At 39.2% G+C, this 288,358-nt stretch overlaps 1 protein-coding gene and 3 pseudogenes across 1 annotated transcript; 2 read left to right on the top strand and 2 right to left on the bottom strand.

The window, feature by feature from the left end:
- Window positions 1-44,712: 44,712 nt before the first annotated feature.
- Window positions 44,713-45,298, bottom strand: LOC126070416 (calcineurin B homologous protein 1-like; annotated as a pseudogene).
- An 11,918-nt stretch (window positions 45,299-57,216) lies between these two features.
- On the top strand, window positions 57,217-165,019 carry LOC126067583 (olfactory receptor 2T11-like; annotated as a pseudogene).
- Window positions 165,020-217,669: 52,650 nt separating this feature from the next.
- On the bottom strand, window positions 217,670-218,707 carry LOC126067592 (olfactory receptor 2AG2-like; annotated as a pseudogene).
- Window positions 218,708-268,098: 49,391 nt separating this feature from the next.
- LOC126067597 (olfactory receptor 2T29-like) lies at window positions 268,099-269,052 on the top strand. The gene has a single exon (XM_049869667.1). The coding sequence runs from the start codon at window positions 268,099-268,101 to the stop codon at window positions 269,050-269,052; it is 954 nt and encodes a 317-aa protein (XP_049725624.1).
- Window positions 269,053-288,358: the final 19,306 nt, after the last annotated feature.

Consider the following 288,358-nt stretch of genomic DNA (forward strand, 5'->3'; position numbering starts at 1 on the left):
TCCATAACAGATCCCAACACATTATTTTGGGGAATATGATTTAATTTATAACACTGGTCAGTCCTTCATTTGATTCTCTTACCAGTTGGTTCTCTTTTCCTCCTGGGAACATGGCTAGGCCACATCTCTCAGTTCCCTTTGAAGTCTTATGTGGGCTAACTAAAGGGAGGCGCCTTTAGTTGCATGATCCTCTGCCCTTTCCACCCCTGATGACTGTGTGAAGAGGATTTTGCTGCCCCAGAGGAGGGCTGAGTTTCCATACGAAAGAAGCCTGACCCATGAATTGTTACTTATGGGAGAGACACCCAGAAGAGTGTTCCAACAAGCAATGTCCAATTTGGACCATGATGTGGGTAAAAAATAAATTCTTTTTGTGTTAATTCAACGAAACATGAGGGTTGTCTGTTATATCATTTAGCCTGTCCTGATGAATCGATCTTAATTGCAATACGAGGGCAGAGATCCAAGAGCAGAGAGTAGCTGAAAGGGTTGTATTGCCCTTTGCCATCTAAGGAACACAGTCTTAAACAATACTCTGAGATTTAGGAGTTGTTTCTGCCCTCTCCTGAAAGTGGGTATTTCCACTTGCTTGAGTAGATTCTTGGAAACTCTATGGGGCAGTTCTGCTCTGTCCTATAGGGTCACTATGAGTTGGAATCGACTCGATGGCAATGGGTTTGAGTAGATCAGGAGAGCCCAGAACAAACCCAGGACACTAGGGCTCTGGGCTAGATAACAAAGTGAAGGGCTACTTTCAGCCAGACCTTGACTACTAATGCTGCAGAATTTCCCTAGAGAATGTGCTTTGGCTCCTTTTACTGATTTTTCCAGAGCAGACATTTCAGGTCAGTGATGACATCTAGATTCTGACCCCCTTACCTCATTTGGGGCACTGAAGAACAACTGTTTCTTATTCTTTAATGGAAATATTAGAAAGCAGGAAATATTCTTCCTATACATGAAATTTTTAAGCATTTACATATTGTTTTCAGTTGCTGCATTCCAGAATTGATCTAGGAAGTAGTATATAGGTCATTGCAGTATTGTGCTTAAGATTAATGGGCAAATATTAATAATGATAAAAATTACTAGCTAACATTTATTGAGGGCTTACTATGTACTAGTCACTGTTTTAAGCACTTTAAATATATTAACTCAATTGACCTCCACAAACGTTCTGTAAAGTATGTAGTTTTTTCTCCCCCATTTTACAGATGAAGAAACTGAGGCTCAGGAACTTGTTCAGCTAGTAAATAGAGGGATTGAGATTTAAATCCAATCTTTCTGTATGTGACGGAATGGGGCTGCCCAGTTTACCAGTTTCAGGAATTTAGAATTCGGTAACTAATTCTTTATTTTTTATAACCTGTATTACTTTCTTATTGCTGCTGTAACAAATTATCACAGACTCATTGGCTCAAAACAACACACATTTATCCTATTACAATTCTGGAGGTTGGAGTTTGAAATAGTTTCACTGGGCTAAAGTCAAGATTTCAGCAAATATGGTTCTTTCTGAAGTCTCTGAGAGAATCTGTTTCCTTGCCTTTTTTAGCTTCTAGAGGCTGCCTGTATTTCTTGGTTCCTGTTTCTATTATCACATTTTCCCCCTATGACTCTAACTCTTCTGCCTTCCTCTTATAAAGGCCTTGTTGGTCATATTGGGCCCATCCAGACAACTGGAATAATCTCTCCATCTCAAATGTTTTAACTTAATCACACCTGCAAAGTTCCTTTTGCCACATAAGGTAGCATTCACAGATCCTGGGAATTAGGACATGGGCACATTCAGGGGCCATTTATTTAGCCTTCCACATAACCCATATATTTGCAAAAAAAAAAAAAAAATTGAACAGTTTCTGATGAAAGGTATTCATTAATGAGAATTATTGGCACCATCACAATAAAGACAAGACTTGGAAGCCCTGTTTTGAAGTGGTTGGAGGTCTGGGGAGGGCCACTGCACCAGGAATCTTTACATAATGAACACTGGACATTATGGATGGTGTTCTAACAGAAATACACCAAAAATGCAGAAGTATTCTTCTATTGCCTTCTGATGAAAACAGAATATGATACATAATGCAAAACATTGGTACAAGAAGATAAAGTAATGTAGTTTGGTTGAGGGAACTTAACTTGATGAGGGAAGGAAATACTTGTGTTCAAATGAGGTAGAGGCTGCTCTTTACACCCTGTTCCACACACAAAGGAAGATTACAGCAACGTCTTAGCTCCCATTGTTAAACACATCCTTCTTGGAGGCTATGTCTCTAAGATAAAGGTCTGGTCTTCTCCCAGCCCGAAGCCTCCCTCTCCTTCAAATCTGTGGAGATGACCCATTTAACACCCAGACTCAATGCTTCTCAAACCCTCTAGTGTCTCTGACTTTTGCCTCAAATTCAGCAAACCCATGTTCAACATGTAGAAATCCCCCACCTGTGAAATATTTTGTGGCATCGTTACACTCTGTAGCCATAAACTTCTATCTTTCCTGCCCCTGAATTCATTAAGACCCCAAATGCCTCTCCTTTTCTTTTGGAGCTAGTGCTTTGCCCACTCCCATTTCTTCCTCCTCTATGTGCCTCCCAGTCTCAGAATGTTCACTGCATCCCCTCTGTTTTAATTTCCTAGGGCTGCTGTTCCTGGTTCAGCTTCTAGTAACTCCAGGAGTTCCTTGACTTGCATCTGCAGCATAGCTCCATCGTCACATGGCTTCTTCCCTGTGTATATCTGAGTCTTTTCTTTAATAAGGATATCACTTAGATTGGATTAGGACTCACCTTACTCCAGTTTGACTTCGTATTTACGTAACTGGTTACATCTTCAAAAACTCTATTTCCAAACAAGGTGACCTTCACAGGTAGTGGAGTTTAGGACTTTAACATAAAATTTTGGGGGATACAATTCAATCCACAACACTCTTTCTTTTCAGTATCTCAGCTCATTTGACTTGCTGCTTCTCCCGGTTCCTGGCCTATTTCAGTCTGGCCTCCTCCACACTTCCCTGTTACTCTTGAAGCCTGGATGCCTTCTGTTGGCAATATAATGCTGGGGCCTAGCACTCTGTAAGGCAGTCTGTGCCTTTGTCTACGAAGACTGAATGACTGGGCCTTGTCTTCTCTTTGGTGCTCAACTCAAAGAGGAAGACATAGACTCCCATGTTTTACCTCTGTGGGCTTTTGAGGAGATACGGAGCAAGGTTCCGCTACCCAGGACTGTTGAGGAGATAGGGAGCAAGGTTCCGCTACCCAGGACTGACTGACTATTCTTATATTGTTCCTCTCCTCTGTTGTTTGTAGGTGCCATTGAGTCAGTTCTGACTCATAGTGACTTTATGTACAACAGAATGGAACACTGCCTGGCCCTGCACCATCCTCACAATCATTGCTATACTTGAGTCCACTGTTGCAGACACTGTATCGATCCATCTTTTCAGGGGCTTCCTCTTTTTTGGTAACCCTCTACAAGCATGATGTCCTTCTCCAAGGGGCTGGTCCCTCCTGAAAACATGTCAGAAGTATGTAAGATGAAGTCTCACCATCCTCGCTTCTAAGCAGCATTCTGGCTGTCCTTTTTCCAAGACAGATGTGTTTGTTTTTCTGGCAGTCCATTATATATTCAATATTCCTCGCCAGTACCATAAATCAAATGCATCAATTCTTCCCTACTCAAAGTAGAGTCAACCTTGATGACCTTCATTTGCTGATGTGGCACAACTCAAAATGAGAAGAAGAAAGAGCTACAAATATCCATTAGTAATCAGAATATGGAATGTACTAAGTATGAATCAAGGAAAATTGAAAGTTGTCAGAAATGAAATGGAACACTTGAAGATCAATATCCTAAGCATTAATGGGATGAAATGGACTGGTATTGGCCATTTTGAATCAGACAATCCTATGGCCTACTATGCCTGGAATGACAAATGGAAGAGGAACAGCATCATATTAATTGTCAAAAAGAACATTGCAAAATCTCTCCTGAAGTACAATGCAATCAGTGACAGGATAATATCCATTTGCCTACAAGGAAGACCAGTTAATGCAACTATTATTCAAATTTACACACCAACCACTAATGCCAAAATGAAGAAATTGAAGATTTTTACCAACTTCTGCAGTCTGAAATTGATCAAGCATGCGATCAAGGTACATAATTACTGGTGATTGGAATATGAAAGTTGGAAACAAAGAAGGATCAGTAGTTGGAAAATAGGTCCTTGGTGGTAGAAACAATGCCAGAGGTTGCATAATAGATTTTTACAAGACCAATGACTTACTCGTTGGAAATACTTGTTTTCAACAACATAAACAGCGACTATATGTGGACCTCACCGGACGGACTACACATGAATCAAATCAACTACATCTGTGGAAAGAGGTGATGGAAAAGCTCAATATCATCAGTCAGAGCAAGGCCAGGGGCTGACTGCAGAACAGAGCATCAGTTGCTCTTATGCAAGTTCAAGTTGAAGGTGAAAAAAACTAAAACAAGTTCACAGGAGTCAAAGTATGACCTTGAATATATCCCACCTCAGTTTAGAGACTATCTCAAGAATGGATTTGACGCATTGAACACTAATGACCAAAAACCAAAAGAGTTGTGGGATAACATCAAGGACATCATACATGAAGAAAGCAAGAGGTCACTGAAAAGACAGAAAAGAAAGAAAAGACCAGGACGGATGTCAAAAGAGACTCTGAAACTTCCTCTTGGAAGTTTAGCTACTCTTAGCTAAAGCTTATGGAGGAAATTGATGAAATAAAAGAGCTCAACAGAAGATTTCAAAGGGTGGCTCTAGAAGATGACATAAAGGAGTATAATGAAATGTACAAAGACCTGGAGTTAGAAAATCCAAAGGGAAGAACATGCTCAGCATTTCTCAAGGTGAAAGAAATGGAGAAAAAATTCAAGCCCGAGTTGCAATATTGAAGAATTCTATGGGCAAAATATTGAACTATGCAGGAAATGTCAAAAGAAGATGGAAGGAATACACAGAGCCACTGTACCAAAAAGAATGGTCCATGGTCAACCATTTCTTGAGGTAGCATATGATCAAGAACCAACGGTATTGAAGGAAGAAGTCTAAGCCACACTGAAGGCTTTGGCAAAAAACAAGGCTCCAGGAATTTTCAGAATACCAATTAAGATGTTTCAACAAATGGATGTGATGCTGGAAGCACTCACCAGTCTGTGCCAAGAAATTTGGAAGACAGCTGACTGGTCAGCCAGCTGGAAGAGATCCATATTTGTATCCATTCCAAAAAAGGTGATCCAACAGAATGTGGAAATTATCAAACAATATCATTAATACTACATTCAAGTAATATTTTGCTGAAGATAATTTAAAAAATGATTACAGCAGTACATCGACAGGGAAATGCCAGAAATTCAAACTGGATTTACAAGAGGACATGGAACAAAGGATATCATTGCTGAAGTTAGATGGATCTTGGCTGAAATCAGAGAATACTAGAAAGATGTTTACCTGTGTTTTATTGACTGTGCAAAGGCATTCGACTGCATGGATAACAAATTATGGATAATATTGTGAAGAATAGGAATTCCAGAACATTCAGTTGTGCTCATGTGGAGCCTGTACATAGACCAAGAGGCAGTCATTTGAATAGAATAAAGGGCTACTGTGTGGTTTAAATTCAGGAAAGGTGGGAGTCAAGGTTGTACCCTTTTGCCATACTTATTCAATTTGTATGCTAAGCAAATAATTAGAGAAGCTTGACTCTATGAAGAAAAATGTGTCATCAAGATGGGACAAAGACTCATTAACAACCTTCACTATGTAGATGACACAACCTTGCTTGCTGAAAGTGAACAGAATTTGCAGTATTTACTGATGAAGATCGAAGACTATAGCCTTCAGTATGGATTGCACCTCAATGTAAAACAAAAATCCCCACAACTGGACCAATAAGCAATATCAGGGTAAACAGAAAAAAATACTGAAGTTGTCTGAGTTTTCATTTCACTTGGATCCATAAGCAACACCAATGGAAGCAGCAGTCAAGAAATCAAACAGCATATTGTATTGGGCAAACCTGCTGCAAAAGACCTCTTTAAAGTGTTAAAAAGCAAAAATGTTACTTTGAGGACTAAGGTGGCCCTAACTCAAGCCATGGCATTTTCAGTCACCTCGTATGATTTTTTTTTTTTGTATGTATCCAGAAACCCTGGTGGCATAGAGGTTAAGAGCTATGGCTAATAACCAAAAGCTTGACAGTTTGAATCCACCAGGTGCTCCTTGGAAACTCTGTGGGGCAGTTCTACTCTGTCCTATAATGTCATCATGAGTCGTAATCAACTCGACGGCAGTGGGTTTGGGTTTGGTTTCATATGCATCCCTTACCCTATGCCTTGGAAATATATTTTTAGTTGTGATTGTGGAGGGGTTGAAGGAAGAGGAAGCTATATTCTCTACAACTTCCCTACTTTCAAATGCTCTCTATTCCCCTCAGGGTTTGGTATTTTGAAAAACAAAGCCAAAAAGAGACTCCTTCTCCCCACTCTCCTCACTTCACTCTGTTGTGTTTTCTCCCTTGGACAATAAAGAGAAAATGTCCTAGCTGCTTTAAGGAGAGAAAGGAGTCCTGGAAAGGTGGGGGGAGGGGAAGGAGGGGGAAGAGGGATTTTGAGGAGTGTGGCAGTATCAGTTAATATTTCAAAAATATTTTTCCTCTATACATGGACTCTACTTACTTCCTGAAGACACCTATCCTGGTGTCCTCCAACTCCTGTCACCCTCTGGACTGTCCCTCTCTAGTCTTCTGCCCTGCTGACCTTGCAACTTCCTGATCTCCAGCATTTGTGGCTTTCCTACTGTGTCCTCTATTATTTGCTGGGCTGACTATTCTTCATCTAGCAGGGATGAGAGATGGCCTGTTGGCATGGCTGTTGTACCACTGACCTTCATACCCATTAGAAGCCCCACCCCCTAATCCTGTCCTCCCAATTTCACTGGTTCCATCCAAGTCTTGTGCCTTCCTGGGATTTGAACTGGAAGACCATTCCCTCCACTGCTTCATCATTCTGTTGAGTCTTGGGTGCTTTTGTGATTACCTTTGTATTTTTCAGATATTTATTCACATCTCATGTTCTCTGATGATCTCATCCTCTTATTTCTATTTTCTTTGTTTTTATGGACTTCCTCCCATTTTTACTTTCATTTGCCACCATCGGTCTCTTAGTTTATTGTACTGTGGTGGCTTGTGTGTTACTATGATGCTAAAAGCTATGCCACTGGTATCAAATACCAGCATATTCACCCATGGTGGATACATTTTAACTGAGCTTCCAGACTGAAAGACTAGAAGGAAAGGCCTGTTGGTCTCCTTCTGAAAATCAGTAAATGAAAACCTCACATACCACAATGGAACATCATCCAGTATAACGCTGGAAGATGAGACCCCTGGGTTGAAAGGCACTCCATTGTGGCTGCAACAGTGGACTTGAGCCTACCAATGATCTTGAAAATTGTGTGGGACTGGGCAACATTTATTTCTGTTATACACGGGTTCACCACGAGTTGGAGTTGACTTGATGGCAACTAATAAACAACATTTTCATTTGAACAGGTTCCATGAGGACGTGAGACAAACAGGTTGGCTTTACGCAACATATATATGCATATATTTTAAAAATATTTTAAGGAGCCGTGGTGGCACAGTGGTTAAAGAACTTGGCGGCTAACCGAAAGGTCAGTGGTTTCAACCCACCAGCCGTTCTGTGGGAGAACGATGTGGCGGTTTGCTTCTGTAAAGATTTATAGCCTTGGAAACCCTATGGGGCAGTTCTACTCTGTCCTACAGGGTTGCTATGAGTCTGAATTGACTTCACAGCAGTGGGTTTGAGTTTTGATTTTAAATATTTTATTGTATTTTGGGTGAAAGTATACACAGCAAAACAGGCTTCATTTAACAATTTCTACACATAATATTCAGTGTTACATTCTTCTCATTGTGTCAACATTCTTGTTTTCTGTTCTAGTTGTTCTATTCCCATTACTTAGTCTCACTGCCCCCCAGCCTTCTCATCCATACTTTAGAGTAACTGTTGTCCATTTAGTCTCATATAAATAATTTTTCAAAAGAGCACAGTACTCAAGGGTAGCATTATTTATTTTTTTAGCTATCCTGCTATTAAGTTAAAAGGTCATTTCAAGGGATAGTTTTGGTTTAAGGTTTAAAGAATATCTTCAGGCAATAGTTTCGGGGATTCCTCTAGTCTCAATGGGTCCAGTAAGTCCAGATTCTTTGAGAATTTGAAGTTCTGGTCCACATTTTTCTCCTTTGCTATCAGGATCCATCTATGGTGAATTGATCAGAATGTTTGGTACTGAGAGCTGGGTACCATCTAGTTCTGGTCTCAGGGTAGAGGGGACCATGATTCATGGAGACAGTTGATGTGAAGTCATATTCCTTCTCTGATTCTCAGGTCTCCTTCTTCCTCTTTTGCTCCTGAAGAATAGGGACCAATAGTTGTATCTTAGGTGGCAGTTCATAAGTCCCCAGACACTACTCACCAAACTGGGATGTAGACCATAAACTTCATAAACTATATCATCCCAATTGACTGAATTGTTCCATGAGACTATGAACTTAAACCTTCAAAAAAAGAAAACTAATCCCTTAAAGTGACTGGTTATGTCTAAGAAGTATTAGTATCTGTAGCCCCTATTTGTTTTATTATATATAAACATATATATATATTTGGTTGTTGTTGTTGCAAAATTATATGCAACATAGCATTTACTAATACATTCTTTTCCTTGTGTACAGTTTAGTGGCATGAGTTATATTAGTCAAGCTGTGCATACTTCACCCACATTTGGTGCTACCTTTCCCAACACCATAAACAAAAAGTGGCTACTACCTGGGGAATGATTTCCCCTCTTTCCCTCTACTCCCCTGGTAACCACCAATGAACACTGGTTTCTGTGTATATACCTATTCTTGTCATCTAATAACAGTGCACCTCAACATAAAGAAAACAAAAATCCTCACAACTGGACCAATGAGCAATATCATGATAAACGGAGAAAAGATTGAAGTTGTCACGGATTTCATTTTACTTGGATTCACAATCAACACCCATGGAAGCAGCAGTCAAGAAATCAAAAGACGCATTGCATTGGGTAAATCTGCTGCAAAGGACCTCTTTATAGTGTTGAAGAGCAAAGATGTCACATTGAAGACTAAGGTACGCCTCACCCACGCCATGGTATTTCCAATCGCATCATATGCATGTGAAAGATGGACAATGAATAAGGAAGACCGGAGAAGAATCGATGCCTTTGAATTGAGGTGTTGGCAAAGAATATTCAATATACCATGGACTGCCAAAAGAACAAACAAATGTGTCTTGGAAGAAGTACAGCCAGAATGCTCCTTAGAGGCAAGGATGGTGAGACTGCATCTTACATACTTTGGACATGTTGTCAGGAGGGATCAGTCCCTGGAGAATGACATCATGCTTGGCAGAGTACAGGGTCAGCGGAAAAGAGGAAGACCCTCAACGAGGTGGATTGACACAGTGGCTACAACAATGAGCTCAAGCACAACAACGATTGTAAGGATGGCTCAGGACCGGGCAGTGTTTCGTTCTGTCATGCATAGGGTCACTATGAGTCGGAACCGACTCGACAGTACCTAACAACAACAACAATAGTGAGATCATATGATATTTGTCCTTTTGTGATGCACTTATTTCATTCAGCAAAATGTCCTCCAGGTTTATCCATGCTGCAAGGGAACTCATTTTTCCTTTATGTTTGAATAGCATTCTATTGTATGTATGTACCACATTTTGTTTATCCATTCATCTGTTGATGGACGCTTAGATTGTTTTCATCTTTTTTGCTATCGTGAACAGTACTGCAATGAACATTCCCTGTGTGTCTGTCAGTTTGTAGTACTGTGTTGGCTTATGTGTTGCTATGATGCTGGAAGCCATGCCATGGTGTTCAGATGCCAGCAGGGTCACCCATGGTGGACAGGTTTCAGCTGAGCTTCCAGACTAAGAGAGACTAGGAAGAAGAACCTGGCAGACTACTTCTGAAAATAATTAGCCAGTGAAATTATTATGAATAGCAGCAGAATGTTGTCTGATATAGTGCTGGAAGATGAGCCCCTCAGGTTGGAAAGCACTCAAAACACCACTGGGGGAGAGCTGCTCCTCAAAGTAGAGTCTACCTTAATGACGTGGATGGAGTCAAGCTTTCGAGACCTTCATTTGCTGATGTGGCATGACTCAAAATGAGAAGAAACAGATGCAGATATCCACTAATAATTGGATCCTGGAATGTACAAAGTATGAATCTAGGAAAATTGGAAATTGTCAAAAATGAAATGGAACACATAGCCATCAATATTCTAGGTGTTAGTGAGCTGAAATGGACTGGCATTAGTCATTTTGAATCGGACAATTATAGGGCCTACTATGCCAGGAATGACAACTTGAAGAGGAATGGTGTTGCATTCATTGTCAAAAAGAACATTTCAAGATCTATCCTGAAGTAGAACACTGTCAGTGATAGGACAATATCCATATGCCTACAAGGAAGACCAGTTACTACGACTATTATTCAAATTTACGCACCAACTACTCAGGGCAAAGACGAAGAAATTGAAGGATTTTACCAACTTCTGCAGTCTGTAATTGATCAAACATGCAATCAGGATGCACTGATATTTACTGGTGATCGGAATGCAAAAGTTGGAAACAAAGAAGAGGGATCTGTAGTTGGAAAATATGGCCTTGGTGGTAGAAATGATGCCTGAGATCACATGATAGAATTTTGCAAGACCAATGATTTCTTCATTGCAAATACCTTTTTTCACCAACATAAATGGTTACTATACATGTGGACCTCACCAGATAGAATACACAGGAATCAAATCGACTACATCTGTTGAAAGAGACGATGGAAAAGCTCAATATCATCAGTCAGAACAAGGCCAGGGGCTGACTACAGATCAGATCATCAATTACTCATATGCAAGTTCAAGTTGAAACTGAAGAAAATTAGAACAAATCTATGAGAGTCAAACTATGACCTTTAGTATATCTCACTTGAATTTACAGGCCATCTCAAGAATAGATTTGATGTGTCAAACACTAATGACCGAAGACCAGATGAGTTGTGGAATGACATCAAGGGCATCATACATGAAGAAAGCAAGAGGTCATTAAAAAGACAGGAAAGAAAGAAAAGACCAAAATGGATGTCAGAAGAGACTCTAAAACTTGCTCTTGAATGTCGAGTAGCCAAAGCAAAAGGAAAAAATGATGACATAAAAGAGCTGAACAGAAGATTTCAAAGGTCGGCTCGAGAAGACAAAGTATTATGATGACATGTGCAAAGATATGGAGACAGAAAACCAAAAGGGAAGAATACACTCAGCATTTCTCAAGCTGAAAGAACTGAAGAAAAAATTCAAGCCTTAAGTTTTAATACTGAAGGATTCTACAGGGAAAATATTAAACAACACAGGAAACATCAAAAGAAGATGGAAGGAATACACAGAGTCACTACACACACAAAAAAATTGGTCTACTTTCAATCATTTCAGGAAGTAACATATGCTCAGGTATCTATGGAAGTTCAAGCTGCACTAAAGGCACTGTTGAAAAACAAGGCTCCAGGAAACGACGGAATACCCATTGAGATGTTTCAACGAACAGATGCAGCGCCAGAAGTGCTCACTCATCTACGCCAAGAAATTTGTAAGACAGCTACCTGGCCAACCGACTGGAAGAGATCCATATTTATGCCTCATCCCAAGAAAGGTGGTCCAACTGAATGTGGCATTAATATCACATGCAAGCAAAATTTTTCTGAAGATCGTGCAAAGGTGGCTGCAGCAGTATATCAACAGGGAAACGCCAGAAACTCAAGCCGGATTTAGAAGAGGACGTGAAATCAGGGATATCACTGCTGATGTCCGATGGATCCTGGCTGAAAGCAGAGAATACCAGAAAGATGTTTACCTGTGTTTTATTGCCTATGCTTAGGCATTCAACTGTGTGGATCATAACAAATTACGGATAAAATTGTGGAGAATGGGAATTCCAGAACACTTATTTGTGCTCATGAGGAATCTGTATAAGGATCAAGAGGCAGTCGTTCAAACAGAACAAAGGGCTACTCCATGGTTTAAAGTCAGGAAGGTGCGCATCAGTGTCGTATCCTTTCACCACACCTATTCAATCTGTATGCTGAGCAAATAATATGAGAACTGGACTATCTGAAGAAGAACGGGGCATCAGGATTAACAACCTGTGTTATGCAGATGAAACAACCTTAATTGGTGAAAGTGAAGAGGACTTGAAGCACTTACTGATGAAGATCAAAGACCACAGCCTTCAGTATGGATTACACCTCAACATAAAGAAAACAAAAATGCTGACAAATGGACCAATAAGCAACATCATGATAAACGGAGAAGATTGAAGTTGTCAAGGATTTCATTTTACTTGGATCTGCAATCAACACCTATGGAAGCAGCAGTCAAGAAATCAAAAGGAGCATTTTATTGGGCAAATCTGCTGCAAGGACCTCCTTAAAGTGATGAAAAGCAAAGATGTCACCTTGAAGATTAAGGTGTTACTGACCCAAGCCATGTTATTTTCAATGGCATCATATGCACGTGAAATCTGGACAATGAATAAGTAAGGCTGGAAAATTGAAGTCTTTGAATTGTGTTGGTGAAAAATATTGACTATACCATGGACAGCCAAAAGAATGAACAAAAGCAAGGGTGGCGAGACTGCGTCTTACATGATTTGGACATGTTGTCAGGAGGGATCAGTCCCTGGAGAAGGATATCATGCTTGGTAAAGTACAGGGTCAGCAGAAAAGATGAAGACCCTTGATGAGATGGATTGACACAGTGGCTGCAACAAGGGGCTCAAGCACAATGACTGTGAGCATGGCACAGGACTGGGCAGTGTTTCGTGCTGTGGTACATAGGGTTGCTGTGAGTTGGAATTGACTTGATGGCACCTAACAACAACAACAAGCCAAGTGCTTCAGGATTACGGGCGAGATAGTAAGGCCAGTGAATTCCATGACCATGCGCCCAATCCTGCACTTCATTTACTGTGAAGAAAGCTCCTTGATAAAAGGCAATGCTGTGTGGGATACTATGACGGTGGATAAGGCATTCTGTGAGTCTATGGATGATAGTTTTGGCAGAAGCATTGCATGCAGGGAAGGCAAATCCCTATCCAGAGTAAGTGTCTCTCCCAGTAAGAGCAAAACACTACCTTTCCGAAATGGAAGTGGTCCAAAATAATTAACCTGCTACCATGTAACTGGCTGATCACCACAAGAAATGGTGCCATATAGGTCTCTGCTGCTGACAGAATGGGCACTCAGCAGTGGCTGTAGCCAAGTCAACCTTGGTGAATGGAAGCCTGTGTTGCTCAGCCCATGCATAACCTTCATCCCTGCCACCATAGCCACTTTGTTCAGGAGTCCTTTGGGAAATGACAGGAGTGGCTGGGGAAAGAGGATGGCTGGGATCCCCAGAACACATCATCCTATCCATTTGATCATTAAAATCCTCCTCTACCAAGGTCACCCTTTGGAAAGCATTCACATGAGACATAAATATCTTCACTTCTTTGGCCCATTCAGAGAGGTCTATCCACATACCTTTTCCCCATATCTCCTTGTCAACACTTTTCCAATCATGTTCCTTCCAAGACCCTAACCATCAAGCCAAACCATTGGCCATAGCCCATGAGTCAGTATACAATGACACATCTGACCATTTCTGCTTCCAAGCAAAGTGAACAACAGGTGCACTGCTCAATGTTCTACCCACTGGGAGGATTTCCTTTCACCACTGTCCTTCAGGTAGGTCCCAGAAAGAGGCTGCCACTTTCCAATTTTGAGTGGTGGTTGCATATTGTGCAGAACCAGGTGTAATGAAGGCACAAGTTTTCTCTTCCTCAATCAATTGATCATAAGGAACTTCTCATGAGGCCAGAGGTACAGACTGGGAGTAGGAAGGTAGTATGACAGAAGTGGGAATCATAGGCTTTTGGGCCACTTCTTATGTAATTTATTTGCGCCTTCAGGTCCTACTCGAGCCCAATCTTGTATACCACTTCCATTTAATGATGGATTGCTGCTATGCATGTCAAACTTTATGGCTCTGTGGGTCAGACAATACCCAGTTCATGATGGGGAATGACCACCAGAAGCAGTTTGCCTTCAGCTGACAAAGTCAGCAATACACCTTCACTGTCCTACCTTAGAGGTATATCAGCTGTTCAGCGTTATGTCATAATTTAGTCTGCAGGGATTTTGATCACCTTTCCCTTCCAGAATACATCACACTGGTCCATTATATTATGCCATTATACTGATTGCACCTAGTAAGGAAGAAGTATTCATGACAATAGACTCACTGGTAAGACACTTGCAAGTTAGGGGGTGGGAAATTAACCCAACGAAAAGTCAGGTGCCTTCCACCTGAAGTAAATTTCTAAGGGTCCAGTGGTGTGGGGCCTATTGAGATATTCCTTTTAAAGCAAAGGATTAGTTATTGCCTCTGGCTCCTTCTACAACTGAAGAGGAGACACAGTGCCTAGTGTGCCTCTTCGGACTTTGGAGGCAACATATACCTCATTTAGGTGTGATACTCTCTGGCCTATTTATCAAGTGACTTGGAAAGCTACTGGTTTTGAGTGGGGCCCAGAAAAGAACCTGCAACAGGTTCAGGCTGTCATGCAAGCCCCTCTGCTACTTTGGTCGTATGATCCAGCTGATTCAACAGTTCTTGAAGTGTAAGTGGCAGATATAGATGCTGTTTGGAGTCTCTGGCAGGCCCCTGTTGGTGAATCACAGCACAGACGCTTCGGATTTGGAGCAAAGCTCTGCCATTCTCTGCAGCTTACTGCTTTCCTTTTGAGGAAGAGCTTTTGGCTTCATACTGGGCATTAATAGAGATTGAATGGTTAACCATGGGCCACCAAGTCACCGTGAGACCCAAGCTGAAAAAGGCATTGGTCAAATCAATGGCTGTATACCAGTTACCAGGAGATGTATTAATTTGCTCAAATAATGAAACCACATCTGGAACAGCAGTTGCAATTGGAGTCACCACTTGGTGAAGTTTGTGATAATCCGCTGTCGTTCTCCAAGAGCCACCTGTCTTTTTGCAGAGGGCAAACAGGCAAGTTTAAATGGAAGCGGTGGGAATTACTACCCTTGAATCCTTGAAGTCCTTAATCTCTGCAATCCTTCCCGGATTGTGATATTGCTTTTGGCTTGCTATTTTCCTAGGTAGGGGCAGTTCTAATGGCTTTCATTTGTTTTCCTACCATCATAGGCCTTATTCCACAGGACAGGGATCCAATGTGAAGGTTCTGCCAGTTGCTGAGTATATCTATTCCAATTATCACACTTTTATGCAAATAATGTGCATCTTCTACTTTTTTGCCAGGTGCTCCCTCCCTCGTGCGGTATTTTTGTAAGTGCCACTATGCCGATTGTTTTTACATGTTGCTGTAAAAAATCAGCATACCGAACTTATGAAAATACCTCACAGGGAGAGGGAGTGGTTGGCAAACAAACATAGAAGGCAAGCGCTATTCATGCAAAAATACAGTATGCATTCTAGAACTGGGGAAATCACTACAGGATGGGATCTGGGACCCGCTGTAAGGCGGATCTGAGCTAAGACTTCATTAATAACCTGATCTTTATACAACCCTACTCTGACTAGTGGGTCACAGTGATGTTTTTGGTCTCTTGTAATTAGTGTCAGTGTCCAGTATTCCCTGAAAATTCTGGTTATTTCCTTTTCCTCAATTGTACTCTGGTACAATGTTGCAGATCTCTTTGGGGAAAGCTAGGAGAAAGATTAACAGTGTAAATTTTTGTCAGTGCAGTGGGGTCCTTCCTTAAGGGGACCCAGCCTCCCCTTCATTCAAGAGGTTGTGGGTCTGTAAATGGGCTTAAGTCTAGTAATTGATTGAAGGACCGCAACTCTCTATTCTGGTGCCTTGAGTTAGACAGCCAACCATTTGACCTAGAATTCTTTCTCTTGTACAGATCGAGTAAATAATTAAGTAGATTTCCCATCTATTTCACTCATAGGGACACCATGACTAAACTGCAAATACCATAAGTCCACGCGAGTCAGACTATTCTGATTACTGCTTTGACTCTGCCATCCTTTATAGTAACCATGCCCATCTTGTCTTTGGTGATTAATTGCCACCACTTGGCCCCTACCACCCTGGGCTCCAATTAGCCTTATTGTAGTTAGGTGTCTTAATTCAGCTAGGGAAGTTCCAATTTTCAAATATGACTTAGATAAAGTATCAATCACAGCAGTCTTCAAGGATGCTGGGGCTCCCTTTACAAATTTGTTCCTCACTTTTGTGATGAAATGTGTATCTTCTGGGCACCTTCTGAGTAGGTCTGTGGGCCCAACTTGATAATTTCACTCTCACATACCAGTTTCCCTAAGCATTTAGACACCTTCTTTTACAGGATACCAAGGCAGTTCTGGCATTTCAACTTGATTCAGTGTAGGCCACTGCTTAATCCATGCTTCAGTGAATCAACCAAATCAACTATTAAATTCTTTTCCAATCTCTTGGCCTGAGATATTGAGTGAAGAATCCTAGTGGGTCACATTTTGTACTTCACCTCTTGGGGTTCCTGGAACTTAAATCTAGTTATAGGTCTAGAAGCAAAAGTGGGTGGTGGGGGTGGGTCCTGGGTACATTTAGCAATGTCTTGTAAGGTATCTGCCTCAGGCAATGCCCCAGGTAATGCCCCAGGTAATGCCCCACCCACTGTCCTAGGGAGTATCTCAGACAAAACCCTCTAGATACAGCTGGGTTAATCTCATGAAATGCGGGTGGAAGGGATAATGGTTTTACTGGGGAGGGTGGCTTAGCAGACAAAGCTAGACTAATCTTTTCAGATAGGAGTGAGAGCACTGGTTCTGTGGACAGGAGTGATTCAATGAAATTTAGGGGCTCAAAGTCCTCAGCTTCCTGATTATCTTCCCATATGTTCCCATTCGAGGTTTTAGAATTCCATTTCTTCCCAATCAATGCCCTCACTTTAACTTCAGACACCATTTGAGTCTGGGAATTCAATTGATATTGTAAATCAGCCACTCTTAGGACAAAACTCTGGGTTTGGTTTTTGGCAATATCAGCTCTGTTACTACACGAAATAAGGTTTTCTTTCAGGGCACAAGTGGCAAGTTTCAGGACTTTTATGCAACACTTGAGCTGTGACTCTGAAGTCTTAAGCTCATCCCTTTCTTTCACCACTTTGTATAAGAAAAGTAGGACAAACCAGCCAGCTTCCTTATACTTGTCATTCTGACAAAACTGTAGAAAAGTGTCAAATATGCAGTCACCCAGAGTCTTGTCTTTCACAAATATTTGATCCAATGGTGGTGATTTATTGCTGCCTTATGCAATGGATTAATGGTGCCCTCTTTACTACTGGAGATAGTGATATCAGTGCTTTTAAGGCTAGCCGGGATGGAGAACTAATGCAGAAAAATCTTCCTTAAAATTTTGTTACTTTAGAACCCCACTGCCAGTACCAAATGTCTTAATCTGGGTTCTCTAGAGGAGCAAAACCACTGAAATGAATATATAAATATATATAAAAAGATTTATTTCAATGAAATCGCTCACACAATTCTGGAGGCTAGCCGGTCCCAAATTCATGGATTAGACAGCGTGCTGGAGGCTTCTTCACCTCATATGGCTGGAGGGGATGATGAGCCCAAAATCTGCAGGACAGGAGGCAGACTGCTGGCTCAAATCCCAAGAACCAGAGGTGAGAAGATGACAAGATGAATGTAGGATTGAGAGAGAGCATGAACTTTGCCAGAACATCCATATATATTGTATGCAGGCCACATTCACAAGGAAACCCTTTCCAACTGATTGGCTGCCCACAACCGATCACAAAATGGAGGATGATTACATAATATCTGCCAAACCACTGAGAAGCATGGCCTAGCCAAATTGACAATATAGCATGAGCCATCACAAAGATTTGACAACTACCATTTTCCAGCAGGCTAAGTCAAATTCACATTGCTGTAGAGCAGTTTCTGGCAGACTTTTGCATTTTGGGTCAGATTTTTATGGTTAATATTTTGTTTCCTGCATAAGAAAAACCTTAAAATCAAAGTAGATGTCTGTTAATAATTTCTGTATTCAATGCACTGTGTGCTATACCAGAGCCCCACTCTCTTCCAGATCTGCCTAGTGCCAGTATGCACCCCTCCCAACTTGTTGCTCCATTCCAGGCTGGTTTCTTAATTTTTTTTGTCTTGGTCTGTTTGTATTGCTCTTTCCCTGTGCTCTCCCTTCCTGTGCTGTTTCCTTGGAGGTATTTTTGTCTCCATCTGAAAATGGCCATGATGAGTCAGGATACAAAGTCAGGTGTGTATGATCTGCCAAACTCCACATTCCCATTGTGTATATCCTATCTTCCACTTGATTCTGCTTTCCCTTTGGTTCTCTAACTCTTCAGTTGCTGTCTGGGGTTTCAAGATCTTCAGTTACATCACTTCTTAGTTGTCTATTTCTGACATTGCTGCAGTGGGATGTGACTATGCAACCAGCTATTTTGCCATCTTGCCTCCTGTTACTCCATCCAACATCTTGACATTTTTCTTCATCCATGACATTTAGCACCATATATGTCTTTTTCTATTAAATTTTCATGGAGCAGTGTGAACCACTTCCTTTCCCTCCCCCCTGTACTCTTGGCACTTCAACTTCTAATTGATTATAAGAAGACAACTGGGCTAGGTGAGAAAGCCTTGCTAATTTCCCAAAATATTCACATCCTCCCTGTGTGCTCAACAGAGTGATAAGAGCCATGAAAAGTGCAGGTTCCTCCTGGGGGGAGGGGGGCGCAAAGCTAATATGCAGAGAACAGTGACAGCATAGTAGTTAACTGCATGAATCTCTAAGCACAGATAATCAATAGGGATAGGAACAGCTCAGCAAGGGGAAAGGAAGCATAGTCAATGCTGATATACAAAGTGGCAAACTGAGGCAGGTCTTGAGGGAGGGGTGTGTGAGCAAGGGAAACCCACATCTGCTCAAATTTGGAAATGTTCAAACACCATAATCCTCAGAGACCCGGTAAATTAAAACTGAAGTCGCAGGGAGGCATTTTATAAGAAAATCCTTATTAAAGAATAATTAACAGTGGGAAATCTTATGTTGGTTCCACTCTTAAAAACTTCTCAACAGCTCTAGCAGGTGAGTTTCACAGTTATCATCACCCCAATTTTACAGAGGAGGAAAGGTAGTAACAGGGACCCAGATAGTCTGGCTCCTTTATGTAATACTGTTGTTTTAAAAATTACAGAGGAAATGGATTGACATATTGAGTGAGGTTTTTCAGCTATTGCTCATGTATAAAGTGCTTGGTATAGTATCAGGTACATAGTATTTGCTTAATAGATACTTGCTTTTATTCTTTTTCTTCTCTTCTTCCTTCTCAACTCTATTCACTTTCTTCTCATTTCATTTCTCAACTCATAGTCTTTTCATCTCTCAGTTAATTATTTTCCCATCTCACTAATCTTCTTTCCCTCCACTTCTTTCTATTCTGGAATAAGCAACTTTAGATGCATCTGAGGTGAGTAATAAGTATGGCATCTTCACCATGTGTCAAAGAAAGCACTGCAGACATGTTGGAGAGAGGCAGCTGATTACAACATCTTAAGAGCTGGAACATAGGGGTGAAAGTGCAGCTTCTGATTCTGAGATGAAGCACCCAGGTAATATCAGGAGCCCTGAAAAAAACTGACCTGTCCTCCTCTCATGCATCCTATGTGCCTCAGCAAGAATCAAACCAGCTGTTTTATTCCACCCTCTTCTCAACGGCACTGGGTTGGGTCTCTAAGACACCAAATAAACTTAGAGCCAGGTAGAGCCAGTATTATGTATTCAGGAGCTTTCTTCCCAGGTAAAGAAGTGCTTGACAAGGTTGGGCAGAAAAGGTGGCAGAACCCACAGCAGAGTGTGACATGGAGTAGACTGGTAGGCATCATTATCAATGGAGAGAGGCTGAAAAAATTCCCCCTGATAGCAGGAACAAGACAAGGATGCCCTTTATCACCACTGCTATTTAACATTGTGCTGGAAGTCCTATCTAGAGCAATAAGGCAAAAAAAAAAAAAGAGTAAAGGGCATCAAAATTGATAAGGAAGAAGTAAAAGTATCCCTATTCGTGGATGATATGACACTACACATAGAGAGCCCTAAAGATTCCACAAGAAAACTACTGGAACTAATAGATTCAGCAGAGTAGCAGGGTATAAGATAAACATACAAATATCAGTTGGATCCCTATACGTCAACAAAGAGAACTATGAAAAAGAAATCAGGAAAGCATTACCATTTATAAGAGCCCCTAAAAAACAAAGTACATAGGAACAAATCTAACCATGGAGGTAAAAGACCTGTACAAAGAAAACTACAAAACAGTACTGCAAATAACCAAAAAAGACCTACATAAATGGAAAAACATACCATGCTCATGGACAGGTAGACTCAACATTGTAAAAATGTCAATTTTACCCAAAGCAATCTACAAATACAATGCAACCCAGATCCAAATACCAACAGCATTCTTTAGCAGAATGAAAAAAACTAATTATTAACTTTATGTGGAAAGGAAAGAGATCCCAGATAAGCAAAGCATTATTGAAGAAGAACAAAGTAGAAGGCCTTGCACTATCTAATCACTGAACCTACTATACCACTATGGTAGCCAAAGCACCCTGGTACTGGTACAACAACAGACACATTGACCAATGGGACAGAATCAAGAATCCAGATGTAAATCCATCTTCCTGTCGGCACCTGATCTTTGACAAAAGCCCAAAGTCCATTAAATGAAGGAAAAGACAGTTTGTTTTTTTTTAGCAAAAGTTGCTGGCAAAACTGGATGCCCATCTGCAAAAAAATCAACAGGACTCATACCTCACACCATACACAAAAACTCATTCAAAATGGATCAAAGACCTAAATATAAAACGAAAAACTATAAAGATCATAGAAGAAAAAATAGAGTCAACACTAGGGGCCCTAATATATGGCATAAATAGGACACAAAGCATAACTAGCAATACACAAACACCAGAAGATAAGCTAGATAACTGAGAGCTTCTAAAAATTAAACACTTATGCTTATCAAAAGACTTCACCAGAACAGTAAAAAGAGAACATACAGACTAGGAGAAATTATTTGACAAAGGCCTAATCTCTAAAATCTCTAGGAAAATCCAACACCTCTACAATGAAAAGATAAATAATCCAATTAAAAATGGGCAAAGGATATGCACAGACACTTCACCAAAGAAGACGTTCAGGCGGCTAACACATGAGGAGATACCTGCGATCACTACCTATTAGAGAAATGCAAATCAAAACCACAGTGAGATACCATCTCACACTGACATTACTGGCACCAATCAAAAAAATAGAAAATAACAAATGTTGGAGAGATTGTGGGGATTATGGAGCTCTTAAGCACTGCTACGGGAATGCAGAATGGTACAAACTGTGGTACATACACACAATGGAATACCATGCAATGATAAAGAACAATGATGAATCTGCAAAACATCTCACAACATGGATGAATCTGTATGGCATTATGCTGAGTGAAATAAGTTAATCACAAAAGGACAAATACAGTATGAGACCACTATTATAAAAACTCAAGAAAAGTACACACAGAAAGAAACAATTTTTAATGTCTATGAGGGATGGGAGGGGTGGGGAGCGAAAAATATTAATTAGATAGTAAATGAGTGGTAACTCTGCTGAAGGGTAAGACAGTACACAATATAGGTTAAGCCAGCACAACTTGACTAATGCAAAGTCATAGAAGCTTCATAGACACTTTCAAAGTCCCTGAGGGATCAAGTTACTGGGCTCAGGGCTGGGACCCTGGTCTTGGGGGACATCTAGCTCAATTTGCATAACATAGTTCATAAAGAAAATGTTCTACATCTGACTGGTGAGTAGTGTCTGGGGTCTTAAAAGCCCGCAAGTAGCCATCTAAGATACATCTACTTGTCCTAACCTGGCTGGAGCAAATGAGAATGAACATAATCAGACACTAGAGAAAAATCAGCCTAAAGACTAAAGGACCGCAACTGCCAAAACCTCCACAGACTGAGCTCAGAAGAACTAGATGGTGCCCAGCTACCACCACTGACTACTCTGACAGTGATCACAATAGAGGGTTCTGGACAGAGTGGGAGAAAAACGTAGAACAAAATTCAAATTCACAACAACAACAACAAAAGACCAGACTTGCTGATATGACAGAGACTGGAGAAGCCCCAGGATTATGGCCCCCGGACACCCTTTTAACTCAGTACTGAAGTCACTCCTGGGGTTCACCCTTCAGCCAAATATTAGATAGGCCTATAAGGCAAACAATAACAAATGTGAGGAATGTGCTTTTGAGTTCAGTCACTTATAGGAGACTAAATGAGCACACTAGCTCAAACACAAGGACAAGAGGTCAGGAAGGGACAGGAAAACTGGATGAATGGAAACAGGGAACCTGGAGTGGAAAGCGTTGACACATTATTTAATGAGAAACTAATTTGCTCTGTAGGCTTTCACCTAAAACACACACACACACACACACACACACACACACACACACACACACAGAAGTGATTCCAATCCTACTTAAACTTTTCCAGAAAGTAGAAGAGGAAGGAACAATACCTAACTCGTTCTATGAGGTAAGCATTACCCTGATAGCAAAGTCAGACAAAGACACCAACAGAAAACTACAGACCAATATTCCTAGTGAATATAAATGCAAAAATACTCACCAAAATACTAGGAAACCAAATTAAAAAACATATCAAAAGGATAATACATCCTGATCAATGCAACGGAAGTTCGACATTAGAAAATGAATCAATGTGATACACCACATTAATAGAACAAAGGAAAAGAAACACATGATCAATTTAATAGATGCAGTAAAGGCATTTGGCAAAATTCAACATCTTTTCATGGTAAAAACATTCCACAAGATAGGAATAAAAGGGAAATTCCTCAAAATAATAAAGGGGATTTACGAAAAACTCATAGCCAACATCATACTCAATGGAGGACGACTGAAAGCTTTCTATTTATAATTATGGACAAGACAGGAATGCCCACTCTCATCACTATTCAACATCATTTTGGAAGATCTAGCCAGAGCCCTTAGGGCAGGGGGAAAAAAAAAGAAGTATTCAAATTGGGAAAGAGGAAGTAAAATTATTCCTTTTTGCTGACAAGATCCTATACACAGATCCTATACATTTTCTATACATTGAAAACCCAAAGACTCCATAAGAAAGCTATTAGAAGTAGTAAAAGAATTCAGCAACGTGACAGAGTACAAGATCAACACACGAAAATCAGGATTCTATACATTAGCAATGAGTAAGTGGAAAGAGGGATTAAGGAAATATGATTTACAATAGCATCTAAAAGAATAAAATACCCAGGACTAAATTTATCCAAGATGGTGAAAGACTTGTATACAGAAAACTATAAAACATTTCTAAAATAACCTGTTGCCATCAAGTCTATTCCAACTCCTAGCGACCCTATAGTACAGAGTAGAACTGCCCGCTAGGGTTTCCGAGGAGAAGCTAGTAGATTTGAACCGCCAGCTTTTTTGGTTAGCAGCTGTAGCTCTTAACCACTGTGTCACTAGAGCTCATAAGAAATTAAAGAAGGCTTAAATAAATGGAAGGACAGTCCATATTTGTGGATTGAAAGGCTTAATATAGTTAAAATGTCAATACTGCCCAAAGCAATTCATAAATTCAATGCAATCCCTATCAAAATCCCAACAACCTTCTTTGTAGAAAAAGAAAAATCAGTTCTCAAATTTACATAAAGGGCAAGAGATTCTGCATAGCTAAGCAATCTCGAAGAAGAGTAAATTAGGAGGACTCACTCTTCCTTCAAAACATACTATAAATTCACAGTAATTAAAACAGCCTGGTACCGGTATAACAATAGACCAATGGAACAGAATTGAGAGTGCAGATATATAGACATATATCTGTGGTCAACTGGGAGCCCCAGTGCTAACCAAAAGGCTGGCAATTTGCATCCATCACCTGCTCCTTCAAAACCCTATGGGGCAGTTCTATGCTGTCCTATAGGGTCACTGTGAGTCAGAATTGACTTGATGGCAATTTTTTTTTTTTTTTTTAGTTATGATCATGACGTTCAAAGAGGGGGTTAAGTCAATTCAGTAAGGGAGGAGGAATCGTCAATAAATTGTGCTAGGAAAGTTGCAGAATGAAACGGGATCCATGCCTAACACTATACACAAAAACCAATTCAAAATGAATCAAGGACCTAAACGTGAAAACTAAAACCATAAAATTCTTAGAAGAAAGTAAACAGGCATGCCTGCAGGGCCCACCCCACTTTTTTTTAGTTTTAATGTATTTTAGGTGAAAGTTTTCAGTGCAAATTATTTCTCATTAAAAAAAAATTTACACAATCTGTTTTGTGACATCGGTTGCAATCCCACAATGTGTCAGCGCTCTCCCCCTTTCCTTTTATACCCCAGGTTCCTCGTGTCCATTCACCCAGATTTCATGTCCTTTCCTGCCTTCTCATCTTTTCTTTTGGGCAGGTGATGCCCCTTTGTTCTCGTATACTTGACTGAACTAAGAAGTACGTATCTCATGTGTGTTATTATTTGTTCTATAGGGCTGTCTAATCTTTGGCTGAAAAGTGGACTTCGGGAGCAGCTTCAGTTCTGAGTTAGGAGGCTGTCCAGGAGCCATAGTCTTGGGGGTTCCTCCAAGTGCCTGTCAGACCAGCAAGTCTGGTATTTTTTGTGAATTTGAATTTCGTTCTACATTTTTCTTCTGCTTTGTCTGGGACACTGTATTGTGATCCCTGTCAGAGCAGTCGGTGGTGGTAGCCGGGCAACGTCTAGTTGTTCTGGGATCAGGCTGATGGTGGCTGTGATTCATGTGGTCCATTAGTCCTTTTGACCGGTATTTTCCTTGTGTCTTTGGTTTTCTTCATTCTCCTTTGCTCCGAACTTGATGGGACCAATAGATGTATTTTAGATGTCCACTTACAAGCTGTTAAGATCCCAGACACTACTCACCAAAGTGGGATGTAGAACATTTTCTTTATGAACTACACTACGCCAGTTGACCTAGATGTCCTACCAGACCATGGTCCCACACCTCAGCCCCCGTAACTAAGTCCCTTATGGTGTTTGGATGTGTCTAAGAAACTTCTATGGCTTTGCCTTGGTCAAGTTGTGCTTCCTCCGTATTGTGTGCTCTCTTTCCCTTTCCCAGAGTTAACATTTATCCATTATCTATCTAGTTGGAGCACTGGTGGCGCAGTGATTAAGAGCTTGGCTGCTAACCTTAAGGTCAGCAGTTCAAATCTACCAGCTGCTCCCCTTGGAAACACGATGGGGCAGTCCTACTCTGTCCTATAGGGTTCTATGAGTTGGAATCAACTTGATACCAATGGGTTTGGTCTTTGGTTTTATCTAGTTAGTGGTTCCCCTTCCCACCCCACCTTCACTTGTATCCATCAAAGATTATTTTTTTTTCTGTGTGTAAACATATTCTTTGGTTTTTATAATAGTGGTCTCATACAATATTTGTCATTTTGTGACTGACTTATTTCGCTCAGTATAATGCACTCCAGATTCATCCATGTTGTGAGATGTTTCAAGGATCCATCATTGTTCTTTATCATATATTCCATTTTGTGTACATAATGTAATTTGTTTATCCATTTAACTTTTGATGGGCATTTAGGTTGTATCCATCTTTTTGCTATTGTGAATAATGCTGCAATGAACATGAGTGTGCATCTGTCTATTTGTGTGACGGATTTTTTTCCTCTAGGACAAGGGATTGCTGGATCATATGGTATTTCTATTTCTGGTTTTTAAGGAAGTGTCATATTATTTTCCACAGTGGTTGAACCATTTTACATTCCCACCAGCAGTGCATTAGAGTTCCAGTCTCCTCACAATCTCTCCAACATTTGTTATTTTCTTGTTCCATTAAATTTCGAATTCTGCCAGTAATTTTGAGGTAAGATGGTGTCTCCTTTTAATTTTGATTTGCATTTCTTTAAATGGTAATGATTGCATTCCCCCTTGTGTCTCTAGGCTGCCTGAATGTCTTCTTTGGTGAAGTGTCTGTTCATATCCTTTGCCCATTTTTTAATTTGATTATTTGTCTTTTTCTTATGGAAGTGTTCAAGTATTCTATAGATTTTAGAGATTGGATGTTTGTTGACTATGTAGTACTCGCAAATTTTTTCAGTCTGTAGGTTCTCTTTTTACCCTTTTGGTGAAGTCTTTTGATGAGCATATATATTTAATTTGTAGGAGACTTCAGCTATCCAGTTGTCTTCTGGTGTTCGTGAATTGTTAGTTATGGCTTTTATTGAATTTATGCCATTTATTAGTGCCCCTAGCATTGTCCTTGTGTTTTCTTCTGTGATCTTTATCATTTTAGGTTTTATATCTATGTTTTTGACCCATTTTGAGTTAATTTTTGTGTATGGTGTGAGATATGGGTCCTGTTTCTTTTCTTTTCTTTTTTAAAGAGTGACATCCAGTTTTGCCAGTACCATTTGCTAAAAAGACTGTCTTTTCCCAATTTAATGTACTTTGATCCTTTGTCAAAGATCAGCTGGATGGATTTATGTCTGGGTTCTCGATTCTGTTCCATTGATCTATGTATCTATTATCATACCAGTACCTGGTTGCTTTGACTACCATGGCTGTATAGTAGGTTCTGAGATCAGGTATTGTGAGGCCTCCTACTTTGTTCTTCTTCCATAATGCTTTACTTTCCTGGGCCTCTTTCCTTTCCATATAAAGTTAATGACTAGTTTTCTATCTCGTTAAAGAATGTTGTTGGTATTTGGATTGGGATTGTATTGTATTATATCTGTAGATTGCTTTGAGAAGAATTGACATTTTTACAATGTTGAGTCTACCTATCCATGAGCATGGTATGTTTTTCCATTTATGTAGGTCTCGTTTGATTTCTTGCAGTAGCGTTTTGTAGTTTTCTTTGTATAGGACTTTTACAACCCTGGTTAAATTTATTCCTAAGTATTTAATTTTTTTAGGGGCTATTATAAATGGTATTATTTTCCTGATGTCCTTTTTAATGTTCTTATTGGTGTATAGGAAACCACTCGATTTTTTTAAAATTAATTTTTATTGTGCCTTAAGTGAAAGTTTACAAATCAAGTCAGTCTCTCATACAAAAATTTATATACACCTTGCTATATACTCCCAATTGCTCTCCCCCCAATGATACAGCACACTCCTTCCCACCACTCTCCACTTTCGAATCCATTCAGTCAGCTTCTGGCCCCCTCTGCCCTCTCACCTCCCCTCCAGAGAGGAGATGGCAACATAGTCTTATGAGTCTACTTGATCCATGAAGTTTTTTTTTCTTTTTCTAGTTTTTATTGTGCTTTAAGTGAAAGTTTACAAATCAAGTCAGTCTCTCATACAAAAACCCATATACACCTTGCTACGCACTCCCAATTACTCTCCCCCTAAAGAGACAGACCGCTCTTTCCCTACACTCTCTCTTTTCGTGTCCATTTCGCCAGCTTCTAACCCCCTCCACCCTCTCATCTCCCCTCCAGGCAGGAGATGCCAATATATTCTCAAGTGTCCACCTGATCCAAGAAGCTCACTCCTCACCAGCATCCCTCTCCAACCCATTGTCCAGCCCAATCCATTGGAAAACCACCTGATTTTTGTATGTTGATCCTGTTTCCTGCTACTCTGCTTGATCTGTTAGTTCTAGTAGTATCCTTATGGATTTTTTTTGGTTCTTTATGTATAGTATCATACATCACAAATAGGGATATGTATACTTCTTCCTTTCCAATTCCAAGCCAAAAACCAAACCTGTTGCCATTGAATTGATTTTGACTCACAGTGACCCTATAGGACAGAGTCCAACTGCCCCATGGAGCACCTGGTAGATTTGAACTCCTGACCTTTTGGTTAGCAGCCATAGCTCTTAGCCACTATGCCACCAGGGTTGCCTTTTATTTCTTTTTCTTGCCTTATCGCTCTAACGAGGATTTCCAGCATAATGTTAAATAGGAGTGGTGATAAAGGGTATCCTTGTCTTGTTTCTGTTCTCAAGGGAAATGTTTTCAGGCTCTCTCTTTTGAGAATGATGTTGGCTCTTGGTTTATTACACTTGCCCTTTGTTATGTTGAGGAATTTCCCTTGTATTCTTATTTTATTGAGAGTTTTTATCAGGAATGGTGTTGGACTTTATAGAATGCCTTTTCTGTATTGATTGAGATGTTTTAAGTCTTTTAGCTTTGTTTTATTATTGAGAGTTCTTTACCTAGGTTGGTATCTAGCTGATATTGTTTTGTGATGTAGACTCTGGTTGTTTTTAATGTTGTTGGTTCTCTAACTGAAGGACTCTTAATATTTCTTGTGAGTTTGGTTTGGTCTTTATGAATTCCCTTAATTTCTGTTTATTGGGAAATATCCTAATTTCCCATATTTGTTAGTTTTGCAGGATATATCATTCTTAGTTGGAAGTTTTTTTCTTTGAAGATTTTATGTATGTCATCCCATTGCCTCCTTGCCTGCATAGGTTCTGTCGAGTAACGAGAGTTTTGTCTTATTGTTTACCCTTGTTAAGTGACTTTTTCTTTTTCTCAAGCTGCTCTAAAGATTCTTTCTTTGTCTTTGGTTTTGGCATGTGTGATTATGATATGTCTTGTTGACTTTCTTTGGGGTCTATCCTATATGTGGTTCATTAAGCTTCTTGGATGGTCAGCTTTTAACTTTTCATGATATTTGGGAAGCTATCTTCCAGCAAATCTTCAAAAATCTTCTCTGTGTTTTCTCTTTTTTCCCCATGTTGTGGAAATCCAATCATGCACAAATTTTTCCACTTGATTGTGTCCCAGATAATTCTTAGGTTTTCTTCATTCTTTTCTCTGATTTTTCCTCAAAGTGGCGCCTATAGATTTGTCTTCGGTCTTGCTGATTCTGTCTTCCACTATTTCAAATTTGCTCCTAAAACCTTCTATTGAGTTGTCCATTTCTGAAATTTTGTGGTTTATCTTTTTGTATTTCTAGTTGCTATTTTTGTATGATTTCTAATTATTTATTTTGACTTTTTGTTCTTGTATTATTGTCATTAATTCTTCTGTTGCTTTGTGTACTTTACTTGCTTTTGGCTATGTTTTCGTTGGTTTTGTCTGTGTTTTACTTGCTTTTGTCTATGTTTTTGTTGGCTTTTTCTGTGTTTTACTTGTTTTTGTCTATGTTTTCACTGGTTTTGTCTGTGTTTGCCTTGATCTCTTTCCTAATCTGTTGTATAGCCCTACGTATTAGTCTTTTGAATTCCATATCAGGTAGTTCCACTTCCTTTACTTCTACCAGAAGGTCATCTAATTCTTTATTTTGGTCTCTTGCTGGAGCCATCTTGTCCTGATTTTTTATATTTTGACATTGTCTGCTGTCCCTGAGATATTTTGTATTATTTTCTTTATTTATTGATTATATGCTCATTTGTTTTGTCCTGCTTCTTTGTTTTGATATATCAGGGCGGGCGATCCAGGTGTGCTTTGCTGGTTGCTTGTCTGGTTGTGCAATAGCTCTCACTACCTTCTCTGGGTGGGTAGAGGAGCAGCAGGCAGGGAAAGCCCTCTTTGCTGTATGATGATTGCTGACATTGCTGAGGTCTGACTGGGCAGGTACTGTCTGCCTCCTGATGCTGGTCCAGTAGCGTGGGAGCATGCTCAGCCCCTTGCCAGATAGGTGGGAGTGTCAGACAGGGAGTGGTGTGGGCTTGCTTCCTACCATTTAGCAGCTGGTTGAGTGGCAGGAGGGGAGGGACAGTGCAGGCCCAGTGTGGTGATGGGCCTGGGCTGGGGATGCTCTAGCTTTGGCAGCACAGCGAGGGTCAGCAGGTGGGGGTGGGGGGTAGGTGGCATATGTATATAGGTGGGGGAAGAAAGAAAAAGAGAAAGAAAAAAATGTAACTGGCAAGTGGGGGTGGGGTGAACCTGGGGGCTGGAATGAACGGGAGAGGTGGTGTATGGGGCTAGGTGGGAGGGAGAAAGATAAGGAAGAAAGGGATTAAAGAAAAAATGGCACAGCAAGAGCTGGTGAATGCAGGTGGGGTGGACTTGGGGTGGTGGTGGCTGTAGCTCTCTACCCACAGTGGTGTGGAGATGCCTGGTGGGAAGGGGTAGAGGTGGGTTATGGGGTTAGGTGGGAGGGAAAAAAAAGGAGGAAAAGAAAAAATAAGAAAAAAGATGTCACAGCAGAAGCTGACGGGTGGGGTGGGAGAGGAACCCTGGGTGGCAAAGGGACAGTTGCTCTTTGTGGCAGTGTGGTATGACCCGGTGGGAAGGGGTAGAGGTGGCTTACCGGGCTAGGTGTGAGGGAGAAAGAAAAAAAAAATGGTGTGGCAGGAGCTGGCAGGTGGGGCTGGGGTGGATCCAGGGTGATGATAGGCTGGTAGCTCTCTAGACCGGTGTTGTGGTGTGGCTTTTCAGGAAAAGGTGGGGGTGGTGTATGGGGCAGAAAGGTGTGGGATAGGAAAGCATGTTTTCTGGTTACTGGGTACTCTATCTCTTGTTGGGAGGTCCTTGAAGTTGCCTTCTCATACTCCCTGTCTGGGGTCATTGCTGGCTGTGTTCCAAGATGGCAATGCTGTGTTATGTTTGGTAGCAGGAGACCTCCACTCCATATCTCATCATTGTCTGTTTTCCTTCAGTTTCTTCTTCCATTTGGTGTTTGATCTAGTTCCTTATGAAGGAATAAAGATGCTTAGGGTTCCAGGATTGACGTTTGTATCATTTTTACTTAGTGTTTCAGGTCTTTGCTGCAGATTGACGGCATGATACATCTGTCTAGGGTGCCATGTTGGCTCTGACTCTAGGGCCTATTTTTTTTTTAACAATGAATTATCAGAATGATGACAAAAACAGAAGCAACAAAAGACAAAACAGATAAAAGAGACCTAATGAAAATTAAATGTGCTTATTCATCAAAGGACATTATTAAAAAAATGAAATGACAGCTACAGATTGGGAGAATATTTTTGGGAACCATATATACAAAAAGGGTGTAATAAGTAGGGCTTTGAACCAGTTCTAAACAGTTCAGTATTGGTCAGTGGAAACAAGGGCCATGTAAGCATTGCATACCAACAAATCTCTTGTATGTTGGCTTTCGACCCAAGTAGGAAACAGGCAGCAGTTCCCCATTCAATGACGGCAGCCAACCATGCCACTCTAAATGTTTGTCATTTCAACAGTCTTGCCAATAATCCAATCTGGGCAGCACCTGGTTACCAATACTGAACATTTTGATCAAGAACTCAATAAATGGATTCTGAACAAAAGGGGGAAAGGTGTGGACCAGAGTTTCAAATACTTATGGAATGCAGACATGCTGTACCCATTGAGGCTGGAGGAACCCTTGAATCTATTGCCTTGAAATAATCTTTAATACCTGAAACAAAGCTATCCCCTGAAGTCATCTTTAAACCAAACAACAGATTAGCTAAATTAATAAAGAATGTTTCCCTTGAGCATTGCATTCTTTTACAGAATTATCTATATGAGATCAAATTGACAACAGCAACTGTAAGGCATAGATGAGAAGTTTAGGGTCCAGTGAGTCTAAGGTAATGGTGATGAAATAATTTGGGAGGCGATAGTGAGAATGGTGACACAATGTGAAGAATGTAACCAACATCACTGTACTGTACATACAGAAATTGTTGAATGGGTGTATGTTTTGCTGTGTATATTTTCACCAAAAATAAAGAAAAAATAATGGGCAAAGGACTTGAACAAAAAATTCACCAAAGAGGATAGTCAAATGTCCAACAAGCACATGAAAAAAGTTCAACATCATTAGCCGTTACAGATGCAAATCAAAATCACATTGAAGCACCACTTCACCCCATCAGAATATCAATTATTAAAAAAAAAAAAATGTAGAATGGTATAGCCACGATAGAAAACAGTTTGGCAGTTCCTCAAAAAGTTGAACATAGAACTACTATAATAGTGAGAGACTTCAACACACCACTCTCAATAATGGACAGAATATCTAGAAAGAAGATCAGTAAGGAAATAGACTATCTGAATGACACTATAAACCAACTAAACCTAATAAACATATATAGAACACCTTGGGAAAGGACAATATAAATTCTCCATTGCACATGGATCAATCTTCAGAATAGACTTCATGCTAGACCATACAAAGCAAACTTCAAGAAATAATATAAAAAAGAAATAAAAGTATTTTCTCCAACCACAATGGTATGAAACTGTAAATTAACAGCACAAAGAAAATTGAAAATAAAGAAACATGGAAATTAAACAAACAACTAATGGATCAAGAAAGCAATGAAATCAAAAGGGAAATCAGAAAACATGTAGAAATGAAGGAAAATGGAAGCACAATTATCAAAATCTATGGGACAGAGAGAAAGCAGTGCTCAGAGGGAAAAATTTATAGCCATAAATGCTTATATTAAAAAAGAAGAAAAATCACAAACAAAAACCTAACCAAAAAACTTGAGGACCTAGGAAAAGAAGAGCAAACCAAACCCCAACCAGAAGGAAGAAGATAACATAGAACAGTGCAGACAGAAATGAAATAGAGAACACAAAAACAATGGAAAAAAATCAGTGAAAGCAGAAGTTGGTTTTTTGAAAGGATCAATAAAACCAATAAACCTTTACCTAGATTGACAAAAAAGGGAGACGATGCAGATATCTAAAGTTAGAAATGAAAGTGGAGACATTTCAACTGTACCTACAGAAATAAAAATGTTCATAAGAGAATATTATGAACAACTGTATACCAAAAAGGTACATAATGTAGATGAAATGGACAAATTCCTCGAAACACATAAACTTGCTACATTAACTCAAGCAGACCTTAAAAACTCCTTGACAAGTGAAGAGATCAAAACAGTATTCAAAAACCTTCCATGAAAGAAAATTCCAGGACAAGAATGCTTCACTGAGGAATTCTACCAAACATTTACAGAAGTGATGCTCCTAAACTTTTCCAATAAATCAAGAAGAGGGAATTCTCCTTAACTCATCTTATGTATTATTGTATGCCAATTGTACTCCAATAAAGCTTTTTTTTTTTTAAAAAGAAGAAGCCCTGAGCATCATCTTGTTACCAAAACCAGACAAAGACAACACAAGAAAAGAAAGCTACAGACCAACATCCCTGATGAATATAGATGCAAAAATACTCAGAAAGTATTATCAAACCTAATCCAAAAGTATATTTAAAGGATTATACACCATAATCACTTGAGATTTTTCCCAGGTTAGATAATCAATCAGTGTAATACACCACATCAATAGAACAAAGAAAAACAACCACATATTCGTCTCAGTCAATGCAAAAAAGGTGTTTGACAAAATCCAGCAACTTTTCATGATAAAAGCCTCAAAAAGATAAGAAGGGAAATTTCTAAACTTGATAAAGGGCATTTATGAAAAGCCCATCATACTTGATGGAGGACGACTGGGAACATGTTCCTTAAGATTAGGAAAAAGACAACGATGTCCACATATAATTTTCTATCACATAGACCAGTCCAATTCCTGTCTGAAGAGTTGGCTTTGGGAATGGTTCCTGTCTTGGGCTAACAGAAGGTCTGGGGACCATGACCTCTGGGGTCTTTCTAGTCTCAATCAGACCATTAAGTCTGGTCCTTTTACGAGAATTCTAGGTCTGCATCCCACTGCTCTTCTGCTCCTTCAGGGGTTCTCTGTTGTGTTCCCTGTCAGGGCAGTCTTCAGTTGTAGCCAGGCACCATCTAGTTCTGGTCTCTGGCTGATGTAGTTTCTGGTTTCTGTCTCTTGGGCTCATAATTACCTTGTGTCTTTGGTGTTCTTCATTCTCCTTTGCTCCAGGTGGGTTGAGATCAATTGATGCATCTTAGATGGCCGCTTCCTAGCGTTCAAGACCCCAGATGCCACTCCCCAAAGTGGGATGCAGAATGTTTTCTTAATAGATTTTATTATGCCAACTGGCCTAGATGTCCCCTGAAACCATGGTCCCTAAACCCCAACCCTGGTATGCTGGCCTTCGAAGTGTTCAGTTTATTCAAGAAACTTCTCTGCATGTGGCTTAGTCCAGTTGTGCTTACCTCTCCTGTATTCTGTGTTGTCCTTCCCTTCACCTAAAATACTTCTTGTCTATTACTTAATTAGTGAATACCCCCTCCCTTCCTCCCTCCCCACTCTCATAACCATCAAAGAATATTTTCTTCTCTGTTTAAACTATTTTTTGAGTTCTTATAATAGTGGTCTCATACAATATTTGTCTTTTTGCAACTGACTAATTTCAGTAAGCATAATGCCTTCCAGGTTCCTCCATGTTATGAAACGTTTCAGGGATTCATCATTGTTCTTTATCAATGCATAGTATTCCATTGTGTTAATATACCATAATTTATTTCTCCATTCATCCATCAGTGGGCACCTTGGTTGCTTCCATCTTTTCGCTATTGTAAACAGTGCTGCAGTGAACATGTGTGTGCACATATCTGTTCATGTAAAGGCTCTTATTTCTCTAGGATATATTCCAAAGAGTGGGAATGCTGGATTGTATGGCAGTTCTATTTCTAGCCTTTTAAGGAAGTACCAAATCAATTTCCGAAGTGGTTGTACCATTTTACATTCCCACCATCAGTGTATAAGTGTTCCAATCTCTCCACAGCCTCTCCAACATTTATTATTTTGTGTTTTTTGGATTAATGCTAGCCTCGTTGGGGAGAAATGGTATCTCATTGTAGTTTTGATTTACACTTCTTTAATGGCTAGTGATCCTGAACATTTACTCATGTGTCTGTTAGCTACCTGAATGTCTTCTTTAGTGAAGCATCTGTTCATATACTTTGCCCATTTTTTAATTGGGTTATTTGTCTTTTTGTTGTTGAGTTTTTGCAGTATCATACAGATTTGAGAGATTGGACGCTGATCAGAAATGTCATAGCTAAAAACTTTTTCCCATTGCTTAGGTAGTTTTTTTACTCTTTTGGTGAAGCCTTTAGATGAGCATAGGTGTTTGATTTTTAGGAGCTCCCAGTTATCTAGCTTCTCTTCTGGAATTTGTGCATTGTTAGTAATGTTTTGTATACTGTTTATGCCACGTATTAGGGCTCCTAGCTTTGTCCCTATTTTTTCTTCCATGATCTTTATCATTTTAGATTGATTTTCTATTTAGGTCTTTGATCTGTTTTGAGTTAGTTTTTGTGCATGGTGTGAGGTATGGGTCTTGTTTCATTTTTTTTTCATTTTTTTTGCAGATGGAGATCCAGTTATGCCAGCACCATTTGTTAAACAGGCTGTCTTTTCCCCAATTAACTGACTTCGGGCCTTTGTCAAATATCAGCTGCTCATATGAGATTTGTGTCTGGATTCTCAGTTCTGTTCCATTGGTCTATGTATCTGTTGTTGTACCAGTACCAGGCTGTTTTGACTACTGTGGTGGTATGATAGGTTCTAAAATCAGGTAGAGTGAGGGCTCCCACTTTGTTCTTCTTTTTCAGTAATGCTTTCTCATCCAGGGCCTCTTTCCCTTCTGTATGAAGTTGGTGATTTGTTTCTCCATTTCATTAAAAAATGTCATTGGAATTTGGATTGGAATTGCATTGTATCTATAGATCGCTTTTGGTAGAATAGACATTTTTACAATGTTAAGTCTTCCTATCCATGACCCAGGTATGTTTTTCCATTTCTGTAGGTCTCTTTTGGTTTCTTGCAGTAGTGTTTTGTAGTTTTCTTTGTATAGGTCTTTTACATCTCTACTTAGATTTATTCCAAAGTATCTTACCATCTTTGGGGCTATTGTAAATGGTATGATTTGGTGATGCTCTTTTTGTTGGTGTAGAAGAATCCTACTGATTTTTGTATGTTTATCTTTTGTCCTGATACTCTGCTGAGCTCTTCTATTAGTTTCAGTAGTTTTCTTGAGGGTTCTTTAGGGTTTTCTGTGTATAAGATCATGTCATCTGCAAATAGACATACTTTGACTTCTTCCTTACCAATCTGGATGCCCTTTACTTCTTTATCTAGGCTAATTGCTCTGGCTAGGACTTCCAGCACAATGTTGAATAAGAGTGGTGATAAACATCATCCTTGTCTGGTTCCTGTTCTCAAGGGGAAATGCTTTCAGGCTCTTTCCATTAGGATGATGTTGGCTATTGGTTTTGAATAAATGCCCTTTATTATGTTGAATTTTCCTTCTATTCGTATTTTGCTGAGAGTTTTTATCATGAATGGGTGTTGGACTTTGTCAAATGCCTTTTCTGCATCAATTGATAAGATCATGTAGCCTTGGTCTTTTGTTTTATTTATATGATGGATTACATTGATTGTTTTTCTAATGTTGAACCATCCCTGCATACCTGAATCCCACTTGGTCATGGTACATTATTCTTTTGGTATGTTGTTAGCTAGAATTTTGTTGAGGATTTTTGCACCTAAGTTCATGAGGAATATAGGTCTATAATTTCCTTTTTTTTTTGTAGTGTGTTTACCTGGATTTGGTATGAGGGATATGCTGGCTTAACAGAATGAATTTGGGAGTATTCTTTTTCCACGCTCTGAAATACCTTTAATAGTAGTGATGTTAAATCTCTCTGAAAGTCTGGTGGAAAGTCTGGCTCCAGTGAAGCCATCGGGGCTGAGGCTTTTTTTGTTGGGAGTTTTTAAATTACATTTTCAATCTCTTCTTTTGTTATGGGTTTATTTAGTAGTTTTACTTGTGTTTGTATTAGTTTAGGTAGGTAGTATGTTTCTAGAAATTCATACATTTCTTCTAGGTTTTCAAATTTGTTAGAGTACAATTTTTCATAGTAATCTGATATGATTCTTTTAATTTCAGTTGTGTCTGTTGTGATATTGCCCATCTCATTTCTTATTTGGGTTATTTGCTTCCTCTCCTGTATTTGTTTTGTCAGTTTGGCCAATGGTTTATCAATTTTAATTTTTTGAAAGAACCAGCTTTGGGTCTTGTTAACTGTTTCAATTGTTTTCCTGTTTCATTTAATTCTGCTTTAATTTTTATTATTTCCTGTTTTCTAGTGCTTGAGGGTTTCTTTTGTTAGTCTTTCTATTTGTCCAAGTCGTAGGGAAATTCTTTGAATTTTCTTCTTTTTAAAATAAATTGACCTACGAGCACTGCTTTCGCTGTGTCCCAAAGGTTCTGATAGGAAGTGTTTTCATTCTCATTGGATCCTATGAATTTCTTTATTCCATCCTTAATGTCTTCTGTAACCCAGTCTTTCTTGCGCAGGGTATTGTTCAGTTTCCAAGTGTTTGCTTTCTTTTCCCTGCTTTTTCTGTCATTGATTTCTATGTTTACGGCCTTATGGTCAGAGAAGATGCTTTGTAATATTTCAATGCTTTGGATTCTGCTAAGGTTTGCTTTATGATAACATGTGTTCTCTTCTAGAGAATGTTCCATGTGTGCTAGAAGAGAATGTATACTTGGCTGCTGTTGGGTGGAGTGTCCTGTATATGTCTATGAGGTCAAGTTGGTTGATTGTGGCATTTAGATCTTCTGTGTCTTTATTGAGCTTTTTTCTGCATGTCCTGTCCTGCACTGAAAGGGGTGTGTTGAAGTCTCCTAGTATTATTTCGAAGCTGTCTATCTCACTTTTCAATGCTGTTACAGTTTGTTTTATATATCTTGCAGCTGTCAGTGGGTGCATAAATATTTAATATGGTTATATTCTCCTGGTATATTGTCTCTTTTCAGTATATAGTGTCTTTCCTTATCCTTTGTGGTGGATTTGACTTTAAAGTCTACTTGGTCAGAAATTAATATTGCCACTTCTGCTCTTTTTTGATTGTTGTTTGCTTGATATTTTTCTCCATCCTTTGACTTTTAGTTTTGTGTCTCCACGTCTAAGGTGTGTCTCTTGTAGGCAGCATATAGATGGATCATTTTTTTTGTCCATTCTGTTACTCTCTGTCTTTTTATTGGTGCATTTACTCCATTTACATTTAGTGTAATTATGAATAGGTATGCGTTTAGTGCTGTCATTTTGATGTCTTTTTTTGTGTGTTGTTGATGGTTTCTTTTTCCCACTTAATTTTTTGTGCTGAGTAGTTTATCTTTACATATTGTCTTTTCTTCTTATTCATTGTTGTTAATTTTGTTTTTGCTGAGTTTATTTTTTTTCTTATATTTTATTTTGATGAGTAGTATAGTTTGTCTCCTTTGTGGTTACCTTAATATGTACCCCTATTTTTCTAAGTTTAAACCTAACTTTCATTTCTTTATATTGCCTTGACTTTCTCTGCATATGAAAGATCTATGACTACATTTCTTAGTTCCTCTTTATTGTTTTAATGCTGTCTTCTTTTACATAGTGACATCACTGTTTCCCTATTTTGAGCCTTTTTTTTTTTTTTTAATCTTGATTTATTTTTGTGAGTTCCCTATCTGGGTTGACATCTGGTTGCTCTGTCCTGTGCTCTAGTCGTGGGTTGAGAACTGATATTATTGATTTTCTAACCAGAGAACTCCCTTTAGTATTTCTTGTAGTTTTGTTTTGGTTTTTAGGAATTCCCTAAACTTCTGTTTATCTGGAAATGTCCTAATTTAACCTTCACTTTTTTTAAAATTAATTTTTATTGTGCTTTAAGTGAAAGTTTACAAATCAGGTCAGTCTCTCATACAAAAATTTACATACACCTTGTTATATACTCCTAATTGCTCTCCCTCTGATGAGATAGCACAGTACTTCCCTCCACTCTCTCTCCTCATGTACATTCAGGTAGCTTCTGGCCACCTTTGCCCTCTTATCTCCCCTCCAGACAGGAGATGCCAACATAGTCTCATGTGTTGACTTGATCCAAGGAGCTTGTTCTTCATCAGTCTCATTTTCCTTGCCTTCATTTTTGAGAGACGGTTTTGCTGGATGTATGATTCTTGGCTGGCAATTTTTTATCTTCAGTGCTTTATATAGGTCATCTCCTTGCCTTCTTGCCTGCACGGTTTCTGCTGAGTAGTCTGTGCTTATTCTTTTGACTCTCCATTGTAGATGCCTTATTGTTTATCCCTAGATGCTCTTAAAATTATTGTTTTAATTTATTTTATGTTTCCTTATTCTATCCTAGCTTCTCACTTTGTTTTGTGTTGATATGCCCAGATAGGCTGCTTGAGTGAGCTAGCTTGGTTATTTCAGCCTTTGAAGGTCTAACGTCCTGTCACCAGACAGATGGCTAGAGTTGTCACCAGGTATATGAGCCTTGGAGTCCGCTCACTTTTCTTGTATGGATTCAGCTCAGGTGTCCAGGTAGTTGGTCATCAAGTGTGTGGTACAGGCTCCGTCCTACGGTCTTAGGGGGGCAGGGGTGATTGGTGTAGGTACAGGTATCTTTTTGCAGCAAGGGGTCATACTCCGAACAAGGCAGAGGGCTGACAACCATCCCTCAAGTGTGAGGAAAGTGTGTCCTTGTTCCCTAGAGTCTACAGGTAGGTGGGCACCCAATGTTTTGGTCATAAGGACTGAGAGGTACCACTTACCCTTGGACCACTGTTGTGGGTAGTTAGGTGATGTAGGCAGAGTCACCAGTCATTAGACTCCTAATGTGGGTAGTTGAGGACCCTATTTCATAGGCAAAGTGGTGTCGAACATCAAACGCACAGCTGAAACAGTCGCAGTCTGCCAACAATGGCCTATTCTCCTGCAACTGGCCCACACAGGTCTATGCAGGGGCAAAGGTATTCAAAGTCTATGGACCATTTATAACTGGACAGGAGCTGCTTCTGTCCTGAGCTCCCCAGCTTAGAGGAGCTGGAAGATTACTATTTCCCTCAATTGTGAATTTATTCCTTCTTCAAGGCAGGGAGAATGGCTCAGAGCATGCAGCAGGACTCATCTCAGGCCCAGGGAAATCGAAGCCACTGATGCCACCTTGGGGGCTGGGGCCACAGTAAAATAAATGCAAGTACTTAGCTTTTGCTGGAAGCGTCATTATTCTCTGGCTTCAGAGGTGTGACTAAGCTGTGTGGCTCACTGTTTTTCCCTGAGGAAACCACATCTGGAACCCTACTGTCGGCCCTGCTGCAGTTGCTCCAGGGAATGGTGTCTGAGCGTTCCTGGAGATTCAGGTCCGATAACTCCTCTTCGCTTCTGAACCATCTCGCCCTCTCCCTGATGCTCAGTCTGTGTTCTAACTTTGCCTTTGATGTTCAGGGCTCCTAGCTTTTCATAAATATAATCATTTCACTTGCTTTTCCAGGTCTTTGTTGTAAGAGGGATCACTGGAAGCATCTGACTACTCCACCATCTTGGCCCCACCTCCTCCCTAGCATTCTTTAATCAATGTTTGTTTTGTCAATTGTTATGGTTTTACTGGGATTATGAAGTCATGAATTTAAGCATATTTGGTGCATTTTTATCCATTTCATTATATATATTGATGCTCAACTGTTTCATCTTTTACCAGTTGGAGACTCTTCAGGTTGGCTCCTGAATACTGTTAACACAACCCTAGTAGTCTTTGATAACCTCCTTACTTTCCGATATAACAAACTGTTTCAGGATCACTTAGCACCTTTGTTCCTCAGGTTTGGAATCAGCCAATTCTCTAAAAAGCATTGGTTCCTTTTAGAACAAAATAATATTTGGAGAATCACCATCTGGGTTCTGGAGGTGCTCACTGTTACTGGGTTGGTAATTGTTTCAAGGACTTTTCAGTAGACAGAACTGGGTGATATTAATTTTTTTTTTGAGATAAAATGCATCATGATTTCATATTGATACTTCCAATTCAAATCTAGGACTACAGGTTTTTTTTTATTAACCTCATATTTTACATATTTATTTTTATTTTTCTACTGTGGAAATCCTGGTTCTCAAAAGACCCCAATATAATTACTCATTTGCTTTTGCTTTACCCTGAAATACACACACCACAGTCTCAGAGTAATAGTACCAATACTAACCATATGATTCCGACAATGGCTTTTAATTTTTTTGCAGTGTGTATGTGTCGCTAGGGTAAGGTTAAATTACTGTTTTAAAGTCAATTTGAATAGTTTCTCTCTGTGTAGTTTATGCTACCGACTAGGTACAGAGTTAGGTTTCTTTGTTCTATTTTCTTTTTGACTTAGAGATTGCATTTTAAAGTTTATTTTTGTTTTAAAATTATGTAAAATATTTATGCAGTTTCAAAGTCAAATTTATAAAACAAGGTATAAGTAAAGGAGTTGAGCTGCTAACCCTGTCTTCCCTTCCCTTCACTCTTCCTCTCTTCCCCATAGGTAACCATTTTTTGAACATTTACTGTCTATCCCTTAATTTATTGATTAAAAAAATAACTTCCTTTTTTTTTTTTTTAAAGATAAATGGAAGCATATGTACACATTTTTCTTCCCCTTGCTTTCTTCTTTTAACAATGTATCCTGGAAAACACTCCACAGTGCTGTATAGTGATTTTCCTCTTCCATTTTTATGCAGTATTCCATTGTCTCAGTAAATATAATGTATTTAAGTAATGTCCTAATGATGGACATTTTGGTTGCTTCTAGTCTTTTATTATTACAAATAATGCTATAACAGATAGACTTGTGCATAAATCTTTTCATAGTTTTCCAACTGTGGAGATTGTTAGGTCAAAAGGTGTGTGATTTTGTTAGCTGTTGCCAAATTTCCTTCCATATGTTTTGTACCATTTTATATTTCTACCAGCAATGAATCAGAATGTGTTGTCATACAAGTGTTCTGAATTTCTTGCAAACCTAAGAGTGGAAAATGGCAAATATATAGAGATTAGAGTTTAATAGTGGTTACTAGGGGAGCGAGGGACAAGTAGAGGGGGAAACCACTATTTAGGTAATATGGAGTTTTTGTTTATGAGGATGGAAAATTTAGCAACGATTATTGGTGATGGTTGCACAACATGATTGATGTAATTGGTTTTATTTAATTGTAACTTGAAAAATGGTGAGCTGGCAAATGTGCTATTCATATTTTTTAAAACAACAAAAAGAAGAAAAAGGGGGAAATGGTATCACAGAGTTATACTTTGCATTTTTCTCATTGTGGGCATCTTTTCGTATGATTAAGTCATTTACATTTATTTTTCTGTGAATTGTTCATTTCTCCAGCACATTTCTCTTGCTATAGCGTGTTCCAGTTTTTCTTCTCTATTTATAGCTCTTTTTATATATATTTTTTTTATATTAGGGGTGTTACTTATTTAGGTGTTATATAGTTTCCCTAGCTTATCACTTTTCTTTTTTACTTAGCTTATAGTCTGTGTGTTTATCAGCCAAAAGGTTTTGACTTTTATGTAATTATATTTATCAATAATTTCCTTGTTTCTGAATTATGAGTCTTCGGGAGGTTTTCTCTATTCCTATGTTATGGAGCTTTTTTTTTTTGTACTTGTATGGCTTCAGGAAACCCTGGTGGCATAGTGGTTAAGAGCTATGGCTGCTAACCAAAAGGTCGGCAGTTCAAATCCATTAGAAGCTCCTTGGAAAACCTATGGGGCAGTTCTACTCTGTTCTATAGGGCTGCTATGAGTTGGAATCAACTCGATGGCAATGGCTTTGGTTTGGTATAGTTTAATTTTATATATATATATATAAATCTCTGATCTATTTGGAATTTATCCTGGGATATAATTAGAAAAACTGACCCAATTTTATCCCGTTCCATATGACTACATAGCTTTCTTTCTTTTTTTTCAACCACAAGTATTTATTGATGAATTGAAAAATACAATTTTAATGGAACAATAGGGCACAACGATGGATTAAAACAGTTTGCTATACAGCCGAAAGGGGGAAAATCCATAACCTTAGGGATTTTAAATATGTAAGTAAAGGACCCTCTGAAGTACCTTTCTAACAGATCAGCATCAGACAATTCTTCCCTTTTATACAATTCCTCCATTACATCAGTTGATCACAAAATCAGGCTGATACTTCATAAAGAATTCATCATTCATTTATACTTCAGCCATCCAGTCTGGCCATTCCCCTGCTCCCTATCCCTTCCCATCTCTTTGCAGTGGCATTCTTTAGCAATTATCTTCTTAAAGAATTGTGTGTACATCCTAAATCACCTTCCAAAGCAAGGAAAGAAGGGAGGGAGGGAGCGAGCAAACAAGCATTGAGTCAAAGAAAGTCAGCCAAGGGCAGATACATAGATGAACAGATTCATACAGACAGATGTTAGGACAGCAACAGCCTGATTCAGTGTGGTCTAAACTAAGCTGATTTTGGAGATAAGTTGTTCTGACTTGCTCAAAGGCCTGTAATGCCAACTCAGGTTACCAATGCAGCTCCTTGTTTCTGAGGGATTAGCAGTGGTCTGCATGAGAAGCTAGGAAGCCAATATAACCAGGCAGCTAATGTTAACAACACATTCAATACTCTGTAGTATAGTCATTTTCTAAGTGTAAAATTCATAAAGAATTTTGTGCAAAATGTCAAGGCACTGAGGACAATCTTTAAACCTCTGGACTGGGATAAGTTAGGCACTTCCTTAACACTAATCTTTCTACTTGGAAAGGTGAAATGAAAAATATTCCAATGCACGTAACACTGAAGCATAAACCATGCTGCAGAGGTATGAATACGGGATACTTTATAGTGTACCCGAAGTTTCTCAAAAAAGCCACGAGAAAGTCCCTAAGAGTATTCTCAGAACAGCCATTCTGGTGGTGACAGTGCCCCCAAACTAAGCAAAAATCCAGGCATATGGCTGTTTTCTGAAGAGTCAATACTGCACTAACAAGAGTAGTCACATCGGTATGTATGCTGAGAATCAGAAGCCAGACACAGTGACCTGGCCAAGCCACCCAGAAGACTTGGCTTTATACCTCTCACCAAGGCCATCACTTTTCAAGAACATCTCCATCTAGCAGCTCTTTAATGACAGAACAGGGTGTAGGGAACCAAGAGAGGGTCACATTCTTCTGAGAGAAGTGCTGGTTACCAAAAAGCTCCTGGAGAGGCAACATCCCAGACCCATTTACAAGTGAAGGTAGAGAAAAACTGCCAGGCCACCAAACAATCCTGCTGAGTCAGAAACATATTTAACAGGCATAGCTTGGGGTGCCAAGTAGAATAGAAGGGGGTTCTGAGGCTTAATAAAAAGCAGGGAGACTGACAGCCTAAGTGGATGGTATGTTGGGTGACAGAGAAGTAGGAAGTAAAGGACATATTAAAAAAGAGGATGAAGGAGCATGCTGGAGCTTAGCTAGAGTAAAGGCAGCAGAGCTACCGTTGACATCCAGTTAAAGAGCTTTGCTGGCAGGTACTTGGCATGACTCCTTCTCTCACTTTCTCAGACTGGATGGACATGTAAATGGAGAACCAGTGAATACATACTCAGAAGAAATGGGCTGGGTGTACCATTCTGTAATGTCTTGTTTACACCAAAGGCAGGTTTGTGTTGACAGATCATATCTGAAGGTCATGCAGTAGTAGTACTTTGGGAGAAGGGAAATGATGGGGTGGAGGTGGGGTGGGGCTGGTGGATAGGAGGACTCTCAATTTCCAGTTCTCAAACACTAAAAAACAAGGGAAAGTTTGGTCTCAGTCGTTTAGTGAAGAAGACAGATGTTCATTTTCTGTTCTAAGTCTACCTTTTCCAAAACCTTAACAAATTCTGTGAAAGACAGGGCACTGTCCCCAGTCTGATCAGCCTCCTGGATGGTTCTGTCTGCAATGCTGCGCAGCTGCTCATCCGAGATATTCATCATGTGTTGCACCTGTAACAGCTCACTGCAAGAGCGCCTGTCTTTTTCCAAATTATATAATGGAAAAGGAAAATGCAGTTTGTTGCTTTGGGTGTTGAGTGGTTTTTGTCCATTCACATCTTTGCTCTTTTCATTATTCTCAATGGTCTGGAAATTAGCCAGAGTTCTCATGAATCCATGGAAGTTTACCTGGTCCTCTCCCTCTGGAAAGAAGGCATTGGTGATCCGGTCCCCCAGTGGGTATATGGCAAGTTCTGGAATTCACTGGAAATTGCTGGAAATCTTCCTGGCTGAGAGTCTCATTCTCTCCTTTGTCCAGGCTGGTGAATCGGCTGTAGAGGTGGGTGATCCGACTGTACAGAAAGCCAGACTCCTTCTTGATCTCCTCATGCTCTTCCTCCCACAGTAACTTGGAGGCCCAAAACCCCATCCCCCAGCCAGGAGCTCTTCCATGAGCAGAAGCATCTTTTTGCGAAGGAGGGAGGGCTACATAGCTTTTTTAATACTGCTTATTAAAATGTTCTCTCTTGTCCCCACTGTTTTGAGGTGCTGCTTTTATCATATACTAATTTACAATTCAGTTGGGGCTATTCCTAGTTTTCTATTATGTTTCATTCCGCTGTCTATTCGTATGCCAATGCTACAATGTATGTAACCAAATTTTTTATAAATAACACATTAAAACTCTAATACTGACAACCTATAACACAAAAATATTAATTCTTTCAAAATTATAAAGATACAGAAATAATTAAATCAATCATGAAAAAAATAAGAATAAAGTTTTATGGCATAAAATACTGTATTTATACCCTTATAACATCTATCACTTTTTGTTGTCATTATCATTTTAATAGTCTTCCCTCCTTTAGTGTAAACTATATCTACGGTAAGGAGCCCTGGTGGCACAGTGGTTAAAGCACACAGCTGCTAACCAAAAGGTCAGCAGTTTGAACCCACTAGCAGCTCCACCATAGAAAGATAAGGCAGTCTGCTTCTGTAAAGATTATAGCCTTGGAAACCCTATGGGACAGTTCTACTCTGTCCTATAAGGTCAAAATGAATGGGAGTTGACTCAATAGCAATAGATTCAGTTTTTTTTTTTTTTTTTAATATCTACCATGCTCATCACTGTACTTCCAGTGCCTGGGATATCTTAAGCTGGACATCTTTATCTATGAAACAGAATGGGGCCAAAAAAAAATTACAAAAACATATACCTTTTAGACTGGCAAAAATTAGAGTACCAGATAATGCCAATAGTGATGAGAGGTGGAGATATGGGACCCCTTAAGCACAGCCAGTAGGAATGTGGACTGTTGCAGACCTTCTGAAGAGCATCTAAATAATATCAGTCAAATTAAGAAACACATACCTTGTGCTTAGCAATTTTTCTCCTGGTGTATACGTGGGGCCCTGGTGGTGCGGTGGTTAACAGTTTGGCTGCCAACCAAAAGGTCAGTAGCTTGAATCCAACAGCTGCTTCTTGGAAACCCTATGGGGGCAGGTCTACTCTGTCCTATAGGGTCTCTATGAGTCGCTATGAACCAGAATCGACTTGACAGCAACAAGTTTTTAAAGATGTTCTTTCAGCACTGTTTTTAGTGGCAGGGAGTCAAAATAACCTGGGTCTCTAATCAATGGGGAATTGATAAATTGAAAAAAAAAAATGTAAGAAGCAGAATGAGCATACCACTTAAACGTAAATTAAAAACACACGCATACATACCAAATGAAAAACATTTTGCAGAATGCATACAAACAAAAGCCTGTTCTTTAAAGACATGTGAATGTTGTTATGACAGTTAGAGGTGACTAGAAGAGGAAAAGCCCTTTCTGAGTGACAATTATGATGATGTACCATGAACTGAGGAGCAAAATGAACTTAATCTTTATATCTCTAGGCCAAGTGAAATAAGTAGCATACTATCAAACTAATATTTGCCATGCCAGCCCAGTGTCTTGAGAACTTCCAAAATCAGCCACAGCAGGCCTAGAACTAACTCATCTCAAAAATCAGTCCCTTATGTTGTGACTGGTCACCAGAAAGACTTCTAAGAACTGGCTTACTGCCCTATAGTTCATAATTAAGCACAGCCACCCATGAGATTTTCTCACAATAGCAAGAATCTTCACCAAAGTGACTTTCTATCTCCCTGTTAGACATAGAAGAGTGTGTGTCTGTGTGTGTGTTCCCGTGCATATATGTATGTGTATAGGTAATTTTTGAAATATCCCTATACTAGTACCTTATTGGAAACCCTGGTGGCGTAGTGGTTACGTGCTACGCTGTTAACCAAAGGGCTGGCAGTTCGAATCCGCCAGGCGCTCCTTGGAAACTCTGTGGGGCAGTTCTACTCTGTCCTATAGGGTCGCTATGAGTTGGAATCGACTTGACGGCACTGGGTTTGGTTTTTGGGTTTTGTTAGTACCTTATTACAATGCAAACAAAAACCAGACTTAGCAAAATAAATAACGAAGTAGAATTTTAGACAAAAGACATTAAAAGGTGAAAGAAATTTTATACTGACAAAAATTTACAATCCACGAAGCATATCACACACCCTTCAGAAGTGCAGCACTGTGCAATACCTCAGGTGCCATTCACACAATAGTCTATGGTTCTCTGATTACCCCTCAACCCCAAGGCATGTCATTTACATGAACTGTGATGTGAATGCTGCCTTGGAGTTTTACATGTGTGAGCCTGGTTGTTGCTCTGAGCTATATAAGACAAAGAGTGTTAGTAACGCAATAATTCCAAAATCATAATGGAAGACCTTAACAAGCATCTCTCAGAATTTCAAAGAATAAGTAGATAAAAAGTAAATGAGGGTATAGATGATTTGAAGACAGAATAACAAGGTTGAAAATAGACACACATACTACAACACACATTTGGGTCCCTGGGTGGCAGAAATGACCAAGTGCTCGATTACTAGCCAAAAGGTTGGCAGTTTGAACCCACCCAGAGGTGCCTCAGAAGACAAGCCTGGCAATCTGTTTCCAAAAGGTCATAGCCTTGAAAATCCTATGAAGGAGTTCTACTCTGCACACATGAGGTCACATGAGTTGGAATAGACTTAACGGCAACTAACAACAACAATATACATGTATTTATACCCATAAACATAATTCATTTTTTTTCAAATAGGCATGGAATAGTTAGTGATATGTTGAAAGCTACTAATTAAAAAAAAAAGTCTCCAAAGAAGAATTTCTATACAGCACATTCTATGACCACTATGAAATAAAAACAGAAAAAAAGTTACACAAAAAAATTTAAAAAATATAATCGCCTGTAAAATATTAATATTTATAAAACTAATTTTGGGTCAAAGAAGAAAATAGATTAGAAATTAATAATTAGACCACTACGTATTAAAACTTAAAGGATGCATATAAAAGTGTTCAGTGAATAATTTATGGCATTGAAGGATTTAATTAACACTGGAGAAAGACTAAAAATAAATGAAATAAACTAAAAAAGTTGGAAAATAGTTAACTAAGGATACAAAGAAAAAATCAATCAAAAATGAAAAAGGAGAGATTAATAACTGAGAAAGTAAAAAGTGTACAAATGATGAATAAATGTTATCAGTTCTTTGAAAGAACAGTAAAATATGCACCACTTTGCTGAGTCTGAATTGATGTTAAAAGAGACAATAACAAAATTGATTTAATCCACAGATACAAAATTTTCATTTTTTAGTAGAATACTATACATAACTTTATGCCATTGCATTTGTAAATATAGATCATTATATTCACTGTCTTCTTTTTCACTGAACAGTTCCATAAGCTGTCGATGATTCATGGCATTTGCCTGCATATATTGAACAATTTTAACAACTTTATCCATGATACTTTCATAGAGTTCGCTTTCGAAAACTAAGACACCATTCATCACGAAAGTAATTTAATCATACTTAGCTGAAAATTTTCTTTGACACATGTAAAAGGTTAAAAATATCTATGCCATAAGTTTGATTTTTTTGGTTATGAATTGACATTTCTTCATAAATTTGGAAGTCCTTTGAGACAAAAATGTATTAATTTGGTTAGTGTTCTTATATTGAAGAACTTATCTAAACCTAATGAAAAGTACTTGGAATTTTTCAAATTTTCTCTGAATTGACATTTGATACTGTTAGAAAGTTCTTGTGTTCTACATGCAATTATTGGCTTGAGGATTTTTCATTTTGTATAACAGTGTCTTAGTTACTTAAACCCAAAAAACCCATTGCTGTCAAGTAGATTCCAACTCATAGCAACCCTATAGGACAGAGTAGAATTGCCTCATTGGGTTTCCAAGGAGAGGCTGGTGGATTCAAACTGCTGACTTTTTGGTTAGCAGCTGTAGCTCTTAACCACTATGCGACCAGGGCTCCCTTATTTACCTACTGCTGCCTTATAAAAAAATACTATAAGTGGATGCTTTAAGGAACATTTATTTCTCACAGCCCTGGAGGCTAAAATTCCAAATCAGAGTCTCAGCAGTGTCAGTTTCTTCTGTGGTCCTCTCTTCTAGTTTCTGGTGATGGCCGGCAATCATTGGTGCTCCTTTGCTACTTATAGATGCATTTATAGAGCTTTCCCCTGTGTCTTTGTGTCTATTCTTCTCTTTTTATAAGACACCACTCAGAAGGGATTAGGTTCAGGAACCACCCTACTACAGTAGGATATCATTAACATAACAAAAGAAAATCCCTATTTCCAAAAGGGGCCATATTTATAGGTACGGGGGTAGCAGTTCAATGTAAATTTCTAGGGGACGCAATTCAATGAATAAGAAACAGCTTTTGTCTTTTCATCACACCTCAGTGTTTTTTAACAGTAGCTGCAAATCAGACTCACTAGGGAAAATTAAAATAAGTAAAAGACAAAAATGAGGTCCAGGGCCAGGCCTGACCCATGTAAAGTAAATCAGAAATCCGGTGGTGGCCAGGAATGTACATTTTTCTTTAAGGTTCCAAGGTAATTCTAATGAGCAGCCAGGAGTGAGAGCCAGAAAGAGCCCTCAACCTTTAGATACATCCGCCAGTGGACCAAAATGAACTGTTTTTCACTAAGGAGGATACATGTGTATGCTCCCATGCTCAATAAGACCACTGTGTTCACCCATGGGTGTCACACTCCATCACTCTTCCAACTAAGCCCATGTATTTACTGATATCTTTTTCTTCCCCACTTCCCCTGCCATTAACCTCAGTTGCTGTTCACTCTCCATTCCCTTGACAAATAGTATGGATCTCCTCAAAGTTCATCAAATTCCTATACCTTTTCCTTAATCAAATCCAGTCTTCTGCTTCTACCCTGTGTCCAAACCAACCATTTCACTACTTGAGCAGAGCTCTACTGCTCTTATTCCTGCTTCTCTCATCGCTTTCTCCCATGCATGTCCTCATTCTCTAAATGACTTGGGACCTTCTAAAAGGCAGGGACCCAGTGACTGACTTTGGCCCTGACCCACTTTGTATGAGGCTGGGTACACAACGGGTAAACTTTGTTTAATGAGGAAATAAATGAACAATTGGCTATTCCTATGGAGAAATTAATAGACATGAAAGAATGCATAAATAAAAAAATTCTTGTTTAATTCATAAATGGAGATGGCTGGACCCTTCCAAGGACTCAATGAAGTAGCTTTTCCAGGAAGAGAATAAAGAAGATGGGAGTTGGGGGTTGACTCTTGGCTCCATTTATGATGGCTGATCTGCAACGTATACTCTCGTTAGCAACTGGCAAATTCATGTAAGAAGTTACTGACTCTTCGCATAGATCTGCTTTTATGCATCTTTTCATTTCAATTGCTATGTTGCTAATACCTGCAAGAAAGCATAAATAAGACCTTTACTCTCCTCCTTCCTATACTCCCCTGTTTACTACTAGTCTGGAGTAGGATATAAGCTAGGACACAGTCAAGTGTGTGAGTCATTCAACAGGGTTCTCCCTGGTAGAGGCAAGGGACTGGCATGGCATCAGTTAAACACAGAGCCATCAAATCCCTAAATCCCCTCACAACAAATGATCAACCAAATAATGTAAGATTTTCCTGAACTTTTAAGTGAATTTTTTTCCAATCCCTACTATTACTTAGGATTTTATCATAACGTTTTACAGGCATTTTATGACCATGGTATTAAGAACTTCTTCCTCTTATTAGACCTCGCATGGCTTTGTTAGGATCATCCTGTATACTACTGATACTCAGGGATTTGGTGCCATCTGTATTTCAGTTATGCATATGTTTTGTAACTTTAAGGACACACCTAATTTCTTCTTATCCTTGGTGTGAGCTATCTATTAAAAAAAAAGCTATCATCTTGATTGTGTTTACTGCTTTTCAAAGTGCCTTTAGATAGATTCTTTCACATGGCAGCTACTCTATGCTTTTGATGATTTCATCTGGCCTCCTCTGAGTGTCATCCTCAGTGCTTGCTTTTTTAAAGCAAAGAATCACACTCTGTTACGTATACTACAGAAAGTAGAAACATAAAATCCAAGAGACCAACTGACATGACTAACCCCTGCAATTACCTCACTGCTGATAAACTTGGAAAAAGATGAGCTCACTAGAGACAATTAGCAGCAGGAAGAAGTGAGTGAGATGGTAAAGAAGAGCTATGAAAACAACCCACCCCTATGGAACTCAGCCCACTGCTCTGTATGCTATACCATGCTACCACTGCTTATGCACTCTTAATTATGTTTTCAATTCGTTTAGAACTTTGTATTGGATTGTCTTAAAGCAAATATGGTAAAAAAGTTTTAGTCATTGCTTCTCTTCAAAAACTTTGAAAACAAAAATTCAGGGCAAAAAACACAAATTGTTCCTGCATTTAAAAAATTAACCAAAGTCTGCAAAGGATGAAGATTCATCAAATATGCTGAACCAACTTCCTCAAAGTCAGCAGAGCCTACCAATAAGTGCATAAATAAATTCATAAATGAGCAAATGAGTGAGAGAAAGCCAACTGAACATATTTTCAGTGAGGGCAGTGCTGTTTCCTCATTTTACAGATTTGGACAAAAGCTGGTTTCTCCTCAATCCTACACTTGGGACACATGCCCCATAAGCTCATGAGAACGCCATTTCTTCTTTGTCTACAGAATATTGAATGCTAGAAAAATACCTGTGTTTATGATGCCATGGAATTCAACACACTTTATTTTATCTTTTGCACACCATTTGAGTTCTGTGTCACATTCTCCTCCCCGCACTGCAAGGCACGTTGGGCACTTAAGACCATTGGAGCTGAATTCATCAACATCCTTCTCCTCTAGGTCACTCATCTTAATCTCCCAGGAGACTGTTATTTAAAAAAAAAAAAAAAAAAAGAATGAAAACCAGTTGGCTATTTGCCAATGGCAGGCAAATCTACCCAGGCTCACAGGGCAGACTCTAGAATTAGATCTACCCCATTCACCCTACCCTACTCCCTGCTTCAGCACTCCTCAGGTGACACCCTTGAACTCATCCACCTCAACACTAGAGTTACAGCCAAAATACTGCCCTGCTGGAGGCTACCCTTCCGGTGAGGGTGGCAGACAAAAAATGAGTAAGAAAAAGGCATGGTGTGTCAGATGATGATAAACACTACAGAGAAAAATAAAAAAGGATAGGAAGTACAAAGTGGGGTTGCAATTTACAGGGTGGTCAGGGAAGTCCTCACTGAAAAGGTGACATTCTTTGAGTGAAGGCCTGAAAGAGGACTACTTCCAACCACTTACACAGAATAATTCAATCTTACAAGTAAAGGTCAAAGGATGAGGCACCCACAGAATGCTCAAAGAAGGGGCCCCAAATGACAAGAAGCCTTAAGCTCCTTCTTCATTCTGTGCTTCTGGGGCTCCTTAACAATTTCCTAGTGAACCAAAGTTGACTGACTTGCTGTCTCTACACAAGTGTCCCCACTGGCACCCAGGAAACCAGATGTCAAGGACAAAGACTGGGCTTGGCTGTTCCTGTGAAGGATGTCCCAAGGCAGAGCAAAGTGGAGGGGGCTACAAATGGGAGTGAAAGTCACGCTATTATTTATCTCCAGAATTATTCTCAGGCAATCAAAAGGTGGTTTCTATCTGTTTACATTCTGTCATAGATTGAATTGTGTGCCCCCAAAATATGTGTATCAATTTGGCTAGGTCATGGTTCCCAGTATTGTGAATGTATGCCATTTTGTCATCTGAAGTGACTTTCCTATATGTTGTAAATTCTATCTATATGCTGTTGATGAGATGGGATTTTTGGCAGTCATGTTAATGAGGTAGGACTCAGTCTACAAGGTTGGATTGTGTCTTGAGTCAATCTCTTTTGAGAAATAAAAGAGAGAAGTGTGCAGAGAGATGTGGGGACCTCATAACACCAAGAAAGCAGCGCCAGAAGCAGAGCCCTTCCTTTGCACCCAGGGGTCCTGCTCCTAGACCGAGGGAAAATTGATGACAAAGACCTCCCCCCAGATGCGACAGAGGGAGAAAGCCTTCCCCTGGAGTTGGTGCCCTGAATTTGGACTTCTAGCCTACTAGACTCTGAGAGAATAAATTTTTCCTTGTTAAAGCTATCCACTTGTGGTATTTCTATTACAGCAGCACTAGATAACTAAGACACCTTCCCCCTCCGCCAGTAACTCTGCTAGACCCTCCTCTGGATCCACCTCTCCATACAGGGTGAGTAGTGCATGATACCAAGGGAGCATGCCCACCAGAAGCCTACACACCCTCCCTTCACCATGCCGGAATTTCTTGCTCCAACAGATCAGAGGGCAGGCCAAGCACTTTGTAGAGGTGGTGGAAGTGGGGAGCTTGGATTTGAGGGCTGGTGTGTTCACACACATGATCACAATGCCCTTCACAGTGAAGGGGAAGTTTGGGTGAGAAAAGGAGGAGGTGGGCTGGGGACCAGAATCAGGATGTCTCAATGCTGCTATTCCCTCGCATGGAACTCTAGGGAGTTTGAAAATTCTAGGCCCTTTAGCTCTGAACATATATTTGTCCAGGAAAGAGAATAGCAACTATTTTAACAGTTTCTTAGCTTAAGGTTTACCTTGTTTAAATATTGAAACATATAGTCTGTGGGCCTCCATTTGTATCTTTGCCCCAGGCCCTGGGCAGGGGCCTGAATTGGGATGTGGGGGATTGGAAGGGAACACAAGGGGCCGGGAGCCTGAAGACACCCAGATGGCTCTCTGGATGGATCTTTAAGGCACTACAACCCTTAAAGATCTAGAGCTAACTTGGCCTGGTCTCTCTAGAGAGTCCTGTTTGAAGATGTACAGTCCAAAGAGCTAAGAATAATTTAAAAAGCAAAACAACACAAAATAGAATCCCAATAATTAACATTAAAGGGACTTTCCAATTTTTAATTTCTCAGCAATACATCTATATCCCCCTTTCTCTTTCTAAAATTCTTCCACACCCCACTCTACTCCAAAACTGCCCTGTCAATGTGTCTATTTAAATTAATTAAAATTAAATGAAATAAAAAATTCAGCTCCTCAGTTGCACTAGCCTTATTTCAAATGTTTAGTAGCTACACATGACTGTAGATGTTGTCAGGTTCCGACACTTAGCGACCCCTATGTACAACAGAACAAAACACTGCCTCGTCTTGTGCCATCTTCACAATTGTTGCTATGTTTCAGTCTGTTGTTGCAGCCACTGTGTCAATTCATCTCGTTTAGGGTATTCCTCTTTTTTTGCTGACACTCTTTTACTGGGAAGAAGGACCTGGTGATCTACTTCTGAAAAACTGGCCAGTGAAACCATATAGTGGTACCATATTGGACAGTGCAGATACAGACATTTTGATTACTGCAGAACGTTCTACTGGACAGCACTACCTCAGAGTATTTCACAGTAAGTGCAAATTAAAACTTAAAGTGTGTTGGGGCAAGTGTGGGGGATTAAGCATTCCCATCTATTTCTTGTGGGTAAATTAGTACAACTTCTATAGAAGGCAATTTGATTATATGGAATCAAAATTTAAATTACACAAACTCTTTAATTTAGAACTTCCTAGGTATTTTCCTATATGTATAATTGTATGTGTACAATGTCATTCACTGCAGCATTTTTAGTGATAACAAAAGACTGGAAATGATTTAAATGCCCATGGTTACATGGATTCTGGCATATCCATAAAAAAGTATACACAGCCATACCCAGAATGGGGTGTTCTATACGCCCTGATATGAAAAGCTCTCCAAGATGTACCTTAAGGGAAAAAAGCAAGAGGTAGAACATTAGGTATAAAAGGCTAGCATTGGAAGAAAAAAAAAAAACATATTTGAATATGTTTGTAAACAGAAAGAATATCTCTAGAAAGGTAAGCAAGAAACTGGTAACTATGGTTGCCTCCAAGGAGTTGAGCTGGGAGGGTAGAGGAAAGAGAGCAGAAGATGATACACTCTCCACTGTATACATTTTGCATTTCATACCATGGATATATATTACTTATTTGAAAAGCTATACAATTAAAACATAAATAAAAACAAGAAAAGAAGGATTCTGAAGTTTGCGTCTGTCTGTGGGGGAAAAAAATTATAGAAATATTCCAGCTAACTTCACCACAAATCACGTACACAAAGCAAGCTCTGTTCAGTAGAGTAAACAAGGCCACTTCTGAGAAACAAGTGGTCACCCTGGTTAAGATGCCCTCACACCTCCCCTACCACTCCCATACCCAGCTGGGGTGCTGATTCCCAGGGCAACTGCACCTGAACTGGAAGGGAATACAGTGTGCCATATGCAGACTGACAGGTGTCCCTGCCCTCAACCAAATGCACATTCCACACACTCTCCTATGCTTGATATTCCAATAAAAAGATTTAATTTTATTTAGCTTTGGGCTTTAGTTTCTATTAAAAGGCAGAGCACCTTGGACAGGATAACACTTCTCATTTATTCACAGCAACAGAAACAATGATTTTCCTATCCCCCTCTGAAAACAAGCTTCAAAAATGAAAATTCAGTGAGGCTGGCTTTAGGCTGTGGAGGAGGCAAGGTATGATGGAGTGGGGGAAGACAGGAATTGGGGAACGAAGAAAAGAACCTGAAGACTTGAATGCTCCAAGACAAACTTCCACATTTCACAAGTGATTTTCTGTCACCTTTCCTCAAGAGTAGAAAGCAGGGAAGGAGGAAAAAATAATAAGGAAAGACTTGGAGTTTCACGTTAAATTATACTGACCTTTTCAACAATTCTAAACTGGCTCATATTGAATTCTTACTAATTGATAACTGTTTATATTGGTATAGTTTATATACCAGGGAACTTTCTCTCCACTGGGAGATGAGTGGCAAGTCTATTTTCAGTCAGTCCTTCCCCTTCTTATCAAAGGAAAGATGAAAAATTGTGAGGATGAGGGCATAAGGGAAAGTGTGAGAGAGAGGACATGAACAGTCAAAGACCCTGGTGACTGAATTAGTGGACTATTCCAGTGATGGAGGATATCAGCCTGGGAGGTGACCCAGGATGCCCTGGCAATAACAGGGGAAATGCTAAACCGATTATTTGGTATTAACTGAATTACTCCTTCTCATAAGCAGTTCCAGAACATTCTGCAACTGGTGAGTAACTAAGGATAGCTACATGCTGTTCATACAGTACCCTATAGTGTCGCTACGAGTTGAAACCGACTCTATGGCACCTAACAACAACACAGTATCCCATAATTCTCAGCATTATCCTTGAAGAAACCGAACTACTTGGAAGAGGGCCCATGATTGGGTTCCAGCGGTGAACATTTTCTCTTTTCTGTCTTTTCTTCAATATGAAGCAGTCTCTGGAGAAAAACAAATAAAAAGCTACCATCTAATGAGAGCTTATTAAGTGCCAGGCACTGTGCCACCCTTCATTATCTCACTTATTCCTCACAACTCCTCCAAGAGGCAGGAACTGTGATTCTTAGTTTTCCAATAAAGACACAGAGGCACAGATGGGGTCAGTAGCTTGCCAGAGCCCAGGCAGTCAGTAAGTGGCTGCTCTGAAGGTGACAAACCGGATTCTGGCCCCACACTGGTCACAGACTGTAAATGTTATGAGGGTAGGAATCACGACGACTTATTCACTGTAGGTACCATGCTGTGAAGATCACAACAAGAGAAGGCGAGGCTGAAGTTTCAGGACAGAAAGCTGGCAGAATTAGGTGGGAATGCAGGCACGGCCATCTCACCTGCAAGGAAGGGCACCAAGGCAAGGCTGCAGGCCAAGAAGAGTCGCTTCAGCGCAGCCGGACACATGGCTGCTGGCACGTCCTCTTTCTCTCTCTGTGAAAGAGAGAAGCTAATGAGCCAAACTGATAAGGGGCACACCCAGGTTGCCCCCCGCCCCGCCACCCTCCTACGCGAATGGGCTCTGTGTTGCCCCCAAATGTTCCTCAGACACTAGGCCTCACACTGCCGGGTTACCTTGGGCCTCAGAAAAGACGTCTAGCCTTGCAGGCCCTGCGGGAACTTCTAACTTCTCAAGAGCAAGGTGAGCTGCTGGCTGTGGGTGTGGACAGTGGGGGCCGCGACCCGTTGGAGAACGCAGCACAGGTACCTACCAGGCACAGCGACCCCTGAACGCGGTGCTTCCTGGCACTGATGTGCTTCCTGGCACTGATCTGAAGGAACTGCGCAAGCGCGCGGGGGGGGGGGGCGGCTTTCGCCGTCCGGTGGCCTGGAGGGGGAGGGCAGACGCCACTTGTCCCCACTGGTCCCTTGTTCCCGCTCTTTCTGCCTTAGGAACCCTGGCCTAAGAGGTCCCCGTGCCTTGGGGTGGGGGGCACGTGAGGGGGAAAGCCTGGAGGGCTATGTCTGCAGTTCTGAGATGCGGGAGAACACAGATACGTTACAAACCAAAAAACCACACCGGTTGCCGTGGAGGTGATTCTAACTCACAGTGACCCTATAGGACTGAGTAGAACGGCCTCATAGGATTTCCAAGGAGTGCCTGGTGGATTCGAACTGCCAACCTTTTAGTTAGCAGCCGTAGCTCTTAACCACTACGCCACCAGGATTTCCTCAGAGAAGTTGAGTCCCTGTTTTCCTGATGCTCTGGTTCTGATAGACGCTCCCTTCCCCTCTCACCCCCCTCGCTTTCAGGAAGTAAAGAAGTGTTACTGTGGCTGACCCTCGCCCCTACTCCAAGCACCTCTGAGGAGAGAGTATCCAGATGCTTACTCTCTGCCCTGCTTTCTCCTGGATGTACACCATCCAGTACATTTAGAACATTCTGACACTTCAAAGTATCTTCTACTATACCCACAACCTCCTTAGACTGTACACTAAGTGGGCAGGGACCTGATGCACATGCATCATTCACCGTATGCCCAGTCAGTAGCACTGTGCCTAGGACATAAACACACTGTCATTATGTGTGAAATGAATGTAGGAGCCTTCTACCTTTGGGTACAAAACTATTAGAATTTTCCCCAATGCCCCACTGCTGCCTTCAGACTTTGCTTTTTTAGCAGCTGCAAAACCCTATTCCTTTGACGTTTATGACTACAGCCTTCATTCCCCCTCTTCATTTTTTGTGGTAGATTCACCAGCCACTAGGTCACTTCTAACCTTTATCAAGTGTTTTGAGCCTCGTTCATAACCTTCCTCTACACCAGCACTGTGCGAAAGAACTTTCTGCAATGATGAAAATGTTCTGTATCTGATACAGTGCTGTAATGGGTTGAATGATGACCCTAAGGATACATTCACGTATTAGTCCTCAGACCCTGTAAATATTACCTTACATGGCAAAGATGTTATTAAGTTAAGGATCTTGAGAGAAGAAGTTTATCTTGGATTATCTGGGTGGGCCCTAAATGCAGTCATATATGTATCCTTATAAAACAGGGACAAAGACTTTTGAGACAGAGCAGAGAAGACCATGAAGACAGAAAACAGAGTGATGTGATCACAAGCCAAACAACACCTACAGCCTTGGAAGAGGCAAAGAAGGATTCTCTTCTAGAGCCTCTGGAGGGAGCACAAACCTGAAGACATCCAATTTCAGACATCTGGCCTCTGGAACTGTAAGACAATAAATTTCTGCTGTTTTAAGTTGTGCAGTTTGTTGTAATTTGCTCCAGTAGCATTGGGACACTAATATAAGTACTCATGAGGCAAGTGTTGATAAAGAACACTTGAAATGTGGCTAGACTGAGAAACTGAATTTTTAGCTTTATTTAATTTTAACTAATGTAAATTTAAACAGCTCCAAACCCTAGATCCATCATCTTGAGTTCTCTCCTCTGCCTTTTGCCTGCTCTCCACTCCAACAGCTTACTACCACAGTCACATAACGAGATACCTAACTCCCTAGTTCCTGAATTGAATCTGCTATTACTTATGCTCTTACTCCCACTTCTAGTCCCCTCAGTACTCTCGATCCCCCTCCACTGTAGCCTGTCCTAACCCATGGCTTCTCAACTTTTTTTTTTTAATTCTCATTTTCCCCCCTAAGAAGCCTTTTCAAGATCCTAAAGGTTGACAGTTGAAACCTACCCAGAGGCACCCCGGAAGACAGACTTGGTGATCTGCTTCCATAAAGATTACAGCCAAGAAAACCCTATGGAGCTCTGTTCTACTCTGTAACATATGGGGCTGCCACAAGTTGAAATCAACTTGATGGCAATGGGTTTGGTTTTGTTTTTTTTTTGAAAGAAGCATTTTCAGACATATTTTTAGACATATTTTCCTAATTGGCCTCTCCCCATGAAATTTTAATTATGTTTATCTGTTTATGTACTATGATTCTTTGAAGGGCCACAGACCATTGTAATATCTAAGATTCCCCCTCCCCCACCAAAATCCCCAAGAATTTTGCCCCTTGTGTATGAAATCACCCCCATTGAGAATGCATGTCCTAGCCCAGTGGTCCTCAACCATGAGCAATTCTGCCCCCTCCTTCGTAGGGAATATTTGGCAATATCTAGAGACATTTTTGGTTGTTACAGCTTGGGAGGGGTGTTACAGGCATCTGGTGGTTAGAGGCCAGGGTTGCTGCTCAACATCTAACAATGCACAGGGCACCCCCTCTCCCCCCATCTCACAACAAAGAACTATCTGACCAAAAATGTCAATACAGCTAAGGTTAAGAAATCCTAATCTAGTCCAGCCAACTAAAGACCACCAAGGACAAACCTGTAGTCTGATGTAGTTAAATTTCTTGGTTTGATGAACTGTGGGGCATCTCACCAAACAAAGAATTATTATAGGATTTTCAGGAAATTTAAGAGAAATTTAAATGAAATTCAAAAAGCAAGTTGTATTTGACATCAGGTCGGAACTGTGAGGTGGACATAGGGTCCTGTTTCCTTGAAAACTACAAAGTTAAGATAGATGTGGAATGTGGTGTCCAGAAACGCCTTATCCGCACCTTTGCACCTGGGTTGGAAATGAAGGTTGCTTCTCTGTCAAAGTGACTTAGATTCTCCAGGCAAGTTTTTTAGTGAATAAAATAGCAGTCATCACTCAAAGAGGAGGTTGTTATGACACTGAAGTATGTCCTTGGGAGAAATACTGCTTTTGTTAACTTGAACCTGTCTTTGTTTGTGTGTCTTCTCAGCCAGATAAATGGCAGAGAAGATGTTAACTCTTTAAGTCAGTTTTGTTTAAGCTGATTTTTACTTTCTCAAGTCCCATCAATACCTTAAATCCTTTGAAGCCATCCTTTGTCCCCTTCCACCAGAAAGTCCTTTTATTTTCTCAACTCATTGCTGATCCAGTTTAGACCCCAGTTACTATCCCTTTAGTCTCTGGCTTATGCACTTGCTGCCTTAGTGTCCTATAAAAGATGAAGCCAAAAGGGCAACACCTGCCCAAAAGCAATGACAAGAAGGCAGGAAGGAACAGGAAAATTGGATGGATGGAAACAGGGAATTGGGATGTGGAGCAAGGGGTTTTATGATAGGAAAAGCTGAGTGGAAGCCGCTAGAACTGCCTCTACCTAGGAAAATAGTAAACCAAAATCAATACCACACTCCTAGAGGGATCGCAAAGATTACTGCCACCATCAAGGACTTGAAGGATGCAGGGGTGGTGATCCCTACCACATCCCCGTTCAACTTGCCTATATGGCCTGTGCAAAAAACATATGGACCTTGAAGAATGACAGTAGGCTATCGAAAACTTAACTAGGTGGTCACTCCAATTGCAGCTGCCATTCCAGATGTAGTTTCATTGCTTGAGCAAATTGATGTCTCCTGGTATCTGGTATGCTGTTGATCTGGGTAATGCCTTTTTCTCCATACGTGTTTTGAAGGACTATCAGAAGTGGTTTGCCTTCAGCTGGCAAGGCCAGCAAAGCACCTTCACTTGCCTACCTCAGAGCTACATAAACTGTCCAGCCCTATGTCATAATTTAGTCCGGAGGGACTTTGATCGCCTTTCCCTTCCACAAGACGTCACACTGGTCCATTACATTGATGACATTATGCTGATAGGACCTAATAAGGAAGAAATGTCAATGACTCTAGACTTATTGATTAAACATTTGCATGCTAGAAGGTGGGAAATTAATCCCACAAAAATTCAGGCACCTTCCACTTCAGGTAAATTTCTAGGGGTCCAGTGGTGTGGGGCATGTAAAGTGAAGGATACGTATTGCATCTGGCTGCTCCCACAACTAAAAAGGAGGCTTAACACCTAGTGGGCCTCTTTGGATTTTGGAGGCAACATATTCCTCATTTGGGTGTACAACTCTGGACTATTTATCAAGTGACTCAAAAATGTGCTAGTTTCGAGTGGGGCCCAGAACAAGAGAAGACTCTGCAACAGGTTCAGGCTGCTGTGCAAGCCACTTGGACCATAGGATCCAGCTGATCCAATGGTTCTTGGAGTGTCAATGGCAGATAGAGATGCTGTTTGGAGTCTTAGGCAGACTGCTATTGGTGAATCACAGTGCAGACCGTTAGGATTTTGGAGTGTTGCCCTGCCATCCTCTGCAGGTAACTACTCTCCTTTTGAGAAACAGCTTTCAGCTTGTTACTGGTCCTTAGTAGAGACTGAACGCTTAACCATGGGACAGGAAGTCACCATGCGGTCTGAGCTGCCCACCATGAACTGGGTATTGTCTGACCCACAGAGTCATCAAGCTGGACTTGCACAGCAGCACTCCATCATTAAATGGTATACATGAGATCGGGCCCAAGCAGGACCTTAAGGCAAAAGTAAGTTGTGTGAGGAGGTGGCCCAAATGTCCAGGGTCTCTACTTCTGTCACATTACCTTCCATCTCCCAGTCTGCACTTATGGCCTCATGGAGAGTTCCTTATGATCAGTTGACTGAAGAAGAGAAAACTCGTGCCTGGTTTACAGATGGTTCTGCACAGTACGCAGGCAACACTGGAAAGTGGACAGCAGCAGCACTACAGCCCCTTTCTGGGCCCTCCCTGAAGGACAGTGGTGAAGAAAAATCCTCCCAATGGGTAGAACTTTAAGCAGTGCACCCCTAGAGGTCTTAGTTCCAAAGGGGAGAATGTTCCCACCTGGAGACACATCACTGATTCCATTGAACTGGAAGCTAAGAATGGTAGCTGGCCACTTTGGTCTCTTTATGCCTCCGGATCAACAGACAAAGAAAGGAGATATTATACTGGCTGGTATGATTGATCCTAATTACCAAGAGGAAATCAGATTGACGTTACATAACGGAGGTAAAGAAGAGTATGTCTGGAAAGCAGGCGATCCCTTAGGATGTCTCTTACTACTTCCATGCCCTGTGATTAAAGTCACTGGGAAACTACAGCAACCCAGTTCCAACATGACTAGTAATGGCCCAGACCCTTCAGGAATGATGGTTTGGGTCACCCCACTGCGTAAAGAACCACGACCAGCTGAGGTGTTTGCAAAGGGCTGAGGGAATACAGAATGGGTGGTGGAAGAATATAGTTCTAAATACCAGTTATGTCCATGTGACCAGTTGCAGAAATGAGGACTGTAATTGTTATGAGTGTTCCTGCTTTGTATGTGTGCATCAAATATTTTTGTTTTCTTTGCTTATAAAATATAAGATGTAAACTGGGCTAGTGTGTTTTTGGTTGCACACATGTTAGTTGTATCATGTCAGATGCAAGTATGACTTTGTACTTGTCTTTATTCAGAGATTATGTATGGTTTGGGGAGATGTGTATGGGTGCCAGGTTGACACCTGTGATGGTTAAGATTGTGTGTCAACTTGGCTGGGCCATGATTCCCAGTGTTTATATGTGATCACCGCCATGATGGGATCTGCTGTGAGCAGCAAATCAATTGAAAGGGAGTTTCCTTGGGCATGTGGCCTGCATCTGAATTTAAGTGAATGTCTGGCTTTTGCCTGCTTTGAATCCTGCAGCTGCCTCCTGTTTGTCTGACCTCCAGTCCTTGGGACTTGAACTAGCAGCTTACCTGCTGATCTTGGGATTTGTTGATCTTCACAGCCTACAGGCAAGAGCCCCGCTCTCTAACCTGCCGATCTTGGGTTTGCCAGCCTCTGTGGCTACGTGAATCAGGAGAAGCCTCTATTCTGATCCATAAATTTTGGATGTTCCAACTCTACAATCATGGGAGCCATTTCCTTGACATGAGTCTCTATATATACATATTCATACACTTTACTGGTTTTGCTTCTATAGAGAACCCAACCTAAGAGAGTAGGTCAGGAATCCAGGCACAGGTTACCTGATGGTTTGCTTGAGATCTCACTAGGGTAAAATCAAGATGTTGGCCAGGGCTGTGATCTCATCTGAGGCTTGGGGTTCTTTTCCAAGTTCTTTCAGGTTCTTGGTAGAATTCAATTCCTTGCTAGGACTGAGGCCCCTGTTTTCTCATTTGTTGATGCCTTAGAGGCCACCCTCATGTCCTAGGCACGTGGGCTCTCAGACATGGCACTTCAGAGACAGCAGGAGAATCTCTAGTCTTTTAGGATGGAGTCTTATATAATGTCAACATAATCATGGAACAACTATCCCATCACCTCACTCAAATAACGTAACCCATTCTATCAAATTCATAGGTCCCACCCACATTCAGGAGGATTATACAGAGTGTGTAAAGCAAGGTGCAGGGATCTTGGGGATATCTTAGGATTTTGCCGCTTTTTCTAAAGGAAACTGGGAGATAGTAAGGCTTGAGGTATGAGCAGCATGGTAGTGGGTCAAAATAGCTCTTTTGTAGTACAGGAGATAAAGTTAATTAGAAAAACCTAGGTCTGTGAAGTACACTAGAACTCACACTTGAAGTTGTACAGCATGGCTGTTTAGAAGGCTGTGTAGTTTTTCTCTAGAGCTCAGCAGCCAGGGTAGTCAAGGGGGAGGTTAACACATTGTTTGATTCAGCATTGGAGTTTTTCCAGGTGAATGTAACCTAAAGAACACAGAATAAAGTTGTGTATAACATTACCTAGAGAACTATTAGAAGAAATTTCTTATAGAGGTCTAGGCTGAGTAGATAAAAACATGAAAAAAGCAGAGTATAATGGGTAGTGAGGAGGGAGAACAGTCCTGAAAATAGCATGTTTTTGGGAAGACAGTGGTTTTGTTCAAAACAAGGTATCTGAAATAAAGATTTCAGGGGGAAACAATTCTTGGCGATGGCACAATTTTTTTTTTTTTTTTTACATTTCGTTGTGCTTTAAGTGAAGGTTTACACCTTAAGTTAATTTCTCATACAAAATTTTTATACACATATAATGTGACAACACACACCCCATTTCTACCCCTCGTTTCCCATGTGCATTCAACCAGCTCTTATCCCTTTCTGCCTTTTCATCCTACCTCCTGACAGGAGCTGCTCATTTAGTCCCATGTATCTACTGGAAGGAAACCCTGGTGGCATAGTGATTAAGTGCTACGGCTGCTAACCAAGAGGTTGGCAGCTGGAATCCGCCAGGCGCTCCTTGGAAACTCTATGGTGCAGTTCTACTCTGTCCTATAGGGTCTCTATGAGTCGGAATCGACTCGAAGGCAGTGGGTTTGGTTTTTTTTTTTTTTTTTTTATCTGCTGGAAACACTGGTGGTGTAGTGGTTAAGTGCTACAGCTGCTAACCAAAAGGTCAGCAGTTTGAATCCACCAGAAGCTCCTTGGATACTCTATGGGGCAGTTCTACTCTCTCTTAAAGGGTCACTATGACTCAGAATTGATTCGGCGGCAGTGGGTTTGGTTTTTCGGTTTTTTTAATCTACTTGAACTAAGAAGCACACTCTTCATGAGTATTATTTTATGTTCTATAGTCCAGTGTAATCTTAGTCTGAAAAGTTGGCTTCAGGGATGGTTTTAAGTCTGGGTTAACAGAGAGTCTGAGGACCATGTCTTCTGGGGTTCCTCTAGTCTCAGTCAGATGATTAAGTCTAGTCTTTTTACATGAATTTGAATTATGCACCACACTTTTCTCCTTCTCCATCAGGGACTCTGTTGTGTTCCCTGTCAGGGGGGTCATTGGTGGTAGCCAGGCATCATGTAGTTCTTCCGATGTCAGGCTGATAGAGTCTCTGGTTTATGTGGCCCTTTTGTCTCTTGGGCTAATATTTTCCTTGTGTCTTTGGGGTTCTCCATTCTCCTTTGCTTCAGGTGGGTTGGGACCAATTGATGCATCTTAGATGGTCGCTCACAATCTTTTTAAGACCCCAGATGCCACTCACCAAAGCGGAATGCAGAACGTTTTCTTAATAAACTTTGTTATGCCAATTGACCTAGATATCCCCTGAAACCATGGTCCTCAGACCTCTGCCCAAGCTACTCTGCCCCTCAAAGTGTTTGGTTGTGTTCAGGAAACTTATTAGCATTTGGTTTAGTCCAGTTGTGCTGACTTCCCCTGTATTGTGTGTTGCCCTTCCCTTCACCTAAGGTAATTCTTGTCTACTACCTAGTTAGTGAATTCCCCTCTCTCTCCCTCCCCACCCTTATAACCATCAAAGAATGTTTTCTTCTGTGTTTAAACTTTTTCTTGAGTTCTTATAATAGTGGTCTCATACAATGTTTGCCCTTTTTCAACTGACTAATTTCACTCAGCATAAAGCCTTCCAGATTCATCCATGTTGTGAGATGTTTTTCAGATTCATCATTGTTCTTCATAGTTGTATAGTATTCTGTTGTGTTAATATACCATAATTTGTTTATCCATTCATCTGTTGATGGGCACCTTGGTTGTTTCCATCTTTTTACTATTGCGAACGATGCTGCAATGAACATGGGTGTGTATATATCTATTTTTGTGTGGGCTGTTATTTGTTGATGGGCACCTTGGTTGTTTCCATCTTTTTACTATTGCGAACGATGCTGCAATGAACATGGGTGTGTATATATCTATTTTTGTGTGGGCTGTTATTTATCTAGGGTATTTTCCAAGAAGTGGGATTGCTGGATCATATGTACTTCCATTTCTAGCATTTTAAGGAAGCGCCAAATGAATTTTCAAAGTGGTTGTACCATTTTACATTCTCACCAGCAGTATGTAAGTGTTGCCGTCTCTCCACAATCTCTACAACATTTATTATTTTGTATTTTTTGGATTAGTGCCAGCCTTGTTGGGGTGAAATGGTACTTCACGATTTGCATTTCTCTGATGGCTAATGATCCTGACATTTCCTCATGTATCTGCTAGCCTCCTGAATGTCTTCTTTAGTGAAGTGCCTGTTTATATCCTTTGCCAATTTTTCAGTTGGGTTGTCTTTTTGTTGTTGAGGTTTTGCAGTAGATTTTAGACATTAGACCCTGATCAGATATATCACAGCCAAACATTTTTTTCCAGTATGTAGGTTGCCTTTTTGCTCTTTGGGTGAAGTCTTTTGTTGAGCATAAATGTCTCATTTTTAGGAGCTCCAGTTATCTAGATTTTCTTCTAGGATTTGTGCATTGTTAGTTATGTTTCGTATTCTGTTTATGCCATGTATTAGGGCTCCTAGCATTGTCCCTCTTTTTTCTTCCAGGATCTTTGTCATTTTAGAGTTTATATTTAGGTCTTTGATACATTTTGAGTTAGTTTTTGTACATGGTGTGAGGTATGAGTCTTGTTTCATTTTTAGGCAGATGGATATCCAGTGATGCCAACACCATTTGTTAAAAAGACTGTCTTTTCCCCATTTAACAGACTTTGGGCCTTTGACAAATATCAGCTGCTTATAGCTGGGTGAAATTACATCTGGATTCTCAATTCTATTCCATTGGTCTGCGTATATGTTGTTGTACCAGTACCAGGCTGTTCTGACTACTGTGGCTGTATAATAGTTTCTAAAATCAGTTAGTGTGAGGTTCCCGCTTTGTTCTTCTATTTCAGTAATGCTTTACTTATCCGGGGCCTCTTCCCTTTCCATATGAAGTTGGTGATTTGTTCCTCCATCTCATTAAAAAATGTCACTGAAATTTGGATTGGGATTGCATTGTATCTGTAGATTGCTTTGGGTTGAACTGACATTTTCACAAAGTTGAGTCTTCCTATACATGAACAAGGTATGTTTTTCCACTTATATAATTCTCTTTTGGTTTCTTGAAGTAGTGTTTTGTCGTTTTCTTTGTATACGTCTTTTACGTCTCTGGTAAGATTTATTCCTAAGTATTTTATCTCCTTGGGGACTATAGTAAATGGTATTGATTTGGTGATTTCCTCTTTGAAGTTCTCTTTGTTGGTGTAGAGGAATCCAACTGATTTTTGTATGTTTATCTTGTATCCTGATCCTTTGCTGAAATCCCCTGTTCGTTCCAGTAGTTTTCTTGTGGATTCTTTGGGGTTTTCTCTGAATAAGATCATTATCTTCTGAAAATAGGGATACTTTTACTTGCTTCTTACCAGCGTGGATGCCCTTTATTTCTTTTTCATGCCTTATTGCTCTGGCTAGGACATCCAGCACAATGTTGAATAAGAGTGGTGATAAAGGGTGTCCTTGTCTGGTTCCCATCCTCAAGGGGAATGTGTTCAGACTCTCTTCATTTAGGATGATGTTGGGTGTTAGCTTTGTATAAATGTTCTTTATTATGTTGAGGAATTTTCCTTCTATTCCTATTTGCTGAGAGTTTTTATCATGAATGGATGTTGGACTTTGTCAAATGCCTTTTCTGCATCAGTTGGTAAGATCATGTGGTTCTTGTCTTTTGTTTATGTGATTGATTACATTAATTGGTTTTCTAATGTTGAATCATCCCAGCATACCTGGTATGAATCCCACTTGGTCTTGATGAATTATTTTTTCTGATATGTTGTTGAATTCTATTGGCTAGAATTTTCTTGAGGATTTTTACTTCTATATTCATGAAGGGTATTCTGTAATTTTCTTTTTTTGTGGTGTCTTTATCTGGTTTTGCTATCAGGGATATGCTGGCTTCATAGAATGTGTTTGGGAGTATTCCATTCTTGTCTATCCTCCAAAATACCTTTAGTAGTAGTGGTGTTAACTCTTCTCTGAAGGTTTGGTAGAATTCTCTGGGGAAGGCATCAGGGCCAGGTTTTTTTTCCTTGGCGGGGGGCCGGGGGGGAGTTTTTAAAATTTCCTCTTCTATCTCTTCTTTTGTTATATGTTTACTTAGTTGTTTTGTCTCTGTTTGTGTTAGTTTATGTAGGTAGTATGGTTCTAGAAATTTGTCCATTTTCTCTAGGTTTTCAAACTTGTTGCAGTACAACATTTCATAGTATTCTGTTATGATTCTTTTAATTTCCATTGGGATATCACCCATCTCATTTCTTATTCGGGTTTTCACTTCCCCTCCTTTTTTTCTTTTGTCAGTTTAGCCAGTGGTTTATTGATTTTGTTGATGTTTTCAAAGAACCAACTTTTGGTCTGGTTAACTCAATTGTTTTTCTGTTCTCTATTTCATTTATTTCTGCTGTAATTTTTATTCTTAGCTTTCTTCTGGTGCCTGTGGGCTTCTTTTGCTGTTCTCTATTTGTTTGAGTGGTAGGGTTAATATTTTGATTTTGGCCCTTTTTTCTTTTTGCATGTGTCCATTTATTGCTATACACTGACCTCTGAGCACTGCTTTTGCTGTGTCCCATGCTGGTAGGATGTGTTTTCTTTCTCATTTAATTCTGTGAGTTTCTTTATTCCGACCTTGATTTCTTCTATAACCCAGGCATTTTTGAGCAAGGTGTTGTTCAGTTTCCGTATATTTGATTTTTTTTCTTTCTTTTCCAGTAATTGATTTCTACTTTTATGGCTTTATGATCAGAAAAGATGCTTTGTATAATTTTGATGTTTTGGATTCTATTAAGTCTTGCTTTGTGGCCTATTCTGGAGAATATTCCAGGTGCATTGGAAAAGAAAGTGTTCTTGGCTACTGTTGGGTGGAGTGTTCTGTGTAAGTCTATGAGATCAGGTAGGTTGGTTGTGACATTTAGGTCTTCTGTGTCTTTATTGAACTTCTTTCTGGATGTTCTGTCCTACACAGAAAGTGGTGCATTGTGGAGCTATCTATCTCTCTTTTCAATGCTGTTAGAGGTTGTTTTATGTATTTTGGAGAGCTGTTTTTGGGTGTGTAAATATTTATTCTGGTTATGTTATCCTGGTGTATTGGCCCTTTAATCATTATATAGTGTCCTTCCTTATCCTTTGTGGTGGATTTTGCTTTACTGCCTATTTTGTCAGAGGTATTACTGCCACTTCTGCTCTCTCTCTTTTTTTTTGCTCCTTAAAGTCTTTATTGTACACTGGGTTCACGTTGAGTTTGTGGAAAAGAGTTCAATTATTTTCACATGAACTGATCTCTCCATTTTGGTGTGTTTACAATTCATTTCAACTTTTAATGTGCAGAACCTTACATTTATCTCTGTCACATTTGCTCTTCTTGGCTTTGGGATGTTATTGCAGCCTATAAGATTCATGATGAACTTTGTTTCTGTCACCCAGAGTATCTGTTAGCAGTTTTTCAAAGTGTTTGTCATCTTCATTCCAAGTTGCCCTTGAGCCAGACAGCGAAGTGGAGAGCTCTGTGATCCTTCTTTCTTTCTTTTTTTTTTTATTGTGCTTTAAGTGAAAGTTTATAAATCAAGTCAGTCTCTCATACAAAAATTTATATACACCTTGCTATATACTCCTAGAACACACTCCTTCTCTTCACCCTGTATTCCCCGTGACCATTCAGCCAGCCGTCTCATCTCTCCCGCAGAGGCTGCCCACATACTCTCATGTGTCTACATGAGCCAAGACGCTCACTGCTCATCAGTATCATTTTCTATTTTATAGTCCAGTCCCTTTCATGTCTGAAGAGTTGGCTTTGGGAATAGTTTGAGTCTTGGGCTAACAGAAGGTCTGGATACCATGACTTCCGGGGTTTTTCTAGTCTCAGTCAGACCATTAAGTCTTGCATTTTTATGAGAATTTGAGGTCTGCATCCAACTGCTTTCCTGCTCCATCAGGGACTCTGTTGTGTTCTCTCTCAGGGCAATCATTGGTTGTTAGCCAGGCACCATCTAGTTCTTCTGGTCTCACGCTGATATAGTCTCTGGTTTATGTGGCCCATTCTGTCTCTTGGGCTCATAATTACCTGGTGTCTTTGGTGTTCTTCATTCTCCTTTGCTTCAGGTGAGTGGAGGCCAATTGATGCGTCTTAGATGGCAGCTTGCTACTGTTGAAGACCCCAGATGCCAGTCAACAAAGTGGAATGCAGAATGTTTTCTCAGTAGATTTTATTATACTAGCTGACCTAGGTTAGGCGTCCCCTGAAACCATAGTCCGCAGACTCCTGCCCCTGCCACTCTGGCCTTCAAAGCATTAGGTATATTCAGAAAACCTCTTTGATTTTGGTTTAATCCAGTTGTGCTCACCTCTCCTGTGTTGCATGTTGTCTTTCCCTTCACCTAAAATAGTTCTTGTCTACTATCTAATTAGTGAATACACTCTCCCTCCCTCCCTCTCTGCTCTATGATGCTGAATTCCTCCCACACTAAGACACTCTCCTTAAACTTACCATAAGGTCTCAATGTCTTTTTTTTTTTTTTTTTGAGGCTCTTGCTTCTGCATTCACTCTGTTCTGTGTCATGTCTAAGCTAGATTTTAGGAAGAAGCCAGCAGACTGTGTTACTTCTCCATCTTATTAAAAAATGAAACTGTGTCCTTCTCATCTTCTCTTGGCTTTGAGGAATCAGGTTAAAGGTACCAAAATATATATACATATTTTTTATTGTGCTTTAGGTAAAAGTTTACAAATCAAGTCACTCTCTCATACAAAATTTATATACACCTTGATATGTACTCCTAGCTGCTCTATCCCTGAGACATCATACTCCTTCTCTTCACCCTGTATTCCCTATGTCCTTTCAGCTAGCTTCTGTCCCTCTCTGCCTTCTCATCTCCCCTCCAGGCAGAAGCTTCCTACAAAAGAACAAATAGAAAGAGAGCAACAGTTGAAACCCCCAGGCACCAGAAGAAAGCAAATAATAAAAATTAGAGCAGAATTAAATGACATAGGGAACAGAAAAACAATTGAAAGAGTTAACTAGGCCAAAACTGGTGCTTTGAAAAAATTAACGAAATCGATAAACCATTGGCCAAACTGAAAAAAGAAAAACAGGAGAGAAAGCAAATAACCTGAATATGAAATGAGATGGGTGATATCACAACAGACCAAACTGAAATTAAAAGAATCATATCAGATTACTGTTAAAAATTGTACTCTAGCAAATTTGAAAACTTAGAAGATATGGATGAATTTCTAGAAACACACTATTATTTACCTAAACTAACACAAACAGAGATAGAATAACTAAATAAACCCATAACAAAAGAAGAGATTGAAAAGGTAACTAGAAAACTCCCAAGAAAAAAAAAAAATCCCTGTCCCTGAAGGGTTCACTGAAGAGTTCTACCAAACTTTCAGAGAAGAGTAACACCACTACTAATAAAGGTATTTCAGAGCATAGAAAAGGATGTATTCCATCCCAAATTCTTTCTATGAAGCCAGCCTATCCCTGATACCACAACCACGTAAAGACATCACAAAAAAAGAAAATTATAGACCTATATCCCTCATGAACTGAGGTGCAAAAATCCTCAGCAAAATCCTAGCCAATAGAATTTAACAATATATCAAAAAAATAAGTCACCATCATCAAGTGGGATTCATACTAGTTACACAGGGATGGTTCAACATTAGAAAAACAATCAATGTAATACATTGTATAAATAAAACAAAAGACAAGGACCACATGATCTTATCAATTGTTGCAGAAAAGGCATTTGACAAAGTCCATCACCAATTCATGATAAAAACTCTCAGGAAAACAGGAATAGAAGGAAAATTCCTCAACATAATAAAGGATATTTATTTATACAAAGCCAACAGCCAACATCATCCTAAATGGAGAGAGTCAGAAATCATTCCCCTTAAGAATGGGAACCAGACAAGGATGGCCTTTATCATTGCTCTTGTTCAACATTGTGCTGGAATTCCTAAACAGAGCCATTGAGCTAGATAAAGAAACAAAGGGCATTCAGATTGGTAAAGAAGAGGTAAAAGTATCTCTACTTGCAGATGACATGATCTTATACACACAAAACCTTAAAGAATCCTCAAGAAAACTACTGAAACTAATAGGAGAGTTCACCAGAGTATCAGGACACAAGATAAACATTCAAAAATCAGTTGGATTCCTCCACACCAGCAAAGAGTACTTCCAAGAGGAAATCACCAAATCAATACCATTTACAGTAGCTCCCAAGAAGGTAAAATACTTAGGAATAAATCTTACCAGAGACGTTCATGAGGGATATAGGTCTACAATTTTCTTTTCTTGTGGTGTCTTTACCTGGTTTGGATATCAGGGATTTGCCGGCTTCTTACAATGAGTTTGGTAGTATTCCATCCTTTTCTATGCTCTGAAATACCTTTAGTAGTGGTATTAACTCTTCTCTGAATGTTTGGTAGAACTCTGCAGTGAAGCTGTCCGGACCAGGGCTTTTTTTTTGTTGGGTGTTTTTTGATTACCTTTTCAATCTCTTCTTTTGTTATGGGTCTATTTAGTTGTTCTTACCTCTGTTTGTGTTAGTTTAATAGGTAGATGTTTCTAGGAATTCATCCATTTCTTCTAGGTTTTCAAATTTGTTAGAGGACAATTTTTCATAGTAATCTGATATGATTCTTTTAATTTCAGTTGGGTCTCTTGTAATGTCGTCCACCTTGTTTCTTATTTGGGTTATTTACTTCTCCTGTTTTTCTTTTGTCAGGTTGGCCAGTGGTTTATCAATCGTGTTGATTTTTTTCAAAAAACCAGTTTTTGGTCTTGTTAATTCTTTCAATTGTTTTTCTGTTTTCTATTTCATTTAGTTCAGCTCTAATTTTTATTATTTGTTTTCTTCTGGTGCCTGTGATTTTCTTTTGTTGCTGTCTTCCTATTTGTTCAAGTTGTAGGGATAATTCTTTGATTTTGGTCCTTTCTTCTTTTTGGATGTGTGCACTTACTGATATAAATTGGCCTCTGAGCACCGCTTTTGCTGTGTCCCAAAGGTTCTGATAGGAAGTGTTTTCATTCTTATTGGATTCTCTGAATTTCTTTATTCCATCCTTAATATCGTCTATAATCCAGTCTTTTTTGGTCAGGGTATTGTTCAGTTTCCAAGTGTTTGATTTCTTTTCCCTGCTTTCTCTACCCACTCTTGACCCACTGCCTCTGAGGACCCACCCTCCTCTGCCTCATCTGCACCTTCTGCTTTTCCCCTTAGAACCCACCCTCCCTCCACTCTTTGTGTCCCTAGGACCCACTCTTTGCTCCCCTACATGATCCACTTTTCCTCCACCCACCGCCTCCCAGGACACACCCTCTCTGCACCTTCTGTCTCCCCAGGGACTCACACTCCCTCCACCTCTGCTCCCCCCACCACCAGGGCCCACCCTCCCTCTACCTCATGCCCCCCACCCTTGTGTCCTGATCCCCACCCTCCCATTCATGGGGGACACAACCCTCTGTGTTTTTCCTCTGCTTCCTGAGCACTTGACACTCATCCTTCCCTAGAATGTCTGCTGTGTGTTCCATGGGTCTCTGCTGAACAAACTGGATAACTTCCTATTTTTGTTTTTTTTATTACTTGAAACCTTATGAATTTAGATTGAATAGTATCATGAACCCTCATACACCCACCACTCAGTTTCACCAGTTATTAGTAATGGCCTTGTTTCGTCTCTATCTCCCTCCTGATTATTTTGATGCAAGTTTCAAATATAATATAATTTCACCCACAAATATTTCAGCACAGATCACTAAAAATTAAGTTATTTTCTCCAAGGCATAACAATTGGTCTCTATTCACCTGGAACAACAAAGGAAGAAGGAGAGTCAGGAATAGGAGGAGGATATGGAATGTGTGGTTAATTGCCTCCATGAACACCTGCCTCCTTTTGTCATGAGGCTAGAAGAACTGAATGGCGCCCAGCTACCATTATTGAACATTTTGATCAAAGATTCCATAGAAGAATCCTGATCAAAAGGGGGAAAATGTAGAACAGAATGTCAAATTTTCATAGACTTGAGACTTCCTGGAGCCATGGAGGCTGGATGAACCCCTGAAACTATTGCTCTGAGATAATTTCATAGTTTTTTGTAGATTCTTTTGAATTTTTCTGTATGTAAGATCATGTCATCTGTGACTAGAAGTAGTTTTACTTCTTCCTTTCCAATTTGAATGCCTTTAATTTCTTTTTCTTGTCTAAGTGTTCTGACTAGATTTTTCTGTTCAAAGTTGAACAGCAGTGGTGAAAACAAGTATCCTTGTGTTTTTCTTGATCTTAGGGGGAAAGCTTTCAGTCTTTCACCATTGAGTATGATCTATGATGTTAGCTGTGGGTTTCTCATGAATGTTCTTTTCATGTTAAGAAAGCTTCCTTCTATTCCTGGTTTTATGAGAGTGTTTTATAATAACGAAAAGTGTTGGATTTTATCAAATGTTTTTCTGCATCAACTGAAATGATGATGTGTTTCTTTCTTCATTACATTAATGTGTTTTATTGCATTGATAGATTTCCTTATGTTGAACCTCGCATTTTGGGACAATCCTGTAAGTAACTTAATTCACATTAATATCCTTACATCTCCATGTTGTTCTATAATCAGCAAAAAGCTGTGTGGGGTTTGGCTTGGGCAAAGTACTATGAATATGTACAGAACTCTAGGACCTCCCTTATTACAACACCGTGACTTATTATAAAAACCAAACCAAATCAAGCCCATTGCCATCAAGTCGATTCCAACTCATTGCGACCCTATAGGACAGAGTGTAACTGCCCCATAGGGTTTCCAATCGGTGGCTTGTGCAGCTAAACTCTTAACAACTGTGTCGCCAGGGCTCCAGACTTGTTATAAATTCACGGAATAAATTCACCAGTTCTTGAAAATATAAAGAAAAAAAAGATAATTACATAAGCAACTAAGTTAATACTAGTTATTTTGTCTGGTTCGCAGCACGGTGTGGATCTAAGGCACATAGGAGAGGCTTTTCAGTAATATGGGAAATGAAAAGAAGTGGATATTTGTCCTTGAACATATCATTTTGCATCTCATAGCCACATACTTTCTGACACTCAGGAGCCTGGGCTGTCATAATGGCCTTTCACAAAAGAAAAGCATTCAACATAGACCTATCTTTTCCTTAATTAACTCACCTGATTCTAGGTTATCTTTTCTTTGTATGGCCAGGAGCTGGGAGGAAAGACTCTAATTGCCTGATTAGGTAATTCTGTGAATGAATTTTATACCACACTCTAGGTTGATATTTGTATTTTAACTGAGGTAACTCTCTGATTGTGGAATGTGTTTGAAAGGCATGTTGTTTGATGTGAAATTTGTTTCATCTTTTTTCCAAGCTTTTTCTTAGCCCCCCTTTTTTTTTGTTACCATGACTCTCTCTCTCTCTTTCTCTGTCTCTCCCTCACACACATACACCACACAAATGGGCACCCTACTTCTGAAATATTGTCCCTTGTTTCCTCAAAATTGTACACACATGGGAAATCTAAATAGTTTAATGCTGGAAAAGTGCCTCCTTTATCTACTGCAACCACCGTCATCCTAAATATTCAACTCTTAATCTCTAGTCTTCACAGTTCTCAGGTTCATTGCTGAAGGGCCTGGTCAAAAGCCTTTGGAGTCAGAAATGAATCTGGCTTCATAATCTTACGTAAAATGGAGTAAATTACTAAATGTTTCTGAGACTCATTGTCTTAGATTCTTAGTGCTGCTATAACAGAAGTATGTGGGAGTGGCTTCAACAAACAAATTTATTTTCTCACAGCTTAGGAGGGTAGGAGTCTGAATTCAGGGCCCGGCTCTGGGGGAAGGCCGTCTCTGTCTCGCTGTTGACTGTGGGGAAAGGTCTTTGTCTCTTCTCAGCGTCTATTCCCTGATTCCTTAGTGGCCGTCATGTGGCATCAATATTTACCCCATTTGTGCTTCCTTCTCTGCGTCCAGTCTGCTATGTTTATATCTCAAAGGTGATTGGCTTAAAACACACCTTACACTGAAATGGTATTATTAACATAACAAAGAAACTCTTCTTCCCAAATGGGATTGCATCTGCAGGTATACGAGTTAAGGATTTACAATACATATTTTTTGTGGACACAATTCAATCCATAACACTAGTAGAAAATAGAATATCTACCTTGAATTGTTGTTGCATTGTGTAAATGAAATAATACACATGAAAAAGCCTCGTCTTGTGTTGCTTTTTGGTAGGTATTCAATAAAGAATGACTTGCAGACTGGATTGGAACACAATACTGAAATCCTTTAGTTTCAGTCTTTTCCTCAGGTAGTTAGCCTGACTTCCAACATCAGATACTAGGATATTGGAATCATGTTATAAACTTCCTAGTTTATGGGGATGGCTCACTATGTAATATAATTTAGTATTTGGTAGAAAGATTTTTGATGTTAAATTCTCCTTTCTGATGGACATAATATTTCATGCTTTTTTATTATGGTTTTCATTATTTTACCACTGAATAATAAAATTTTAGAATTGGAAGTGTTACAAAAAGGTGCTGTTTTTGTCCCGTATGGTGAAAACCAGGCCCATAGATGCTAAGTGTTTGATATCTCCTGTTTAATTAGTAAAAGATCAAAGACTAAATCACTAATTTTCACATAACTAGTTAGTGGCAAATAAATGTTGTTTAATTTAAAAACAATAACTGCAAATTAAAAGTTGCTTGCCCAACTTTGTAGAATCAGCTGGTAGTGTCCAGGTAAGCCCTTTGAAATGTGCACTATACTGTTAAAATGTGAGAGTTGGTAATGGTGACAAGTGCTATAATTGTAACCAATATGATACGCTAGTTATTGCTCTGTTCAGCATTAGAGATCAGCCATCATGACTCAAACTAAGAATCTTCTATTGTACCATTACAGTGCTTCTGGGTGATAGTTTGCCTTTGATTTTTGCTGGTCACTAAATCACTCCTCATAGGAGCCTGGCAGTGCAGTGGTTAAGCGCTCTGCTGCTAACTGAAAGGTTGAGGGGTTGAACCCACCACCTGCTCCATGGGAGAAAGATATGGCAGCCTGCTTCCATAAAGATTAAAAAAAAGGGGTTGAACCCACCACCTGCTCCATGGGAGAAAGATATGGCAGCCTGCTTCCATAAAGATCACAGCCTTTGAAATCCTATGTGGCAGTTCTACTCTGTCCTATGGGGTTGCTTTAAGTCAGAATCGACTCGATGGCAAAGAGTTTGGTTTTTGGTTTAAATCACTCCTCACTGGTTTAAATCACTTGGTGATTTAAAATTTAAATTATTTGGTTTAAATCACTCCTAGGAGTGGTGATGACTTTTGCCAAATTTTTCTTCCCCTTGGCCACTTCCAACTGTAGCTAATACCTCACATTTATTTATTTTTATTGTACTTTAGATGAAGGTTTACAGAACAAACTAGTTTCTCATTAAACAGCACACATATTATTTTATGACATTGGTTAACAAATCCATGACATGTCAATACTCTCCCTTCTAGACCTTGGGTTTCCTATTACCATCTTTCCTGTCCCCTCCTGCTTCCAGTCCTTGCCCCAGAGATGGTATGCCACTTTAGTCTCATTTTGTTTTATGGGCCTGTCTAATCTTTGGATGAAGGACAAATCTCTGGAGTGAATTCATTACTGAGCTAAAGGGGTGTCTGGGGGCCATACTGTCAGAGTTTTTCCAGTCTCTGTCAGGCCAGTAAGTCTGCTCTTTTTTTATGAATTAGAATTTTGTTCTAAACGTTTTTCCAGCTCTGTCCAGGACCCACTATTGTGATCCCTGTCAGAGCAGTCAGTGGTGGTACCTGGGTACCATTTATTTGTACTGAACTCATCTGGTGGAGGCCGTGGCAGTTGTGGTCCATTAGTCCTTTGGACTCATCTTTCCCTTGTATCTTTAGTTTTCTTCATTATCCCTTGCTCCTGAAGGGATGAGATCAGTGGAATATCTTAGATGGGCACTGACAGGCTTTTAAGACCCCAGATGACTAATAGCTCACATTTTAAGGTGAGGTGACTGAAAATGGAAAAATTTCACTCTTAAAGAAGAAAATAATTCTCCTCCTCCTCTTTTACCTCTTCCTACTACTTCTTACCCTCTCTTTTTTCTTTTCCCTCTCCTTCATTAAATTAACATCTCAAATTAGCAAAAAGACTATTATAAGGATATGGTCTTTTCTTAGCTCGTATACATCGAGAAATGAGATTACTTTCTAAAAAAAAAAAACCTCATACAGTAAGTTAATAATACTAGTAAGTACTAGCTTTGTGAATTACACTGATCAGGCAGGAAGGCACGAATGAGGAGAAAGGAACCCAGCACATTTTTCTTGTGGTGACTTTAGTAGAGCAGATTGGAGTATCTTTCCTCAAACTCTGAGAATCCAGAATTAGGGTATCCATGATGTCCAAACCATCATAATAAAAAATAAGAGATTCAATTAATGGAACACCTCTTTTTTGGTCTACATAATAAGAAACTATGGGTTTGACAAAATTTTTTTTTATTGTACTTTAGATGAAGGTTTACAGAGCTAACAAGTTTCTCATTGAACAGTTAATACATATATTGTTTTATGACATTGATTAACAACCCCACAACATGTCAACGCTCTTCCTTCTAGACCTTGGGTTTCCTTTTATCAGCTTTCCTGTCCCCTCCTGCCTTTTAGCCCTTGCCCCAGGGATGGTGTGCCCCTTTACTCTTGTTTTGTTTTATGGGCCTGCCCAATCTTTGGCTGAAGGGTGAACCTCAAGAGTGATTTCATTACTGAGCTGAAAGGTGTCCAGGGGCCATACTGTCAGGGTTTCTCCAGTCTCTGTCAGGTCAGCAAGTCTGGTTCTTCTTAGTTAAAATTTTGTTCTACATTTTTTCTCCAGCTCTGTCCAGAACCCTCTATTGTGATCCCTGTCAGAGAATAGTCAGTGGTGGTATCTGGGCACTATCTAGTTGTACTGGACTCAGCCTGGTGTAGGTAGTGGTAGATGTGGTCCATTAGTCCTTTAGATTAGTCTTTGCCTTGTATCTTTAATTTTCTTCATTCTTCCTTGCTCCCGAAGGGGTGAGACCAATGGAGTATCCTAGATGGCTGCTCACCAAGGTAGAACGTAGAACATTGTCTTTATAAAGTATGTTATGCCAATTAAGCTAGATGTTCCCCGAAACCATGGTCCCCACAGCCCTCAGCCCAGCAATTTGGTCCCTCAGGGAGTTTGGATGTGTCTATGGAACTTCCATGATCTTGCCTTGTACAAGTTGTGCTGGATTCCCCAGTACTGTGTACTGTCTTACCGTTCACCAAAGTTACCACTTATCTATTGTCTATCTAGTGTTTTTCCATCCCCATTGCTCCCTCCCCTTGTACCATCAAAGGTTGTCTCTTTTTGTGTGCAAACCTTTTCAGTGCGGTAGTGGTCTCGTACAATATTTGTCCTTTTATGATTGACTTATGTCACTCAGCATAATGCCGTCCAGATTCATCCACGTTATGAGATGCTTCACAGATTCATCATTGATCTTTATCATTGTGTAATTCTCCATTGTGTGTATGTACCACAGTTTGTTTATCCATTCTTCTGTTGATGGGCAACTAGGGTGTTTCTATCTTTTTGCTGTTGTAAACAATGGTGCAATGAACATGGGTGTGTGTATGTCTATTTTTGTGAAAACTCTTATTTCTCTAGGATATAGTCCTAGGATATATTCTATGCTCTGATCTCAGATTTGAACTAGAAGTTGTAGAGAAAACAATAAAAACAGTGTGTGAGATGTTCTAGCTTTTATTTTTCTTTTAACTTTAGCAAAATACTTCCTTTGAACACCAATATTAATGCAAAAACAAACAAACAACTCAAAAATTTTTAACAGCATCAGAGATTTTTATTAAGTAAGCTATCTTTGTCTCTTTTTTTGAAAATAGCTTACTAGACAACTTTCGGTATGAAAGGTGAGGCTCAGAGGCTGAAGGCTGGAAGACGTAAAAGCTTTGCATCATCATTAACCTGGATTTGGAGATGGTGCAAACATTAACAGACTGAAAGGAAAGGGCAGAAAGAGTTGAGTTGACGGGATTCTTCAGAGAACAGTGGCTGGTGAGAAATCCACAGGGGTAGGATGGCCAATGTCTTTTAAGAATAGAAATGCATATTATTCATGTTAATAGTGCATGTGTGTGTGTGTATGAGTGTGGTGTGTTTCTGGCATGTAAATACTTTTTGTTGTCCTTGAACTTTGGACAATCGGCTACACATGTAACCTTGTGTTGAGTGCACCTGGGGAATGAGAGAGGAGGACAGGGCAATGTCTCGAACGGTGTGTTGTGATGCAGAAAAGAGGGTGCACACAAGGGTTGGCAACATAAACCATGTAGTGTCTGAAATCAGCAGAAACTGTGACTCAGACCCAGAGGTGCTCAGCTCCTTCTTAAATCCTAATACCCAAGAAGCCTATAGAAAATCTGGAAGGTTCTGGGTCTACTGTATACATGTGGCATACATTTAACCCAATTATATTCAAATTTGAAGGATATGGTAGCCTCAGTGGACACATCCCAGTTCAATAATCACTTCTAATAGAAGGCGTGAAACATGGAATGTTTGAAGCTTTGGCCCATGTGCACTAACATAATTTCAGAAGTATTTGTTTTCAAAACTAATGGTGAATAACATTACACGTACTTGCTTCAAACAGTGTACCTCTTCTACTATTCCTAAACAAATTCATTGAGAAGAAGGCTGAGCTTATTCTCTGACTACAAGTATTGTTTTGAATTAAAAAACAAAACAAAACACAAACAAACAGGTAGGCCAAGGGCCACATTTGGCATGCTGATGTGTTGTGTTTGGCCAAAACATTAAACGTGTAATTTGGCTGCTTTTAAAGAAGTCATGCATTCTCCAGTTTGCTTCAGCTTCCACCACTCCTTATTATATCACCTCTAGCCACATCATTAAAAAAAAAAAAATTTTTTTTTTTTTAATTTAATCTGCCTGATTCATGAAGATATATGAGTTTGCAATTTATGGATCAAAAAAATTCAAAATATCTAGATGAATAAGCAAAAATATAGTTTTCGGATTTGGGTAAACTTTGACCATGTAAAAGCCTGAACTTGGTTAAGTGGAACCATTTGGATGAATGCCAGTATAATTGCCATGACCCTGGTTGCAATTATGGACCCATCTGAAGTTATCTTCGTTGACATAGATTGCCTAATGTTGGTCTCTTTCACAAAGCTGGTGTCCTTTCCTCCTCTATTCAGTGCCCACAGGACACTTTACCCTACCTCTCTCTTCAGTACTCAGCAGTCCTGGGAGTCCATGCCTATTTGTACAATCTTCCTTCACAGCAGAACCTTGCTCATACTCTGCCTCTCTGGATTTAAGGGTCTGGCCACACCAGTTCTGCCTGAGAGACAGCTGATGATTTAATTCCCTATAAGATATATATATATATATATATATATATATATATATATATATATTTAAGGTAACCTCCGGAGCCCTGATGTTGCAGCAGTTAGGAGCTTGGCTGCTAACCAAAATGTTGGCAGTTCAAATCCATCAGCCTTTCCTTGGAAACACTATGGGGCAATTCTATTCTGTCCTATAGGATCAGTATGAGTTGGAATCAACTCAATGGCCATCCGGTAGGGTAAACTCCATTTTCAAAGTGCTGCAGATTTTGGTGTAGGAAAAGCCACCGGAAGTCCTCTCTATGGGAGGTTTTTAACTTAAAAAGCACTAGCTCTAATTTTAAATACTGGCTGGTGTTAGAGTAACAGACTCTTAGGTGAGTGTGGGAGGCCCGAAATGACCAAAGTCACTGTTGGAACTATTCATCAACAAAGCCCCAATCTGGGCTCTTTCAGAACCTTGCTCTACCTGAATAATAGCCAGTTATATTATTTGTTCTTATGTTGGCACACTCTGCTCCCGGCCTGTCAAAAACATGATTGTTTATTTATATTTTTTTCTCCAATACTAAGCCATCTGTGCCTGGCTTACAAGACTGCCCAATACTGTTCAAGGAAGAAAAGAAGAAAGGAGGAAGAGAGGGAGGGAGGAGAGAGAAAGAAAACCCATTAAGACCAGTCCCTCCTGGGAATCTCATTGTTATTGTCTTAAGTACTCACCTACATGAATGAAAATTGTGATATTTCCTTCTTGAGCCTGGTTAAATGTAGGGGGTCATTGATGCGGAAAAAAAAATTACTCACGATTTTCTCAGAATGTCAACATAAGCCATCCTTAAAGCTTGGGTAGATTAGGTTGCAAGTCAGGACTGGTAGGTGCTGGGATGCTATCTCACAGCCTGCTGTCTCACGGTCTCTGTAATTGTTAATATAGATGGCTGGTTTTCATTAGACTTGAATGGGTTAGATTTAGTCCTGCCTGGTTCTCTTCTTGACCAGGTGATACCAGAGTTTACATTGTTTTGACCAAAACATGAAGAGACATAAATAATTAATTATTACGTGTAAAATAAATGTCTGGACAGTTACATTACAAATGCCAATCAATTTACATGGCAGGGAATAATAGTTGAAATAGTCATAGTTAACACTTCTTAAGTTCAAATGGGTAACAGGTATAAAGTTTCGATTTGAACCAGGCAGCCAGGCAGAGTGGGTGTGTCATCTTTTACCCACTCACGACTTTACATAGCTACATTGTCTTCTCTTGTCCTTCCACTTAATTTCACCACTTCAGACCCGGCAGCACACAGGGCCACCCACACCCACAGTTCCCAGATCCTATATCTCACCTTGACTGAGAATTCAGTCAAGAATGCAGGGCCTGGGAAAACGTTGAAGAAGGGAAGGTGGAGTAATTGGGGAATGACATCACACAGTGGTCTTTTCTCTTGCTGGCCTCTATGTTAGTTACCTAGTACTGCTGTAACAGAAATAACACAAGTGGGTTGACTTAACAAGCAGAAATTTATTTTCTCTCAGTTTAGAAGGCTATAGGTTCGAAATCAGGGCTCCAGCTCAAGGGGAAGGCTCTCTCCGTTGGCTCTGGGGGAAAGGTCCTTGTCTCTTTTCTGCTTCTGTTCCTTGGCTCTATGGTGATCTTCATGTGGCTTGCCATCTACCTTTCCCCATCTATGTTTTTCTTGCTAGCTTGCTTTTTTATACCTCAAAAGAGATAGGTTTAAGACATAGTGTACACTAATACTGGCTTATTAACATAACAAGGAAAATCCGTTCCCAAATGGAATTATAACCAGAGGTATAGGATTTACGGCACATATTTTGGGGGGACACAATTCAATCCACAACAGCCCCAATGCCTGACTTCCAGCTCAGGCCCTGCCTTACAGATGAAACCTCCAGCCCCAACTCACCTCTTCACTGACTTCATCTAGAAACCAAGGTGACTGCTCAGATTTAGTGTCTCAATTTGAAATTGAAGGTAGTACAAATTAACACCTTGACAGAACTGGCTTGGACATGAGCTTCACATCACTGCCTGACAAGGACCAGATTATTTTTCCCAACAAAATGGAAGCCTTGAAACCTGCTCGTGCCCAGGCAGCATCGACCTTGAGAATGTTTAGCCTCTTCTCTTAGTGTCAGGCTTATTCTTTGCGGAAAATCCACTCAGATGATTAGTTGAATACCCACAGAAGAAAACTCAGCTTGAATGAGGAATGCCACATTGCAATGGGGCTGTGATCCTTCCGGAAAATAAGTATTAAATATGAGATTGTGCATCAGGCTGGAAAACACCTGATGAGATAAATGCCTGTTCTTCTGTAATTGCTTTGGGAGGCTCCTGTGCATTTGTCCATTGGGAATTCTGTCCCCAGACACCAATTAACTCTGTTCTTGAAAGCTGCTGGGATTTTCTTCCAAATTCCAGAGTAATTATTTATTCAGGTGGAAGGAACTTTTGACTTTAGGGAATAATGATTAAGCCCCTTAGTATTGCATGTGAGGAAACTGAGGCTCAGCACAAGGTCAGTTAGGGGCAAATCAACGTTTCCAAGAAACTGACCTCAAGGCAGTCTACCACTACCTTCCTTTACACATAGATCTAAGGCCTGCTGTATCTCTTTCCATATGGCATACAAGGATTATTGCCCACCAGCACCCTCCAGGATTCCTCTACCCACTCAGATATTCTCATAATGAAGATGAGGACACAGAAAGTACTCAGAGAAAATGGAAGAGCATACGCAAGTCTTCAAACTAAGGAAACCTGACTTGTTGCTTTGATAATTTTTTGCAGTTGGAGCTCAAGACCCCTGAGGGTTGGTGTGTCAGCAGAAATAAGACACGATGACAGAGATCATTTCTCCATTGCTTTAAGGATATATATATGAGGAAAGGATGCATCAGGTGATAAGGTTGATATGCTCACCTTGTTCTGGGGTTTGTGTGGCCACAGTAAGGCAGGTGAGACCATCTCCATGGTACCTGGGGGACTCTGTGGTCAATAATAGGATGGGTCATGGTCAACCTGGAACTCAGACGGTCCCTGGGGTAAGAAGCTGTAATACTGTGGGCAAAACCCTATGCTTTTGTAAGTCGCTTTTTAGTGTACATCCATAAGTCCTGTGGCACAGTCAGAAATCTAACACCTGTCCAAGATGGTAGATGTGGGTAGAGCAGTAATGACAGGGTAGTTTGTTTTGTGTTTCAGGGACTGTGGCTTGGGCATTAATTACATGACTTTCTGGAATATAGTGACTAAAAGTGCTGCTCACATAAGTCCCAGCAGTGCTAGGAAAGGTAAGGTACTGTGGATCCAAGGTCTCTCCTCTCTTCACTGTTATATCTTTTACTTGAAATAAGTAAATGCTGTACCAACTTTTTATGTCTGAGTATCTAATGTATGCTGAGCCACCGCTCATGGAGTTCTTATGCTCCAGAAATTGGGCTGGCAAACAGGTTAATGACAGTGAGAAAAATAAGGGAAAGAATAAGAGCACTATTTACTTGGGTGATTGGATGCAAGACAATAGTACTTATTGGTGGAGAGCTGTGGACCACGTGCAGAAAGAACCAGTATTTGGGTGAACTGGAGGGGTCTTCAGGTAGATAAGGAAGGAACATCAAAATGAGTGGGAGTTCAGGAGGTGGAAGGTGATAGCTTGAAGACGGGGAATCAGAGGTGAGAATTCTCCAGTGCGCGTGCAGGATTCCGAGAGGAAAACCTTTCTTTTCTCTTTGTAGTATTTGTGAAGCACCAGGTCTCTGCTGCCTACCTTACAAAATTGTTAGCTAGTGGACAAGCCCATACATCACTCCTGATATTGCTCATACTTCCCACTCAGAGGAGAAGCATCCTAGGACACACACATACACACATGATATCAGAGGAAAACTAGAGGAAGTAATAGATTTATCTATACAGTTTGTCTTTCCTAAATATGGATAAAAATATGGATAGAAAACTAAAAATCATCAGATGATGAGAACATGTATCATGAAAGAGAAATAAACAGCAGAACAAGTGATTGCAGAAAAGAATGTTCAGGAAACAAGAAATAATTAAAAAAGAGGGAGACAAAAAAAAAAAGAAGAAATCTTACTAATATGTTTAGAATTGAGAAGATGTTGCATGCTGTGATGGTTGAGATTGTGTGTCAACTTGGCTGGGCCATGATTCTCAGTGTTTATATGTGATCACTCCCATGATGGGATCTGCTGTGAGTAGCCAATCAGTTGAAAGGGACTTTCCTTGGGGGTGTGACCTGTATCCAAATATAAGCATATGTTCTGGCTTTTTGCTCAATCTGGATCCTTCAGCTCCCTCCTGTTTGTCTCACCTCCAGTTCTTGGGACTTGAGCTATCAGCTTATCTGCCAATCTTGGGATTCATTGATCTTCATAGCCTGTGAGCAGATCCCTGCTCTCTGACCAGCTGATCTTGGGTTTGCCAGCCCCTGCAGCTACTTGAATCAGGAGAAGTCTTGTGGTCTTAACTGCCAGTCTTGGGATTCATCAATATTCAGAGCCCGTGAACAAGAGCCCTGCTTTCCAACCTGATGATCTTGGGTTCACCAGCCCCTGCAGCTACGTGAATCAGGGGAAGCCTCTATCCTGATCCACAGGCTTGGGATGTTCTAGCATCTACAATCACGTGAACCATTTCTTTGATATAAATCTCCCTCTCTCTCTATAAATATATACATATATATTTATATATTACTGTTATATATATATGGAAACCCTGATGGCGCAGTGGTTATGTGCTACGGCTGCTAACCAAAGGCTCGGCAGTTTGAATCCACCAGGCACTCCTCGGTAACTCTATGGGACAGTTCTACTCTGTCCTATAGGGTCGCTATGAGTCAGAATCGACTCGACAGCACTGGGTTTATTTATTTATTATATTTATATGCTTTACTAGTTTTGCTTCTCTAGAGAACTCAGCATAAGACACATGCATAGATCATGAGCAAGGTACTTTGATAAATTTGCATTTTTTTAAAAAAGCAATCCTTCAGCATGTAAAGTAAAATGACAAGGTGATTAAAAAAATAAAATATCTAAGGGATATAGAGATTCAATCTATGACATCCAAAATATGCTTAACAAGGAATCTAGAAGGAGACAAGAGGTCTAATGGCAAGAGGAAATTATCAAAGAACATCTATAAATATTTTTTCTTCTAGAGCAGTAGGAAACAACAAATCCTAAGCTCACAAGGGCACAACATAGATTGTGGAAGATGAAATATGTTTATCTCTAGTTATTGTGAAGAGAACTAGAGAATTTCAGAGGAAGGAGAATCTATTAAAATTTTTCATAGGGGGAACAAAATGACACCCATCAGAAAATGAGAATTAGACTGACATCAGTGTACTTATCAACCATGTTGAACCTGAGAAAGCATTTCGAAAGTCTGAGAGAATGATTTTCAACCTCATTCCTCTCTACTGACAAATTATCAATCAAGTGAGAGAGCAAAAGAAAGGTATTATGAGACATAGAAGAGCTCAGAAAGTTCACTTTCTGTACACCCATCCTAAGGAAGTTACTTGAGACTATACTCCAGGAAAGAAGAATAAGAAACAAGAAAGGAGACATGTAACCCAGTACACAATGGAACTGACCTAGGATGGGCCAGTTGACCTCCCATAGGACATCATCCAAAAATGCTGGGCAAATTGCAATGACATAGTTTTTAATGCAGAGCTGAACTCTCAGGAAAGTAAATGAACCCTCCCAGAAGAAAAATTGGAACCTAGATGGTAAATTGGCCTCAATATGTGGCTGCCTTGAGGCCTTTGCCAATCTCAGAAGCAAAGAGGACCAGGTTAGACAACAGAAATATGGCCAGGAGACAAGGTGCAGGCCTTGTAAGAGGAGTTGTTGAACTCAGACTACATAGAACTTGGGCCCTCAAGGGCAAAACACTCAGTGAAGGGCAAGCTAGGGAAGATCCTCCTGTCATAAAGGCAGAATGTCTTGGACTGAGCTCTAGGTAGAAAAAACTATTTTTCCTGATAATGAGTAAGTAGAAGCCTTCCCTGGTGTGGGTTTCCAGTTAAAGTTCACATTCCCTTTGTATTTTTTTTTTTTTTTTAAATGCCATGCCAAAAAATCATTGGTTTTGGCTTGGTAATCCCTTGGAGTGCCTGGCAGAAGAATTGCTGATCTCTGAGGGAATACATATTCAACCAAAGGCCTCACAGGATTCCGATACACAAAGATCTGTTGAACCTGGGCTCACAGTCCCAAGGTACAAAATTATTTTCAAATGGTTGTATTAATTTACATTCCTCAGACATATGTGAGCTTTCCAGTTACTCTACACAGTCATAAAAACTAGGTATTACCAGTCCATTCTGGTGGGTGAGTAGTGGGATCTTATTGTGGTTTTTATATGTATTTCCTAATGATTAGTGAGGTTGAGCACTTTTTCATATATTTTTTGTTCATTTGGGGTATTCTTTTTTGAAGTGCCCATTTTTCTGTTTTTGTTTTCTTCCCATTAGAATTTCTTTATACATTCTCAAATCTATTGTTTATTTTTTTATTTTACTCTTTTTGTAGGAACTAACTTTCTGAGTTTATTTAACATAAACATTGTTAAAGTTATACAAGTATGAATTGAAGAAATATTTTTTTGAATAAATGCTGCTGAATTACAAGGATGATGAATTTGTTTCTATGCTCATAGGATTTTAAATTTCACATCATGTAACAGGTATAGAATATGAAGCTGAAATAATTTCACACAGTGAAAAAATTGCCTTCATTTCTTTTTCATTTTTTTAACTTCAAAAATGCATGTATAAAGTTGGAAATAATTAAAATTAAAATCATTACAATACAGTGCTTAAAACATTACAACCGCCAATTAAATAGACAACCCCATGTCACACAATTATTTTCATTAAAATTCACATATGAATTTAATGCATCTCTCAATTTGAAAAATATCCTGATGTATTATCAGAAAATTTAAATAATGCCTTATAAAAGATATGGAATTTTCCATTTTTGGTCTTTTATTTGACCTTGAATCATAAGATAAAATAAGTTCCAATTTCTGGCCAACATGGCTCCGTAGACAGAAGCACCACACCACCCCTCCACAGCAAAGACCTGAAAAACTAAGTAAGATGGAGACAAATGTCACTCCTGGCATCTGAAGTGTCAAATGAAGAGATAAAGAATTCAGCCAAACGCCAAATGGAATAAGAAACTGACGCAGACAGAGAGCAAAGAGAGAGATGTGCGGCGGTTCCCTATCAGCTAATGCAGCACAGATCCACCATCTCGTACTCCTGTCAGAGATTGGAGGACAGGGAGCACAGGAGAGCAGCTTCACGGAGCTCCCAGCAGGAGACAGCGCACCTGGTAACCAGTGATACATGCTTTGCCACCCCCCCATCCTCTGCCCGCTGCTTTACCTCTGCACTTCCTGGCTGGCAGCAGTGGGTCCACCGGCCGGGATGTGCAGTGTCCGTGCTGCCTGGATTCGCCCTGCCCACATCTAAGTTCTGCAGACAGGGAGTACAGGAAAGCAGCTTCATGAAGTTCCCAGCAGGAGACAGAGCACCTAGGAACCAGTGATATACACTTTCCTAACCCACACCCTTCTTCAATCCAGTCTTGGCCTACTCTGCTTCCCACCAGCTGCAGTCTCTTGGCCAGAACACAACTGTTTCTGCCCCGGGCCACTTGGATTCACCCTGCCCACGCTGGCTGGCTTCCTGAGTGCTATTTGTTAGTTGCTGATGTCACTTTTTTTCTGTTTCTTTTGGTTTCTTCTGTGCCTCCCACAACCTCCCCTCTCTTTTTTTAAACACCTGGCTCCATATGCCATCTTTGATTCTTCTTTTGAAGAGAATTACAGAATTTTAGAGACAGAAGAATCTACTAAGATTTGTGAAAGGCTGTGAAGTGTTGCTTGACTGGGGAACCACTCCCCTGGCCCACGATACCATGCTGGTGGCATCCCCAGAGATTTATTTATTAATTTTTCTTTATTCTGTTCTATTTGTTTGTTTTGTTTTTCTTTTCACAGCTTGGGGGACCCTTCTAACTGGGTTGCACTTCATGGCTTAGGAGCCACTTCCTCAGTCAATGGGATCCCTGGGGGCATTTCCTTTTCCTTCTTTCTTTCTCTTTTTTTCCTTTCTGTCTTTCTTCATTTCTCAGCTCTCATCTCTATACTTACCTTCTTTTCTTGTCTCCTGAATACCTGGCAATGTGTGACATCCATATCCTCTCTAGCCAGGCTATACCGTGCAGCCTGGAAATCACTCCCATGCTTTGCAGCTGCACTTGTGGGGCCCCTGGGGGCTTTTCTTTTCTTTCTTTTTTTTTTCTTCAAATGTTTATCTTGTTACTTTTTTCCTTTTTGTTTTTCTCCATTTCTTGGCTTCTTATCTCTCCACTCCAATGGCAATCTCTCTTAACACTCTTTTTAGTTTGTTTTGGCTCCTGTTCCTCTCTCCACTTTCTCATCTTTCCTATACCCATATTAGCTCCATATACCACAACCTCCCCCCTTCTTCCTGCCTACCTGCACCATACGCTGAACATCACAACCCCCAGCAGCACAGGCATGGCCTGCTCAGCAGTGATCCCTGGCCCTAGTACTTGTCACAAACAATCCATTCTACCCCTCCCCTTCAGCTGGACCTGCCCTGCTGCACGATAGCTGAGCAACTGGACCTGCCCACTGAACAAAGAGATGAAAAACATCGTGACCACAGATGAGCAAACAACAAAGAATGCACAGCCTATCTGCTCAGACATAACCAAACAAATCAGAAAGCAGGAAAGAGCAAACAGATCTTCAATCAATAAACTAAGAAAATAATTACTGAATGTCTCAAAGACAGCAGACAATATCTAAACACATTAAAAAACAGGATAGGATGGTTCCAGTAGGTGTCCAAAATAAAGCATTGGATGACTTCCCAGTAAAAGAAAAAGCACTAAAACTATCTGACAGGAATTAAAATCTCTAATATTCAGAGCTATCCAAGAATTGAAACAAAAGCAGATAAAAATGAGGGAAAAATAGACGAATTCATGGAAAAGGCAGACAAATTCATGGAAAATACAGACAAAAAAAAGAATTCAGGAAAATAATATAGGAACAAAATGCCAAAATAAATTCACAACTAGAAATTACACAAAAACAACAATTAGAAATACAAAAGGTAAACAACAAGATTTCAGAAGTGGACAGTGTCATAAAAGGGCTGAGGAGTAGATTTGAAATGAAGGAAGACAGGATCAGCAAAACTGAAGACAAACACTTGATTACAACTCTGTTTGAGGAAAAATCAGAAAAAAGTACAAAGAAAAATGATGAAACCCTGAGAATTATGTGGGATACAATCAACAGCAAAAATTTATGATTGATAGGAGGTCCAGAACAGGGGAAGAAATCAGAAAACACAGAGAAGATCACTGAAGAATTGTCGACAGAAAACTTCCCTAATATCATGAAAGACGAAAAGCTGACCATCCAAGAAGCTCAACAAACCCCGTATAGGATAGATTCCAAAAGAAAATCACCAAGGCATATCATGATCATAGTTAGTAAAACCAAAGACAAAGAAAAAGTTCCTAGAGCAGCTTGAGAAAAATAAAAAGTCACATACAGAGGCGAAATTATATGACTAAGCTCTGATTATTCAGCAGAAATGATGCAGACAATAAGACAATGGGATGACATATATAAAACCTTGAAAGAAAAAAATTGCCAACCAGGAATAATATGTCCTGCAAAACTCTAGTTCAAATATGATGATGAAATTAGGACATTTCCAGATAAACAGAAATTAGGGGGATATGTAAAATCCAAACCAAACTTACAAGAATTATTAAAGGGAGTCCTTTGGTCTGAAAACATACAACTTCAGACCACAGTCTGAATCTAGGATGCAAGATTGTACCAGCCAGATACCAACCTAGGAAATGAACTCTCCAGGACTATCCAAAACCAAAAGAAACACAACAGGGAGCCAGAGAGGTTAATCTATAAATGACAACAACATCAGAACACTAAAAGAGGGAATAAATGGTGTAGGTATACAGCTTTCTAATGGAGAGGAAGGCAAAGTGATACCAAGTAATAATAGACCACCAGTTCAAACCTAGGAAAATAAGGGCAAATTTTGAGGTAACCACAAAGAAAGTCAACAAGCCTACTCTTCGAAAACAAAAAAAAAAAAAAGGAGAAAAACATGAAGTCTCAATAAAAACAAAATCTACAAAAACAAAAGAAATGAAAAGAAAATCCACAAACAAAAGGAATTCAACACAAGAGAGTAAGAGGAACAAAGAAAAAGTCAGCACCACACACACAAAAAAAAAGACTACAAAGTGACAGGAATAAACTCACACCTATCAATAATTACACTGAACGTAAATGGCCTAAATGCACCCATAAAGAGACAGAGAGTGACAGAATGGATAAAAAAACAGGATCCATCAATATGCTGTCTACAAGAGACACACCGTAGAAGAAAAAAAAAAAAGTAAATTAATTAAATACCAAAGAATGGAAAAAACATGTCAAGTTAAACAGCTACCAAGAAAGAGCAGGAGTGGCAATACTAATCTCAGATAAAATAGACTTTAAAACAAAACCCACCATAAAAGACCAAGAAGGGCACTACATAATGACTTAAGGGATGATTCATCACAAAGATTTAACCATAATAAGCATCTGTGCACCCAATGACAGGGCTCCAAAATACATAAAACAAACTCTAACAGCACTGAAAAGAGAAATTGACAGTTCCAGAATAATAGTAGGAGACTTCAACACACCACTCTTGATAAGGACAGAACATCTAGAAAGAAACTCAACAAAGATACAGAAGAGCTAAAGGGCACAATCAGCCAACTTGACCTCACAGACATATATATAACACTCTACCCAACAGCTGCAAAGTGCACATTCTTTTCCAACGAACGTGAAACATTCTCCAGAATAGACCGCGTCTTAGGCCACAGAGCAACTCTCAACAAAATCCAAAACATTGAAATAATAGAAAGTAACTTCTCTGACCATAACTCCATCAAGGAAGAAAAGGAAAAAAAAAAAAAATTACATGAAAACTTAATAACACCCTGCTTAAAAACTAGCGGGGAATAGAAGAAATCAAAGATAGAATTAAAAAATTCCTAGACTCAAACAAGAATGAAAACACGTTGTACCAAAACCTTTGAGACACAGCAAAGGCAGTCCTCAGAGGTCAGTTTATGGCAATAGATGAACACATCAAAAAAAGAAGGGACAAAATCAAAACTTTAGCTACACAACTTGAACAAATGGGAACAGAACAGTAAAAGAAGCCCACAGCTACCAGAAGATAGGAAACAATATACAGCAGAGCAGAAATAAATGAAAGAGAATAGAAAAACAATAGAAAGGATCAACAAGATCAAAAGTTGGTTCTTTGAAAGGGTCAACAAAGTTGACATACCACTGGCCAAACTGACTAAAGAAGAACAGGAGACGATGCAAATAACCGAACTAAGAAATGAAATGGTGGACATTACAACAGACCCAACTGAAATAAAAAGGATCATAACAGAGTATTAAGAATGACCATACTCCAATAAATTTGAAAACCTAGAGGAAATGGACATATTTCTAGAAGCACATTACCTACCCAAACTAACACAAAATGATGTTGAAAATCTGAACAGGTCCATAACAAGAAGAGATTAAACAGGTAATAATAATAATAAAAAAGCTCCAAACAAAAAAAAAAGACTTGGCCCAGGTGGCTTCACTGGAGAATCTACCAAACCTTTAGAGAAGAGCTTACCCCAGTACGACAAATGATTTCACTACATAGAAAAGGAAGTAATACTTCTGCATTTATTCTATGAAGCCAACATAACCCTGATACTAAAACCAAGCAGTCACCACAAAAAAGAAAATTATAGATTTGGAGGCGGGGCCAAGATGGCGGACTAGGTAGACGCTACCTCAGATCCCTCTTACAACAAAGACTCGGAAAACCAAGTGAATCGATCAAGTACATAACGATCTACGAACCCTGAACAACAAACACAGATTTAGAGATGGAAAACGAACAAATACGGGGAAGCAGTGATTGTTTTTGGAGCCTGGAGCCAGCGTCCCAGTTAGGTAACCTTTGGCGCCCGATTTAAGCAGAGCCCAGGGGAGCTGACGGCGCAAAAAAGGGGCCCAGCCCTACCCCCCTGAACTCACCCTGGGAGGGGGCCCTGCCAGTTCACGCGGGCGGCGTGGCCACGCAGCCGGTGGGAGAAGTCCCCAGGAGGCAATGACTGGTCTTGGAGCTGGGAGAGCAGCGTTCCAGCCGGGGAATCGTGCCGCTGGACGTTTGACTGGGCGCTGTCACGGCACAAGCACGGGGAGCTGCTCCACTCCCCTGAACTAACCCCGGGAGAGGGCCCAGCCGGTCCGTGGGGTCGGCGCAGTGACGAGGCTGGCAGTACAAGAAGTCCCCGGGAGGCAGCGACTGATTTTGGAGCCAGGAGTAAAGCGTCCCAGCAGGGGAATCTTGACGCTAGGATTTGGACTGACAGCGGGTAGCTTCAGAGGGCCAGACCCCCGGGGGCAATCTCCACACAGCCAGCACACATAGGCGACACGCCCTGCGGGAATCTCAGATATAATAGTCATTCCAAGCAAGACAAGCAACTCTGGCTATATTCTGAGGTGCTACTTTCCTATCTCTCTGACCCCTCCCCCACCCTCCCCAGGCGGCTTCATTAACATTGGAATTGCCTGAGCCAGAGGGAGAATGGCTCCGGCTCCGCGGCGGCTTTGCTTCCCCCCCTTTTTTTTTTCTTTTGGCCTTTTCCTAACCCACTCTCTCGGCCTGAGAGAAGGAACAAAAAAAAAAAAAAAAAAAAAGACCCAGGGACCAAAAATCCACCCCTAATTGGACTAAAAACACAGAACCAGCTACAGCCAAGCATATATGATCCAAATCTCAGACTTTCATCCTTACAGAGAACAAGGTGGTGGTTATAATCCAAAGGCAATTCTGATAGGGATCTGGCTGCATTTTTTTTTTAGCGGATTTTCTGGAAAAACTAGTTTCCCGGTGATGGCTCGGAGACAGCAGTCCATATCAAACCACATAAAGAAGCAGACCATGACAGCTCCTACAACCCCCCAAACAAAAGAATCAAAATCTTTCCCAAATGAAGATACAATCCTGGAATTATCAGATACAGAATATAAAAAACTAATTTACAGAATGCTTCAAGACATCACAAATGAAATAAGGCAAACTGCAGAAAAAGCCAAGGAACACACTGATAAAAATGTTGAAGAACTCAAAAAAATTATTCAAGAACATAGTGGAAAAATTAACAAGTTGCAAGAATCCATAGAGAGACAGCATGCAGAAATCCAAAAGATTAACAATAAAATTACAGAATTAGACAACGCAATAGGAAAGTCAGAGGAGCAGACTCGAGAAATTAAAATGCAGACTGGGACATCTGGAGGACCAGGGAAGTAACATCAACATAGCTGAAAAAAAATCAGGTAAAAGAATTAAAAAAAATGAAGAAACCCTAAGAATCATGTCGGACTCTATCAAGAAGGATAACTTGCGTGTGATTGGAGTCCCAGAACAGGGAGGGAGGACAGAAAACACAGAGAAGATAGTTGAAGAACTCCTGACACAAAACTTCCCTGACATCATGAAAGATGAAAGGATATCTATCCAAGATGCTCATCGAACCCAATTTAAGATTGATTCAAAAAGAAAAACACCAAGACATATTATCATCAAACTTGCCAAAACCAAAGATGAACAGAAAATTTTAAAAGCAGCCAGGGAGAAAAGAAAGGTTTCCTTCAAGGGAGAATCAATAAGAATAAGTTCAGACTACTCAGCAAAAACCATGCAGGCAAGAAGGGAATGGGACGACATATAGAGAGCACTGAAGGAGAAAAACTGCCAGCCAAGGATCATATATCCAGCAAAACTCTCTCTGAAATATGAAGGCAAAATTAAGATATTTACAGATAAACACAAGTTTAGAGAATTTGCAAAAACCAAACCAAAGCTACAAGAAATACTAAAGGATATTGTTTGGTCAGAAAACCAATAATATCAGATACCAGAACAACACAAGGTCACAAAACAGAACATCCTGATATCAACTCAAATAGGGAAAGCACAAAAACAAATTAAGATTAATTAAAAAAAATACTCATAACAGGGAATCATGGAAGTCAATATATAAAAGATCACAATAATCAAAAAGAGGGACTAAATACAGGAGGCATAGAACAGCCATATGGAGAGTGATACAAGGCGATATAGAACAATACAAGTTAGGTTTTTACTTAGAAAAAAGGGGTAAATAATAAGGTAACCACAAAGAGGTATAACAACTCCATAACTCAAGATAAAAGCCAAGAAAAACATAACGACTCAACAAACATAAAGTCAAACACTACGAAAATGAGGATCTCACAATTGATGAAGAAAAACGTCTCAGCACAAAAAAGTATGTGGAAAAATGAAATTGTCAACAACACACATCAAAAGGCATCAAAATGACAACACTAAACACTTATTTATCTATAATTACGCTGAATGTAAATGGACTAAATGCACCAATAAAGAGACAGAGAGTCTCGGACTGGATAAAGAAACACGATCCGTCTCTATGCTGCCTACAAGAGACACACCTTAGACTTAGAGACACAAACAAACTAAAACTCAAAGGATGGAAAAAAATATATCAAGGAAACAATAAGCAAAAAAGAAGAGGAGTAGCAATATTAATTTCTGACAAAATAGACTTTGGACTTAAATCCGCCACAAAGGATAAAGAAGGACACTACATAATGATAAAAGTGACAATTGATCAGGAAGACATAACCATATTAAATATTTATGCACCCAATGACAGGGCTGCAAGATACATAAATCAAATTTTAACAGAATTGAAAAGTGAAATAGACACCTCCACAATTATAGTAGGAGACTTCAACACACCACTTTCGGAGAAGGACAGGACATCCAGTAAGAAGCTCAATAGAGACACGGAAGACCTACTTACAACAATCAACCAACTTGACCTCATTGACTTATACAGAACTCTCCACCCAACTGCTGCAAAATATACTTTTTTTTCTAGTGCACATGGAACATTCTCTAGAATAGACCACATATTAGGTCATAAAACAAACCTTTGCAGAGTCCAAAACATCGAAATAGTGCAAAGCATCTTCTCAGACCACAAGGCAATAAAAGTAGAAATCAATAACAGAAAAACTAGGGAAAAGAAATCAAATACATGGAAAATGAACAATACCCTCCTGAAAAAAGATTGGGTTATAGAAGACATCAAGGAGGGAATAAGGAAATTCATAGAATGCAAGGAGAATGAAAATACTTCCTATCAAAACCTCTGGGACACAGCAAAAGCAGTGCTCAGAGGCCAATTTATATCAATAAATGCACATATACAAAAAGAAGAAAGAGCCAAAATCAGAGAACTGTCCCTACAACTTGAACAAATAGAAAGTGAGCAACAAAAGAATCCATCAGGCACCAGAAGAAAACAAATAATAAAAATTAGAGCTGAACTAAATGAATTAGAGAGCAGAAAAACAATTGCAAGAATTAACAAAGACAAAAGCTGGCTCTTCTAAAAAATTAACAAAATCGATAAACCATTGGCTAGACTGACTAAAGAAATACAGGAAAGGAAACAAATAACCCGAATAAGAAACGAGAAGGACCACATCACAACAGAACCAACTGAAATTAAAAGAATCATATCAGATTATTATGAAAAATTGTACTCTAACAAATTTGAAAACCTAGAAGAAATGGATGAATTCCTGGAAAAACACTACCTACCTAAACTAACACATTCAGAAGTAGAACTAAATAGACCAATAACAAAAAAAGAGATTGAAACGGTAATCAAAAAACTTCCAACAAAAAAAAAGCCCTTGCCCGGACGGCTTCACTGCAGAGTTCTACCAAACTTTCAGAGAAGAGTTAACACCACTACTACTGAAGGTATTTCAAAGCATAGAAAATGACGGAATACTACCCAACTCATTCTATGAAGCCACCATCTCCCTGATACCAAAACCAGGTAAAGACATTACAAACAAAGAAAATTACAGACCTATATCCCTCATGAACATAGATGCAAAAATCCTCAACAAAATTCTAGCCAATAGAATTCAACAACATATCAAGAAAATAATTCACCACGATCAAGTGGGATTTATACCAGGTATACAAGGCTGGTTTAATATCAGAAAAACCATTAATGTAATCCATCACATAAACAAAACAAAAGACAAAAACCACATGATCTTATCAATTGATGCAGAAAAGGCATTTGACAAAGTTCAACACCCATTTATGATAAAAACTCTCACCAAAATAGGAATTGAAGGAAAATTCCTCAACATAATAAAGGGCATCTATGCAAAGCCAACAGCCAATATCACTCTAAATGGAGAGAGCCTGAAAGCATTTCCCTTGAGAAATGGAACCAGACAAGGATGCCCTTTATCACCGCTCTTATTCAACATCGTGCTAGAAGTCCTAGCCAGGGCAATTAGGCTAGACAAAGAAATAAAAGGCATCCGGATTGGCAAGGAGGAAGTAAAGTTATCACTATTTGCAGATGACATGATCATATACATGGAAAACCCTAAGGAATCCTCCAGAAAACTACTGAAACTAATAGAAGAGTTTGGCAGAGTCTCAGGTTATAAAATAAACGTACAAAAATCACTTGGATTTCTCTACATCAACAAAAAGAACACCGAAGAGGAAATCACCAAATCAATACCATTCACAGTAGCCCCCAAGAAGATAAAATACTTAGGAATAAGTCTTACCAAGGATGTAAAAGACCTATACAAAGAAAACTACAAAGCTCTACTACAAGAAATTCAAAAGGACATACTTAAGTGGAAAAACATACCTTGCTCATGGATAGGAAGACTTAACATAGTAAAAATGTCTATTCTACCAAAAACCATCTATACATATAACGCACTTCCGATCCAAACTCCAATGTCATTTTTTAAGGTGATAGAGAAACAAATCACCAATTTTATGTGGAACGGAAAGAAGCCTCGGATAAGGAAAGCATTACTGAAAAAGAAGAAAGTGGGAATCCTCACTCTACCTGATTTCAGAAGCTATTATACAGCCACAGCACTCAAAACAGCCTGGTACTGGTACAACAACAGACACATAGACCAATGGAACAGAATTGAGAACCCAGATATAAATCCACCCACGTATGAGCAGCTGATATTTGACAAAGGACCAGTGTCAGTTAATTGGGGAAAAGATAGTCTTTTGAACAAATGGTGCTGGCATAACTGCATATCCATTTGCAAAAAAATGAAACAGGACCCATACCTCACACCATGCACAAAAACTAACTCCAAGTGGATCAAAGACCTAAATATAAAGACTAAAATGATAAAAATCATGGAAGAAAAAATAGGGACAACCCTAGGAGCTCTAGTACAATGCATAAACAGAATACAAAACATTACCAAAAATGACGAAGAGAAACCTGATAACTGGGAGCTCCTAAAAATCAAACACCTATGCTCATCTAAAGACTTCACCAAAAGAGTAAAAAGACCACCTACAGACTGGGAAAGAATTTTCAGCTATGACATCTCTGACCAGCACCTGATCTCTAAAATCTACATGATTCTGTCAAAACTCAACCACAAAACACAAACAACCCAATCAAGAAGTGGGCAAAGGATATGAACACACATTTCACTAAAGAAGATATTCAGGCAGCTAAGAGATACATGAGAAGATGCTCTTGATCATTAGCCATTAGAGAAATGCAAATTAAAACGACGATGAGATTCCATCTCACTCCAACAAGGCTGGCATTAATCCAAAAAACACAAAATAATCAATGTTGGAGAGGCTGCGGAGAGATTGGAACTTATACACTGCTGGTGGGAATGTCAAATGGTACAACCACTTTGGAAATCTATCTGGCGTTATCTTAAACAGTTAGAAATAGAACTACCATACAACCCAGAAATCCCACTCCTCGGAATATACCCTAGAGAAACAAGAGCCTTCATGCAAACAGATATATGCACACCCATGTTTATTGCAGCTCTGTTTACAATAGCAAAAAGCTGGAAGCAACCAAGGTGTCCATCAATGGATGAATGGGTAAATAAATTGTGGTATTTTCACACAATGGAATACTAAATAAACTGTGGTATATTCACACAGTGGAATACTACGCATCGATAAAGAACAGTGACTAATCTGTGAAACATTTCATAACATGGAGGAACCTGGAAGGCATTATGCTGAGCGAAATTAGTCAGAGGCAAAAGGACAAATATTGTATAAGACCACTATTATAAGATCTTGAGAAATAGTAAAAACTGAGAAGAACACATACTTTTGTGGTTACGAGGGGAGGAAGGAGGGAGAGGGTTTTTTACTGATTAATTAGTAGATAAGAACTACTTTAGGTGAAGGGAAGGACAACACTCAATACATGGAAGGTCAGCTCAATTGGACTGGATCAAAAGCAAAGAAGTTTCCGGGATAAACTGAATGCTTCAAAGGTCAGTGGAGCAAGGGCGGGGGTTTGGGGACCATGGTTTAAGGGGACTTCTAAGTCAATTGGCAAAATAATTCTATTATGAAGACATTCTGCATCCCACTTTGAAATATGGCTTCTGGGGTCTTAAATGCTAACAAGCGGCCATCTAAGATATATCAGTTGGTCTCAACCCACCTGGATCAAAGGAGAATGAAGAACACCAAGGTCACACGATAACTATGAGCCCAAGAGACAGAAAGGGCCACATGAACCAGAGACCGACAACATCCTGAGACCAGAAGAACTAGTTGGTGCCCAGCCACAATGGATAACTGCCCTGACAGGGTGCACGACAGAGAACCCCTGAGGGAGCAGGAGATCAGTGGGATACAGACCCCAAATTCTCATAAAAAGACCATACTTAATGGTCTGACTGAGACTAGAGGAATCCCGGCGGCCATGGTCCCCAGACCTTCTGTTGGCACAGGACAGGAACCATCCCCGAAGACAACTCATCAGACATGAAAGGGACTGGACAGTGGGTGGGAGAGAGGTGCTGATGAAGAGTGAGCTAATTATATCAGGTGGACACTTGAGATAGTGTTGGCATCTCCTGTCTGGAGGGGGAATGGGAGGATAGAGAGAGTGGGAAGCTGGCAAAATTGTCATGAAAGGAGAGACTGGAAGGGCTGACTCATTAGGGGGAGAGCAAGTGGGAGTATGGGGTAAGATGTATGTAAACTTATATGGGACAGACTGACTTGATTTGTAAACGTTCACTTGAAGCTCAATAAAAGTTAATAAAAAAAAAAAAGAAAATTATAGGCCATGAATATAGATGCAAAAATTCTCAACAAAGTTGTAGCCAATAGAATTCAGTATCATGTCAAAAAATAATACACCACAACCAAGTAGGATTCATATCAGGTATGCAAGGGTGGCTCAACATAAGAAAATCAAACGACATAATCCACCACATAAATAAAAGGCAAGAAAATTGTCACATGATCATCTCAATCATCTCAAAGGATATCTATGCAAAACCAATGGCCAACATCATTCTTAATGGAGAGAGGCTGAAAATATTCCCCTTGAGAAGAGGAACAAGACAAGGATGCCCTTTATTACCACTCATATTTAATATTGTGCTGGAAGTCCTAACTACAGCAATAAGGCAAGAGAAAGAAGTAAAGGGCATCCTAATTGGTAACAAAGAATTTAAACTATCCCTATCTGAGGATGATATGATAAACTAACTACACTGAAAACCCAAAAGGATCTGTGAGAAAATTACTGGAACAAATAGAAAGATTTGGCAGAGTGTCAGGATACAAGAAAAACATACAAAAATCAGTTGGATTCCTATACACCAATAAAGAGAACAATGAAAAGGATATCAGGAAAACAATACCATGTATAATAGCCCCTAAAAAAAAATAAAATACTTAGGAATAAATCTAACCAGGGATGTAAAAGACCTATACAAAGAAAGCTACAAAACACTACTGCAAGAAACCAAAATATATCCACATAAATGGAAAAACGCCATGTTCATGGATACCTAGGTTCAACATTGTGAAAATGACAATTCTACCCAAAACGATTTACTATACAGTGCAATCCCAATCCAAATACCAACAACATTCTTTAAAGAGGTGGAATAAATTATCATTAATTTTATATGGAGAGGGAAGAAGCCCCGGATAAGTAAAACACTACTGACGAAGAATAAAGTAGGAGTACTGACACTACCTGACTTCAGAACCTACTATACAGCTATGGTAGTCAAAACAGCCTGGTACCTGTACAATGACAGATACTTTGACCAATGGAACAGAATTGAGAACCCAGATGTAAATCCATCCACCTATGGTCACCTGATCTTCGACTAGGGCCCAAAGTCCAACAAATGGGGAAAAAGACAGTCTTTTTAACAAATGGTGCCCGCAAAACTGAATGTTCATTGGCAAAAAAATGAAACAGGACCCATACCTCACACCATGTACAAAAACTAACTCAAAAAGGATCAAAGACCTAAATATAAAGCCAAAACCTCTGCAGTTCATAGAATAAAAAATAGGATCAACACTAGAGGCCCTAATGTATAGCATTAACAGGATACAAACCACAACCAACAACACACAAACTCCAGAAGATAAGCTAGATAACTGGAATCTTCTAAAAACTGAACACTTATGCTTATCAAAAGATTCACCAGAAGAGTAAAAAGAGAATCTACAGACTGGGAAAGAATTTTTGGTTATTACAAATCAGACAAAGGTCTAATCTCTAAAATCTACAAGAAAATCCAGCACCTCTACAACAAAAACGCAAATAATCCAATTAAAAAGTGGGCAAAGGAAATGAACACACAGTTCAGCAAAGAAGATATTCAAGCGGCCAGCAGAGGAAATGCTCGTGATCACTAGCCATTAGAGAAATGCAAATCAAAACCAGAATGAGATACCATCTCACCACGGCATTATTGGCATGAATCAAAAACAAAAAACAGGAAATAACAAATATTGGAGAGGCTGCAGGTAGGTTGGATCTCTTATGCACTGCTGGTGGGAATGCAAAATGGTAAAAAAAAATTACACTTTGGAAAATGATATAGCTTTTCCTTAGAAAGCTAGAAATAGAAACACAGTATTATCCAGCACTCCAACTGCTAGGAATATATCCTAGAGAAATTACAGTTGTCACACGAATAGACATATGCACACCGTGTTCATGGCAGCATTGTTCACAACAGAAAAAAGGTGGAAACACCCTAGATGCCCATCAACAGAAGAATGGATAAATTAACTGTGGTACATGCACACAATGGAGAATTACACAATGATAAAGATCAATGATGAAATCTGTGAAGCATCTCATAACATGGATGAATCTGGAGGGTTTTATGCAGAGTGACATAAGTCAATCACAAAAGGACAAATATTGTAGGAGACCACTAATGTACTGAAAAGGTTTACACACAAAAAGACGCAATCTTTTATGGTTACAAGAAAGGGGAGCGGTGGGGATGGAAAAACACTAAGTAGACAATAGATAAATGGTAACTTTTGTGAAGGGTAAGACAGTACACAATACTGAGGAATCCAGCACAACTTGTACAAGGCAAGGTCATGGAAGTTCCATAGACACATCCAAACTCCCTGAGGGACCAAATTGCTGGGCTGAGGGCTGTGGGGACTGTGGTCTCGGGGAACATCTAGCTGAATTGGCATAACATAGTTTATATAGAAAATGTTCTGCATTCTACTTTAGTTAATAGCTTCTGGGATCTTAAAATCTGTGAGCAGCCATCTGGGATACTCCGTTGGTCTCACCCCTTCAGGAGCAAGGAATAATTAAAAACACTAAAGACATAAAGGAAAGATTAGTCCAAAGGACTAATGGACCACATCTACCACATCCTCCACCAGACTGAGTCTAGTACAACTAGATGGTGCCCAGCTACCACCACTGACTGCTTTGAAAGGGATCACAATAAAGGGTCCCAGACAGAGCTGGGGAAAAATGTGGAACAAAAGTCTAACTCAAAAAGATACCAGATTTAGTGGCCTGAGAGAGACAGGAGAAACCTGAGAGTATGGCCCCTGGATACTGTATCAGCTCAGTAATGAAGTCACTACTGAGGTTCACCCTTAAGCCAAAGATTGAACAGTCTCATAAAATAAAATGAGACTAAAGGGGCACACCAGCCCTGGGGCAAGGATTAGATGGCAGGAGGGGACAGGAAATCTTGTAATAGGGAACTTAAGACTGAGAACGAATAGTGTTGACATGTTGTAGGGCTGTCAACCAATGTTATACAATAGTATGTGTTCTACCTATTTAATGAGAAACTAGTTTGTTATGTAAACCTTCATCAAAATTACAATAAAATAAAAAAAGATAAAATAAGTTCCAAAAATTTAAGATAACATTTTGCATTCTTTATTAAGACATTTACCCTGTTTTTCAAAACTATGCCCATGCATGATAATTACAAAAGCAGAAGGTAGTCGATGAAAAGTTTCCTTGTTCCTCTTCCTCAAAGTATATAAATGCCCTACCAGTTTTAAGTGTACCTTTCCAGTTTTATGTGTCTTGATGTTATTAGTTTTTTATTGTATCTTAGAGATATTTCCATATTTATACACAATTATCTTATTCTTTTTATTCACTTAATTGCTATAACCCTTGACTGGACAATGTCTAAACCGCAAGAAACCTTTTGTTTTCTACACACTCTGGCTTGGTATGGGCATCTTAAAGTGGCAATGGTGGCCTGCATTCATAGAGAGAGCCTGGCCTCTGGCTCTAGATGGAGCAGAGTTGACTTTATTTAGAAATTACTGTGTGTGTCTTTTCTAACCTGTCTGGTGGATGCCTGAAGGACTGAAGCAGGCCACTTATCATAGTTTGGCCTGTCTCAGATCTCACAGAGGACTGAGAGACTTCGAACGACATCTAAATGCTATAACCTGGGGCCAAAGAGTACAATTAATGCTTAAAATCAGCATCTAAAGACTAGAAAAAAGAAACCAGGAAGGGGCTTTCTTTCAGAAATTAAGACTTTCAAAAGCATCGAGTATATGGAGGAATTGAAATGGCCACACACATGCCTGGGGAAAGACACATGCTTAGAAATTATCTGAGAAGATCATATAATTCCATCTTAGGGTGATTTCTAGGCTCAGACCAAGCCTTATTAAGTGTTGAAGGAGGGCCTGGGCACAGTGCCAATTTGCAAAGACTAGGGGAGAAATTTTTATTTTGTGTTCCCCCTGGAATTCAGGGAAGTGTCTGTCAAAACACTAGTTGAATATAAGCTAGGGAACAGAGACCTTAGTATCTACACAGTCCCAGGAAGGCAATCTTCATGAAAATAGTAAGGGGAAGTCAAAAAATAGGCATCCATTGCCATTGAGTCAATCCCTACTCATAGCGACCCTATAGGACAGAGTAGAACTATCCCATAGGGTTTTCAAGGAGTGGTTGATGGATTCAAGCTACCGACTTTTGGCTAGCAGTTAAGCTCTTAACCACTTCACTACCAGGGCTCCATAAATAGGCATACGACTATAATATTCAACAATCAAATTAAAAATAAAAAAAAAAACCAGCAAATCATGGGGAATGGGGATAATCTGATTTCCTGAGTTACAACATTATAATATTAGAACATACAAAGAAACAGGAAAGACTGACCCATTTAAAAGAACAAAATAAAGTTACAGAAACCATCCTCACGGAAGCTCAGATAACGGGGTTACCTAATGTAGACTTTAAAATGGCAGCACTATATATGCTCAAAGACCTGAAGAAAAACACAGGCAAAGGACTAAATAAAATCAGGTAAACAAAACAAAAATATAAAGATATAGAAATTACAAAAAGGAACAAAACAGAAATACTGGCACTAAAAAGTACAATAACTGAAGTGAAAAATTCACTGAAGGAATTCAGCAGAAGATTTGAACTGGAAGAAAAAATAATCAGTGAACTTGAACATAGGACAAATGGAATTATCGAGTCTGAGGAGAAAAAACGAATAAATAATGAGGAAAAGTGAATACAGCCTAAGGGACTTGTGGGACACCATAAAGGGGACCAATATACACATTATGAAAGTCCCAGAAGGAGAAGAGAAAGAAAAAGGTACAGAAACAATATTTGAGAAATGAATGGTAGAAAACTTGCTAAATTTGATTAAAGGCATGAATCTACACTTCCAAGAATCTCACCAAACTCCATTTAGGATAAATCCAAAGGATCTACACCAAGACACATTATAATCAAACTCCCCCAAACCAAAGGCATAGAATCTTGAAAGCAGCAGGAGAGAAGCAAACTTTCACATATGAGTGATCCTCAGTAAGATTATACACCAATTTCTTAGAAACCATGGAAACCAGAAGGCAGTGGAATGTGTAAAAAAAAAAATGTTATTAAAAACAGATATTTTACTTTTTTTTTTAAGAGGCTTTTCTTACCCAAAAGCCTAGAAATACCTGACTCAAAATTGATCTTGCCTGCAGCTTTCCTGACCTTTTTTTTTCTTACTTAAAGTTGCTAATCAAATTTTTCACCTGAACTTGCCAATCAACTTGCAGCATGGTTAAATTTTTTTTTTTTGCTCAAAGACAGCAGCCAGTAACAAAACCATTACCTTGAAATAAAATTTAACAAAAAAGACTCTGGGCTTCCACAAATTTAATTTCAAGTGGTCTCATAGCTACCAAGGTGTATAGGGCCAAATTTTCAAGTGCCTCTTTCTAGTATTAATGTAGTAACCATTAAATACCTCATCACCATGGAAATTTGTAGTCATTAAGCAAAAATTATTTAAGTCTGTAAAATTTCCATTCCCTGGAAGTGGTTTCCTCTTGCACGAGGAAATTTGAAAATTGTTTATTAAATCACAGGGCAATAGAAGATATTATTTTTAAAAAGTGACTTGTTTAAAGTGCTGAAAGAAAAAGAATTTTTAATCAGGAATTCTATATCTAGCAAAACTATCCTTCAAAAATGAGGGCAATATTAAGACATTCCTAGATAAGCAAATGTTGAGGGAATTCATTACCACAAAACCTGCCCTACAAGATGCTAATAGGTGAGTGTATAAAGACTAATGTTTATTAGTGGTTACCAGGGGTGGGAGAAAGGGAGGGGGAATTGAGACTCATTGCTTAGGGGACACTGATATTCTGTTAAGGATGATATAAAAATTAAAACAATTTTAAGTATATAGGCACCTAACAAGAGTCCCAAAATACATGAAACAAACATTGACAGAATTAAAGAGATAAGTAATAGTTGAGGACTTCGATACACCACTTTCAATAATGAATAACACATTTAGACAGAAGATCAATAAGGAAATAGAAGACTATACACAAACTAGATTAACAGACATGTATAGAACACACCACTCAACAAGAGCAGAATACACATTCTTGTACAGTGCACATGGATCATTCTACAGGAGAGACCATATGTAAAGCTACAAAACAAATCTCATTAAGTTAAAAAAAATCTGAAATCATACAAAGTAACTTCTCTACCGTTATGGGTTGAATTGTGTCCCCCAAAATGTTGTTGTTGTTAGCTGCCATCGAGTCAGTTCTAACTCATAGCAACCTTATGTACAACAGAATGAAACATTGCCAGATCCTGTGCCATCCTCACAATTTTTGCTAAGCTTGAGTCCATTGTTACAGCACTGTGTCAATCCATCTCATTGAGGGTCTTTCTCTTTTTTGCTGGCCCTCTAATTTACCAAGCATGAAGTCCTTCTCCAGGTAGTGATCCCTCCTGATAACATGTCCAAAGTATGTGGGATGAAGTCCCCCCATTCTTGCTTGTAATGAGCATTCTGGCTGTACTTCTTCCAAGACAGATTTGTTCATTCTTCTGGCAGTCCAGGGTATATTCAATATTCTTCCCCAACACCATGATTCAAAGGCATCAATTCTTCTTCAGTTTTCCTTATTCGTTGTCCAGCTTTCACAAGCATATGAGGTGATTGAAAATACAGTAAGTACCTTGGGTCAGGCGTACTTTGGCCCTTAAAGTGACATCTTTGCTTTTTAACATGTTAAAGAGGTCTTTTGCTGCAGATTTGCCCAATGCAGTGAGTAGTCTGATTTCTTGACTGCTGCTTCCAAGGGTTTTGATTGTAGATCCAACTAAATGAAATCCTTGACAACTTCAATCTTTTCTCCATTTATCATGATGTTGCTTATTGGTTCAGTTTTGAGGATTTTAGTTTTCTTTATGTTAAGGTACAATCCATACTGAAGGCTGAGGTCTTTGATCTTCATTAGTAACTGCTTCAAGTCCTCTTCACTTTCAATAAGAAAGGTTATGTCATCTGCATATCAAGGTTAGTAACAAGTCTTCCTCCAATCTTGATGCCCCATTCTTCTTCATATAGTCAAGCTTCTTGGATTATTTGCTCAGCTTACAGATTGAATAAGCATGGTGAAAGGATACAACCCTGATGCGTACCTTTTCTGATTTTAAACCACACAGTATCCCCTTGTTAGTTTGAACAAGTTCCTCATGCAGTGTTATCCATAATTTATTATGATCCACACAGTTGAATGTCTTTGAGTAGCTAATAAAACTCAGGTAAACATATTTCTGGTATTTCCTGTTTCAGCCAGGATCTATCTGACATCAGCAATAATATCTCTTGTTTCAAGTCCTCTTCTAAATCCAGCATGAGTTTCTGGCAGTTCCCTGTCGAGGTACTGCTACAACCTCTTTTGAATGATCTTTAGCAAAATTTTACTTCTGTGTGATATTACCCTCAAAAATATATGTTGTGAAATTCTAACCTCTATGCCTATGGTTATAATCCCATTTGGAAATGGGTAAATGGGTGGTCTTTGTTATGTTAATGAGACAAAATTAGTTGGGTGTGTCTTGATGCAATCTCTTTTGAGATATAAAGAAGATTAAACAAGCAAGTGAAAGAAGCAGAGATGGGGGAAACGAAGCCAAAGCTACAGAAGGAAATAAATAATAATAATTAGAGCGAGACAAAAGAGAGATTAGAAAGATGATAAAGCGATTCAGTGAAACCATTGATCGTTTCTAAAGATCAATAAAATCTACACGTATTAATCAAGATAATGAAGAGACAATCTACAGAATGGGAGAAAATATTTGGAAATCATATATTTGATAAGAATTTAATATCCAGAATATATAAAGTACTCCTACAACTCAAAGGCAAACAACCGAATTTAAACATATCTGTAAAGAAGATATACAAAATGGCCAATAAGCTCATGGAAAGATGATATATCTCTAAATAAATACCCAACAAACTCATTAGTCTCTAGGAAAATGCAAATCAAAACCACGATGAGATACCACTTTACACAAACTAGGACTGCTATTATCAGAAAAATGGAACACAACAAGTGTTGTTGAGAATGTTGAGTAACTGAACCCTCATCCATTGTTTGTGGGTTTGTAAACTAGTGCAGCTGCTGAGAAAGCCGTTTAGTGGTTCCTTAAAAAATTAAACCAGCAATTCCACAACTATGTATATATCCAAAAGATTTGAAAGCAGGGATGCAAATAGATAATTGTACACTAATGTTAATTGCAGCACTATTCACAATAGCCAAAGGTGGAAACAACCCAAATGTCCATAAACAGATAAGAGGATAAAAAAAGTGTATACATACAATGGAATATTATTCATCCATGAAGAGAAATAAAGTTCTGATATATGCTACAACATGGATGACTCTTGTAAACATTACGCTGAGTGAAATAAGTCATACACAAAAGGGTAAATAAATATTGTATGACCCCAGTTACATGAAATATCTAGAATAGGCAAATGCATAGAGACAAAAGTTTATTAGTGGTTACCAGAGTGGAAAGGAGGGGAAAAGTGAGAGTTATTGCTCAGCAAGTACTGGGTTCCTATTAAGGACGATGGAAAGATTCAGAAATGAATAGTGTGATAGGTTGCACAACATGGCGAATATAATTAATGTCAACAAGTTGTACATGTGAAAATGGTTGAGTGGCAAATGTTTTGTTCTCTCTCTATATATACACATATATGTGCACTTATATATTTTTTAACCACAATAAAAACAGACAAATATTGTATGAGCCCACTTAAACGAAATATCTAGAGTAGGCAAATGCCTAGAGACAAAAGTTTACTAGCGGTTGCTAGGGGCTAGGGGGATGGGCAAATGGGGAATTATCATTTAATGGGTACTGAGTTTGTGTTTGGGGTGATGAGAAACTTTTGGAAATAGTGGTAATGGTTGTACAATATAGAAAATATAATTAATATCACTGAATTGTTAAAAATGGTTGAAACGGCAATTTTTTTGTTATATATAGCTTACCACAATAAAAAAAAATGTTATTTTGTTGTACTCTGTAAAATATTTACCTGATTCTAGAGGGATATCTGCTGAACAAAGTATTTTCAAAGAATACTAACTCATATCTCTTTCTGCTACGCATTCTTTTCTCCTTCCTATTATAGGTATCCTTCATAGCTTGATTTTAAATATAAGCAGATACATATATTTAAGTTCATAAGTTTGATTCTTCATTTGTATGACAGGGTCTGCCCAGTGTCTCTCAATAACCATTTCAATTGGAGCACAATCAGAAAAGTTATATATGACCATAAACATTTTACATTTTCTGACCTAGAGATCTCCTTTTTTGGAATTTACGCCATGGATTATAATTAACGAGAATAAGAAAACATGAGCACCAACTGCTCATTATTGTTGAGCCATAATAATGCACAATAGTAAATGAAATGTTAAGAAATTAGGGGGTGGCTAAATTACAGTCAAATCCATACAGTAGATTATTGGGCATCCAGTGAAAGCGACAACCAACAAGAAAATCTTTTCCTACCTCTGACTTAAAAAAAACCTTTTAGTATGTCTGACTTAAAAAAAATCTAAAAATTACGGAAATGTAGGTCCAAGTAGATAAATTGATTTACCCAAAGTCATACAGTTAGTCAAGTGCACTAAGATTTTAATATTAAAGTCAGTTTAATGGGACACCTTGGCCACTGAGAAGCTTTATTTATAGACGTTTTTCATACATATTATGGAAAATTTCACTTAGCATCGGCAGTGAGGTCATAATGTGACACTTTATATCTATTACTGAATTGAAATTTTGTTAATCTATATTTTGACTAATTTCCAAGAAATGGATTTCAATTAAGTATTTTAAGTATGGTTTACACAAACATACACATGTGTACTTAACATGCACACATTCATATTCATAGTCACTTTTTCTTTGTTTGAAATTAAAAAAAACATTTATTGTGCTTTAAGTGAAAGTTTACAAATCAAGTCAGTCTCTCACAAAAAACTTATGCACACCTTGCTATATACTCCTAACCGCTCTCCCGCAATGAGACAGCCCACTCCCTCCCTCCACTCTTTCTTTTCATGTCCATCGCTCCAGCTTCTGAACCCCTCTGCCCCCTCATCCCTCTCCAGATAGGAGATGCCAACATAGCCTCAAGTGTCTACTTGACCCAAGAAGCTCATTCTTTACCGGCATCTTTTTCTATTCCATTGTCCAGTCCAATCCCTGTCTGACGAGTTGGCTTTGGGAATGGTTCCTGTCTTGGGCCAACAGAAGGTCTGGGGGCCATGACCACAGGGTCTTTCTAGTCTCAGTCAAACCATTAAGTCTGGTCTTATGAGAATTTGGGGTCTGCATCCCATTGCTCTCCTGCTCCCTCAGGGGTTCTCTGTTGTGTTCCCTGTCAGGGCAGTCGTCGGTTGTAGCCAGGCACCATTTAGTTCTTCTGGTCTCAGGCTGATGTAGTCTCCAGTTTATGTGGCCCTTTCTGTCTCTTGGGCTCATAATTACCTTGTGTCTTTGGTGTTCTTCATTCTACTTTGTTCCAGGTAGGTTGAGACCCATTGATGCATCTTAGATGGCCGCTTGCTAGCGTTTAAGACCCCAGACACCACTCTCCAAAGTGGAAGGCAGAATGTTTTCTTAATAGATTTTATTATGCCAATTGACTTAGATGTCCCCTGAAACCATGGTCCCCAAACCGCTGCCCCTGCTACGCTGGCCTTTGAAGCATTCAGTTTATTAAGGAAACTTCTTTGCTTTTGGTTTAGTCCAGTTGTGGTGACCTCTCCTGTATTGTGTATTGTCTTTACCTTCACCTAAAGCAGTGGATTCCCCTCTCCCTTCCTCCCTCCCTCCCTCCCTCCCTCTGCCCTTTCATAACCATCAAAAATATTTTCTTCTCTGTTTAAACTATTTCTTATAATAGTGGTCTTACATAATATTTGTCCTTTTGCAATTGACTAATTTCTGTCAGCATAATGCCTTCCAGATTCCTCCGTGTTATGAAATGTCTCACAGATGCATCACTGTTCTTTATCAATGTATAGTAATCCATTGTGTGAATATACCACAATTTATTTACCCATTCATTCTTTTTGCTACTGTAAACAGTGCTGCAATGAACATGAGTGTGCATATATCTGTTCGTGTAAAGGCTCTTATTTCTCTAGGATATTTTCCAAGGGGTGGGATTGCTGGATTGTAATGTAGTTAGCTTTCTAGCTTTTTAAGGAAGCGCCAAATTGATTTCCAAAGTGGTTGTACCATTTCACATTCCCAGCAGCAGTATATAAGTGTTCCAGTCTCTCCACAACCTCTCCAACATTTATTATTTTGCATTTTTTGGATTAATGCCAGCCTTATTGGAGTGAGATGGAATCTCATTGTAGTTTTGATTTGTATTTCTGTAATGGCTAATGACCCTGAGCATTTCCTCATGCATCTGTTAGCTACCAGAATATCTTCTTTAGTGAAGTGTCTGTTCATATCTTTTGCCCATTTTTTAATTGGGTTGTCTTTTTTTTTTTTTGTAGTTAAGTTTTTTGCACTATCATGTAGATTTTAGAGAGCAGGTGCTGGCTGGAAATGTAGTAGCTAAAAACTTTCTCCCAGTTTGTAGGTAATCTTTTTACTCTTTTGGTGAAGTCTTTGGATGAGCATATAAGTGTTTGATTTTTAGGAGCTCCCAGTTATCTAGTTTTTCTTCTACGTTCTTTATACTGTTTTCTATACTGTTTATGACACGTATTAGGGTTCCTAAGGTTGTCGCTATTTTTTCTTCCATGATCTTTATCGTTTTAGATTTTATATTTAGGTCTTTGATCCATTTCGTGTTTCTTTTTGTGCATGGTGTGAGGTATGGGTCTTGTTTCATTTTTTTTACAGATGGATATCTGGTTATGCCAGCACCATTTGTTAAAAAGACTGTCTTTTCCCCATTTAACTGTTTTGGGACCTTTGTCAAATACCAACTGCTGATATGTGGATGCATTTATGTCTGGATTCTCAATTCTGTTCCATTGGTCCATGTGTCTGTTGTTGTACCAGTACCAGGCTGTTTTAACTACTGTGGCAGTATAATAGGTTCTAAAATCAGGTAGAGCGAGGCTTCTCACTTTGTTCTTCTTTTTCAGTAATGCTTTACTTATCTGGGGCCTCTTTCCCTTCCATAAGAAGTTGGCAATTTGTTTCTTCATCTCATTAAAAAATGTGTTGGAATTTGGATCAGATTGCATTGTATCTATAGATGGCTTTTGATAGAATAGACATTATTACAATGTTAAGTCTTCCTATCCATGACCCAGGTATATTTTTCTACTTATGTAGGTCTCTTTAAGTAGAAAAATATACCTGGGTCACATCTCTTTTGGTTTCTTGCAGAAGTGTCTTGTAGTTTTCTTTGTGTAAGTCTTTCACCTCTCTGGTAAGATTTATTCCTAAGTGTTTTATCTTCTTGCGGGCTACTGTAAATGGTCCTGATTCATTGATTTCCTCTTTGATGTTCTTTTTTGTTTGTGTAGAGGAATCAGACTGATTTTTGTATGTTTAGCTTGTATCCTGATACTCTGCTGATCTATTAGTTTCAGTAGTTTTCTTGAGGATTCCTTAGGGTTTTAAGATCATGTCATCCGCAAATAGAGATACTTTTACTTCTTCCTTACCAATCTGGATGCCCTTTATTTCTTTATCTAGGCTAATTGCTCTTTTTTAATTGCTCTGGCTAGGACCACCGGCACAATGTTGAATAAGAGTGGTGGTAAACAGCATCCTTGTCTAGTTCCCAGTCTCAAGGGGAATGCTTTCAGGCTCCCCATTTAGGATGATGCTGGCTGTTGGGTTTGTATAAATGCCTTTTATTATGTTGAGGAATTTTCCTTCTATTCCTATTTTGCTTAGAGTTTTTATCATGAATGGGTGTTGAATTTTGCTAAATGCCTTTTCTTCATCAATTGATAAAATCATGTGATTCTTGTCTTTTGTTTTTATTTTTCTGATGTTGAACCATCTCTGCATACCTGGTATAAATCCTACTTGGTCATGGTGAATTATTTTTTTGATATATTGTTGAATTCTATTGGCTAGAATTTTGTTGAGGATTTTTGCGTCTAAGTTCATGAGGGATATAGGTCTGTCATTTTTTTGTGTGTGTGTGGAATCTTTATTTGGTTTTGGTATCAGGGATATTCTGGCTTTATAGAATGTGCTTGGGAGTATTTATTCTGTCCTTTCCTATGCTCTGAAATACATTTAGTAGCATTGGTATTAACTCTTCTCTGAAAGTTTGGTAGAACTCTGCAGTGAAGCCTTCCAGGTCTGGACTTTTTTTTTTGTTGAGTGTTTTGATTACCTTTTCAATCTCTTCTTTTGTTACGGGTCTATTTAGTGGTTCTACCTCTGTGTTAGTTTAGGCAAGTAGTGTGTTTCTAGACATTCATCCATTTCTTCTAGGTTTTCAAATTTGTTAGAGTACAATTTTTTGTAGTAACTGGATATGATTCTTTTAATTTCAGTTGGGCCTGTTGTAATATAGACCATTTCATTTTTTATTCGGGTTATTTGCTTCCTCTCCTGTTTTTCTTTTGTCAGTTCGGCCAACGGTTTATCAATTTTGTTAATTTGTTTCAGAGAACCAGGTTTTGGTCTTATTAATTCTTTCAATTGTTTTCCTGTTCTCTAATGCATTTAATTCTGCTCTAATTTTTATTATGTACCTTCTTCTGGTGCCTGAGGATTTCTTTTGATGCTTTCTTTCTATTTTTTCAAGTTGTAGGTATAATTCTTTGACTTTGGCCCTTTCTTCTTTTCATATGTGAGCATTTATTGATATAAATTGATCTCTGAGCACTGCTTTTGCTGTGTCCCAAAGGCTCTGATAGGAAGTGTTTTCATTCTCATTGGATTCTATGAATTTCTTTGTTCCTTCCTTAATATCTTCTACGATCCAGGCTTTTTTGAGCAGGGTATTGTTCAGCTTCCAAGTGTTTGATTTCTTTCCCCTGCTTTTTCTATTACTGATTTCTGCTTTTATGGCCTTATGTTTAGAGAAGATGCTTTGTACTATTTCAATGTTTTGGATTCTGCTAAGGCTTGCTCTATGACCTAATATGTGGTCTATTCCAGAGAATGTTCCGTGTGCACTAGAAAAGAAAGTATACTTGGCTGCTGTTGGGTGGAGCATTCTGTATATGTCTATGTGGTCAAGTTGGTTGATAGTGGTATTTAGATCTTCCATGTCTTCATTGAGCTTCTTTCTGGATGTTCTGTCCTTCACCGAAAGTGGTTTGTTGAAGTCTCCTACCATTATTGTGGAGCTGTCTATGTCACTTTTCAATGCTGTTAGAGTTTGTTTTATGTACCCTGCAGCCCTGTCATTGGGTGCATAAATATTTAGTAAGGTTATATCCTCCTGGTATATATAGTGTCCTTCCTTATCCTTAATGATGGATTTAACTTTAAAGCCTATTTTGTCAGAAATTAATATTGCCATTCCTGCTCTTTTTTGATTGTTGCTTGGTATTTTTTTTCCATCCTTTGAGTTTTAGTTTGTTTGTGTCTCTAAGTCTATGGTGTGTCTCTTTTAGGCAGCATATACACGGATTGTGTTTTTATTATCCATTCTGCCACATTCTGTCTCTTTATTGGTGCATTTAGTCCATTTACAGTCAGTGTAATTATGGATAGGTATGAATTTAGTGCTATCATTTTTATGTCATTTTTTTGTGTGCTGTTGACAATTTCTTTTTCCCACTTATTTTTTTGTGCTGAGCACATTATCTTTATATATTGTCTTTTCCTCATATTCATTGTCATTGATTTTGTTTCTGCTGAGTCTCAATTTTTTTCCTGTATTTTATTTTGATGTGTAGGATAGTTTATCTCCTTTGTGGTTATCTTAATATTTACCACTATTTTTCTAAACTTAAACCTAACTTTTATTTCTTTGTATCACCTTGTATACCTCTCTATATGAAAGATCTATAACTACATTTCTTAGTCTCTCTTTATTGTTTTAGTGTTGTCTTCTTTTACATAATAACATCAATGTTTCCCTGTTATGAATGTTTTTTAATCTTGATTTATTTTTATGTTTTCCCTGTCTGGGTTAACATCTGATTGCTCTGTCCAGTGTTCTAGTCTTGGGTTGATGCCTGATATTATTGATTTTCTAGCCAAGGGCCTGCCTTTAGTATTTCTTGTAGTTTTGGTTTGGTTTTTACAAATTCCCTAAACTTCTGTTTATCTGAAAATGTCCTAATTTGCCTTCATATTTCAGAGACAGTTTTGCTGGATATATGATTCTTGGCTGGCGGTTTTTTTCTTCAATGCTTTGTATAAATCATCCCATTGCCTTCTTGCCTGCGTTGTTTCTGCTGAGTAGCCCAACTTATTCTTGTTGACTCTCCTTTGTAGGTGACTTTTCATTTATCCCTAACTGCTCTTAAAATTCTCTCTTCATCTTCGGTTTTGGCAAGTTTGATTATAATATGTCTTGGTGACTTTCTTTTAAAATCTACCTTATGTGGAGTTAAATGAGCATCTTGGATAGATACCTTCTCATTTTTCATGATATCAGGCAAGTTGTCTGCCAATAAATACTGAACAATTCTCTCTGTATTTTCTCTTATGCCTCCCTGTTCTGGTACTCCAATCACTCGTAAGTTATTTATCTTGAGAGTCCCACATGATTCTTTTTTTTTTTTTTTTAGTAATTTTTATTGTGCTTTAGGTAACAGTTTACAAATCAAGTCAGTCTCTCCCATAAAAACTTTTATACGCCTTGCTACATACTCCCAATTACTCTCCCCCAATGAGACAGCCCGCTCCCTCCTTCCACTCTCTCTTTTTGTGTCCATTTTGCTACCTTCTAAGCACCCTACCCTCCCTACTTCCTTCCAGGCAGGAGATGCCAACATAATCTCAAGTGTCCACCTGATTCAAGTAGCTCACTCCTCAGCAGCATCCCTCTCCAACCCATTGTACAGTCCAATCCATGTCTGATGAGTTGGCTTCAGAATGGTTCCCGTCCTGGGCCAACAGAGGGTCTGGATGCCATGACCACTGGGGTCCTTCTAATCTCAGCCAGAGCATTAAGTCTGGTCTTTTTGTGAGAGTTTGGTGTCTGCATCCCACTGTTCTCCTGCTTCCTCAGGGGTTCTCAGTTGTGTTCCCTGTAAGGGCAGTCATCGGTAGTGGCCGGGCACCATCTAGTTCTTCTGGTCTCAGAATGATGTAGTCTCTGGTTCATGTGGCCCTTTCTATATCTTGGGCTTGTTATTACCTTGTGTCCTTGGTGTTCTTCATTCTCCTTTGATCCAGGTGGGTTGAGACTCATTGATGCATCTTAGATGGCCGCTTGCTAGTATTTAAGAATGCAGATGCCTCTCTTCAAAGTGGGATGCAGAAAGTTTTCTTGATAGATTTCATTATGCCAATTGACTTAGATGTCCCCTGAAACCATCATCCCCAAACCCCTGCCCCTGCTATGCTGGCCTTCGAAGCATTCAGTTTATTCAGGAAACTTCTTTGCTTCTGGTTTAGTCCAGTTGTGCTGACCTCCCCTGTATTGAGTGTTGTCCTTCCCTTCACCTAAAGTAGTTCTTATCTACTATCTGATTAGTAAATACCTCTCTCCTACCCTTCCTCCCTCCCCCTCTTGTAAGCAAAAAAGAATGTGTTCTTCTCAGTTTAAACTATTTCTCATGATCTTAAAATAGTGGTCTTCTATAATATTTGTCCTTTTGCAACTGACTAACGTCACTCAGCATAATGCCTTCCAGGTTCCTCCATGTTATGAAATGTTTCACAGATTCCTCACTGTTCTTTATCGATTTGTAGTATTCCATTGTGTGAATATACCATATTCATCTGTTAATGGGCACCTTCGTTGCTTCCATCTTTTTGCTATTGTAAACAGTGCTGCAATGAACATGGCTGTGCATATATCTGTTGGTGTAAAGGCTCTTATTTCTCTAAGATATATTCCAAGGGGTGGGATTGCTGGATCATATGGTAGTTCTATTTCTAGCTTTTTAAGGAAACGCCAAATCAATTTCCAAAGTGGTTGTACCATTTTACGTTCCCACCAGCAGTGTAGATGTGTTCCAATCTCTCCACAACCTCTCCCACACTTATTATTTTGTGTTTTTTTCATTATTGCCAGCCTTGTCAGAGTGAGGTGGAAACTCATTGTAGTTTTGATTTGCATTTCTCTAATGGCTAATGATCGTGAACATTTCCTCATGTATCTGTTAGCTGCTTGAACGTCTTCTTTAGTCAAGCGCCTGTTAATATTCTTTGCCCATTGTTTAATTGGGTTGTTTGTCTCTTTGTGGTTGAGTTTTAGCAGAATCATGTAGATTTAGAGATCAAGCACTGGTCAGACGTGTTTTAGCTGAAAATTTTTTCCCAGTTTGTAGGTGGTCTTTTTACTCTTTTGGTGAAGTCTTTAGATGAGCATAGGTGTTTGATTTTTAGGAGCTCCCAGTTATCTGGTTTCTCTTCGGCATTTTTACTAATGTTTTATATTCTCTTTATGCCATATATTAGGGCTCCTAACATTGTCCCTGTACTTTCTTCCATGATATTTATTGTTTTAGACTTATGTTTAGGTCTTTGATCCATTTGGAGTTAGTTTTTGTGCATGGTGTGAGGTATGGGTCTTGGTTCATTTTTTTGCAGATGGATATCCAGTTATGCCAGCACCATTTGTTAAAAAGACTATCTTTTCCCCAATTAACGGACACTGGGCCTTTGTCAAAGATCAGCTGCTCATATGTGGATGGATTTATATCTGGGTTCTCAATTCTGTTCCATTGGTCTATGTGCCTGTTGTTGTACCAGTACCAGGCTGTTTTGACTACTGTGGAGGTATAATAGGTTCTAAAGTCAGATAGAGTGAGTCTTCCCACTTTTTTTCTTCTTTTTCAGTAATGCTTCACTTATCCAGGGTTTCTTTCCCTTCCATATGAAGTTGGTGATTTGTTTCTCCATCTCAGTAAAGAATGTAGTTGGAATTTGAGTTGGAAGTATATTGTATATATAGATGGCTTTTGGTAGAATAGACATTTTTACAATGTTAAGTCTTCTTATCCATGAGCAAGGTATGTTTTTCCACTTGTGTAAGTCCCTTTTGGTTTCTTGCAGTTGTATCGTGTAGTTTTCTTTGTATAGTTCTTTCACGTCTCTGGTAAGATTTATTCCTAAGTGTTTTATCTTCTTGGGGCTACTGTGAATGGTATTGATTTGGTGATTTTCCCTTTGATTTTTTTTTTTTTTTGATAATAATAACAGTTCTTGTTTTTTGAGTGTGTCAAATTCCAGGCACTTGCCATATATTATTTACACTCCCTATTTGGAAACCCTGGTACCATAGTGGTTAAGAGCTACGGCTGCTAACCAAAAGGTCAGCAGTTCGAATCCACCAGGCACTCCTTCGAACCCACATGGGGCAGTTCTACTCTGTCCTATGGGGTCGCTATGAGTCAGAATCCATTCGACGGCAACAGGTTTATAACAACTGCAAGGTAGACATTATCATGTTCCTTTTTAGACAAGAAAATGGAGGCTCAGAGATGTTAACAGGCTTGCCTAAGTTTACACAGCAGATATATAGTTGTCCTTGGATGCAAACCCGAATTGGCTCAACTCTGAAACCTGTGCTTTCTTCACTATGTCTCTAACATGGCTGTTGTCCTGACTCCCTCGTCTAGGCTTTCTTTTTTAATTAACTTTTATTGAGCTTCAATTGAACTTTTACAAATCAAGTCAGACTGTCACATATAAGTTTATATACATCTTACTCCATACTCCCACTTGCTCTCCCCCTAATGAGTCAGCCCTTCAAGTCTCTCCTTTCGTGACAATTTTGCTAGCTTCCAACTCTCTCTATCCTCCCATTCCCCCTCCAGACAGGAGATGCCAACACAGTCTCAAGTGTCCACCTGATATAATTAGCTCACTCTTCATCAGCATCTCTCTCCTACCCACTGTCCAGTCCCTTTCATCTCTGATGAGTTGTCTTCAGGAATGGTTCCTGTCCTGTGCCAACAGAAGGTTTGGGGACCATGACCGCTGGGATTCCTCTAGTCTCAGTCAGACCATTAAGTATGGTCTTTTTATGAGAATTTGGGGTCTGTATCCCACTGATCTCCTGCTCCCTCAGGGGTTCTCTATTGTGCTCCCTGTCAGGGCAGTCATCGATTGTGGCTGGGCACCAACTAGTTCTTCTTGTCTCAGGATGATGTAGGTCTCTGGTTCATGTGGCCCTTTCTGTCTCTTGGGCTCTTAGTTATCGTGTGACCTTGGTGTTCTTCATTCTCCTTTGCTCCAGGTGGGTTGAGACCCATTGATGCATCTTAGATGGCCGCTTGTTAGCATTTAAGACCCCAGATGCCACATTTCAAAGTGGGATGCAGAATGTTTTCATAATAGAATTATTTTGCCAATTGACTTAGAAGTCCCCTTAAACCATGGCCCCAAACCCCCGCCCTTGCTTCGCTGACCTTTGAAGCATTCAGTTTATCCCGGAAACTTCTTTGCTTTTGGTCCAGTCCAATTGAGCTGACCTTCCATGTATTGATATTGTCCTTCCCTTCACCTAAAGCAGTTCTAATCTACTAATTAATCAGTAAAAAACCCTCTCCCAACCTCCCTCCCTCCCCGCCTCGTAACCTCAAAAGTATGTGTTCTTCTCAGTTTATACTATTTCTCAAGATCTTATAATAGTGGTCTTATACAATATTTGTCCTTTTGCCTCTGACTAATTTCACTCAGCATAATGCCTTCCAGGTTCCTCCATGTTATGAAATGTTTCACGGATTTGTCACTGTTCTTTATTGATGCGTAGTATTCCATCGTGTGAATATACCACAATTTATTTAACCATTCATCCATTGATGGACACCTTGGTTGCTTCCAGCTTTTTGCTATTGTAAACAGAGCTGCAATAAACATGGGTGTCCATATATCTGTTTTTGTGAAGGCTCTTATTTCTCTAGGGTATATTCCGAGGAGTGGGATTTCTGGGTTGTATGGTGGTTCTATTTCTAACTGTTTAAGATAACGCCAGATAGATTTCCAAAGTGGTTGTACCATTTTACATTCCCACCAGCAGTGTATAAGAGTTCCAGTCTCTCCGCAGCCTCTCCAACATTTATTATTTTGTGTTTTTTGAATTAATGCCAGCCTTGTTGGAGTGGGATGGAATCTCATTGTCGTTTTAATTTGCATTTCTGTAATGGCTAATGATCGAGAGCATTTTCTCATGTATCTGTTAGCTGCCTGAATATCTTCTTTAGTGAAGTGTGTGTTCATATCCTTTGCCCACTTCTTGATTGGGTTGTTTGTCTTTTTGTGGTTGAGTTTTGACAGAATCATATAGCTTTTAGAGATCAGGTGCTGGTCGGAGATGTCATAGCTGAAAATTCTTTCCCAGTCTGTAGGTGGTCTTTTTACTCTTTTGGTGAAGTCTTTAGATGAGCATAGGTGTTTGATTTTTTTTTTTTTTTTTTTATAATAACTTTTATTAAGCTTCAAGTGAACGTTTACAAATCCAATCAGTCTGTCACATATAAGTTTACATACATCTCACTCCCTACTCCCACTTACTCTCCCCGTCTTGAGTCAGCCCTTTCAGTCTCTCCTTTCTTGACAATTTTGCCGGCTTCCCTCTCTCTCTATCCTCCCATCCCCCCTCCAGACAAGAGTTGCCAACACAATCTCAAGTGTACACCTGATATAATTAGCTCACTCTTCATCAGCGTCTCTCTCCCACCCGCTGACCAGTCCCTTTCATGTCTGATGAGTTGTCTTCAGGGATGGTTCCTGTCCTGTGTCAACAGAAGGTCTGGAGAGCATGACCGCCGGGATTCCTCCAGTCTCAGTCAGACCATTAAGTTTGGTCTTCTTATGAGAATTTGGGGTCTGCATCCCACTGCTCTCCTGCTCCCTCAGGGGTCCTCTGCTGAGCTCCCTGTCAGGGCAGTCATCGATTGTGGCCGGGCACCAACTAGTTCTTCTGGTCTCAGGATGATGTAGGTCTCTGGTTCATGTGGCCCTTTCTGTCTCTTGGGCTCTTAGTTGTCATGTGGGCTTGGTGTTCTTCATTTTCCTTTGCTCCAGGTGGGTTGAGACCAATTGCTGCATCTTAGATGGCTGGTTGTTAGCATTTAAGACCCCAGACGCCACATTTCAAAGTGGGATGCAGAATGATTTCATAATAGAATTATTTTGCCAATTGACTTAGAAGTCCCCGCAAACCATGTTCCCCAGACCCCCGCGCTTGCTCCGCTGAGCTTTGAAGCATTTATTTTATCCCGGAAACTTCTTTGCTTTTGGTCCAGTCCAATTGAGCTGACCTTCCATGTATTGAGTGTTGTCTTTCCCTTCACCTAAAGCAGTTCTTATCTACTGATTAATCAATAAAAAAACCCTCTCCCTCCCTCCCTCCCTCCCCCCCTCGTAACCACAAAAGTATGTGTTCTTCTCAGGTTTACTATTTCTCAAGATCTTATAATAGTGGTCTTATACAGTATTTGTCCTTTTGCCTCTGACTCATTTCGCTCAGCATAATGCCTTCCAGGTTCCTCCATGTTATGAAATGTTTCAGAGATTCGTCACTGTTCTTTATCGATGCGTAGTATTCCATTGTGTGAATATACCACAATTTATTTACCCATTCATCCGTTGATGGACACCTTGGTTGCTTCCAACTTTTTGCTATTGTAAACAGAGCTGCAATAAACATGGGTGTGCATATATCTGTTTGTATGAAGGCTCTTGTATCTCTAGGGTATATTCCGAGGAGTGGGATTTCTGGGTTGTATGGTAGTTCTATTTCTAACTGTTTAAGATAACGCCAGATAGATTTCCAAAGTGGTTGTACCATTTTACATTCCCACCAGCAGTGTATGAGAGTTCCAATCTCTCCGCAGCCTCTCCAACATTTATTATTTTGTGTTTTTTGGATTAATGCCAGCCTTGCTGGTGTGAGATGGAATCTCATCGTAGTTTTAATTTGCATTTCTCTAATGGCTAATGATCGAGAGCATTTTCTCATGTATCTGTTGGCTGCCTGAATATCTTCTTTAGAGAAATGTGTGTTCATATCCTTTGCCCACTTCTTGATTGGGTTGTTTGTCTTTTTGTGGTTGAGTTTTGACAGAATCATGTAGATTTTAGAGATCAGGCGCTGGTCGGAGATGTCATAGCTGAAAATTCTTTCCCAATCTGTAGGTGGTCTTTTTACTCTTTTGGTGAAGTCTTTAGATGAGCATAGGTGTTTGATTTTTAGGAGCTCCCAGTTATCGGGTTTCTCTTCATCATTTTTGGTAATGTTTTGTATTCTGTTTATACCTTGTATTAGGGCTCCTAGGGTTGTCCCAATTTTTTCTTCCATGATCTTTATCGTTTTAGTCTTTATGTTTAGGTCTTTGATCCACTTGGAGTTAGTTTTTGTGCATGGTGTGAGGTATGGGTCCTGTTTCATTTTTTTGCAAATGGATATCCAGTTATGCCAGCACCATTTGTTAAAAAGGCTGTCTTTTCCCCAGTTAATTGACACTGGTCCTTTGTCAAATATCAGCTGCTCATACGTGGATGGATCTATGTCTGGGTTCTCAATTCTGTTCCATTGGTCTATGTGTCTGTTGTTGTACCAATACCAGGCTGTTTTGACTACTGTGGCTGTATAATAGGTTCTGAAGTCAGGTAAGGTGAGGCCTCCCACTTTCTTCTTCTTTTTCAGTAGTGCTTTGCTTATCCGGGGCTTCTTTCCCTTCCATATGAAATTGGTGATTTGTTTCTCTATCCCCTTAAAATATGACATTGGAATTTGGATCGGAAGTGCGTTAAATGTATAGATGGCTTTTGGTAGAATAGACATTTTTACTATGTTAAGTCTTCCTATCCATGAGCAAGGTATGTTTTTCCACTTAAGTATGTCCTTTTGAATTTCTTGTAGTAGAGCTTTGTAGTTTTCTTTGTATAGGTCTTTTACATCCTTGGTAAGATTTATTCCTAAGTATCTTATCTTCTTGGGGGCTACCGTGAATGGTATTGATTTGGTTATTTCCTCTTCGGTGTTCTTTTTGTTGATGTAGAGGAATCCAAGTGATTTTTGTATGTTTATTTTATAACCTGAGACTCTGCCAAACTCTTCTATTAGTTTCAGTAGTTTTCTGGAGGATTCCTTAGGGTTTTCTGTGTATATAATCATGTCATCTGCAAATAGTGATAACTTTACTTCTTCCTTGCCAATCCGGATACCTTTTATTTCTTTGTCTAGCCTGATTGCCCTGGCTAAGACTTCCAACACGATGTTGAATAAGAGCGGTGATAAAGGGCATCCTTGTCTGGTTCCCGTTCTCAAGGGAAATGCTTTCAGGTTCTCTCCATTTAGAGTGATATTGGCTGTTGGCTTTGCATAGATGCCCTTTATTATGTTGAGGAATTTTCCTTCAATTCCTATTTTGGTAAGAGTTTTTATCATAAATGGGTGTTGGACTTTGTCAAATGCCTTTTCTGCATCAATTGATAAGATCATGTGGTTTTTGTCTTTTGTTTTATTTATGTGATGGATTACATTAATGGTTTTTCTGATATTAAACCAGCCTTGCATACCTGGTATAAATCCCACTTGATCAGGGTGAATTATTTTTTTGATGTGTTGTTGGATTCTATTGGCTAGAATTTTGTTGAGGATTTTTGCATCCATGTTCATGAGGGATATAGGTCTATAATTTTCTTTTTTTGTAATGTCTTTACCTGGTTTTGGTATCAGGGAGATGGTGGCTTCATAGAATGAGTTGGGTAGTATTCCGTCATTTTCTATGCTTTGGAATACCTTTAGTAGTAGTGGTGTTAACTCTTCTCTGAAAATTTGGTAGAACTCTGCAGTGAAGCCGTCCGGGCCAGGACTTTTTTTTGTTGGGAGTTTTTTGATTACCGTTTCAATCTCTTTTTTTGTTATGGGTCTATTTAGTTGTTCTGCTTCTGAATGTGTTAGTTTAGGTAGGTAGTGTTTTTCCAGGAATTCATCCATTTCTTCTAGGTTTTCAAATTTGTTAGAGTACAATTTTTCATACTAATCTGAAATGATTCTTTTAATTTCATTTGGTTCTGTTGTGATGTGGTCCTTCTCATTTCTTATTCGGGTTATTTGTTTCCTTTCCTGTATTTCTTTAGTCAGTCTAGCCAATGGTTTATCAATTTTGTTAATTTTTTCAAAGAACCAGCTTTTGGCTTTGTTAATTCTTTCAATTGTTTTTCTGTTCTCTAATTCATTTAGTTCAGCTCTAATTTTTATTATTTGTTTTCTTCTGGTGCCTGATGGATTCTTTTGTTGCTCACTTTCTATTTGTTCAAGTTGTAGGGACAGTTCTCTGATTTTGGCTCTTTCTTCTTTTTGTATGTGTGCATTTATTGATATAAATTGACCTCTGAGCACTGCTTTTGCTGTGTCCCAGAGGTTTTGATAGGAAGTATTTTCATTCTCGTTGCTTTCTATGAATTTCCTTATTCCCTCCTTGATGTCTTCTATAACCCAGTCTTTTTTCAGGAGGGTATTGTTCATTTTCCAAGTATTTGATTTCTTTTCCCTCGTTCTTCTGTTATTGATCTCTAGTTTTATTGCCTTGTGGTCTGAGAAGATGCTTTGTAATATTTCGATGTTTTGGACTCTGCAAAGGTTTGTTTTATGACCTAATATGTGGTCTATTCTAGAGAATGTTCCATGTGCGCTAGAAAAAAAAGTATATTTTGCAGCAGTTGGGTGGAGAGTTCTGTATAAGTCAATGAGGTCAAGTTGGTTGATTGTTGTAATTAGATCTTCCGTGTCTCTGTTGAGCTTCTTACTGGATGTCCTGTCCTTCTCCGAAAGGGGTGTGTTGAAGTCTCCTACTATAATTGTGGAGGTATCTATCTCGCTTTTCAGTTCTGTTAAAATTTGATTTATATATCTTGCAGCCCTGTCATTGGGTGCGTAAATATTTAATATGGTTATGTCTTCCTGATCAATTGTCCCTTTTATCATTATATAGTGTCCTTCTTTATCCTTTGTGGTGGATTTAAGTCTAAAGTCTATTTTGTCAGAAATTAATATTGCTACTCCTCTTCTTTTTTGCTTATTGTTTGCTTGATATACTTTTTTCCATCCTTTGAGTTTTAGTTTGTTTGTGTCTCTAAGTCTAAGGTGTGTCTCTTGTAGGCAGCATATAGATGGATCGTGTTTCTTTATCCAGTCTGTGACTCTCTGTCTCTTTATTGGTGCATTTAGTCCATTTACATTCAGGGTAATTATAGATAAATAAGTTTTTAGTGCTGTCATTTTGATGCCTTTTTATGTGTGTTGTTGACAATTTCATTTTTCCACATACTTTTTTGTGCTGAGGCGTTTTTCTTAGTAAATTGTGAGATCCTCACTTTCATAGTGTTTGACTTTATGTTAGTTGAGTCGTTACGTTTTTCTTGGTTTTTGTCTTGAGTTATAGAGTTGTTATACCTTTTTGTGGTTACCTCATTATATACCCCTATTTTTCTAAGTAAAAACCTAACTTGTATTGTTCTATATCGCCTTGTATCACTCTCCATATGGAAGTTCAATGCCTCCTGTATTTAGTCCCTCTTTTTGATTATTGTGATCTTTTACCTATTGACTTCCATGATTCCCTGTTATGTGTATTTTTTTTTTAATTAATCTTAATTTGTTTGTTTTTGTGATTTCCCTATTTGAGTTGATATCAGGACGTTCTGTTTTGTGACCTTGTGTTGTGCTGATATCTGATATTATTGGTTCTCTGACCAAACAATATCCTTTAGTATTTCTTGTAGCTTTGGTTTGGTTTTTGCAAATTCTCTAAACTTGTGTTTGTCTGTAAATATCTTAATTTCGCCTTCATATTTCAGAGAGAGTTTTGCTGGATATATGATCCTTGGTTGGCAGTTTTTCTCCTTCAGTGTTCTGTATATGTCGTCCCATTCCCTTCTTGCCTGCATGGTTTCTGCTGAGTAGTCAGAACATATTCTTATTGATTCTCCCTTGAAGGAAACCTTTCTTTTCTCCCTGGCTGCTTTTAAAATTTTCTGTTTATCTTTGGTTTTGGTGAGTTTGATGATAATATGTCTTGGTGTTTTTCTTTTTGGATCAATCTTAAATGGGGTTCGATGAGCATCTTGGATAGATATCCTTTCGTCTTTCATGATGTCAGGGAAGTTTTCTGTCAGAAGTTCTTCAACTATTTTCTCTGTGTTTTCTGTCCCCCCTCCCTGTTCTGGGACTCCAATCACCCGCAGGTTATCCTTCTTGATAGAGTCCCACATAATTCTTAGGGTTTCTTCATTTTTTTTAATTCTTTTATCTGATTTTTTTTCAGCTATGTTGGTGTTGATTCCCTGGTCCTCCAGATGTCCCAGTCTGCATTCTAATTGCTCGAGTCTGCTCCTCTGACTTCCTAGTGTGTTGTCTAATTCTGTTATTTTATTGTTAATCTTTTGGATTTCTACATGTTGTCTCTCTATGGATTCTTGCAACTTATTAATTTTTCCAGTATGTTCTTGAATAATCTTTTTGAGTTCTTCAACAGTTTTATCAGTGTGTTCCTTGGCTTTTTCTGCAGATATCCTAATTTCATTTGTGATATCATTAAGCATTCTGTAAATTAGTTTTTTATATTCTGTATCTGATAATTCCAAAATTGTATCTTCATTTGGGAAAGATTTTGATTCTTTTGTTTGGGGAGTTGGAGAAGCTGTCACGGTCTGCTTCTTTAAGTGGTTTGATATGGATTGTTGTCTCCGAGCCATCACTGGGAAACTAGTTTTTCCAGAAAATCCGCTAAGAAAAAACTGCAGTCAGATCCCTATCAGAGTCTCCCTCTGGCTCAGGCTATTCAGATGTTAATGAAGCCGCCTGGGGAGGGTGGGGGAGGGAACAGAGAGATAGGAGAGTAGCACCTCAGAATATAGCCAGAGTTGCTTGTCTTGCTTGGAATGACTATTATATCTGAGATTCCCGCGGGCGCGTCGCCTATGTGTGCTGTCTGTGTGGAGATTGCCCCCGGGGGGTCTGGCCCGCTGGAGTCACGGTCAGATCCTCCGCTTCCAGCCCCACGCCCAGCGTCAAGGCTCCCCTACTGGGACGGTGCACTCTCGACTCCAAAATCAGTCGCTGCCTCCCGGGGACTTCTCGTCCCTCCAGCCGCGTGGCCGTGCCGCCCCCGTGAACCAGGTGGGCCCCCTCCCGGGGTTAGTTCAGATTGGTGGAGTAGCTCCCCGTGCTTGTGCCGCGACCGAGTGTCCCGGCTGGAACGCTGTTCTCCCCGCTCCAATACCAGTCGCTGCCTCCCGGGGACTTCTCCTACCGGCTGCGTCCCACGCCGCCCGCGCGACCCGGATGGTCACCTTCCCGGGGTTAGTTCAGGGGGTGGAGCAACTCTCCGTGTTTATGGCGTACCTGCGTGCAGTCCAAATCCCTGCGGGACGGTTCCCCGGCTCGGATGCTGCTCTTTCTGCTCCAAGATCAGTCACTGCCTCCCGGGGACTTCTCCTAACGGCTGCGTCCCACGCCGCCCGTGGAACCGGCTAGTCCCCCTCCCGGGGTTAGTTCAGGGGGGTGGAGCAGGTCTCTGTGCTTGTGCCGTACCTGACTGGTACGCTGGCTCCAGGCTCTGGAAACAATCGCTGCTTCCCCGTATTAGTTCGTTCTCCGTCTCTAAATCTGTGTTTGTTGTTCAGGGTTCGTAGATTGTTATGTATGTGATCGATTCACTTGTTTTTCCGTGTCTTTGTTGTAAGAGGGATCCGAGGTAGCGTCTGCCTAGTCCGCCATCTTGGCTCCGCCTCCAGGTGTTTGATTTTTAGGAGCTCCCAGTTATCTGGTTTCTCTTCATCGTTTTTGGTAATGTTTTGTATTCTGTTTATGCCTTGTATTAGGGCTCCTAAGGTTATCCCTATTTTTTCTTCCATGATCTTTATCGTTTTAGTCTTTATGTTTAGGTCTTTGATCCACTTGGAGTTAGTTTTTGTGCATGGTGTGAGGTATGGGTCCTGTTTCATTTTTTTGCAAATGGATATCCAGTTATGCCAGCACCGTTTGTTCAAAAGACTATCTTTTCCCCAATTAACTGACACTGGTCCTTTGTCAAATATCAGCTGCTCATATGTGGATGGATTTATATCTGGGTTCTCAATTCTGTTCCAATGGTCTATGTGTCTGTTGTTGTACCAGTACCAGGCTGTTTTGACTGCTGTGGCGGTATAATAGGTTCTGAAATCAGGTGGAGTGAGGCCTCCCACTTTCTTCTTTTTCAGTAATGCTTTGCTTATCCGAGGCTTCTTTCCCTTCCATAAGAAGTTGGTGATTTGTTTCTCTATCACCTTAAAAAATGACTTTGGAATTTGGATAGGAAGTGCATTGTATGTATAGATGGCTTTTGGTAGAATAGACATTTTTACTATGTTAAGTCTTTCTATCCATGACCAAGGTATGTTTTTCCACTTATGTCCTTTTGAATTTCTTGTAGTAGAGCTTTGTAGTTTTCTTTGTATAGGTCTTTTACATCCTTGGTAAGATTTATTCCTAAGTATTTTATCTTCTTGGGGGCTACTGTGAATGGTATTGATTTGGTGATTTCCTCTTCGATGTTCTTTTTGTTGATGTAGAGGAATCCAAGTGATTTTTGTATGTTTATCTTATAACCTGAGACTCTGCCAAACTCTTCTATTAGTTTTAGTAGTTTTCTGGAGGATTCATTGGGGTTTTCTGTGTACAAGATCATGCCATCTGCAAATAGAGATAAGTTTACTCCCTTTTTGCCTATCCGGATGCCCTTTATTTCTTTGTCTAGCCTAATTGCTCTGGCTAGGACTTCTAGCACAATGTTGAATAAGAGCGGTAATAAAGGGCATCCTTGTCTGGTTCCCGTTCTCAAGGGAAATGCTTTCAGGCTCTCTCCATTTAGAGTGAAGTTGGCTGTTGGCTTTGCATAGATGCCCTTTATTATGTTGAGGAATTTTCCTTCAATTCCTATTTTGGTGAGAGTTTTTTATCATAAATGGGTGTTGAACTTTGTCAAATGCCTTTTCTGCATCAATTGATAAGATTATGTGGTTTTTGTCTTTTGTTTTATTTATGTGGTGGATTACATTAATGGTTTTTCTAATATTAAACCAGCCTTGCATAAACCAGCCTTGCATACCTGGTATAAATCCCACTTGGTCGTGGTGAATTATTTTTTTGATATGTTGTTGAATTCTATTGGCTAGAATTTTGTTAAGGATTTTTGCATCTATATTCATGAGGGATATAGGTCTGTAATTTTCTTTTTTTGTGATGTCTTTTCCTGGTTTTGGTATCAGGGAGATGGTGGCTTTATAGAATGAGTTAGGTAGTATTCCGTCATTTTCTATGCTTTGAAATACCTTTAGTAGTAGTGGTGTCAACTCTTCTCTGAAAGTTTGGTAGAACTCTGCAGTGTAGCCATCCAGGCCAGGGCTTTTTTTTTTTGTTGGGAGTTTTTTGATTACTGTTTCAATCTCTTTTTTTGTTATGGGTGTATTTAGTTGTTCTACTTCTGATCGTGTTAGTTTAGGTAGGTAGTGTTTTTCCAGGAATTCATCCATTTCTTCTAGGTTTACACATTTGTTAGAGTACAATTTTTTGTAATAATCTGATATGATTCTTTTAATTTCAGTTGGGTCTGTTGTGATGTGGCCCATCTTGTTTCTTATTCGGGTAATTTGTTTCCTTTCCTGTTTTTCTTTAGTCAGTCTGGCCAAGGGTTTATCAATTTTGTTAATTTTTTCAAAGAACCAGCTTTTGGCTTTGTTAATTCTTTCAATTGTTTTTCTGTTCTCTAATTCATTTAGTTCAGCTCTAATTTTTATTATTTGTTTTCTTCTGGTGCCTGATGGGTTCTTTTGTTGCTCACTTTCTATTTGCTCAAGTTGTAGGGACAGTTGTCTGATTTTGGCTCTTTTTCTTTTTGTATGTGTGCATTTATTGATATAAATTGGCCTCTGAGCACTGCTTTTGCTGTGTCCCAGAGGTTTTGATAGGAAGTATTTTCATTCTTGTTGCATTCTATGAATTTCCTTATTCCCTCCTTAATATCTTCTATAACCCAGTCTTTTTTGAGCAGGGTATTATTCAGTTTCTAAGTATTTGATTTCTTTTCCCTAGTTTTTCTGTTATTGAATTCCACTTTTATGGCCTTGTGGTCTGAGAAGATGCTTTGTAATATTTCGATGTTTTGGACTCTGCAAAGGTTTGTTTTATGACCTAATATGTGGTGTATTCTAGAGAATGTTCCATGTGCGCTAGAGAAAAAAGTATATTTTGCAGCAGTTGGGTGGAGAGTTCTGTATAAGTCAATGAGGTCAAGTTGGTTGATTGTTGTAATTAGGTCTTCCGTGTCTCTATTGAGCTTCTTACTGGATGTCCTGTCTTTCTCCGAAAGTGGTGTGTTGAAGTCTCCTACTATAATTGTGGAGGTGTCTATCTCACTTTTCAATTCTGTTAAAATTTGATTTATGTATCTTGCAGCCCTGTCATTGGGTGCATAAATATTTAATATGGTTATATATTCCTGATCAATTGTCCCTTTTATCATTATGTAGTGTCCTTCTTTATCCTTTGTGGTGGATTTAAGTTTAAAGTCTATTTTGTCAGAAATTAATATTGCTACTCCTCTTCATTTTTGCTTATTGTTTGCTTGATAAATTTTTTTCCATCCTTTGAGTTTTAGTTTGTTTGTGTCTCTAAGTCTAAGGTGTGTCTCTTGTAGGCAGCATATAGACGGATCGTGTTTCTTTATCCAGTCCGTGACTCTCTGTCTCTTTATTGGTGCATTTAGTCCATTTACATTCAGCGTAATTATAGATAAATAAGTGTTTAGTGTTGTCATTTTGATGCCTTTTGATGTGTGTTGTTGACAATTTCATTTTTCCACATACTTTTTTGTGCTGAGACGTTTTTCTTTGTAAATTGTGAGATCCTCATTTTCATAGTATTTGACTTTATGTTTGTTGAGTCCTTACGTGTTTCTTGGCTTTTATTTTGAGTTATGGAGTTGTTATACCTCTTTGTGGTTACCTTAATATTTACCCCTATTTTTCTAAGTAAAAACCTAACTTATATTGTCCTATATCGCCTTGTATCCCTCTTCATATGGCAGTTCTATGCCACTTGTATTTAGTCCCTCTTTTTGATTTTTGTGATCTTTTATATATTGACTTCAATGATTCCCTGTTTTGAGCATTTTTTTAAAATTAATCTTAATTTGTTTTTTGTGATTTCCCTATTTGAGTTGATATCAGGATGTTCTGTTCTGTGACCTTGTGTTGTGCTGGTATCTGATATCATTGCTTTTCTGACCAATTTCCTTTGGTATTTCTTGTAGCTTTGGTTTGGTTTTTGCAAATTCTCTAAGCTTGTGTTTATTTGTAAATATCTTAATTTCGCCTTCATATTTCAGAGAGAGTTTTGCTGGATATATGATCCTTGGCTGGCAGTTTTTCTCCTTCAGTGCTCTGTATATATCATCCCATTGCCTTCTTGCCTGCATGGTTTCTGCTGAGTAGTCTGAACTTACTCTTACTGATTCTCCCTTGAAGGAGACCTTTCTTTTCTCCCTGGCTGCTTTTAAAATTTTCTGTTTATCTTTGGTTTTGGCAAGTTTGATGATAATATGTCTTGGTGTTTTTCTTTTTGGATCAATCTTAAATGGGGTTCGATGAGCATCTTGGATAGATATCCTTTCATCTTTCATGATGTCAGGGAAGTTTTCTGTCAGCAGATCTTCAACTATCTTCTCTGTGTTTTCTGTCCTCCCTCCCTGTTCTGGGACTCCAATCACATGCAAGTTATCCTTCTTGATAGAGTCCCACATGATTCTTAGGGTTTCTTCATTTTTTAAAATTCTTTTATCTGATTTTTTTTCAGCTATGTTGGTATTAATTTCCTGGTCCTCCAGATTTCCCACTCTTCATTCTAGTTGCTCGAGTCTGCTCCTCTGACTTCCTATTGCATTGTCTAATTCTGTAATTTTATTGTTATTCTTTTGGATTTCTACATGCTGTCTCTCTATGGATTCTTGCAACTTATTAATTTTTTCTACTATGTTCTTGAATAATCTTTTTGAGTTCTTCAACTGTTTTATCAGTGTGTTCCTTGGCTTTTTCTGCAGTTTGCCTTATTTCATTTCTGAGGTCATCCCTGATGTCTTGAAGCATTCTGTAAGTTAGTTTTTTATATTCTGTACCTGATAATTCCAGGATTGTATCTTCATTTGGGAAAGATTTTGATTCTTTAGTTTGGGGGGTTGTAGAAGCTGTCATGGTCTGCTTCTTTATGTGGTTTGATATCCACTGCTGTCTCCGAGCCATCAGTAAGATATAGATATAGTAGTGATTTATTCTATAGTTGTTCACTGAGTCTTGTTTTGTTTTCTTTCAATATACGTGGATGGGCTACTAGATTGTGCTGTCTTGATTGTTGTAGCCCTTGACTTACTTATGAGCTATTACCAGCTGGTTTGGGCTGTTGCCAGATATATATGCCTGAGTCTATTCACTGTTCTTGAGTAGAATCTGATTTTGGGTCATCAAGTGTGTGCTGCACGCTAACACCTATCCACCTCGAGAAGTAGTGGTGATAGTTGTGTTCACCAGATTCTATTAGCAGTTGGGGTTCACACTCCAGGGGGGCAGGATGCTGACAGGCTTCCCCAAGTGTCAGTGAGGTAGGTGTGTCTCTATTCCTATAGCACCTTGGTGGGAGGGCTCTGCAGCTGTACCTTAGGTCCCCAATGCAAGTACCTCTACTGATTGGTAGGTGTCACCCTCCTTAGACCCCTAAGGCAAGAGGCTAGGTAGTCTGGGGGAGCTTCATCCCTCAGTTCCCTGTTGTGGGTCCGTTAGGGCTCTGTTGAATAAGCAGAGATATCAGACCTGGGAAACTTGTTTTTCCAGCAAATCTGCTAAAAAAAATGCAGTCAGATCCCTATCCGAAATGCCTTGGCATTATTACAGCCACCTTGTTCCCTGTAAGGATGAAAGCCCGAGATTTGGATCATACATGCTTGGCTGGAGCTGGTTCTGTATTTTCAGTCCAATTAGGGAAGAATTTTTGGTCCCTGGGTTTTTTGTGGTTGCTTCTCTCAGGTCGGAAGAATGGGTTAGGAAAAGACCAGGAAAAAAAAAAAGGGAAAAGCAAAGCTGCAGAGCTGGAACCGTTCTCCCTCTGGCTCAGGAAATTCCAATGATGTTAATGAAGCTGCCTGGGAAGGGGAGGGGAGGGTTCAGAAAAACAGGGGAGAGTAGCACCCCAGAATATAGCCAAAGTTGCTTATCTTGCTTGGGATGACCATTTTATCTGAGATTCCCGAGGGGCGTGTCTCCTATGTGTGTTGGCTGTGTGGAGATTGTCCCCGAGGTTCTGGCCCGCTGAAACCGTGGTCAGATCCTCCGCTGCCAGTCCAAAGCCCAGCGTCTAGTTTCCCCTGCTGGGATGCTGCACTCCCGGCTCCAAAACCAGTCACTGCCTCCAAGGGACTTCTCCTCCCGCCAGCCGCGTCTCCACGCCGCCCAAGCGGATCGGCTGGGCCCCCTCCTGGGGTCAGTTCAGGGGGGTAGGGCTGTGCCCCGTCTTTGCGCTGGCACAAGATGTTGTGTTCAGCTTCCCTTGGCCCAGTCCTAAGCCCGGCGCCAAGGTTACCTGACTGGGACGCTGGCTCCAGGCTCCGAAAACAGTCGCTACTTCCCCGTAGTTGTTCGTTCTCCGTCTCTGTCACTCAGGTCAACTCTTTAAATCTGTGTTTGTTGTTCAGGGTTCGCAGACTGTCATGTATGTGATCGATTCACTTGTTTTCCGAGTCTTTGTTGCAAGAGGGATCCGAGGTAGCGTCTACCTAGTCAGCCATCTTGGCCCCCTTTGATGTTCTTTTTGTTGATGTAGGGGAATTCAACTGATTTTTGTATGTTTATCTTGTAACGTGATACTCTGGTGAACTCTTCTATTAGTTTCAGTAGTTTTCTTGAGGATTCCTTAGGGTTTTCTGTGTATAAGATCATGCCATCTGCAAATAGAGGTAATTTAACTGCTGCCTTGCCAATCTGTATGCCCTTTATTTCTTTGTCTAGCCTAATTGCTCTGGCTAGGATCTCTAGCATAATGTTGAACAAGAGTGGTGATAAAGAGATCCTTGTCTGGTTCCCATTGTCAAGGGAAATGCTTTCAGGCTCTCTCCATTTAGGCTGATGTTGGTGGTTGGTTTTGTATAAGTGCCCTTTATTATGTTGAGGAATTTTCCTTCTATTCCTATTTTGCTGAGAGTTTTTATCATGAATGGGTGTCGAACTTTGCCAAATGCATTCTCTGCATCAATTGATAAAATCATGTGGTTTTTGTCTTTTGTTTTATTTATATGGTGGATTACATTAATTGGTTTTCTAATATTGAACCAGCCTTGCATACCTGGTATAAATCCCACTTGGTCATGGTGGATTATTTTTTTTTGATATATTGTTGAATTCTATTGGCTAGAATTTTGTTGAAGATTTTTCATCTATATTCACGAGGGGTATAGATCTGTAATTTTCTTTTTTTTGTGCTGTCTTACCTGGTTTTGGTATCAGGGATATGCTGGGTTCATAGAATGAGTCAGGGAGTATTCCACCCTTTTCCGTGGTTTGAAATACCTTTAGTAGAGTGGTGTTAACTCTTCTCTGAAAGTTTGGTAGAACTCCGCAGTGAAGCCGTCCTAGCCAGGGCTTTTTTTTGTCGGGAATTTTTTTGATTACCTTTTCAATCTCTTTTTTTGTTATGGGTCTATTTAGTTGTTCTACTTCTGTTTGTGTTAATTTATGTAGGCAGTGTGTTCCTAGGAATTCACCTATTTCTTCTAGGTTTTCAAATTTGTTAGCATGCAATTTTTCATAGTAATCTGATATGATTCTTTTCATTTCAGTTGGGTCTGCTCTGATATGGCCCATCTCATTTCTTATATAGGTTATTTGTTTCCTTTCCTGTGTTTCTTTAGTCAGTCTGGCCAATGGTTTATCAATTTTGTTAATTTTTTCAAAGAACCAGCTTTTGACCTTGTAAACTCTTTCAATTGTTTCTGTTCTCTACTTCATTTAATTCTGCTCTAATTTTTATTATTTGTTTTCTTCTGAGGCCTAGGGTTTCTTTTGTTGCTCTCTTTCTATATGTTCAAGTTGTAGGGATAGTTCTTTGATTTTGGCTCTTTCTTTTTCATGTATGTGTGCATTCATTGACATAAATTTACCTCCGATCACTGCTTTCACTGTGTCCCAAAGGTTCTGATAGGAAGTGTTTTCATTCTCATTGCATTCTATGAAATTCTTTCTTCCCTTCTTAATGCCTTCTGTAACCCAGTGTTTTTTGAGCAGGGTATTGTTCAGTTTCCAAGTATTTGATTTCTTTTCCCTGGTTTTTCTATTATTGTTTTCTACTTTTATGGCCTTGTGGTCTGAAAAGACACTTTGTAATATTTCGATGTTTTGGATTCTGTAAAGGCTTGTTTTATGACCTAATATGTGATCAATTCTAGAGAATGTTCCATGTGCGCTACAAAACAAAGTATAGTTTGCAGCTGTTGGGTGGAGTGTTCTTTATATGTCTATGAGGTCAATTTGATTGATTTTAGCAATTAGATCTTCCGTGTCTCTATTGACCTTCTTACTGGATGTCCTATCCTTCACCAAAAGTGGTATGTTGAAGTCTCCTAGTATAATTCTTGAGGTGTCTATCTCACTTTTCAATACTGTTAAAGTTTGTTTTATGTATCTTGCAGCCCCGTCACTGGGTGCATAAATATTTAATATGGTTATATCTTCCTGGTAAATTTTCCCTTTAATCATTATGTTGTGTCCTTCTTTATCCTTTGTGGTGGATTTAACTTTAAAATCTATTTTGTCAGAAATTAATATTGCCCCTCCTGCTCTGTTTTGATTGTTGTTTGCTTGACATATTTTTTCCATCCTTTGAGTGAGGTAGCTTGATTATTTTTGCCTTTGGAGTTCTGACATCCTGTCCCCTGATGGCTAGAGCTGCTATCAGGTATATCAGTCTAGGAGTCCATTCACTTTCCTTGTATGAATTCACCTCAGGTGTCCAGGTAGTTGGTCATTAAGTGTGTGGTATAGGCCTGTCATATAGTCTTAGATGGGCAGGGGTGATTGGTGAGGGTACCGGTATCTGGTTGTAGCAGGGGGTCACACTCTGAACAAGGCAGGGGCTGAAAATTGTCGCCCAAGTGTCTCTGAGGAAAGAGTGTCCCTGTTCCCTAGAGCATACAGGTAGGGGGGTTCTGCAGATGCACCATGGGCACCCAATGTTTTTAGTTGTAAGGACTGGGAGGTACCAGTTATCCTTGGACCACAGTTGTGGCTAGCTGGGTGGCCTGAGTGGGGCCACCAGTCCTTATGCCCCTGTTGTGGGTAGGTGAGGATCCTGTTTAACAGGCAAAGCAATGTCATACATCAAACAACCACCTCTCCACCTCACAGCTGAAACAGTTGTAGTCTGCCAACAAGGTATTATTCTCTTGAAATAGGCCCACACAGGTCCACGCAGGGGAGAAAGTTACTCAAAGTCCATGGATCATTTATGCCTGGACAGGAGCCGCTTCTTTCCTGAGCTCCTCCAGTTCGCGGAGCTGGCAAATTATCTTTTCCCCCAGTTGCAAATTTTTTCTTTCTCCAAGGCCAGGAGGATGGCTCTAGGCCACCATCAGGGCCTATCTAAGGCCCAGGGATATCAACAACTGCTGAAGCCTGGCTTGGGGGAGCAGGGTGGCAGTAAAATATACGCAAGTACTTAACTTTTGCTGATAGCGGCATTCTTCTCTGGTTCCAGAGGTGTGAGTAGGCTGTGCAGCTGGCTGCTTCTTCCTGAGGAAACTGAGGCTGAACACTAGTATCAGTCTGCCCCAGCCCCTCCCGGGAATGGTGCCTGAGGGCTCCTGGCAATTCAGATCCAGTAACTCCTCTCTGCTTCTGAAGCTCCTCTTCTTCCACCTGCTGCTCAGTTCATTTTCTAACTTTGCCTTTGATGTTCAGGACTCCTAGCTTGTCATAAATATACCAGTTCACTTGTTTTTTCAGGTCTTTGTTATAAGAGAGCTTGCCAGAAGCATCTGCCTATTCCGCCATCTTGGCCCCACCTTTTTGTTTGAAATTTATGGCTTCAAATTGCACAGACTGAACAGAAGAATATTTTTATAGGAATTAAGCCAGGATCTCTCTATAATGAATGGTTTCCTGGTTCCACATTGCTCTGTGTCAGGCATGGCATCTCTTAACTTAGGAACTAGAATCCCAGTGGCCATTCTGGATGTGATAACTTTCTCCAACACACCCCAGTCTTCTGCTGACCTCCTCTTTAAGGTTTAGCTCTGGTGTGCATGCTTACATAGGCCAAGGACATGCCCATTTTGAAACCCTTTACCAGATGCAATCTGGAAACAGATTTTGTATGTCTTTAAAGTGGTGAAATCCTATGAGTTGGTTTTATCTTATGGAGCCCAGGTGGTGCAGTGGTTAAGAGTTCAGCTGCTAACCAAAATCAGCAGTTCAAATCCACCAGCTGTTCCTTGGAAACCATATAGGGCAGTTCTACTCTGTCCAACAGGGTTGCTATGAGTCAGAATCGACTCAGCGGCAACAAGTTTGGTTTTTGTTTTTTGGTTTTAATGTGTAGAAAAGCCTACATTCAGCCTAAATCACCAGACTACACCACGGTGGTGCAGTGGTTAAGCACTCCACCTACTAACTGAAAGGTTGGCAGTTTGAACCCACCAGCCCCTACACAGGAGAAAGAAGTGGCAATCTGCTTCTGGAAAGATTACAGCCTTGGAAACCCTATGGGACACTTCTACCCTATCCTATAGGGTTGCTATGAGCTGGAATCAACTTGATGGCAACAGGTTTAACGTTCATCTATGGTGTTTGGAAGATGACTTTCATTGCTATTTTGAGAGTTGGACAAATCTGCCAAGGTTTGAAGTTTTGAATTTCACCCACTCACTTTCTGGAAAATCTTCTCCTCAGACACTCTCCCTAATCTTTTGCAATCAAGAGGCCTTCCACATAAGTCAGTTTCTCCGCACTTTGTACCACTCCCTCTGATTCTGTGAAGATGGAATTTTTAAATTCCATCCTGCACTCAAATTCTTTTCCCTTCTACACTTGATACTTAAACACAAAGGTGACCACACTTTCTGCCTGGCTCAGCCGCCCTTATTGGCCCATTTGCTGTGATGTAATTATTAGTAGTGCTCCTGTTACACTCAGATTTGTCAATGTTTGAATGACTGATTACATAATCATTATTCTCAGAGGACAGATGTACGATGGTCTAATTTAAGTATAACTAAGAGACAAAGGAATTTAAGAACATTTTTAAGTGATCTGGGGAAACCTTCTTGAGGAGGTGAGATTTCCTTGCTGTACACTTCTGCCATCCTCCTCTTTGCCACTGGCAAGCTGAGGTAGCTGGGCGCTCTACTTCCGAACTCCCATTAATTATTTCCCCCTGTATCCTGAAAATGCAGTGAAAAACTTGGGGTATTTATGTCAGTTATCTATTGCTGTGTAACAATTTCCTAGTACTTAGCATCTGGAAACAACAAACTGATTATTTCACAGTTTCTGTTCATCAAGAATTCAGGAGGCTCATGGATGGGTGGTTCTGGTTAGAGTTTCTCAAGGGTTGAAATGAAGCTGTCACAGGGAATGCACTCATCTCAAGATTCAACTGTGAAGGATCCTCTTCTGAGCTCACTCATATATGCCTCTCTCCAGGGATGCCTCCTGACTTGGTAGCTGGCTTCTCCCGGTGTGAGTAAACTGAGAGAGCAAGGGAGAAAGCATTCACACAGAAACCAGCCTTTTAATAACCTAATCTCTGAGGTGACATCTGACATCCCAGCACTTCTATAGTGTTCTATTTATTAGAAATCAGTCAATAAGCCCAGCCCTTGCTCCAGAAGACGGGATTACAAGAGTGGGAATCTCAGGAGTCATGGAACTTTGGGTAATTTAGAGGCTGCCAACCACAAAAGAAAAGTTAATGTTACAAAATTTCTATCTTTCTTCTCTACCAACCACCTTATTCTAAAGACTCATTCTAAGTATAAACTGTGATCTTCATATCTGCCTGTGTTTGAAAATTGTATAATATGAAAAGACCTTGAATCCTATCAAAAATCAGTCTCTGAAGTCATATCTTTAATATTTTGAATAATTCTGCTTTTCCCTTTCATGTCCTTTCACTCGATTTTTGACACAAAAAATTTTTTTCACATTTTTCAAGGATCTGGGGCATGACATGAATAGATATAGAAGAAAGTAAAGGTCACCTGGAATCTTGTTAGCCATAGTTAATGTTGTTGTGAGATGTTGTCCAGTTGGTGCCTATGTGCAACAGAATGAAACACTGCCTGATCCTGCACCACCCTCAGAATTGTTGTTATGCCTGGGCTCGTTGTTGAAGCCACTGTGTCAGTCCACCTCATTGAGGGTCTTCTTCTTTTTCACTGACCCTCTACTTTACTAAGGATGATGTCCTTTTACAGGGATCGGTCCCTCTTGATAACATGTACAAAGTATGTGAGACATAGTCTCACTATCTTTGCTTCTAAGGAACATACTGGTTTTACTTCTTCTAAGACAGATTTGTTTGTTCTTTTGGCAGTCCATTGTATATTCAATACTCTTCGCCAACACCACAATTCAAAGGCATCAGTCTTCTTTGGTCTTCCTTATTCATTGTCTAGCTTTCGCAAGCATATGAGGTGATTGAAAACACCATGGCTTAGGTCAGGCTCACCTTAGTCCTCGAGGTGACATCTTTGCTTCTCAACACTTTAAAAAGGTCCTTTGCAGCAGATTTGCCCAAAGTAATGCATCATTTGATTTCTTGACTGCTGCTTCCGTGGGTATTGATTGTGGATCCAAGTAAAATGAAATTCTTGACCACTTTAATCTTTTCTCCGTTTATCATGATTTTGCTTGTTGGTCCAGTTGTGAGGATTTTTGCTTTCTTTATTTTGAGGTGTAATCCGTACTGAAGGCTGTAGTCTTTGATCTTCATCAATAAGTGCTTCAAGACCTCTTCACTTTCAGCTAGCAAGGTTGCGTCATCTGCATATCACAAGTTGTTAATGAGTCTTCCTCCAATCCTGATACCACCTTCTTCATACAGTTCAGGTTCTTAGATTATTGGCTTGGCATACAGACTGAATAAGTATGGTGAAATGACACAACCCTGACGCACACATTTCCTGACTAAACCACGCAGTATCTACTTGTTCTGTTTGAAAGGCTGCCTCTTGGTCTATGTACAGATTCCTCATGGGTACAATTAAGTGTTCTGGAATTATGATTTTTCACAATGTTAGCTACAGAAAATAGCCATTAGCATGTTCTGCATCCTTTGATGTGTCTGTTTCACACACCCATACACACAAACACATCATTTACAAAATTAAGGTGGAAATTTAAAATTTTTTTTTAAATAATGGATGACTTTCTTCCCCTTTTCTGTCTAATCCCTAGTTTAGGCACCCAATTTTGAGCAAACCATGGAAGTAATGTTGTTTCTTTCCATAAGAAGACCATAGATAGGTGTATATATACACACACACACACACAAATGTACACAAATGTTTTTGGCTGCTCTTTATTTTTCAAAACATGGACTTTTATTATACACATTTATTCCCTCTATCATGTTTTCCTCCTCAAAAATTCTTTGTGGTAACTCTTCTAATTTATCTGGAATAGGTTTCATTCATTCTTAGCAATGGCAACATAATTTTCTACAGTATGGAAGTATCATAATTTATTCATTCATTATCATGGGGTTGTTGTCAGTCTTTGAATAAACAATCTCACAAAAATCCATGTACATATGTTCTTAAATTTTGATATCTTTATTTTTATGGGAAGGTTCCCAAAGGTAGACTTCCTTAAAAGGGGGGCAAACACATTTTTAACTTTAATATGTTGTCTTCCCCCAAATCCACAGCACTGCAAATTTTAAAAGCAATGTACAAGTGTGACCTTTTATACACATTCTACTCACCAATGATTTTAGAGTACTTTTTTTACTTTTAGATGGCCTGATGGGTGTTAAATAACATGTATTGCATTTGAATTTTTATTCCCTATGACATTATGATGGATTATTGCTGACAATGAATGCAATGGTATATTTCAGTTGTAAAGTTTTAATTATGATTGATGTGAGATGACATCCCAGAATCATTTCCTTAGTTGTAAAAAAATAAAGACAATCTTTTCTCCATTAAGTGAATCTTGCCTAGGTTCTAGCATGGAGATTCATCAATTCCAATAGGACTTTATCTTCTTTTGTCATGAGAAAGATGCAATTGTCCTAGATGGAATTGTCATAAAGCCACAGAAACAAGCCTGATCTGGTTGCCCAACGAAGCCCTTGTTCTCAGTATCAGCTGTCTTCCTGCTTGAGTTATGTGCTCTGGAAGCATCCTTCATGTTGGTCTTAGGCTGAAATCTCTGTCTGTTCCACATGTAGCCACAGATCTCCTCCTGAGGATCCTAACACACACGTCCCTGATGCTTATATAACCAACTGTGAAATTTTACTCATATCTATTGGTTATGTCATCCTTACTCATGACCTGCTATTAACTCTAACCTCTTTCTTTCGTTGATGAACCTGATGATTACATTTACTGTCTACCTAAAAAAGACCCCAGTCACTTTAATCTCTATACATTCATAGTGACCTATTTATACCTTTATTATAGAGGATCTGAAGCTGGTGCTTGTAAATGGGTGGAGGTTGCAAATGGAAGAGAGAAACCAAATGCACCCACAGTAAGTCATAACAAGGGTGTGAAGGGAAAGAGGAATTGAAATCAACTAATATGATCTATTACAATTCCTCTCAAGCTCCTACCACCAAGTTCTTCAATTTCATGTTCTAAATGCTGGGTTTTCAGATACTTTAAGCCTTGAATTCTTAGTCTTTTGTTTGATGTATTCTGTTAAAATCTAATAACGGAGACCTATGGGTTTTATGTGATTACAAATTTCCACTATGGCCAATAACTTGGGTTTTATGTGATTACAAATTTCCACTATGGCCAATAACTTGAGGTCATGTATGGCTATTCAATATATCCATAACTAAACATGCAATAGTTAAATATATAAACTCTTATATGGATTTTTACCTGTGAATCTGGTTATGTATGTCCACAGAAGAAAACATGTACTGGTGTGACATAGAGTGAAGTAGAATAAATTTATAATCTATGTATGGGAGTAGAAACTGGGAAGTCATTTTCTTTAGCAGGGCACATGAACCAAGCAATTTCCTGATGTAATCAGTGTTTTGTACTCCTTTAGATACATTTATACCAACCCAGTGATGAATCACATTTAGATACATTTGGAAATTATCAATCAGCTTTTATAAGCTGCAAATGAAAACTTAGATTGTACCTACTTTAAAATGGGAGAATACCCCTGCCAATGACCAAGATTATAGATAGCAGTGGAGAATAACCTACTCTAAGCAGCTTTGGGCAACCTGGAAGGAATTAAGTGTAACATACAATTTTCTTTATGGTCACATCGATAATTACTCAGTGGTCACATCGATAATTACTCAGAGGGTACTTAGGCACCAAGGAAACACATCAACTCACCATAAACATGAAAGGTAGGAAAGTACAGTTGAAGGGTGGGGTAAAAAACATTTCTAAAGGAAAGCTTTGAACAGGACATGAAGAATGCATTAAGATATTCCCACTGTCCAGATCAAACCTGACCAAGTAGTGCTTCCTGGGAGCATCAGTGACGGCATGCAAATCCTTATTGAAAACATGAAGGGACACTGAAGATCTACTATTAATGCTGCTTCCCTGATAGTTATTAAGTTCGCTTACTTTTTTGGCTCAATAATTGTGATTTACAGTGGGTTGTCTACTGCATTTCCAGGTAGAATATATGGAAAGCTCTTGAGTACAAAAAGGAGGTGGAAATTAAAGAAAGAAACAAGATCCAGAAGGTGATGTAATTTAGTTAAAATGTTCTTAATGGTAGCTCCATATTATTAAAGTTACATCTGGCTACTTGAACTAAATATTCTCCCCTGGCTTCTCGAGTTGCCACAAAGGGCTCTACTAAGGTGAAGAACTACCCTGTGGAGGGGGCAAAACAGCAGATGTGATTATTGAAAGTCAGGCCAGTCTTTTTTTTATATTGCCTGTGCTGGTGTACCTACACAGATTGGTTTTTCTTAGCGTATCATGCTTTTCCAAGTAGTGATGCTCCAGGTTACTTCCTGCAGAGAACTGACTATTGGGACACTAGAGGATTTTAGATTACACACGCAGTTTCAGTATCTATGAGATGATATGGACAAAGATGTTGAGTTCCCGTTACAAGTTATATGTACACATGACAACAGCAAGTGCCCCAGAGGGTCCTTAAGGCAAATAGGACAACACAGAAGAGGTGAGTCCCTAGTCAACCATTAATAAATTTGTGTATCTCCATTGTATTGGATTTTCCTCAAGACTTCAAGGTGTAAAATTATCCTGTTTATCCAGAACTTTATTCTGCTGATTTGCTTGAATATGTGCCATCTTTTGGCCTTTCTTGGGGTCCCCTATTTGGGGGGTTGATTTTTCCTATTCTATCAACAAGATATCACATTGTGGTAAACGCTTCCCAAATGTATGTGACAATGAGAAATTTTACTTTCTTCCCATGTGGAAGGGATGTTTCTTTCTTGCAGATTCAAAAATATTGTCCTTCAGGACAAAACACCATGCAACCTGGCCGTTTTGATTTTTTAATAATTTATTTTTTGATAGCTTCCCTCAAGTAAGGTATGAACACATTATCAGTTAAATAGCTTTTAAAAAAATACACAATTACAAGTAGTAACTGTGAAAAAAGTCCCTGGGTAGTGCAGTTCGAGTCCATCCAGAGACACTTCAGAAGAAAGGATATCACAAAATATCAGAAGAAAGGCCTAGTGTTCTAGTTTTGAAAAATCAGTCATTGAAAGCCCTGTGGAGCACAGTTCTACTCTGACACACCTGGGGTTGCCTTGAGTTGGAATCAACATGACAGCACTCTTTACTGTCCTACTTCTTCCCTAATTATTGGTAACAAATTGACATACATCATTCCAATCTTTTTCTATTTAAAATGAATACACAAGTAATTTTTTTATGTTTTGTTTTGGCCCTTTTTCCCCAATAAACTGTTTACTTTGAATGAATTTTAGATTTACAGAAAAGTTGCCAAGATAATACAGAGAATTCTCATGTACTCTTCACCTTGCTTCCCATAATATTAACCATGGCAAATTTGTCAAAACTAAGAAATTAACATTGGTATATTACTATTAACTGAACTTAATACTTTACTTGGATTTCACCTTTTTTTCACACTAATATCCCTTCTCTGTTTCAGGGTTCAATGCAGGATATCACATTTCGCTTAGCCATCATGTTTCCTTAGTCTCCTCTGGTCTATGACAGTTTCTTAGTCTTTCCTTTTTTTTCATAACCTTGACAGTTTTGAAGAGTATTGGTTAGATATTTTGTAGACTGTCCATGAATTGAGTTTGCCTGATGTTTTCCCACAATTATGTTGGGATTATTAGTTTGGGGGAAGAATATCACAAAAATTATTTATACCATGTCAGAGGATATATGGTATCAACATGATATCATATCAGAGGATAAGTGATATCAACATGACTTATCACTGATGATGCTATCCTCGATCAATTAATTAAGGTAGTGTTTGCCAGGTTTTTTATTGTAAAGTTACTGTTTTTCCATTTGTATACTCTATTCTTTGAAAGTGAGTCACTAAATCCAGTTCACACTCAAGGGAGAAGATGTTAATCTCCACCTTTGAGAGGGAGTATCTACATATATTATTTGGAATTCTTCTGTAAGAAAGTTTTTTCCCTTATCCCTCATTTTTTATGCACACATTCATTCAATCGTTTATTTTTAGCCATATGGACTCTTGCTGTTAGGCTGGGTTCTCTAAAGAAGCAAAACCAGTGAAGCATGTGTGTGTGTAAAGAGAGAGAGAGAGAAAACGATTTATATCAAGGAAATAGCTCACTTGGTTGCAGAGCCAGAAATTCCCACAGTCCGTGGGTCAGGATGGAAGCTTCTCCTGACTCAGGGGCTAGCAAATCCAAGATCAGCAGGTAAGATAGCAGGCGACTGGCTCACAGGCTGCAGAGGCTGATGAATCCCAAGGTCAGCAGGTAAGCTGCTAGCTCAAGTCCCAAGAACCAGAGGTCAGATGAACAGGAACCAGCTGCCTGATTGAGTGAGCAAAACCCACAAGCCATACCAGAAAGTCTACATATATTGGATGTAGGCCACACTCCCAAGGAAACTCCTTTTCAACTGCTTGGCTACTCACAGCAGATTTCATCATAACTGTGATTACATTATTACATAGCTGCTAAACTACATCATAAATGCCAAACCACTGAGAATCATTGCCCAGTCAAGTTGACACACAACCTTAACCACCTGTATGTTTATTTTAAACTTTGTGTTATAATCTGGTACTATGTTATTTTTATTTTGTTGCCCAAATTGTTCCAGTTTTGGTCATGGCAAGCTCTTTCAGATTGACTCTCGTTTTCCTGTAAGAACCCCCCATTTTTTTTTGTTTTTGTTTTTTGAGCATTTCCTTACTTCCTGGCACTATAAGATGCTCCAAGGTTATTTATTTATTTATTTTTTCTCTCCCCCAGCTCTGGAATCAGCCATTTCTCTAAGGAGGACTGGTTCTTCTTATTGAAGAACGGCATTTAGAAACCAATATCTGGGCACAGTTGTGCTTGTCGTTACTCAAGTGTCACTGATTTTAGGCCCTCTTAGTGGAAAGAGCTGGGAAATATATTTGTGTATACCCACATATCTATTATTATTTATGTATTTACCTATATATCTTATATATTAAATTAAAACATACATTCATATTGATGTCTCTTACCCTAATCTAGTATCACATAGTTCTTTCTAGCCTTTCCCACTTGCTTATTTTTAACTTATTTCTCTGATAGTGAGAAGTATGATTGCCATTATTTACCATTTATTGGCTTATTTGTTCAACCCTTTTATACATGTAAAATAGTTTCATATCCCTGTGAAAAACAAATTTACCAACTATTGTTTATGTACAGTTCATTTTGTTTTTAGCCTTAGTTTCCAAACAAAGCTCAATTTTTCCCCAAAGTTACTTAGGTCAGCTCCTTTGCTCCCTTTCTCCTCTAGTGAGGTTATATTATACATTTGTTATATGTTGTTGTTGTTAGGTGCTGTCGAGTCGGTTCCGACACATAGTGACCCCATGCACAACAGAACAAAACACTGCCAGGTCCTGTGCCATCCTTACAATCATTGTTATGCTTGAGCCCATTGTTGCAGTCACTGTGTCAATCCCCCTCGTTGAGGGTCTTCCTCCTTTCCACTGACTCTGTACTTTGCCAAGCATGGTGTCCTTCTCCAGGGACTGATCCCTCCTGACAACATGTCCAAAGTACGTAAGATGCAGTCTCGCCATCCTTGCTTCTAAAGAGCATTATGGTTGGTTGTACTTCTTCCAAGACACATTTATTCGTTCTTCTGGCAGTCCATGGTATATTTAATATTCTTCGCCAACACCACAATTCAAAGGCATAATTCTTCTTCAGTCTTCCTTATTCACTGTCCAGCTTTCACATGCATATGATGCCATTGAAAATACCATGGCTTGGGTCAGGCGCACCTTAGTCTTCAAGGTCTTCAACACTTTAGGTCCTTTGCAGGAGATTTACCCAATGCAACGCGTCTTTTGATTTCTTGACTGCTGCTTCCATGGCTGTTGATTGTGGATCCAAGTAAAATGAAATCCTTGACATTTGTAGTATAGCCAGATTCATTTGTGACTGTCTGCATTCCATCCTGGAATCCCCTGATATCTTGGTTAATTTTTTTTGCATAAATTAAGGTTTATTCTTTGTGATATACAGGTATATGCATTTTGACAAATTCATAGAGCCATGCGTGTACTATCCCAGTGCCATAGGGAACAGTTCTATCACCCTAAAAGTTTTCTTGTACATCCCCTTTGCAGTAAACTCTCCCTCCTCCCACAACCATTGGCATCCACTGATCTGTTTTTCCCTCTCTATAGTTTTGCCTTTTCCTGAATGTCATATGAATGGAATCACATAATACGTACTGTGGTAGGCCGAATAATGGCTCCCAAATATGTCCATGTCCTAATCCCCTGAACCTGTGAATGTTACCTTCTGTGGAAAAAGAAAATTTGCAGATGTGATTAAGTTAAAGATATTGAGATTACCCTGGTGAGTCTGATGTAATCAAAATGGTCTTTATAAAATGAACACAGAAGGGTTCATGGAAGAGAAGGCATTATGACAATGGAAGCAATGGGAGAGATGGAGAGAGATTTGAAGGTGCTACTCTTCTGGTTGTGAAGATAGAGGAAGGGCCATGAGCCAAGGAATAGAGGTGGCCACTGGAAGCTGAAAAAGGCAAGGAAATGGATTTCCCCCTCAGAGTCACAGAAAGAAGTAGCTCTGCCAATACCTTGATTTTGGCTAGTTAAACTGATTTTAGACTTTTGACCTCAAGAACTATGAGACTAAATATGTATTGTTTTGAACCACTAAGTTTGAATAACTTGTTATAGCAGCAATAGGAAAATAATACACGTAGCTTTCGTTGTTGTTGTTGTTAGGTGCCATTGAGTCAGTTCTGACTCATAGCTACCCTATGCACAACAGAACGAAACACTGCCCAGTCCTGAGCCATCCTCACAGTTGCTGCTATGCTTGAGCTCATTGCCGCAGCCACCGTGTCAATCCACCTCGTTGAGGGTCTTCCTCTTTTCCACTGACCCTGTACTCTGCCAAGCATGATGTCCTTCTCCAGGACTGATCCCTCATGACATCATGTCCAAAGTATGTAAGACGCAGTTTCGCCACCCTTGCCTCTAAGGAGCATGCTGGCTGTACTTTTTCTAAGACAGATTTGTTTGTTCTTTTGGCAGTCCGTGGTATATTCCATATTCTTTGCCAACACCACAATTCAAAGGCGTCAATTCTTCAGTCTTTCTTATTCATTGTCCAGCTTCCACATGCAATGTGGCTTATTTCACTCAGGAAAACGCATTTAAGATGCATCTATGTTGTTAACATGAACCAATAGCTGGTTCTGTTTTATCACTGATCAGTATTCTAGTATACGGATGTACCATAGTTTGCTTATTTATTTACCTGTTAAAGGACATATTGGTTGGTTCCAGTTTTTGCCGATTATAAATAAAACTTCTACTATAAACGTTCTTGTACACGTTTTCATGAACTAAAGTTTTCAGTTCACCTGTGTAAAAAACTTAGGAGCGGGATTTCTGGGTTGTATGGCAAGTCTACACATAGCTTTGTAAGAAATTGTCTATTTGCTTTCCAAAGGGACTACATCATTTTGCATTCCCACCAGCAATGAATAAGAGCTCCTGTTTTTCCACACACTCATCAGCATTTTGTATCATTAGTTATATGGATTTTAGCCTTTCTAATAGGTTTTTTTTAATAGGTGAAGAATATTGAATACAACATGGAGTACCAGAAGAACAAAGAAATCTGTCTTGGAAGAAGTACAGCTAGAATGCTCCTTAGAAGCAAGGATAGTGAGACTTTGTCTCACATACTTTGGACATATTATCAGGAGGGATCTGTCCCTGGAGAAGGACATCATACTTGGTAAAGAAGATGGTCAGCAGAAAAGAGGAAGACCCTCAATGAGATGGATTGACACAGTGGCTGCAACAATGGATTCAAAAGTAGCAACGACAATGAGGATAGAGCGGGGCCCGGTCGTGTTTCATTCTGTTGTACATAAATTTGCTATTAAAATGGACACAACAGCACCTAACAACAAAAATAGGTGTGTGAGGATCCCTGGTGGTGCAGTGGTTAAAGTGCTTAGCTGCTAACCAGGTGGGCAGTTTGAACCCAGCAGCGTACTCCATGGGAGAAATGTATGGCAATTTGCTTCTGTTAAGATTTACAGCCTTGCAAACCCTATGGGGCAGTTCTACTCTGTCCTATACAGTTGCCATGAGTTGGAATGGACTTGATGACAATGATTTTTTTTTTTTTTTGGTTTAATAGGTGTGTAGGGATAGTTTGCTGTGGTTTTAATTTTGATTTGTGTTTCTCCAGTGGCTAATGATGTTTAGCATCATTTCATGTGCCTATTCATCATTACTTCTTTAGTGAAGTATTTGTTCAAATATTTTGCCCATTTAAAAAATGTTTGTGTATGTGTCTTTGTCTCTCTACGTATTATTAGGTTTTGAGAGTTCTTTATGTATTCTCATACAAATTCTTTATCAGATATATGATTTGTAAATATTTTCTCCCAGTCTGAGTCTTGTTTTTTCATTCTCTTTACTATGATTTTTTTACATGTGTACATTTATACATACATAATTCACATACCACAGCATTCACCATTTAAAGTATATAATTTAGTGGTTTTAGTATACTGATGGAGTTGTGCAGCCATCACCAAATTTAGTTTTTATCATCCTGAAAGGAACACCCATATCATTAGCAGTCATTCCCTATTTCACCCTATTCCCACCAAGCCTCTCCCCATCCCTGCTCCAGCCTTAGGCAACCACTAATCTACTTTCTGGATTGACCTTTTTATCTTTATGAAAAGTCCCTCTTTAGTATTATTTTTGTTTTATAGCCTGTGTTGTGGGATATTAGGATATCTAATTCAGGTCTGTTATTATTGCCATTTGCATGGTGTATCTTTTTCCATCATTTTACTTTCTACTTACTTGTATTTTTTAATCTTCCTTTTTTAATTTTATCTGACTATCTCTGTCTTTTGCTTGGATTGTTCAGTTTATTCACAATTACTGTTATTGTTGATATGGTTGGATTTAAACCTACCATTTCATTTTCTGTTTTCTATAGATCTCATGTCTCTTTGCTCCTTTACTATTTTCTTTTGTAGTGAGTATATAATTTCTAGGGTAGCGTTTTAATTCCTTAATACTTTTTTTAAATATTAAAATACTATGGCCTTGTATCTAACCACCCAAGTAAATGGTGGTCTTATATTTGCCCTTATTTTCTTCCTTTTTACCGATAGATCATTGTGGCTGACCTGCTTGCCAGGTCAATTTCTGGAGCACAATAACCCCATGGGAAAGTGGATCAAAAGAAGTGAGACACCCAGACACTTGCATGCTAGAAAGAATTTATGTTCAGGTAAAGAATCTAACAGGTAAGAGGAGTTCCTGTATCCTGTGTTCCTCCTTTTTCCCAAAACTGCTGGGAATTGTGACCAGTGCTTTAGTCCTGATAACACAGGGTGTTATGTAATCAATATATTAGCCTCAGTCTCTGAACCATCCAACAATAAACTACCCTGTCATTACCACTGTACTCATATCCACCTTCTTGGACAGTTGTCAAATTTCTGACAGTGCTGCAGGACCTAGGGCTCTACAATAGAGTGACTCACAAGAATATAGGTCTCCCTCCACAGTACTGCAGCTTTTTACCCCAGGGACTGTCCAAATGCCAGGATGGCCATGATCCACCCCAGTATTGACCACATGATTCCCTAGGTACCATGGGGATGCTCTCACCTGTTGGAACATCCTACTTATGGTGAGCACAGCAGCCCTAAACCAAGGGAAGCTGTATCACCTGATACAGCTTTTCCTTAGTCATATCCATAACAGCAATGAGGAAGCTCTCCCTATCGTAACATCTCATTTCTCCTGACCCATCAACCCTCAGGTCGTTGGGCTCATGATGCAAAGGAACTATCAAATCATCAAGTCAAATTTACCGTTTGAGGACATGTATATACTCTTCAATTTTCTCTGAGTATATTCTATGTCCTCACCTTTATTATGAGAATGCCTGAGTGGGAGCAAGGTGCCCTGGGGGGGTCCTGGTGGGCAACAATCCTTGTATGCCAGATGGAAAGGGACAGAGCAGACCTTAGATCTATCTGTAAAGGAAGCTAGTCATAGGTTACATTGATGTCACTTGGTTGGAACCATTGATTTGCCCCTAACTGGCCTTGAACTGAGTGTTCCTGAGCCTCGGTTCCTTTGTATGCAACACTAAGGTGCTTAATGATTATTCTCTAAAGTCTGAAGTTCCTCCTACTTGAATAAACAATTACTCTGGCATCTGAAAGAAATTCCCGGCAGCTGTCAGAGAACAGAGTTAATTGGTGTCTGGGGACAGAATTCCCAATGGACAAATGCCACAGAAGCCGTTACGGAAGGACAGGCATTTATTTCATCAGGTGTTTCCCAGCCTGTTGCACAACCTTATATTTAATACTCATTTCCTGGAGAGTTCACAGCTCCATTGCAATGTGGTTCCTCATTCAGGCTGTGTTTTCTTCTGTAGATATCCAACTAATCATCTGAGTAGATCTTCCACAAAGAATAAGCCTGAAACTAAGAGAAGAGGCTAAATTTTCCAAAGGTCAGTGCTGTCTGGGCATGAGCAGGTTTCAAGGTTTCCATTTTGTTGGGAACAATAATCTGGTCCTTGCCCAGCAGTGAAGTGAAGCTCATGTCTAGGTCAGTTCTCTCAAAGTGTGTTAACTTATGCTCCCTTCAACAGTTTATGAAAGCTTCCAGTTCCACACCCTGAAAATCTATTACTAGGACAATCCAGACATAATCTGCACAGGCATATTGGTTTCTAGATGGAGTCAGTGAAGAGGTGAGCTGGGGCTGGAGGCTTCATCTGTAAGGCAGGGCCTGACCTGAAAGACAGGCATTGGAGCTGTTATGGATTGAAATGTATCCCCCCAAAATATGTGTTGTAAATCCTAAACCTCTATATCTGTGATCATAATTTCATTTGGGAATGAATTTTCCTTCTTATGTTAATGAGCCAGTATTAGTGCGATATAAAAAGGCAAGCTAGCAAGTGAACACAAATGGGGAAGATAGATGCCATGCCACATGAAGATCACTGTGGAGCCAAGGAACAGAAGCGGAAAAGAGAAAAGAACCTTCCCTCCAGAGCCAACAGAGAAGGAAAGTCTTCAGCTTGATCTGGAGCCTTGATTTCAAACTTCTAGCCTTCTAAACCGTGAGAAAAATAAATTTCTGCTTGTTAAAGCAGCTCATTTGTGATATTTCTGTTATAACACCACTAGATAATTCAGACATGGCCTGTAGGAGAAAAGACCACCACGTAATATCATTCCCCAATTACTCCACCTTCCCTTCTTCAACGTTTTCCCAGACTCTACATTCTTGACTGGATTCTCAGTCAAGAAGTGGGATGGGATCAGGGGACTGAGGTGTGGTTGATGCTGAGTGCTATAGGGATTGAAGTGGTAGAGGTAAGTGGAAGGACAGGAGGGGACAATGTGGCTATGCAAAGTTGTAACTGGGTGAGAGGTGACACATTCACCCTGAGTCAGATTGCCAGGTTCAAATCAAAACTCTCTACCTGTCACCCATTTGAACTTAAGAAGTGTTAACTATGACTATTTCAACCATTATTCCCTACCTTGTAAATGGGCATTTGCAAATGTCCAGATTTTAAATTTAATTATTCTTTTCTCTTCATGTTTTGGTTAAAACAGTGTAACTCCGGTATCACCTGGTCAAGAGGAGAAACAGGCAGGATGAAATCTAACCCATTTGAATCTAAGGAAAACCAGCCATCTGTATTAACAATTACAGAGACTGTGAGATAGCAGACCCTGATCATGCATTCCAGCAGCTACCAGTCCTGGTTCGCAACCTGATCCACCCAAGCTTTAAGGCTGATTTATGTTGATGTTCTGAGAAAATCAAGACCATCAATGACCCACCACATTTAACCAGACTCAAGAAGGAAATATCACAATTTTCATTTATATAGGTGACTACTTAAGATAATATCAACGGGATTCCCAGGAAGGACCGATCCTAAATTGTTTTCTTTCTCCCTCTCTTCCTTCAACAGTATTAGGTAGTCTTGTATACCAGGCACCAATGTCTTATTATTGGAGAAAAAATAATAAATAAAACAGTCAAGTTTCTGACAGGCTGGGAGCAGAATGTGCAGACATAAGAATAAATAGCTGTAACTGACTATTGTTCAGATAGAGCAAGATTCTGAGAGAGCCCAGATGTGGGCTTTGCTGATGAATGGTTCTAATACTGACTTCAGTCATTTCAGATTGCCCATTACCTAAAATCTGTTACTCTAATATCAGCCAGTATTTAAATTACAGGTAGTGCTTTTTACGGTAAAAACAACCCTTCTAGAGGATTTTTTAAAATTGCGCTTTAAGTGAAAATTTACAGTTCAAGTTAGTTTTTCATACAAAAATTTATACACACATGGTTATGTGACCCTAGTTGCTCTCCATATAATGTGACAGCACACTCCTTTCCACCCCAGATTCCCCTTGTCCATTCAACCAGCTCCTGTCTTTTTCTGACTTCTCATCTTACCTGCAGACAGGAGCTGCCCATGTAACTACTTGAGCTAAGAAGCATGCTCCTCAAAAGTATCATTTTATGTCTTATAGTCCAGTCTAATCTTTGTCTGAAGAGTTGGCTTCGGGAATGGTTTAGTTTTGGGCTAAACCATTTTTCCAGGCCATGTCTTCCAGGGTCCCTCCAGTCTCAGTCAGACCATTAACTCTGGCCTTTTTTTAAAAAAAATTTTATTGTGCTTTAAGTGAAAGTTTACAAGTCAAGTCAGTCTCTCATACAAAAATTTATATGCACCTTGTTGTATACTCCTAATTGCTCTCCGCCTAATGAGACAACCAGCTCCTTCCCTTCACTGTCCATTCCGCCAGCTTTGTGTCCATTCCACCAGGTTCTGACCCCCTTTGCCCCATCCTCTCCTCTCCAGAGAGGAGATGCCTACATTGTCTTAAGTGTCTACTTGATCCAAGAAGCTCATTCTTCAGCAGCATCTTTTTCTATCCCATGGTCCAGTCAAACCCCTGCCTGAAGAGTAGGCTTTGGGAATGGTTCCTGTCTTGGGCCATGACCACCAGGGTCCTTCTAGTCTCAGTCAGACCATTAAGTCTGGTCTTTTTACGAGAATTTGGGGTCTGCATCCCACTGCTCTCCTGCTCCCTCAGGGGTTCTCTTTGTGTTCCCTGACAGGACAGTCATCAGTTGTAGCTGGGCACTGTCTAGTTCTTCTGGTCTCAGGCTGATGTAGTCTCTGGTTTATGTGGCCCTTTCTGTCTCTTGGGCTCATAATTACCTTGTATCCTTAGCGTTCTTCATTCTCCTTTGCTCCAGGAGGGTTGAGAACAATTGATGCATCTTAGGTGGCCGCTTGCTAGCGTTTAAGACCCTAGACGCCGCTGTCCAAAGTGGGATGCAGAATGTTTTCTTAATAGATTTTATTATGAACTCTGGTCTTTTTACTAGAATTCAAGTTCTGCACCCTACATTTCTCTTGCTCCATCAGGGACTCTGTTGTGTTCCCTGTCAGGCTGGTCATTGGTGGTAGCTGGGTACCATCTAGTTCTTCTGGTCTCAGGTTGATGGGGTCTCTGGTTTATGTGGCCCTTTCTGTCTCTTGGGCTCATAATTTCCTTGTCTTTGGTGTTCTTCATTCTCCTTTGCTCCAGGTGGGTTGGGACCAATTGATGCATCTTAGATTGTTGCTCACAATCTTTTTAAGACCCCGGATGCCACTCACCAAAGTGGGATACAGAACATTTTCATAATAAACTTCGTTATGCCAATTGACCTAGATATCCCCTGAAACCATGGTCCCTAGACCTCCACCTCTGCTACTCTGTCCCTCAAAGTGTTTGGTTGCATTCAGGAAACTTCTTAGCTTATGGCTTAGTCCAGTTGTGCTGACTTCCTCTGTATTGTGTGTTGCCCTTACCTTTGCCTAAGGTAATTCTTGTCTGCTGTCAGTTTTGTCAGGTTAGTGAATACCCTTCTCCCTCCCTCCCCACCCTTGCAATCATCAAAGAATGTTTTCTTCTGTGTTTAAACCTTTTCTAGAGTTCTTATAATAGTGGTCTCATACCATGTTTGTCCTTTTGTGAATGACTAATTTCACTCAGCATAATGCCTTCCAAGTTCATCCATGTTATGAGATATTTTGCAGGTTCATTGTTCTTTATCATTGCATAGAATTCCACTGTGTGACTATGCCATAATTTGTTCATCCACTCATCTGTTAATAGGCACCTGGTTGTTTCCATCTTTTTTCTATTGTGAACAGTGCTGCAACGAACATGGGTGTGCATGTGTCTATTTGTATGAGGGCTATTTTTTCTCTAGCATGTATTCCAAGGAGTGGAATTGCTGGATCGTATCGTACTTCTATTTCTAGCTTTTTAAGGGAGTACCAAATCGACTTCCAAAGTGGTTGTACCATTTTACTTTCCCACCAGCAGTATATAAGTGCTCCAGTCTTTCCACAACCTCGCCAACATTTATTGTTTTGTGTGTTTTGGATTAATGCTAGCCTTGTTGGGTAAGACGGTATCTCGTGGTAGTTTTCATGTGCATTCTCTAATGGCTAATGATAGTGAGTGTTTCTTCATGTGTCTATTAACCACCTAAATGTCTTCTTTGGTGAAGCACCTGTTCATTCACTTTGCCCATTTTTTTAATTGGGCTATTTCTCTTTTTGTTGTTGAGGTTTTGCAGTATCTTGTAGATTTTAGAGATTAGGCCCTGATTGGATTTGTCATAGCCAAAAATTTTTCCCAGTCTGTAGGTTGTCTTTTTACTTTTTTGGTGAGGTCTTTCGATGAGCATAAATGTTTTATTTGTAGGAGCTCCCAGTAATCTAGTTCCTCTTCTGGTGTTTGTGTATTGTTAGTTACAGTTTGTATCCTGTTTATGCCATGTATTATGGCTCCTAGCATTGTCCTTACTTTTTCTTCCATGATCTTTATCTTTTGAGGTTTTATATTTAGGTCTTTGATCCATTTTGAGTTAGATTTTGCGCATGGTGTGAGGTATGGGTCTGGTTTCATTTTTTTTGCAAATGGATATTGAGTTATGCCAGCACTATTTGTTAAAGAGACTGTCTTCTCCCCATTTAATGGACTTTGGGCCTTTGTCAAATATCATCTGCTAATATGTGGATGAATTTATATCTGGATTCTCAATTCTGTTCCATTGATCTCTGTATTTGTTGTACCAGTACCAGGCTGTTTTGACTACCGTGGCAGTATAATAAGTTCTAAAATCAGGTAGTGTGAGGCCTCCTACTTTGTTCTTCTTCTTCAGTAATGCTTTACTTATCTGGGGCCTCGTCCTTTTCCATATGAAGTTGATGATTTGTTTCTTCATCTCATTAAAAAATGTAATTGGAATTTGGTTTGGAATTGCATTGTATCTTTAGATCGCTTTGGATAAATAGACATTTTCACAATGTTGAGTCTTCCTATTCATGAGCAAGGTATGTTTTTTCGCTTATGTAGGTTTCTTTTCATCATAGCAACCCTATAGGTCTCTTTTGGTTTCTTGCAGCAGTGCCTTGTAGTTTTCTTTGTACAGATGTTTTATGTCTCTGGTTATATTTATTCCTAAGTATTTTATCTTCTTGGGGGCTATTGTAAATGGTATTGATTTGGTGATTTTTTTCTTCGACTTTTTCTTTGTTGGCGTAGAGGAATCCAACTGTTTTTTGTGGGTTTATCTTGTATTCTGAAATCTATTAGTTCCAGCAGTTTTCTTGTGGATTCTTTAGGGTTTTCTCTGAAAAAGATCATATCATCTGTAAATAGAGACACTTTTACTTCTACTTTACCAATTTGGATGCTCTTTATTTCTTTTTTAACCTAATTGCTCTGGCTAGGACTCCCAGAATTGAGGGCATTGATTGGGAAGAAATTGGATCCTGAAACTTGGGATAGGGACATATGGGCAGATAATCAGGAAGCTGGAGACACTGAGCCCCTAAATTCTGTTGAATTATCACTCCTGCCAACAGAACCACGCCCATCTGAAGAGATTATTTCATGTTTGTCTGCTACACTACCCTGCCCATAAAAACCATTGGCTCCTCCACTCCCATTTAATGAGATTAGCCCTAGCTCAGCTGCTTTAAGGGGCCCTTGCTTGAGTCTTTGCCTGGGACATCTCCTGAGTCAGATGCTTTACAAAGCATTGCTGAATGTTCTCAAAACAATTCCACACTACCAATTCTGTGTTCTCGGCCTCTAACTAGACTTAAGCCCCAGTGAGCCCCAAAAGGTGTAGTATAAAATGTGACCCAGAAGGGTGTACACTACACTTTAAAAGAACTGCTTGACTTTTCTAATACATACAAACAGATATCTGGAGACTATGTGTGGGAGTGGCTATTAAGGGTGTGGGGTAATGGTGCAAGGAACATAAAGATGGATCAGTCTGAGTTTATTGATATGGGTCCACTAAGCACAGAGTCTTCATTCAATATATCAGGTGTAGAAGTTAGGAAAGGTTTTAATAGTTTATTGGGTTGCTGAAGCATGGATTATGCGGTGGCCTACACTAAATCAAGTTGAAGTATCAGATCTGCCTTAGTATACTGTAGAAAAATGTATCCAGAATCTTAGGAAAATTGGCATGCTAGAGTGGATTTATCAGGTTAGACCTGCAGACCCACATATGGAATACCTACAGGACACACCTTTTATCACAACTGTGAGAGAAAAATTTATGAAAGGAGCCCCAGCAATCTGGAAGACTGCTGTGATTACTATTTTATATAAATCAGTTTTGACAGCGGGAACAGCTATAGCTGAATTAAGACACCTAACTACAATGGTGTTGATTGGACCCTGTGGTAGTAGGGGCCAAGTGGCTGCACTCAATAGACAAAGACAAGGTCCGTGTGGTTACAGTAATAGACAGCGAAGTCAAAGAAGTAATCAGAATAATCTGCCTAGTGTGGAGTTATGGTGTTGGCTCCTTAGTCATGTTCCTAGGAGCGAAGTAGATAGGAAATCTGCTAAATATTTACTTGATCTGTATAAACAGATGAATTCTAGGTCAGGTTAAGGAAAGTTTAACTCGAATCGCCAGAATAGAGAGTCACAGGCCCTCAATCAACTCCTAGATTTGAGCAAGTTTAAAGACCCACAACCCATCGAATGAAGAGGAGGCTGGGTTCCTTAGGAAGGACTCCAATACACTGCCAAAAATGTATACTGTTAATTTCTCTCCCAGACTTCCCCAAAATGATCTATGGCCTTTTATGAGGGTGACTGTTCACTGGGGAAAAGGAAATAATTGGACTTTTTGGGGATTATTGGATGCAGGATCTAAACTGACACTAATTCTGGAAGATCTAAAATGTCACTGTGGCAGGTTATTAATGGAGTCTTGGCTCCTGTCTGTCTCACAGTAGGTCCAGTGGGTCCCTGGACCCATCCTGTAGTGATTTTCCCAGTTCCAGAATGCATAATTGGAATAGATACACTCAGCAACTGGCAGGACACCCATGTTAGATTCTTGACAAATAGAGTAAGGGATATTATGGTAGGAACAGCCAAGTGGAAGCTGTTAGAACTGCCCCTACCTAAGAAAATAGTAAACCAAAAGCAATACTGCATTCCTGGAAAGATTGCAGCGATTACTGCCACCATCAAGGACTTGAAGGATACTGGGGTGATTTCCAGCACATCCCCATTCAACTCGCCTATTTGGCCTGTGCAAAAAACAGATGGATCTTGGACAATGAAGGTAGATTATCAAAAACTTAACCAGGTGGTGAATCCAATTGCAGTTTCTGTTCCAGATGTAGTTTCATTGCTTGAGCAAATTAATAAATCTCCTGGTACCTGGTATGCAGCTATTGATCTGGGTAATGCCTTTTTCTCCATACTTGTTTCACAGGACCATCAGAAGCAGTTTGCCTTCAGCTGGCAAGGCCAGCAAAGCACCTTCACTTACCTACCTCAGAGCTACATCAACTCTCCAGCCCTATATCATAATTTAGTCTGCAGGATCTTGATCACCTTTCCCTTCCACAAGATGGCACACTGGACAATTACATTGATAACATTATACTGATTGGAGCTAGTAAGGAATAAGTGTCAATGGCTCTTGACTTATAGATTAAACACTTGCATGCTAGAAGGTGGGAAATTAATCCCACAAAAATTCAGCTACTTTCAACCTCCATGAAATTTCTAGGTGTCCAGCAGTGTGGGGCATGTTGAGACATTTCTTCTAAAGTGAAGGATGTTATTGCATCTGACTGCTCCCACAACTAAAAAGAAGGCACAGTGCCTAGTGGGCCTCTTTGGACTTTGGAGGCAACATATTCCTCATTTGGCTGTGCTACTCTGGCCTATTTATCAAGTGATTCAAAAAGCTGCTAGTTTTGAGTGGGGCCCAGGACAAGAGAAGGCTCTGCAACAGGTTCAGACTGCAGAGCAAGCCACTGTGCCACTTGGGCCACATGATCCAGCTGACTCAATGGTGCTTGAAGTGTCATTGGCAGATAGAGATGCTGTTTGGAGTCTTTGGCAGGCCCCTATTGGTCAATCACTGTGCAGACCTTAGGGTTTTGGAGCATTGCCCTGCCATCCTCTGCAGATAATGACTCTTCTTTTGAGAAACAGCTTTTGGCTTTTTACTGAGCCTTAGTAGAGTCTGAACACTTAACCATGGGACAGCGAGTCACCATTCAGACTCAAATTCCCATCATGAACTGGGTGTTGTCTAACCCACAGAGTCATAAAGTTGGACGTGCACAACAACACTCTATCATATAGGAGATTGGGTCTGAGCAGGACCTGAAGGCACAAGTAAGTTGCATGAAGTAGTTGCCCAAATACCCATGGTCTCCACTCCTGTCACATTATCTTCCATTTCCCAGTCTGCACCTATAGCCTCATGGAACTTTCCTTATGATCAGTTGACTGAAGAAAAGAAAACTCTTGCCTGGTTTACAGATGGTTCTACATGATGTGCAGGCACCATTTGAAAATGGACCATGGCAGCTCTACAGCCCCTTTCTGGGCCCTTCCTGAAGGCCAGTGGTGAAGGGAAATCCTCCCAGTGGGCAGAATTTCAAGCAGTCACCTGGTCGTTCACATTGCTTGGAAGGAGAAATGGCCTGATGTGTGATTGTATACTGATTCATGGGTTGAGGCCAATGGTTTGGCTGAAAGGTAAGGAATTGGGAAGGATGTGATTGGAAAATCTGAGACGAGGGTTTATGGGGAAGAGGTATGTGGATAGATCTCTCTGAATGGGCTAAAGAACTGAAGATATTTGTGTCTCATGTGAATGCTCACCATAGGTGACCTCAGCACAGGATGATTTTAACAATCAAATGGATAGGATAACACTTTCTGTGGAAACCAGTCATCCTCTTTCCCCAGCTATTCCTGTCATTGCTGAATGGGTTCACGAGTAAAAAGTGACCACGGGCAGAGATGGGCCCAGCAACATGGACTTCCACTCACCAAAGCTGACTTGGCCACAGTCACTGCTGAGTGCCCAATCTACTGGCAGCAGAGACCAAAACTGAGTACGCAATATGTCACCATTCCTTGAGGTGATCAGCCAGCAACCTAGTGGCAAGTTGATTACATTGGACCGCTTCCATCCTGGAAAGGACAGTGGTTTGTCCTTACTGGAATAGACACTTACTCTCAATATGGATTTGCTTCCCTGCATGCAGTGCTTCTGCCAAAACTACCACCTGTGGACTTACAGACCGCCTTATCCACCATCATGGTATCCCACACAGCATTGCTTTGGATGAAGGGGCTCACTTCACAGCAAATGAAGTGTAACAGTGGGCCCACGCTCATGGAATTCACTGGTCTTACCATGTTCCTCCTCATCCTGAAGCAGCTGGCTTGATAGAATGAGGTATTGGCCTCCTAAAGACACAATTACAGCACCGGTTAGGTGGCAATACCCTGCAGAGTTGTGGCAGTGTTCTCCAGAAGGCTGTATATGCTCTAAACCAGCGTCCAATATATGGTGCAGTTTCTCCCATAGCCAGGATCCATGGGTTCAGGAATTAAGGGGTAGAAATGGGATTAGCACCACTCACTATTACCCCAAGTGACCCACTTGCAAGATTTTTGCTTCCTGTCCCCGTGACCCTATGTTCTGCAGGTCTAGAGGTCTTAGTTCCAAAGGGAGGAATGCTTCCATCTGGGGACGCATCACTGATCCCATTGAACTGGAAGCTAAGAATGACACCTCACCACTTTGGGCTTCTTATGCCTCTGGATCAACAGACAAAGAAGGGACTTATCGTACTGGCTGGTGTGATTAATTCTGCTTATCAAGGGGAAATCAGGCTAATATTACATAATGGAGGTAAAGAAGAGTATGTCTGGAATGCAGGGGGTCCCTTAGGGTGTCTCTTAGTACTACCATGCTCTGTGATTAAAATCAATGGAAAACTACAGCAACCCAATTCCAACACGACTACTAAAGGCCCAGACCCTTCAGGAATGATGGTTTGGGTCACCCCACCAGGCAAAGAACCAAGACCAGATGAGGTGCTTGCTGAGGGCAAAGGGAATATGGAATGAGTGGTGGAAGAATGTAGCTCTAAATACCAGTTACGTCCATGTGGCCAGTTTCAGAAACAAGGACTGTAATTGTTATGAGTGTTTCTACTTTGTATGTGTGTATCAAATATTTTTGTTTTCTCTGCTTATAAAATATAAGGTGCAAATGGGGCTAGTGTGTTTTCAGTTGTACATGTGTTAGTTATATAATATTAGGTGCGAGTATGACTTTGTAATTTTCTTTACTTGGAGATTATGTATGGTTTGGGGAGATGTGTACAGGTGCCAAGTTGACAAGTGATGGACTATGATGGTTAAGATTGTGTCAACTTGGCTGGGTCATGATTCTCAGTGTTTATATGTGATCACCCCCATGATGGGATCTGCATGAGTATCCAATCAGTTGAAGGGCAATTTACTTCAGTATGTGGGGTGCATCTGAATATAAGTGGACATTCTGAGTTTTGCTTGCTCTGGACCCTGCAACTATCTCCTGTTCGTCTGACCTCTGGTTCTTGGGATTTGAGCTAGCAGGTTATCTGTTGCTCTTGGGGTTCATTGATCTTCACTGCCTATGAGCAACAGCCCTGCTTTCCAACCTGCTGATGTTGAGTTCATCAGCCCCTGCAGCCTCTATCCTGATCCAGGAACTTGGGATATTCCAGCCTCTACAATCATGTGAGACATTTCCTTGATATAAAATCTCTGTCCCTATATATTTATGCACTTTACTTGTTTTCCTTCTCTAGGGAGCCCAGCCTAAGACACACACCAAACACATCACACACAGACACACGCAAATACACAGACACACACACACAATTAACAAATAAACAGACACACAGACACACACACACACACACACAATTAACATGAAAAATATGCATATCTGTTCCTAAAAGACATTGGCCATTCTACCCCTGGGAATTTCTCACCAGCCACTGTTCTCCAAAAAATCCAGTCAACTCAACTCTTTCTGTCCTTTCCCTATGGTTGGTTCATGCTTGCACCATCTCCAAATCCAGGTTAATATTGATGCAAAGGTTTTACATCTTCCAGCCTTCAGCTTCTGAGCCTCAACTTTCATATCCAAAGTTGCCTAGTAAAGTGTTTCCCAAAAGAGAGAGAACTTATTTAACAAAAATCTCTGGTGTTGTTAAAAAGTTTTTTTGAATTAATAGCAATGTTCAAAGGAAGTGTTCTGATAAAGGTATAAGAAAATAAAAGCTAGAACACCTCACACACTCTTTTCTGTTGTTTTCTCTACACCTTCTAGTTCAAGTATGAGATCAGAGCATGGAGAGAGGGAATGGAGCCCTGACTGATTTCTTCCTCTTGGGGCTTTTCCCAAGAGCTGCAGTCTCTCAGCATCCTCATCACTTCCATTCTTCTTGTCTATATCATCGCCTTCACCGGAAACACCATCCTGATCTTCCTGATCTGGGTGGACTTCCACCCCTACGCTCCCATGTACATACTGCTCAGCTGTTTCTTTCTCATTGACTTGGCCTTAATTTTCACCACAGTCCCAAAAATGGCCATCAACTTTTTCTCTGGGAAGAAATACATCTCAAAAGTTGTCTGTGGAACACAGAATTTCTTCTTCTTTGTCTTTGTGGGTGTTGAGTGTCTCCTTTTGACCCTCATGTCTTATGACTGCTATGTAGCTATCTGCAACCCCCCTGAGATATCCAGTTATCGTGAACCCTAGAGGCTGACTGTTGATGGCCCTAGTGTTGTAGGGTGGTGGTACCTTGAATTCCCTCATCAAAACCATTTATACCATGCATTTTTCTCTTCTGTGGCTCCAGGGAGATCCAACACTTTTTTTCGCGAGATGCCTGCTGTCCTGAAGCTCTCTTGTGAAGAGATTTCCTTGTCTGAGACAGTGTTATCTGTCATCTGCATTGTGTTCGTTCTTCCCTTGGGACTCACCATGGTTTCCTACATGCTCATCTTTCTCAAAGTCCTCCACATAAATTCATCGGAGGGCAGGAAGAAAGCATTGCCCACCTGCTCCTCTCATCTGGCTGCAGTGATACTCTATTATGGACCAGCCATGATCATCTACATGACCTCTCACTCCTTCCACACTTCAGATCAAGATGAAATACTCTCCATAATTAATGACTCTTCACCGCCATACTGAAACCCCTCATTTACAGTCTGAGGAACAAGGAGGTGCTGGCCTTCCTGAAAAAAAAAAACAAAAACAAAAACGGAAGATTTATTTTGAGGTAGAAACCAGTAGCCTCTCATCGATACAGAAACTCTTGACTACAAAGTAGGAGATTAGCCACATCTTCACACTTATAGCATCTAATTTATCTCCTAAGGTGTCCACATGACTTTGACTATTAACTTTGCATAAGTAATCTGAGAATCTGAACTCCTAGGCATGACCCTGGCATGGACACCTGTCAGCTATGTGACCTAAGAACTTTATTTAACTTCTCTGTGCCAATTGAGGAATCGAAGATCATTTTCAGGTCTAAAATTTTTCAAGATTCTATCCTAAAGTTCTATGACACTGATAGGCATCTATACAAGCCTCAATCTCTGGTTCATATGTCAAAAATGGACTTAAAATGTTTGCTTATTTGCATCAACTGGTCTCAACCCACCTGGATAAAAGGAGAATGAAGAACACTAAGAACACAAGGTGATTATGAGCCCAAGAGACAGAAAGGGCCACCTGAACCAGTGACTACATCATCCTGAGATGATGCCTAGATGGTGCCCAGCTACAACCGATGACTGCCCTGACAGGGAACACAACAGAGAACCCCTGAGGGAGCAGGACAGCAGTGGGATGCAGACCCCAAATTCTCATAAGACCAGACTTAATGGTCTGAGACTGGAAGGACCACAGTAGTCATGGCCCCCAGACCTTCTGTTGGCCCAGGACAGGAACCATTCCCGAAGCCAACTCTTCAGACATGGAAGGGACTGGACAATGGGTTGGAGAGGGATGCTGGTGAGGAGTGAGCTTCTTGGATCAGGTGGACACTTGAGACTATGTTGGCATCTCCTGCCTGGAGGGGAGATGAGAGGGTGGAGGGGGTTAGAAGCTGGGGAAAAGGACAGGAAAAGAGAGAGTGGAGGGAGAGAGCAGGCTGTCTCATTAGGGGGAGAGTAATTGGGAGTGTGCAGCAAGGTGTATATGGGTTTTTGTGTGAGAGACTGACTTGATTTGTAAACTTTCACTTAAAGCACAATAAAAATTATTTAAAAAAAAGTTTGCTTATTTGTAAAAATTGATACTTTGCCTCTGCCATAGTTAAGTTTCTCTAGGCTTTTTGGTAGAAGTATGATTTCCCCCCAAAATTATCTGTGACCAATTCATTAAGAAAAACATTTTCAAAAGGAAAACAAAGGATTTATAGGTTTTGAGCCAACACATTCTGAGAACCAGAAATAAGTAATTTGTTCTTCATGCTGCCATGTTCCCTGGGAGATCGTGGGACCATCCTGCTATTTTATATAGGACTTGTCCTGGCTTGAAAAACAGTGCTTTATGAGAAAGGTTTTCTTTTTATGAGAAAGGTGTGATGGAAAAAGTAGCAAGGAGTTGGTGGTGGGCTGCTGCTAGACTTGCTGGTCACAGCTGTGAGCTATTGCTATCTCTAAGTAAAGAGATACTGAAAGAATCATCTCCAGTGAATTCTTAAAGACATTCCATGAGTGTAACTGGTTGAATTAGTCTGTTCAAATAAAATATAAGAAAAAAAGTTTGTCAAACCCATAGTTCTGTATTATGTAGACCAAAAAAGAGGTGTCCATCAACTAAATATCTTATTTTTTCTTATGATGGTTTGGACATCATGGATACATTAAGTTATGGGTTCTCAGGGTTTGAGACCCTACTAGAGTCTCCACAAGAATAATGTGTTGGGTTCCCTTCTCCTCATTCCTGCCTTTGTGCCTGATCAGTGTTCTTCATATGCTAGTACTTACTAGTAGTATTAATTTACTGTGTGAGATTGGAAATGAATCTCATTTATCAAAGTATATGAACTAAGTCCATATCCTTACAACAGTCTTTTTGCTAGTTTGAGTTGTTAATTTAATGAATGGGAGGGAGAAGAAAAAAGAGAAGGAAAGGAATAGAAAGAGGAAGAAGAGGAGGAGGAGAATTATTTTCTTCTTTTTAGTAGTGAAATTTTCCCATTTTCAGTCACCTCATTTTAAAATGTGGGCTGTTAACTACAGTTGGAAGTGACCAAGGGGAAAAAAATTTAGCAAAAGTCATCACCACTCCTAGTTAATGTTTGATGAGGAATAATTTAAACCAAAAACCAAACCATTTGCCTTCGAGTTGATTCTGACTCATACAGACCCTGTAGGACAGAGTAGAACTGCTCTATAAAGTTCCCAAGGCTGTAATTCTTACAGAAGCAGACTGCCACATCTTCCTCCCATGGAGTGGCTGACGAGTTCAAACCACCAACCTTTCAGTTAGCAGCAGAGCTCTTAACCACTGCACCACCAGGGCTCCTGTGAGGAGTGATTTAGCCACCATCAAAACCCAAAGGCAGACTATCACACAGAAGCACTGTAAGGATACAATGGGAGATTCTTAGTTTGAGTAATGATGGCTGAATTCTAATGTGAACACAGCAATAATTAGTGTATCATATTTGTTACAATCATACATTGTCACCGTCACCAACTGTTGTATTTTAATAGTGTATTGCACATTTCAAAGAGCTTACTTGGCCACTAGGAGTTGATTTTACAAAGTTAGGCAAATAACTTTTCATTTATAGGTATTATTTTTAAATTAAACATTTACTTGCCACTAACTAGTTATGTGAGTTAGTCATTTAGTCTTTGATCTTTTACTAAACAGGAGACATCAAACAACTATCATCTATGGGCCTAATTTTCATCATATAGGCCCAAAACAACATCTTTTTGTAACACTTCAAATTCTAAAATTTTATTAATCAATTGTGAAATTATGGAAACCATAATAAAAATATATGAAATATTATGTCCATCAGAAAGGAGAATTTAATGTCAGAGAACTTTCTGCCAAATGCTAAAGCATGTTGTGTAGTAAGCCATCTCCATAAACTAGGAAGTCTATAACAATATTCCAATATCCTAGTATCTAATGCTGGAAGTCAGCCTCGCTCCTTAAGAGAAAGAATGAAACTCAAGGATTTCAGTATTGTGTTCTGGTCCAGTTTAGGAGTCATTCTTTCAATTCTTTCAAAAGCAACATAAGATGAGGCTTTTTCATGTGCATTATTTCATTTACACAACCCAAAAGCAATGCAAGATAGTTATTCTATCTTCCATAACTGTTATGGATTGAATTGTGTCACTACAAAATATATATGTTGTAAATCCTCAATCTCTATGCTTAGGGGTGCAATCCCATTTGGAAATAAGAATTTCTTTATTATGTGAATAACACTGTATCAGGGTAGGGTGTGTCTTAAGCCAATTGCCTTTGAAGTATAAAAAGAGCAGATTAGACACAGGGAAGTATGAATGGGGTAAAGATAGATGTCACATGAATATCTCTAAGGAATCGAACCAATGCTGAAAAGAGACAAAGATTTTCCCCAGAGTCAACAGAGAGAGAAAGCCTTACCATAGAGCTGGGCCCTGAACTCAGACTTCTAGACTCCTAAACTGTGAGAAAATGAATTTATGTTTGTTAATGCCACATGGATTGAATTGTATCACCCCAAAATGTGTGTCAAATTGGCTAGGCCATGATCCCCAGTATTGTATGATTGTTCACCATTTTGTCGTCTGATATGATTTTCCTGTGTGTTGTAAATCCTATCTCTATGAAGTTAATGAGGCAGGATTAGAAGCAGTTATGTTAGTGAGTAAGGACTCAATCTACAAGATTAGGTTGTATGTTAAGCCAATCTCTTTTGAGATATAAAAGAGAGAAGGGGGCAGAGAGACATGGGGATCTCATACCACCAAGAAACCAAAGCCAGGAGAATAGTGCATCCTTTGGATCCAGGGTCCCAGTGCTGAGAAGCCCCTTGATCGGGAAGATTGATAACAAGTACCTTCCCCCAGAGCCAATAGAGAGACAAAGCCTTGCCCTGGAGCTAGCACCCTGAATTCAGATTTCTAGCCTCCTAGACTATGAGAGGATAAATATTTTTTGTTAAAGACATTCACTTGTGTATTTCTGTTATAGCAGCACTAGATAATTAAGACAGATACTCACTTGTATTTTTGTTATAACAGCACTAAGAAACTAAGATAATGAGTTCCAGAGACATTTAGTAATTTACTCCATTTTACAAAGGCTTCTTACCAGGCTCTTCAACATTGAATCTGAGAATGGTGAAGATCAGAGATTGAGGGTAGAATATTTAGGATGATGGTGGTTATTGGTAGAGAAAGGAGGTACTTTTCTGGCATTAAACCATTTAGAATCCCCATGTGTATACACTATGGAAGAAACAAGGGACAATATTCCTGAAGTGGGGTACCCATTTGTTTGGTGTAAGTGTGTGTGTGTGAGAGAGAGAGAAAAAGAGAGAGAGTTGTGGTAACAAGGGAATATGAAAAGACTAGGAAAAAAGATGAAACAAGGCTCATATCAAGCAATATGTCTTTCAAACACATTCCACAACCAGAAAGTTATATGGGTTAGGATACAAATATCATCCTAGAGTGTGGTGTAAAATTCATTCACAGAATTATCTAAATCAGAAAATTAGATTTCTTTCCTTCTAGCTCCTGGCCATTCAAAGAAAAGATAACCTAGAAACAAGTGGGTTAATTAAGGAAAAGATAGGTCTATGCTGAATGCTTTTATTTTGTGAAAGGCCATTATGACAGCCCAGGCTCCTGAGTGTCAGAATGGATGTCGCTATGAGATGCAAAAGGATATGGTCCAAGGACAAATATTCATTTTTTAGTTCTAGTACCCTTATTTATCACTGCAAAGCTTCTCCTATGTGCCTTAGATCCACACCGTACTATGAACCAGACAAAATAACCGGAATTAAATTAATTGCTACTTAATTATCTTTTTTAAAATTCCATTTTTAAGAATTTTAGTTAATTTATTTCCATGAAATTACAATAACTCACAGTGTTGTATGTGGGGAGGTTCTAGAGTTCTCTATGTATTCATAATATTTTGTTCCAACCAATCCCCACACAGCTATTCACTGATAATAGAAGAACATGAAGAGGTAAGGATATTAATGTGAATTAAGTTACTTACAGAATTGATCCAGAAATGCACGGTTCAACATAAGGAAATCTGTCAATGCAATATATCACATTAACGTAATGAAGAAAGAAACACATAATCATTTCAGTTGATGCAGAAAAACACTTGACAAAATGAATGCCTTTTCATTATAAAAGCACTCAAGGCCAAGATGATGGAATAGCGAGATGCTTCCGGCGATCCCTCTTACAACAAAGACCCAAAAAATCAAGTGAAACAATTATATTTATGACAAGCTAGGAGCCCTGAACATTGAAGGCAAAGTTAGAAAACGGGCTGAGTGGTATGGGGAGAGAGAGGTGGTTCAGAAGCAGAGAGGAGTTGCTGGACCTGAATCACTGAGATCCCTCTCGCACCATTCCCAGGAGCGGCTGCAGCAGGTTGGTAGTAGCATTTGGCCGCAGTTTCCTCAGGGAGAAGCAGCCAGCTGCACAGCCTACTCACACCTCCAGAACCAGAGAAGAACAGTGCTCTAGGCAAAACTAAGAGTGCTCTCTCTGCAAAACTAAGTATTTGTGTGTATTTTACTGAGCCCCCAGCCCTCAAAACAGCTTCGGTGGCTGTTGATTTCCCTGGGCCTGAGACAGGCCCATTTGAGCACCCTGAGCCATGCTCCCAGCCTTGAAGGAGGAATAAATTCACATTAGAGGGAAAAGATAATTTGCCAGCTCCACTAACTGGGGAAGGTCAGGACAGAAGTGGCTCCTGTCCAGACATAAACAGTCTGTTGACTTTGAATAACTTTCCACCCTGCAGGGACCTTTGTGGGCCTGTTTCAGGAGAATAGGCCCTTGCTGGCAGACTTCAACTGTTTAAGCTGTGTGGTGGAGAGGTGGGTGTTTGATATTTGACACCGCTTTGCCTATTAAACAGGGTCCTCACCCACCCACATCAGGGGCCTAAGGCCTGGTGGCTCCATTCAGCTCACCCATCCACCCTCGACAAGGGTCCAAGGATAACTGGTACTTCCCAGCCCTTAAAAACTAAAGCATTGGATTCCCATGGTCCATCCGCAGAACGCACCCACCTGTATGCTCTAGAGAATAGGGACGCAATTTCCTCAGAGACACTCGAGGGATGGTTCTCAGCCCCCTGACATGTTTAGAGCATGACCCCCTGCTGCAATCAGATACCAATACCTACACCAAACATCACTGCCCCTCTAAGACTGTACGACAGAGACTGTATCATACACTTGATGATCAGCTAACTGGACACCTGAGCTGAATCCACACAAGAAAAGTGAATGAACTCATAGGCTCATATACCGGATAATAGCCGTAGCCATCTGGTGACAGGACGTCAGAGCTCCAAAGATGAAAATAATCAAGCTAGCTCACTCAGGCTACACATCTGGGCAAACCAAAACTAAACAAAGTAAGAAAATAAGATACCGTAAGCAAATGTAAAATAAACTAATATGATAACTTATAGACAGCTCAGAGACAACAGTCAATATCAAACCACATAAACAAAAAGACTATGATCACTTCAAAAAGCTCTCAACACAGAAAATCAAAGGATCTCCCGGATGAAGGTGCCTTCCTGGAATTACCAGATGCAGAATACGAAAAATTAATATATAGAACTCTTTCGAGGCACCAGAGAGAAGATTAGGCAATATACAGAACAAGCCAAGAAACACACAGAAAAAACAGTTGAAGAAATTAAAAAGGTTATTCAAGAAAGTAAGGAAAAATTTAATAAGCTGCAAGAATCTGCAGAGAGACAGCATTCAGAAATTCAGATTAATAATAAAACTACAGAATTAGACAACTCAATAGAAAGTCAGAGGAGCAGAATCGAGTAAGTGGAAGGCAGAATTAGTGACCTTGAAGATAAAGAACTTGGCACCAATATATTTGAAGAAAAATCAGATAAAAGAATTTTAAAAAATGAAGAAAACTTAAGAATCATGTGGGATTCTATCAAGAGAAATAACCTACGAGTGATTGGAGTACCAGAGCAGGGATAGATAACAGAAAACAGAGAGAATTGTTGAAGATTTGTTGGCAGAAAACTTCGCTGATGTCATGAAAGATGAGAAGATATCTATCCAAGATGTTCAACGAACTCCACATAAGGTAGATTTTAAAAGAAAGTCACCAAGACATATTATAATCAAACTTGCCAAAACCAAAGATAAAGAGAGAATTTTAAGAACAGCTAGGGATAACCAAAAAGTCACCTACAAAGGAAAGTCAATAAGAATAAGCTTGGACTACTTGGAGGAAACCATTAAGGCAAGAAGGCAATAGGATGACTTATATAAAGTACGGAAGGAAAAAATTTGCCAGCCAAGAACCAGAAATCCAGCAAAACTGTCTCTCAAATATGAAGGCAAAATTAGGACATTTCCAGATAAACAGAAGATTAGGGCATTCATAATAACCAAACCAAAGCTACAAGAAATACTAAAAGGAGTTCTTTGGTTAGAAAATTAATTATATCAGGTATCAACCCAAGACTAGAACACCAGACAGAGCAATCAGATGTTAACCCAGACAGGGAAACCACAAGAATAGATCAAGATTAAAAAGTGCTCAAAACAGGAAAACAGTGATGTCATTATGTAAAAGAGACAACATTAAAATAAAAAAGAGGGAATAAGAAATGTAGTCATAGATCTTTCATATGAACAGGAAGATAAGGTGATATAAAGAAATAAAAGTTAGGTTTAAACTTAGAAATATAAGGGTAAATATTAAGGTAAACACAAAGAAGAATAACAATTCTACTCAGCAAAATAAAATACAAGAAAAAAATACAGACTCAGTAGAAACAAAATCAACACCAACGAATAATAGGAAAAGACAATATAAAAAGATAAACTACTCAGCACAAAAAATTAACTGGGAAAAAGAAAGTGTCAACAATACACAAAAAAAGACATCAAAATGACAGACTGAACTCATACCTATCCAAAATTACACTCAATGTAAATGGACTAAATGCACCAATAAAGAGACAGACAGTGGCAGAATGGATAAAAAAACATGGTCTGTGTATATGCTGCCTACGAGAGACACACCTTAGAGACACAAGCAAGCTAAAACTCAAAGGATGGAAAAAATATATCAATCAAACAAGAACCAAAAAAGAGCAGGAGTGGCAACATTAATTTCTGGCAAAATAGAATTTAAAGTTAAATCCACCATAAAAGATAAGGAAGGACACTATATAGTGATTAATGGGACAATATAACAGGAGGATATAACCATATTAAATATTTATACGCCCAAAGGCAGGGCTGCAAGATATATAAAACAAACTCTAACAGCATTGAAAAGTGACATAGCTCCATGATTATAGTAGGAGACTTCAACACACCACTTTTGGTGAAAGGCAGGACATCCAGAAAGAAGCTCTGCAAAGACATGAAAAATCTAAATGCCACAATCAACCAACTTGAACTCAGAGACATATACAGAACACGCCACTCAACAGCAACCAAGTATACTTTCTTTTCTAGTGCACATGGAACATTCTGTACAATAGACCACATATTAGGTCATAAAACAAACCTCTGCAGAATCTAAAACTTTAAAATATTACAGAGCATCTTCTCTGACCATAAGGCCATAAAAGTAGAAATCAATAAGAGAAAAAGCAGGGAAAAGAAATCAAACACTTGGAAACTGAACAATACCCCACTCAAAAAAGACTGGATTATAGAAGACATTGAGGATGGAATAAAGAAATTCATAGAATCCAATGAGAATGAAAACACTTCCTATCAGAACTTTTGGGACACAGCGAAAGCAGTGCTCCGAGGCCAATTTATTTCAATAAATGCACACATTCAAAAAGAAGAAAAGGCCAAAATCAAAGAATTATCCCTCCAACTTGAACAAATAGAAAGAGAGTAACAAAAGAAACCCTCGGGCCCTAGAAGAAAGCAAATAATAAAAATTAGAGCTGAACTGAATGAAACAGAAAACAGAAAAACAATTGAAAGAATTAACAAGACCAAAACCTGGTTCTTTGAAAAAATTAACAAAATTGATAAACCATTGGCCAAACTGACAAAACAAAAACAGGATAGGAAGCAAATAACCCAAATAAGAAGTGAGATGGAAGATATTAAAACAGACCTAACTGAAATTAAAAAGATCATATCAGATTACTACAAAAAATTATACTCTAACAAATTTGAAAAACTAGAAGAAATGGATGAATTCCTAGAAACACACTACCTACCTAAACTAACACAAACAGAGGTAGAACAACTAAATAAACCAATAACGAAAGGAGAGATTGAAAAGCTAATAAAAAAAAAACTCCCAACAAATGAAAGCCCTGGACTGGGTGGCTTCACTGCAGAGTTCTACCAAACTTTCAGAGAAGCTGTAACACAACTACTACTAAATGTTTTCCAGGGCATAGAAAAGGACGGAATGCTCCCAAACTCATTTTGTGAAGCCAGCATATCCCTGATACTAAAACCAGGTAAAGACACCACAAAAAAAAAAAAAAAAAAAGATAATTACAGACCTATATCCCTCATGAACTTAGATGCAAAAATCCTCAACAAAATTCTAGCCAATAGAATTCAACAACATATCAAAAAAAGAATTCACCGTGACCAAGTGGGATTCATACCAGGTATGCAGGGATGGTTCAACATTAGAAAAACAATTAATGTAATCCATCATATAAGTAAAACAAAAGACAAGAACTGCATGATTTTATGAATCGATGCAGAAAAGGCATTTGACAAAGTTCAACACCCATTCATGATAAAAACTTCCAGCAAAATAGGAATAGAAGGAAAATTCCTCAACGTAATAAAGGGCATTTATACAAAGCCAACATCATCCTAAATGGAGAAAGTCCGAAAGCATTCCCCTTGAGATTGGGAACCAGTCAAGGATGTCCTTTATCACCACCCTTATTCAACATTGTGCTAGAGGTCCTAGCCAGAACAATTAGTCTAGATAAATAGAAATAAAGAGCATCCAGATTGTCAAGGAAGAAGTAAAAGTATCTCTATTTGCAGATGACATGACCTTATACACAGAAAAACCTAAGGAATCCTCAAGAAAACTACTGAAACTAATAGAAGAGTTCAGCAGAATATCAGGATACAAGATAAACATACGAAAATCAGTTGGATTCCTCTACACCAAAAAAAAGAACATCGAAGAAGAAATCACTAAATCAATACTATTTACAGAAGCCCCAAGAAGATAAATTACTTAGGAATAAATCTTACCAGAGATGTAAATGACCTATACAAAGAAAACTACAAGGCACTACTGCAAGAAACCAAAAGAGACCTACATAATTAGAAAAACATACCTTGCTCATGGATAGGAAGACTTAACATTGTAAAAATATCTATTCTACCAAAAGCCATCTATAGATACAATGCAATCCGATCCAAATTCCAATGACATTTTTTAATGAGATGGAGAAACAAATCATTAACTTCATATGGAAGGGAAAGAGGCCTCAGATAAGAAAGCATTACTGAAAAAGAAGAACAAAGTTGGAGGCCTCACTCTACCTGATTTTAGAACCTATTATACCTCCACAGTAGTGAAAACAGCCTTGTATTGGTACAACAACAGATACATAGACCAATGGAACAGAATTGAGAATCCACACATAAATCCATTCACGTATGAGCGGCTGATATTTGACAAAGGCCCAAAGTCATTTAAATGGGGGAAAAGACAGTCTTTTTAACAAATGGTGCTGGCATAACTGGATATCCATCTTCAAAAAAATGAGAGAAGATCCATATTTCACACCATGCACGAAAACTTACTCAAAATGGATCAAAGACCAAATATAAAATCTAAAATGATAAAGATCATGGAAGAAAAAATAGCAACAATGCTAGGAGCCCTAATATGCAGCATAAACAGTACACAAAACATTACTAACAATGAAGAAGAGAAACCAGAAAACTGGGAGCCCCTAAAAATCAAACACCTATGCTCATCCACAGACTTCACCAAAACAGTAAAAAAATTACCTACAGACTGGGAAAACATTTTTAGCTATAACATTTCCTATCAGAGTCTGATCTCTAAAATCTACATGGTACTGCAAAAACTCAACAACAAAAAGACAAATAACCCAATTAAAAAATGGGTAAAGGATATGAACAGAAACTTCACTAAAGAAGACATTCAGGCAGCTAACAGATACATGAGGAAATGCTCACGATCATTAGCCATTAGAGAAATGCAAATCAAAACTACAAAGAGATTCCATCTTACTCCACTAAAGCTGGTATTAATCCAAAAAACACAAAATAATAAATGTTGGAGAGACCGGAACACTTATACACTGCTGGTGGGAATGTAAAATGGTACAACCACTTTGGAAATCAATTTGGTGCTTCCTTAAAAAACTAGAAATAGAACTACCACAGGATCCAGCAATCCCACTCCTTGGAATATACCCTAGAGAAATAAGAGCCTTTATGTGTACACATATATGCACACTCATGTTCATTGTAGCACTGTTAACGATAGCAAAAAGATGGAAGCAACCAGGGGCCCATGAATGGATAAACAAATCATGGCATATTCACACAATGGAATATTACCCATCGATAAAGAACAATGATGAACCCATGAAACATTTCAAGACATGGAGGAATCTGGAAGGTATTATGCTGAGCAAAATGAGTGAGTTACAAAAGGACAAATATTGTACAAGACCACTGTTATAAGAAATCAAGAATAGTTTAAACAGAGAAGAGAATATTCTTTGATGGTTTCGAAAGGGGGAAGGGAGAGAGAGAGGGAGGGAGAGGGTTTTCACTAATTAGATAGTAGATAAGAACTATTTTAGGTGAAGGGAAAGACAACACACAATACAGGACAGGTCAGCACAACTGGACTAAACCAAAGCAAAGAAGTTCCCTGAATAAACTTGACACTTCAAAGGTCAGTGTAGCAGGGGTAGGGGTTTGGGGACCATGGTTTCAGGGGACATCTAAGTCAATTGGCATAATAAAATCTATTAAGAAAACATTCTGCATCCCACTTTTGAGAGTGGCTTCAAGCAGCCGTCTAAGATGCATCAATGGGTCTCAATACAACCTGGAGCAAAGGAGAATGAAGAACACCAAGGACACAAGGTAATTATGAGCCCAAGAGGCAGAAAGAGCCACATAAACCAGAGACTACATTAACCTGAGACCAGAAGAACTAGATGGTGCCCAGCTGCAACTGAAGACTGCCCTGACAAGGAACGCAACAGAGATCCCCTGAGGGAGCAGGAGAGCAGTGGGATGAAGACCCCAAATTCTTGTAAAAAGACCAGACTTAATGGTCTGACTGAGACTAGAAGGACCCTGGAGGTCATGGTCCCTAGACCTTCTGTTAGCCCAAGACAGGAACCATTCCCAAAGGCAACTCTTCGGACAGGGATTGGTCTGGACTATGGGATAGAAAACGATACTGGTGAAGAATGAGATTCCTGGATCAAGTAGACACATGAGACTATGTTAGCACCTCCCATTTGAAGGGAAGATGAGAGGGTAGAGGGAGGGGGTCAGAAGCTGATCAAATGGACAGGAAAAGAGAGAGTGGGGGGAAGGAGTGTGCTGTCTCATTAAAGGGGGAGCAATTAGAAGCATATAGCAAGGTGTTTATAAATTTTTGTATGAGAGTCTGACTTGATTCGCAAACTTACACTTAAAGCACAAGAAAAATTAAAAAGAAAAAACACTCAAAACCAGGAATAGAAGGAAACTTTCTTATCATGAACATCTATGAAAAAACCTACAGCTAACATCAGAGTATCTTACTCAATTTTGAAAGATAGATATCTTTCCCTCTAAGAACAAGAACAAGACAAGGATACTTGTTTTTACCCTTGCTATACAAAGTTGAGCTGGAAATTCTAGCCAGAGCAATTAGACAAGAAAAAAAAAAAAAAAAATGGAAAGGCATTCAAATATGGAAGGACGAAGTAAAACTATTTCCTGTCACAGATGATATGATCCTACATATAGAAAAACCTCGAAGAATCCACAAGAAAATTTCATATTATCTCAGGGCAATAGTTCCAGGAGTTCATTCAGCCTCCATGGCTCCAGGAAGTCTGGAGTTCATGAAAATTTAACATTCTGTTCTGGATTTTACCCCTTTTGATCAGAATTCTACTACGGAATCTGTGATCAAAATATTCAGTATTGGTAGCCGGAAATCATCCAGTTCTCTGGTCTCATGGTAAAGGAGGCAGTTGTTCTTGGAGTAAATTATCCACACACCCAATATCCTCCTCCTATTCCTGATTATCCTTCTTCCTCTGTTGCTCCAAGAGAATAGACACCATTGTTGTGACTTCGATGGCCGCTTGCAAGCTTTTAAGACCCTAGGCACTACACAACAAACTAGGAGTTAGAACAGAAGTATTAAGCACATTATTAGACCAATTAATATCCCTTGAAATCTTAAAAGCAAACAATAGTTTAGCTTAACTAGTCAAAAAGGTCTGCCTGAAGCATTACGCACTTTTAAGAACTACCTATACGAGATTTAATTGACAACAGCAACTTGAAAGACTAGATAGGGTGCAGTGAGTTTATGTCAATGTGGGAAGAACAACTCAGAAAAGTAAAGTGAGATTGGTTGAACAAATGAAAGAGTGTAATCAATGTCACTGATTTGTACACGTAGAAATTGTTGAATTTGTGTGTGTTCTGCTGTGTATATTCTCAACAAGAAAAATAACATAAATTATATTTTAAAAAGGAAAAAACTTGAATAGACACTTCTCCAAAGAAGACGTACTAATGGCCAACAAACACATGAAAAGATGCTCGAGATCATTAGTCATTGTTGTTAGGTGCCATCAAGTCAGTTCTGCCTTGTAGTGATCCCATGCAACAACAGAATGAAACAGTGCCAGGTCATGAGCCATTCTCACAACCATTGCTATGTTTGAGCCCATTGTTACCACCACTGTGTCAATGCATTTCATTGAAGGTCTTCTTTTTCACTGACCTTCTGGTTTACCAAGCATGATGTCCCTCTCCAAGGATTGGTCCCTCCTGATGACATGTTTAAAATATGTGAGACGAAGTCTCACTATCCTCACTTCTAAGGAGCGTTCTGGCTGTGTTTCTTCCAAGACAGACTTATTTGTTCTTCTGGCAGTACATGGTATATTCAATATTCTTTGTCAGCACCTTAATTCAAATGTTTCAATGCTTCTTTGGTCTTCCTTATTCATTGTCTGGCTTTCACATGCATGAAAGTACCATGACTTGGGTCAGGCTCACCTCAATCCTCAAAGTGACGCCTTTGCTTTTTAACACTTTTGGAGCAGATATGCTCGATGCAACCTGACATTTTATTCACTGACTGCTGCTTCCATGGGCATTGATTGTGGACCCAAACAAAATGAAATCCTAGACAACTTCAATCTTTTCTCCCTTTATTGTGATGTTGCTTATTGGTCCAGTTTGAAGATTTTTGTTTTTGTTATTTTTAGGTACAATCCATACTGAAGGCTGTAGTCTTTGATCTTCATCACTAAGTGCTTCAAGTCTTCTTCACCTTCTGCAAGTAAGGTTGTGTCATCTGCACACCTCAGGTTGTTGATGAGTCTTCCTCCTATCCTGATACCTGTTCTTCTTCATATAGTCCAGTATCTTGGATTATTTGCTCAGCATACAGATTGAATAAGTATGGTGAAAGGATACAACCCTGATGCACAGCTTTTCTGATTTTAAACCACATAGTATCCCCTTGTTTTGTTTGAACAACTGCCTCTTGGTTTATGCACGGGTTCTGCATGAGCACAATCAAGTGTTCTGAAATTTGCATTCTTCAGTGTTATCTGTAATTTGTTATGACCTACACAGTCAAATGCCTTTCCATAGTCAATAAAACACAAGTAAACACATTTCTGGTATTCTTTGATTTCAGTCAAGATCCATCTGACATGAGCATTGTTATTCCTTGTTCCACATCCTTTTCTCAATCCAACTTCTATTTCTGGCAGTTCCCTGTAGACGTAATGCCGAAATCATTTTTGAATTATCTTCAGCAAAATTTTACTTGTGTGTGATATTAATGATATTGTTTGATAATTCCCACCTTTCATTGGATCATCTTTCTTTGGAATGGGCACAAATAAGATCTCTTCTTGTCAGTTGGCCAGGTAGCTGTCTTTCATATTTCTTGGCACAGACAAGTGAGCGCTTCCAGCATTGCATTTATTTGTTGAAACATCTCAATTGACATTCCTTCGATTCCTGGAGCTTTGTTTTTCTCCAGTGTTTTCAGTGCAGCTTGGAGTTCTTCCTTCATTACCATCAGTTCTTGTGCATATGCTACCTCCTGAAATGGATGAATGTCGACCAGTTCTTTTGGGTACAGTCATTAGGGAAAGTCAAATCAAAGCCACAGTGAGACATTACTTCACATCTAGTAAGATGACTATGTAGTTATTGTTAGTTGCTGTGGAGTCGATTCCACCTAAGGACAACCATGGGTGCAGAGTAGAACTGCTTCATAGGATTTTCAAGGCTGTGACCTTTCAGAAGTAGACCACAAGGTTTATCTTCCAAGGCACCTCTGAATGGGTTTAAACCACCAACCTTTTGTCTAGTTGTCAGTGCTTAACCTTTTGTGTCACCATCCTGCCCCCCCCAGAAAAAACTAAAATGAATACATTGCCTTCGAGTCGATTCTGATTCATAATGACCCTATAGAACAGAGTAGAACTGTCCCATAAGTTTTCTAAGGCTGTAAATCTTTATGGGAGCGGACTGCCACATCTTTCCCCCACGGAGTGGCTGCAACCTTTCAGTTAGCAGCCAAGGGTTTAACTGCTGCACCAAGAATAACTTAGTATGTGTCACCCAGGGACCCTAAAAAAAGAAAAAATGAGTGTTGGCAAAAAAAAAAAGAAAAGGATGTGGAAAATTTGGAGTCCTCATACATCGATGGTCCCCAAAAAACCTCAACAAAACCTATTGTGCAGAAGATTCTGACTCACAGGGAACCTATAGGACAGAGTAAAACTTCCCCATGGGGCTTCCAAGGAGCAGCTGGTTGATTCAAACTGCTGATCTTTTGGTTAACAGATGAGCTCCAGATGTGCCACCAGGGCTCCAAAATATTCGGCCACTGTGAAAAACAGTTTGACAGTTCTTCGAAAAGTTAAACATAGAATTACCATTTGACAAAGCAACTCTACTCCTAGTTATACACTGGAAATAATTGAAAGCAAGTACTCAAACAAGTACACGTTTATAGTAGTATTATTCTATTTACAATAGCAAAAAGTTAGAAATAGGCCAAATATCTATCAATGGATGAATGCATAAGTAAATTGTGGTATATCTATGCAAAATGGAATATTATTCTACTCTAAATGAACACTGATGATACCACATGATGAATCTCAAAAACATTTTGCTGATTGAAAAAAACCAGACACACAGAAGCACAGTCTGATTCCATTTGTATGAAATATTCAGAATAGATAAATTCATAGAAATAGAAAGGTGATTAATGTTTGCCAGGTGCTGGGGGTAGGGAGACTGTGGGGAAAAACTGCTTCATGGGTATGGGTTTCCTTTCAGAATGATTAAAATGCTTGGAACTAGACAGAGATGGTTGTTGCACAACATTGTGAATGTACTAAATGCCATTGAATTGTTTATTTTACTTTCAACTCGTTAATTTTATGTTATGTGAATTTTACCTCAATTTTTAGAAAATGCTCCAGTGGTATTATTTTTCAGTAATTCTTGAATAGTTATGAATCCAGTTGTGGACATGACATATATAGCATGCAATGTTCTCATAAAACTCCATGGGCATATTCTGGGGGAATCTGTGTATTTGCCATGAAAATTGGCAAACATTGCACAAACATTTTAATTATATTAAAAATTAAAACTAGAATATATTATCTCCTACCCAAACAAAAAACCAAACCCAAATCTGACCCATAGCAACCATATAGGACAGAGTAGAACTGCCCCACAGAGTTTCCAAGAAATGACTGGTGGATTCGAACTGCCAGCATTTTGGTTAGCAGCCCAGCTCTTAACCGCTGAGCTACCAGAACTCCTAGCCAGTATACTTAAAGCAAAGATTCTAGAATCCTGGGTCTGACATTTCCCAGCTCTGTGACCTTGGAAACATCACTTAATACCTTTGGCTTCAGTTTTCTCATCAGTAAAAAGGGAATGATAATAGGGCCTGCCTCACTCAGTATTGTGGTGAGGAATAAATGCATTATGTAATACCTAAAGACTGGTACATCATTTCTTCTCCTTTTAGTGATATCCCGCAGATGCTCTACAACAACTTGGCATTATAATACTTAACTTTTAATAAAGGGTTTTTCAAACTGGGGCCCATGTTCTCAAGCTAAAGAAACACAGCTTTGAAAGACTTTTATGTGTCAAATGAGTAGTACATTAAAAAAAAAAATTAAAACAAGGTGTTAAGGTGGCTTAGTAGAGAGAAAAATGACACATAAATATATTCTGGCCAGCCACAAGATAACATTTCTCTAAAAGAAGAACCAGCCTGGAAGCAAAACCATCCAAGGACAAAATGGCTGTTTCTGTGGGGATCAAGGTGGAGGCCATTGGGTTTTAAGAAAGATCACTTCACTATCCACATTCAAGTGTCAACATGTAGTGAGTACTGCAATTTTGCAGAGGCCCCAGGAGGGCCTAGGAATTCTGCAATGAGTCTCCAAGGTCCCCGATGGTGATGGGTCACAGGGGCCCACACTAACAGTCTCTTCAACAGCATGATTTAGAAGTGGGGGCTGATTATCTACAGTCCACACTGGTCTGCCCAAGGACCATTCCTATACAATTCAGGGCTGCTCACCAAGTGTGACTGAGGCAGGGTAAGCAGGGAGGCAGGGCTGAGGGTGAGCACTCCTGCAGCAGCCCCTCAAATTCTCCAAAGAAAATTCAGAAGGGTTGGCATGTTCACGAGTCCGCATGGTCACTGGTTTAGTTCATCTTCCTTCAATTTGTTCATCAGAGACCAGGCAAAAACAAGGAATTCTCTGAGTTCTCTGTAGATACAACCTGAACAATCCATGAAAAATTGCTTTGCTTTTCTGGGTTTTAGTTATCCTCATCATTAATTCAAAGTCAGGAGAATGATTTCATATAAGTAAGCAAATATGATTATCTCTGCTCTCTCAAGCGTGGGAGAGTATAGAAACTGACTTTAAGTTTTCATCAGTTTCTTAGAGATAAGCTAGAGAAAAAACATGTTTAGGAGTAATTAAAGCCATGATTCAGTCTAGCTAAACCCAAAAACCAAACCTAGTGCCATCGAGGCGATTCTGACTCATAGCGACCCTATATGTGAGTCAGTCTAGCTAAACAACCTGATATTTTAAAGATTATTAATGACTGATTGAAGGTAATCAATTTGATATTATTGTATTTATTATTTTTAAGTTATTATAATACTTACAGAAATAGAAGTTAAAAAAATCACCCATTGCCCACTAACTAGATTCAAATTCTCTCCCATTTCTTTTTCATATATACAACTACAACTATGAAAATAGTTGTAATTATATTTTTATATTCTGCTTTAAAGTTTTATTATTATCATAATATTTTCTCCATGTTGCTACATATTTTAAGCATTTATGATTTTCAAAGGATTAATGTTACTGCATGGAGTGGATGAACAAAATTTATTTCCCTATAGCTGGACATTTTGGTGAGTTTTCCCCACTTTTTACTAATCTAAGCTAAACAGAATATATTTGTGTATGCAATTTTTTCATTTTATTAATAATTGTTTATCACAAATTTCAAAACATGAAGCTACAGGGTCAAAATGTTGTCTAAATGGCTGTGTTAAATTACGCAGCTACAATCAAACTTTGAATGTGTACACAAAAATTTTGCACACAGAATTTGTATTTTGGTATTAAAAAAAATAATATGACATACTATGAAGTGAGTCCATCTGTAGGTTTATTTAAAAGATCAGGATATTCTACACATTCAGCTGCTCCAGAGATCTACTGGACTAATGGGTATGATGGACCTGGCTATTCTAGTTCTTAAACTAGCCAGGTGGAGGCAGAATACAATGACTGCTCTTGAGAACTCCCAATTCCTTCTAAATAGTTTGAGTAGTTGTTTTAACCAATGGGTAGTGGTGGTATACAAGCGTTTTCTGACTTGGTTTGGGAAATATGAATCCAGTGACAAATCACAAAGACATTCTAGAGTAGTATATTTGAAAACACATCTCTAATAAATGAGGCTTCAGAGACTGACATCCCCTGATTTAAAGCCTGGCTCTGTCATTTACTAATGGTGAAGCCTTGAGAAAGTTGCTTAAACTTTCTGGGCCTACATCTGATCTACAGGTGTAGTAATCCTGTGTTCCTTGTCTCTAACTTCTGCTTCCTGGTTCCTTGGCCTCTTGGCTCCTCAGACCTCTCCACCTGAGCCTGCCCTGCTGGAGCATGTGTTCCAAAGCTCTGTTGCTCCACTGATAAGTGTCTGGAGGCACCCCACTCCACCAGTAAACTTCAGGCTGGAAGTTACTTAGTTCTCTTGCTCCCTGATTCTGCAAGCCTAACTCTACCAATAAGTGCCCAGAGGTACTTCACTCCACCAGGAAACCTCCTGCACAAAGGCACTCAGCTCTCTGACTCTGTGGGTTGGCTCCAGTGCTGTCTCACACTGGTCTCCTGCCTCTGCTGCTGCCATTTTCTCTGATGCTGCTCCTCACCATCTGTGCCATCTCCAGTGTAACAGCTCTTCTCACTTCCTTCTGAATCCTTACCAGAACTGTCTCTGATGTCCATAATTCCTCCAACAGTCTTCAAGGCAATCTAGGCTTTTACTGTTAGTCACTTTAAAACTCTTCAAGCCTCTGTTCATTCACAGCTTCAAAACTGCTTCCACATTTTAGGTATCTGTTACAGCAGCACCTCACTCTCCCAGTACCAAATTCTTAGTTATCTAGTGCTACTGTAAGAGAAATAACACAATTGGATGGCTTTAACAAACAGAAATCTATTCTCTCACAGTCTAATAGGCTAGAAATCTGAATTCAGCATGCCAGCTCCAGGGAATGCTTTCTCTCTCTGCCGATTTTGGGGGAAGGTCCTTGTCATCAATCTTTCCCTGGTCTAGGAGCACCTCAGTGCAGGGACCACAGGTCCAAAGGATGTGCACTGCTCCAGGCTCTGACTTCTGGGTGGTAGGAGGTTCCCCTGTCTCTTTGCTTACTTCTCTCTTTTATATCTCAAAAGAGATTTACTCAAGATACAACCTAATTTTGTAGATTGAGTCCTGCTTCATTAGCATAACTGCCTCTAATCCTGCCTCATTAACATCATAGAAGTAGAATCTTTAACACATAGGAAAATCACATCAGATGACAAAATGGTAGACAATCACACAACACTGGGAGTCACGGCCTCGCCAAGTTAACACACATTTTTGGAGAACACAGTTAAATCCATAACACAGAGTTTGTGAGATAACAGACCCTAACCATGCATTCCAGCATGTACCCGTACTGGCTCACAACCTGATATACCTAAGCTTTAAGACTGACCTATATTGATGTTCTAAGAAAAATCAAAAGTAAATTTTTCTCATCAATGGCTCCCTAAACTTTTAACCAGACTCAAGAAAGAAATGTCACAATTTTCATTTACATGTTGCTGCTGTTGTTAGGTGCTGTCAAGCCAGTTCTGACTCATAAAAAAAAAAACAAAAACATAGTGACCCTAAATACAACAGAATGAAACACTGCCTGGTCCTGCACCATCCTCACAATCGTTGCTATGCTTCAGACCATTGTTGCTGCCAATGTGTCAATCCATCTCATTGAGATTTTCCTCTTTTTCACTGACCCTCTGTTTACCAAGCATGGTGTCCTTCTACAGTAACTAGTCCCTTTTGATAACATGTCCAAAGTACATGAAAAGAAGTCTTGCCGTCCTTGCTTCTAAGGAGCATTCTGGTTGTACTTCTTCCAAGACAGATTTATTTATTTATTTATTTTTTCTGGCAGTCAGTAGTATATTCAAAATTCTTTGTCAACACCGTAATTCATAGGTATCAATTCTTCTTTGATCTTCCTTATTCATTGTCCAGCTTTCACACGCATATGAGGCAATTGAAAACACCATGGCTTGGTCAGGCACACCTCACTCCTTAAGATGACATCTGAAGCCTGTAATATTTACTTATTTCTTCTTTTTTTTTATTGTACTTTAGATGAAGGTTTACAGAATAAACTATTTTCTCATTAAATGGTTAGTACACATATTGTTTTATGGCATGGGTTAACAACCCCATGACATGTCAACACTCTCCTTTCTCATCCTTGGGTTCCCTATTACCAGCATTTCTATCCACTCCTGCCTTCTTGTCCTTGCCCCTTGGCTGGTGTGCCCCTTTAGTATTTTTTTTTTTTTTTATGGGTCTGTCCAATCTTTGGCTGAAGGGTGAACATCAGGAGTGACTTCATTACTGAGCTGAAAGGGTGTCGAGGGGCTTTACTCTCAGGGTTTCTCTAGCGTCTGTCAGGCCAGCAAGTCTGGTCTTTCTTTTTTTAGTTAGAATTTTGTTCTACATTTTTCTCCAGCTCTGTTCTACATTTTTCTCCAGCTCTATTGTGATCCCTGTCAGAGCAGTCAGTGGTGGTAGTACAGTGGTAGCTGGGTACTTTCTAGTTATACTGGACTCAGGCTGGCGGAGGTCGTGGTAGATGTGGTCTATTAGTCCTTTGACTAATCTTTCCCTTGTATTTTTAATTTTCTTCGTTTTTTCTTGCCCCCAAAGGAGTGAAAACAGTGAGGTATCCTAGATGGCCGCTCATAGTGAAGGCTGTAGTCTTTGATCTTCATCAGTAAGTGCTTCAAATTTTGTTCACTTTCACAAGCAAGGTTGTGTCATCTGCATAACACAGCTTGTTAATGGGTTTTCCTCCAATCTTGATGCTGCATTCTTCTTCATATAGTCCAGCTTCTCAGATTATTTACTCAGCATGCAGATTGAATAAGTGTGGTGAAATGATACAACCCTGATGCACACCTTTCCTGATTTTAAATTGCACAGTATTCCCTTGTATTCAAATGACTGCTTCTTGGTTTACGTACAGGTTCTGCATAAGCACTATTTTGGAGCTCCCATTCTTTGAAGTATTATCCATAATTTGTTATGAGCCACATAGTCAAATGCTTTTGCATAGTCAATAAAACACAGGTAAACATCTTTCTGGTATTCTTGATTTTAGCTGAGATCATTTACATAGGTGAGTACTTAAGGTAATATAGATGGTATTCCTAGGAGAGTCCAGTCCTAGCAGATTTCCTTTCTCTCTCCTCCCACACTGCCATCCTTCTCCCTTTTTTCTTTCTTGTGCAATATTGGGTAGTCTTGTGTTCCAGGAACCAATGTCTTGGCAGTGGAGATAAAAAGGTTAATACATTTTTGAAAGGCCAGGAGTGGAGGCAAAAATATAAACAAGTAACTATAAAAGCCTACTATCCAGGTAGAGCAAGGTTCTGAGAGAGCCCAGATGGAAGATTTATTGATAAATAGTGCCAGTACTGACTTCAGCCATCTCTGGCTGCCCACTCACCTAAGAATCTGTTATTCAAACACTGGTCAATGTTTAAGATTAGAGCTAGTGCTTCTAATGGCTCTTTCCACATCAGCATCTGCAGTACTGTGAAAACGGAGTTTGCCTTACAGAGATTTGAATTGCCTCATCAGCTCCTTCTTCAGAAGGAGGAGTGGTGCAACCAGGCCCTTGAGTCCAGCGGGGAAGAGCAAGTGCGAGTCTCCACTGGGGAGGAGGATTGTACAGGTAGCTGTGGACTTCCAGGACTTCTGGGCACCATATGCAGAGGTGGGGTCAAGAGGTATTCTGTGAACACTAGATAGGGAGGGAAAGGACACCAGAAACTAGCATCTACATCTACTATTTTATTCTTCCAACTTTGTGGAGAAGTCCAACATAGGCATTCTATGTTATCTCACATAGCTCTAGATGGATCCATAATTACCAGGTCATGAAAATCACACTGGCTGTCATCCAAATGGTTCCAGTTACCCAAGGAATTGGCTTTTACATGGTCAAAATTTACCCAGATTCATGGACTACATTTTTATCCAAGTGGATGATTGAGGCCATCAATGTGGATAGTGATTCTTCTAGATATTTTGAAAATTTGTAGATCATACACTGCAAACTCATTGTCTCTTCATCAGGCACTATAATATAATAGTGATAATAATAAAAAAGTGAAAAGCCTTGATGTTAGCAATAAGGAGTGGTGGAGGCTGATTTGTAAGAGATCATTTTGGTTACTTTCAATTCATCCTTTCACATCCACCCTTGTTGTGATTCACTCTGGGTGGTGTTTACTTCCCCACCACATTCATTTTGAGCTTATACCTGTGACTTGCATTAGCCAATGGAATGTGGGTGAAAGTGACAGAGTCAGTTTCAAGTTCAGGCCTTAACGGCATTGTGTTGTTCCACTCATCTTTTTTGCTTCTGCCATCCTCCTTGAGAAGAGCAAGCACTGGGTAGCCTGTGATGACAGGATGAGAGATATATGGCGTATACCTGAACCTGACCTGCTGCCTAAAACAAAATGTTCCCGCTGACTCAGAGACCTAGGAGCAAGAAAAAGAAATGTTTCTTGTAGTAAGTCACTGAGCTTCAGGGAGTTATTATACTGCTTTATTGCAGCAATAGCTGACTGATAAAAACATTTGAAAAGGCTGTATAAGATTTCATTTGACTTTTGTTTTTCTTGCTTTCTTTTGGCTCAGCCAGATCAGTCACAGCCATGGAAGGGGAAATGAGACATTAACAACAGATTTTATTCTCACGGGACTCTTTGCCAATATGAAATATGTCAGCATCCTTGTCTACACTATCACCCTGATCTACTTTCCTGCAGTCACTGGGAACTTCATCCTGCTCCTCCTGATATGGATGGATTTGAGGCTTCATACCTCAATGTATTTTCTGCTTCAGCCAGCTTTCTTTCATAGACCTGGCTTTCATCAGTAGCACTCGTCCAAAGATGGCTATCAACTTTTTCTCTGGGAAGAAGAACATTACACATCTCACCTGTGGAACCCAGCCATTTTTCTTCTTTACTCTTGGAGGTGCTGAAAGCATCCTCTTGGCCCTCATTGCCTATGACCATTAGGTAGCTTTCTGTAATCCTGTGAGATACATAGTAATCATGAACCAAGCGGGTCTGTCTGAAAATTGCCGTAGCATCCTGGATTGGGGATTCTAGCTTCCACATCTCATATATCCTATGCCATAAGTTGGCTTATCTGTGGGTCCAGAGAAATCCACCATTTCTACTGTTAGGTGTCAGGGATTATGAAGATCTCATGCAAAGATACTTCCACCTATGAGCTGGTGGCCTTCATGATGGGCATTGCATATATGATTATCCCCTTTGGACGTATCATGGCTTGTTACACCCTCATCTTCCTCATTGTCCTTCAGATGAAAACACCCCAAGGCAGGAACAAAACTTTAGCTACCTGCTCCTCCCATCTTACAGTGGTAAGTATGTGGGACCATGTGTTTATATGTACATGACACCAAGTCCCTCCCACACCCCTAAGCAGGAAAGGGCTGTGTCTGTATTTTGTACTCTCCTCATGCTTATGCTACAACCCTCATTTACAGCCTGAGAAACAAGGATGTGGTGGGAGCTTTTCTGAAGGTCCTGGGGGAAACATCCAGTCTCTAAAGAGAATACATAAACATCAAGGTGGAAAAACAACTACCTAGAGAGTAAAGAGGCAAAGATTCCAGGACCATCTACAATCACATTCTCCAGCATGAGATACTTTGCTCCAACCCTGTGGACAAATCATATGATTAGATTCAATCTTGGATTCAATCACCAATATTAACTCAATCCAAAAAACCCTTGCTAAGAACTTTTTTAAAGTCAGCAAATAACCAGTTTTTTTTTTTTTCCCAAAGTGACTGAATTCACCTTCTGTTCTTCTTCACACCAGTTGATGAGAATAGACAAAGTTCCCATCTTTATACCTGCTTTAGACATTTCTCAATTTCCTTTGATGGTCACCTCTATTCAGTGTTACCGGTCATTCAGGTCTTGTTAATCTCCCTTGTTGGAAGAAACAAGTTCCCAGAAAAGACAAACATGACTGGTATGTAAAAAGAGTGGGTCTTGTCAGAGGACATCATAACACAACATTTCTTTTTTCTCTTAGTTGACTTGGCAAATCCAATACATTGACTCTATTCTGCTTGCCTGTCTAAGGTGAAAATGCTCCTGATCATTCTTATATAAGCAAAAGTCCTTAGCTCAGGTATCCAAAAACCATAAAAACAAACTTGTTGCCGTAGAGTCGATTCCAACTCCTAGCAACCCTACAGGATAGAGTAGAATGGCCCCATAGGGTTCCCAAATAGCAGCTGGTAGATTCAAAATGCCGACCTTTTGGTTAGCAGTTGCAGCTTTTAACTACTGCACCACCAGGACTCCTAGCTCAGGTATAGATTAAAAAAAAAAAAAAAAAAACCCTTTGCCGTCAAGTCAATTCTGACTCATAGCGACCCTATAGGAAAAAGTAGAACTGCCCCATAGGGTTTCCAAGGAGTGCCTGGTGGATTTGAACTGCTGACCTTTTGGTTAGTAGCTGTTGTACTTAACCACTAAGCCACCAGGTATAGATAGTCAAGAAAAAATTTTAAGTTATTAATGGAAGAACCTTCTTTCAGTAATTAACACACCCAATCTTGAACAATAATTAACAAGTCTGCAGTGGGCTAGAAAGATGCAGCTGTCTTCTCTCCTGGCTTTGCAGCCTCCCCACCTCACACCTCACTAGTTCACTAGCTCTAGCTTCAAGCACCTTCTCCTGTGAGGGCAGGTGGAACTCAGAGGAGAGAGAAAAAGTAAGGGACTGCAAAAGCTTCACCTACTGCCTATTTAGAGAGGGTCCCCTCCAGCCACGACAAATATTTAACTAACTCTACATGGTATGTGCTTCAAAGCTAAGTTATTTTCCTGATGAGATACTTTTCATTTTTAACGGATACTGTAATTAATTAAAAAAAAAAAAACCAATCCCAGTGCCTTCGAGTCGATTCCGACTCATAGCGACCCTATAAAGCAAAAAGATATAATCCATCACCATGCACAGAGATAAAAGTGACAGAAGCCTTTCTGCAGTTGGCAGTAAATATGAAGTAATTATAAGGTTTCCCAAAGAGGAAAATAGATTGGAGATAATTTAGGGCCATGAGCAGTGCTGACATGAACAATAGAGACGAGTAGTTTCACAGTTGGTTATACGAGCATCAGAGAGGTGTTGGGTTGGAGTCTTCTGGAAGAGATCTATGACTGCATGTGTGACAAACACTGATTGTAGCCTAAAACCAACATGGAGGCTGCCTTCTGAGCACAGAACACGGTCAGAGAGGCCAATCAGCTGAAACTGAAAATAAGGGCTGTGATAGGCAACCAGGCCAGGCTTTTCTCTGGGACTTTGTGGTAATTCCACCTAGGATAACTGTTGAAATTTGTAGTCCTGACGCTAGGGCCCTAGTCAAGATTCTTCTGATGGAGAAAATGTTTTCTGTGACAAAGAAAATGGTTTGGTTTGTTAACCTTAGTGAATCATATAATAAAACCTTTGCAATTAAAATGTATTTCATTTGTCAATATGTTTCCAGTCAATACATCGCCAGTCATAGTCCACAGGAAAAAAATTAAAGTGCAAAATACATTATTTAACACCCGTTTGACCATTAAAAACTAAAAATCAATCCAAAATCTATTGATGGAGAGGATTTGTGGAAAAGGGCAACATTGTGCTCCCAGAAATGTATGGTGTTAGGACTTGTTTTGGAAGGCAATCTATTAAAATTAAAAATATACTTGCCTCTCTTATTAGGGTCCACTTTTGGGAATATTCCAGGAGAAATAAAAGTGTGAGAGAGGAGCATGTGTGTGTTTGTGTGTGAGTGAGAGACAGAATCAGGTACATAAAAGGGTGTAGTATGTGCTAATGGTGGTTATCTATGGGTGAAAAGATTCCAGCTGACTTTTATTTTCTTCTGTGTATTTTTATGTCATGTTGCAGTTATTTTTACAATGATCTTCCATTAGTTTTGCAACCTGAAAAAATATTTTTGAGAAAAATAAAATGAAAATACATAAAATGAAACAGTAGACTTATCATAACTGTTGTTGTTGTTGTTAGGTGCTGTCAAGTCAGTTCCGAATCACAGCAACTGTACGTACAACAGAAAGAAACACTGCCTGGTCCGGCGCCATTCTCACAATCATTTTTATGTTTGAGCCCATTTTTGCAGCCACTGTGTCAATCCATCTCACTGAAGGTTTTCCTCTTTTTTGCTGCCCCTCTACTTCCTCAAGTATGATGTCCTTCTCCAGTAACTGGTCCCTCCTAAAAACATGTCCAAAGTATGTGAGGCGAAGTCTTGATATCTTTGCTTCTAAGGAACATTCTGGCTGTACTTCTTTCAAGACAGATTTGTTCGATCTTCTGGCAGTCCATGATATATTCAATATTCTTCATGAACACCATAATTCAAAGCCATCAATTCTTCTTCGGTCTTCCTTATTCATTGTCCAGCTTTTGCATGCATGAGGTGATTGAAAACACCATGGCTTGGGTCCGGCGCACCTTAGTCCTTAAAGTGACATTTTTACTTTTTCACATTTGAAAGAGGTCTTTTGCAGCATATTTGCCCAATACATTGGGTCATTTGATTTCTTGACTGCTGCTTCCATGGGTGTTGATTGTGGATCCAAGTAAAATGAAATCCTTGACAACTTCAATCTTTTCTTTATTTATCAAGATGTTGCTTACTGGTCCAGTTGTGAGGATTTTTGTTTTCTTTATGTTGAGATGTAATCCATACCGAAGGTTGTGGTCTTTGATCTTCATCAGTAAGTGCTTAAAGTCCTCTTCACTTTCGGCAAGCAATGTTGGGTCATCTGTATACCGCAGGTTATAAATAAGTATTCCTCCAACTCTGATGCCGTTTTCTTCTCAGATTATTTGCTCAGCATACAGATTGAATACATATGATGAAAAAATACAACCCTAACTCACACGTTTCCTGACTTTAAACCATGCAGTATCCCCTCGTTCCGTTCTAACAACTGCCTCTTTGTCTATATACAGGCTCCTCATGAGCACAGTTAAGTGTTCCAGAATTCCCATTCTTTGCAATGTTATCCATAACTTGTTATGATCCATGCAGTTGAATGTCTTTGCATAGTCAATAAAACACGGGTAAACATCTTTGTGGTATTCTCTGCTTTCAGCCAAGATCCATCTTACATCAGCAATGATATCCCTCGTTCCACATTCTTTCCTGAATCCTGTTTGAATTTCTGGCAGTTCCCTATTGATGTACTGCTGCAACTACTTTTGAATTATCTTCAGCAAAATTTTACTTGCTTGTGATATTAATGATATTGTTCGATAATTTCTGAATTCTACTGGATCACCTTTCTTTGGAATAGGCATAAATATAGATCTCTTCCAGTTGGTTGGCCAGGTAGCTGTCTTCCAGATTTCTTGGCATGGATCAGTGAGCACTTCCAGTGCTGCATCCATTTGTTGAAACATCTCAGTTGGTGTTTTGTCAATTCCTGGAGCCTTGTTTTTTGCCAATGCCTTCAGTGTGGCTTGGAATTCTTCATTCAATACCATCAGTTCTTGATCATGTGGTACCTGCTGAAATGGTTGAATGTCAACCAGTTCTTTTTGGTACAGTGACTCTGTGTATTCCTTCCATCTTCTTTTGATGCTTTCTGCATTGTTCCATATTTTGCCCATTGTAGGGGGACAGCCCCAGCAAGGGAAAGACCCTCCCTGTGCATCCTGGCAGATAATCCAAAGAACTGACACTTAGCCTTTCCAGATTCATATGTTTATTCAGGGAAACTTACTTACATGGGAAAGCAGCTGCTCTCTCCAGTGGCGGCCAGCTGAAGTATTTCCTGCAACCACCTAGCAAGGGACCCAAGCTTATACACCATTCCAGCTGGGACCAAGACTCACCGTTTTCTCCTGCATACTTGGGCAGTCAGTGTTCCCAGAGACTTCACGTCCAGGCCCAGATGTTTTCCTTCTTGTTGCAAAGGCATTCTTTGGCCTTGGCCGCTGGCCTAGTCATGCCCCTCCTGGCTTTGTACCTTAGCCCGAGTCCATCCTGAATTCATCCCCAGAGTGCTTTGGGGAAGAGCAAAGCTGATTCCGTTAGGAGGGGATGCATATAGCTGGATAGCATTACCCTACACCCATATAATCCTTCAATATTGCAACTCAAGGCTTGAATATTTTCTTCACTTGTTTCTGCTTGAAAAATGCCGAGTGTGTTCTTCCCTTTTGGTTTTCTAATTCTGTGCCTTTGCTCCGTCATTATAATACTTTGTCTTCTTGAGCTGCCCTTTGAAGTCTTCTGTTCAGCTCTTTTACTTCTTCATTTCTTCCATTTGCTTTAGCTACTTGATGTTCAAGGGCAAGTTTCAGAGTCTCTTCTGACATCGATTTTGGTCTTTTATTTCTTTCCTGTCTTTTTTAATGACCTCTTGCTTTCTTCATGTATGATGTCCTTGATGTCATTCGACAATTTGTCTGGTCTTTGGTCATTAGTGTTCAATGGTTCAAATCTATTCTTGAGATGGTCTCTAAATTCAGGCGGGATATACTTGTACTTTGGCTCTCATGGACTTGTTCTAATTTTCTTCAGCTTCAACTTGAACTTGCATATGAGCAATTGATGATCTGTTCTGTTGGTCTCTGGCCTTGTTCTGACTGATAATATTGAGCTTTTCCATCATCTTTTTCCACAGATGTAGTTGATTTGATCCCTCTGTATTCCATCAGGCAAGGTCCATGTGTATAGTCGTTATTTATGTTGTTTGAAAAAGGTAGTTGCAATGAAGAAGTCGTTGGTCTTGCAAAATTCTATCATGAGATCTCCAGCATCATTTCTATCACCAAGGCCATATCTTTCAATTACCGATCCTTCTGTTTTGGTTCCAACTTTCACATACCAATTGCCAGTTATTATCAATGTATCCTGATTGCATGTTTGATCAATTTGAGATGGTAGAAGTTGGTAAAAATCTTCAGTTTCTTCACCTTTGGCCTTAGTGGTTGATGTATTAATTTGAATAATAGTTGTATTAACCGGTTGTCCTTATAGGTGTATGGATATTATCCTATCACTGACAATCTTGTACTTCAGAATAGATCTTGAAATGTTCTTTTTGATAATAAATGCAAAGTCATTCCTCTTTTTTTTTGTCATATACTAGACCATACAATCATCTGATTCAAAATGGCCAATACCAGACCATTTCAGCTCACTAATGCCTAGGATATTGGTGTTTGTGTATTCCATTTCTATTACTATTAAAGATGTAATTTTTTTTATTAACTTTTATTGAGCTTCAAGTGAACATTTACAAATCAAGTCAGTCTGTCACATGTAAGTTTATATACATCTTACTCCATACTCCCACTTGCTCTCCCCTTAAAGAGCCAGTGCTTCCAGTCTCTCCTTTCGTGACAATTTTGCCAGCTTCCAACTCTCTCTATCCTCCCATCCCCCCTCCAGACAGGAGATGCCAACACAATCTCAAGTGTCCATCTGATATAATTAGCTCACTCTTCATCAGCATCTCTCTCCTACCCACTTTCCAGTCCCTTTCATGTCTGATGAGTTGTCTTCGGGGATGGTTCCTGTCCTGTGCCAACAGAAGGTTTGGGGACCATGACCGCCGGGATTCTTCTAGTCACAGTCAGACCATTAAGTATGGTCTTTTTATGAGAATTTGGGGTCTGCATCCCACTGATCTCCTGCTCCCTCAGGAGTTCTCTATTGTGCTCCCTGTCAGGGCAGTCATCAGTTGTGGCCGGGCACCAACTAGTTCTTCTGGACTCAGGATGATGTAGGTCTCTGGTTCATGTGGCCCTTTCTGTCTCTTGGGCTCATAGTTGTCGTGTGACCTTGGTGTTCTTCATTCTCCTTTGCTCCAGGTGGGTTGAGACCCATTGATGCATCTTAGATGGCCGCTTGTTAGCATTTAAGACCCCAGACGCCACCTTTCAAAGTGGGATGCAGAATGTTTTCATAATAGGATTATTTTGCCAAATGACTTAGAAGTCCCCTTAAACCATGGTTCCCAAACCCCCGCCCTTGCTCCACTGACCTTTGAAGCATTCATTTTATCCTGGAAACTTCTTTGCTTTTGGTCCAGTCCAATTGAGCTGACCTTCCATGTATCGAGTGTTGTCCTTCCCTTCACCTAAAGCAGTTCTTATCTACTAATTAATCACTAAAAAACCCTCTCCCTCCCTCCCTCCCCGCCTCGTAACCACAAAAGTATGTGTTCTTATCAGTTTATACTATTTCTCAAGATCTTATAATAGTGGTCTTATACAATATTTGTCCTTTTGCCTCTGACTGATTTCGCTCAGCATAATGCCTTCCAGGTTCCTCCATGTTATGAAATGTTTCACAGATTCCTCACTGTTCTTTATCGATGTGTAGTATTCCATTGTGTGAATATACCACAATTTATTTAGTATTCCATTGTGTGAATATACCACAATTTATTTACCCATTTATCCGTTGATGGACACCTTGGTTGCTTCCAGCTTTTTGCTATTGTTAACAGAGCTGCAATAAACATGGGTGTGCATATATCTGTTTGTGTGAAGGCTCTTGTTTCTCTAGGGTATATTCCGAGGAGTGGGATTTCTGGGTTGTATGGTAGTTCTATTTCTAACTGTTTAACATAACGCCAGATAGCTTTCCAAAGTGGTTGTACCATTTTACATTCCCACTAGCAGTGTAAAAGAGTTCCAATCTCTCCGCAGCCTCTCCAACATTTATTATTTTGTGTTTTTTGGATTAATGCCAGCCTTGTTGGAGTGAGATGGAATCTCATTGTAGTTTTAATTTGCATTTCCCTAATGGCGAATGATCAAGAGCATTTTCTCATGTATCTGTTAGCTGCCTGAATATCTTCTTTAGTGAGATGTGTGTTCATATCCTTTGCCCACTTCTTGATTGGGTTGTTTGTCTTTTTGTGGTTGAGTTTTGACAGAATCATGTAGATTTTAGAGATCAGGCGCTGGTCGGAGATGTCATAGCTGAAAATTGTTTCCCAGTCTGTAGGTGGTCTTTTTACTCTTTTGGTGAAGTCTTTAGATGAGCATAGGTGTTTGATTTTTAGGAGCTCCCAGTTATCGGGTTTCTCTTCGTCATTTTTGGTAATGTTTTGTATTCTGTTTATGCCTTGTATTAGGGCTCCTAAGGTTGTCCCTATTTTTTCTTCCATGATCTTTATCGTTTTAGTCTTTATGTTCAGGTCTTTGATCCACTTGGAGTTAGTTTTTGTGCATGGTGTGAGGTATGGGTCCTGTTTCATTCTTTTGCAAATGGATATCCAGTTATGCCAGCACCATTTGTTAAAAACCCTATCTTTTCCCCAATTAACTGACACTGGTCCTTTGTCAAATATCAGCTGCTCTTATGTGGATGGATTTATATCTGGGTTCTCAATTCTGTTCCACTGGTCTATGTGCCTGTTGTTGTACCAATACCAGGCTGTTTAGACTACTGTGGCTGTATAATAGGTTCTGAAATCAGGTAGAGTGAGGCCTCCCACTTTCTTCTTCTTTTTCAGTAATGCTTTGCTTATCCGAGGCTTCTTTCCCTTCCATATGAAGTTGGTGATTTGTTTCTCTATCACCTTAAAAAATGACCTTGGAATTTGGATCAGAAGTGCATTGTATGTATAGATGGCTTTTGGTAGAATAGACATTTTTACTATGTTAAGTCTTCCTATCCATGAGCAAGGTATGTTTTTCCACTTATGTCCTTTTTAATTTCTTGTAGTAGAGCTTTGTAGTTTTCTTTGTATAGGTCTTTTACATCCTTTGTAAGTTTTATTCCTATGTATTTTATCTTCTTGGGGGCTACTGTGAATGGTATTGATTTGGTGATTTCCTCTCCGATGTTCTTTTTGTTGATGTAGAGGAATCCAAGTGATTTTTGTATATTTATCTTATAACCTGAGACTCTGCCAAACTCTTCTATTAGTTTCAGTAGTTTTTGGAGGATTCCTTAGGGTTTTCTGTGTATAAGGTCATTTCATCTGCAAATAGAGATAATTTTACTTCCTCCTTGCCAATTCGGATGCCCTTTATTTCTTTGTCTAGCCTAATTGCTCTGGCTAGGACTTCTAGCACAATGTTGAATAACAGCCGTGATAAAGGGCATCCTTGTCTGGTTCCCATTCTCAAGGGAAATGCTTTCAGGTTCCCTCCATTTAGAGTGATGTTTGCTGTTGGCTTTGCATAGACGCCCTTTATTATGTTGAGGAATTTTCCTTCAATTCGTATTTTGGTGAGAGTTTTTATCATAAATAGGTGTTGGACTTTGTCAAATGCCTTTTCTGCATCAATTGATAAGATTATGTGGTTTTTGTCTTTTGTTTTATTTATGTGGTGGATTACATTAATGGTTTTTCTGATATTAAACCAGCCTTGCATACCTGGTATAAATCCCACTTGATTGTGGTGAATTATTTTTTTGATATGTTGTTGAATTCTATCGGCTAGAATTTTGTTGATGATTTTTGCATCTATGTTCATGAGGGATATAGGTCTGTAATTTTCTTTTTTTGTGATGTCTTTACCTGGTTTTGGTATCAGGGAGATGGTGGCTTCATAGAATGAGTTGGGTAGTATTCCGCCATTTTCTATGCTTTGAAATACCTTTAGTAGTAGTGGTGTTAACTCTTCTCTCAAAGTTTGGTAGAACTCTGCAGTGAAGCCGTCCAGGGCAGGGCTTTTTTTTTGTTGGGAGTTTTTTGATTACCTTTTCAATCTCTTTTTTTGTTATGGGTCTATTTAGTTGTTCTACTTCTGAATGTGTTAGTTTAGGTAGGTAGTGTTTTTCCAGGAATTCATCCATTTCTTCTGCATTTGCACATTTGTTAGAGTACAATTTTTTGTAATAATCTGATATGATTCTTTTAATTTCAGTTGGGTCTGTTGTGATGTGGCCCTTCTCGTTTCTTATTCGGGTTATTTGTTTCCTTTCTTGTATTTCTTTAGTCAGTCTAGCCAAGGGTTTATCAATTTTGTTAATTTTTTCAAAGAACCAGCTTTTGGCTTTGTTAATTCTTTCAATTGTTTTTCTGTTCTCTAATTCATTTAGTTCAGCTCTGATTTTTATTATTTGTTTTCTTCTGGTGCCTGATGGATTCTTTTGTTGCTCTCTTTCTATTTGTTCAAGTTGTAGGGACAGTTCTCTGCTTTTGGCTCTTTCTTCTTTTTGTATGTATGCATTTATCGATATAAATTTGCCTCTGAGTACTCCTTTTGCTGTGTCCCAGAGGTTTTGATAGGAAGTATTTTCATTCTCGTTGCATTCTATGAATTTCCTTATTCCCTCCTTGATGTCTTCTCTAACCCAGTCTTTTTTGAGCAGGGTATTATTCAGTTTCTAAGTATTTGATTTCTTTTCCCTAGTTTTTCTGTTATTGATTTCTACTTTTATTGCCTTGTGGTCTGAGAAGATGCTTTGTAATATTTCGACGTTTTGGATTCTGCAAAGGTTTGTTTTATGACCTAATATGTGGTCTATTCTAGAGAATGTTCCATGTGCGCTGGAAAAAAAAGTATACTTTGCAGCAGTTGGGTGGAGAGTTCTGTATAAGTCAATGAGGTCAAGTTGGTTGATGGTTGTAATTAGGTCTTCCGTGTCTCTATTGAGCTTCTTACTGGATGTCCTGTCCTTCTCCGAAAGTGGTGTGTTGAAGTCTCCTACTATAATTGTGGAGGTGTCTATCTCACTTTTCAGTTCTGTTAAAATTTGATTTATGTATCTTGCAGCCCTGTCATTGGGTGCATAAATATTTAATACGGTTATGTCTTCCTGATCAATTGTCCCTTTTATCATTATGTAGTGTCCTTCTTTATCCTTTGTGGTGGATTTAAGTCTAAAGTCTATTTTGTCAGAAATTAAGATTGCTACTCCTCTTCTTTTTTGCTTATTGTTTGCTTGATATATTTTTTTCCATCCTTTGAGTTTTAGTTTGTTTGTGTCTCTAAGTCTAAGGTGTGTCTCTTGTAGGCAGCATATAGACGGATCGTGTTTCTTTATCCAGTCCGTGACTCTCTGTCTCTTTATTGGTGCATTTAGTCCATTTACATTCAGCGTAATTATAGATAAATAGGTGTTTAGTGTTGTCATTTTGATGCCTTTTTATGTGTGTTGTTGACAATTTCATTTTTCCGCATACTTTTTTGTGCTGACACGTTTTTCTTAGTAAATTGTGAGATCCTCGTTTTTGTAGTGTTTGACTTTATGTTTGTTGAGTCGTTACATTTTTCTTGGCTTTTATCTTGAGTTATGGAGTTGTTATACCTCTTTGTGGTTACCTTAATATTTACCCTTATTTTTCTAAGTAAAAACCTAACTTTTATTGTTCTATATCGCCTTGTATCACTCTCCATATGGCAGTTCTGTGCCACCTGTATTTAGTCCCTCTTTTTGATTATTGTGATCTTTTACATATTGACTTCAGTGATTCCCTGTTATGAGCATTTTTTTTTAATTAATCTTAATTTGTTTTTGTGATTTCCCTATTTGAGTTGATATCAGGATGTTCTGTTCTGTGACCTTGTGTTTTGCTGGTATCTGATATCATTGGTTTTCTGACCAAACAATACCCTTTAGTATTTCTTGTAGCTTTGGTTTGGTTTTTGCAAATTCTCTAAGCTTGTGTTTATCTGTAAATATCTTAATTTTGCCTTCATATTTCAGAGAGAGTTTTGCTGGATATATGATCCTTGGCTGGCAGTTTTTCTCCTTCAGTGCTCTGTATATGTCGTCCCATTCCCTTCTTGCCTGCACGGTTTCTGCTGAGTAGTCTGAACTTATTCTTACTGATTCTCCCTTGAAGGAGACTTTTCTTTTCTGCCTGGCTGCTTTTAAAATTTTCTCTTTATCTTTGGCTTTGGCAAGTTTGATGATAATATGTCTTGGTGTTTTCCTTTTTGGATCAATCTTAAATGTGTTTCGATGAGCATCTTGGATAGATATCCTTTCATCTTTCATGATGTCAGGGAAGTTTTCTGTCAGCAGATCTTCAACTATTTTCTCTGTGTTTTCTGTCCTCCCTCCCTGTTCTGGGACTCCAATCACACGCAAGGTATCCTTCTTGATAGAGTCCCACATGATTCTTAGGGTTTCTTTGTTTTTTTAAATTCTTTTATCTGATTTTTTTTCAGCTATGTTGGTGTTAATTCCCTGGTCCTCCAGATTTCCCAGTCTGCATTCTAATTGCTCGAGTCTGCTCTTCTGACTTCCTATTGCGTTGTCTAATTCTGTAATTTTATTGTTATTCTTTTGGATTTCTGCATGCTGTCTCTCTATGGATTCTTGCAACTTATTAATTTTTCCACTATGTTCTTGAATAATCTTTTTGAGTTCTTCCACTGTTTTATCAGTGTGTTCCTTGGCTTTTTCTGCAGTTGGCCTTATTTCATTTGTGATGTCTTGAAGCATTCTGTAAATTAGTTTTTTATATTCTGTACCTGATAATTCCAGGATTGTATCTTCATTTGGGAAGATTTTGATTCTTTTGTTTGGGGGGTTGTAGAAGCTGTCATGGTCTGCTTTTTTATGTGGTTTGATATCTACTGCTGTCTCTGAGCCATCACTGGGAAACTTGTTTTTCCAGAAAATCCGTTAAAGAAAAATGCAGTCAGATCCCTATCAGAACTACCTTTGGATTATAACCGCCACCTTGTTCCCTGTAAGGATGAAAGCCTGAGATTTGGATCATATATGCTTGGCTGTAGCTGGTTCTGTGTTTTTAGTCCAATTAGGGATGGATTTTTGGTCCCTGGGTTTTTTGTGGTTCCTTCTCTCAGGCCGGAAGAATTGGTTAGGAAAAGACCACAAGAAAAAAAAAAGGGGGGGGGGTGGAAGCAAAGCCACCACGGAGCCGGAGCCGTTCTCCCTCTGGCTCAGGAAATTCCAATGTTAATGAAGCCGCCTGATAAGGGTGGTTGAGGGATCAGAGAGATAGGAGCGTAGCACCTCGGAATATAGCCAGAGTTGCTTGTCTTGCTTGGAATGACTGTTTTGTCTGAGATTCCCGAAGGGCGTGTCGCCTGTGTGTGCTGGCTGTGTGGAGATTGCCCCTGGGGATCTGGCCCGCTGAAGCCACAGTCAGATCCTCCACTGCCAGTCCAAAGCCCAGCGTCAAGGTTCTCCTGCTGGGACACTGCACTCCCAGCTCCAAAATCAGTCGCTGCCTCCTGGGGACTTCTCGTCCGGCAGCCGCATCGCCGCGCCGCCTCCGCGGACCTGCTGGGCCCCCTCCTGGGGTTAGTTCAAGGAAGTAGGGCTGCACCCCGTGCTTGGGCCGTGACAGCGCCCAATCAAAAGCCTGGCACCAAGGTTCCCTGGCTGGGACGCTGCACTCTGGCTCCAAAACCAGTCACTGCCTCCCGGGGACTTCTCCCACCAGCCGTGTCACCACGCCGCCCGAGCAGACCGGCTGGGCCCCCTCCCGGGATCAGTTCAGGGGGGTAATGCTGCACCCCTTGTTTGCGCCATCACAAAATTTATGAGTTCAGCTCCCCTGGGCCCAGAAGCCCGGCACCAAGGTTACCTGACTGGGACGCTGGCTCCAGGCTCTGAAAACAGTCGCTGCTTCCCTGTCTTTGTTCGTTTTCCATCTCTAAATCTGTTTGTTGTTCAGGGTTCATAGATTGTATGTGATCGATTCACTTCTTTTTCCGAGTCTTTGTTGCAAGAGGGATCTGAGGTAGCGTCTACCTAGGCCGCCATCTTGGCCCCACCCCCCAAAGATGTAATTTTTAAGACAAGTTTTTTATCAGGATTCAAAGTCTTTCCACATTATCACAATTTTTAAACAGAATTCGGCAGATATAAAGCTCAAAACTGGTTTTTAGAATCAGTCTTTAGAATCAAGCGGCCAGCAGAGATGGAAGAACAAAATTTTGTAACACTAACTTTCTCCCCTATGGTAGGCAACCTCTAAGATGATTCCAATCATCCCTGTATCCTGCAGTTCACACCTGTGTAAGCTCCTCTCCTAGAGAGAAAGCTGGACTTATTGACTCAATTCTAAAAAATGGAACACTATAGAGGTACTTGGATGTCACCCCCTAGATTAGGCTATAAAAGACTGTGGCTTCTGTGTGGGTGTTCTCTCTCTTTTTCTCCTTTGGTTTGGTCACCCTGGGGGAAGCCAGCTGCCCTATCAGGAGGCAAGTTTGTGGAGAGGCTCAGAAGATGATTCTCCCCAGTTGAGCCTTGAGGTGACTTCATCCCCTGCAGCAACTTGATTATAGCCTTTGAGAGACTCTGAGCCAGAATCGCCCGTCCATGCAGCTCCAGGATTCCTGACCCACAGAAACTGAAATAATCAAAGTTTGTTGTTTCTAGGTGCTAAGTGTTGTGGAAATTTGTTGCGCAGCAATAGATAACTGATATATATACTGTAAGGTTTTTCACTGCAGTTTTGAGGATATGGGGGAAAGAATAAGCATGATTTGAAAGGTTTCAATAGAGGAATTGGCAGGAAAGAAGAGGCTATGGGTTCCAAAAAAAAAAAAAAATTTGAAACTCAGCAGGGCAAATCTTATTAGAGATATCAAACCTTAAAAATAATTCTCTTCCTTCTGGGCACATCTGGGAAATGGCCCTGCCTTCCAGACTCTGGATGTAGGTCTTGCCCTGCAGATTCTGAGTGGAAGCTCATTGGTCCTTAGTGTTAGCCCCATTTTTCCAGTCCATCAGTTCCCCCTGGAACTGAGGTAGTGGTCCCAATCTTTGAAACCTAGGCAGTGGTCCCGCGCTTTGAAATCTAGGTGGCGGCCTCATTGTCTGAAACCTAGGATGTGGTGGTCCCACCTCCTGTGCACGGATGGGAAGTTATACCAGTCTCTGAGCTGTTTCTAGTATTATCTTTTCCTTTTCTTGTAGAACAACACATGTTCGCAGCCATGGTACTCCACTGTCTCATTTCCCGCCTGCAAAACTCAAGGAATCAGACAGGTTTTCTTCATTTCATCCTGTCTCTGTCTCTTTCAGTCTAAACTGGCACCATTTTTGCTGACATGGGGGATTGGATCCATAGGTCACATGTCCAATTCCTTTAGAAAATGTTTGTCCAGACATATCCACAGCATGTTTTCTTAATTTGTACAATGGACTCTTTTAAATCTTCAAGTTCTGGTTTCTTTTTGCACAGTTCATTTATCAGTCTATCTCTTTCCTTCTACATTTTAATATAAGCAGCAAGGAGGAAGCACACTGTACCTTGAAGATTTTGCATAGTAATCTCCTCAGCTAAGTATCCAAGTTCATTACTTATAAGTTCAACTTTCCACAAAGCTTTCAAACATAATTTGGTCAAGTTCTGTGCCACTTTATAGCAAGGATTGCCTTTTCTCCAGTGTCCAAAACCTGTTTATCCTTTCCTTTTAAGACCTCACCAGAAACACATTTGATGTACACATTTCTAGCAACATCCTATTCATGGTGATAGAAGCTTTATCCACAGCTTTCCATGATGCTTTCTGAGACGTCGTATGCATTGACCTTAAAGTCTATATAATTCTACCAACAGTCTCTTCAAGGCAATCTATGCTTTACTATCAAACACCTCAATTCTTCCAGCCGCTACCCATTATCAAATTCCAAAGCCCCTACCACATTTTCAGGCATTTGTTACAGCAGCACCCCTGATCTCTGGTAACAAATTTTACACTTGTAAAACATGTTAAAGATTTATGATTTGGACAATTAAATCTTCGAAAAAATTTAAATGGTTCTTATGGTATGGGTTTTGAGTCTTTTTGAATATTTCAAATTTATCTTGACATTGTTTCCAGGGTTACAATAATTACTGTTAAGGTAAATCAGTTACCAATTGAGCAATTCAGGCAAAATTTCTCCATCAGTATATGTGTAACTTTAAACAGATTTGCCCTGCCATTGTCTGGAGAAGGATTTGGGTGCCACCAAGTGGCCACATTGGAAAGCCGAAGCTCATCGTTATGGGCAGTTTGTTGTATTTAAATAAATTCTTCTGAATTCACCAAATCAATTTGGTCAACTATCATTATAAATTAAAAAACCAAAACCAAACCCACTGCTGTCGAGTCGATTCTGACTAGTAGGACTCTAAAAAAAAAAACTCTATGGGACAATAATTACCTCAAAGGCATCTCTGCTAAAGGTTTAGTTGTCATCTCCTAAATCTTTGCCAAGTAGGCAGGCTTTGGTTAGGGCCTTCTGTTTAATGATCACATAATATTTAGTCATACAAATAGAATGGGCTGTTGATTTAAAGAAGAAAAAAAAATCACCTATAACAGAGTTTGCAAAAGCCACAACGTATCTTTTTAATAATCAAGAATATCTTGATTATTCTTACAATATTTGCTTTCAATAAATAATATGTTTGCATGTCTAAGGGATCATCAATCAGTTTGAAAAGACCAAGATGGCTTCATGTTTGAACAACTGTTAAATAATCATGGGATTCACTTTTATCAGGAAATGGTGTTCAGCTTTGAGAGACTGAATTGGGAGCTGAGGAAAGCAGCAGAGAACTGCAGACAGACAAGAATTAACAAATCAACAATGAGCTGCATATGGTAGGAAAATCCCTTCTCCCAACATTCCTGCCCCTCTCCCTAGCTGTGCAGGCTGCCAACTGCTGTGAACTGTGGAAGTGGCCCCAGCAAAAGAATCTGCTTGCCTAACCACCACAACCGCTGCCTGTCCAAAGACAAAGAAGCCCAAGCTTCTGCTCTAAAATTAACAGAGCAGGCCTCCCCAGGTTCCATTTGGAGTGTGTCACCATCTCCCCGACCCAGATACTGTCAGCTGCAAGGTTACTGCAAATTGCTAGAGAAGGCTGCTGCAGTGAAGTCAGCTCCAATAGTCAACACTCTAGTTGCCTGCCTGAGCATCCCATAACTCAGGCCTCTGAAACCAACAGGACAGATCTCCTAGGGAGTTAGTTTGGGTCTATCTGCTCCCTCTCCTGGTTGGTGCTGAAGACTGCTAAATGAGGCTGCTGTGTGCTAGGAAGCAGGCATCTTGACTGGAGGCTACACCCACAGCCAACATACTACACAGTAGGCTCCGATAGCAACAAGGCAGACCCCCCCAGGAGTCTGTTCAGAGTGTGACAACTCCTCCCTGACCCACATACTGTCACCTGCAAGCCTGAAGTGAATTGCTATAGAAGCCCCACTGACCATGGATCTTCTCCCATAGTCAGTGCTTTACCTGTCTCCCTGCACACCCCATAGCTCAGGGCTCTGAGGGCTAAACCTCCAGGGGGTCAATCTGGGTTAGTCTGCCCTCACTTCTGGTTGGCACTGAGGACTGCTGGCTGAGGCTGCTGTGTGTTAGGAAGCAGGCGTCTTAAGTGGAGCCTACACTCACAGCCAACCATCTGCCAAGGGGAGGAGGGGCTCTGATAGCAACAGGCAGTCCTCTGTGGGGATCTGACCAGAGTGTGACACTCCCCAACCTGGTAACTGTTGGTTTCCAGGTTGTTGCAAACTGCTAAGGAAGGCCCCTGCTCCTGTAGTCAGCACTTTACCTGCCTCCCTGTGCACCCAATAGCTCAGGTCTCTGAAACCAATAGGATAGGCCTCTCTGGGGGTCAGTTTGGGTCTGTCTGCTCCCACTTCTGGGCAGTGCTGAGGACTGCTGACTGAGGCTGCTGTGTGCTAGGAAGCAGACATCTTGAGTGGAGGCTACACTCACAGCCAATATACAGGGTGGGCTTTGACAGCAACTAGGCAGACCTCTCTGGGTGTCTGTTTGGAGCATGACAACCCCTCCCCTCCCAATAACTGTTGGCTGCTGGACTGATATGAACTCCAATACAAAGTTCCCTACAGTACAGCCAGGAAGCATGTCACCTAAATGGACACTGCTCCCCCAACCACCAAAAGGCCTCTGGGGCTTGGACACCAACAAGACAGATCTCTTGGAGGTCTTCCTGGAGAGTACCAGCCCCTCCTCCTCCTGAAATGAAGGAAAGTCTGCCTGTGCTTCTCCTGAATGCCAGTTCAGGTATAAGCAGTCCCTACAGAGTGGGGCAGGAAGACTCGGGCAACACCTGGCCCAAAGGGGGCTCTCTGGGTGTGGGTTTTCCAATGGAGAACATGGTTGAATAAACAGAGAATGGAAATGAGTAATAACCAGAGAGAGAGGACTGCAATCCCTGGTGAACAGATTGATTAATACATGCTATCTTGCCAGAGTGGCAGTGCCTGCTGGTGGACGGCTTGACCATAGCCATGTTCTCTAGTGTGTTTGGGAGACATTAAAAGTTGAAAACCAAGGTCTGGAATTTTCAAATCCTTATTAAACCAGAGAGAGAACCAGAAAACGTCATACTTAACCACTACACCACCAGGGTTTCTGGGTTTAATTAAACCAGAGAGAGAGAAGGAGTTATCACAGAGAGGGAGAGGAAACAGTAAGCAAAGGCTGAAGGCTCTGTTCACCTAAATTTTTTTTTGCAGAAAAAAGAGTGGGCAAAAACAACAAATATTGAGGAGAACTGAGAAAGTCAACAACCTCAAAAATTCCAATGCCCCAACAAAACATCATAAGACACACAAAGAAAAGGGAAATGATGGCTCATCCAAATAAACATGATGAAGGGAGAATAAGTGCCTCTAGGAAAGACAGAATAATGAAAAACATGGAAGACTATAATACAACAGTGTTAAACATAATTAAAGACTTCAGGGAAAACACAGACAAAGAGCTAAGAGAAAGTAGAAAAACAAAACAAGAACAAAATGAGGATCTAAAAAAAGAGATATTGGAACCAAAAAGGACAATAACTGAAATGAGAAACACAATAAAAGAACTTACCAACAGAAGAAAGAATCAATAAATTAAAGATAAGATAGTTAAAATCAAAGACACTGAAGAGTAACAAGAATGGAAGCTCAAGAAGGCTGAGCACAGTTTAATGGAGTATGAGATAACAAGAGTCTTAATGTAAGAATTTGATGAAGGATATGTATCTACAAATCCAAGAATCTCAAAGAGCCCCAAGCAGGATAACTCAAGGACACCAAGCAGGATACACCAGGACACATCATAGTTAGGCTCTCAAAAAGTAAAGATAAAGAGATAGCCCTCAAAGCAGTGAGAGAGAAGAAAACAGTAACACACAAAAGATCCCCAAGAAGATTAAATACCAATTTCTCCTCAGAAACATTGGCGGCCAGGAGGCAATGGAAAGATATAAATAAAGCACTGAAAAAAAAAAACAAAAAACTGTCAACTGAAACCATCCTTCAAAAATGAGAGTGAAAATAAAATACTCCCAGGCAAACAGAAGCTGAAAGAGTTCATACCCATCAGGCTGGCACCATAAAAAATACTAATGAGAGTTCTGTGGGTGGAAGGAAAAGAGATTAAAAGTTAACTCAAATCTATAAATAAAAAATAAAGATCCCTAATAAAGGAAACTATGTGGAAAAGTATAAGGGCTAGTGGTAAGGTATTCAAGTTTGATGATCTGAATTGTTTTGTCCTTCATGTTTTTAAATAAAAAAAATATATAAAAAAGCAAGGATAAAATTGTGTTATATGGTGCATGAAATATAAAGACATAATTAGTGATAACAGCAAAAAAAAAAAAAAAAAGATGGAGGACAGGAATGGTATAGGTATAGAATTTCTTGTATGTAGCCGAAGTTAAGTTACCACCAACTTATGCTATGGTGTTATAAATACAATCTGGTAAATGTAATATTCATCAACTTGACAGCAACAGGTACTAAAAAATATCCAAAATCCATGCAAAAAAGAAAGGAGAAGGGAGCCAAAATGGCTTACTACATTAAACCAAGAAAACACAAAATCAAGCAGTCGTAAGGACAAAGACAAAGAAGACTTAAGACACACAAAAAACAAATAACACACTGGGAGAAGTAAGTCACTTGTTAATGGTAATTACAATGAAAGTAAATGGACCAAATGCTTGAATAAAAAGACAGAGAGTGCAGAATGAATTAAAAAAAAAAAGATTCAAATATATACTGTTTACAAGAGATACACCTTAGACCCAAAGATACAAATAGATTGAAAGTGAAAAGATGAAAAAAATATTCCATGCAAATTATAACCAAAAGAGAATTGGGGTGGAAATCTTAATATCAGACAAAGTAGACTTTAAGACAAAATTTGTTAGAAAAGATAAAAATGAATATTATACAGTGATAAAAGGGACATTTAATCAAGAAGATTTAACAATCATAAATATAATATATGCACCCAACATTGGAGTACCTAAATCTATAAAGTGAACAGTGATAGAATTGAAGGAAGAGATAGATAACACTACAATATTAGTTGGAGACTTCAATATACCACTTTCATTAATGGCCAGAACATCTAGAAAGAAGATCAACAAGGAAACAGGATCTGAATGACACTATAAGCCAACTAGACCTAACAGACATATAAAACACTGCACCCAACAACACTACAATATACATTCTACTCCAGTGCACATGGATCATTCTCCAGGATAGACCACATGTTAAGTCACAAAGAAAGTCTTGATAAATTTAAAAGATTGAAATCATACAAAGTATTTTCTCTAACCACAACAGAGTAAGTTAGAAATCAGTAACAGAAAAAAAACCCTAGAAATTATACAAATGTATGGAAATTAAACCACTCATTATTAAACTACCAATGGGTCAAAGAAGACATCAAAAGAGAAAGCATAAATTTCTTAGAGTCAAATAAAAATGAAAGCACAACATACCAAAACATGTGGGATGCAGTAAAGACAGCACTCGGAGGGAAACTTATAGCAATAAATGCCTACATGAAAAAAGAAGAAATATCTCAAACCCACAGTCTAACCCCCAAACTGAAGGAACTAGAAAGGGAAAAGCAAATTAAGTCTAGACCTACCAGAAGAAAAGAAATAACAAAGGCCAGGGCAGAAATAAAATAGAAATCAGAAAAAAAAAAAAAAAATAGAATCTGTAAAACCAGAAGTTGGTTCTTTGAAAAGATCGAAAAACTGACAAATCTTTAGCTATACTGACAAAGAAAAAAAGAGAGAGAGAAAATGCCAAAAACAAAAATATGAAAGAGGAGACATTACAACTGACTCATTAGAAATAAAGAGTATTATGACAGAATATTATAAACAATGGTATGGTAACAAACTGGATAATCTAGACGAAACGGACAAATTCTTAAGTGTACAGTCTACCCAAGCTGACTGAAGAGGAAATATAAAGTCTCAACAGTCCTATAGCAAGTGAAAAGATGGAACCAGTGATCAAAAAACCTCCCAAGAAGAACAACAGAAGAAGTCCTGGTTAAGATAGCCTCATTGGTGAATTCTACCAAATATTTAAAGAATTAACACCAATACTGATTAAACTCTTCCATAAGATAGAGAAGGAAGAAATCTCCCTAATTCATTCTATGAAACAAACATAACTCTGATAACCAAATCTGACAAAGACATCACAAGGAAAGAAAACTATAGGCCAATATCTCTTGTGACTATAGATGCAAAAACTTCAACAAATTACTAGCGAACAGTATCATACACCATATTAAAAGAGTCATTTGCCGTGATCACGCAGGATTTATTCCAGGAATGCCAGGATGGTTCAACATTAGAAAATCAATCAACATAATACAACACATCAATAGAACAAAGGAAAAGAACCACCTATCATCTCTATAGATGCAGAAAAACCATTTGATAAAATACAGCACCCTTTCTTGATAAAAACCCTAGAGAAGATTGGAATAGAAGGGAAATTCCTCAAATTGATTCAGGGCATATATGAATAGCCAACAGCCAACATTATATTTAATGGAGAAAGACTGAGAGCTTTCCCCTTGAAATTGGGAATAAGACAAAGGGCCCACTCTCATCACTTCTATTCAATATTGTATTAGAAGTCCTAGCCAAAGCAATAACACAAGAAAAAAGGAATAAAATGTATTTAGATTGGAAAAGAAGAAGTAAAATTATCTCTATTTGTGGATGATATGATCCTATTTATAGAAAATTCCAGAGTCTTCAAGAAAACTTCTAGAGCTAATAGCAGAATTTAGCAAAGTTGCAGGGTGCAAAATTAACAAACAAAAGTAAATTGGCTTCTATATGCCAGCAATGAGAAATCTGAAAGGGAAATTAGGGAAATAATTTCATTCCCTACAGCATTTAAGAGAATAAAATACCTAGAAATAAATTAAATCAGGCACGTGAAGAACCTATACAATCAAAATTACAAAACACTTCTGAAAGAGGTTAAAGAAGACTTAAATAAATGGAAAAATGTTCCACGTTCGTGGTTTGGAAGACTTAATAAGGTTAAGAAGTCAATATTGCTCAAAGCGATCTATAGGTTTAACACAATCCCATTCAAAATTCCAACAGCCTTCTTTACAGAAATGGAAAAACGAATCCTCAACTTTGTATGGAATAGCATGAGGCCCTGAATAGCTAAAGCAATGTGAAACAAAAGAACAAAGTAGGAGGACTCACATTTCCTGATTTTAGAACATATTATACAGCAACACAGTAACACAATCAAAATAGCCTGGTACTGGTATAACAATAGACACACATAGACCAATGGAATGGAATTGAAAGTCGAGAAATAAACCCACACATCGACGGTCAACTGATTTTCTACAAGGCTGCTAAGCACATTTGATGGGAAAAGAAGAGTCTTTGACAGATGATGTTGGGAAGTTGGATTTCCTCATGCAGAGAGATTAAAAAGGGTACATTCCTCCCAGCATACACAAAACAAATTCAAAATGGATTAAGGACCTAAATGTGAAAAGTAAAACCATAAATTTCTTAGAAGAAACTACAGGGGTAATGTTGTTGGGCCTACATTTTAATAACGGATCATCTAATATGATAACAAACACAAATAGCCAAGGACAAAAATAAATAAATTGACCTCATAAAAACTGAAAACCTTTGGTAATCAAAAGACTTTACCTAAAATGTGAAAAGGCAAGCTACCAACTGGGAGAGTATCTTTGGAAGCCATATATCCCATAAGAATCTAATAACCAAACTGTATAAAAACTTCAAAAACTTAACAACAACAAAAAGGCAAATAATCATAAAACAGGCAAAGGACTTGAATAGTCATTTCACCAAAGAAGACATTCAAATGTCCACCGAACACATGAAAAGATGCTCAACATCATTAGCCATCAGAGAAATGCAAATTAGGACCATATGAGATACTTTTTCACTCCCACTAGGATGACTAAGATTAAAAAAAAAAAATCAGAAAATAAGAAAAGATGGTGAGGATGTGGGTAAATTTGAAGCCTTATCCATTGTGGCAGGGAATGCATAATGGTACAGCCATCGTGGAAAACAGCTGGCATCTCCTCAAAAAACTCAAATTAGAACTTCCAGATGACCAACAATTCCATTCCTAGGTAAGTACGCAAAAGACTTGGAAGCAGAGACTCAAACAGACTTCATTGCAGGACAATCCACAATAGGCAAAAGATGAAAATAACCTAAATGCCTATCAGCATATGAATGGATAAACAAAATGTAGTACATTCATACCATGGAATACTACTCAGCCAGTAGGAGAGATAAATGCTACATTTGATTATAAATGATACATGCTATGATATGGATGGAGCATGAAGAAATTATGCTAAATGAAATAAGTCAAGCACAAAAGGACAAATATTGCATGATCTCACTTACATTAAAAAAAAAAAAAAGATAAATGTCTTGGAAGAAGCGCGGCCAGAATGCTCCTTAGGGGCAAGGATGGCGAGACTGCGTCTTACATACTTTGGACATGTTGTCAGGAGGGATGAGTCCCTGGAGAAGGACATCATGCTTGGCAGAGTACAGGGTCAATGGAAAAGAGGAAGACCCTCAACAAGGTGGATTGACACAGTGGCTGCAACAATGAGCTCAAGCATAACAATGATTGTAAGGATGGCTCAGGACCGGGCAGTGTTTCGTTCTGCTGTGCATGGGATCGCTATGAGTCGGAACCGACTCCACGGCACCTAACAACAACAACAACAAATGTATAGAGACCAAAGTTTATTAGTGGTTACCAGAGGCAAGAAGGAGGGGAATGTTGTTTATGGAGTACTGAGTTTCAGCTTATGGTGATGAAAAAAATGCACTGATTTACAGCAGAGTTGCACAGTCAATTATTGCAAGTTGCACACCTGTACAAAGTTGAATTGGCAAAAGTGGTGTGATACCCATATTTACAACCACACCAAGAAGAAAGCTTAGCTCCTGAGGCTTCTTATGTACCACCAAACACCTCATGGTTCCTTGGTTTGGAGGTTTAGTCTTATGATTTCATGAGACATCCTAGTTAATTAGCCTAATGTCTTTAGTGCTTCTGTTCTATCTCCTAATTTGTTGAGTAGTTGATGGGGTCTTTAAAGCTTACAAGCAGCCATCCAAGGCACAACAATTAGTCTCTATTCACTTGGAGCAACAGAGAAAGAAGGATAGCCAGGTACAGGATGAGGAAATGGAATGGTGGCTAATTGTCTCCATGAAAAACTGCCTCCTTTGCCATGAAACAAGAAGAACTGGATGCTGCCTGGCTACCATTACTGAAGGTTTTGATCAAAGAGTCTATAGAAGAATCCTGTTTAAAGGGGAAAATGCAGAACAGAATTCCAAATTCTCATGGACATTAGACTTTCTGGAGCCATGGAGGCTAGATGAACCCCTGAAACTATTGCTCTGAGATAATCTTTAAACCTTAAACCAAAAATACCCCCTGAAGCCTCCTTAAAACCAAACAGTAGTTTAGCTTAACAAGTAAGAATTGTCTGTAGGGTCTCTATGAGTTGGGAACTGATTCAACGGCATGTAACAACACAACATAGGGGATCAAAGGAGCCCTGCCCGCAAAGTGGTTAAGGTATTTGGCTGCTCACTGAAAGGTTTGCAGTTCGAACCCACCTGTCTCTCCTCAGGAGAAGAATGTGCTTTCAAAAAGCTTTACAGCCTTGGAAATCCTATGGGGCTGTTCTACTCTGTCCTATAGGGTCACTATGAGTTGGAATCGACTCAGCAGCAATGGGTTTGGTTTGTATAGGGAATAAAATGACAAAAACAATGCAAAAGATTAGATAGGAACCTTAGGAGGCTGTGGGTTTATGTTAATGGGGGGAGGAACAATTCAGTAAAGGAGGGTGAGAATGGTTGCGCAACTTGAAGAATTAAATCAACGTCACTGAATTGTACATGCAGAAATTGTTGCACTGGGGTATGATTTGCTGTGTATATCCTCAACAACATCAGCAAAACAAGTAAAATTAAAAAAAAATTTAAGAAGGTGCAATTGTGATAATGGTAATGAAGATGTCAATAAAAACAAAGAAGTTGAAAGATGATCTGTAGAATTTGGTTATCAATTTTTAATTCACATTTTATTATTTGTTGTACTTAAAAGAGGTTCACATAAATCATGTGAAAATTTAGTTCACTCTAACTGTTTTAGGCTACACCCTCAGAAGCAACACTTAATATGCTTATAAATGTATAAAGTTAAGCTATTTTCATTAGTTTGATAAATACATATGTTTAATGCAGAATGCAGCAATGGAAAATGGAAAAATCTAGTAGGAAAAAGTGGGGAAAAAATAATTCCTTTTGTTTTCCTGCATTTACCTCTTTTTTTTCCTATTCACATATGGATATATATTATTTACTTTTAAAAAGGAAATTATACAATTTTGTAAATTATATGTAAAAATATAAAAATGATAAAAAATGATATCCACATACAATTAGGAGTTTGGAGAAAGGAAGAGGTATCTGGGAAGGCTTCTTGGACAATTAATCTTTGATATTTTGGAGAATGGAGGTTCAATGAGGGGCATTAAAGGTAATTAGATGAATGAGAACAAACATAGATGGGATGATTTAAAAAATGGGAAACAGCAATCATGGCATTAGTTCTAGAATTACACTGAAGTTGATTGAGGAGAGGAGATCTTTTTGATGTTAGCATCAAAATCCCTGAAGTTTCACATAAGATTAATGATAAATAACATTTAGTAAGCTTGTAGTTAACTGAAGATGCCACTATGACACTAAGGACAACTCCATTCCAACAATCAAATGCTAATATACACGAGCCCTAATACTTTCACCATATTGTACTTCCAGTTAAGTTGTTGTTATTGTTAGATGCCATTGAATCGGTTCTGACTCATAGCAACAACATAAAGAAACACTACCCATTCCTGCACCATTCTCACAGTCATTGCCGTGATTGAGCCCATTTTTGCAGTCACTGTGTCAATCCACCTTGTTGAGGTTCTTCCTCTTTCTACCTGACCCTCTACTTTACCAAGCACGATGTCCTTCTCCAGGGGCTGGCCCCTCCTGATAACATATCCAAAGTGTGTGAGACGAAGTGTAGCCAACCTCTCTTCCAATGAGAATTGTGTCAGCACTCCCCCCAAGGCAGATTTGTTTGATCTTCTAGCAGTCCATGGTATATTCAACATTCTCCACCAACGCCATAATTCAAAGACATCAGTTCTTCTTCAGTCTCCCTTATCCCTGTTGTTACTATGTTTTTTTCTCCTTAATTTTTTTTTTTTTTGATGGCATGTGTTTTCAGTATTGGGATGCATGCTTACTAATTGAGTGTGTTTAAATTTTTGGTTGGTAATATGGATTTTGATAAATATGATCTAGTAATACAAGCTACCAATGAGGCAAGTGGCACTGTGGCACCACCAATCTGTGGTATGATGATATACTATGAGAGCTAGATAAGTAATTTATGGCAGGCACCTTTCCATTAGGTAACACGGAGAACCTCTGGTTTTCCAAATATGACACAGAAAAATCCACCAGGGTTCTCTGTCACATAAAAAAGAAAAAAAAAAATCAAGGCCACAGCCATCGAGCCGATCCCAACTCACAGTGACCCTGTAAGACAGAGTAGAACTGCCCCCTAGGGTTTCCAAGGAGCACCTGGTAGACTTGAACTGCCAACTTTTTGTTAGCTACCAGACTCTTAACCACTATATCACTAGGGTTTCCAACTCTTACATAGGAAAGCTGTAATTATGCTTGCAAGCCTTATCTCACAGAAATAAAGGATAAAAGGCAAAAGTTTACAAAAATAACACATCCAGGAAGCATCATCTGAATGCTCAAGTTACACAACAATGAGGCTCCAACTCCAGACTGCTGAGCTTCATACATTTCAAAAGGGACCCACCTTGTCTGGAGACCAAGGTTTCAGGGGGCACCTAGCTCAATTAGCATAACAAAATGTAGCAAGAAAATGTTCTGCATCTCACTTTGGTGAGTGGCCTGTGGGGTCTTAAAAGCTGGCAATTGGCCATCTAAGATTCATCAATTGGTCGCAAGCCACCTGGAGCAAAGGTGAATGAAGAATACCAAAGATACAAGGTGAATATGAGCCCAGGAGACAGAAAGGGCCACAAAACCCAGAGACTATATCAGGCTGAGACCAGAAGAACTAGATGTTGCCAGCTACCACCAATGACTGCCCTGACAGGGAACACAACAGAGAATCCCTGATGGAGCAGGAGAACAGTGGGATGCAGACCTCAAATTCTAGTAAAAAGACCAGACTTAATGATCTGACTGAGACTGGAGGGACCCTTAATGGTCTGACGGAATCATGGTCTCCGGACCCTCTGTTAGTCCAAGACTGGAACCATTCCCAAAGCCAACTCTTCAGACAGGGATTGGACTGGACTATAGGACAGAAAATGATACTGGTGAAGAGTGAGCCTTGGCTCAAGTAGACACATGAGACTATGTAGGCAGCTCCTGTCTGGAGGTGAGATGAGAAGGCAGAGGGGAACAGGAGCTGGTCGAATGGACACAGGAAATAGGGGGAGAGCAGCTAGGAGTATAGAGCAAGGTGTGTATATGTTTTTGTATGAGAGACTGACTTGATTTGTAAGCTTTCACTTAAAGCACAATAAATAAAAAAAAAAGTGAAAAAAAAAAAGAGGGACGTTAAATGCATTAGGACCAGAGGAACGCCTAATCTCTGAGGTCCAGAGGCATAAAAAGTGGCTGGCATATTGTTTATGCCAATGATAACGAAAGCATTGTACATTGTCCAGCTTTCGCATGCATATGAAGTGATTGAAAATGCCATGACTTAGGTCAGGTGCACCTCAGCCCTGATCTTCCTGCAATCCTGATGCTTCGTTCTTCTTCATACAGTCCATTTTCTCAGATTGTTTGCTCAGCATACAGATTGAATGAGTATGGTGAAAAGATACAACCCTGACACATATCTTTCCTGATTTGAAACCACACTACTTCCTTGTTTTGTTCAAATGACTGCCTCTTGGTCTATGTACAGGTTCTGCATGAGTGCAATTAAATGTTCTGGAATTCTCTTTCTTCACAATGTTATCCGTAATTTGTTATGATCCACACAGTCTAATGTCTTTGTATAGTCAATAAAACTCAAGTAAACATTTTTCTGGTATTCTCTGCTTTCATCCAAGGTCCATCTGATGTCAGTAATGATTCTCTATAACAAAAACCTTAGGATGTGAGTTAACTATGGCTATTCTGAAAATTGAGGATGGAACATTTCTGAGAAGAACACTGTGGAAACTGGCATTTTCACAGTTGCGATAGCTTCCGATCCTCTTTCTCAGAGCCCCCACCACTTCTTTGTTCTTCAGGCTGTAGATGAGTGGGTTGAGCACGGGAATCACTATGGTGCCAAGCACGGCTCCTATCTGGTCTTGTTCAGGTGTGAGAAGAGCTGGGTGTCATGTCGATGAAGATGGCCTGACCAAAGTAGACACTCACCACGGTTAGGTGGGAAGAACAGGGGCCAGGGCTTTGTTCCTCCCCTTGTGGAAATTCATCCTGAGGACAGTGAGGAAGATGAGGGTGTATGATGACAGCGTAAAAACATACGGGACCAGAAGGAACACAATAGTTGACACAAATTTCACCATCTCATAGGTTGATATGTCCACACAAGACAGTCTCAAGATGGCAGGCTTCTCACAAAAGTAATGATTAATCTTCCTGGAGCCACGGATAGGAAAATGCATTGGGTAGATGGTATGGACAAGGGAGGCCAGAGCTGCCCCAATCCAGACTGCGGCAGCTATCTGCAGACAGACCCTGGGGCTCATGAGAATTGTGTATCTCAGAGGGTTACAGACAGCCATATAAGCCACATAAGCCATGAAGGTCAGGAGGATTCACTCAGCAAGGCCAAGGGTGAGAAAGAAAAACAACTGAGCTGCACAGGCAAAATAGGAAATGTTCTTCCTCCCTGTGAAGTAATTGGTTACTATCTTGGGGTCTGTGCTGGTGATGTAAGATAGGTCAATGAGGGAGAACAGGCTGAGCAGGGAGTACACCGGAGTGTGAAGGCAGGTGTCCAGCCAGATGAGGAGGATCAGGAGGGCGTTTCCAGTAAAAGCAATTATGTAGATATGGAGGATGACGAGGATGAGGAGATGGGGGTACCTGAACCCAGGGAAGAGCCCTAGAACGATGAAGTCAGTTGAGGCTTCATTATTTTGAACCATGTTTTCATTCAAATTACCTATATGTACTGAAAATCTACAGAGGCAAAAAAATAGGAGATATGATTCTTTGTTAAAATATTTTTTATCTCTTGGTTGGCGCCATCTTCCATGTACTCCTGTGGCCAGAATTAAAAAAAAAAACACAACAGTTACATTCTCATTAAAGAAAATTAAACAGAAAAACATAAAAAGCCCCATCAAAGCAAAACACCTGTAGTAGAAATCAACAAGCCATATCCTACAGTTGATCCGACATGGGGAAATGAATATTTTGTCCTTTGATGATACCCCATAACTTGATCATCTTTTTTTCATATATATTTTTAATGTACCCTAGACTGTTGGCATTCTTGAGCCCGGCATATTGCAGGTTTCTGAAATTTCCTATTCTACCCCTGCACCCCAGAGGATCTCTTGAGCTTCCCCTGAGGTCCTCTCACAATCATACTCGAGAAATTTTAATTGTCAACCAAATGAAGTAGGCTATGTATTCTGTTTTTTCTGACCTCCACAATTCTTATTTTATTTCATCTCTCTTCTTTATTTTTCTAGTATTGAAGTTTTCTAGTTTATCTTTGCACTTGAATAAATAATCTTACCCATTTAACAATCTATAATGATGGCTATGGTGTCTCTTTGTCTCTAAATCTTTCAGTCATTGCTCATTTCCCATAGAATAAAATAAAACTTCCTTCAGAATATTTTTATGGTGTTGATTTTTAGAATTCTGTAAATTAATTTTAAGGTCACATGTCTGCATGGGGGTTGTCCCAAAGCCAGTATATAACACTATATTTTTTCCTTTGATTACAAATGAGATTCTCAAATATTTGGGACCAAGCTCAGTAAATTGATTTCCTTGGTGATTGCCCTGGTGATTCATATGCAACATCTCTTCTCATTTCAGGCAATAACAACCAGATATTTCTGCTCTCATTACAATAATATCTTAAAACACTTCATTTTATAGCCAATATTATATTTTTATGCCTTCCTTTACCTGAGATAAAGACATTTATTGAAGCATTTTATACCATCCAGCAGTCAATGAAAAAAGAGCAGAGTTCTTAGTGTCACAATTCAGTGTAGAGTCGCTATAAACAGGTGGCAGCACATTGGCCCTGGGGAATTTTGTTTCCTTAGGTTGCTAGAGAATCTGGTCTCCCTTTTTAGGGCCTTCTCCATCATGATGCTGCTTTGTCTTCCTGCCTTTTTGGCATGTAAATACTTCCCCTTACATAGTTATTTATATATTTTTTTCTGATGAATGAAATAACAAGGGAAATGTTCTTGAAAATAATGCTCCATGAACCTCAGTTACCACATGTAAAATATAACATGATGTCCCCAAGTTAAAAAAAACAGAGTATTATTAACCATAATAGATTCAATTAATTTTAGATTAGAAATGAGAAATAGAGGCAAACTCTGCAAAATAGCAAGCTCTGAGAATAAAACAAATGTCTGGCATCTAAGCGCTGATGAACTACCTTTGTCTCTGTGCTCAGACACGAACTCCAGTCAAGTGTCAAGCAATCTTTTCACAGATCAGAAAATTTAAAATCTAAACACATGATAGTTTGTATCTTGAAAATATCTTGTTTTATATTAATCACTTATAGTATTATGTTCCTTTGGATCTAGAGATATGGTATAAAAGTAATTCCTGTACTTTAAGAAGATATTGGTTATTTCAATAACTACCTTGGTAACATTAGAAATCAATAATTGTCCAGGTTTAGTTTTTTTCTTTTTTTTCCCATTGGTAAAAAGGGAGTTTGACTTACTTAATCTGTAAGGACTCCTTTTATCTTCTTCAAAATTATAATAACTCAGTAAGTACTAATAAAACCATTGGTTGTTGTTGTTAGGTGCCATTGAGTCAGTTCTGACTTATAGTGACCCTGTGTACTACAGAATGAAACACTGCCTGGACCTGAACCATCCTCACAATCATTAGTATGCTTGAGTCCATTGTTGCAGCCAATGTGTCAATCCATCTCATCAAGGGTCTTCCTCTTTTTCACTGACCCTCTACCAAGCATGATGTCCTTCTCCAAGGACTGGTCCCTCCTGATAACATGTTCAAAGCATTCTGGCTGTACTTCTTCCAAGACAGATTTATTTGTTCTTTTTGCAGTCCTTAGTATATTCAATATTCTTTGCCAACACCATAATTCAAATGCATCAACCCTTCTTCGATCTTCCTTATCCATTGTCCAGCTTTCTCATGCGTGTGAGGCAATTGAAAGTACTATGGTTTGGATCAGGTGCACCTTAGTCCTCAAAGTGACATGGTTGCTTTATTATACTTTAAAGAGGTCTTTTGCAGCAGATTTACCCAATGCAATGAGGTATAATCCATCTGAAGGCTGTGGTCTTTGCTCTTCAAGTCCTGTTCACTTTCAGCAAGCAAGGTTGTATCATCTGTATACACAGGTTGTCACTGAGTCATCCTCCAGTTCTATGCCAAGTTCTTCTTCATATAGTCCAGCTTCTTAGGCTGTTGGGAACATACCTTATTATACTAAATACTGATTCAGTAATGACTATACAGTTATCTTGGAACAGACTCAGCCTTAACTAAATAATGCACAAATGCTATATTAACAAAATTCTTGCAAAGTATTTTCTGTCAAAATTGAAATATTTTTGTCTTCAAATGGTTAATACTGATGACCTGGGTTAACTCCAGGAATGAAGAAGGACAAAGTTGAACTCTATGGAATAGCTCACCTAAAAATGGCAGGATCTTCTCACTTCCTTCTAGGGAAAGTCAAATTTGTTAATAACTCATTGAACCCAACTTTACTGCGTATGATCTAATGTAAGTGTTTAGCAATCAAAGGTGGGACTCTTATTGTTTGCGAGAATGGCAAAGAACAGATGCTATTGGAAGAGTATGGACAGACTGCTCCCATCCACAACTCTCTGCTATTCTAAATATCCTTGAATTCCTAAGGAAAATGTTGACTAAGAAGAGGAGCACAGTCTCTACCATACGGGATCTAGGTGGTGCTTCTCTCAGTCCAGGCTGTGGTAACTGCAACAAATGAGCTGCAGGAAGACATGATTGTATTCCTCTAATGCAAGTATAACAGAGGCAGTGTTAACAATAATAATTATAATATCAGTTGTTAACCCTTACAGAAGGCTTACTAACTACCAGAGTGCTTTGTGTGCATTAATTACTGACTCTTCATATGGACCTTAAATGCATCTTGAGGAAGCTGTCAGAAAGGGGTGCAACAGTGTGCCATCACTGTGTCCACTATCAAGCAATGGCTGAGGAAACACTAAGACCCAGGCAGTTGCCTCTAGAGTCTCCCTTCATAATGACACTATTCTAACTCTGCAGTCATTTATATATTTATTTGTTGCTGTTGTTTGCTTCTGTAGAGTCCTCTAACTCATGGTGAACCCATGCAGAAAGGAACTAAAAGCTTCTGGATCCTGAACCTCTCCCATGATTGTGAATTTGACCATTGTGACCCATAACTCTTTTGTTAACTGGTTTTTGGAAATAGATAAACAGGCTTCCTTCATAGTCCAACTTAGTGTGGAAGCTCTGCTGAAACTTGTTCAGCATCATAGCAATATGCAAATCTCCAGTGACAGATGGGTGGTGGCTGTGCATGAGATACACTGACTGGGAATCAAACCCAGGCCTCCTATGTGGTAGAAGAGAATTCTACCTTGGAACCACCAGTACTCCCCACATATTTATCTAAACCACTGCAAATTCTTTTTACTTCCCACCTTGTCCACTTTTAAGAGGAATATATTTCATACATTCATGACTTACTGTGAGAAACAGGTTCACTTTTCATGTGGCCTGAACTTACCTGCTCTTGCTTTTCAAGGGTTTCAGCTTTGACCTTGTGGCTTTGGGACTGGGTGAACCACCAGAGTTAACTTCCTGATTGGAAAACAATTGTTTTATTAATAGGTAAAGTAACATTCTCTCCCCCCTCCCCCACTTCCCCAGTTATTGCTGTCTGATGAATCTCCAGTAGCTGAAGCCATTCTTTCCTGCCCCATGGCTCTGTCATTACATTAATCAATTCTTGTCTCAAGAAACATGATCGTTGGCATTTCAGGGTCCTTGAAAATAAATTAACTGCATTTCTTCTCCACACCTGGCTCAGGTATGAGATCAAGGTGTGAGAGTCAGTACCAGCTTCTAGATAAGACCAAGTCTTTCCACAACTTCTACTGAGGTGTGTACCACAGAACTGGGGAAACCTTAGGAGTTGCCTCATGGGAGCCTGTCCCCAGATTGCAATTAACTATAGACCCAGAAGAAGTGCAAAGCTCCTAGAAACCTTTCAATTAAAATAACCACTGTCCAGTATTCCATACTGTTCATTTGTAAAATAACATAGCTGACTTTTTAAAAGTTGCTTTATTGATATAATTTATATATAGTAAAATTCACCTTTTAAAAGTATACACTTTGATGAGTTCCTTAGATACATATGTAGTTGAGTAACCAATTCCACAATCAAGATATAGAACATTTCTATCACCCTGTTGTGCGTTGAATTGTGTCCCCACAAAGTATCTGTCAACTTAGCTGGGCCATGAGTCCCCGTATTGTGTGAATGTCCACCATTTTTTTGTGATTTCTCTATGTTATAAATCCTATCACTATGATGAAATGAGATGGATTAGTGGCAGTTACATTGATGAGATATACAAGATTAGGTAGTGTCTTAAGCCAATTTCTTTTGAGATATAAAAGACAGAAGTGAGCCGAGAGATATAGGACCTCATACCACCAAGAAAGCAGTGCTGTGAGCAGAGCTCATCCTTTGGACCTGGGGTTCCTGTGCTGAGATGTTCCCAGACCAAGGGAAGACCATGGGAAGGACCTTCCTCTGGAGCTGACAGGGAGAGGAAAACTTCCCCTGGAGCAGGCACCCTGAATTTGGACTTCTAGCCTACTGGGCTGTATGAGAATAAACTTCTCTTTTGTTAAAGCCATCCACTTATGGTATTTCTGTTATAGCAGCACTAGATGGCTAAGACACACCCCAAAAAGCTCTCTCCTTTTTGATTGTGGAAAAAGTTATATATAACACAAAAAATTGCCATTTCAACGTTTTTACATGTATAATGCAGTAACATTGATTCCTTTCATCATGTTATGCAACCATTTGGGCTCACGTATAACAATGGCTGTGAGGATGGCAAAGGACCAGGAAGTGTTTCATTCTGTTGTACGTAGGTTGCTATGAGTCTGAACTGACTCAGTGGCACCTAACAACAACAACATGCAACCATTACCACTATTGTTTTCCAAATTATTCTACCACCATTAACAGAAACTCAATACACCCTAAGTCATGACTTCCTCTTTCCCCATCCCTCCCACTCCTGGTATCTAATAAGCTTTGGTCTTTATACGTGTGTTTATTTCATATAAGTGAGATCATACAGTATTTGTTCTTTTTTGATTAGTTATTTCACTCAGCATAATGTGTACATGTATATACATGTACCATTACCAAGCTATTTTGATCACTAAAGTTTTCTAGTATGTTTTTTAAAATCTTTGTTTTCTTTTTGGTGGCTGTATACAGAACCAAATATACACCTGTTCACAATTTCTGCATTGTGAAAGGAAGTATGTTCAATGACATTAGTTACCTACTTCACAGTGTATCACTCTTCTCACTATTTCTATCCATATTTTTACACCATTACTTTAGACTCTATGCTCCTTAAATACTCATCTGTGCTTTGGATTAACTGTTGGCAGTTTGAACTCAGATAGATAATTCTTTACAAAAGTGCAGTGCTCAAGGCAAACTTTTTTTTATTAATTGAGCCAAACTGTTGTTTAGTTTAATGTCGGCTTCATGGAATAGTTTCAGTTGAAGATTTAAAGATTATTTCTGGACAATAGATTCATGGGTCCCCCCAGCCTCAGTGGATTCAGTAAGTCTGGTTTCCATATGAATTTGAAGTTCTGTTATCTGGTTTTCCTCCTTTTGATCAGGATCCATCTACTGGGTCCTTGATCAAAATGTTCAGCAGTGGAAGCTGGGCACCATCCACTTCTTCTGGTCTCATGGAAGAGGAGGTAGTAGTTCATGGAGGCAATTAAACATGTAGTCCATTTCTTTCTCCAATTCCTGGATCTTCCTCTGAGGTTCCAAGTGAATAGAGACCAGTTGTTGCATCTTGGGTGTCTGCTCGCAAGATTTTAAGACCCCAGGTTCTTCTCACCAAACTAGGAGGTGGAACAGAAACTCTGAAAACAACTTTAAGCCAATTGACTGGACAGACCCACGAAGCCATGACCCTAAACATTTGAACCAAGAAAGCTAATCCCATGAAGAGTTTCACTGCATCTAATTCTTATCAACAGGTACAGCCTTTTTTGTGGTTTTGTTTTTTGGCTGCTGTTATAGTTGTAAAATGATAAAACACTTTGTCATTTTCACCCTCTCCCTTTTTTTTCCTGGTGTGCAGCTTAGTGATAACGGCTACATTAGTCAAATTGTATAATCGTTAACTTTAGTTGATGCCAATTTTCCCATCACCACAGACAAAAATACACTACTTCCTAGAGAGCGATTTCCCCTCTCCCTTCCTCCCACCACCCGTGATAACCACTTGATACCATTGGTCTCTATATAATTACCTATTCATGTATTTTATATTAGTGAGATCATACAGTATTTTCTTTCTTGTGATTGATGTCTTCAAGGTTCATCCATACTGTAGCATGTATCAGAACTTCACTTTTTTTTTTTTAATACTGAGCAGTATTTCACTGTATGTATGCAACATATTTTGTTTATCCATTCTTCTGTTGATGGGCACTTGGTTTGCTTCCATCTTTTTGCTATTATGAATAATGCTGCAGTGAACATTGGTATTTACTGTCTGTTCATTACTTTTAGGGTCTTAGGGTATATACACAGGAATAGAATTGTTGAGTCATTTGGTAGTTCTATTTCTGATTTTTTGAGTAATCTCTACACTGTTTTCCAAAATGGTTGTACCTTTTTATACTCCCACCAGCAGTGGACAAGGATTCTAATCTACCTACATCACCAACATTAGTTTTTTTCTTTTTTTAATCATTGCCATTTTGGCAGTGGTGAAGTGATATCTCATTGAACTTTTTAAAAAAACTTTATTTTGTTGTTGTTGTTGAGAATATACACAGCAAAACATATACCCATTCAACAGTTTCCACTTGTATAATTTAGTGACATTGATTACATTCTTCGAGTAGTGCAACCATTCTCACCTTTTTTTTTCTGAGTTGTTCCTTCTGCATTAACATAAACTCACTGCCCCCTAAGGTTCCTATCTAATCTTTTGAGTTACTGTCATCATTTTGATCCCTTATGTTGTCATTGTTGTTAGGTGCCGTCGAGTCAGTTCCAACTCGTAGTGACCTTATGTACAACAGAACGAAACACTGCCCAGTCCTGAGCCATCCTCACAATCATTCTTATGCTTGAGCCCATTGTTACAGCCACTGTGTCAATCCATCTAATTGAGAGTCTTCCTATATATGATCCCATATAGGTAGTTCTTAAAAGAGCATAATGCTCAAGGCAGACATTTTTTACTAGTTTAGCTAAACTATTGTTTCATTTTAAGAAGACTTCAGGGTGTATTTTTGGTTTAAGGTTTAAAGATTATCTCCGAGCAATAGTTTCAGGGGTTCATCTACCCTCCATGTCTCCAAGAAATCTAGAGTCCATGAAAATTTTAAAATCTGCTCTGCATTTTCCCCCGTTTGATCAGAATTCTTCTATGGAATCTCTGGTCAAAATGTTCAGTAGTAGTAGCCAGGCACCATCCAATTCTTCTGGTCTCATGGCAAAAGAAGCAATTGTTTATGGGAGCAAATAGCCACACATTCCATATCTTCCTCCTATTCCTGGCTCTCCTTCTTCCTCTGTTGCTCCAGGTGAATAGAGACCAAATGTTGTGCCTTGGTTGCCTACTTTCAAGCTTTTAAGACCCCAGACACTACACAATGAACCAGGAGGTAGAACAGAAGCACTAACTGCATTATTAGGCGAATTAATTGGATCTCCCACAAAATCATCACCCTAGACCTCCAAAACAACGCTCCAAATCCCATGAGGTGTTTGGTTGTCATTGAGCTTTTGATTTGCATCTCTCTATGGCTAATGATCATGAGTATCTTTTCATGTGTTTGTTATTCACTTGAATATACTCTTTGGCGAAGTGTCTGTTAATGTCCTTTGCCCATTTTTTTTAACTGGGTTATTTGTCTTTTCGTTGTTAAGTTGCAGAAAATTTATATATATTTTAAATATCAGATGCAATCAGATAGATAGTTCCTGAAGATTTTTTCCCAGTCTGTAGGTTGTCTTTTTACTCTTTTGATGGAGTCTTTTTTTTTTTATTTTTATTGTGTTTTAAGTGAAAGTTTACAAATCAAGTCAATGTCTCATACAAAAATTTATATGCACCTTGCTATATACTCCTAATTGCTCTTCCCCTAATGAGACAACAGATTCCTTCCCTCCACTTTGTCTTTTCATGTCCATTCCGCCAGCTTCTAACCCCCATGCCCTCTCATCTCCCCTCCAGATAGGAGATGCCAACATAGTCTCAAGTATCTCCTTGATCCAAGAAGCTCATTCTTCACCAGCATCTTTTTCTATCCCATTGTCCAGTCCAATCCCTGTCTGATGAGTTGGCTTTGGGAATGGTTCCTGTCCTGGACTAACAGAAGGTCTGGGTGCCGTGACCACCGGGGTCCTTCTAGTCTCAGTCAGACCATTAAGTCTGGTCTTTTTATGAGAACTTGGGGTCTGCATCCCACTGCTCTCCTGCTCCTTCAGGGGTTCTCTGTTGTGTTCCCTGTCAGGGCAGTCATCAGTTGTAACCAGGCACCATCTAGTTCTTCTGGTCTCAGGCTGCTGTAGTCTCTGGTTTATGTGGCCCTTTCTGTCTCTTGGGCTCATAATTACCTTGTGTGCTTTGGGTTCTTCCTTCCTCTTTAGCCCAGTTGGGTTGAGACCAATTGATGCATCTTAGATGGCCACTTGCTAACATTGAAGACCCCAGGTGCCACTCTCCAAAGTGGGATGCATGATGGAGTCTTTTGATAAACACATTTAATTTTTATAAGGTCCCCCCCAAAATTGGTTGTCCATAGATGTGTGGATGTATTTCTGGGTTCTCAATTCTATTCCATTGGCCTACATGTGTGTCATGGAACCTATACCAGGCTGTTTTGATTATTGTAGCTGTGCTGTTTTGTAATTAGAAAGTGTGAGATCTCATAGTTTTTTCTTCTTCAAAATTGCTTTGGCTATTTAGGGCCTCTTTCCTTTCCATTTAAAATTGTGGATTAGTTTTTCCACTTCAGTAAAGAATGCTGTTGGAATTTGATTAAGCATTGAATCTATAGATTGCTTTTGGTAATATTGACATTTCCACAATATTGAGGCTTCCAATTTATGAGCAAGGTATGTCTTTCCATTTATTTAGGTCTATTTTAGTCTTTTGGAGCAGTGTTTTAGAGTTTTCATTGTATAAGCCCTTTACATCCAGGATTGGTTTATTTCTAGGTATTTTATTATTATTGTTTAGCTGCTATAATAAGTGGTATTGTACTATTGATTCCCTTTTCACATTTTTCCTTGTTGGTGTGTAGAAACCCAACTGATTTTTCTGTGTTGAATTTGTATTCTGAAATTTTCTGAATTTTTCTATTAGTTCCAACAGCTTTCTTGTTGATTCTTCAGGCTTTTCTACACATAGGATCATGTCATCTGCAAAAAAAAAAAAAAAAATTACTTTTTCTTTCCCAATTTTGATATCCTTTAGTCTTTTTCTTGCCTTATTGCTCTGGCTAGGACTTCCAGTATGATATTAAATAGAAGTGGTATAGTGGGCATGTTTGTCTCATTCCTGTTCTCAAGGGGAATTCTCTCAATCTTTCTTCATTGAGTATAATGTTGGCAGTTGGTTTTTCATAGATGTCCTTAATCATATTAAAGAATTTTCCACCTATCTTATTTTGCTTAAGAGTTTTTATCAGAAAAGGGTGTTGGATTTTATCAAATGCCTTTTCTGCCTTTATTGAGAGATCATGTGGTTCTTTTCCTTTGTTTTATTAATGTGGTATATTACATTGATTCATTTTCTGAGGTTGAACCATCCTTGCATTCCTGGAATAGATCCCACTTGGTCATGGTATAGAATTCTCTTAATATGTTGTTGGATTCTGTTCATTCAATTTTGTTGAGAATTTTTGAATTTATATTCATGAGAAACATTTGTAGTTTTCTTTTCATGCTATGTCTTTATCTGGTTTTGTTATCAAAGTAATGCTGGCTTTGTAGAATGATTTAGGGAATAGCCATTCCTCTTCTATGTTTTGGAACAGTTTGAGTAGGATTGGTGTCAATTCTCCAAATTTTTGGTAAAATTCTCCAGTGAAGCCATCTGATCCAAGTTTCATTTTGTTGCATTTGAGAGATTTTTGATGACTGATTCAATCTCTTCTCTTGCTATGAGTCTGTTTAAATTTTCTACCTCTATTTGTGTTAGTTTAGGTAGGCTATGTGTTTCTAGAAATTTTTCTATTTCAAGTAAGTTTTCAAGTTTCTTGGAGTCCAGTAGTAGACAAGAGAGAGACAAAATCTATAGATTAAAAAAATTCAACACTGGAAGAAAGAGACCATACATCTCACAAAAAAAAGTATGACAAAATGGCAGAGTAAATCACCCTTTATCAATAATTATAGTGAATGTAAATGGATTAAACTCACCAACCAAGAGACAGAGAGTGGCAATATGGATAAAAAAACACAACCCATCTACATGCTGTATATAAGAGATACACCTTAGGCACAAGGACATAAATAAGTTAAAAGTCAAAGGATGGGGGAAAAAAAGCCAAGCAAAGATTAACCAAAAGAGAGCAAGTGTGCCAATATTAATATCTGATAAAATAAACTTCAAGTCGAAATCCATCATAAGAAACAAAGAAGGACACTACACAATGATAAAAGGATTAACTCATCAAGATGATACAACAATTATAAATATCTATGCACCTAACATCAGAACATCAAAATTTATGAAGTAAACTCTAAATTTAAGGGAGAAATAGGCAGGTCTATAATGATAGCAGGAAACTTAAAAACACCACTTTCAATGATAAATAGAACAACTTGGAAAAAAATCAACAAAGAAGCAGAAGACTTGAATAAGACTATTAACCAGTTGGACCTAACAGACTTTTAAGGAACACGCCACCCAACAGCAGCACAATATACATTCTTCTCCAAAGTACATGAATTATTCTCCAGAGTAGACCATATTTTAGGACACAGAGAAAATCTTAATAAATTGAAAAAGATTGAAATCAAACAAAGCATCTTTTCTGACCATAATGGAATGAAGCTAGAAATCAATAACAAGAAGAAAATGTAAACACGTTACTTGGAAACTAAATACCAAACTATGAAAAAAAAAATGGGTCATAGAAGAAATTAAGAGATTAAAAACAAAGCAAAACAAAACAAAAACCTAGAATCAAATAAGAATGAAAAACAACATACCAAAACCTATGGGATGCAGTGAAAGCAGTGCTCAGAGGGAAATTCATAGGAATAAATGCCTACATTAAAAAAGAAGATCCCAAATCAACAGCGTAACCCTATGTGATAGTTAAAGGCTGTATGTCAACTTGGCTGGGCCATGATTGTCAGTGGTTTGGCAGTTACATAACAATGTAATTTGGCAGTTATGTAACGGTGTAGTTATCCTTCATTTTGTGATATACTGTAATCAGTTCCATGATGTGACCTGATGCGATTACCCAATCAGTTATAAGGGGAGTTTCTTTGGGGGGTGTGGCCTGCATTCATATATACAGATATTCTGGCAAAGCCACTGGCTCATCATCATCTGACCTCCAGCTCTCAGGATTTGGGTCAGCAACCTGATGTATTCACTGCCAATCTTGGGATTCATCTGCCTGTGCAGAGTGTGAGACAGCAGCCTGTTTTCTTACCAGCTGATCTTGGATTCATCAGCTCCTGCAGTTATGTGAGTCAGGAGAAGCCTCCAGCCTGATGCCTGACTCATGGACTTGAGACTTGCTAGCCTCTACAACCATGTGAGCCAATTCCTTGACATAAATCTCTCTCTCTATGTATATATGCACTTCACTGCTTTTGCTTCTCTAAAAAACCAATCCCAGGACATTCACCAAAGTGTGACCTTGGCAAAAGAGGATTTTAACAATCGAGCAGATAGGGTGATGTGTTCTGTGGAAATCAGTCATTCTCTTTCCCCAGCCACTCCCTTCACTGCCCAATGGGTTCATGAAAAAAGTGGCCATGGTGGCAGGGATAGAGGTTATGCATGGGCTCAGCAACATGCACTTATACTTACCAAGGCCAACTTGGCTACAGACACTGCTGAGGGCCCAATCTGCCAGCATCAGGGCCAACACTGAGTCCTTGATATGGCACCATCACCTCGCAACCTGATGACAGGTTGATTACACTGGACAGCCTCCATCGTGGAAAGGGCAGCATTTAGTTTGTACTGGGATAGATGCTTACTACTGATATGGATTTACCTTCCCTGCACGCAGCGCTTCTGCCAAAACCACCATCTATGGACTCACAGAATACCTTATCCACCCTCATGCTATCTCACACAACATCACCTTAGATCAAGGGACTCACTTTACAGCAAACGAAGTTCAGCAATGGGCCCGTGCTCATGGAATTTATTGGTCTTATCATGCTCTCCATTACCATGAAGCAGCTGGAATGATGGAATGGCCTTCTAAGGACACAATTATGATGCCAGCTAGGTGGCAATATCTTGCAGGGATGGGACAATATTCTCCAGGGGGCTATATATGGTCTAAATGAACATCCAATATGTGGTGCTCTTTCTTCTATAGCCAGGATTCATGGGTCCAGGAATCGAGATGTGGAAATGGGAGTGGATCACTCACTATTACCCCTAGTGATCCACTCACAAAATCTTTGCATTCTGTCCCCACAATCCTGTGCTCTGTGAGTCTAGAGTTCTTAGCTCCAAAGGGAGGGATGGTCCCACCAGGTGACACAAAAATTGTTCCTTTGAATTGGATATTAAGAATGCCACTTGGATCTTCATGCCTCTGGATTAACAGGCAAAGAAGGGAGTTATTGTATTGGCTGGTGTGATTGATAATGGAGGAAAAGAATAGTATGTTTGGAATACAGGAGCTCCTTCAAGACATCTCTTAGTACTACCACGCCCTGTGATTAAAGTCAATGGAAAACTACAGAAACCCAATTTCAAAATGACTACTAACGTCCCAGACCCTTCAGTAATAAAGGTTTGGGTCACCCCACCAGGCAGAGAACTACAGCCAACTGAGGTACTTGCTGAGGGCAAAGGGAATATGGAATGGATGGTGGAGGAAAGTAATTCTAAATAACACTTACAAACACATGACCAGTTGTAGCAACAAGGACTGTAATTGTTAGGAGTATTTCTTCCTTGTATGTGTACACTAAATATTTTTTTTTCTTCATTTATAAAATATAAGATGAAAATAGGGCTAGTGTGCTTTTGGTTACACGTGTTAGTATCATGTTAGGTGGAAGTATGACTTTGTAATTTTCTTTAGAGATTGTGTATAGTTTAGGGAGATAGGTACAGGTGCCAAGTTGACTAGGGGTGGACTATGATGGTAAAGGTTGTGTGTCATCTTGGCTGGGCCATGATTCTCGGTGGTTTGGCAGTTATGTAATGCTGTAGTTTGGCAGTTATGTAATGATGTAATTTGGCAGGTATGTAATGATGTAGTTATCCTCCATTTTGTGATATAACATAATCACTTCAGTGATGTGATCTGATGTGATCAGTCAATTAGAAGTAATGGGAGTTTCCCCGGGGGTTGGCCTGCATCCAATATATAAGGATGTTCTGGCAAAGCTCCCTGATTTTGCTCACTTGGGATCCTGCGTTTGGCTAGTCATCCTCTGACCTCTGTTTTTTGGTATTTGAGCCAGTGGCCTGCTGTATTGCCTGCCGGTCTTTTTTTTAATTCTGCTTTAGGTGAAAGTTTATCATTTGATTTCTTGACTGCTGCTTCCACGGGTGTTGATTATGGATCCAAGTAAAATGAAATTATTGACAAATTCAATATTTTCTCTGTTTATCATGATTTTATTATTGGTCCAGTTGTGAGGACTTCTGTTTTCTTAATGTTGAGGTATAATTCTTATTGAAGTCTGTAGCCTTTGATCTTCATCAGTAAGTTCTTCAAGTACTTTTTACTTTCACTAAGCAATGTTGTGTCATCTGCATATTGCAGGTGGTTAATGAATATTCCTCTAATCAATTTACATTGATTATACTTGCATGTATCATGAATGTTCTATTATTTTTCTGCTTTTCCATTCTGTTAAATTTTTACTTAGTATTTCTTGCCACTCACATTTGATTTTTCACATTCAAACTGCACTTTGATTCTATTCTTTTTATTATTTGAAGGATGTGTATTTTCATATTTAATCACGTTTCCAAGGAGCAGCTGGTGGATTCAAACAACTGACCTTTTTGTTAGCAGCCATAGCTCTTAACCACTGTGCCACCAGAGCTCCATCCTGTTATTATCTTTAAATCTTAAAAAAATGAATCCTTGAATTATTAATTTCAAAATAAGTTAAGATTGTTTGATGCCATTCATGTATATTGAATACTTTAGCACAATATAATTTTTTCCTAACACTTTCTACTCAAAATCTTCACCTTCTTGTTCTTGCTGTTACAATTATGAGATAAACCGCCTATTTTTATTATCAAATAAATTTTCACCAAATCTATTTCATGTTATTTCACATTTGTTTTGTCTTTTATTATTACTAACAAAAGTCAAGTCAGTTTAACTCAGCAGCTCTTTGTTCATTTATTCTTTTCTAAATCAAATTACTCATTCCTTATTTTAATTCACTCTAGACTGAGGTAATTTTATTAAGTACGTATAGGTGACTTATCAGTTATCTATTGCTGTGCAACAAATTACCACAAAACTTAGCAGATTAAAAGAGCCAACATTTATTATCTTACAGTTTCTCTACTTCAGGGATCTGGGTGTGGCTTAGCTGGGTGTATCTGGCTGAGGGTCTCTCATAAGCTGCTACCAAAGTGTTGGTTTGGACTTCCGTCTTATCAATGTTCAAATGGAAGAGAATCCCTTTCCAGCTCACTCATGTGGCTGTTGGAAGGCTTCAGGTTTTCTCCATAGTGAAGCTTACAACATGGTACCTGGATTTCCTCAGAATGAGTGAGAGTAAGAGCAAGGTGGAAATCATAGATTTTTTGCAACTTAATCACAGAGGTGACATAACTATTGCTATATAAGACATGATGCAGAAACTTTGATCCACACTCACAAGAAGAGATTACAAACAGATTACAAAAGAGTGTGAATACCAGGAGACAAGGATCTTCAGAAGACATTTTAGAGGCTGTGTACCACAGGTCAAGTAATTCTGAGTTCATTCATGCCTGTGAAACAAATTTCTATTGTCTTAGAACAGGAGTTGATCAGCTTTTTCTGTAAAGAGCCACATAGTAAATTTTTTAAACTTTGTGTGACAGTCTGTCGCAAATACTCAATTCTGGCACTGTAGCATGGAGGCAGTCATACACAATATATAAAAGAATGGGCACAGCTATGTTTCAATAAAAACGTCATTGAAAAAAAATAGGTAGAAGACTGGATTTGACCTGCTGACTTCTGCCCTAGAACATAAATTACAATATATGCAGAACTAGAACTCTTGTGCCATTATTTGTATAAAAACTTGCTAAAAATTATCTATATTACACAAGGAGAGATGTGTAAAAACAGTTTTAATTTAGCTTTTATGCAATGACCTGATTATTGGCATTACTGTGGGCTCTGAATTAATGCTTTCATTAAGAAAGGAATAAATTTTTAAATGTCTTGGGTTCCTATAAAGAGAATATGTGGTATTATTGGATCATGGCTATTTAACTGTGTGAAATCCCTGCTGATTGCTAAAGTCCACAAAGGCAGAGTTATTGAGTATCTGAATGCCACTGGATTTTCTGTTGGCAGCTCTGTGCTAAAAAGATATGAATTTTTTTTACTTATTACATCAACAGCCTCATAAATATTAACTATGTTGCAAATACATAGTTAATACTTGTTAAATAATCTTCCAGTCTACATGACACTCCAGTACATGTAGCATGATAATAACTCTTGAAAGCACAAACCAATAAACCATGTTAGGGGAGAGGCACATTATAGAAACACAGAACGCTGAAGCTCTCCCAAAGAAAATTGTTTTATTTGGAAAAGAGTATGGGGAATTTCAAGCCTAAGTGTGATCACAAAAAGAATGGAGAATTTGGTGGTAAGCAATTTAGAGGAGAGTGTTAGTTCTATGAGAGCAACAAGTTAAACAAACCATAGGACAGCTATTTTACCAGACAGAACCAGGAGAAAAGACAACAATGATGATCCCTCCTGGGATAAGACTGCTTTCAAAAACCCCACATTCAAAGGGCCAGAATATAATTGGATCAGACTATGGGGCAATTTATGCCCCAGCGCACTGTCAAAAACAATAGGCCAATCTGCCAGAATTAGGTGGAGCTTCTGTTAAAAAAAAAAAAAATTTTTTTTTTTTTTTAACAGTAGGAGGTGATAACAATTCAGTCAGCTTAAGAGAGGGATTAAAGGAAAATACTGTAAAAAAAAAAAAAAAAAAGCCTGTGTAAACCATTGTCATCCCAGGCTGACTGAGAAGCAACATCAGAGGCTAAACCAAAAACAAACCAAACTCATTGCTGTCGAGTCGATTCCAACTCACAGCAACACTATAGGACAGAGTAGAACTGCCCCATAGGGTTTCCAAGGAGTGGCTTGTGGATTCAAACCACCAACCTTTTGGTTAGCAGCTGAATTCTTAACCATTGCACCAAAAGGGTTCCTAGTCCAGCCAAATCACTAACAAATTACTAAAAAAATAATGGAGCAAACAATAATAAAAACAAGTGACCTATATATAGGTGAGAAAAAAAGCAGATAACAGAAACTACCCATGAGTTGGCCCAGGTGTTAGACTTAGCAGAATAATACTTCAAAACAGTTATTATATGTTAGGTCCAAAAACAAGTAAGTTTAAGGGTTACAATAAAGTAAACCAAACCAAAAACCCAGTGCCGTCAAGTCTATTCTGACTCATAGTGACCCTATAGGACAGAGTAGAACTGCCCCACAGAGTTTCCAAGGAGCTCCTGGTGGATTTGAACTGCTGACCCTTTGGTTAGCAGCCATAGCACTTAACCACTACTCTACCTGGGTTTCTACAATAAAGTAAAAGGGTTGGGAAAAAGACATAAGGCAAACAACAACCTTAAGGAAACTGGAATGACTACACTAATATCAGATAAAATAGACTTTAAAAGAAAGTGTGTCTCCTAGAGATAAACAGGTACCTTTTATAATGATAAAACTGTCAATCTAACAAGAAGAAGTAGCAATTAGAAATATACGTACCTAACAACAGAGCTCCAAAGTATATGAAACAAAAACCTGCAGAACTAAGTACAACGATTGCTCTCTATTCACCTGGTGCAACAGAAGAAGGAGAGTCAAGAATTGGGGGAGGAAATAGAATGCATGGATAATTCTTTTCATGAACAACTGCCTCCCTTTTCAGTAGACCAGAAGTACTGGATGATGGCCAGTTACCATTAATGAACATTTTGATCAAAGATTCTATAGAAGAATCGTAATCAAAAATGCAGAACAGAATTTCATCTTCTCATGAGATCCAGATTTCTGGACCCATTGAGTCTGGATGAACCCCTAAAATTATTGCCTTCAGATGATTTTTAAACCCTAAACCAAAAACACCCATTGAACTTTTCTTTAAGCAAAACAATAAAAAAAAAAAAAAGTTTAGCTTAATTAGTAAATAATGTCTGCCTTGAGTATTATGCTCTTTAAGAACTATCTATATGGGATCAAACTGACAACAGAAACTTGCAAGATAAGATAGGAAACTCAGGGCATTAAATTCATGCTAATGGGGGAAAACAATTCAGAAAAGGAGAGTGAGGATGGGTGTACCACTTTAACAATGTAATCATTGTCACTGAATTGTGCATGCAGAAAATGTTGACTTTGTGTATGTTCTGCTGTGTATATTCTCAACAAAAACAGCAACAAATAGAATAAGTAAAAAATATATACAGTCAAAATATAATACAGAACTAAAGGGAGAAATAGGCAATTCAAACATAATAGTTGGAAACTTTATTACTCCACTTTCAATAATGGATTAAAAAACTACGGTGAGCACCAACAAAGAAACAGAAGACCTGAACATGGTAAATAAAATTTACCTAACATGTATCTATAAAACACTCTACCGAGCAATAACAGTGTGTACATTCCCTTCAAGTATATCTGAAAATCAATTAATGTGATACAACATATGAATAGAATAAGGAACAAAAATTACATGATCATCTCAATAGAAGCAGAAAATCATTTGACAAAATATGAAACACTTTTATGAATAAAACACTCAACAAACTGGAACAAAAGGGAACTTCCTCAACTGGCTAAAAAGTATCTAGAAAAACACACACTCACTTAATGGTGACAGACTGAATCCTTTCTGTCTAAGGTCAGGAGAAGACAAAAATGTCTGCTCTCACCATTTTTACTCTACATTGTTCTAGAGGTACTACCCAGAGCCATCAGTAGGAAAGTAAAATAAAATTTATCTGAATTGGAAACAAAGAAGTAAAACTCTATTTACACATGGCATAATCTCATGTATGTGAAATCCTAAGAAATCTACTAAAAACTGTTAGAACTAACAAACAAGTTTAGCAAAGTTGCAAGGTTCTAGATCAATACACAAAAGTCAATTATATTTCCACATACAAGCAATGAATAATCTGAAAATATAATTAAGAAAACAATTCCATTTACAATAGAATAAAATACTGAGGAATACATGTAACAAAAAACTGTAAAACTCATACTCTACAAACTACAAATTTGTTGAAGGAATTTAAGATCTAAAGAAACAGAAAGCCTATGTTCGCTTATTGTAAGGCTTAATATTTTAAAGATGCCAATACTTCCAAATTGGTTTACAGATTTGACACAATACTTATCAAGGCCCCAGTTCCTTTTTATCTTGCAGAAATTTAAAAGCTTATCTGAAATTTATATTTCAAGTCAAGAATGCTAGAATCATTAAATATTGATAAAGAAGAACAATGCTAGAGGACTCACACTTCTGCTTGTCAAGACAATTCAGTGGGAGAAAGAATGTCTTTTCAACAAATGGCGCTCAGGCAACTGAATATCCACACACAAAAGAATGCTGATGGATCCTTTCCTCACACAATACATAAAAATTAATTCAAAATTGAACATAAATTTAAAAGTAAGAGCGTAAACTATAAACTCTTAGAGAAAATATATGAGTAAATCTTCATAACCTTCTGTTAGACAAAGACTTCTTAGACATTTCTTTAAATGCACAAGCAACTAAAGAACAGGCAAATTTGACTTCATAAAATTTAAAAATGTTGTGCGTCAATGGATACTATTAGAATTCAACAGGCAACTCATAGAATGGGAGAAATATGTGCTAGTAATTTTTTTAATGTATTTGATAAGGAATTTGTATCTAGAATATATTAAGAACTCTTACAATTTAATAGTATGAGATAGATTACCCAAATAAAAATAGTCAAGGATCTGAACAGACATTACTTTGAAGAAAAAATGCAAATGTCCAACAGGTACATGAAAAAATACTGGACATTATTAGCCATCCAGGAAATGCAACTCAAAACCACAATGCAATATACCACTTCATATCTACTGTCTTAGTCATCTAGTGCTGCTATAACAGAAATATCCACAAGTGGATGGCTTTAACAAAGAGAAATTTATTCTCTCACTCTCTAGTAGGGTGCATGTCCGAATTCAGGGCATCAGATCCAGGAGAAGGCTTTCTCTCTCTATCAGCTCTGGAGGAAGGTTCTTGTCATTGGTCTTCCCTTGGTCTGGGAGCATCGCAGGGCAGGAACCTCAGGTCCAAAGGATGTACTCTGCTCCGCCACTGCTTTCTTGGTGGTATGAGGGTCCCTCTGCTTACTTCTCTCTTTTATACCTCAAAAGAGATTAGCTTAAGACATTACTAATCTTTTAAAAAAAAATTTTTTTTTTTTTGTAGGCCTTATCAATATAACTGCTGCTAATCCATCTTATTACATCATAGTGATGGGATTTACAACATATAGGGAAATCATATCAGAAGATAAAATGGTGGACAATCATACAATAATACAAGAGAATCATGACCTAACCAAGTTGACAGATATTTTTGGGGGACACAATTCAATCTATGACACCCACATTGCATGGTGTCACAGTTATCTTGTGCTTCTATAACAGAAATAGCACAAGTAGGTGGCTTTAACAGACAGAAATTAATTTTCTTACAATTTAGGAGGCTAGAAGTCCGAATTCAGGTCACCAGCTCTAGGGGAAGGCTTTGTCCCTCTCTGTCAATTCTGGAGGAAGGTCCTTGTCCAGCTCTGTTTCCTGGTTCCTTGGAGATCTCCATACACCTTGGCATCTATCTTCCCTCTCTCTGCTTGCTTGCTTGCTTGTTTAATCTTTTATGTCTCAAAAGAGATTGACTCAATACACAGCCTACACTAATCCTGCCTCATTAACATAATAAAGACAACCCATTCCTAAGTGGGGTTTTAACCACAGGCATAGAAATGTTAGGGTTTACAACACATATTTTTTGGGGACACAATTCAATCCATAACACATAGCTATAAAAAAATGTAATAAAAAAATATTGACAAGTGTTGTTTAGGATGTGAAAAAATTGAAATCCTTACACCTTGCTGGTTGGAATGTAAAGTGGTCCAGCTGCTTTGGAAAATAGTGTGGCATTTCTTCAAATGACTAAATATAGTTACCATATGCTTCAGCAATTCCAGTCCTAGATATACACCTACTCCTCACTTCATGGTTAGGTTCCAAGGACCAGGTTATTATGTGAAAATTCGTGCTATGTGAAAGTTGGGGCCACAGCCTGTCTTTGGTGCTGGTGTCCCCTATGGTTGTTCAGTGCCTGTTGGGCATACTCAGCATGTTTTGGGCCCTCCTTCCCCACCATGCTTTCCCCAGCACCGTGGAACTCATGGGGTTTGGGATGATGGTGGTTGGAGGTTGCCTGATACGTCCGGAGCAGCAGGCACCCACCATCATCTGGTTGCACCCTGGACCTCTGTGTGGACTCCTGTGCCGCACTTCTCCACCTTCCCACTCTGCCAGCCCCAGAGATGGGACTTGGCAGCAGGCAGCTCCCAGCCTGTGGGTAGGTGAGGCTCTGTGGGGGCTGTGAAGATGACAGAGAGGCCTCTTTGGACGAAGAGATTTCTGAGCCCCCTTCCTGGTTACTGAGGCTGGTGCAGCCTCGCTTCCTCTCATGAACTTTCCCCTTCTCCTCCTCCTCCCCCCCGGCTTCTGCTCCTTGTTAATGCACAAAATAGTCAGATATAGATTTTTTCTATTGTTGTAAAAGTGAAATGTTGAATAACCAGATAGTCAATAAGTGAGGAATAGATGCATACCTAATAGAAATAAAAGTATACATTGTTATTCATTAGACTGTGTCCTTCAAAAAGATTTGTTGAAATCCTAACCCCTAGCACTATAAACATGAGTGCCTTTGGAAATAGGGTCTTTGAAGATGCTATCAGTTAACATGAAGTCATATCGAGTAGAGTGGCCCTAATCCTATCTAAGTGTTGTCAATATAAAAAAAGAGAAAGGACACAAAGATAAACACTGAGGAAGAATGGCCATGTGAAAAGGCATTTACAAGCCAAGGAATGCCAAAAAGTGCCTAGGGCAACCAGAAGTTGGAAGAGACAAGTACGGTCTTCCTTAAAATAACAGAGAAATAGCATGGACTAGCTAATCCACTGATTTGCATTTCTAACCTCCAGAGCTGTGAGACAATAAATGCTTGTTCTTTAAATCTACTCAATTGGTTGTATTTTGTTTTGGTGGTCCCAATACTGTGATGGTTAAGGTCGTGTGCCAGCTTGGGTGGGTCTTGATTCTTAGTGGTTTGGCAGTTATGTAATGGATGTAACCTGTTGCCATCGAGTTGATTTCAACTCATAGCAACCCTATAGGACAGAGTAGAACCGTCCCATAGGGTTTCCAAAGAGCAGCTGGTGGATTCAACTGCTGACCTTTTGGTTAGCAATCAAGCTTTCAAACGTTGCACCACCAGGGCTTCTTGTCAGTTATGTAATGATGTAATTTGGCAGTTATGTAAGGATATAGCTGTCCTCCATGATGTGATCAGCTGATCGGTTGTAAGGGGAGTTTCCTCGGGGGTGTGGCCTGCATGCAAGATATATATATATGAATATTCTGGTAAAGCTCGCTTGCTAACTTGCTCTGGATCCTGTATCCAGCTCATCATCATCTGACTTCAGGTTCTTGGGACTTGAGCTGGCGACCTGCTGTATTGCCTTTTGATCTTGGGATTTGTCGGCCTCCACAACCTGTGAACCAGCAGCCTGCTGTCTCACCTGCCAGTCTTAGATTCGTCAGTCAATCTTGGATTCAAAAGCCTCCATAATCTGTGAGCCTGTAGCCTGCTGTCTGACCTGAGGATCTTGGGTTTGTTAGCCCCTGCAGCTACAGGAGTCAGGAAGCCTCCAGCCTGATGCCAGACCCTTAGACTTGAGACTTGCTAGCTTCTACAACTGCGTGAGCCATTTCCTTGAGATAAATTTATCTCTCTATGTATGCTTTACTGGTTTTGCTTCTCTAGAGAACCCAGCCTAAGACAAATACTAATACATATGCCCAAGTAAAAACTTATACATGAATGTACAACATTATTCATAACAGACCTTCTCCTCACTTATCAACTGCCCCATTATTAGACATTTGGCATTTATGACGATATTTAAAAAATCTTTATTTGATTATTTTGCTCACTAACAATGTACATCTGGTAGTAATGAACACCAAGGTATGTGTTGAGAGTAACACTGGCTATGATGGTTAAGGTTATGTATCAACTTGGCTGGACCATGATTCTCAGTGGTTTGGCAGTTACGTGATGATGTAATTTGGCAGTTATGCAATCATGTAGTCATCCTCCATTTTGTGACCTGATGTGATCATTCCCCATTTTCACATAATGCTGATTTTGCATAATGATCTGGTCTTTGGAACCTGACCATGTTGCCAAGTGAGGAGAAAATGTAACTAAAAAGTGAAAACAACACATGTGTCCATCAACTGAGGAATCAATAAAAAAATGTATAGTATACTCATAGAGTAAACCCTGGTGGCATAGTGGTTAAGTGCTACAGCTAGTAACCAAAAGGTCAGCAGTTCGAATCCACCAGAGGCTCCTTGGAAACTCTATGGGGCATTTCTACTCTGTCCTGTAGGGTCGCTATGAGTCAGAATCTACTCGGTGGCAACGGGTTTGTTTTTCTTTTGGTATATTCATAGAGTAGAATATTATTCAGTAATAAAAGAAATGGAATATAGATATATGGATGAATCTTTAAAACATTATACTAAGGGAAAGAAGGCACGCACAAAAGACCACATATTGTATGATAAAATTTATGCCAAATGTCCAGAATAGAAAATCTATAGAAACTGAAAGTGTATTAGTTGCTGCTTAGGGCTCAGGGCAGGGGTGATATTTGAGGAGGGGAATGGGAGTGTCTACATGAGTACAGATTTTTTTTTTTTTTTTGCTGATGAAAATGTTTTAAAGTTGATTGAATATACTAAAAACCACTGAATTGTACATTTTAATTTGTTGAATTGTTTACTATGTGAATTACATATCAAACCTTTATTAAAAAATGAAGCATAGTTTACCAAATCTACTCTAAGTACATTTTGACTGAAGTACTTGAATCATTCTGAATGACTGGAATGTGTCTAATTCACCTTTTAAATTACATCCAAAGAAATAAATCTTGAATGAAAATTCTTTTTTTTGCCTTAATTCTTTTTTTAAAAAATAATTTTTATTGTGCTTTAAGTGAAAGTTTACTAATCAAGTCAGTCTGTCATATATAAGCTTATATACACTTTACTACATACTCCCATTTACTCTCCCCCTAATCAGTCAGCCCGCTCCCTGCTTCCAGTCTCTCCTTTCCTGACTGCTTTGACAGCTTCTAACACCCTCTACCCTCCCATCTCCCCTCCAGACAGGAGATGCCAACACAGTCTCTAGTGTCCACCTGATACAAGTAGCTCACTCTTCATCAGCATCTCTCTCCAACCCATTGTCCAGTTCCTTCCATGTCTGATGAGTAGTCTTCGGGAAGAGTTCCTGTCCTGGGCCAACAGAAAGTTTGGGGACCATAACAGCCGGGATTCTTCTAGTCTCAGTCAGACCATTAAGTCTGGTCTTTTTATGAGAATTTGGGGTCTGCATCCCACTGTTCTCCTGCTCCCTCAGGAGTTCTCTGTTATGTTCTCTGTCAGGGCAGTCATTGGTTGTGGCCGGACACTATCTAGTTCTTCTGGTCTCAGGATGATGTAAGTCTCTAGTTCATGTTGCCCTTTCTGTCTCGGGCTCATAGTTATTGTGTGACCTTGGTGTTCTTCATTTTCCTTTGATCCAGATGGATTGAGACCAATTGATGCATCTTAGATGGCCGCTTATTAGCATTTAAAACCCCAGACGCCACACTTCAAAGTGGGATGCAGAATGTTTTCATAATAGAGTTTATTATGCCAATTGACTTAGAACTCCCCTTAAGCCGTAGTCTCCAAACCCCCACCCTTGCTCCGCTGACCTTCGAAGCATTCAGTTCATCCCGGAAACTTCTTTGCTTTTGGTCCAGTCCAGTTGAGCTGACCTTCCCCGTATTGAGTATTGTCCTTCCCTTCACATAAAGTAGTTCTTATCTACTAACTAATCAGTAAATAACCCTCTCCCACCCTCCCTCCCTCCCCCTCTCATAACCACAAAAGAATGTGTTCTTCTCAGTTTATACTATTTCTCAAGAACTTGTAATAGTGGTCTTATACAGTATTTGTCCTTTTGCATCTAATTTCACTCAGCAAAATGCCTTCCAGGTTCCTCCATGTTATGAAATGTTTCACAGATTCATCACTGTTCTTTATCGATGCATAGTATTCCATTGTGTGAATGTACCATGATTTATTTAACCATTCATCTACTGATGGACACCTTGGTTGCTTCCAACTTTTTGCTATTGTAAACAGTGTTGCAATAAACATGGGTGTGCATATATCTGTTTGTGTAAAGGCTCTTACCTCTGGGGTATATTCCGAGGAGTGGGATTTCTCGGTTGTATGGTAGTTCTATTTCTAACTGTTTAAGATAACGCCACATAGATTTCCAAAGTGGTTGTACCATTTTACATTCCCACCAGCAGTGTATAAGTTCCAATCTCTCCGCAGCCTCTCCAACATTTATTATTTTGTGTTTTTTGGATTAATGCCAGCCTTGTTGAAGTGAGATGGAATCTCATCATAGTTTTAATTTGCATTTCTCTAATGGCTAATGATCGAGAGCATTTTCTCATGTATCTGTTAGCCACCTGAATATCTTCTTTAGTGAAGTGTGTGTTCATATCCTTTGCCCACTTCTTGATTGGGTTGTTTGTCTTTTTGTGGTTGAGTTTTGACAGAATCATCTAGATTTTAGAGATCAGGTGCTGGTTGGAGATGTCATAGCTGAAAATTCTTTCCCAGTCTGTGGGTGGTCTTTTTACTCTTTTGGTGAAGTATTTAGATGAGCATAGGTGTTTGATTTTTAGGAGCTCCCAGTTATCTGGTTTCTCTTCATCATTTTTGGTAATGTTTTGTATTCTGTTTATGCCTTGTATTAGGGCTCCTAAGATTATCCCTATTTTTTCTTCCATGATCTTTATCGTTTTAGTCTTTATGTTTAGGTCTTTGATCCACTTGGAGTTAGTTTTTGTGCATGGTGTGAGGTATGGGTCCTGTTTCATTTTTTGCAAATGGCTATCCAGTTATGCCAGCACCATTTGTTAAAGAGACTATCTTCCCCAATTAACTGACACTGGGCCTTTGTCAAATATCAGCTGCTCATATGTGGATGGATTTATATCTGGGTTCTCAATTCTGTTCCATTGGTCTATGTGCCTGTTGTTGTACCAGTACCAGGCTGTTTTGACTACTGTGGCTGTATAACATGTTCTAAAATCAGGTAGAGTGAGGCCTCCCACTTTCTTCTTCTTTTTCAGTAATGCTTTGCTTATCCGGGGCTTCTTTCCCTTCCATATGAAGTTGGTCACTTGTTTCTCCATCACATTGAAAACTGTCATTAGAATTTGGATCGGAAGTGCATTGTATGTATAGATGGCTTTTGGTAGAATAGACATTTTTTACTATGTTAGGTCTTCCTATCCATGAGCAAGGTATGTTTTTCCACTTATGTAAGTCCCTTTTAGTTTCTTGCACTAGTACTTTGTAGTTTTCTTTGTATAGGTCTTTTACATCCTTGGTAAGATTTATTCCTAAGTATTTTATCTTCTTGGGGGCTACTGTGAATGGTATTGATTTGGTGATTTCCTCTTCGATGTTCTTTTTGTTGATGTAGAGGAATCCAAGTGATTTTTGTATGTTTATCTTGTAACCTGAGACTCTGCCAAACTCTTCTATTAGTTTCAGTAGTTTTCTGGAGGATTCCTTAGGGTTTTCTGTGTATAAGATCTTGTCATCTGCAAATAGAGATACTTTTACTTCTTCCTTGCCAATCCGGATGCCCTTTATTTCTTTGTCTAGCCTAATTGCTCTGGCTAGGACTTCTAGCACAATGTTGAATAAGAGCGGTGATAAAGGGCATCCTTGTCTGGTTCCCGTTCTCAAGGGAAATGCTTTCAGGCTCTCTCCATTTAGAGTGATGTTGGCTGTTGGCTTTGCATAGATGCCCTTTATTATGTTGAGGAATTTTCCTTCAATTTGTATTTTGGTAAGAGTTTTTATCATGAATGGGTGTTGGACTTTGTCAAATGCCTGTTCTGCATCAATTGATAAGATCATGTGGTTTTTGTCTTTTGTTTTATCTATATGGTAGGATTACATTATTGGTTTTTCTAATATTAAACCAGCCTTGCAAAAAAAAAAAAAAAAACTTGGTCATGGTGGATTATTTTTTTGATATGTTGTTGAATTCTATTGGCTAGAATTTTGTTGAGGATTTTTGCATCTATGTTCATGAGGGATATAGGTCTGTAATTTTCTTTTTTTGTGATGTCTTTACCTGGTTTTGGTATCAGGGAGATGGTGGCTTCATAGAATGAGTTAGGTAGTATTCCGTCATTTTCTATGCTTTGAAATACCTTTAGTAGTAGTGGTATTAACTCTTCTCTGAAAGTTTGGTAGAACTCTGCAGTAAAGCCATCCGGGCCAGGGCTTTTTTTTGTTGGGAGTTTTTTGATTTCCGTTTCAATCTCTTTTTTTGTTATGGGTCTATTTAGTTGTTCTACTTCTGATTGTGTTAGTTTAGGTAGGTAGTGTTTTTCTAGGAATTCATCCATTTCTTCTAGGTTTGCAAATTTGTTAGAGTACAATTTTTTGTAATATTCTGATACAATTCTTTTAATTTCAGTTGGGTCTGTTGTGATATGGCCCATCTCATTTCTTATTCGGGTTACTTGTTTCCTTGCCTGTATTTCTTTAGTCAGTCTGGCCAATGGTTTATCAATTTTGTTAATTTTTTCAAAGAACCAGCTTTTGACTTTGTTAATTCTTTCAATTGTTTTTCTGTTCTCTAATTCATTTAGTTCAGCTCTAATTTTTATTTTTTGTGTTCTTCTGGTGTGTGATGGATTCTTTTGTTGCTCACTTTCTATTTGTTCAAGTTGTAGGGATAGTTCTCTGATTTTGGCTCTTTCTTCTTTTTGTATGTGTGCTTTTATCTATATAAATTGACCTCTGAGCACTACTTTCACTGTGTCCCGAAGGTTCTGATGGGTAGGGTTTTCATTCTCATTGCATTCTATGAATTTCTTTATTCCCTCCTTAATGTCTTCTATAGCCCAGTCTTTTTCCAGCAGGGTATTGTTCAGTTTCCAAGTATTTGATTTCTTTTCCCTAATTTTTCTCTTATTGATTTCCACTTTTATGGCCTTGTAGTCTGAGAAGATGCTTTGTAATATTTCGATGTTTTGGATTCTGCGAAGGTTTATTTTATGACCTAATATGTAATCTATTCTAGAGAATGTTCCATGTGCACTAGAAAAAAAAAGTATATTTTGCAGCTGTTGGGTGGAGTGTTCTGTATAGGTCTATGAGGTCAAGTTGGTTGATTGTAGCAATTAGGTCTTCTGTGCCTCTGTTGAGCTTCTTACTGGAAGTCCTATCCTTCTCCGAAAGTGGTGTGTTGAAGTCTCCTACTATAATTGTGGAGGTGTCTATCTCACTTTTTAGTTCTGTTAAAGTTTGTTTTATGTATCTTGCAGCCCTGTCATTGGGTGCATAAATATTTAATATGGTTATATCTTCCTGGTCAATTGTCCCTTTAATCATTAGGTAGTGTCCTTCTTTATCCTTTGTGGTGGATTTAACTTTAAAGTCTATTTTGTCAGAAATTTATATTGCTACTCCTGCTCTTTTTGGATTGTTGTTTGCTTGATATATTTTTTTCATCCTTTGAGTTTTAGTTTGTTTGTGTCTCTAAGGTGTGTCTCTTGTAGGTAGCATATAGACAGATCGTGTTTCTTTATCCAGTCTGAGATTTTCTGTCTCTTTATTGGTGCATTTAGTCCATTTACATTCAGCGTAATTAAAGATAAGAATGTGTTTAGTGCTGTCATTTTGATGCCTTTTTGTGTGTGTTGTTTACAATTTCATTTTTTCACTTACTTTTTTGTGCTGAGACGTTTTTCTTTGTAAATTGTGTGTTCCTCATTTTCATAGTAGTCAAATTTATGTTTGCTGAGTCATTATGTTTTTCTTGGTTTTTATTTTGAGTTATGGAATTGTTAGACCTCTTTGTGGTTACCTTAATGTTTGCCCCTATTTTTCTAAGTAAAAACCTAACTTGTACAGTCCTATATTGCCTTGTTTTCCTCTCCATATGGCAGTTCTATGCCTCCTGTATTTAGTCCCTCTTTTTGATTGTTTTGATCTTTTACATAATGACTTCAATGATTCCCTGTTTTGAACATTTTTTCCTTTTTAAAATTAATCTTAATTTGTTTTTGTGATTTCCCTATTTGAGTTGATATCAGGATGTTCTGTTCTGTGTCTTTGTGTTGTGTTGTTATCTGATGTTATTGATTTTCTGAACAATTTCCTTTAGTATTTCTTGTAGCTTTGGTTTGGTTTTTGCAAATCCTCTAAGCTTGTGTTTATCTGTAAATGTTTTATTTTTGCCTTCATATTTGAGAGACAGTTTTCTTGGATAAATGATCCTTGGCTGGCAGTTTTTCTCCTTCTGTGCTCTATATATGTCATCCCATTGCGTTCTTGACTGCATGGTTTCTGCTGAATAGTCTGAACTTATTCATATTGATTCTCCTTTGTAGGAGACCTTTCTTTTATCCCTGGCTGCTTTTAAATTTTTCTGTTTATCTTTGGTTTTGGTGAGTTTGATGATAATATGTCTTGGTGATTTTCTTTTTGGATCAATCTTATATGGGGTTCGATGAGCATCTTGGATAGATATCCTTTTATCTTTCATGATGTCAGGGAAGTTTTCTGCCAACAGATCTTCAACTATTCTCTCTGTATTTTCTGTTATCCCTCCTTGTTCTGGGACTCCAATCACATGCAAGTTATTCTTCTTGATAGAGTCCCACATGATTCTTAGGGTTTCTTCATTTTTTAAAATTCTTTTATCTGATTTTTCTTCAGCTATATTGTTGTCAATTGCTTTATCCTCCAACTCCCTTACTCTGCATTCCAATTCCTCAATTCTGCTCCTCTGACTTCCTATTAAGTTGTCTAATTCTGTAATTTTACTGTTAATCTTTTGGATTTCTGCATGCTGTCTCTCTATGGATTCTTTTAGCTTATTAATTTTCCACTATGTTCTTGAATAATCTTTTTGATTTCTTCAACTGCTTTATCAGTGTGTTCCTTGGCTTTTTCTGTAGATTGCCTTATTTCATTTCTGAGGTCATCCCTGATGTCTTGAAGCATTCAGTAAATTAGTTTTTTATATTCTGCATCTGGCAATTCCAGGAGTGTATCTTCATTTGGGAAAGATTTTGATTCATTAATTTGGGGAGTTGTAGAAGCAATCATGGTCTGCTTCTTTATGTGGTTTGATATCAACTGTTGTCTCGGAGCCATCTGTAAGATATTGTAATGATTTATTTTATTTTTGCTCACTGAGTCTTATCTTGTTTTGTTTTCTTTCAATATAAGCAGATTGCCTACTAGATTGCGCTGTGTTGATTTTTGTAGGCTTTTAATCATTTATGTCCTCTTACCAGTTGGTTTGGCTGGTACCAGAAATATAAGCATAAGAGTCCACTCACTATTCTTGAGCAGAATCTGATTTTGGGTCACCAAGTGTGTGGGGTAGACTGTCACCTATTTGCTTAGAGGAGTAGTGGTGATAGTTGTGTGCAGCAGATTCTAGTAGCAGCAAGGGGTCACATTCCGGGGGGGCAGGATGCTGACGGTCTTCCCCCAAGTGCCAGTGAGGTAGGTGTGTCTCTATCCCCAAAGCACTTTGGTGGGTGGGCTCTGCAGCTGTACCTTAGGCACCCAATGCATGTACCTGTACAGATTGGTAGATGTCACTATCCTCAGACCCCTATGGCAGGAGGTTAGGTGGTTTGGGTGGAGCTTCAGCCCTCAGTTCCCCCTTGTGGGTCAGTTAGGGCTTTGTTTAATAGGTAGAGATATCAGTCCTGGGAAACTTGTCTTTCCAGTAATCTGCTAAAACAATTACAGTCAGGTCCCTATCAGAATTGCCTTTGCATTGTAATAGCCACCTTGTTCCCTGTAGGGATGAAAGCCCAAGACTGTGGATCACATGTGTTTGGCTGGAGCTGGTTCTATGTTTTTAGCCCAATTAGGGAAGGATGCTTGGTCCCTGGGTTTTTTGTAGCTGCTTCTCTCAGGCCAGGAGAATGGGTTAGGAAAAGACGAAACAAAAAAAAAAACAAAAAAACACCACAGAGCACTTCACTCTCTGGCCCAGGAATTTCCAATGTTGATGAAGCCACCTGGGAAGGGGAGTGAAGGGAACAGATAGATAGGAGAGAGTACACCGAGAATATAGACAAAGTTACTTATCTTGCTTGAGATGACTGTTTTATCTGAGATTCCCGAGGGACTGTCGACTGTGTGCGCTGGCTGGGTAGAGATTGCCCCTGAGGGTCAGGCCCACGTCCTGTGCTTGTGCTGTCCCAGAAGCTGTGGTGAGTTCCTCTGCTCTCAGTCCAAAGCCCAGCGCCAAGGTTCCCTGGCTGGGATGCCACACTCCCAGCTCCAAAATCAGTTGCTGCCTCCTGGTGACTTCTCCTCCTGTCAGCTGCATCCCTGCTCTGCCTGCGTGCACTGGCTGGGCTTCCCCCGGGGTCTCTTCAGGGGGCTAGGGTTGCTTCCCGTGTTTGTGCCATCTCAGGATGTCATGCTCAGCTCCCCTGCCCCCAGTCCAAAGCCCGGCACCAAGGTTTTCTGACTGGGATGCTCGCTCCAGGCTCCAAAAACAGTCACTGCCTCCCCGTGGTTGTTCTTTCTCTTGTTAGCCCCATCAGTGTGCAGCCTGCTTGTGCTGGCTCAGCCTTTACAGAGGTTACCCCAGGGGGCTAGGGGTTAGGGCTGTGTCCCGTGCCTGCCTTGCCTCAGGAAGCCACAATCAGCCCAGCCACTTGGCACCAGGGAACTGCGGGGGGATCAAGGCTGTGGGGTGGGTCATGGGTTCCAGAAGCATCCGCTGGTTCAGGGCGCAGCTTTTCGCTCACCTGTCACTCAGGTCAACTCTTTAGATCTGTGTTTGATGGTCAGGGTTCATAGATTGTCATGTATGTGATCGATTCACTTGTTTTTCTGAGTCTTTGTTGCAAGAGGGATCCAAGGTAGCGTCTGCCTAGTCAGCCATCCTTGCCCCGCCTCGAATGAAAATTCTTAATGTGAGAATTGGTAAGAACCATACTCCCTAAATCTCTACTGATTCCAAGCTAATGTGAGTTATGTGAGTTTAATTAATGGTTTGTCTCATCAAAATTTATTTACTTTCTGGCAGAGCTAAAGTAAAAGTATGTGTTGGGTAGTACAAAAAGAGGGCTCTATAAAAACACTGTTGCAACTATAATTTTTGTAAGAGAACCAAAAAAATCAGATCTAAATTAGAAAAGTCCATTAAGCCTATATTTATGGTAACTGACTTTTTGAATGATTGAGATTTGAGTTATTAAATAGAGAAAGCTCCCTCAAGTAACAAGTTTTTGGTTAAACAGATAGATTAATAAGATCAAGGAATGTAGTGTGAGAGAACTGAGAGAGCTCCTAAATGACCCCATGGCCTGGTACCTTATCAGGTGTATTAAAGCTCAACACAGCATTGCCAAATATCCAATGGAGTATGTGCAACAATATTTATCTTGAAATGCCTACGTGGAGGCAATCACTACATAGAGACTTTGAATTTCATGGAAGTCACCAAAAACTACCTTGTGTCACTGATTTCCATTCAACAGTGGGAACATAAAGGAAAAGATTGAAATTGGAGGCATTACTGACTCAAAGTGGAACTGAAAATATTTCATCCTTAGCATGTTTCACAAAATTTTTGAAGACTTAAATTGAAATAACATAAAAGGCACCTACATTTGTTTCCTGGGACTGCTGTATCAAATTACCACAAACTGTGTGCCTTAAAACAACAGAAATTTATTTTCGCAGAGCTCTGCATACTAAGAGTGTAAAATCAAGGTGCTGGCAAAGCCACACTCTTTCTTGAGGCTTTAGGGGAAATCCATTTCTTGACTCTTTCAAATTTTTGTGGCTGTGATTGTTTCTTGGCTTGTTACCACATTATCTGTCTCTACCTCAAGGTCACATTGCCTCCTTCTCTTCTCTGTGTGTCCATATTACAAGTATACATATGATTGCATTTAGGGTCCACTGGAAAGCCCAGGATAAACTTCTCCTCCCAAGATTCTTAATCACATTTTTTTTGCCTTTTAAGATAATATTCATAGGCTTTGAGAATTAGGGCATATTTTTGGGGGGGACTACCATACAACTCGGTACAGCACCCATTTTAATTGTGTAGTTGGATGAGTTTTGCAATATGAATACACTTGTACAATCACTATCACAGTCAATCATCTGCAATTCTGGCCCCGAGAAACCTACAATGTACTTCCTTTCACTGTAGATTAGCATGCCTTTTCTAGAGTCTCATGAAAGTTGAATCAGACAGTGCATATTCTTGTGCCAAGCTTATTTCACTCAGCATACTTTTGAGATTCACTTGTGTTGTATGTATCAGTAAGTTATTCCTTTTTATTGCTCAGTATTATTTCATTGTATGGCATGATACAATTTTTTTAAGGATTCATTTGTTGATAAACACTTGGGTTGCTTCTAGATTTTATTTATTTTGAATAAAGTCACTATGAATACTCATTTACAAGGCTTTGTGTGGAGATAAAGATTTTCATTTCTGAAATAGATCCTGTGTATGGATTTGTTGACTTGCTAGCAGAAGTGTATTTAACTTATGGGAAACTGATAAGCTGTTAGCAAAGTGGAAATGCTATTTTACATTCCCACCACTTAAGTGGTCTGTGAATTTTTTCCAATGCTCTATGAGACTTTATTCTCCAACGCTTCCCATATTCATGTAAACCCTAGGTGCTATATTAAAACCTGTAGTCTATTAATATGTGTAGCAGCTTTGTTTTTCTGATAAAACCAAGACTAAATTTTTAGTATTGGCAGTAAAGTGCTGCTTTAGCACAAACCTAAGTTTTGTGGAACTGCACAACACTTGATCAGAAAAATGTAACAGGAGGCTTTATATATGTAAAATTCATAAAGGGCTCTCAAAATTCAACAGCAAAAAACAATATAGTTAGAAATAGGCAAAAGATATGAATAGACATTTCACTGAAGAGGATATAACTTGTTGCTGAAAAGTTGATTCCAACTCATAAGGAACCTATAAGAAAAAGTCCAACTACTCAGTAGGGTTTCCAAGGTTGTAGTCTTTAAGGAAGCAGCCTGCCCCAGCTTTTACCTGTGGAGTGGCTGGTGGTTTCAAACCTTTCAGTTAGCAGCCAAGCACTTATCCACTGCACCGGCAGGGCTCCCTAAAAAAGACAGGACAAAACAAAACAAAAACCTATTGCTGTCAACTCAATTCTGACTCATAGTGAACCTATAGGACAGAGTACAACTGCCCCACAGGGTTTCCAAAGAGTGGCTGGTGGATTCAAACTGTCGACCTTTTGGTTAGCAGCTGAGCTCTTACCACTGTGCCACCACAGAGGGTACAGAGATGGCAAATAAGCACGTGAGAAAAAATTAAATATCATTAGCCATTAAAAACAAACAACCAAACCAAACCAAACCAAACCCACTGCCATTGAGTTGATTCTTACTCATAGCGACCCTATAGGACAGAACACAACTGCCCTATAGGGTTTCCAAGACTATAAATCTTTACAGAAGCAGACTGCCACATCTTTCTCCATGGAGCAACTGGTGGTTTCAAATCACTGACCTTTCAGTTATCAGCAATTATCAGTCAAGCATTTATCCACTGCACCACCAGGGCTCCAAGGAATGCCTGGTGGGTTTGAACTGCTGACATTTTGGTTAGCAGCCACAGCTTTTAACTACTAGGCCACCAGGGTTTCCAAAAAGGATATAGAAATGGCAAATTAGCACATGAAAAAAATTAAACATCATTAGTCATTGTCTTAGGCTGGGTTCTCTAGAGAAGCAAAACCAGTAAAGCATATAAATATCTATATAAAGAGATTTATATCAAGGAAATGGCTCACACAGTTGTACAGGCTGGAACATCTCAAGTCTGTAGGTCAGGCTGGAGGCTTCTCCTGATTCACATAGCCACAGGGGCTGGTGAACCCAAGGTCAGCAGGTCAAACAGTAGGACTCTTGCTCACAGTCTCGAAGACCGATGACTCTCAAGATCAGAAGGCAAGATGGCAGATAAACTGCTAGCTCAAGTCCCAAGAACCAGAGGTCAGACAAACGGGAGCCAGTTGCAGGATTCAGAGTTAGCAAAAGCCCAAGAGCCTTGTCAGAGAATCCACCTATATTGGATGCAAGCCACAACTCCAAGGAAACTCCCTTTCAACTGACTGGCTATTAACAGCAGATCCCATCATGGAAGTGATCACATTATACTAAATCTCATCATGGAAGAGATCACATTATCATATGTCTGCCAAACTACATCATAACTGCCAAATCACTGAGAATCATGGCCTAGCCAAGCTGACACAAAACCTTAACAATCACAGCTATTAAAAACAAAACAAAAACCCACTGCCTTGGAGTTGATTCCAACTCATAGTGACCTTAAAGGACAGAGCACAACTGCTCCATAGGGTTTCCAAGGCTATTAATCTTTACAGACACACACTGCCATATCTTTCTCCCTCAGACAGGTTGGTGGGTTCAATTCACCAACTTTTTGGTTAGCAGCTGAGCACTGTAACCACTGTGCCACCAGAGATCCTCATTAGCCATTAAGGAAGTAGAAATTAAATGAGTTATCACTACACAACTATCAGAATGACTAGAAAAGTTATATATATATATATGCAACAACTTGGATAAGCCTCAGGGAAATTAGGCTGAGTGGAAAAAAAGCTAATCTCAAAAGGTTGCACATTGTATTATTCCATTTACATAACATTCTTGAAATGACTAAACTATAGAGACCAAGAACAGGTTAGTGTTTGCCAAGGATTAAGGAAGCGGACGAAGGGAGGTGGCTATGGCTATAAAAAGGCAATACTGGGGATCCTTGCTTTTTTGAGAAAGAGTTGCCTGGCTCCTCACTCCTTAATGCTATAAGTCAGGGAAACAACTGTTTATTTTAACCTTGCAAATCCAGGACCGACCTCCTGAGGGATCACTGATCCAAGTCTGATTTCAGTCGACCCTTACAATCATCTTTTAGGACTCTATGTAGGCTGGTAGAGAGGAGGTTGGGCAGGGGCAGTTCTGGCCTGGGTTTCTGCTCAGTTCAATTTATCTTTAAATTTCCACTAGATAGTGAAGTATTGGGAGAAATAAAAAGTGCGTTCATTTTTTTCAATTATACTTTGTCCTTTTTTTTTTTTCCAATTTCCTACTTGAGAAAGTGCTCTGTAACAAAAAGGGGGTTGTTTTTGCTCCCAAAGTAGTTTACAATCTATTGTATGTAAAGTTAGTAAGAAAAAAAAAAAAAAAAGGGAGAGATATAAAAATGCAACAACCAATCAACATTCATAAAAAATTGTGATGAAATAAGCAAAACAAAACAAACCCAAGAAACAAGAAGAAATGTTCATAGTAGATTCCTTGTGCATAAGAGAGAGATTGTAATGAAAATTGACCACATAAGCTGAAAATAATTGTATTAAGTGATATATTTGAATAGGAAATTCCACGTTAAAAGACCAATCATTAACAACAGCATCGAACAATATAAACTGAAAATCTGAAATTCAGATTATTGTAAACTGAACATTTGAAAGTTACCCATAACTAAGCTGTTGATTCAAGAAAGCCAAAACTCATCTAGAACTCTGGAAATCTTGGCCAAAGTATTGATAGGAAGGCACAGATTCTAGATTTACGAAATGTATGTAATTTCTTTAGTATATTTTTATTTTGAAATATTCTATACCTATAGAAAAATACATATTTTAATATAGGGCTTAAAAAAAAAAGGGCTTAAGTGTCCCAAATTCATCTCCAAATATATATTGTTATTTTGACATATTTACTTCAACTCAGAGAGAGAACACTTCTCCTCTAGTGGTACGTATCCTATTTATTTGCTAATTTTTATTGCAGATATATGTGCCCAAATTTAATGATTAGCAGTCTGGTTTTTGCTAAACGGTATCACACTGATCATTTTGCAAAAACCGTGCTAAGTATTAAATCAATTTTCATAAAAAGTTGAGTTTTTTGAAATCAATGTAGCAAAAAAATTGAATTTTTTCCCCTTGACTATATATTTTGCAAATTTCCTAATTACTACCCACTGCCGTTGAGTTGATTCCAAGGATAGAGTAGAATAGAGTAGGATAGAGCAGAATAGAGTAGGATAGAATAGAACTGCCCCATAGAATTTCCAAGGAGCCCCCAGCAGATTCGAACTGCTGACCTCTCGGTTAGTAGTCGTAGCACTTAACCACTACACAATCAGGGTTTCCAAATTTCCTAATTAGTCGATATTAATACGGATTATTTACGTATCTGTTTTCCTGTAGATAAATGTGTTTTTCTCCAATTTTCATGGTTTCTTTCTTTCTTTTTTTATGTGCTCCAACGTACATCCTTGCATAAGCTTCATGGGCTTCCTAGAGGTAGAGGTGCTACGTGTAGAGCAAGAATGTCTTCAATTTTATAATCTATTACAAATTTTGGAAACCCTGGTGGCATAGCGCTTAAAAGCTATGCTGCTAAACAAAAGGATGGCAATTCAAAATTCACCAGGCATTCCTTGGAAACCATACAGGGCAGTTCTACTCTGTTGTATAGGGTTACAACAGAGTCAGAATTGACTCCATGGCAATGGACTTATCACTAATTTCTTCCCTAGAGGGGTTGCACTAATTTACTCTCTTACCGTTATTTTCCCTCTTTTATTTTTTAAAATTCATTCAACAAATATTAATAAGTTTGTCCTATGTGTCAGGCATACTTTAATGATAGGGAATAGTAGAGAACAAAATAAGCATGTCTTGCCCTCTCAATGCAGGAAAACAAACCATAAATAACAATAAAAAAGTAAAAAAAATAACATGCTAGATGATGAAATAAGCTATGAAAATAAAATAAAGCAAGGCAGGCAAGTAAATAATATGGGGAGACAAGTTGCACTTTTAAATACAATGGTGGAGATCGGTCAGAATGGACTAGGTTTTGCTGCAGTAAAAAACAACCTCAACATCTCAGGGGCTGCACAAGTGTTCACTTCCTGACCACCCTGTATGTCTGGAATGGGGAATCTGGGGCTCTGCTCATCCAAAACCCTTCGGGATCCATGATGATGGAGCACTTTGTTGGCCATTTTTTCATTTTACGTTTTTTTTTTTTTTAATATCTGGTCATATTTGTTGCTATAGATGAACTTTATAAAAACTCTAATTGAAGTATAATATACATACAGAAATTACTCCTAACAGTGTAGATTGACTTTATATTTATTAAAATTTAATTTTATGTATGCATACGTAATAATTCTCCATTGTGATTTTAAAATGTATATTTTATAAATTTCATATCTATGCAGAATTCAGGGACTCTTCCTTTTAAAATAATATTTGTACTTTCACATTAAACTATATTATTTACTTTGAATTTTTTGTTGAAATTAAAAAATATATATATATGACTACAAGAAAACAAAACATAAGGTGTCTCAGAAGAGTCCAAACAAGTCTTGTGATGTTTTAGAAGTATGAGATTTCTCACTGACTGAGCAGTAGAGAAAGGCTTTATGCAGAAGTTGTCATGGAAGCTGAGCATTTGTGGAATATTAGAATCTAGACAGAAATGGAGGGAGTGAATGGAGAGCTAAGACACAGCATAAGACAAGCTATGACAGGGAACATGAAAGTGTCTAGGCTGATGCAGCCTGAGACCTAGATGAGAAGTAAGCTGTAGGGATGGGTGGGCTCCTATAAAGGAGAGGAGGCTCTGATTCTGATTCTTGGTGTCAGGATTCACTCATACAAAGTGATAGAAGACTTAGTGTTTGATTAAACTAATTTTCAAGGGAATTTTCTGAGCCTTTGAGATTAGGGGCATAGGATGGAGGACATTCCCTCCTTGTCTTGAGAGCCACAAAAGTCTAGTAAGTACATAACACGGTTCCTTTTGTTTAATTCTGAGAAACTGACACTCCGAGGTTTTTAGTGGCTTGACTAAGATTGTACAGTTAGTAAGAAGCAAAGGTAATACTTGAATCATAGTTTCTGGAACTTTAAGTCCAATATCTTTTCCATTGTAATGTTCTTTTTTCTACCTCATGGCCTCCTCCATCTAATCCTAACTACATTAAGCTGAGTGTTCCAATGGAAATAGAAAAGCAAACAAGAGTCAGAAAGCTAAGACTTGATGTCATTTCAGGTCCAGATATCTTTGAGTTTTGCAGACATGGAGATGAAAACACCTAGGAAACAATGATACAGTAAATATGCTTTTCATATGAATCTATAACATGCTTTTAAATCTTCCAGTTGGCATGGAGAAGGGATGTGAATTGCAGATATAATCCCACCATCAAGAATTAATACAGTTGATAATACTATAAGCTTCCTACAGCCATCATTAGATGGCACACACAAATAACAGTGTTCAGTTACAGAATGTGTGAGTGGAAGTGCACAGGATTTCAAATCAGCTTGGGGTTTATGTTCTTCTTATAGTATCAATGTTTTGCATGATTCTGCCTTTCTGGGATTCAGATTATTATTATTATTTTTTGAAAGACGACTGAGAGTGTCCTTGACAAATATCAAATGAAAAAAAAAATGGTTTGCACAGTGGAAAAAATAAAACTTAAAAAAATACATTTCTTCATGAAAAGGTGAGTTTTGCTTTTTGATATATGTACAACTTATATGGCAAATGTGTTTAGTTTCCACGTGTACCTTGAACTGGAAGTTAAAATATAACTGGCAAAACCAAATGGAAAAACAAAAACAAAAAAACAAAAAAGCAAAAACAAAAACTATGGATTCTGAGAAGATTTTAAAGAAAGTAGGAGCTCCAAGGAAGAGTCAATACATAGTACGGGGAATAGAATAATAAAGAAAATTGAAAATCCCTCTTGACTTCTTCAGTGATGTTATTTTTATGCTTGTTCGACAGAGCAAAAGGATTTAACAACGGTAGCTTATCTCAATTCCCTAGTGTGATGAAACTGATGATACAACGTTCCTACCTTGTTCCCTGAATTTAAACTAGGTCAGCCTCACCTTGGCAGGGAGAAGAGAAAGCAGCTGATCATTTCACTTGGCTTGCTTGTTTCAAATTTACTGTCTGTTAGAGCAAAAAAGGTATGAGCTCTCCATGCCTTGTATTTCTCTCTCCGCCTGGAATGTGGCTTTTTATCATTTCTCTTCAGGCCTTTATAAACATACAAAATAAGGAGGAAATAATCTGATTCTTGTTTGATCTCATTTTATTCTGACTGTAGATTTCCTGAAGTCCCAGCCCTTTTACTTTTTAAAAACTTAGGTGCAATATATTTTATCTGTATTTATGTGTATCTTAGTTTAATGTTTATCTTCCTCAGTACATTTCTCTAATCAAAGAAAAAGCAACATCGAAGTAGCTAGACCTGGTTGTGATGTTCCTGACCTTTCTGTACTTAAGAACTTAATTCTCTCCTTTAAAGATAAGTGAATCAGGTATGACTCAAGCATTTCAACTGGAAAATTAAAATTGAAATATTCAGGCAAAGCAGTTGCTGAGCTAAGCTGCAAATTTACAGAGTGGAGAATTTTGCTAGTTTTCTAAGTAAATGGAGATATAGACCTGGAGGGACCACTAGCTTGCGTTGTAGGGCTGGAGTTTTGTGTGTTTTATAACCCATCTGCTCCATCCAGCCCTTGAACTTCATTTACTCATTCAACCAATGTGGACAGAATGTCTAACATATTAAGCACTGTTTAGGTAAATGGTATCTGCAAAGGAAAAATAAAATATTGACTTAATTCATTTTTCAACTATGTATTATTTAGAGCATCTATGGCTTCTATTCTGTGATTTTTAGGAAGAGGACTATATTTTTATTTGCCAAATTAAACCCCATTTCCTATAAAAATCATGAAATGGACCAGCTAGCTCACTGTTGCTCTCCTGGCCTGTGCCCTGCAGCCCTGAGTTGCTCTTCCTCAGCACCTGGGCGCCCCCTCTGCTCCTGATGCAGAGTGCTGCTGTTTATTGAGCTCAATCATGTGAGGAACAGTGGAATACAATTGAAATGTGTCAGTGAGGGTAAGGGTGTTAATAGAAAGGAATGGTGGCTACATGGTATTGAGGAGATTTCAAAGGACCTCCAACTTTGCAGAGAATTTCAATTATGATGTTAGTACAATTTATTAAAAATGTTAAATAAAATTTGCATCAGCTACTATTTCTCTTACTGGTGAGCTACTGTGTCCATAAGTGGAATGGGAGTTTTAGTGAATTGCTAAATTTAGCACTCACATTGTGTTACAGACTTAATGTGCACTGCTTCACTTAGTCTTTTTTATGTTTTTTTTTTTAATGAGGTGAGTCCTATAAAATTCTCAATTTTGTATGAACTCTACTGAGGGCCGCAGGAAGGCACTCACCACCTGCTCCTCTCACATGGTGGTAGTGCTGCTCTTTTTTGGTGCCTTCATCTACACCTACATGTCCCCCAGATCCTAGAACACAGCTGAGGAGAACATGGTGGTGTCTGCTTTTCACACTATCATCACCCCTGTGCTGAACCCCCTCATTTACAGCCTCTGGTACAAAGACATCACTGGGGCCCTGAGGTGCATGATGCCATCAGGGATGAGACTGAGAAAAGCGGGAAATGTGAAAACCTAAGAATGATCGTTTCCTTGTTCTCCTTTCTTCTTTAATCCCTTACCTGTCTCTCATCTCATTCTTTTCTCTGGTTCCTGGATCCCAACATGAAGTCCTCCCAAATCTCCCCTCCCTGTCATGCAGGTATTTCAAGTGGTATTTCTCCTCCACACCACTTACTCATCCTGAAATATCTCTTATATTTAAGTTTCTCAGAGTCCTGTTGTCTCTAGTGCAATAGTTGACATAAGAAAGACCATAGAGAGTGTCCTGTATCTTATCTCCCATCCCAACTTCATTGGCCATTTTAGTATGAGATTTGGGGAGTCCAAGCTTTTAATCCTGAAGGTGGGTCGCTGTGAAGATTTCACATCATAGGAGAAACCTGGAGGGGAACTGAATGTTCCCTCACTTTAAAATAGTCTTCAAGTTTTCTTGTGTCATGTCTGCAGTTGTATCTTCAGTAAGTAAGCCTGAGGGGGCCAGAAAGGGTCTGTTCTGAGGGGGCTGGGAGGGTGCTTGTGTTGAACGGGCAAGAGAGGGCTTGTCCTGATTTGGCAGGGAGGGACCTGTCCTGAAGGGGCTAGGATGTTGCAACACAATTTGCAGAAGCTTTTGGAAAATCAATTAAATGTTGTATATTAAGTTCCTGGAAAGGTTTTATACCCATTTGGTAAGCAATCTTTAGGAGAGAATACATCCATAGAATGATTTTTATAAAAGAATTTCTATTTCAGCACAATTTATAAGTTAGAAATTTGAACACAGCATAAGTTTTCCACAGGAAAAGAGAATAATAATTGTGAAAGCTGATTTATAGAATATTAAACACATAAATCAGTGTTCAGTTATATAAAAACCCTTTCAACACTCCAAAAAGTGGTGATTTAAAGTCAGAGACTGGTTACAGAGGTGGTAAAAAGGCGGTTTGGGAAAGCTGGAGAATGGAGGCAGATGGGTGTTGTTACCCAAGGACTAGAAATATGTGTTATATAAAGATATTCAAAGAAAAACAGCACTTTTGTCTTTTTCCATAAAAATAGATGATAGGAAGCAGCTCCACACACTTCCCACCTTTGAGCTGATGGAGATGCTGTGCTCCTGGGGCTGCTGGTGGAACCCACAACTGCTGATGAGCAGTAACTGCAGATGCTGCGTTCCCAGCAATGCAGCTGAGACTGCCTTTGGGGTGATGGAGCCTACATTCTCCACATGGTCCCCAGGTGCCCACAGCTGCTGCTGAGCTGTCAGAGACTGTCACTAGGAGAGGAAAAGAAGAAATCTTTCTTTCTTCCTCCACCTTCAGGTGTTCACCCACTCTCAGAGCCTTCAGGAAGCAGTTGGCTAAGGAATCAGGAAGTGCCATCTACAGGCTGGAGCCTTGGAGGTTCAGAGGAGGGCACCTCAGGTAAGTGTGGACCTGACAAACAAAGTACACTCTCTGGACAAAAGGTATTGCAACAAGCTGTGTATTCCAAAATTTTTTAACATGAGAATACAATCATAATTGTTCCAGAACCCTCATACAGATAAAAGTTGAAAGACTTTGTCTGGAAGAGGACAGAGATTATCTCAATCTTGTTTGCTGTTTTATCCTAGGTACCTAGCATATGGCATGTACTCAGTAAATATTTGTCATTTAAAGGCAACATATGACTTTTAAGCAGTGTTTTTGTCTGGATGAGTATATTATGGTTAATTTTTAAATTTTCTCTGTACTAGTTTATGTTTTTAATTTTTTTTGCAATTATCCTGTTGGTGTTTAAAATAAAGCAAAGATTTTAAAACTAAATACAAAAAAAAAACAACAAATTAAGAGAACAATCAGTAACCTACTGAAGAGCGACAGAGACAGAGATGTGAAGGAGACAACCTTAGTCCTAGTTGTGACTACAATATGTACTGATCAGTGGGGTCATCTTTGACCTGTCAGTTTAACTCTGAGTTTCAGATTCCATAACTGTGAAGGATAAAAAGAACAATAACAATATCTCACAAAATTCCCTTAACATTAAATGAGGATATAAACACATAGAAAAATTTTATGAAGTGACAAAGTCTCTATATAAGCTAACTTACAGTTCATAGATAAGACTTTATTGATAATGACAGGATTTAAGGTTATTATTAACATTGGTTAAGATTTCAAAGCACAGTGGCATCACTAGGGGAGTGTGGGTGCAGAACAGACTGCACCCCCTGACACTATCCAACATCCTCCATTCAGGGTGCCAGCACTGGGTCACTGCACTAGCCATTGAGGGAAGTTGAATGTCTCTGCCTCAGCCAGTGGGAAAGGAGAGGAGTTGTGGTAAGCCAGGGGGGTGGGGCTGGAAGGGGGTTCGCTGGCCAGCCCTGTCCACCATGGGCTGAGTTGGGTGACAGCATAAGTTACCTCACTGGGTGACACCAAACCTAGTAGTGCTACAGTCAATGCACATTGAGTTTAACAAGAAAAGGAGATAAAAAGACATGAGAAAAAAAGTAAAAAAAGTGTCACAGAGCTATCTATTACCTTCTCTAACTCTCTTAACTGCATTCTTCTTCAATGTCCCAGAGGAGATTTGTCAAGACAAATATTCTTCCACTCCCCTAATGGGCAGAGAAAAGCCAGGGGTGATGTCACTGCTCTTTGTAAATTTAATCATCACCACATTCCACTTACCCATGTGGATGAGGTTTGTGCATCATTTGGTGGTGGTTCAACCAGACCTATAGACAGAACTGCAGCAGAAAAAGGTAACCAATGTCCTCAAATCGTTGTTCTGCTCTGATACATGCTAGGGGTTCTTGACATTTCCTCAATATCTTCTTATTTCTTATCTATCGTTTTGGAGAAAAATAAATAAGCTTTTTCCATCAAATCTCTTTATAAAACACTAATTGCAACATAGAAGAAAAGAAAAATTTTAATGTCAAATTATTTATGGTCAAATCCGTATCTGTTCTTCTTACGTTTTTGGATGATGTTTTTGTTTTCTTGAGCCTGAAATTTTACAGAAGTGTCTGATTTGACTTCCAGTGGGCATTATGTCTGATAGAAAACACTAAAAACAAACACCTGGATCATATTTTTCTTTCTCTGATGAAACTAACAGAGGGTGGCCTAAAACCCAGAATGAAGACCCTAGGGTGGGGGTGGGGGAGGTAGAACTAGGTCCACAAGAGCATGAGGTGGAGTTATAGGCTCTGGGCTCTGCAGAACTGCTGAGACGTGAGCCTTCCTTGTGGCCACTTGTGGGATCATCTGCAGATGGGCAGAGAACCTAAATTTTCTAATCTGTAAAAACAGAAAAAAAGAAAATGTTTTTCATAGGTTCCAGGGGAATATTAGGTGGTAAAGCACTAGAACAATTCCTGAGCTGCAGTGAGCTCCCAAAAAGTTCTGTATTGCTCCACCGCCACTATGATTTCTTAAATTAAACATGCATTAAGCTGTTGGTATTAAACTAAAAAAATTGGGTTTAGAAGAGTAAGAATGAACAAGGACCATTCATCATGGCTTGACGACAGTTGCCCCATTTACACAACTGCAGGAAAGATTTGCCAGTGCTCATCCCCTGCCCCTCTTGCTCATCTTCCTCCATCCACCCCACTGCTCCACTCATTCAGCAAATAGTTTTGAGGTCTTCATTAGTGCCAGGCTCTGCAAGAATCCTCACTTCATTTCAACCACACATAGAAACAAGATTAGCAGATGTGCTTTGCAGCTTATAGGGCTGTTATTAAATTTTGGACCAAACTCAGCTTCCACCTGCCAGCAAGGGTGGGATTCAATAGATTATACACAATTTGATACACATTTTGTTTATGTAATGTGTCCCAGATTTTGTGGTTATTTACATCAAATCTTGTTGCATCATTGCCCGCCTCATCAACACACCAGAATTCAAGATGTTGAGTAAGCTGACACTCATAAATAGTCTTTGGAAGTATTACAAATGTATAAGACATATTTGAAAGTGTTGTAAACTGTTTCTGAACTATCTCTGCATCATAACACTTGTAAACTCTCCCTATCAAAACAAGAGACCTGATATTTCCGTCTTGCTGGTAAAGGCTTTTAAAATTTAATATTTCAGAAATTGAAGTTACCAAGGCTTAATCTCCTTAAGACAAAATGTGGAAGATGGTATTACTGATTCATTTCAGAAAGGCCAGGTATATTTTGCGTCCATTGTTTTTCTTATTTATTTTGTAGCCATTTTCAATTCTACTTTAAATCACATTTATATAAGGTTTTTTTTTCTTTCCTTAGTAGACTGACTTAGACTTCCTTAATTGTAATCAATTTAATTTATCCTTGATTTGTGTTCAGAGACCTAACACAGAGAGTGGTTGTAAGAAGCAAGATAGAGGAGGAAAGCAGTAAATTTGAGTCAGAGACATATCAGTGTTTTTCAACTTCTCTCTCTGCATCACAGTGCCCATGAAAGATTGATTGTGAGGAGCAATAAAGCTGACAATATTTGTGAAAACAACTGAAGCCTTCTCTGGTAAATGTCAGTGACCCTGTGAACACTAGTTCTTCCCTTTCCCCTGAAATTCAGAGAATATAATAGGAGATAATAGAGGTGAATCTCACCATAGGGAAGCATGTAGTTTATAGAAAGGAGACGGAATTTTCTATAAAGCTCTACTTTAGACATTTCATGACCCAGTTGAAATTTTTTTTTGACATATTTGTTGATATTATTTGGTTTAATTAAAGGAGTGAGTGTGCTTGAATTTTTGACAGGTAATATAAATAAAAAATAAGTGAACAAGTTGTCTGGACTACAGAAATTATCAGATCCAAATAATTAAAAATATGACTATGAAACTGAAATTGGAAAACTAAAGTAATGTATCTCAGGCCATTAGACAACAATAGCTCTTGCATAGCTTCCTGCACAATAATATGTTTAGATATTAACACTATGAACTAACAGTTTATGTGTTTATTCTTCTGTGCTGGGTAATATTCTTAATATTGTCATTATTTTATCTAATTTAATGCTCACTATGTCATTGGCAATGTCAGATGAACCTTGGCTGAAAGCAGAGAATTCCAGAAAGATGTTTATCTGTGTTGTGTTGAGTATGCAAGACTATGAAAGGAATTTGGCTGTGTGGATCATAACAAATTATGGACAACATTGTGAATAATGGGAATTCCAGAACAGTTAATTGTGCTCATGAAGAAACTGTACATAAACCAAGAGGCAGTCTTTCAACAGAACAAGGAGATACAGTGTGGTTTAAAATCAGGAAAGGTATGAGTCAGGGTTGTATCCTTTCACCATACATATTTAGTCTGTATGTTGAGCAAATTATCCAAGAAGCTGAACTATATGAAGAAGAGTCGGGCATCAGGATTGGAGGAAGACTCATTAACAACCTGTGATATGTAGATGACACAACCTTGCTTGCTGAAATCAAAGAAGACTTGAAGCACTTACTGATGAAGATCAAAAACTATAGCCTTCATCTCAACATAAAGAAAGCAAAAATCCTTACAACTGGACCAATAAACAACATCATGATAAATGGAAAAAAATATTGAAGGTGTCGAGGGTTACATTTTACTTGGATCTACAATCAACACCCATGGATGCAGTCAAGAAATCAAACGACGGATTGCATTGGATAAATCTGCTGCAAACCAAAAACCTGTTTCTGTCAAGTCAATTCTGACTCATAGTGATCCTATAGGACAGAGTAGAACTGCCCCATAGGGTTTCTAAGGAGCTGATGGTGTATTTCAATAGCCAACTTCTTAGTTAGCACCTAAGCTCTTAACTACTGCTCCTCTAGGACTCCAAAGGACCTCTTTAAAGTGTTACAAAACAAAGATGTCACTTTGAGGACTAAGGTGCGCCTGACCTAAGCCATGGTATTTTTGAATCACATCATATGTATATAAAAGCTGGACAATGAATAAGGAAGACTGAAGAAAAATAGATGCTTTGAATTATGATGTTGGCAAAGGATATTGAATATACCATGGACTGCCAGATGAACAAACAAATCTGTCTTGGAAGAAGTGTAGCCAGAATGCTCTTTAAGAAGGGAGATGTCCAGACTTTGGACATGTTATCAGGAGGGACCAGTCCCTGGAGAAGGATAGCATGCTTGGTAAAGTAGAGGCTCAGTGAAAAAGAGGAAGATCCTAAACAGGGTGTTTTGATACAGTGGCTGCAACAATGGGTTCAAACATAGCAACTATTGTGAGGATTTCATAGGAGAGGGCATTGTTTTGATCTGTTGTACATAGGGTCACTATGAGTAGGAACCAACTCAATGGTACTGTCTTAGTTATCTAGTTCTGCTATAACAGAAATACCAGAAGTGGGTGGTTTTAACAAAGAGAAGTTAATTTTCTCGCCATCTAGTAGGCTAGAAGTCCAAAATCAGGACGTCAGCCTCAGGGGAAGACCTTCTGTTTCTGTAGACTCTGGAAGAAGGTCCTTCTTGCCAATCTTCCTCTGGACTAGGAGCTTCTCCACAGAGGAACCCCAGGTCCAAAGGACACGCACTGCTCCTGGTGCTTCTTTCTTGGTGATATATGAGGTCCTTCTGTTTCTCTGCTTGCTTTTCTCTTGTATATCTCAAAGAGATTGTCTTAAGACACTACCTAATCTTGTATACCTCATCAATATAACTGCCACTAATCCATCTCTTTTCATCATAGTGATAGGATTTACTACACATAGGGAAATCACATAAAATGGTGGATGATCACACAGTACTGAGAATCATGACCTAGCCAAGTTGACAGACACTTTTGGGGAACACAATTCAATCCGTGACAGATACCTAACAACAACATTTCTCACCATACATTAGTGTTAAACTTTGTTCCTATCCTGTTTTTATATAGAGTGGACCAAGGAATGGAGAGTTTAGCAACTTACAGTGCAGGTAGAGGGGAAGTTGGACCCCGGGCAGTAGTCTGGTTGCAGAGTCTGTGCCCCTCAACCCTCTGCCCCTTGGGTTCTCTGAGGAGTCAGCCATGCCATGATAGTTTTAAGATCCCAGTGGCTCCTTAAACGAGAAAGGTTAATTCAATTCTGCCTACCTTAACAAACACTTTAGAAATAAAAAATTTTATTTCTTCGTCTCTGTCCCTCTCTTTTTGTCTTTTCCTCAATTTCTCTTTTTCACTCTTTGTGTTACATGAGGTAATGATTTTTCAAGTTCCTGCTACATGTCGATAGAGGATGCCTTCATCAGGAAACTTCATTACCCTGAACTCTGGCAACTTCAGTATATGTTATATAACTTACAAATCCTTTCAACCCACAATTTTGAATTCACCTATTTTTTTTTCTGGTAAGTATGTTGAGTAACAAGTGATTTATAATCCCCAAGTCAACACAAAAGTTCTACAACATTCTTCTGTAGTAAAATTGGGTTCATCTGTGTGTGAACTTACGTACACACACGCACACACACACACAAACACACACGTACCAAACATGAATTTCAGAGGGTCACATCTTCATGAGTGATCTGTTAACCTCAAAACTCTCCTTGATGCCTTAGGTGAAACCTCATGGACAACATCACGTTGCTGGTCAACCACACTGGAGGGTCTGATTTTATCCTGTTGGGACTCTTCAGTCAATCCAAACACCCAGCTCTGCTCTGTACGGTTATTTTTGTGATTTTCATGATGGCTTTGACTGGAAATGCCATCCTGATCCTCCTGATACACTCTAATGCCCACCTCCACACTCCCATGTACTTTTTCATCAGCCAGTTGTCTGTCATGGATGTGATGTACATTTCTGCCACTGTGCCCAAGATGCTCATGGACCAGGTCATGGGTGTCAAAAAGATCTCAGTTCCTGAATGTGGGATACAGATGTTCCTCTACTTGACTCTAGGAGGATCAGAATTTTTCCTTCTGGCTGCCATGTCCTATGACCGGTACATGGCCATCTGCCATCCGCTCCATTACCCTGTCCTTATGAACCATAAGATATGTTTCCTTCTGGCATCTGGCTGCTGGTTCTTAGGTTCAGTGGATGGCTTCATGCTCACTCCCATCACCATGACCTTCCCCTTCTGTAGATCCAGGGAGATCCATCACTTCTTCTGTGAGGTTCCTGCTGTAATGAAACTCTCCTGCTCTGATACCTCACTCATTGAGACACTCATGTACCTGTGCTGTGTCCTCATGCTCCTCATTCCTGTGATAGTCATTTCAAGCTCCTACACTTTCATCCTGCTCACTATCCATAGGATGAACTCGGCAGAGGGCCGGAAGAAGGCCTTCACCACCTGCTCCTCCCACATGACTGTAGTCATCCTCTTCTATGGGGCTGCCATCTACACCTACATGATCCCCAGCTCCTACCACACCCCAGAGAAGGACATGGTAGTGTCTTTCTTTTACACTATCCTCACTCCTGTGCTAAACCCTTTAATCTATAGTCTTAGAAATAAAGATGTCACAGGGGCTATGAAGAAAATGTTGAATGTTGAACCTGTTAAGAAAGCATGAAGTAGGAAATTTTGGTAGTAACTGTTTCTTTTCCTTCTCTCTACATATCAGAATTTTCACATCTTATGCCTACATTATTCCTCACACCCTCATATCACAGTGTTTTACATCATTTTCATCCTTTTTTTTTTTTGAAGTTGTTGAGTTGTTGTTTGCGTGTATTGCCATAATATTCTGTAGAAGAATATTCACATTCTTAGGAAAAACATAATGAAAAAATTTAGAAGTAAAAGCCAAACAAACTCTCAAATGAGAGAGATAGAAGGAGGGAAATGGTGAAACAAAAGTAGGAAAATGTTAACAATAGGTGAGCCTATCTAAAGGGCATACAGGTATTCTTTTCACTATACTTATTCATGCTGCTTTCTGGCACGTTTGAAATTATTTCCAAATAAAGACTTAAATACCATTTCTTGTCACCCCCCTTTTTTTTGAGTTATGTTGCATAGTGGTTAAGAGGTACAGCTACTAACCAAAAGGTAGGCAGTTCAAATCCACCAGGCGCTCCTTGGAAACTCTATGGGACAGTTCTACCCTGTCTTATAGGGTTGTTGTGAGTCAGAATCGACTCAAAGGCAATGGGTTTGGTTTGGGTTTTAATCTCTAGTGGCAGCAAGACACAATACCTTAGAAAACATATACACCTCTGCATAACTATTCATCACTGAATGTATTCCTTACTGACCATACTGAATATATGTGCACAGTTTTTACTAAGGGCTGCTTTGTTCCAGGTGGCAGCTCTAAAGACACCTAGTGGGTAGAAATCATTTGAAACTATTAGTACTGCATGATAGATTTAGAATACAGGACTTCATAAGGTTCTGTGGGATAAGCATTAACCCAGAGTAGAAGAAGGATTTAAGGAAGGTTCCCTTTCATGAGGTGACGTCTGAGCTGAGTTTTGAAATGCGTGATTTTTTAGACAAAGTAGGAGAGGTGGGACATCAATTATTCAATCCTTCATTTATTCAACGAACATTTCTTTTTCTTTTTTATTGTGCTTTAAGTAAAAGTTTACAATTCAAGTCAGTTTCTCCTACAAAAACTACACATTGTTATGTGATCCTAATTGCTCTCCCTACAATGTGACAGCACACTCTTTCTACTTTGTATTTCCCGTGTCCATTCAATCAGCTCCTGTCCCCCTCTGCCTTCTCATCTCACCTCCAGACAGGAGCTGTTCACATATTCTCATATGCCTACTTGAGGTAGTAAGCACGTTCCTCACCAGTATCATTTTATGTCTTATAGTCCAGTCTAATTTTTGTCTGAAGAATTGGCTTCAGGTATGGTTTTAGTCTGGGGCTAACATAGAGTCCGTGGACCATGACCTCTGGGGTCCCTCCAGTCTCACTCAGACCATTAAGTCTAGTCTTTTTACTAGAATTTGAGGTCTGGATCCCACTTTTCTCCTGCTCCAACAGGGTTCCTCTGTTGTGCTCCCTATCAGGACAGCCATTGGTGGTAGCCAGGCAGTATCTAGTTCTTCCAGTCTCAGGCTGATGGAGTCTCTGGTTTTTATGGCCCTTTCTTTCTCTTGGGCTCACATTTACCTTGTGTCTTTGGTGTTCTTTTTTCTCCTTTTCTCCAGGTGGGTTGGGACCAATGGATGCATCTTAGATGGCTTCTTGCTAGCTTTTAAGACCCCAGATGCCACTCACTAAAATGGGGTGCAGAACGTTTTCTTAATACACTTTGTTATGCCAGTTGATCTAAATGTCCCCTGAAACCATGATCTCCAGACCCCCACCTCTGCTAGTCTGTCCCTTGAAGTGTTTGGTTGTATTCAAGAAACTTCTTAGCCTCTGGATTAGTCCAGTTGTGCTGACTTCCCCATATCGTGTTCAACAAACGTTTTTATGCTACATTATAATCCAAAATCACAGGTAAATGAGATTTCAATATAAAAAATACAGAGTTTCTGTCCCCAAGAGATTTGAACTGTAGGTATAGTTGCATATGAAAATAGGTGCAATAAAATATATAAATTGCTTTGCTCATCATACACACAGAGTACACCTCATAAGAACACATCTGTTCAACCTATGACATATAAGTTTGTTCATAGCAAAGTGACTAAGGGAAGACCCTGGAACTGAATGTTGAAAGGTGACTCCATGTTACCCATGGCTAAGTACAGGAAGCTGGGGAGGTGGAGGGGGCATGCTCAGGAACATGATGTCTGGGAAAAGCCACTGCAGGAGCGAAGATGGGAGGGTCAATCCAGCAGGACTGATTAATCTTCCAATGTCACTTCCTTTCCTGCTGCACCTTTTGGCCTCATTTCTTGCTCTTATGTAACCCAAGCTTTTGCAAACAGTAGTGAAATTATCAGATTTGCATTTTAGAAATTTTACATTGTGATAATCAGTAGAAGTTCATGAATGAGACCAGGTGAGTGATCACGGAGAAATGTATGATGTTGATGTAAGTGGGACCACACCACAACATCAGGAGGGGATGAGGAGGTAGATATCTAGGGTAAGTGGAACTTGATAAATATATTAATATTAAATAAAAGCAAAAATATGGTTTCATGTCTACCGTTTTCCAGTTGACTGTATCCAACTTGTGAAGAATCAGGCCATTTCAAAGCCAGATATATTTTTCCCATTGATATACTCAATTATTTTATGTCTGGGAATAAAGATCTTGTAGTATGGGGAAAAGATATTGGAAAGCCAATTTGTAATATTTCTGTTGCAGTCAAACCAACTGACTAAAATACTCACACTCTTTAACTTTCTAAGAATTGATGAACCATAACAATAAACACATTTGATGATTCCATTTAAAAGACTCTAAAAATGAGGAAAAAGTGGAACTGCTGAAGGAGGAAGTAAAAACATATTCTTCCAAAGATGATTTTTTGACTCTACCTCAATTCAAAAGTAATTAGGTAGAAATATTTTTTAAAAAATGAATTATTATTTTAGACAACCTGTTAAATAGAATTTTCAATAGTCTCTGCTAATAATAATTTACAATTACTGTGTAGTTGGGAAAAATTTTTGTCAAGTTATATATAGTATCTATTTTTTTCTCTTCCTAGAAATGGAAAGACTATTACTGCTCCCAATTTCTTGTACCTCGAGTTCAAAACCAGAAATTAAATAGATTCTGGCAACTGAATTTTCTACAGTGTCAAATAAATAGCTGTGGCCTGAATTATTTAAAAACTTTTAAAGTTCAGAATTTATTCAAGTGTTCAAGCTTGTGGTGCCACCAATATTTTATTTACCAAATTAATTGTTTTTCCACATGGTAGCAAGGCTTTGGGATTCCTATACCTCCTAAAGCACTATGAACTAAAGAAGTTTGATTGGAATTCATCAACAAATTTAGTAAGAAATCGACACATGATTAAGCACCTAACATCATTTTTCACAAATGTTCTGTTTTCTTAAGTGTGTTCCAAGGACACAGTTTGAAGAAACAGAATGAAGGTGACCATTTTTTTAGGGATTGATCAGAAAATGAGATTTAGTAAACAAAATTAATGCATTGAAATTTACATTTTAATACAGTTCTGTTGCCTTTTGTTTATTATTTTGTAAATACAGGTTTTCTGTGCCTAATACTGAGTTCAGAAAATATATAAAATTCTAACGTTATTGCAAGGAAGACCTGAGAATTGTATAATTCAAACTTTTTTTTTTTTTAAATCAGAAAATAAAGTATTGACATTCAGCATGCTTATTTTTAACTTAGGAATGGATCTTGAGTATCCTTCTAGTTCAGTAAATGGAAATGGGGGGTTATATTCCACATGATGGATATGTCATCAGTTTTGAAAGAGTCTATTAGTGGATGTATGGGGATATTCTGGGTCTTGAAAATTTTTATTCAAAACAGAGTGTCTTGTACATATATTTTTATTAACATGTGTAATTATTTTTGTAGAACAGATTCCAAGAAGGAACTTATTGGGTAAAATAATCAGCATTAAAAAAATTTAGATACAAAGTACTTTTTTGTATGATATAAAAGTCTAGACCAATTTGCCCCACTGTCACTGAAGAAAGATGAACAATCTCTTATTTTTCCACTGTGTTTAGAGTTTCTGCCCTCCTCCTAGCTATGTATCTGTCCTTTCACATCTGTTCTGTGATTGTGAGGGGCCTATATGACCCTTGGAAACACAGGTGGCGTAGTGATTAAGTGCTACGGCTGCTAACCAAAGGGTCTGCAATTCGAATCCACCAGGCGCTCCTTGGAAACTCCATGGGGCAGTTCTACCCCGTCCTATAGGGTCACTATGAGTCAGAATCGACTCAATGGCATTGGGTTTGGTTTGGTTTATATGACCCTTGGAAACCCTGGTGGCATAGTGGTTAAGTGCTACCGCTGCTGAACAAAGGGTTGGCAGATCGAATCTGCCAGGCACTCCTGGGAAGCACTATGGGGCAGTTCTACTCTGTCCTATAGGTTCGCTATGAGTTGGAATTGACTCAACAGCACTGGATTTTTTTTTGGCATACGACCCTTTGCCTTCTGGATGGTTTGACGAAAAACACACCTCAGTGGGAGATTTGGAGGATAAGAGGATACTGGGGTCTGGCTATTGATTCCATCAGCGGAATCCCTGACAGCTGAAATTGTCAGTGGCTGAGTTCTTCCACCTCTAGCCCTGGATCTCACTAGTGGCTGTCTTGTCCTGTAGCTATACCTGTCAGGTATCCTGGGAAGTGCATTTCATCCTGTGGCCCCTCAGAGTTCAGAGTCTCTTCCTTTTAATACATTGTTTGTATTTTACACTAAACTATATCGTTAATTGTGAACTTTTTGTTCAAATTAAAAAAAAATAATTAACTACAAGAATACCAAACAGGGAAGGCGGAGCCAAAATGGCTGAATAGGCAGAAGCTTCCACTGAACACTCTTGCAACAAAGACTCAAAAAAACAAGTGAATTGATTACATACAAGACAATCTAAGAACCCTGACCATCAAATACAGAACTAAGGATTCAACCTGAGTGACAGGGGCACCAAAGACTGCACAGAAGCGGAGACTAGTTCTGGAGCCTGGCGCGCAGCATCCCAACCCTGAGCCCTTGGTGCACTGCTTTGGTGCCAGACTGGTGGGGCTGATGGTGGCTTCCTGAGACAAGGCAAGCAGAGGACACAGCCCTAAACCCCTGGGGCAATCACAGTGGGGACCCAGCCAGTGCACACAGGCTACACACCAACCTGAGTGATGGGGGAATGAGAGACTGTGCAGAAGCAGTTCCCCAGCCCTGATCCCTTGTTGTTGACTTTCGTGGGAGTGCGGTGGGGCTGATGGTGGCTTCCTGAAACAAAGCAAGCACCAGGTGCAGCCCTAACCCCCCGGGGTAATCTCGGTGTGGATCCAGCCAGCACACGCAGGCTACAAAGCCCTGTGGAATCTCAGATAAAACAGTCCTCCCCACACAAGATAAGTGATTTTGGCTATTTTACCTGTGCTACTCTCACCTATCTATCTAATCCCTCCCCTCCCTGCCCCAGCCAGCTTCTTTAACATTTGAATTCCCTGGGCCAGAGATAGAAGTACCCTGCCTTTTTTCTATCCCATTCTCCTGGCTTGGGAAAAGCAGCTATTAACAGTTAGGTGAAAAATCCTTTCCTGACATCCCTAAACTGGAAGATCAAGACAGAAGTAGCTCCAGTCCAGGCATAAGAGATCCACAGCCTTTGGCTTTCACCTCTACAAGGAACTAGGTGGCTATTATAATGCAAAGGCAATTCTGTTAGAACTCTGACTGTTATTGTTTCAGCTGAGGAGTGGAGAGGCAGATCTGAAACTGCTCTACCTATTAAACAGAGCCCTCACCTACCCACAGCAGGGAACTGAGGGCTGAAGCTCCATCCACACCACCTAGCCACCTGCAAAAGGGGTCTGAGGATAGTGGTGCCTACCAGTTTTTACAGGTATAAGCATTGGGTGCCTAAGGTACAGCTGCAGAGACCACCCACCAGAGCACTCTAGAGAACAGAGATGCTCCTTCCTCACTGGCACTTGGGGGAAGGCTGTAAGCACCCTGCCCTCCTCGGAGTGTGACCCCCTGCCACTACCAGAAGCTGGTGCAAACAACCATCACCACTACTCCTCTAAGATAGAAGGTGAGAACCTACGCCACACAATATGTGACCAACCATCAGGACACCTGAGCTGATTCTATTCAAGAATAGTGAATGGACTCATTGGCTCATATACCTGGTAATGGCTCTAACCATCTGGTAATAGGACATAAGTGCTTCAAAGGCCCCAACAATCAAGTTAGCGCATTCTAATAGCCCATCTGGGTATATTGAAACAAAACAAACAAGAAGATAAGACTCAGTGAACAAATATAAAATCAATTATTGCAGTAACTTATAGATGGCTCAGAGATAGCAGCTGATATCAAATCACATAAATAAGCAGACCATGATTGCTTCTATGACCCCCCAAAGCAGAGAAACAAGATCGCTCCTGGATGAAGATATATTCCTGGAATTGCCAGAAGTAGAATACAGAAGACTAATATACAGAATGCACAAGACAAGGACGACATCAGAAATAAAATAAGGCAGTTGTACAGAAAAAGCCAAGGAACACACAGATAAAGCAGTAGAATAAATTAAAAAGATTATTCAAAAACATAATGAAAAATTTAATAAGCTGCAAGAATCCAAAGAGAGACAGCATTCAGAAATTCAAAAGATTAACAATAAAATTACAGAATTAGACAACTCAATAGGAAGTCAGAGGAGAAGAACTGAGGAATTGGAATGCAGAATTGGAGAGATGGAGGATAAGGCTATTAACACCAATATTTGTGAAGAAAAGTCAGACAAAAGAATTAAAAACTGAATAATCTTAGAATCATGTGGGACGCTATCAAGAAGAATAACATGTGTGATTGGAATTCCAGAACAGGGAGGGAAAACAGAAAATACAGAGAGAATTGTTGAAGATCTACTGGCAGAAAACTTCCCTGAAATCGTGAAAGATGAAAGGATAACTACCCCAGATTCTCATGGAAACCCATACAATGTAGATCCCAAAAGAAAATCACCAAGACATATTATCATCAAATTTGCCAAAACCAAAGATAAAGAGAAAATTTTTAAAGCAGCCAGGGATAAACGAAAAGCAACGTACAAAGAAGAATCAATAAGTTCGGACTACTCGGCAGAAACCATGCAGGCAAGAAGCCAATGGGATGACATATATAGAGCCTTGAAGGAGAAAAATTGCCTGCCAAGAATCCTATATCCAGCAAAACTATCTCTCAAATATGAAGGCAAAATTAAGTCATTTACAGATAAACACAAGCTTAGACAATTTGCAAAAACCAAACCAAAGGTATAAGAATTACTAAAGCAAATTCTTTGGTCAGAAAATCAATAATATCAGATATCAGCACAACACAAGGACACAGAACAGAACATCCTGATATCAACTCAGATATGGAAATCCCAAAAATAAAATAAGATTAATAAAAACAAAAAAAACTCAAAATGGAATCATTGATGTGATTATATAAAAGATGACAATGATCAATAAGAGAGACTCAACACAAGGGCATAGATCTTCCATATGGAGAGGAAATCACGGCAATATAGGGTGATACCAGTTAGGTTTATACTTAGAAAAATAGGGGTAAATATTAAGGTAACCACAAAGAGAACTAACAATTCCATACTTTAAAATAAAACTCAAGATAAACATAAGGGCTCACCAAAAATAAATTCAACTACAAGGAAAAAGAGGAACACACAATTTACAAAGAAAAATTTCTCGGGAGAAAAAAGTAGGTGAAAAATGAAATTGTCAACAACACACAGAAAAATGCATCAAAATGAGGGCACTAAACTCATACCTATCTGTAATTACTCTGAGTGTAAATGGACTAAATGCACCAATATAGAGACAGAGAGTTGCAGACTGGATAAAAAAAAAAATAATCCAGTTATAAGCGCCCTACAAGAGACACACCTTAGAATCAGAGACAAACAAACTAAAACTCAAAGGATGGAAAAAAATATATCAAGCAAACAGCAATCAAAAAAGAGCAAGAGTGGTAATGTTAATTTCTGACATGATAGACTTTAAAGTTAAATCCACCACAAAGGATAAAGAGGGACACTGTATAATGATTAAAGGGACAATTTACCAGGAAGATATAACTATATTAAATATTTATGCACCCAATGACAGGCTGAAAGATATATAAAACAAACTCTAACAGCACTGAAAAGCGAGATAGATGCCTCCACAATTATAATAGGAGACTTCAGTACACCGCTTTCGGTGAAGGACAGGGCATCCAGTAAGAAGCTCAAAAAAGACACGGAAGATCTAGATGCCACAATAAGCCAACTTCATATCGTAGATGTATACAGAACACTCAACCCAACAGCAACCAAGCATACTTTCTTTTCTAGTGCACATGGAACATTCTCTAGAATAGATCACGTATCAGGTCGTAAAACAAGCCTTTGCATAATCTAAAACATTGAAATATTACATTATATGGATTATACATCTTACGCATCTTCTCTGACCATAAGGCCATAAAATTAGAAATCAACAATAGAAAAACCAGGGAAAAGAAATCAAATACTTGGAAACTGAACAATACCCTGCTGAAAAAAGCCTGGGTTATAGAAGACATTAAGGAGGGAATAAAGAAATTTATAGAATCCAATGAGATTGAAAACCCTACCTATCAGAACCTTCGGGACACAGTGAAAGTAGTGCTCAGAGGTCAATGTATATCAATAAACGCACACATCCAAAAAGAAGAAAGGGCCAAAATCAAAGAATTATCCCTACAACTTGAACAAATAGAAAGAGAGCAACAAAAGAAATCCTTAGGCACAACAAGAAAGCAAATAATAAAAATTAGAGCAGAAGTAAATGAATTAGAGAACAGAAAAACAGTTGAAAGAGTTAAGAACACCAAAAGCTGGTTCTTCCAAAAAATTAACGAGATTGATAAACCATTCGCCAGACTGACTAAAGAAAATCAGGAAACAACCTGAATAAGAAATGAGATGGCCGATATCACAACAGACCCAACTGAAATTAAAAGAATCATATCAGATTAATACAAAAAATTGTACTCTAACAAACTGGAAAACCTAGAAGAAACGGATGAATTCCTAGAAACATACTACCTACTGAAACTAACAGAAACAGAAATAGAACAAGTAAATAGACCTATAGCAAAAGAAGAGATTGGAAAAGTAATAAAAAACACTCCCCCCAAAAAAAAGCCCTGGCCGTGACGGCTTCACTGCAGAGTTCTACAAATCTTTCAGAGAAGCAGTAACACAACTACTACTAAAGGTATTTCAAAGCACAGAAAAGGACGGAATACTCCCTAACTCATTGTATGAAGCCAGCATATCCTTGATACCAAAACCAGCTAAAGACAGCACAAAAAAGAAAATTACAGACCTATACCCCTCATGAACATAGATGCAAAAATCCTCAACCAAATTCTAGAGAGTGGAATTCAACAACATATCAAAAAACAACTTATCATGACCAAGTGAGATTTAAACCAGGTATGCAGGGATGGCCCAACATTAGAAAAACAATTAATGTAATCCACCATCTCGATAAAACAAAAGACAAGAACCACATGACCTTATCAATTGATGCAGAAAAGGCATTTGACAAAGTCCAACACCCATTCATGATAAACACTCTCAGCAAAAAAGGAATAGAAGGAAAATTCCTCAACATAATAAAGGGCATTTATACAAAGCCAACAGCCAGCATCATCTTAAATGGAGAGTTTCTGAAAGCATTACCCTTGAGAACGGGAAACAGACAAGGATGCCCCTTATCACCACTCTTATTCAACATATTGCTGGAGGTCCTAGCCAGAGCAATTAGGCTAGATAAAGAAATAGAGGGCATCCACATTGGCAAGGAATTAGTAAACACATCTCTTTTTGCAGATGACATGATCTTATACACAGAAAACTCTAAAGAATTCTCAAAAAAACTACTGAAACTCATTGAAGAGTTCAGCAGGATATCACGATACAAGATAAAAAAAAAAAACTCATTGCCATCAAGTCAATTCTGACAAGATAAACATACAAAAATCTGTCGGATTCCTCTACACCAACAAAAAGAACATCGAAGGGAAATCTCCAAATCAATACCATTTCCTGTAGCCCCCAAGAAGACAAAGTACATAGGAATAAATCTTACCAGAGATGTAAAAAACCTATGTAAAGAAAACTACAAGGCACTACTGCAAGAAACCAAAAGAGACCTATACAAGTGGAAGAACATACCTTGGTCACAGATAGGAAGACTCAACATTGTAAAAATGTCTGTTCTACCAAAAGCCATCTATAGATGCAATGCAATTCCGATCCAAATTCCAGTGACATTTTTTAATGAGATGGAGAAACAAATCACCAATTTCATATGGAAGGGAAAGAGGCCCCGATATGTAAAGCATTACTGAAAAAGAAGAACAAAGTTGGAGGCCTCACTCTACCTGATTTTAGAACCTATTATGCTGCCACAGTAGTCAAAACAGCCTGGTGCTGGTACAGCAACAGATACATAGACCAATGGAACAGAACTTAGAATCCAGACGTAAGTCCACCCACATATGAACAGCTGATATTTGACAAAGGACCAAAGTCAGTTAAATGGGGAAAAGATAGTCTTTTTAACAAATGGTGCTGGCATAACTGGATATCCATCTGCAAAAAAATGAAACAAGACCCATGCCTCACACCACGCACAAAAACTAACTCAAAATGGATCGAAGACCTAAACATAAAGTCTAAAATGATGAAGATCATGGAAGTAAAAATAGGGACAATGTTAGGAGCCCTAATACATGGCATAAACAGAACACAAAACATTACTAAAACTGCCGATGAGAAACCAGATAACTGGGAAAAAAAAAACAAAAAACTGGGAGCTCCTAAAAATCAAACACCTATGCTCATCCAAAGACTTCACCAAAAGAGTAAAAAGACTACCTACAGACTGGGAAAAAGTTTTTAGCTCTGACATTTCTCATCAGCACCTGATCTCTAAAATCTACATGATTCTGCTGAAACTCAACCACAAAAAGACAAATAACCCAATTAAAAATTGGGCAAGAACGTGAACAGGCACTTCACTAAAGAAGACATTTAGGCTACTATCAGAGACATGAGGAAATGCTCAAGATCATTAGCCATTAAAAAAAGCAGAAATGCAAATCAAAACTACAATGAGATTTCATCTTACTCCAACAAGGACGGCATTAATCCAAAAAACACATAATAATAAATGTTGGAGAGGTTGCAGAGAGACTAGAACACTTATACGCTGCTGATGGGCATGTAAAATGGTACAACCACTTTGGAAATCAATTTGGTGCTTCCTTAAAAAACTAGAAATAGAACTACCACAGGATCCAGCAATCCCACTCCTTGGAATATATCCTAGAGAAATAAGAGTCTTTACACAGACAGATATATGCTCACCCATGTTCATTGCAGCACTGTTTACAATAGCAAAAATTTGGAAGTAACCAAGGAGCCCATCAGTGGATGAATGGCTAAATAAACTATGGTATATTCACACAATGGAATACAACGCTAGGATAAAGAACAATGCTGAATCCATAAAACATTTCATAACATGGGGAAATCTGGAAGGCATTATGCTGAGTGAAATTAGTCAATTGCAGAAGGACAAATATTGTATAAGACCACTATTTTAAGAACTGGAGAAACCGTTTAAACAGAGAAGAAAACATTCTTTGATTGTTATGAAAGGGGAGAGGGAGGTAGCAAGGTTGTATTCACTGTTTGTATAGTAAATAAGTTTTATTTTAGGTGAAGGGAAAGACAATACACTATACAGGAGAGGTCAACACAAATGGACTAAACCAAAAGCAAAGAAGATTCCTGAATCAACTGAATGGTTCAAAGGCCAGCTTACCAGGGGCGGGGGTTTGAGGACCATGGTTTCAGGGGACATTTAGGTCAATTGGCATAAGGTAATCTACTAAGAAAACATTCCGCATCCCACTTTGAAGATTGGCGTCTGGGGTCTTAAGATCTAGCAATTGGCCATCTAAGATGCATCAATTGGTCTCAACCCACCTGGAGCAAGGAAGAATGAAGAACACCAAAGACACAAGGTAATTTTGAGCCCAAGAGGCAGAAAGAGCCACATAAACCATAGGCAACAACAGCCTGAGACCAGAAAAGCTAGATGGTGCCCAGCCACAACCGATGACTGCCCTGTCAGGGAACTCAACAGAGAAACCCTGAGGGAGCAGGATAGCAGTGGGATGCAGACCCCAAATTCTGGTAAAAAGACCAGACTTAATGGTCAGACTGGGACTGGAGGGACCCCTGAGGCCAATGTCCCCAGACCTTCTGTTAGCCCAAGGCAGGAATCATTCCCAAAGCTAACTCTTCAGACAGGGATTGGACCAGAATAGGGGATGGAAAAAGAGACTGGTGAATAATGAGCTCCTTGGATCAAGTGGACACATGAGACTATGTTGGCATCTCTTGTCTGGAGGGGGTATGAGAGGCCAGAGGGGGCCCGAAGCTACCCAAATGGACACAAGTTGAGAGAGTAGAGGGAAACTGTGCTGTCTCATGGAGGGAGAGCAATTAGAAGTGTATGGCAAGGTGTATGTACATTTTTGTATGCGAGACTGACCTGATTTGTAAACTTTCACTTAAAGCACAATAAAAATTAATTAAAAAAAAGGGGGAAATGCAGAACAGAATTTCAAATTCTCATAGAGTCCAGACTTTCTGGAGCCATTGCTGCTAGATGAATCTTCAAAACTATTTCCCTGAGATAATCATTAAACCTTAAACCAAAGTATCCCCTGAAGTCACCTTAAAACCAAAAAATAGCTCAGTTTAACTAGTAAAGAATGTGTGCTTGGGCATTGTGCTTTTTTAAAATCTATCTATATGGGATGAAGTTGACCCTGTACCTCGAAAGATTAGATAGGAAACTTACAGGGGAGGGACTTTATGTTAAAGGGGGAGAAACAACTCAGAAAAGGAGGGTGAGAATGGTTGCACAACTCGAAGAATGTAATCAATGTCACTGAATTGTTCATGTGGAAATTGTTGAATTAGTGTATGTTCTGTTGTATATACTCTCAATAACTACAACAACAATAAAATAATTGAAAAAAAAAAGAATACAAAACATAAGATCTCTGAGAGGAGGCAAAACAAAGTCTTGTGATGTTCCAGAGATATAAGATTTCTCAATGATTGGCCTGTAGAGAAAGGCTTCATGCAGAAGGTGTCATTTAAGTTGAGCATTTATGGCATATTAGAATCTAGACAGAAATGGAGAGAGTGAATGTGGAGCAAGGACACAGCATGGGAGAAGCTATGACGGGAAATATAAAGTGTCCAGGTTGAAGGCAGCCCGAGACCTCAGTGAGAAATAAGGTGTAGGGGGAGGGTAAGCTCCCATGGAGGGGAGGCGCTGATTCTGATTCCTGGTGTAAGGATTCACTTGTACAAACTGAGAGAGGCATTACTCAGTGTTTGATGAGACTAATCTTCAAGGGAATTTTCTGAGTCTTAGGCTGGGTTCTCTATAGAAGCAAAACCAGTAAAGCATATAAGTATATATATATAAAAAAATAGAGAGATTTATATCAAGGAAATGGCCTGGAATGCCCAAAGTCCATGAGTCAGCATAGAGGTTTCTCCTGATGCATGTAGCCAGCAGGCTGGTGAACCCAAGATCGGTAGGTTGGAGAGCAAGGGTCTTGTTCACAGGCCGTGAAGATCAAAGAATCCTAAAGATCTGCAGGCAAGACCACAGTTAAGCTGCTAGCTCAAGTCCCAAGAACCGGAGATCAGATGAACAGGAGCCGGTTGTAGGATCTAGAACAAGGAAAAACCAAAAAGCCTTGACAGAATATCCACTTATACTCAGTGCAGACCACATGCCCAAGGAAAACCCCTTTCAACTTATTGGCTACTCTCAGCAGATCCCATCATGGAGGTGATCACATAATATCAAATCTTATCACGGAGGTGATCCCACCATCACAGGATTATCAAGTCACTGAGAACCGTGGCTCAGCCAAGTTGACACACAACCTCAACCATTACAGATGGAGGATACCACATCCTTGTCTTGAGAGCCACAAAAGTATAGAAAGTACATAACACATAAATTTGTTTAATTTTGAAGCTGACGCTCAGAGATTTTAGTGGCTTGACTAAGATTACACACTTAGAAGCAAAGGTACTATGTGAACCCTAGTTTCTGAAACTTTAAGTCAAATATTTTTTCCATTATAATATTCTATTTCCTTCCTCTTGATCTCCTCCATCCAATCCCAAATACATTAGGCTGAGTGTTCTAGTGGAAACAGGAGAGTGAACAGAGTCAGAAAGCTAAGAATTATTGATACCGTTTCAGATCCAGACTTCTCTGAGTTCTGCAACCATGGGGATGAAAACACTTAGGAAATAATTAAACAGTAATTATGCCTTTCATATCAACCTGCAACGTGCTTTTAATTCTTCCAGTTGGCATGGAGAAGGGAGGTAAATTGCAGAAGTAACCCCACCATCAAGTGTTAATACAGTCTCGGTAATACCATAAACTTCCTGTAGCTGCCATTAGATAACGCACATCAATAATAGCGTTCAGTTACAGAATGTGTGAGTGGGAAAGCCCAGGATTTAGAATCAGCTTGAGGTTTAAGTTCTCTTTCTAGTACTAAAGTGCTGCGTGATTTTGTCTTTCTGAGATTCAAATACTTTTTTTTTTTTCTTTTTTAAGAAGAATGAGAGTCCCCTTGACAAATATATAAAAACATGGTTTGCAAACTGGAAAAATGAAACACTTAACAAATTACGATTTTTTTCACAAAAAAGGTGGGTTTTGCTTTTTTACAACCTAAATGTCAAACATGTTTAATTCCCATGTGTACCCTGAATGGGAAGTTAACATATAACTGGTAAAAAAAAAAAAAAAAAAAATGGGAAAACAAAAAAGCTATGGATTCTGAGAAGATTTTAAAGACAGTAGAAACTCCAAGAAAGAGTCCATAAATAGTATGGGAAATATGAATAATAAATTGAAATGTCCTCCTGACCTCTTCAGGGCTGTTACTTTTATGCCTGTTCAAGAGAGCAAAAGGATTTAATGAACAGTAACTCATCTCAATTCCCTAATGTGAAGAAACTGATGATGTAACTTCCCTGTATTGTTCCCTGAACTTAAACCAGGGCAGCCTTGCCTTGGAAGGGAGAAAGCAGCTGATTGCTTCACTTGGCTGGTGTGGTTCAAATTTACTGTCCATTAGAGCAAAAAGGTACAAGCTCTCCATGCCTTGCATTTCTCTCTCTGCCTGGAATGTGGCTTTTTATCGCATCTCTTCCAGCCTTTAAACTTTCAAAATAAGGAGCAGGTAATCTGATTTTTGTTTGATCTTCTGACTGTAGATTTCCTGGAGTTCTAGCTTTTTTTTTTTTACTTTGGTGCAGTATATTTTATTCATATTTATTTGTGTTTTATGTGTATTTTCCTCTGCACATTTCTCTAATCAGGGATATAGCAACAATGAGGTAGGCTAGGTCTGGTCATGGTGATCCTGAACTTTCTATAGCTGAAAATTTAATTCTCTTCTTTAAAGATAAATGAGTCAGGTGTGACCCAATCATTTCGACTGGAAAATTGAAGTTGAAATATTCAGGCATAGAAGTTACTGAGCAATGCTGCAACTTTCTAGAGTGGGAAATTTTGCTAGTTTTCTAAGGAATTGGAGATGCAGACCCAGGGGGACCCCTAGGCTGGGATGTAGGGCTGCAGCTTTGTGTGTTTTATGACTCGACTATCCCTTGAACTTCACTGTACCCATGTGTACAAAATGTCTAATGTATTAAGAGCTGTTTTGGGGGATAAATGGTATCTGCAAAGGGAAAATAATGACTTTATTTTCCAACTTGCTATTTATTATTTACTGTTTCTTAGCATTTACAGTTTCTCGTCTGTGACTTTGAGGAAGAAGATTATATTTCCCTTTGCCGAATTAATCCCCACTTCCGTTTTGAAAGGGACCAGGCAGCACACTGTTGCTCACCCGACCTGCCCCTGCATCCCGGAGCTGCTCTTCCCCAGCACCTGGGCTCCCCCTCTGTTCTTGATGCAGAGTGCTGCTGTTTATTGAGCTCAATCATGTGAGGAAGAGTTGAATACAATTGAAATGTGTTAGCGAGGGCAAGGGTGTTAATAGATATGATGGCTAGGTGGTATTTGAGGAAATTTCAGTGGCCTTCCAATTTTTCAGAGAATTTCAATTATGATGTTAGTACTATTAATGATGTTAATATAACAATAGCATCAGCTACTAATTCTATTACTGAGTGCCTGTGATGAGCTACTGTGTCCATAAGTGAAATGGGAGCTTTAGTGAACTGTTTAACACTCACATTGTGTTGAAGACTTAATGTGCCAAACCAAGACCAAATCAAACCCAGTGCTGTCGACTTGATTACGACTCACAGTGACCCTAGAGGACAGAGTAGAACTGCCCCATAGAGTTTCCAGGGAGCACCTGGTGGTAAACTGCTAACCCTTTGGTTAGCAGTCGTAGCACTTAACCACTACACCACCAGGGTTTCCACTTAATGTGCAGTCCTATAAAATTCTCAATTTTATATGAACTCTACTTAGGGCTTCAAAAAGGCCCTTGTCACCTGCTCCTCTCATGCAGTGGTAGTGCTGCTCTTTTTTGGTGCCTCCATGTATATGCTGGCCAGATCCTATCACATGGGTGAGCAGGACATGATGGTGTCTGCTTTTTACACCATCATCACCCCTCTGCTGAACCCCCTCACTTACAGCTTCTGGAACAAAGACATCACAGGGGCCCCGAGGAGCATGATACCATCAGGGATGAGACCAAGAAAAGTAGGAAATGTGAAAACCTAAGAATGACCATCTCCCTGTTCTCCTTCCTTCTTTCCTCTCCTCCCTGTCTCTCATCTCATTCTTTTCTCTGGTTCCTGGATCCCAACACGAAGTCCTCCCAGATCTTCCCTCCCTGTCATGCATGTGATATTTCTCCTCCACACTGCTTACTCATCCTGAATTATCTCTTATATTTAAGTTTTTCAGAGTCCTGTTGTCTCTGGTGCAATAGTTGACATAAGAAAGACCATAGACAGTGCCGTGTATCTTGTCTCCCATCCCAACTTCAATGACCATTTTAGTATGAGATTTGGTAGTCAAAGCTTTTAACCCTGAACGTGGATCGCTGTGAAGATTTCATATGCTAGCAGAAACCTGGAGGGGAATTGAATGTTCTCTCACTTTACAATAGTCTTCAAATCACAGTTCACTTGTGCCAGTCACTGCATTCTTGTGTCTGCAGTTGTGTCTTCAGTAAGTGCATCCGAACACTTTTTTTTCAAATGTTGAAAGTGAGATTCATAAGGTAAACAGCAATATTTTAAATACTGTTTAGCCATTAAATCTACCCAGATCAAATATCAATACACATTAAATTTCTAGAGTGGTAATATGTTCATCTAATTTTGCAGGTCATAAGGCTGTAAATAAATATGGTTCCATATTTAGATTCTTTAGGTTTTAACTGAGATATAAATGTCTCTGAGAGAGTGGAAGTTTAGGAAAACTTTTTTTCTTTTTTCACTTTTAAAAACAGCTTTATTGAGATATAATTTATAAACTATACAAGTCACCCATTTAAATCGTGTAATTCAATGGTTTTAGACATTCACAAGGTTGTGCAACCACCCCCATAAAAGAAACCACATATTCACTAGTAGTTATACTCCATCCCCTACTGCCACCACTCTCCCAGCTCCTGGTAATAGCTAATCTACTTTCTAATCTCTACCGATGTGCCTATTCTGGACATTTCATATAAAAGGACTCATGCAGAATGTGGTCTTTTTTTGACCACCTTCTCTACTACCACAGCTTTCAAGGTTCATTTATATTGTAGCATGTATCAACTCTTCATTCATTTTTATTGCTGAATAATATTCACTTCACTGTATGGCTATACCAGCATCCCTGGGTGGTGCAAATGGTTAAGTGCTTGACTTCTAGCCAAAATATTGATGGTTTGAACCCACCAGAGCACCTCAGAAGACAGGCCTGGCGATCACCTTCTGAAAGGTCAGAGTTTTTTTTTTTTATTGTGTTTTAGTGAAAGTTTACAATTCAAATTACTTTCTCATACAAAAATTTACACACACATTGTTATGTGACCCTAGTTCCTCTCCCTCTCATGTGACAACACATTCCTCCTTTCCACCCCGGATTTCCAGTGTCCATTCAACCAACTCTTATCCCTTTTTGCCTTCTTGTCTTGCCTCTGGATAGATGCTGCCCATTTAGCGTCATGTGTCTACTTGAGCTAAGAAGCACTCTCTTCACAAATATCTTCTTATGTCTTATAGTCCAGCCTAATGTTTGTCTGATGGCTATGGGAATGGTTTCAGTTCTGGGCTAAAAGAGAGTCAGGGCCATGTCTTCCGGGGTCCCTCTGGCCTCAGTCAGACCATTAAGTCTGGCCTTTTTACTACAATTTGAGTTTTGTACCCCATTTTCTCCTGCTCCGCCAGGGATTCTGTGTTGAGTTCCCCATCAGGGTGGTCATTGGTGGTAGCCAGGGACCATCTAGTTCTTCTGGTCTCAGGCTGATGGAGTCTGGTTTACGTGGCCCTTTCTGTCTCTTGGACTCATATTTACCTATGTCTTTGGCATTCTTCATTCTCCTTTGTTCCAGATGGGTTGGGACAAATTGATGCATCTCAGATGTCCACTTGCTAGATTTTAAGACCCCAGATGCCACTCACCAAAGTGGGATGAGGAATACTTCTTAATAAATTTTGTTATACCAATTGACCTAGAAGTCCCCTGAAATCTTGGTCCCCAAACAGCTGCTTCTTCTACTCTGTCCCTGCAAGTGTTTGGTTGTACCCAGTAAACTTCTTACCTTTTGGTTTAGTCCAGTTGTGCTGACTTCCCCTGTATTGTGTGCTGTCTTTCCATTCACCTAAGGTAACTCTTGTCTACTATTGACGAGTCAGTGGGTTTTTTTTGGATCTAGTTAGTGAATACCCCTCTCCCTTTCTCCCCACCCTCATAACTATCAAAGAATGTTTTCTTCTGTGTTTAAACTTTTCCTCGAGTTCTTATAATAGTGGTCTCATAAAATATTTGTCCTTTTGTGACTAATTTCACTCAGCATAATGCCTTCCAGATTCATCCATGTTATGAGATGTTTCTCAGATTCATCATTGTCCTTTATCAATGCA

The sequence above is a fragment of the Elephas maximus genome, chromosome 2 (genome assembly GCF_024166365.1).
Source record: "Elephas maximus indicus isolate mEleMax1 chromosome 2, mEleMax1 primary haplotype, whole genome shotgun sequence".
Taxonomy (NCBI): Eukaryota; Metazoa; Chordata; class Mammalia; order Proboscidea; family Elephantidae; genus Elephas; species Elephas maximus.

What these genes read in the sequence shown, in the direction of transcription:
- LOC126067597 (XM_049869667.1), top strand. Translation starts at nt 268,099, where the DNA reads ATGGACAACATCACGTTGCTGGTCAACCACACTGGAGGGTCTGATTTT.